This window comes from Capra hircus, chromosome 11 (assembly GCF_001704415.2).
Source record: "Capra hircus breed San Clemente chromosome 11, ASM170441v1, whole genome shotgun sequence".
In the NCBI taxonomy this organism is placed as follows: Eukaryota; Metazoa; Chordata; class Mammalia; order Artiodactyla; family Bovidae; genus Capra; species Capra hircus.
Window position 1 is genome coordinate 36434841 of NC_030818.1, and position 288358 is coordinate 36723198.

The window sequence follows — 288358 nt, forward strand, 5'->3', positions numbered from 1 at the left end:
GATGTACTCTGCATATAAGTTAAATAAGCAGGGTGACAATATACAGCCTTGATGTACTCCTTTTCCTATTTGGAACCAGTCTGTTGTTCCGTGTCCAGTTCTAACTGTTGCTTCCTGACCTGCATATAGGTTTCTGAAGAGGTAGGTCAGGTGGTCTGGTATTCCCATCTCTTTCAGAATTTTCCACAGTTTATTGTGATCCACACAGTCAAGGTCTTTGGCATAGTCAATAAAGCAGAAATAGATGTTTTTCTGGAACTCTCTTGCTGTTTCGATGATCCTATGGATGTTGGCAATTTGATCTCGGGTTCCTCTGCCTTTTCTAAATCCAGCTTGAACATGTGGAAGTTCACGGTTCACATATTGCTGAAGCCTGGCTTGGAGAATTTTGAGAATTATTTTACTAGCGTGTGAGAGGAGTGCAATTGTGCGGTAGTTTGAGCATTCTTTGGCATGGCCTTTCTTTGGGATTGGAATGAAAACTGACCTTTTCCAGTCTTGTGGCCACTGCTGAGTTTCCCAAATTTGCTGGCATATTGAGTGCAGCACTTTCAGAGCATCATCTTTCAGCATTTGAACTGGAATTCCATCACCTCCACAAGCTTTGTTCATAGCGATGCTTCTAAGTCCCACTTGACTTCACATTCCAGGATGTCTGGCTCTAGGTGAGTGATGATACCATCGTGATTATCTTGGCCATGAAGATCTTTTTTGTACAGTTCTTCTGTGTATTCTTGCCACTTCTTCTTAATATCTTCTGCTTTTGTTAGGTCCATACTATTTCTGTCCTTTATCGAGCCCATCTTTGCATGAAATGTTCCCTTGGTATCTCTGATTTTCTTGAAGTGATCTCTAGTCTTTCCCATTCTGTTGTTTTCCTCTGTTTCTTTGCGTTGATCGCTGAGGAAGGCTTTCTTATCTCTTCTTGCTGTTCTTTGGAACTCTGAATTCACATGCTTACATCTTTCCTTTTCTCCTTTGCTTTTCGCCTCTCTTCTTTCCACAGCTATTTGTAAGGCATCCTCAGACAGCCATTTTGCTTTTTTGTATTTCTTTTCCATGGTGATGGTCTTGATCCGTCTCCTGTACAATGTCATGAACCTCCGTCCATAGTTCATCACTTCATGGCAAATAAATGGGCAAACAATGGAAACAGTGAGAGACTTTATTTTGGGGGGCTCCAAAATCACTGCAGATGGTGACTGCAGCCATGAAATTAAAGGACATTTGCTTCTTGGAAGAAAAGTTATGAACCTAGACAGCATATTAAAAAGCAGAGACATTACTTTGTCAAGAAAGGTTTGTCTATCAAAGCTTTGGTTTTTCCAGTAGTCATGTATGGATGTGAGAGTTGGTCTATAAAGCTGAGCACTGAAGAATTGATGCCTTTGAACTGTGGTGTTGAAGAAGACTCTTGAGAGTCCCTTGGACTGCAAGGAGAACCAACCAGTCCATCCTAAAGGAAATCAGTCCTGAATATTCATTTGAAAGACTGATGCTGAAGCTTAAACTACAATACTTTGGACATCTGATGCGAAGAACTCATTTGAAAAGACCCTGATGCTTGGAATGATTGAAGGCAGGAGGAGAAGGGGATGACATAGGATGAGATGGTTGGATGGTATCACTGACTCAATGGATATGAGTCTGAGTAAACTCCGGGAGTTGTGATGGACAGGGAAGCCTGGCATGCTACAGTCCATGGGGTCACCAGAGTCGGACACGACTGAGAGACTGAAGTGAACTGAACTGATTCAGTTGTGGCCGTTAATGATTTGCATCCTGTTAAGTCCTGCTCTTTCAATGCGCAGTTCAGTTCAGTTACTCAGTCATGTCCGACTCTCTGTGTCCCCAAGGACTGCAGCACACCAGGCCTCCCTGTCCATTACCAACTCCCGGAGTTTACTCAAATTCATGTCCATTGAGTCGATGATGCCATCCAGCCATCTCATCCTCTGTCATCCCCTTCTCCTCTCACCTTCAATCTTTCCCAGCTCAGGGTGTTTTCAAATGAGTCAGTTCTTCACATCAGGTGGCCAAAGTATTGGAGTTTCAGTTTCAGCATCAGTCTTTCCAATGAATATTCAGGACTGATTTCCTTTAGGATGGACTGGTTGGATCTCCTTGCAGTCCAAGGGACTCTCAAGAGTCTTCTCCAACACCACAGTTCAAAAGTATCCATTCTTCGGTGCTCAGCTTTCTTTACAGTCCAGCTCTCACATTCATACATGACTACTGCAAAATTACAAAAACATTTCAGGCTCCTCTGTCCTCCACTCTCTCCAGGAGTTTGCTCAAATTCATGTCCATTGAGTCAATTTGTTTTATTTGGAATGCACTGTAGAGATGTTGAACATACATCACTGAAAAGAATGACATGAGACCTATGTTGATTCTAGGGTCCGCATGGATAAAGTAATTTTCATCATCCCTGACATCAGTTATATCTCAATACTAAATTTCTGAGAAATCACTCTAGGAATCTCTCTCCACTGACTTCTGACAAATTATAGTCATTTACAGGTGATACCTCCTTAGTTCAGATGTCATTTGGACCCAGATACTGTATTGTCTGTTACTGTTTCACAGTTTCTGGGACCTGGTCATTTTTTACATGCTCATCACACAGGCAGGATTTTCCTTTTCTATGTATTACCTTAAACATGATCCTACATCACACACAAATTAAAGGATTCAAGAAGGGAATACTATGACTAAGTTATCAATTGAACTGGGAGTAACACAAAGCCTAGTTATTCCAAAGCTATTTCTCAGGTTAGAAAATTAAAACTTTTTACCTAATCATGTATGTGAAGAGCTTGCTTACATTTGTTTCTATCAGAAGCCAAATAATAATATACTTACACAGTGTTGGCAATGATACATTTCAGTTAGTACAGCCCTTTGAAAAATGATTTGGTAATATGCATCAGGGAGAATACATGCTTGTACCTTCTGAATTGGTAAATTTTACCCTAGGTAATTTTTAAATATGGGGAAAAAAGCTGTGTGAAGGAATATTTCCTTCACAGTATTTTTTTGGTAGTGAAAAATTAGAGGCAGAGTATGTAACAACAAGCACTTAGTAGATGGTTATGCCTACTTAATAGAATATCATGAAATTACTAAAATATTCATGGGAAAAACTATAATATGGAAAAGGAAGAATAAAAGTTGAATTCATACTATGATTTTAACTACTTAAAACACAAATATAAGAGAATATACAAAAATGATAAAAGTTGTGTTAGGGTTATGGATTTTCTCCTTCTATTTTAAAAATTTTCTCTGCTGCTGCTGCTAAGTCGCTTCAGTCGTGTCCAACTCTGTGCGACCCCATAGACAGCAGCCCACCAGGCTCCCCCATCCCTGGGATTCTCCAGGCAAGAACTGGAGTGGGTTGCCATTTCCTTCTCCAGTGCATGAAAGTGAAAAGTGAAAGCGAAGCTGCTCAGTCATGTCCGACTCGCAGTGACCCCAGGGACTGTAGCCTACCAGGCTCCTCCATCCATGGGATTTTTACAGGCAAGAGTACTGGAGTGGGGTGCCATTGCCTTCTCCGAATTTTCTCTAATTGTGCACAAATGTTTTATTGTTTAAAGTTAGCTTAAGCATTAGCAACATTTACTTATAATTTTTTATTCTTAGAATCACACATCATTGGCAATCCTTTCAGCATTGGCAATGCTGAAATGGCACATAATTTCTGTTTACTAACGTTCCACTGTTGGCAGAAAGTCAATTTTTTAGCTAAGCAAATGTCAGTTGTTGCCATTGCACTTCTAAAATTACAATACAGCTACAAAATAATTGGCAGGGAAGGATACTTTGGGGTAAACATGGAGAAAAATAAAAGATTAAGAAAAGGAAAATGTCCACCTTTCCAGTCAGTGACAAGATCAGTGATAGGAATAGGACCCAGTTTGAGATCTTACTTCTTAGAATGCAAAGTACTAGTGGTCAAGATAGCAAATAATTAGGATGAAATCTGCTAAGTACTTGCATAGGTTACTGAACAGGCTAGGGGAAGATTTGGGAACTAGAGTAGGTATGTATTCCAGATAAAATAGATCCAAGAGCAAAGGTTGTTTTTTTTTTTCAAAAGTCAGGATGTGTTCAGAGAGCAGAATAATCCCAGTGTCTTTAAAATAGGCTAACTATAACCTGCAGGATTAAAGAATCAGCCTGCAAGGCAGTAGAGGCAGGTTCCATCCCTGAGTCGAGAAGATTGCCCTGGAGAAGGAAATGGCAACCCACTCTAGTATTCTTGCCTTAACTGAGGAGACTGGCGGGCTACAGTCCATGTGGTTGCAAGAGTCCAGCATGACTTAGCGACTAAACAACAACAAAATCTACAGGATAGATAGAAGCAGGTAATAAGAGATTAGTGGATGCTGAAGTTGGTCAGTCGCTAAGTTCTCTCTGACTTTTTTGTGAACCCATGAACTGTAGAACACCAGGCTCCTCTGTCCTTCACTCTCTCCTGGGTTTGCTCAAATTCATGTCCATTGAATGGGATGGTTTTATTTGAAATGCACTGTAAAGACGTTGAAGGTATGTCACTGAAAAGAATGACATGAGACCTACACTGATTCTAGGATCTGCATGGGATGAACTGAAAGGGAGATGAGAGGAAAAATAAGTTATGAGGACTCTGCAATGAACCATGATCTTCATTACATAAAATTACCTGGATTAGCACCTCCAGAATATATTTAACTTTAAAATGGGTTAACCACATTCTAACCAAGTTTTAGATCATTTTTGGTACTAATAGAAAACTATAAAACACTGATGAAAGAAATCAAAGAGGACACTAATAGATGGAGAAATATACCATGTTCATGGATCGGAAGAATCAATATAGTGAAAATGAGTATACTACCCAAAGCAATTTACAAATTCAATGCAATCCCTGTCAAGCTACCAGCCACATTTTTCACAGAACTAGAACAAATAATTTCAAGATTTGTATGGAAATACAAAAAACCTCGAATAGCCAAAGCAATCTTGAGAAAGAAGAATGGAACTGGAGGAATCAACTTGCCTGACTTCAGGCTCTACTACAAAGCCACAGTCATCAAGACAGTATGGTACTGGCACAAAGACAGACATATAGATCAATGGAACAAAATAGAAAGCCCAGAGATAAATCCACACACATATGGACACCTTATCTTTGACAAAGGAGGCAAGAATATACAATGGAGTAAAGACAATCTCTTTAACAAGTGGTGCTGGGAAAACTGGTCAACCACTTGTAAAAGAATGAAACTAGATCACTTTCTAACACCGTACACAAAAATAAACTCAAAATGGATTAAAGATCTAAATGTAAGATCAGAAACTATAAAACTCCTAGAGGAGAACAAAGGCAAAACACTCTCCGACATAAATCACAGCAGGATCCTCTATGATCCACCTCCCAGAATTCTGGAAATAAAAGCAAAAATAAACAAATGGGATCTAATTAAAATTAAAAGCTTCTGCACAACAAAGGAAAATATAAGCAAGGTGAAAAGACAGCCTTCTGAATGGGAGAAAATAATAGCAAATGAAGCAACTGACAAACAACTAATCTCAAAAATATACAAGCAACTTCTGCAGCTCAATTCCAGAAAAATAAACGACCCAATCAAAAAATGGGCCAAAGAACTAAATAGACATATCTCCAAAGAAGACATACGGATGGCTAACAAACACATGAAAAGATGCTCAACATCACTCATTATTAGAGAAATGCAAATCAAAACCACAATGAGGTACCACTTCACACCAGTCAGAATGGCTGCGATCCAAAAATCTGCAAGCAATAAATGCTGGAGAGGGTGTGGAGAAAAGGGAACCCTCCTACACTGTTGGTGGGAATGCAAACTAGTACAGCCACTATGGAGAACAGTGTGGAGATTCCTTAAAAAATTGCAAATAGAACTACCTTATGACCCAGCAATCCCACTGCTGGGCATACACACCGAGGAAACCAGAATTGAAAGAGACACATGTACCCCAATGTTCATCGCAGCACTGTTTATAATAGCCAGGACATGGAAACAACCTAGATGTCCATCAGCAGATGAATGGATAAGAAAGCTGTGGTACATATACACAATGGAGTATTACTCAGCCGTTAAAAAGAATTCATTTGAATCAGTTCTGATGAGATGGATGAAACTGGAGCCAATTATACAGAGTGAAGTAAGCCAGAAAGAAAAACACCAATACAGTATACTAACACATATATATGGAATTTAGGAAGATGGCAATGACGACCCTGTATGCAAGACAGGAAAAAAGACACAGATGTGTATAATGGACTTTTGGACTCAGAGGGAGAGGGTGGGATGATTTGGGAGAATGGGAATTCTAACATGTATACTATCATGTAAGAATTGAATCGCCAGTCCATGTCTGACGTAGGGTGCAGCATGCTTGGGGCTGGTGCATGGGGATGACCCAGAGAGTTGTTGTGGGGAGGGAGGTGGGAGGGGGGTTCATGTTTGGGAACGCATGTAAGAATTAAAGATTTTAAAATTTAAAAAAAAAAATAAAAAAAAAGAAATAGCACATAATGTTGAACCAGATTGCAGAAGATTGTTTTAACTCTGTGGCCAGACTCAAAGTACTAAAACCAATAAATACGTTGAAAAGGCAAATTCTCAAAAGTAAAAGGATTTGTAATTCTAGAAGGCAGCAGATTATCAATAGCTGCATCCACATTCTTTGGCGTGGTGGGTTGCTTTAAGACCTAACAGTCTCACCAGGAAGTAAAATTTTCTAAAGTATATACTGCTTTAACCTTCCAGGCAATTGGGGGTGTTACTGAACAAAGACCTTTAAAAAAGCTATATCCGTTAACAGCAGACAAGATTTTTTGTTTAACACGTTTAGATTTTTAAAGTTTCTCGTCCTAGAATATATCAGAATCCATTTAGAATATGGATTCAGGCCCAAAGCCTTTCTGACTTAATAGAGAAGCAGATGCTGTTGCCACCGTTAAGAACGGCTCAAAATCACTTCCTAGATGTGGCAGTTACCTAAACGTTTAATAAAAATTTACTAACCAAGTACTCTGAAATACTGGGTTAGCAGATCTTTCATTTCAGAAGCAATCATTTTAGGGTACCAAACTACCGACATCTGGGCCGAGCCTCCGGCTTTTGTTTACAGACACAGAGGAAGGAGCGACGCGGTCCATTAAGCCGCAAGGCCGCGGAGCGGGCATCCCTCCTGGGAAGCGAGTCGGGCTCCCCCAGGAGGGAGGGGCGGGGCAAGGAGCCCTCCGGTCGCCGTGGGCCCCGCCGCCTCTGCCTTCCAGGCATCCCGGGCTGCCCTCGCTCCCAGTCCCCGCCGTCTCATTTGCCACCTCCCAACGCGTGACCCCGGCGCGTCGCGTCCCGGGCCGGTGTCACACGCGGGGTGCGCCAAGCGGTCCCATGTGCCCCCTCCCTCTCGCGGCCGCCGCAGTCACCGCGCCCCGAACCCCGCTCCGGCTCCTCGGCAGAGGGCTCGCCGCCGCCATGTCTACCGCCAGGCCACTCAAATCCGTGGACTACGAAGTGTTCGGGAGAGTGCAGGGTAGGGGACCGCCTACAGCGGGAGATCAAAGAGGTGTTGGGGAGGAAGAATAGAAAGCTGCGACAAGCACAGCCCATCTCTAGGAGCCCCTGCCCCGCTGTGGCGGGGACTTCCGCCCGGCCATGACACAGCAACAGCGGCGGGAAGGAGACCAAGGGCGCATGCGCAGGAGAGCTGGGGTGGGCGGGGGAGGAGAGCGAAGATTCCTTAGGGAGCCGGGCAGGGAGAAGGAGGAACAGCTGGGCGCTGGGAGTGGGCCGTCTAAGGGAGTGCGAGGGGTCCGCATCAAGAAGGCAAACTGAAGTGGGGGAGGAAAAGAGGAGGGTCCCTGATCTGGTGACCCCCGTTACTTGCCACTGAAACTACTGTGGTTGAGTTGTTTCAGAATGGACTCCTAGATGGTGTTGGAGGCTTCATTTTGTAGGATGGTAATACTTTTGCCAGTGTAGCTCCTAAAGGAATTATTATGTTGTTATCTTCTTTTTGTTCCGTCATAAGTTTAAATCGTTGCGAAGGATGTAATGTCTGGCTTACTGGAACTACCATTATTTCTAAATTAAATGTTAAAAATCACTGAAATTTATCCAGTGGAATATAAATATGGTGGCGATTTAATATTTGCCATCTTTCGTTCAAAACAGAAAGTGTTCGGTTCAGTCACTGAGCTCTGTTGGACTCGTTGGGACTCTGTGGCCTGCAGCTTGCCAGACTTCCCTGTCTATCACCAACTCCTGGAGCATGCTCAAACTCATGTCCATAGAGCCAGTGATGCCATCTCATCCTCTGTCATCCCCTTCTCCTCCTGCCTTCAATCCTTCCTAGCATTAGGGTCTTTTCCAATGAGTCAGTTCTTTGCATCAGATGGCCAAAGTATTGGAGTTTCAGCTTCAGCATCAGTCCTTCCAAAGAATATTCAGGACTGATTTCCTTTAGGATGGACTGGTTGGATCTCCTTGCAAGGGACTCTCAAGAGTCTTCTCCAACACCACAATTCAAAAGCATCAATCCTTTGGTGCTCAGCTTTCCTTATAGTCCAACTCTCACATCCATACATGACTACTGGAAAAACCATAGCTTTGGCTAGACTAGCTTTGTTGACAAAGTAATGTCTCTGCTTTTTAATGTGGGTCAGATGGTAAAGCGTCTGTCTACAATGTGGGAGACCCGGGTTCGATCCCTGGGTTGAGAAGATCCCCTGGAGAAGGAAATGGCAATCCACTCCAGGACTATTGCCTGGAAAATCCCATGGACAGAGGAGCCTGGTAGGCTACAGTCCATGGGGTCGCAAAGAGTCAGACACGACTGAGTGACTTCACTTCACTAGGTTGGTCATAGCTTTTCTTCCAGAGAGCGAGTGTCTTTTAATTTCATGGCTGCAGTCACCATCTGCAGTGATTCTGGAGCCTCAAAAAATAAAGTCCCTCACTGTTTCCATACATTTGCAATGAAGTAATGGGACTGGATGTCATGATCTTCGTTTTCTGAATGTTAAGTTTTAAGCCAACTTTTTTACTCTTATCTTTCACTTTCATCAGGAGGCTCTTTAGTTCTTCTTCGCTTTCTGCCATAAGGGTGGTGTCATCTGCATATCTGAGGTTATTGATATTACTCCCGGCAATCTTGGTTTCAGCTTGGACTGCATCCAGCCCAGCATTTTGCATGATACACTTTGCATGTAAATTAAATAAGCAAGGTGACAGTATAGAGCCTTGGCGTACTTCTTTCTCAGTTTGGAACCAGTCTGTTGTCCCAGTTCTAGCTGTTGCTTTTTGACCTGCATACAGATTTCTGAGGAGATAAGTAAGGTGGTCTGGTATTCCCATCTCTTTTGAGAATTTTCCACATTTTGTTGTGATCCACACAGTCAAAGCCTTGGGCATAGTCAGTAAAGCAGAAGTAGATGTTTTTCTGGAACTCTCCTACTTTTTTGATGATCCAGTGGATGTTGGCAATTTGATCTCTGGTTCCTCTGCCTTTTCTAAATCCAACTTGAACATCTGGAAGTTTACGGTTCACATACTGTTGAAGCCTGGCTTGAAGAATTTTGAGTATTACTTTGCTAGCATGAGTGCAATTGTGCGGTAGTTTGAACATTCTTTGGCATTGCCTTTCCTTGTGATTGGAATGAAAACTGACATTTTCCAGTCCTGTGGCCACTGCTGAGTTTTCCAAATTTGCTGGTATATTGAGTGCAGCACTTTCACAGCATCATCTTTCAGGATTTGAAATAGCTCAACTGGAATTCCATCACCTCCACTAACTTTGTTCATAGTGATGCTTTCCTTCTTAAGGCCCACTTGACTTCACATTCCAGGATGTCTGGCTCTAGGTGAGTGATCACACCATTGTGGTTAACTGGGTCATGAAAATCTTTTTTGTATAGTTCTTCTGTGTATTCTTGCCACCTCTTCTTAATATCTTCTGTTTCTGTTAGGTTCATGCCATTTCTGTCCTTTTTCAAGCCCATCTTTGCATGAAATGTTCCCTTGGTATCTCTAATTTTCTTGAAGAGATCTCTAGTCTTTGCCCGTTCAGTTGTTTCCTCTATTTCTTAGCATTGATCACTGAGGAAGACTTTCTTATCTCTCCTTACTGTTCTTTGGAACTCGGCATGCAGATGGTATAGCTTTCCTTTTCTTCTTTGCCTTTAGCTTCTCTTCTTTCCTCAGCTATTTGTAGGGCCTCCTCAGACAACCAGTTTTGCCTTTTGCATTTCTTTTTCTTGGGGATGGTCTTGATCCCTGCTCCTATACAATGTCAGGAACCTCTGTCCATAGTTCTTCAGGCACTCTATCAGATCTAATCCCTTGAATCTATTTGTCACTTCCACTGTATAATCATAAGGGATTTGATTCAGGTCATATCTGAATGGTCTATTGGTTTTCCCTACTTTCTTCAATTTAAGTCTGAATTTGGCAATAAGGAGTGATCTGAGCCACAGTCAGCTCCTGTTTTTGTTTTTGCTGTCTGTATAGAGCTTCTTCATCTTTGGCTGCAAAGAGTCAGTCTGATTTTGGTATTGACCGTCTGGTGATGTCCATGTGTAGAGTCGTCTCTTGTGTTGTTGGAAGAGGGTGTTTGCTATGACCAGTGCATTCTCTTGGCAAAACCCTATTAGCCTTTGCCCTGCTTCATTTTGTACTCCAAGGCCAAATTTGCCTGTTATTCCAGGAATTTATTGACTTCCTACTTTTGTATTCCAGTCCCCTATAATGAAAAGGACATCTTTTGGGGGTGTTAGTTCTACAAGATCTTGTAGGTCTTCGTAGAATCGTTCAATTTCAGCTTCTTCAGCATTACTGGTTGGGCCATAGACTTGGATTACTGTGATATTGAATGGTTTGACTTGGAAAAGAACAGAGATCATTTTGTTGTTTTTGAGATTGCACCCAAGTTTTCTGTTTGAATTTGATTTCTATTCAATTTCCCCCATAGAATTTTACCTGAGTGTTATGCTTGAGTGGTTCTGATTGGTGACCCACTGAACTGTTCTGCAGTATGTCTGTACATATATATGTGTGTATAATATATTTTCTTAATTTCCTTTGACCATAAAGCTCTATTCTTTTTCTTTTTTTTAAATTCTGGCTTAAGTTACTATTGTGACTCTTATTAGAATACATTTGATGAAAATAATATAAGTACATTTAAAAGTATGATAAACATTAGAAGGTAAATTTATTTGGAAATTCATGTCTTCAGGAGAAAGCTGGGGGTGTTTTATGAAACCTTGATTAGAAGGTTAAATTATCTTTGTATTTTGGTACTTAGAGGTTTCTGCACCTTGAGGCAAGGTACCTGAATGAGCTAAAGAATGGGTGAAAGCATGTCTTTTGTAAAGAAATAGGCCCCTTTTTCAAAGGGTGACTGGAAAGGGACATAAGAAAAGAAAATACAGACTACTGTTGTCTCCTCAAGACAGGTCAGTTTTAGGGGAAAAATATATATATTGGAGTTGAAGATAAAGAAATTGATTACTTAAAATTATTCATGCCTTGTACGCCTCATGCCTTACCATGTCTTTGGTATACCCAGGGACATGGTAATCTACATTGAAAATGGACACAGTCATTGAAGCACATAAAACATGACATAAAATATGAAAATGGTGACAAAGGTCACTTGACAAAGTGTTTTGTTTACTAGACAGATATGGGAGTAGTTGAGTGTGTGTGCGCACACGCATGTGTGTGGCATTTACTGAGAGTGTTCCCTGTGCTGAGCATCCTGAGCCCCATGCTGAGCGTGTGGGCTCAGTCGTTCGTGTCTGACTCTCTGACCCTATGGACCATTGGCTGCCAGGCGCCTCTGTCCATTGGATTCTCCAGGCAAGAATACTGGAGTGGGTTGCCATGCCTTTCTCCAGAGGATCTTCCTGATCCGGGGATTGAACCTGAGTCTCTTACATCACCTACATTGGCAGGTGGGTTCTTTATCACTAGCGCCACCTGGGAAGCCCCATACATAAACAGTCAGGTTTAAAAATCAGATTTAGGGCAATAACCTCTGTTGTTTACAGTGTATTAAATGGAAGAGAGTTGTTTTTCAGTCATTAAGTTGTGAGAGTACATGCATACTATTGGCTTATCAAGGCCTAGTATGTGGGACAAACCCATAGTCACATATTTGCACAAATATACACTGACATTTGCTGAGGATTTAGGATGTGCCAAGCTCTGCACTCATTTAATCCTCAACCCTATGACCTCAGCCAGCTTCCTCATTTAACAAGTGGAGAAATTAAGACATAGTGAAATAACTTTTCCAGGTGACAGTGAGTTAAGTGGCGGCACTGGGATTTGAACTGCGACCAGAGCCCGTGCTCTTAGTCACTATATCCTATCACTCCTCCTCTCAATGCCCTTTGCATATTTATTTTGCCTTCCTCCTAACCTACGCACTGAGCATGTACATAAACTGATGTAGGACATTTGGACCTGGACATCTAGATCATTCCAGATGACCCTAAGGATGTTTTTATGGTCATTTTGCCTCCAAGGACATTTGACCTGGTCAGTGAGCAGTCAGCTCGTTCAAAACCGTGGTCTGTGACTCTCTCTGTTACTTGTTGGCAGTGTCACCAGCCTGTGTCTCTCTGTGTCTCACAGAACTGCTCACAATTTTCTAGTGGCTTACCTAAGAAAATAATTACAAACCATTAGCTTTTTGTCTGAGTCATAATAATGTAGAAACTATTGACAGTAAATAATAAAAACTTTAAAAAATTAATTTAATAATATAAAATGAAAAATAAAGAGATCTTTTAAAAGTATAGAATAATAAAAATCTTAGTGAATACTGGCTTGTTAGAAATAATGGTTATGAAAGTAAATTTACCACAGAGCAAGATATAAGGACATATAGACAAAATATAGACTGATAAATTGTCGTGAAAATATTTAAATGAGACTATTCTTAATGAAAATTGGAAAAAATGGAAAATGACTGTCCTGTCCTGATAGAAAATTGATCAATGAATTGATGTAGCTTGATGGAGCTTATGCCAGAAAATACTTTCTAGCCAAAAACGTATGCTGTAATATTTAGAATGTTTGAATTTAAATCATCCTTGGTGACAAAATGGTAGTCAAAATGTTCCAGGAGTCAAATATACTCTTCCTTGTTCTCAAATACACATACCCTAATTTGCAAACAGATTGCATTTCAAGAAATAGTTTATAAGTTGGTTGTTTGAAACTCAGGGAAATTATTATGGAAATAATATTACAAATAGTGGGTTTACTTCTCAGACCCTTCTGCAAAGTCCACACATAGAGCTGTAGACTTGTTGACAGAAATAATCAAAAAACAATCTATAATAGGAATAGGAAAGAGTTTTATTTCAGCCAGACTAAGGACTATAGCCTGGGAGACAGTCCCTCAGATAATTATGAGAAACTGCTCTGGAGAAGCATGATTTTTATATCTTATATCTTATCAAAACAAAGAGCATGTAACAAATTAGGGATTCATTCCTTCAAGATTTCAAAGAAATAGATTGGCATGTACACAGTGAGTCACTAACCTTAGCAGCTGGGAAGAAAGTCTTATCATAGAAGGAGCATCAGCATTGGTGTTCCAGAAAGGGAGGGATTTAATCTTTATTATTTTATTTTATTTACTATTTTTTAATTTTTTGACCACACTGTGTGACATGCAGGATCTTAATTCCCCAACCATGGATGTAACCCATGCCCCTTGCAGTGGAAGTGCAGAGTCTTAACCATTCGATGGACAAGGAAGTCCCTTAATCTTTAACATGAATATACTTTACTTCTTGGTAATACACCCTTTTATTTAATAGTTAAAGCACATATACAGTGTATGTTTGATAACCCACAAATAGACTGTTTAAGTTAGCATAGAAGTCAAGGCAACTCTTGGATGAGCCAGCATGACTTCCCCATACTTCAGTATGTGGACATTTCTTCCATCAGGCTGCAGCTGCCCTCCATTGCTACACTTCCATCCCTTCCCTTTTTTTAAAAAAATTATTTTTTGTTGTTTTATAGAAGTTTTAGAATTATAGAAAAGTTAGAAAGATACAGAGAATTCTTGTATACTCCACATCCAGTTTCCCCTATGGTAAACTTCTTCCATTGTATGGTACCTTTGTCAGAACTGGTGAGCCAACACTGATATATTATTTTTAACTAAAGTCTGTTTTCTAAAGTCCTCTTGGGTTCAGGATTCATCTAGGTTATTACATTGCATTTAGTCATTTTGTCCTCTTATGTTTCTTTCTGCTGTGTTAGTTTCTCAGACTTGCCTTGTTTTCCATGACCTTGGTGGTTTAGAGGAGTAGTTTGAGGCTAGGTACCTTGTAGAATGCTCCCAAACTGGGATTTGTCTAGTATTTTTGTTATAAGACCAAGGTTGTGGGTTATCAGGAGGAAGACTGCAGAGGTAAAGTGCTTTTCTCTTCACACTGTATCAAATGTACACACTATCAGCATGACTTACCACTGTTGATGTTAAAACCTTGATCACCTGGCTGAGACAGTGTTTGTCCACTCTTATAAGTTACTCTTTTTTTCCACCTCCCTTTCTGTCCTGTACTTCATCTCCACATTCTCGAGAAGCTCCATGTTTTTTCCCCATCAACTTCTGCTGCTTTGGGGGCTTTAGGATGAGGGACAGGGGAGTAGGGGACTGACCTGTGTTTTTAGAGGGTTCATGTCTATGGTGTGGTTTGCTATGTTCCCATACATAATTAGCTATTGAGAATAATATAATCTGCACCTTTGAAAGAGGAACTGATTAAGCAGTGTATGTAGATGCTTTACCTATGCTCAGGTGAGTACTAACAACACTTGGAGAAGTGGATAGTGGCAATATGTTAGTTCACCTGTACATTAGAAATTCAGCAGTTCAGTTTATGGTGTTGACTCAGATTAGAATGGGAGTACCTTACTGGACTACAACAATGTAGTGTATAGTGTATAGTGAAGTCACTCAGTCGTGTCTGACTCTTTACGACCCCGTGGACTGTAGCCCACCAGGCTCCTATGTCTCTGGGATTCTCCAGGCAAGAATACTTGAGTGGGTTGCCATTTCCTTCTCCAATGCATGCAAGCATGCTAAGTCGCTGCAGTCGTGTCCGACTCTGTGCGACCTCATCGGCAGCAGCCCACCAGGCTCCTCTGTCCACGGGATTCTCCAGGCAAGAATACTGGAGTGGGTTGCCGTTTCCTTTTCCGAGATAATGAGGATGGCATTTTAAAGGTCAAGCTAGCTTGTTTTTATACCTCCTACAGGCTGTGCTTCTGATATGGAGTCCCATGTATCTCAAATTAAATTGAAGTGCTTGTGGATAGCTGGCCTAGAGAAGAAACAGTAGTATAATGGCTGTTTAGGCTATTTGAAACATGCCATGGTGTGTAGCCCCAGGGGACAGATTCTAGATGGATGGTGAAAGGTGGAGGTGAGGCAGAATTTTATTCTATAGAAGGAAGACCTTTCTAACAGTGAAAGATGTTTAAAGTCATTAAGGGCTACTTTGTAAGGTAATGACTGGATGGCTTCCTGCATTCAAAATTGACACACACAGTCAAATCCCAAGATGAAGGGGGTACAGTTTAATACGAAAATTTGATTTTTCATGAAATGGCACTGATGTTTAAAATCCATCATATGGTTTTTTTTTTTAAAACTAGTGGTTTTTTTGTGGATTTAAAGTATGATTTGCTTTGCAAATACTCACCTCAGAGTTCCTGCCTGACACATCTTTTCACAAAGCAAGGTCTGGTTGCAGCTGATTGAGCCTGGACTCAGTGGCATATTGTATTTGAGGCACTCATAACCGAAGCAGCTGACGTCTGTCCCAGTTTCTAGAGCAGTGTGTCTGTAAAAATCCTGCGTGTGTCACATCAGCTTCCCTTCTCTTTAGCCAGCAGGGTGGAAGCAGTGCAGAGAGGCCATGGAAGCTCATGGAAGCATCATCTCCAATACAAGCCCAGTCCCGAGAGTGCTCAATTCCAGCCAATACTGGTCAACTGTGGCCACATTCACTTTTTTTCTATGTGGACCTCCCTCTGTTACACAGTATGCTTCAAACTAGGGATGAGGATTTTCAGAAAGACTCTGGGAAAATTCCAAGTGTATTATAGAGCTTTGAACAGTTAATTTCTGCATGGTCCACTGCTTCAGAAAGCTAATGGCCTGGAGGTCCTGACACATCTTGATATACATTCCTTCTAAGGCTTTAAAGTAAGGCTTGTGGTTGAGGGGCCCGGTAAACAACACCACTCTTCATTATGTGAATTATTGACAAGTCCACTCGAGTATTCTTGCCCAGAGGGTCCCATGGGCAGAGGAGCCTCGCGGGCTACAGTTCATAGGGTTGCATAGAGTCAGACGCTACTGAGACGACTTAGCACGCACACACGCATACAAGACAACGGGTAAGGCAGAGTTTTGGGGATGTGGTGTCAGTCTTCAGGCAAGTGAATGTTATAATGATCTATACTGCAGAATTGAACACAGCACCCCAGACACCAGCAGGGCTTCCTCTATGGGCAGAGCAGAAAGGGTGATTCCTTTGAGTAGCTCCCAGAAAGAAAAGGAGGAAGCACCTGGCCTACGTATGCTTCTCCTTCCAAACTTACCCACTGGACTGCATGTCCCCAACGAGGAGTCAGGAACAGGTAAAGAGTGGCCAGGAGTGACACATGAATGGATATTTCTCCTCATTAAAGGAACTATTACAAGGGCAAAGAGACTTTCTCCTCCAGAAATGAGCTGTAAAATCTGCAGCACGCGTGCATGCTCAGTAGGTCAATAGTGTCTGACTCTCAGCAACCCCATGGTCTGTAGCCTGCCAGGCTCCTCTGTCCATAGAGTTTTCCAGGCAAGAATACTGGAGCGGATGCCATGCCCTCCGCCAACGGATCCTTCTGACGCAGGGATTGAACCACGTCTGTTGCATCTCCTGCTTTGGCAGGTGGATTCATTACCACTGAGCCATCTGGGAAGCACTCGCCGCTATCATTACTATGTAATTTATAACATTTCCATCACCCCCCGCCAAAGAATTCCTGCCCCACAGTTCCTTTCATTCCCTACTCCTCACCTGCCCCATCCCTCAGGGATGTCACGGCCAAGGTCTCTGCGATTTCCTTGGGCTTTCCCTCATGGTTTCAAGATGGCTGTTGTAGCTCCAGTCATTACGCTCACCATATAGTCAGGAGGAGAGGATACAAAGATGGACCCCTGGCTGAGTCATCCCTTGTCAATGAGCTTTCTTGAAAGCTTCAGCTGATGTCTCAGCTTACATCTCATGGGCCCCCCCCTCTTAGAAGGAAGATTGGGAAATGCAGAAGAGCATGTTGCTGCCCCAAAGTAACATAAAAATTCTGTTAGAAAACAAGGGGAAAGTGGATTTTGTGTAGGCAGCTAACAGTGTCTGCCACAGATATTCATATATTAATTGCATTTAACAGCATAGTAATTACATTTAACAGCATAGTAATTACATTTGGTATTTTCCAAGTCTTGATGCAAAAGGACATATTTCAGAAAGCCTTTCATCTCCATGGTCTCAATCTCAAAATATTTTATTTATAACCAAGACAACCTGTATTTCTGTTAAGTACATATTGAATCTTTCATATATGATTTATCTCAGTCTTATGTTTTTTCAGTTGAATCACTGCTTAAAGCAATGGGTAACACTTTTTTTATCTACCCAATTTGTCAAGCAGTATGAACTTAGCCTACAATTAATTCTCTTAAATGTAAAGGACAGTCCTTTAGTTCTATCGTATTAAGATTTTTTAAATAAATGTGTGTGTGCCCTTACCATTCATGGTTACAAATACAGTCACCTACATATCCTATTCTAGTCTCCTAGTCCCAAGGCCTCTTAAGTTCTATAAGACAACTAATTAAGACATTTCTTTTTTCAATTTTTATGGTCATTAAGCCGTTATTTATAAGCAATGTACTCATATTACTATTTCTTGATTTGTCAACTTAAGCATTAGTTAGTTACTTTTTGCTACCCTTTATAGTATATACTGTATAAATACGCAGACGCATACGCCACGCACTCTATATTATCCTTTAGATAAAGTAGTAAAGTTATACTAGAATCAACACAGAATTCTTATAATTTTTTTCCAGCATTGAGTGCAGTAAATTTATCATCATCACTTTGAAATGAAATTTAAATTCTAATCAATATAGTTGCATGTATATTTGCAGTGTTAATAATAAGCTATTACAGGACAATGAAACATTTCACTTAAATATTTATCAGCTGGTTGTTCTATCATTCAACAACTATGTTGTTTTCATTTATTCAACAGCTATGTGCAAAAGTCTGGTCTAGATGTTGGGGACACAGGGATGAATGAGACAGAGAAAATTCAGCCCAAATATAACTGACAGCGTAGACAGGAAATTTAAAAAAGTAAACAAATCCATAATAATATCATATGGTAATTGGTGTTATGCATATCCCAGAAACATATAGGGGTGCACTGCTGTTTTAGAGAAATTGGTTAGGGAATATTTCTCTATGGAGATGACATTGGTGCAGAGACATGAACGATGAGAAGGAGCCGGTTATGAGGAGAGCAGAGGGAAGACCATTTCAGGCGGAGGGAACAGTAAATGCAAAGGCTCTGAGGCAGGAACACACTTGGCATTTTGAGGGGCACAAGGAAGAAAAATTGCTGGAATGGAATGAGCAAAGGAGAGTCCTAAGAGATGAGACGGAGATTAGAAAGGGACCTGGAGGCTGTGGTAACCAGACTATCTTTGAGTGTACGGGGAAGCCACCAGAGAGTTTTAAGGTGTGGAAGCAGTGATTTCACTTAAGGAAAGAAAACCACTGTGGCTGCTTTATGGAGACTAGACTGTCGGAGGGCAGAGCTAGACGTAAAGAGACTAGTGAAGGGGCCATTACTGTGGGTCAGTTGAGAGATTAGGATAACTAGGACGAGGCTGTAAAGACATTATTATCTGTTTTTCTAGAAATAGTCGAAACAGAAACTTTTTTTTTTAGCAAGTCTTAAATGAAATTTGAGGCTAGAAATAATTGGTAAAATGAGTGCAATGACATGGTTTTGAATATTTGACCATGTATGGTATCCGAATAACCCATGTTCTTGATTTTGAGACTTGGCACATGTTCTTCCATTTGTAATGTTATTCCATTCTCATCATACTAAATTTTGCTCATCATCCAAGTCTCAACTCTAAACATATTTTCAATAAGCCTTCCCTAAAATCATCCAAGGACTGTCATTTGTTTGTCCTGTGAACGCCCACTTGCATCCTGATTTATGCATTTTACAACTCATAATTGTTCTGTTTTATTAAAAATTTTCCCCCATTTTTATTGAAATATAGTTGATAGTACTGTATACATTTTGGGGGGCTTCCCAGGTGGCTCAGTGGTAAAGAATCCACCTGCCAATGCAGGAGACAGAGGTTTGATCCCTGGGTCAGGAAGATCCCCTGGAGAAGGAAATGGCAACCCACTCCACTATTCTTACCTGGGAAATCCCGTGGACAGAAGAGCTTGGCATGCTACAGTCCATGGAGCTGCAAAGAGTCGGACATGATTTAGAGACTAAACAGCAACAACTGTATAAGTTTAAGGTATGCATCATAATGATGTGACCTATGCATCGTGAAATTATTATCATAGTAAGTTTAGTAGTGAATATCCGTCATCTCATATAGGTGCAAAATTAAATGAAAAAGATTTTTTTCCTTGTGATGCGAACTCTTAAGAATTTACTCTCTTAATGACTTTCATATGTTAATTATATTTACCATGTTGTATATTATATCTCTAGTACTTAATGATTTTATAACTGAAATTTTGCATCTGTTGTGGTCTACATTTTAATTGCCATTTTGTCTGTCTTCCCCACTCGTAAGCTCCTAGATGCCAGGGACTATCTTATTTACTCATCTTATTCTCTGCATTTAGAATTAGACAATTAATGAATATTTGTTAAGTGGATAATTACAATGTCTAATAGTGTGCTTGTTATGAGTTGCTGAATTCTTACATTATTTGTGTGAAAAGACTATTTCATTAACAGACTAGAGTAGGTAATTTCCTTCACCTTACACTGTGTTGGATACTTCTTAGAAAAATTCCTCAAACCCTGTCACCTTAAGAAAATGGCCTTTTTGTCATCTGTTTACAGATAGCTGGTGGAAAGGCTGCTGGGGATTCATAAATGTTGAAAGGATGCCGCTCTTCACCAGGAGTCAGGGTGGGGTGGGATGGGGCTTGGGAATGGGCAGCTTGCTGTTACTCCCTTTCTGGCAGCTCCTGTGTTTCTGGCAGGAAGAGGTTAAGGGTGGAGTGAGCAACCTGAGTGATAGATTATGCCTGCTCTGCTCCAACACCAAGTCCAGTTAGAGTACAGCACTGGGATTTCTTGCCTTTTCTTTGTCTGTAGTTTCTTTCATGTAGTGTTGCTGAATTGTGAAGTAGCTGAAGCAATATTGATATGCAGGTATATGATTTATTACCAACATGAATTTAAAAACATTATTGGGGAACTCATCAGATCTGCAGTATTCTGCAAGGTTGAAGTTTTCCCCTTTGTGATACAGTTCCTTACCTGCAATATAAATCCTTTTCAAGCCTTTCCCAGACCTTCCTTTAAGGTGGAGCTATGAAAGTGAAAGAGGAGAGTGAAAAAGTTGGCTGAAAGCTCAGCATTCAGAAAACGAAGATCATGGCATCTGGTCCCATCACTTCGTGGGAATTAGATGGGGAAACAGTGGAAACAGTGTCAGACTTTATTTTTTTGGGGCTCCAAAATCACTGCAGATGGTGACTGCAGCCATGAAATTAAAAGATGCTTACTCCTTGGAAGAAAAGTTATGACCAATCTAGATAGCATATTCAAAAGCAGAGACATTGCTTTGCCGACTAAGGTCCGTCTAGTCAAGGCTATGGTTTTTCCAGTGGTCATGTATGGATGTGAGAGTTGGACTGTGAAGAAGGCTGAGCACTGAAGAATTGATGCATTTGAACTCTGGTGTTGGAGAAGACCCTTGAGAGTCCCTTGGACTGCAAGGAGATCCAACCAGTCCATTCTGAAGGAGATCAGCCTTCGCTTTCTTTGGAAGGAATGATGCTAAAGCTGAAACTCCAGTACTTTGGCCACCTCATGCGAAGAGTTGACTCATTGGAAAAGACTTTGATGTTGGGAGGGATTGGGAGCAGGAGGAGAAGGGGACGACAGAGGAAGAGATGGCTGGATGGCATCACTGACTCAATGGACGTGAGTCTGAGTGAACTCCGGGAGTTGGTGATGGACAGGGAGGCCTGGCGTGCTGTGATTCATGGGGTTGCAAAGAGTCAGACACGACTGAGTGACTGAACTGAACTGAATCTCTAAACTGTAGTGGGCAGAGGAATTACCTGGAGAGCATGTTAAAACTGGATTCCTGGATGCAACCTGTTTCTGTTTCTTTAGTTCTGGGGAGGAGTCTGAGAAAGTGATTTTTCTAGAAATCCTCAGGTTCCTATTGCCTCTGGTTCCTGGACCACTGTTTGAGTAGGAAAGAGCTGGACTGTGTTTCCAGTTTCTGTCTACTTTACTTGCATGTGCTTTCTTTTCTTAGTGCTAGCATTATTTGGGAAAGTTCACTGTTGAGAAACTCAGAAGGGATATGCACAATATGCCTGGACCCAAACCTTCAACTCTGCTCAGTCAGCATCTTCCGGGGTCCCCTCTCTCTTAGGATACAATGACTGCATGCTTCTCCACAGTTCTGCCTGTCTTGTTTCCCTCTTTTACATGGTCTGGTTGACCAGAAGTTTCTCTTGAGTTTTTTACCCATTCCCTTTAAATGTATCTACTAACTTGTGTCTTTCCCTCCATCTATAAAATAGATTGCCTTTCTGATTCTCCTTCAAATCAGTATTCCTCACTCATTTTTCTTCCACATTTTATAGGTTTCTTTTAAAATCTTTTGTATAGCCCCATAAACATTTCATTTGTGATACTACCCAGTCTTTATTGCTCCACTGCTCTTTTTTTTCATATTCATCTGGTACCTCAGTACACTCCCCTCAGGAAACAAATAATATTCCTTGTTATAAATCTGCTTACAAAACTATATAAAATTATCTAAGCCACTGATCTCATCTTCTGTATCATTTTAACCAGGCTCAATTGCTATTTGGAAAAGCAATTGACCTCTCTGAAATGGATTTGATCTATCCCCTGTGATTTGCCAATATTTTTCCTAATTTTTAATAATTGAGGTATAATTTACATTCAGTAAGATTTACCCTTTTTAGTATACAGTTGAATGAATTATCATAGATTTGTAAGTCATGTAAGCACCATCAGCACAGCTGAGACATACAACAGTCCAATCACCCCCGAAAGTTCCCTCGTGCTCCTTTCTGGCACCCCTCTTCTCCTCACTCCCGGCCCTTGGTGATCACAGATCAGTGTCCTGTCTCTGTACTTTTGTCTTTTCCAGAATTTGGAATTAAAATAGAAATGTTTTATTACATTTAAACTTGAATTTAGTCCTTGCATAAATCATTCTAAAAGCTGAGGGCAGGTAAATTTTATGCCAGCATACTCAACTCTTCTTGTAGTAATTATTTTGTTTTATTTAGCATTTTAATAGAATGATATGCAGTTTGGCATTTCATTGTACTTTGGTTTCAGAACATTGTTCTTTTTCTCCAAAATAGTCTTCCTTTTCTCTTTTTGTTTTAAAAGGAAAGAAGTTTTTAAAAAAGCACTTTCTGAAGGCATTCAGATATTAAAGGTTTTGTTTATTTCATTTACTTACTGTTTAATAAACTAGAAAGCTAAGTCAGGCAATATATGTTTTTTAAAGGAAGACAAACTAACATTTCTTTTCATCTTTCTTTCATACAGGTGTTTGCTTCAGGATGGTAAGTCAGCACAATCTGTTTATTATCTTCTGCCATCTCTCCCTTCCCTCCACTGTTATTTCTAGTTACAGAGACAGAGCAGCTATCTATATACTTAGTTCTAATCTTGTCCTTGACAGCAAATGAAGAAATATTTGTATTTCTTTCAAATTACTGGCTGAGATTTTTATGAAGACTGTCTTTTAAAAGCAGTCTTTTAAAAAATAGACTACAGACTAGCAGTCCATTACAGCCTTCCTAGTTTTTCATTAATATTTCTGTGAATTTCAAAAGTACCTCTCTGGGGGTGATCAAGTTAAACATTTTGGTTATATTTGCTTAATGCTGAAGTGACTGAGCAAACACACACACATGTTTAATACAAAATGTGGGATCTTCCAGTTGTCCTGGATGGAAGAATCTCTCCAAACAAGGATACACATGTTGAAATGCACAATGAAAAATGCCCATGTTGAATAAGGAAGTGACTCCAAGGTGAAAGACAGTGGTAGTCGCTCAGTTGTGTCCGACTCTTTGTGACCCCACACTTTGAGCCCACCAGGCTCCTTTGTCTGTGGAATTCTCCAGGCAAGAATACCGGAGTTGGTAGCCATTCCCTTCTTCAGGGGATCTTCCTGACCCAGAGGTAGAACCTGAGTCTCCCGCTGGAGACTGTTTACTGTCTGAGCCACCAGGGAAGCCCCAAGGTTTTTAAAGTTAAAACCCCTTGTTGCCTTTTAAATATTTATTTTAAAATATCTACTTGTTTTCAAATACTTTAAGAATATCTATTTTTAAAATCTGGTACTCCTTTCCTAAAAGTTAAAGGTGGCTTGTATTCTCACTTACTGCTTAAGCTGGGAGTCACTAGCTAGGTCCTAATTCCTAACCTCTGAGAGTTTGAACAGGTTGCCATAAGTCGAGTCTCCGTATTTTGAGATAGACCCTCCCCTAGAATTCAGATTGTTTCCTTTTTCATTATTCTCTGGGAAGACTTATTTTCAGAACCAGCCCTTAAGCAGTCCTAGCTGTAATCATCTTGGTTTTATTGCTTCACTTAGTTGGGCATAGAGTGCACAGCTCTTGGTCACCCTGGCCTCCAAATAGGAGAAAACTATGTTTCTAAAAAGTGCTAGTAGACTGGTTCCACAGAATTTTGTTGTGATGTGGTTAAAGTAATTCAAAATCAAAATGTTTCTGGGTTTTCACGTGCCGGTAGCATAACTAAATTTGGAATTGGGAAAAAGAATTTTTAAAAAGAATGATTGGAGAAATAAATTTACTCATAGATAATTATAATATTTGTGCAAGTACAGAGTCAAGAGAAAACATTGGAATCTTCTCTTTCAGTACTTGTATTGATTGTAACTAGATATTTTTCCTCAGTGATTGAGTATCTTGGAGTGATCATCGTTTGGAACCCAGATTGACAGTGTGTAGCTTAGCATTAGGAGATTGTGAGGGCAATGCAACTGAGTTTTATGGATTCCAAAAGAATCATGGATATTGTTTTCTGAAATAATTCCCACCATCAGTTTATTTTCTCACAACGTGCTTGTCTTTACTGAATGTGGAATTTAGCATAACAAAACAAAAACCATTTAAATAAAGGTTCTTGTAAATGTAGGTATTACCAGAGGTTAGCTACACAGTTTTTGGCATAGACTATATTTTTGAAAAAAAAAAAAAAAAATCAGCTTTTTTTGTGACTATACTTCTTTGAAAGTTAGGATCAAGTGTGATGCTGGACTTTGTCTCTCTTGTTTTCTCCTGAAACCAGTACACTGAAGATGAGGCTAGGAAAATTGGAGTGGTTGGCTGGGTGAAGAATACCAGCAAAGGCACTGTGACAGGCCAAGTGCAAGGCCCTGAAGAGAAAGTCAATTCCATGTAAGTAACAAGACTAGTAATACACTCATGTGATTTATGAACTTATTTCAGCAGTTGGTTGGACAATGAGAATAGAATTGATGGACCAGTTTTCGTTTGTAGACTATCACTAAAGTAACATGTTTTGATGCAGACCAGCAAAGAAATTCTTAAAGTTGAGAGTGGAATTTCTACTTTCAGGAATGAATTGCCCACTTGGGCAGACCCTCAGAAAGGGCTTTAGCGCCGTTCTCCAGTCTGTATGAACTGTGTTCTGTCTGTCTCCCGCCTTATAAGGGAGACATTCAGGGCCAAGTATTTCTCATCTTGAGTGGTTGTGACAGGAGCAGGAGCACAGTGCTTCAGAATGGTTCTTGAAGTTCTTAAAGAACCTGCAAGGCAAAAAGGTTGGCATTTCCTTTGTATTGTTTAATTATCCTATTTGTCTAATTGTAATTTTATTTGTACTGTCGATTAACGTTATGTTTGATGAGCTGTATAGTTACTATAGTAAGAGTCCTTGCAGTGCCAACGACATCAGATTCAGTCATAGAGGAAAAGTGTCTTGTGCACACAATGTCATTTTCAGAGACCTTATCTTTTCAGTTTCCATTTCCACTGCTCTTTGTAGTATAGCTCCTATTTATTGAGCATTTGCAACATATTAGGTTAATACGCTAAATACTTTACATGGATTATCTCATTTAATCTACACAATAGATCTTATGAGATAGGTACTCATTAATACCCAATTTATTTTATTTTGTTGTTTGCAATTTATTTTGTTTTCTTTACGTAATATTTTCAGATTTCAAAAGCAATACTTTTTTGTTTGTTGCAGGAAAGGAAGTAATAAAATATCAGAGGTATAAAAGCAAAGCTAGTAATCGCCCCCTCCCTTCTACTTCCCTCCTTTTTATGTAACCTGGGCCAGTGACTTTGTGAATCCTTTCTGAAGCTTTCTTTTTCACTTAAAATATTTAATTGTACATTTATAATTAGGGTTTTGCTTGTTTTTACTGAAATAGGAAGCTTTATGCATATTTTTCTGTTACTACTTTTTTTAAACTTTATGGACATTCAACAATCCGGAAATATATAACTACCAACTCCTTATTTTTTCCAGTTTCTTTATATATAAGTACATATTTGCATTTGTGCTTAAACTATACCTCAACTTGAAGGGTGGGGTCCAAAGTTCAATTTGATAACATGTGGGGTAATATTTAATGGAAAAAATTATATTTTTCAGTAGTCACAAAATGCACAAATGAGAAGACTATGATACTTACATGATGTTATTGTTGTTTATTCGCTAAATTGTGTCCAACTCTTTGTGACAATTTAGACTGTAGCCTGCCAGCCTCCTCTGTCCATGAGAGTTCCCAGGCAGGAATACTGGAGTGGGTTGCCATTTTCTTCTTCATGGAATCTTCCCAATCCAGGGACCAAACCCAGGTCATTAGCAGACAGATTCTTTACCAACACTGACATGCAGAACTAATATTTTTTTTAGTTCAATGAATGAGAAAATGCTAGATGACTGTGAAATAATTTGAGAATGGGGACCATGTGGAGGATGGACACATGCCAATCATGATGTATCCTAATCCATGTTGTAGCAAGTTTTTCATTACCTCCTTAATATCAGTGTAATCATAGCATATATTCTGCCCATTTTTCCTTTTCAGCCCCAGAAACCCTTCTTCCTTACCACACTGTCAATCATCTCTGTTAGCAATTTGTGTGTTTCCTTCCATGTTTGTCTCCAAATTCACATTCACACAACACACGTGCGTGCACACACACACACAAACATATTCAGGTGCACATATGTTTTAGGGTTTTGTTCAATGTTTACTTTTTAAAAATGAGATCATGGTATATCCACCTGTATGCATCTTGCCTTTGTCATTTAAAAATACATCCAGGAGAATCCCTCCAAATCAAAGATAAACCATTAATTCGTTCTTTTTAATGTCTGCTTAATATTCCACAGTATAAATGCATTGTTATCTATTACCTTACAGTGCAAACTCATTTTGTTACTTTTTATTTTTTTCTGCAGTAAGAACAATGCTGTAATAAGCATATTATTTGTGATTTTGTTTTTGTGGGATCGATTTCCAGGAGTGTGATTTGTTGGTTGAAGTGTCAGTGTACTTTTAATTTAAAAATAGTTGCCCAGCTGCTTTTCAGCAGCTGTAAACAATTTTTTTTCTCTTTATCCTGTTGACGGTGGTTGCTCTCTCATTTTTCTTTCATCTGATTGGGTGTAGAGGAATGTGTAGATATATATGTATATATTTTACTATAATTTGCACTTCTCTAATTGCTAGTTAGTTGGAGCATCTTCATGCAGTGTGGATTTGTTCTCATAGATTCCATTGTCGCATCTTGTACCCATTTTCCCACTGGATTGTTTGTCTCTTGCCAGTTTTTAAGAGCACTTTGTATATTGGTAATGACTATTAACTCATTACCGGTTACTTCTTTTTCAAGTATTTTCCCAAATCTATCATTTGCCTATTAGTTTTGTTTATAAAAGCTTTTGTCACATAAATTGTGTTTCATTTTTATAAACTCAAATATGGCTGTCTTTTCTTTCTGGTTTAGAAAACAGATTGTAAGTGTTGTTTCCTAGCTTCCCTTTTAATTTTTTAATGGCTGTATTTATTATACTATGCATCTATTCCATCTGGAATTTGTTTTTTATTTCTAAGAGTGAAGACTGTTTTCTACCAGATGGCTTGCCAGTTGTGCCAGCACCATTTATTAAGTAGTCACTCTTTCCCCATTGACTTGAAATACATTTTTGTCATTTATTAAAATCTCATGTAAACTGGATTTTTTCCTGGCTGTTCTGTTCTGGTCCACTGATTGATATATCTCATTATTGTGGTTGCTGTTCAGTCGCTCAGTCGTGTCTGACTCTTTGTGACCCCATGGACTGCACTGCTCCAGGCTTCCCTATCCTTTACTATCTCCATGAGTTTGCTCAAACTCATGTCTATTGAGTCAGTGATCCCATCCAGCCATCTCATCCTTTGTCATCCCATTTCCCCTCTGCCCTCAATCTTTCCCAGCATCAAGTTCTTTTCCAGTGAGTCAGCTGTTTGTATCAGGTGACCAAGTATAGCTTGATGTATCTATTCTTATACTAATATTCCATATTGATTAAATTACAGTGACTTTATATTTTCTTTCATTATTCTTTTTCATTCTTTTTTTGCTTTCTTGGGCATTTATTTTTCTCTCTAAACTTTAAGATACTTTTATCCATTTAATTAGAATAGGTTTTTGTAAGAAAGACTTAATTGTCTTAACAAATATTTTTTAAATAAAACTTCATTTTTTAAAACAGTTGTAGATTTACAGAAAAATTGTGAAGATAGTACAGAGGGTTTCTGTGTACTCCTCACATTTTCCCCATTTAAATTTTATATTAGTATTGTACATATATTATAATTAATGAGCCAGTACTGATGCACTGGTATTAAGTAGAGCCAATAGTTTATTCTAATTTCCTCAGCTTTTATAATACCTAATGTCTCTTTCCTCTTTTAGGAGCCCATATCTTACTTGCTTTTTAATTGTACATTTTTTATGATATTAAGAGAATTGATATTAACTCTTTCCATCTAAGAATATGGGTATCTACCTATGGCTGATTCATGTTGATGTTTGGCAGAAACCAACACAATGTTGTAGAGCAACTATCCTTCAATTAAAAAGAAATAAATTTAAAAAATAAATTTAACTATATATAAAAAAGAATATAGATATCTTTTCATTTGCTCAGATTTTAACATTTATCCTTCAGTGTGATTTTATGGTTGTCATCATATAAGTTTTATGCTTTCCTTACAGAGTTTATTCCTCTTTGTCTTAGTCAGTTTGGGCTGCTATAACAAAGCATCTAGACTGGGTGGTTTATAAACAACAGAAATTGAGATCTCAGAGTCAGGAAGGCTAGAAGTGCAAGATCAGGGTATAAGCTTGGTCGGGTTCTGGTGAGAGCCCTCTTCTGGGTTGCAGACAGTTGATTTTTCACTGTTTCCTTCCACTGCACGAAGAAAGCTAGCTAACTCTCTGGCCTGTTCTTATCAGGACACTAATCTCATTTATTTGGGTTCTATCCTCATGCCCTAATTACCTCTCAAAGGCCCCACCTCCAGAAACTGTCACATTGGAAATGAAGTTATTAACCTGTGAATTGGGGAGGATACATTCAGTCTATAACAATATTGTATTGCTTTTTTCATTATTGTACATGGAATATTTTTCCCATTTTTGTTTCTGGGTGTTTATGCCAGAATAAGAAAAGCCTAATGATGTTTGTAAGTTTATTTTGTGTCATAGAGTTACCTTATCAAATATTCTTGTTAATTATACCAGGTATGACTGTTTACTGTTGTGTTTTTTTTTTTTTTTTTGCTTGTCATGGAATTCATTTTTGTTTACTGTTTTTTTTTTAACTCTAGTCTATTGGATTTCCTAAGTATACAATTCTGTAATTAGCAAAAATAGTGTATCTTTTTTTCCAGTGTTTATTTCATTTGCCAGACATCCTCATGACAGTGTTAAATAATAATAGCCATAGCAAGCATTCCTGTCTGATTTCCAATTTTATTTGAAATGGTTTTCTTTTTTCACTAAGCACGTTGATGTGTGCTGTTGATTTTTGGTAAATATACTTCATTACATTGACTTTCACTCTTGTATTCCTTGAATGAAGCTCTGGTTGGTCATATTGTGTTATTGTCTTGAGTCATTCCTAAATACTGCTTCCCAATGTTTTATTTAGAAATTTTTCATCTGTAACTTAAAAAGTAAGATTATAGTTTCCCTTTTTTGGTGTAGGGTGGTTACTATATCAAGTTTTGGTGTTAAAAATTTTGCTGACTCATGAAATGTATTGTTTCCCTTTTCATTCATTCCGACATAATTTAAATAATACTGAATTACTGTTCTTAGGTTGGCATTACTGTTATAATGAATTACTGTTTCTTAGCTGAAATCACTCGGTCTTAGTGCCTTCTTAATAATAGACCTTTCCAATCTGATCTATTGTAGTTGGTGTATTTGGGTTTGCTATAGATAGTTCTCTCTTGCTAGAGAACTATCCAGTTGTCCTAGGGTTTCAAGTTTGTGGTCATAGATTTTATAATGTTAAAAATCTCTTTTGTATCTGTGTTTATATCTCCTTTGAAAATTCCTAATCTTGTAAAGTTTGATTCTCTCCTCATTTTCCTTTGGGCTTCCCTGATAGCTCAGTTGGTAAAGAATCCGCCTGCAATGTAGGAGACCCTGGTTCGATTACTAGGCTGAGAAGATCCCCTGGAGAAGGGAAAGCCTACCCACTCCAGTATTCTCGCCTAGAGAATTCCATGGAATGTATATGTCCATGGGGTCACAAAAAGTCCAACACAACTGAGTGACTTTCACTTTCACTTTCATTTTTAATCAGTCTCAGAAGAAATTTATCTATTTTGTTGGTATATCTTAAAAAACAGCTTTTGGACTTATTAATCATTTCTACTTTTTTGGTTTTTCATTTCCTTAATTTCAGCCTTTATTATTAATTCCCTCTTTTTTATTTCTTTGTTGCTTGGCCTCTGAGCCTTCAACATGAGTGGTAGTTGCCTTTAGTTTTAATCTTTTTAGGTTAATGATAGTGATTAGGCATTTCTGTAACCCACTCCAGTACTCTTGCCTGGAAAATCCCATGGACGGAGGAGTCTGGTAAGCTACAGTTCATGGGGTTGCAAAGAGTTGGACACGACTGAGTGACTTCATGTCACTCACTCACTTCCTACTTTATCACTGGAGACGGAAATGGCAACTCACTCCAGTGTGCTTACCTGGAGAATCCCATGGACAGAGGGGCCTGGTGGGCCATGGTCCGTGGGGACACAAAGAGTCGGAGATGACTGAAGTGACTAAGCATGCACGCGGGCATTTCTGTGGCGCTAGTGGTAAAGACACGACTGAGCGACTTCACTTTCACTTTCCACTTTCATGCATTGGAGAAGGAAATGGCAACCTACTCCAGTGTTCTTGCCTGGAGAATCCCAGGGACGGGGGAGCCTGGTAGGAGGCCGTCCATGGGGTCGCACAGAGTTGGACACGACTGAAGTGACTTAGCAGCAGCAGCAGCAGTGGTAAAGAACCCGCCTGCCAATGCAGGAGACATAAGAGATGCGGGTTTGATCCCTGGGTCAGGAAGATCCCCTGGAGGAGGGTATGGCAACCCACTCCAGTATTCTTGCCTGGAGAATCCCCATGGACAGAGAAGCCTGGCAGGCTACAGTCTATAGGTTGGCAGAGTCATAGGGTTGCAGAGTTGGACTGAAGCGACTTAGCACTCACCTAAACACATTGTGTTGTTCCATAGGTTTTGTTAAAAAGTGTTATTTTCATTGTTTCCTGGATAGTTTGTAATTTCATGTTTTATTTGCTCTATGAGAAAATATCCAATGGCATTCTATTCATGTGTTTTTTTAAGTTTCCAGTGGTTATGTTTGTTAGTTGCCTTTTATTACGTATGTCTATTGTTATTTGCTGAAGATCTGAGAATGGGGCCTAAAAGATCTCTACTTTAAAAAATTGTTAAACTGTTCTTATGACATGATTTATTTTGGATAGATCAGTTAGAATGGGCGATCCAGTTAGGATGCTGTAGGCTGCAAGAGATAGAATATCTGATTAAAAGTAGCTTAATGAAGGGGCTGATTTTGCTTACTTTCCAAAAAGACTGAGGCAGGTAGTAGTTCCGCAGCTGGTTCAGTGGCTCCATTATGTTAGGGTTCTGGGGTCAGTTTCTCTGGGACCCTGCAGACTTTTCTATCTCTTCTGCTTTCCTGCAAGTCCTTGACATCCTCACAGGATCAATTCAAAGCAGAAGGCATGTGAGGCTTTTTCATCACATGATGCTCTCTTCTCAGAGGTAATATTCTTAAAAGACCCCAGCAGATTTCCCTACAGGTCCCACTGGACAGAGCAAGGTCTCAGGCCTGTGTCCTGGCTGCAAGTGGTATTAGGAAAGTATCTAGCATTTTTTCTAGCTTCCCTGGTGGCTCAGATGGTAGAGTCTGCCTGCTGTGCGGGAGACCAGGGTTCAATCCCTGGGTTGGGAAGATTCCCCAGGAGAAGGAACTGGCAACCCACTCCAGTATTCTTGCCTGGAAAATCCCATGGATGGAGAAGCCTGGTGAGCTGTAGTCCATGGGGTCACTGAGAGTCAGACACGACTGAGAGGCTTCACTTTCAATTTAGCATTTTTAGCTTTCCTTCTAGAAAGTAGGATTTGGTATCAAGAAGGAAGAGACGGCTTCCCTGTTGGTTCAGTGGTAAAGAATCCACCTACCAGTGCAGGAGACATGGGTTCAGTCCCTAATGTGGAAAGAGTCTACATGCCTCTGAGCACCTACGCCTGTGCGCCACAGCTACTGAGCCTGCGCTCTGGAGCCCATGAGCCACAACTCCTGAAGCGCGTGCACTCAGAGCCTGCGCTCCGCAACAGGAGAAGCCACTGCAGTGAGAAGCGCTGCCCTGCCGTGAGGAGTGGCCTCTGCTCGCCGCAACTAGGGAAAAGCCCGCGCGGCAGTGAAGACCCAGTACCGCCAATAAATAAATAAGCATTATTTTTTTAAAAAGGAAGAGAAACAGGCATGGCTGTTAGGGAGACACCTAACAATGCTGGCTGGTAAGAAAGACCTGAAAAGGTTCCATATCTATATGTCTGTCTATCTATGTAGCTAGCTAGTTATCTCTTCTGTGAATGTGTTGATTATATTATTCCATTCTTTGACAACTAAATCCATTTAATTGTGAAAAAGGTGTATTTTTTTTTTTTAACACCATGGGACTTAATGGGATTTTAGTTTCCTGACCAGGGATCAAACCCAGGCCCTTGGCAGTAAAAGCATGGAGTTTTAATCACTGGATTGATAAGGAATTCCCATGAAAGAAGTGTATCAAATTCTTTCTGTATAACTATTTTCATCATTATCAGTGCAATTTAATTTTCTTTATATTTTTTGCTGTTGTGTTTGATACATACACTTATAACTTGTGTCATCTTCATAAACAGTATCCTTTTCATTATGTATTGCTTGTCTTTATACATTTTAATGCTTTTAATTTCTATCTTGCTACCCCTTCTTTCTTTTAAATTTATATTTCTTTCATATTTCTATGCTTACCTTTATATTTTTATCCTTTCTTGATCCTTTTAAGGGTGCTTTTTATAAACAACATAGAGCTGCGTTTAGTTAACACATTTTGAAAATTTTTCTCTTTGAGTGATAGAATTCAGTCCTTCAAATTAAGTGTAATTGGTTATACACTAACTTGGTTTCTTTATATTTAGTGTAATAGTAGTTTGTAGTGATTTTATTCTTCTGTATTACTTTACTATCATTACTTTTAATCATCAATACACTTGTGTTGTTGTTTTTTTTTATAGTAATCTATAACACATACAAGGGGCTTCCCAGGTAGCTCAGTTGGTAAAGAATCTACCTGCAGGGCAAGAGACCCTGGTTTGATTCCTGGGTCAGGAAGGTCCCCTGGAGAAGGGACAGGGTACCCATTCCAGTGGTCTTGGGCTTCCCTGGTGGCTCAATTGGTAAAGAATCTGCCTGCAATGCAGGAGACCTGGGTTTGATTCCTGGGTTAGGAAGACCCCCTGGAGGAGAGCATGGCAACCCACTCCAGTATCCTTGCCTGGAGAATACCCATCACAGAGGAGCCTGGGGGCTACAGTCTGTGGGGTCGCAAAAAGTTGGACACAGCTGAGTGACTTTCACCTATAACACATACATAGAAAAATGCATAATATATAAATGTATGGGTTGATGAATTAATATAAAGCAAATCTCTTTCTCCTATAGTATAGCCTTGGATCAAGTGTCCGTGAGTCATATGCAAGGATCTGTTTCAGGATTCTGTATTCTATTTCATTGGCCTGTTTGTCTATCTTTGCATCACTGCCATGCCATGTTAGTTTTTGTAGCTTTCTCCTAAGTCCTGGTATCTGGTAGACAAGTTATTCTAACTTAGGCTTCATCAACTTTGTGTTGGCTATTTCACTGCCTTTCATTACCATGTAAGTTTTAGATCAAGTTCCACAAAATAACTTGTTGATGGATTGCACTGAATTTTTAGATAAATTTAGTTAGAATTTATGTCATAAATATGATAAATCTCTCATTTATTTTTTCTTTAATTCTTTCAATAGTATATGATAATTTTCTGCATAGGGGTCCTACATATTTCCTCCTGAGGTATTTGGTAGTTTTGATGCTATTATAAATGTGACCTTTTAAAGCATTTTTTATGTTTGTTGCTAATATATAGAAATACAGTTGAGTTTTGTATATTGCCTTATTTTCAGAAACTTTTCTAGACCTACTTGTTGACTGCAATAATTTACATGAAGATTCTTTTGAATTTTGTATATTTATCATCTGAGGATAATGAGAGTTTTATTTTTTACTTTCCTATTCTTTCACATTTTATTTCTTTTTCTTGCCCTCTACACTGATTGGGGCTTTAAGTACAATATTGAGCAGAAGCAGGAGTGATTACTGGCATCCATGTCTTGTTACTGATATCACACTTTCAACATTTTACTTGTAAACAGTACACTTGGTATAAGTTTTTTCGTAGGTACTACTTTTGTTGTTGTTTAGTCGCTCAGTCATGTCCCACTCTTGCAACCGCATAGACTACGTATATTTAAATACTAGTATACTGGAGCTTACCTGGTGGCTCAGAGTGTAAAGAATCTGCCTGAAGTGCAGAAGGCCCAGGTTCCATCCCAGGGTCGGAAGGATCCCCTGGAAAAGGAAATGGCTATCCACTCCAATATTCTTGCCTGGAGAATTTCATGGACAGAGGTGCCTGGCAGGCTACAGGCCCTGGGGTTGCAAAGAGTCGGACATGACTGAGCAACTAAACTTATATATGTATATATATATATATGCACACACACAAATATATATATATTCTCTGGTAGATATATTTATAAATATATGACAAAAATATAAACTGATACATATAAATTGACAGAATACTATATATACATGTGTATAGTATTTTTAGTCCATGTTATCAATGTTTGACACGGGCAAATTTAGACTTATAGTCTCCTGGTGACTTAAGCCTTCTATCATTGTTTCTATCTTTAATCATGTTTTTTGCCTTAAAGTTACTTTGTGTGTGTGGGTGTGTTTTACCTGATATTAATAGAGTTATATGGGTTTAATTTCTAAATGTATTTGCAAAGAATTTTTCCCATTGTTTTATTTTCAGTGTTTCTTTCTCATTATGTTTTACATGTGTCCATTGTAAGCAGCATATTGTTGAGTTTTGTTTCTTTATGTAGTCATATAACCTTTGTTTTTAAATTAGGCTATTTAGTCCATTTAAGCTTAATGGAATTACTGACATATTCAGAATTAAATTTGTATCTTACTATGTTCTTTCCACTTGCTTTATCAGTTCTATGTTGTTTCCTCTTCCTAACCTTCATTTGAATTGACTGTTTTTTATTATTCTACTTTTTTTCTCTATTAGTTTAGAAGTTGTATATTCTATTTCTTTTACTAGTTATTTCCCTGGGGATACAACATACAGCTATAACTTGTCAAAATTTGATATTAATTTGTGTTTTTATTCTCTTTTCCAACCGTGCTAGATCTATAGGATATTTTATGTCCGTTTATCTCCCTGCTTATTTGGATGCTCTTGTGGTATATTTTAATTTTCTATTTTAGATCTCATAAGACATTATTTTTAAAAGTCAGTATTTGGGGGATTTTTCCATATATTTGTCATTTTTGTTGCTCCTTTCCTTCCTAAATTCTCTGGGCATCTGTGTAGGAATATTTCTATTCTGCCAAAAGAATGTTCTTTAGTCTTTTCTTTAATTTAGGCCTGCTGATGATGTGTTACCTCAAAACTGTTATAGATTTTTTTGTCTCTATGTTTTTTTATTTTACCTTCATTCTTGAGAAATATCTTTGCTGTGAGTAGAATTCTAACTTGCCATTTATTTTTTTAGTTCCTTGTAGGTGCCATGACAGTGTTTTGGCATCCATTGCTTTGTTTTGAGATTGGCTGTTGGTTTTACACTTTCTTTCTGTTTTTACACTTTGTTTCTTTAAAGTTACTTAGCTGCTTTTAAAACAGCAACAAGAGTAAAATTGCCAGTTTATGATTTGCAATAATAAATATAACATTAAGCCTGTCAATTGGTCTAAGTAATTTTCTCCAGTATTATTTAGTTTTCTGTGTACAGATGCAGAGAAAGCAGGAGGTAGGGTTCATTCCAGGTCTGGTTGTTGCCAGCTACAAAGACCAGAAATGAGAGAGCCAGGACTTAAGGGTATTTATAGGGTATGAATAGAATGATGAATCCTGGACTCTGGTTTGGACAAGAAGAAAAATGAACTGGGAGGAAATTGATGGGCAGTGAGAAATGATTGCCTTATTCAATGTTGGATCTAAGCTGTCAGTACTGTTTTGTTGTGCAGAGCAATCCTTAGAATCACTGGAGTCAACGCATAAAGGAAGGGGTGGAATTGCTGCCGTCATGCTCAGTAGCTAAGTTATGTCCGACTCTTTGAGACATTGTGGACTGTAGCCCGCAAGGCTCCTCTGTCCATGGGATTTTCCAGGCAAGAATACTGGAGTGGCTTGCTATTTCCTACTCCAGGGGATCTTTCCCATCCAGGGATCAAACCCATGTGTCCTGCATTGGCAGGGAGATTCTTTACCACTGTGCCACCTTGGAAGCTCTCAAGGATGGAATGGGGGATGTGAAACATGCCTGACATTGCCTGACCCACTGTGAGTTGATGGTCTAGTGCAGATGGGCCTTCATTGACTTTTTCTTTCTGTGCCCAGTGGTCCCGTAACTGGATTTCATCTGAGCATTGCTAAGTGGAAATTCCTCCAGGTGTTTGAAAGATTACTGAACTTTTGCACATTTTCTGTTGTCATGATTTTCTTTCCTTCTTTTGTTTTTACTCATTTTTCTTGTGGGATGTTCAGATATATACAGGACAATGAACCAACCCCATGTGTCTGTTACCTAGTTTCAATAACAATATCTGACATTCTTATTTCACATATTCCTCCAACTTTTCCTTTGTTATTGTTAGAGTTTTTGATGCAGATACCTTGCATCATGTTACTTGTAAGTTACATTGAACCATATAAAATAGCCAATGTTGGACAAAATTTGGAACTACAAAACAGAAATTTCATATTGTTCAATCTAACACTTTACTGTTTTTCTCTAAAAGAAACTCCATATACCTATCAAACTATTTTTCTAACCCCCAGAGAAGACCTACCTCCAAATGTCCAAGTACATCTCATAACCTATCAGTTATACTTTTCTCCAGAAGCTTGTCTTCCTCTCTTCCTAAACAGCAGTCATTCTGGTGTTTAGCCCCTTGCCCATTTCATAGAGTGGGTTTCTCTTTCCTCAGTCACATGTTTTCATTACCTTGGTTTAGTCCCTTATTTTGTTGAAACCTAATTCTCCTTATGCTTCCCCCCAAAAGGTTCCTGAGAGACAAAAAGGTTTTGTCCTTGCCTACCTTCATCTGCCCTCATACTCGGTTGTTGGAGTTATAAAATCTTATGCCCCAAGTCATCTTCCATTCAGAACTGTGAAGGCATAGTTCCATGACTTCTTGTGTTGCTGCTGAGAGATTTGATGTCATTTTCATACAAAGGTTTGGGAGCCACACCTGTTTGTTCCTATCAGAAAACTTTTTAGATGTTCAATTTCTTACTCTTTTTCTGCATTTTCACAATCATCTACCTTCATGCATGTTTTGATTTCACTTTAGATGTTGGACTCTTAGAGAAGGAGAATTGTCTTCCTTTGACAATTTCTTCCTCCCTCACTGGTAAAATTTTTATTTTTATTTTGCTTCACTGGGTCTTCCTTGTGGCAAGCAGGCTTTCTTTAGTTGTGGACTTCATTTGTTGCAATATGCAGGCTTAATTGCCCCACGGCATGTGGGATCTTAGTTCCCTGACCAGGGATTGAACCTAAGTCCCCTGCATTAGAAGGTGTATTCTTAACCACTTGGACTCCAGGGAAGTTCCTCTCTCTCACTTCATGGTTCTCGTCTTTTGAGATTTCTGCATGGCCCTGATCCTTTAATTTTTGACTTTTCTCACCTAGTCTCCAAACTTCATTTTCTGGGAAACTGTCTCAACTTCATCTTCCAAACTTCCTATTGATTTTGTTTGTTTCTGCTCCAATATTTTGATTGTTTCTACTTCATAGCCCCTTGTTCTTTTTTTTTTTTCATATTTCTTTTAGGAAAATGTGATTTTACAGTTTTCTTCTGCTTTTTGCTTTTTGTTTCCTCCAAGTTTCTCTTTTTTTCCTTTCACTCCTCCTTGTCTTTTTTTTTTTCTGAAAGTTTTGCTTCTCTCTTTCGTATCCAGCCCTGCCCTACAATCATATTCCAGTGACTTTCTCATAAATATGAACAGACAGCCAAGAATAAACAGATTCGTAAGGAAATTTTCAAACATGTAATTGCAGACTTGTTGAATTGAGGAATGGTGGTGACTGATGGAGAGCTGGCTTTTTGTTGGGGAGCTGCAAATGCTAAATCTTTAGGTCTTGTCTTCTGCAGTCCTTATTGTTGTTGTTGTTTAATCTCTAAGTCATGACTGGCTCTCAACTACCCCATGAACTGCAGCACACCAGGCTTCCTAGTCCTTCACTGTCTCTTGGAGCTTGCTCAAACTCATGTCTGTTGAGTCAGTGATGCCACCCAACCATCTCATCCTCTATCACTCCCTTCTTCTCTTGCCCTCAATCTTTCCCAGCATCAGGGTCTTTTCCAGTGAGTCAGCTCTTTGCATGAGGTGGCCAAAGTATTAGAGCTTCAGCTTGAGCGTCAGTCCTTCCAGTGAATATTTAGGACTAATTTCTTTTAGGATTGACCTGTTTGATCTCCTTGCAGTTCATGGGACTTTCAAGAGCCTTCTCCAGCACTACAGTTTGAAAGCATCAGTTCTTTGGTGCTGAGCCTTAATGGTCCAGCTCTCATATCCGTACATGACTACTGGAAAAATCCATAGCTTTGACTATACGGACCTTTGTTGGCAAAGTGATGTCTCTGCTTTTTAATACATTGTCCAAGTTTGTCATCACTTTTCTTCCAAGGAACAAATGATTTTTTAACTTCATGGATGCAGTCACCATCTGCTGTGATTTTGGACCCCAAGAAAAGAAAATATGTCATGGTTTCCGCTCTTCCACCACTCACATTTTCCATAAAGTAATGGGACCAGGTGCCATGATGTTAGTGTTTTTTAATGTAAAATATTAAGCCAGCCTTTTCACTGTCCTCTTTCACCTTCATCAAGAGGCTCTTTAGTTCCTCTTTACTTTCTGCCATTAAAGTGGTATCATCTGCATATCTAAGGTTGTTCATATTTCTCCCAGAAATCTTGATTCCAGCTTGTGAGTCATCCAGCCCAGCATTTCACATGATGTACCCTGCATATAAGTTAAGTAAGCAGGGTGACAATATACAGCCTTGATGTACTCCTTTCCCAATTTTGAACCAGTCTGTTGTTCTATATCTGGTTCTAACTGTTGCCTCTTGATCTGCATACAGGTTACTCAGGAGGCAGGTAAGGAGTTCTGGTATTCCCACCTCTTGAAGAATTTTCCAGTTTGTTATGATCCACACAGTCAAAGGCTTTAATGTAGTCAATGAAGCAGAAGTAGAAGTAGAAGAAGAAGTTCTTCTGGAAATCTCTTGCTTTTTCTATGATCCAGTGGATGTTGGCAATTTGATCTCTGATTCCTGCCTTTTCTAAATCCAGCTTATACATCTGGAAGTTCTTGATTCACCTACTGCTGAAGCCTAGCTTGAAGGATTCTGAGTATTGCCTGCATTTGAAATGAGTGCAGTTGTATGGTTGTTTGAACATTCTTTGGCTTTGCCCTTCTTTGGGATTGGAATGAAAACTGACCTTTTCCAGTCCTGTGGCCACTGCTGAGTTTTCCAAATTTGTTGGCATATTGAGTGAAGCACTTTGGTCCCTTGGTGTCTCCAAATCCCCAGTCTTCCATGGGTTCTATGACGTAAGTCAACTTGTTTCTCTTTGGTTTTGCTTTCCAGGTGGCTCAGACAGTAAAGAATCTGACTACAGTGCAGGAGACATTTGTTTGATTCCTGGGTTGGGAAAATTCTCTGGAGGAGTTAATGGCTACCCACTCTAGTATTCTTGCTTGGGAAAGCCAATGGATGGAAGAGCCTGGTGGGCAACAGTCCATGGGGTCTCAAAGAGTCAGACACAACTGAGCAACTAACACGCTGCAGACACTTGGGCTGTAACATCCTTCGTTTTTCTGTGCAGTTGCTCTTCCTCCTAGTCTGTTGCTCTTTCTTCTAGTGTGTTTTCTCCTGCTTTGCTCTAGTTTGTTGAAGTCTCTAATTCACACTACAGCTTTGTACCTAACAGGACTGTTTTCAGCAGTAGGTTGGTAGAAAACCATACTGAAAATGGTTGTAACATACAGGAGTTCATTTTTCTCAGTAACATGTATGGAGGTAGATGGTTACTGGCCTTGGTTCAATAGCTCAGTGATATGAGGGCTAGTGTCTCTGTGCTTCTCTTGGCCTTTCCCTGATGGTCAAGAAAATGAAAAGGTGCAGCTGCACATAATATCCATCATTAAGTCAGGAGGAAGGAAGGAAAGAATAAGGATTGTGTTGTTTCCTGAACTTCCCAAAACAGACTGGCTCCTATATGGTCCTATAGTTACTCCTTGCTGCAAAGAAGACTAAGAAATTGGTTTGACATATTGATGCTCTGAACAAATTGTTGTTCCAGTTCATCCAGGAAGAAGGGCAAGGGGATGGATACTAGGTAGTTAATGAGTGATGTTGGTTACATATTTCATATTTTGGATGCTATCATTTGAATGGGGTTTCAGGTAAAAGGAAATGTCATGTTTAACTGCACTGTGAAGATTAAGTGGGAAAATCTGTATGAAGCACTGAGCACAGCACATGGCACCTAATGAATAATCAGCAAACATTCCCTATCATGAGATCACCCAGGGTGTTCCATCTTTGCTCACGCTGTCTTAGTGGCAGTTGGACTGTCCAGGTGGAAGTGCCACTAGGCTCTCAGATATTTGGGTCATCCCTGCAGAGAAACTGGGCTGGAGAAACAAATTTGGTCGTCATCTGTATGTGGATAGTGTTTGCAGTCTTGTACATGGATGGGATTACCCAGGGAGAGCTTTTGTGATGAAAAAGCAAGCAGGCAGCAGACACCAGAGAGTTTAAATCAGACTTAACAAACATAAATTGTGATGTTGCTACAAATAAAAATATTTATACTTTAAACAATGAATTTACTCCTCTGCTGCTGCTGCTAAGTCGCTTCAGTCGTGTCCGACTCTGTGCGACCCCATAGATAGACGGCAGCCTACCAGGCTCCCCCGTCCCTGGGATTCTCCAGGCAAGAACACTGGAGTGGGTTGCCATTTCCTTCTCCAAAGCATGAAAGTGAAAAGTGAAAGTGAAGTCACTCAGTCGTGTCCGACTCTTAGCGACCCCATGGACTGCAGCCTACCAGGCTCCTCCGTCCATGGGATTTTCCAGGCAAGAGTACTGGAGTGGGGTGGCATTGCCTTCCCCGTTACTCCTCTAGCATCTACTATGTGCAATATACTTTTTAAGGTACTGAATTATCAAACAATTAAAGTACAGTAAGTTACAGAAATGGGTTATAAAGTCAGACCAAATGTAGTGCATTTATAGCTATATAAATATGAATTTTTTTTCTAGTTATTAAAACATTTTTAGAATGCTATGATAATAAGTCATGGAAATTAGAACTAAATTATCTTTTAAAACATGGATATGTTCACTTCCCAAGTTATTGAAATGTGAAATAAAACAAGGACCATCATTTAGAGGTTTATCCTGGCTCTGACTATAGCAACCATGCTCTCTTCTTGCTAACAGGCCAGAAACATCCAAGGACACACTGCAGATGCATGTGTTTGTGTGTGTGTTTTTCTTCCTCTTCTGTGTTTCATTTTCTCTGAAAAAATGACTGATGGTTTTCTTTTGTAAACAGCACTATGATTCCAATTGTAGAGGTAAGTTCTGCCAACATTTTTTGATGTGTGGGAACCATTTTGAATTCATCCTTTTATTAAGCCCACTTTTTTTTATTTCAAAATGAAACAAAAAGTACTTTCTATTTCTTGATAATCATTTAAAATTAATATATAGAGTTATGACACTGGGCATTAACCTTTGGCCATATCTACACAAAATATATTTTTCTTAAAGACTAAATAGTAATTTTGTTGAAACAAAACCCCCAGGAAACTAAAAACATTTGTATTTGGAGACAGTGAGCCAAATTCTAAAATTAAAATTCCATCTTGATTACTGCATATTTTGAAAACCATATGTCATGTATCTCTACTCTGCACTTCAAAGGGTAATGGACTCGGGTATGTATACAACAGGATGATCAGTTGGTCACGTGGTCTGGAAAACTGGGTCACAATAGAAGGAATGCTTGACGGCATGGGGGTATTTAGACTGGAGAGAGTACTACTTGAGGGACTCGTGATTGTTTACTTCAAGTATTTGAAGGACTGATACAAGGCAAAGGAGAGATGTTCTGTGTTGTTTCAGAAGGCAATATTTATTTATAGCAATGGGTGAATTTGCTTATTTCAGCCCCCCAAGCAGAGAATTCTCCTCTGAAGGTGTAAAACGTATCTAATGGAATTTTATCAGTAACTGGGAGGGGTCTATATCAGGCATTGGCATACTGTGGCCTTCTGGCCAGATCGGGTCGACTCTCTGTTTTATAAATAAAGGTTCATTGGGGGCACAGCCATGCCCATTTGTTCCTGTTTTGTCTGCTGTTGTTTTTGTGCTACAAAGGCAGCGATGAGCATTTGCAACAGAGACTAGATGGACACAAGGTGTTTCCTATCAGGCCTTTAACAGAAAGTGTTTCAGACTCCTGGTGTAGGTAAGAGTCAAGGGTGTTACAGAAGATCTCACTCATTGGATAGTAAGGTAGTACGTGCTATGTGTGTGTGCTCACTCAGTCATGTCCAACTCTTTGCAACCCAGTGGACCGTAACTTGCGAGGCTCCTCTGGAATTTCCCTCCTCCTCCGTGGAATTTTCCAGGCAAGAATATTGGAGCAGATTGCCCTCCTCCAGGGGATCTTCCCAACCGACGGCTCAAACCCAAGTCTCCGGCATATCCTGCATTGGCAGGCAGATTCTTTACCACTGCACCACCTGGGAAGCTTTAAGTTACTATCAGTTCAGTTCAGTCACTCAGTAGTGTCTGCCTCTTTGCAACCCCATGAATCCCAGAACTCCAGGCCTCCCTGTCCATCACCAACTCCCAGAGTTCACTCAGACTCACGTCCATCGAGTCAGTAATGCCATCAGCCATCTCATCCTCTGTCGTCCCCTTCTCCTCCTGCCCCCAATCCCTCCCAGCATCAGAGTCTTTTCCAATGAGTCAACTCTTTGCATGAGGTGGCCAAAGTACTGGAGTTTCAGCTTTAGCATCATTCCTTCCAAAGAAATCCCAGGGCTGATATTCAGAATGGACTGGTTGGATCTCCTTGCAGTCCAAGGGACTCTCAAGAGTCTTCTCCAACACCACAGTTCAAAAGCATCAATTCTTCGGCGCTCAGCCTTCTTCACAGTCCAACTCTCACATCCATACAAGACCACAGGAAAAACCATAGCCTTGACTAGACAGACCTTAGTCGGCAAAGTAATGTCTCTGCTTTTGAATATGCTGTCTAGGTTGGTCATAACTTTTCTTCCAAGGAGTAAGTGTCTTTTAATTTCATGGCTACAGTCACCATCTGCAGTGATTTTGGAGCGTAAAATATAAAGTCTGACACTGTTTCCACTGTTTCCCCATCTATTTCCCATGAAGTGATAGGACCAGAACCCATGACCTTCGTTTTCTGAATGTTGAGCTTTAGGCCAACTTTTTCACTCTCTACTTTCACTTTCATCAAGAGGCTTTTTAGTTCCTCTTCACTTTCTGCCATAAGGGTGGTGTCATCTGCATATCTGAGGTTATTGATATTTCTTCCGGCAATCTTGATTCCAGCTTGTGTCTCTTCCAGTCCAGCATTTCTCATGATGTATTCTGCATAGAAGTTAAATAAGCAGGGTGACAACATACAGCCTTGACGTACTCCTTTTCCTATTTGGAACCAGTCTGTTGTTCCATGTCCAGTTCTAACTGCTGCTTCCTGACCTGCATACAGATTTCTCAAGAGGCAGTTTAGGTGGTCTGGTATTCCCATCTCTTTCAGAATTTTCCGCAGTTTATTGTGATTCACACAGTCAAAGGCTTTGGCATAGTCAATAAAGCAGAAATAGATGTTTTTCTGGAACTCTCTTGCTTTTATGATGATCCAGTGGATGTTGGCAATTTGATCTCTGGTTCCTCTGCCTTTTCTAAAACCAGCTTGAACATCAGGAAGTTCACGGTTCATGTATTGCTGAAACCTAGCTTGGAGAATTTTGAGCATTACTTTACTAGCATGTGAGATGAGTGCAATTGTGCGGTAGTTTGAGCATTCTTTGGCATTGCCTTTCTTTGGGATTGGAATGAAAACTGACCTTTTCCAGTCCTGTGGCCACTGCTGAGTTTTCCAAATTTGCTGGCATATGGAGTGCAGCACTTTCACAGCATCATCTTTCAGGATTTGAAACAGCTCAACTGGAATTCCATCACCTCCACTAGCTTTGTTCGTAGTGATGGCTTTCCAAGGCCCACTCGACTTCACATTCCAGGATGTCTGGCTCTAGATGAGTGATCACACCATCATGATTATCTGGGTCATGAAGATCTTTTTTGTATAGTTCATCTGTGTATTCTTGCCACCTCTTCTTAATATCTTCTGCTTCTGTTAGGTCCATACCATTTCTGTCCTTTATCGAGCCCATCTTTGCATGAAATGTTCCCTTGGTATCTCTAATTTTCCTGAAGAGATCTCTAGTCTTTCCCATTCTGTTCTTTTTTTCTATTTCTTTGCATTGATTGCTGAAGAAGGCTTTCTTATCTCTTCTTGCTATTCTCTGGAACTCTGCATTCAGAGTTTCCTTTTCTCCTTTGCTTTTCGCTTCTCTTCTTTTCACAGCTATTTGCAAGGCCTCCCCAGACAGCCATTTTGCTTTTTTACATTTCTTTTCCATGGGGATGGTCTTGATCCCTGTCTCCTGTACAATGTCACGAACCTCATTCCATAGTTCATCAGGCACTCTATCTATCAGATCTAGGCCCTTAAATCTATTTCTCACTTCCACTATATAATCATAAGGGATTTGATTGAGGTCATACCTGAATGGTCTAGCTGTTTTCCCTACTTTCTTCAATTTGAGTCTGAATTTGGTAATAAGGAGTTCATGATCTGAGCCACAGACAGCTCCTGGTCTTGTTTTTGTTGACTGTATAGAGCTTCTCCATCTTTGGCTGCAAAGAATATAATCAATCTGATTTTGGTGTTGACCATCTGGTGATGTCCATGTGTAGAGTCTTCTCTTGTGTTGGTGGAAAAGGGTGTTTGCTATGACCAGTGCATTTTCTTGGCAAAACTCTATTAGTCTTTGCCCTGCTTCATTCCACATTCCAAGGCCAAATTTGCCTGTTACTCCAGGTGTTTCTTGACTTCCTACTTTTGCATTCCAGTCCCCTATAATGAAAAGGACGTCTTTTGGGGGCGTTAGTTCTAAAAGGTCTTATAGGTCTTCATAAAACTGTTCAACTTCAGCTTCTTCAGCATTACTGGTTGGGGCATAGACTTGGATAACTGTGATATTGAATGGTTTTCCTTGGAGACAAACAGAGATCATTCTGTCGTTTTCGAGATTGCATCCAAGTACTGCATTTCGGACTCTTTTGTTGACCATGATGGCTACTCCATTTCTTCTAAGGGATTCTTGCCCACAGTAGTAGGTGTAATGGTCATCCGAATTAAATTCACCCATTCCAGTCCATTTTAGTTTGCTGATTCCTAGAATGTCGACGTTCACTCTTGCCATCTCTTGTTTGACCACTTCCAATTTGCCTCGATTCGTGGACCTGACCTTCCAGGTTCCTATGCAATATTGCTCTTTACAGCGTCAGACTTTGCTTCTATCACCAGTCACATCCACAGCTGGGTATTGTTTTTGGTTTGGCTTCATCCCTTCATCTTTCTGGAGTTATTTCTCCACTGATCTCCAGTAGCATATTGGGCACCTAATGACCTGGGGAGTTCGTCTTTCAGTATCCTATCATTTTGCCTTTTCATGCTGTTCATGGGGTTCTCAAGCAAGAATACTGAAGTGGTTTGCCATTCCCTTCTCCAGTGGACCGCATCCTCAAAGATTCTGAACAACTAAGATTCTATGGTTCAATACGGAATTGATAACATATATATACTTAAAATGTGTTTAGTTTGAGTCAGAAGTAGATTAGATGTATTCGTCGATATAATTGTATTTATCTTTTCACAAATAGCATTTGTATGGAATGTCAAATTATAACAGCCTTTTGCTCTGACTATAAAATGCCATTGTTTTAAATTTCTAGCCGTTACAGAAGAGGATAGGAATGAAGCAATGGATTTCATGAATAATTAGGTAGTGTCAGATTCAAAGTTATTTAATATTTGTAAAAATAACTTTTCTCTGACAGATCATTAGTGGCATGAATTTCTATGTTAACAGACTTGCTCGTTTTTCCTAACTTTATCATCCAAGAATCCTAAAGTGCTTTGCTAGTATTTTTATACTTTATTCATTTAAATCCTTTTACAAACTGATAGTGTTATTAAGAAAGTTCTGTTAGATGTTCTGTGTGTGTGTGTGTGTGTGTGTGTGTGCATGTGTGTTTTTCATGACATGTTCTATGGCGATATGGAAGACAGACGTTTTTCAGAAGAACAAAAATTCACTGAGAAGATGTAATTTTGGAAAAAATATTTAATGTAACTTACTTGATATCTGTTACTCTGTTGGAAAACTAGAAACTGAAAAATATCTACAGTGGAGTCAGAGTTCTAATATCAGGTTTTAGAGCTCAAATTCTAAGTCACTGTTTTTCTTCTGCAATATAACGTCCTTATTAAGAGTACTTAGATGCATGACTTTTGCTTTAACGTTTACACTTTAAATATGTGAATTTACTTCATCATATTTAATAAATGCACAATCGAACACATTTTTAAAAAATTAATGGACTTTACTTTTTAGAGCAGTTTTTGGTTTACAGAAAAATTGAACAGAAAGTAGAGAGAGTGCCTATATATCTCTCCCCAACTGACTTCCTCTGTTATTAACATCTTGCATTACTGTGATACATTTGCTGCAATTGATGGGCCAGTATCGATGCATTTTTATTAAGTAAAGCCTATGGTTTACATTCCCTGTAGAAGGAAATGGCAACCCACTCCAGTACTCTTGCCTGGAGAATCCCATGGATAGAGAAGCCTGGCGGGCTACAGTCCATGGGGGTCACAAACAGTCAGACACGACTGAGTGCCTTAGCACACAGACCATTAAAATACTGTTCCCTGCTGCCCTCCCCGACCACAGTGTGTGCTTTGCCCAATATTTTTAAATCGTTGATTCCTAAACATTTTAAATTTGAATGCATTTTAAATTTAAACTTGGTGATTCACTTTTAATTATAGTCTATGAACTATTTTTCAAATAATTACTGAGTCAAATAAGGACTCATGGATGAGAAAATTTTGTTTGCCTTTGTAATTTGTAAGTAAACAATTGAATGATTTTAAGTGAATCAAGTCAATTATAAAAATTAAGAAATTGAAATTAAATAAAGCCACTCTAATCCTGCTATTTAAAAACAAATATGAATAATATTTCAGTGCCTAATAGAAGTATTTCTGTTTCTTTCGCTGTGGTGCTAACATCAAGCTCTTTGTGCTTTTAAAAAATACTTGAAAATCAGGAAATTGTAGAGCTGACCGGCTCACTGAAGGTCACCTACTAGTTTAACAGCAATAAGTTCGAATGGGGCAAGCATCTCATCCAGTCATGTAAAGATGGCAGACTGGGTGGGTGGTAGGGTTCAACTGCATAACTGGGCCTCAAAAACAGTCATAAATTAGCCCTCTTACTGGATTAAACAGTTAAAATAGCCTATCATGATAATTTTTTCATTCAGTGAGTGTTTAGTGTCTTTCCATCTCCCTGCTGAGGGTACAAAATGATTAAAGGTATTGTGAAAAGTCCGAACTGTCTGGGGGAAAGAGGGAAGCAGGTGAATTCAGCACAGGTTGGGAAATACAAGGGAGGAGCCTGGGACTGGAGACCTGGGGTGCCCGGTGGAAGGTGCTCCCTCCTACCTTGAGGGGGCGGGCCTGGGTTTGCCTCTCAGGCCTCATTGGCCGCTCTCCCTGTTACTGGCATTTCAGTCCCCTCGCCGCAGCGTGCTTTTCTTCTCTTAGGACTCTCAGACGCTCTCCCCTCTGCCTCCCTTACCTCCAAGCCTCGCTGATTAACCCCCACTCACGCTGCTATCCCCTCTCACCCACCCTGTGCTCTGCTTCTTCACATCATTTAGCACCGCTGTTAGGAATTACTTGCTTGCTATCCTCCATCCCATCCCCAGAAAATGCTTTCAGCTGTAGTGAGAGTTTAAAGCAAGTGGCTCCAACAGGTGGGGGGTTTTGTTCTTAGATATAAACGGGCTTGGAGATCAGTGGATGTTGCATTCTGGGTGCTGGTCCTCAGTGTCAGGGCCTGGGTCTGTGGGGTTTTCTTATCTTTTTCCCTCATGGTTGTAAAAGGACTGCTCCGACTTCCAGCACTGTGGCTGAAGGCTGGAGGAGGGGATGGCCCTGGGTCCATTCCCTTTTACCTGGGAAGCAAACTCCACACCTCCCCGCCGCCCCCACCTGCCCCCACCCGCCCCCACCAGCCTGCAGCACATTTCCATGTGTGCAACTTGGGCCATCTCTAGCTGTAGCCAGCTTCCCAGCCATGGTAACCAAGGTGAGTGTTCTTTTATAAGATGGTCAGTTTGATGGAGCCACCTATTTGAAGTTCCAGAGAAAAGTTTACTATGCTCACAGGTCCTGGAGACAGAAATCAAGGGGACAACTGCAGGGGAATCAGGAGGCAGCAAGGGGAAGGTTTAGGCCAGAGCTTTTGTTGGGGGTGTCTGTAGGAGGGCAAGGCAGGGCAGGTAAAAAGTTTAGGATTGGCTGTCGGAATCATTCTGGAGGGCTTTGGACTGTAGAGGTTGTCCCTAGCTGCCTGGAATCTGGCCCTGGGACGTTTAAGTAAGTGCTTAGTTGCTCAGTCCTGTTCGACTCTGCAACCCCATAGACTGTAGCCCACCAGGCTCCTCAGTCCATGGGATTTCCCAGACAAGAATACTGTAGTGGGGTGCTATTTTCTACTCCAGGGAATCTTCCAGACCCAGGAATGAAACCCACATCTCTTGCATCTCCTGTGTGGCTAGGCGGGTTCTTTAAGAGGGATATTTAAGAGAAAGAATTACTGCCTATTGGGATGCGGGGTGGGGGGGGGAGCGCCCAGTGGAGGGGGTAGGGTTCAGAGGGGTTAGTTTGCATTAAAGGTAAGCTCAGGGCTATCTCTAAGAATTGGCAAGCCCCCCGGGGGGCAGCCTGTCTCCAGCCAGAAAGGTTTTTTTAAGATGTCAAAAACTTCATAATATAGAGAAAATATACAGTGAGGGAGGGGGATGGGTAATGGTGTGGGTTCACTGCTCTACAATGCCCACCACATCACAAGACTCCTGAAGGGAAGGAAGGGGTCTTCCTGTTCTCCCCGAATTCCCCAAGCCTAGCACAGGTCCTGGCACACAGAACAGACAGAACATGCATGTCAAAAAGAGAAAGTGGGATAAGGACATGCCAGGAGAAGGGAATACCAGGCACAAAGGCACTGAGCCTCTGTGTTCGTTTGGATACAAGTGACAGGAGCACAGGCAAATGACAGGGACTATTGGAAGCTGAGATTAGAAAGGAAGTTTGGGGTCAAACTGTGAAAATCCTGTATGTTGTGTTATTGGCCTTGTCTTCTTTCAGCACTGGGGAGTCATGGAAAAAGTTCAGTCAGGGAGCAGCACAGAATTTGGGGGTTAGGATGTTAACTTGGTAGTGTGGGCTAAGAACTGGAGGTAGAGAGGCGGGAATCAGGGAGATTAATTAACAATATCATACTGTGGTTTGATAAAATAGAGGAATAATAATCTGGGGAGTTAGGAAAGTGTAGTTTTGAGGTCACCATGTAGGACAGATTCTCTAACTATGACTCTGGACTAGTAGTATCAGCATTGCAGGGGGATTGTTTACCAGCTAAGCCACAAGGGAAGCTCAGAAACTTGTTAGAAATACAAAATCTTGGGCCGCTGCAGAATCAGGAGCCCTAGCCCAAGGGGGCGGGGGATGGGGGGAGCTGTCAGTGAGTCCAGCAATCTGTGTTTTGACAAGACTACCATGTGACTCTGAAGTACTTGAAGCATAAGAACCACTAACTAGAGTCATAGGTTTGGGGGGTGCGATCGAGCAAGCTGATCCAAAGCAGCCTCTGTGCATATTAGAATCACCCAGGAGCTTTTTCAAGGCGACTACATTAGGCCTTATAGTAGACAACTAAATTGGAATCTCTAGGGGTAGGACCCAGGCATTGATTTCTTGATATTCCCAGATACTTCCAAAGTGCAGTCAGGCTGAGAACCACTGATCTTGTTTAATCCTCAGTGGTGAGAAAATTCAGAGCTGGAAGGTGAGCTGCTCAAGGTCATACAACAAGTTCAGGTAAGAATCCATTTTTTAATCTTCTTTATGATGCTTTAAACATGATCCCAACTTTCACATACTTTGCTTTAAGACAATGGCTTCTAAATCATCCATAATAACAAATATTACTATCAAATTTTTAGAAGTAATTTACAGCATTATTTGAAACTCACTTCTCCTTTAATTAATAGTATTTCACATTTCAGAAAGTTATCCTTTTTGTAAAGATTTCATAAAAATAGTTATTTTCAACATCAACAAAAAAGACTATATATAAGATATGGGTGAATGGAGCTTTTTTCTATTTGTGTGCATTAAGTAATATTTTTTTTCAACTCTAGGTGGAGCTCTTTAGTTTATACATACATATATTGTTTTATTTATAATTTTGAGACTCTTAAATAGGAACTGAGATTATTTTTAAAGTTTAAAAATTTGTAAGATGTTCTCAACATCGTTCTGCTGTCCTTTTCTGGTTTTAGAGTCATAGATATTAAAAACTCATTTTTGTTTCACTGCTTGACCAAAGAATCCAAATCCAGGCCTCAGAGTCATTTTCAAATGCATCTTAAATCTGTATTGTTACCTCATAGTCCTTAACGAATGGGATCTGTTTCCTATGGCTTTTGTTTTTGATAAGGCTCAGTGTTGAAACAGAATTTCTGTAAGATGGGAAGACGGGCTTCCTTTTCTGAATTGTCAGTAGAAAAAAACCTAGAGGATAACACAGCTGTTGCTATAGTGATTTCTTCAACTATTTTTACCCCACTGTGTACAAAGGAACGTTTACCTGCTATCTTCCTGTGACACAAATGACACGTTTTGCTGCCACTTCTTTTGCTCTTTCCTCTCTGTTATCTTAACATTCTCCCTTCTACTGGGAGTGCTGTTGAAGCAGAATCCCCTGAATATGCAACATGTGAGTTTTAGGTGATGTGAGTCAGTGGTTGTGATTCCTGGACCAGCAGCATCACCATAGGCATCACCTGGAAGCTGGTTAGAAGTGGAGATTCTGGGGTCCCATCCCAGACCTACTAAATGAGAAACCCTGGCAGTGGGGTCCAGCAAGTGTTGAACCACAGGTATAGACTATTTTGAAAGGACAGAAAGCCTATATTCTCTGGAGCCTACATAAAAATCTCCAGTGCAATCAGCTCTGCCCACTTTGGGCTTGTTCAAGGCTTTTAAAATTACCTAGGGTTTCTGTTAAAAAACAGGATTCTCATTCAGTAAGTTTGAGATAGAGCCTGATACTCTGCATTTCTAATCCAAGCTCCCAAGTGAGATGGATTCTGTTTATCCATGGAGCACATTTTGAGTATGGAGGATATCGACCATACTCATACACACATATGAAAGTTACCTATTATTTCTGAGTATGTTTTTGGTTTAATATATCTAAAATCAATGAATATTTTCTTTCCAGTCACAGTGGGAAGAGAGTTTCTGGAATACAGTGCTCACTTGTCTAGTTTAAAGTGACTCACCCTTATTAAATGCGACAAGAGGGTATTGTTTGCCAGGTTCCGTCTCTGAGACCCTCTATTATAGCAGCAGCAGGAACACTTGAGGATTGAGTTATTTTTTTAGCTGAGAAATTTCTTCATGGCATGATGAAGCCAGAAAGACTAGAAGTTTGTTTTAGACAAAGTTTCAAACAAAAAGAAGTGGTTCACAAATGTTTGGAATCATTCACTGAGTGCTTCATATTTATTTAGCACCCCTCCCATGTGAAGCATTGTGCTAGGCACTTTGGGAAATTAAAAATCCTTGACATTGAGATTATGATCTACCTGAGGAAATAAAACCTTTGCCTATGAAATGTAATTACCTATACAGAGAGCACTCTGTTAAATGGTAGAGAAGTGTGGTAGACCCTCAAGAGACCAAAAGAGGTTAAAATTATGGAGTCTGATTTGGACTTTGGGGCGAGTAAAATTTGGATATTCAGAGCAGAGTGAAGAAGTGGAGGGGGAGCTCCATAAAAGACAGGATGGTAGGACCAGGGTGCAACTTCCATAAGTGAACTACACGGGAATATGGAAATAGTTCAGACTATAGAGGATGAGATGGTTGGATGGCATCACCGACTCAGTGGACATGAGTCTGAGCAAACTCTGGGAGATGGTGAGGGACAGGGAAGCCTGGCATGCTGCAGCCCATGGGTCACAAAGAGTTGGACATGATGAGTGACTGAACACCACCACTACCATGGAGTTTAGACTTTCTGACTGGGAGAGATTTTAAAAGTGAGCCAGAGCCAGACTGGTAAGGATTTAACTGTGAGGCTTATGAGTTTACACATACTGGCCATTTTGCAAAATATTATCTCTCCCCAAATCCTTGGAACCTGTGTAAGGGTATTAGAGTCTGAACCACTCAACTTAAATTGTTGTAGAAAACACAGTGTCTTAATAATGCCAAAACACACTCATGTGACCCTCTCTCCTGTGATGTTTGTGGCTTTACATTCCAGTTTAGACAGTCACCCAGTAAAATTAGAGCCTGGTCCAATGGTGCCTCATTGTTGATGTTCTTATCTGGGTACAGCCTCAATTATTGACATGATATTTGGTTGCAGCCAAAGAAACCAAGGTGTGTATATTCCATGTGGCCATGGTGTTGCCTTAGAGCATCCAGATGGCTAAGTCTGTTTTTTGCATCTCTACATCTGTTGATGAATAGATTATTGCCTGTAGCCTGTAGGAAAGCATTCATTCATTCCACAAACACTGAAGTATCTGCTATGTCAGAGTGCTGGAAACTGTGGATATAAAGGTAATATCGTCTCTGCCTTCCGTAACAATGGAAACTGAAGATTCTATAGCAATTTGGCTTTTGTAGCCCCACTTGCCATGTCATTCCCACTCCTTCCCTACTTGCATATTTACCACCCCAGTGCTCATAGGAGCAGTGCCCATGGTAGCATCTTCTGACAAAACTGACAGATACAGCTCATAGGCAGGGAGGGCACCAGCCCCTCTTAATGAAGGAAAAACCCTATTTTGTTACTACCTCCAACAATTCCATTTGCTCTAGCTGCCACAAAAGCTAGATGGTATGCCTTAGGTCCCTTCTTCATCATTATATCTAGTGACCTGTGACCTTCTACTCTGACTCTTACTTAACATAAAAATATACCCAGTGTATCACCAATCATTTCTTTACCAGTCCTTGTTATATTTTTGAATCTTGATTCAGCCATGTAACACATTCATTATTCCCCACACATCAACTAAGAGACATGATAAATATCCTTTCTACATAATTGTCCAAATATGACAGTATCAAACAGGACAGGGTTCAGTAGCATGAGTTAGAAACTTCCCACCTTGTTCATGTATATAGACATTTTTGCAAAGATATAATGTGTAAAAGAATTATATCATTATGAAAATTTTCAAATGCATGCAAAATTAAGGGAATAGCATAATGAACATCTGTATCTAGATTTTGCAGTTGTAATATTTTTCCATATTTCTGTCACAAACAGATTTTTTTCCTAGTTGGGACAAACCAGCTGTAAAAAATATTTGAGGTGCTGATAGGGGGCATTTGAATATGGCCTGGGTATTAAAGAACATTAAGGAATTAGTGCTAAATTTGTTAGGTCTAGTAGTAACATCATGGTTATGTAGGAAAATGTATTTTAAAATTCAGTTTTTTAAAATTCAGTTTCTGAATTATTTGGGTGAAAAGTGATGTCTGTAATCTTATAGTACATGAGATTGTTGTGAAAATCCAATGGGAAGAAAGTTGGGTAGGGGATATCTAAAGAATCAGAATAACAGCTAAATGGTCTTTGTCAATCTATACTGATGCAATTGTTTTGAGAATAGAAAATTTCAATAAATTCTAAACAACAAGCCAGCTTTTAAAAACTACCATACAATGTGCAAAATCAGGATCCTCACCTGATCCTGGGCTCCCTGCCATCTGAGAGCCTCATTCCATCCCATTTCTCCACCACTGGTATTACTATAATTTATAATAAAAACTGTATCTATCTTTTGGTGTAGATTTCTCAAAAGTGTTTCATCAAAACGTCCATATTCCTCTTTGCTCTATCAGAACATGCCCCAGATGAAACCACTGAGTCAAATGTCCTACATCAGATTGTCCAATAAAGGATAAAAGCAACATGAATGATGACTTAGGAACCATGGAAAGCAGTCAGATATTACCAAAGGAATAGTTATTAACATAATTTTAGACACTATTGGATAATATTTAGACAAGTATAGTAGAAGTCAACTATTGTTTTATATTGGCTGAGTTATTTAAAAATATGTATATGGTAATCATTGAATTAAATTAGGAGAAATTCAAGTTAATAAAGAGGAAGAGCTGTGAGAATGAATATAAAGTATCTCTTGGGAAAGTGTAGAGTAAGTAAGACACTGCTAGTGTAGAGGACGATTATTATAGATGAGATATTAACTCTATAGTCTGAATGTATCTATAACAACTGTTAGAAATAAATTTTTAAGTATTGTCATTTTCTGGATAGCTAAGGATAATATAGGCAAAATCTGTATTGCATATGTTCACTTAAATCCCATATAAAATGATCACCCTGAGTGACCAACATTAAGATAAGCCAAAGCTCTATTTTTGGTGCCACTTTTCACTCCTTTAAACTTGTTGGGATTTGTAAAACTTGATTTTTCTGCATGAGGAGCCAAATAGGAATCTTACAGGAATAAAATACCTTTTTCTTTTTTTTTTTTTACCTAAACCATTTTACATGGTATTCTTTCTCCAAAGTAAAACTGGAAGCTATTTAGCAGAAGTTAACCTTCCCCTGGTGATGATTTCTGTCTATAATTTTAGCAATGAATCTTCTAAGGCCAGTTAGCATGTATAGCACCATTTGTGCCAACACCAGATGGCCACTGTGTTCGTGTGTCCCTGAATATTATTTGTCTCTATTTTGTTGGGTAGGTCTGCCTGGTTTTATCTGCTTCTGTGACTTGGAACATGTCCATGACATCCTTCCAGCCCCCCAAACCCCTACTTTGATTTCTAATCTATGGGCTCTACTGACATATATACAGATATGCTTCTCTTAATTTGGCCCCACATTAGAATACTCACTAAACTTTAACCTGTAGGAATGTAAAACCAACTATGATCTATCAGATATACCCATGTTACCCTAGGCATTTTTGACAAACAGCACACAGAAAACATCCACAAAAATTATTAGATTTTTTCTTAAATAAAATGTTTTATATGCTAATTATGTTTTTTAATAAAATAATATTGAAACCTGCACATGTTGAAAAAGTCTAGTAGTACTTAAATTTTTTTTTTTTAAGGCAGGCACCCCACTCCAACCCATCCCTTCTTACTCCTCAATCACTGTTTCAATGAATTCTTTGGGCATGCCTCCTGATTTCAAAATAATATTCTCACACTGGTGTCTCTTAAATCATTAATTTTAGGCATTATCTGTTGACTTTCTATTATGATCGATGAAGATGTAACTCTTTTACTACTTATACCATACTTTCCTCCCCTCATTTCCCCAGTGTGGTTGTACCTGACTTCTGGTTAAATGAGACTAGCAGCCAGTGTTCACATTCTTAGAACTTTGGGTTCACCACTAAGTGAGGTAGTGTTCTCCCCAAGAACATGGCACTTAGGAGGCTGCCTTTGCAGGTCCACAACTGCGCATCTTCCTCTTAAGGTTCCAAGGAGCAATCTGGCTCCAGTTGTTCATTTCTCCTTTCAGAATTTGATGATGATAATACTTGGTTGTCAATTCTACGCAGGAGGAAAACTTTTATTCCCAAATCCTGTAGCACTTTATTACAGTATTTTGTCAGAACAGACACAGTCCCTTAGATGGTTGGAAGCCTGTTCATTTCTCTGGTTAGACTGAAGATCAGGATTTGTGAATGTGCCTTCACAAAAAAGAGGGAATTTGAGAAAGAAAGGATTCAGACAGGCAAAAGATAGAAGAATAAGCTTTAGACTCTTGGTCTCTTGACCTCTTTATCTGAAGCCCTGGAGCTTCTGGAATGGGACATAGTTAGGCAGTCAAATGTGGGCAGAGGGTTCTCACTCATGGCTAAATTTTTATGGCTCCACTTCTTCAGCTCAGTGCTAGGGCCTGAGCACAAGAGGCCAAGCACATGACTTTTGAGGCTCCTGGTTGATCACAGATTCTCAGCTCCCTGCTGGTTGTCTTTCATATCTGTTCTGTCCAGGCCCAAATATGGACCTTTTCATCTCATGCAACTACTTAGGACTTTAAAAAGAAATACGAGCTCAATTTTCAATCACGTTTTTTCTCATACTGAAGACACTGAGTAGGATGAAATGGTATTATAGAAGAATGACTTTACAGTTGTCTCTCTACTAAGTTTTAATTTACTTTCATATTAAATAAATTCAGCTGCCAGGAAGTTACTGCACAAATTCAGCAGACGATGGTGACAGTTATGGTTATTTAAAAATTACAATGATTGCAAAATACATTATTAACCTGTTTGAGAGCAACCCTGGCAATTTTTTTGTTCATGGAGGTCAATTTTCTCTAGTAAAAGACTCACAAACACAATTACCCGGAGAACTTAATTTTATTTCATGTAAGAGCTTTCTTTTTTTAACTTTAAATTAGTTATTCTAAAAAATTGAAAATGGAGAATTTAATAATAGAGTAAATAGATCTAAGCTTCTTTGGAAGTTGTACTTGTCAGTTCTATTTCTGGTTTCTTAGGAAACAAGTTAACAACAGCTTTTTAACCTTAATACATTTCTAATTACATTTCTTTCTCCCCTCTGGAGAGGCTTGTTTTTCTCTAAAAAGGTGCTGACTTCTTTACTTGTATCAATAGGAATATCAGTTTTAAAAAATTCATATTCCCTCCAACCATAGTCATTAAAAATACATATAAATGCAAAGAGAGAGCACAAAAGTCAGGTGCTTTATGTAAAGCTTTTGAAGTTGTTCAGAGTGATCCTATGTTGTTATTTGTGAACACATTTGTAACAAGTAAGGTTGAATTTCCTTCATTTCTCCAGATCTTCAACCACACAACAGTGTGTACAACCTGTCGCTGTAAATGAGTGTGGAGACACAATTATCTTCCTCCCCTGGAGTAGGAGCAGTGTGAGGATGGGGGAAGGAAAGGGGGGAAACTGAGCTGCAGGAATGTCTCTAGCTCCTGTTCTAGCCTATAGCTCCTGCACCTTGACCTTGAGAGGTTTCTGTTACTTTGATTTCCTCTCCTTCACTCACCTTTTTGCAGGTGAAAACTGCGAGGAGGGAGGGGAATTTCACAGATGATTCGCTGCCTCTTCAGGGGCTGTGAACTGAGGGAAATGGTAGAATCTCTCAGCTTGTCTGCCCTTATGACAGTTTTTTATGTAGACCAAGTGGTTATGAATGACTTTTCGGCCGTCGTCACCAACTTCCAGGGAGATTCTTAGTGTCACTGACAGTCTTTAGAAAGAAGAGGGGCACACACCACCCTTCCCATGGCCACTCTTCCCTTGCTGTCCATACACCTGCCCCACTTGCCCTTTCTTCCTTTCCCTAGTAGCTCAAGCTTGAGGGGCCTTCATGTTCACATGGCTGTCTTCTTGTCCTTCAGTTCCCCACTCAGGCATCGCTTCCTCAGAGAGGACTTAGCTGGGCTCCATCTCAGGGGACCTGGTGTCAGTCTCTATCACATCACTCTTATTTTCCATAGCACTTTCTGCCTTTGGGTATTTCTGTGTTTGTCCTCCATCTCCCTCTGGAACCTACACTCATAGGAGAATTGAGCCTATATCCTGACTTGTTCAATAATGTATCCCATCAGCAAACTTCTTCTGTAAGGAACTAGACAGCAGATAGTTTAGGTTTCATGGGCCTAATAGTCTCAGTCACTACCACACTCTGTCACTGTAGTATAAAAGCAGCCATGGATGATTTGTAAATAATGAATGAAACTGTGTTCCAACAAAATTTCTTCATGAATGCGGAAATCTGAATTTCGTATAACTTACATGACCTGAACATTATTCTTTTCATGTTTTCTAATGATTTTAGCACTTCAGAACGGTGCTTAGCTTGTGGGCTGTACAAAAACAGATAGCTGGCCAGATTTGACCTGTGGGCTGTAGTTCATGAACCCTTGATTAAGAACGCTGATTGGCTGGAACTTACCAACAGCTTATAATGAGTTAATTAATAGAATGAAAGAGAGGAATCATTACATGAAGAAGTCGATATATTTACTCCTAAAAATAGAATGTGACAGTATTCTTGAATCAGTAGATTGTTCCAGAAGGATAATAATATCCTCCTTTGATGTCCTCTGTATTCAGCCTGGTTCGTAGAGTGCATGTTGCAAAATGAGCCTGAGCCAGTTTAGACAGGCATGGCTTTTTTGGTGAATAGTAAGAACTGTAAAGGAGGTGGTGTGTTTAGCTACTCTCTCACACACTTGCTACCAGGTAATAATAAAAGCAGGCTTCAGGCAAAGCTCAGGGACACAAAAGGTATTTATTAACCAAGTATTTATTAACAAATGGCTCAAAGCAGTTCATTCAGACTTTCTGTAAACTCAAAGGAATTCTGCGGCTCTGTGGGATTCTTTTTAAGTGTTTACACTTCATCCTCTATGCAAAATCCACTGGAGAAAGACAGGGCAGCTATGCAGTCAGAATTCTCTCTGAAGCCAGTAGCTAGATATGGGACCAATTAAAGAATCAACCCCCTAATGTCTCTAATGGCACACGTTGTAATTGCTAGATTCTTAATGTTTGTACAAGGGTGATTGAAGGGTGTTTCCAAGTCATTTAAACCAATCCACGTATTTTGGATACTTAAAAAGAATTAATTTACTTGGCTGTGCTAGGTTTTAGTTGCAGCATGCGAGATCTTCGGGGTCTTTCCATTGTAGCATATGCGCTCTAGTTCCCTGACCAGGGATTGAACCTGGCCCCCTGCATTGGGAGCATAGAGTCTTAGCCACTGGACCACCAGGGAAGTCCTTTGAATACTTTTAATTTCACCAGTAATAATATATTTTGAACACATTGTGCTAATACACCACTAATCCAAGAATAAAATCCTATTAATAAAATAGCATAATAGCAAAGTGTTATTCATTGAATGGCAGAAAGATCTGTAGAAGCTGCCTCTGGAATGTTGCCTTTTTTTATATAATGCCAACTGACCACTCTGAATCATGATTCTTGATAGCAAGTTACCTGGCCATTCCCAGCATTAAAAGTTAAACTGACTGGCGGGTACTTGATATCACACTGATGACACTGAAGTATTGGGTTGGCCAAAAAGTTCATTTGGTTTTAAGTACAAATAAGACATTTTTCTTTTTCACCGGGAACTTTAATAAACAGTATGCTCACTCACCGAAGGAACCTTTTGGTCAACCAAGTATTAATAGTGTAACAGTTGCCTCTAACTTCAGTGCTTAATCCGTGCTATGGAGTGTGTAACCACATGTATTGACCTTCTCTCACATACATCTGCATCACACTGGGAATTATAAGAATTACAAGGGAAGACAAATTTCTGTTCTAAATCTTCTAGGAATACACAGATTATCATACAGCAATAACTCATACTTCCTTTTTTTCCAAACTAAATTTACTGAGTATCAAACTAATATATGCTGCTGCTGCTAAGTTGTTTCAGTCGTGTCCGATTCTGTGTGACCCCATAGACGGCAGCCCACCAGGCTCCCCTGTCCCTGGGAGTCTCCAGGCAAGAACACTGGAGTGGGTTGCCATTTCCTTCTCCAATGCATGAAAGTGAAAAGTGAAAGGGAAGTCGCTCAGTCGTGTCCGACTCTTAGCGACCCCATGGACTGCGGTCTACCAGGCTCCTCCATCCATGGGATTTTCCAGGCAAGGGTACTGGAGTGGGGTGCCATCGCCTTCTCCAAACTAATACATATTGTGATAGATTTTAGAACATTTGGAACAACATAAAAGTATTTAAAAAACCCGAAAAGCAGAGCAGGAAACTATCCATAGTTCTTTGACCCAGAGTCAGCCATTGTTGACCCACTCCAGTGTTCTTGCCTGGAGAATCCCAGGGAGCCTGGTGGGCTGCCGTCTCTAGGGTCGCACAGAGTCAGACATGACTGAAGCGACTTAGCAGCAGCAGCCATTGTTGACTGCGATCTTAGTGGACCTGGTGGCCTTCCCTACCTGCCCCCACCCCACCCCCTTGAGGAGGATGCACGCTCAGTGCAGCAGGTTAGCTAATGGCTCTGTCCACGCACTGCCCTTGGAAGGCTCATCATTTCTCTACCTGAAGCCGTAGGTCCTGCCACAAAGCCCTCTTGGACAGCTACAGGTGATGCTGTGCTCAGGTAATGGTTCTCTCCCTTCCTTTCCATCCTTTGGATGGTGATGACTCCCCAGTGATGCCAGCACCCTGGGGTGCTTCATCATCTCTCATTTGTTTCCTTTATCCCTGCCCAGTCGTTGATAAATGGCTACTTTTCTCAGTCACCCAATCTGAATGTACCATTCCTGGCAGCACCATGACTGATACAAAGATGAACTGAAAGCATTTTCCCCTCCTGTAAGTGTTCTTTTAAAATGTGATTTTTATTTGTCACATACAATTCCATCATAAAAACTTACTAGTGTGTGTTTTTTTTTAACAATTCTCTATTGTTGGAGTAAACATATAATTTTTTATTGGTTTTTTAATCCTAACATATCAAAGCATTTATAATACCATTAAAAACTCCCAGTAAAAAACTTTTAAAATGACCACTACATTATGTATAGATAGAGCATGTCCCTTGAGTTGTTTATTCAGTAGTGATGGAGATTTTTTTTTCTAACTTATCTGATTTATTTTATATAGTGTTTATACTGACAAAGGAAATGTATTTTCAAGATGGTTGGCTGGCTTTGCTCTGTAGCTCCCATAGACTAAAGCAAGGTTGTGGTTCAGATCCACAACCTCAAGGTCCTTAGTTCTGGGCTCTTAAAAGAGTTCAGCTGGTGTAAACAACATTTTTACTTCTTTTACCTTTCTGTTTTCTGGGCCAGTCTTTGCTTGGATACTGGAAAATAGACTAGCTGACACTTTTATGTTGCTTATGTGCTCATAATTCTAGAAAAAATATAAATCATTTAGTGGAAAGAATTGGAAGGAGAATATAGCTTTGATCACCATGTAGCTTGCATAAGAATAGCACCATAGTTGAAAATAGTAACAGTAGGGTTTTAATCAAGGAGTATGAGACTGGAACAACGTAACTGTGAATTCTAAAACTCTGGGGTGCTAGGTCTCTTCATAATTTGGTGGCCTCATGTAAGGTTTCTTTACTTAAGTTAACTTTTCTCTATTATTATAAGTACTTAAGTCAACTCATTCATTCACTCATTCATTCAACACATTCAATATTTTTTGAGCACTTAACTATGTGCTCCAGGCACCAGGATATAGCTGGGAACAAGTTGAATAATTTACTTACTCCCATAGCATTGTCTCTCTCGAGTCAGAATATTAACAAATGAGTAAAAAAAAGATAATCATGCAAACTGGTGGCACAGTTGATAAAGAATCCACCTGCAGTGTGGGAGATCCGGGTTCCATCCCTGGGTTGGGAAGATCCTCTGGAGAAGGGAACGGCTACCCACTCCAGTATTCTGGCCTGGAGAATTCCACGGACAGAGGAACCTGGCAGGCTCACAAGAACCATGGGCTTGCAAGACTGAGTGACTTTCACTTCACTCACTGCTGCTGCTGCTGCTAAGTCGCGTCAGTCGTGTCCGACTCTGTGCGACCCCACAGACGGCAGCCCACCAGACTCCCCTGTCCCTGGGATTCTCCAGGCAAGAACACTGGAGCGGGTTGCCATTTCCTTCTCCAATGCATGAAAGTGAAAAGTGAAAGTGAAGTTGCTCAGTTGTGCCTGACTTTTAGCGACCCCATGGACTGCAGCCTACAAGGCTCCTCCGTTCATGGGATTTTCCAGGCAAGAGTACTGGAGTGGGGTGCCATTGCCCTCTCCAACTTCACTCACTAGAAGCAAATAAGATGGTGAAAATAAAAGTGGCAGAGCGCTTAACACTGGAAGGTAAGGGGTAAATATACACATCATGTTACGTGATATAGAAAGTAGCCTGCTGTAGTAGAGGGAGGGAGTAGATGTGAAGCTCAGCTCATACAAGTTCCTTAACCTCTCTGAACACCAGCACAGACTGAGCATCAGTTCAGTTCAGTTGCTCAGTCATGTCTGACTCTTTGCTACCCCATGAATTGCAGCATGCCAGGCCTCCCTATTTCTGCTTTATTAACTATGCCAAAGCCTTTGACTGGGTGGATCACAATAAACTGTAGAAAATTCTGAGAGAGATGGAAATACCAGACCACCTGACCTGCCTCTTGAGAAATTTGTATGCAGGTCAGGAAGCAACAGTTAGAACTGGACATGGAACAACAGACTGGTTCCAAATAGGAAAAGGAGTACGTCAAGGCTGTATGTTGTCACCCTGCTTATTTAACTTCTATGCAGAGGACATCATGAGAAACGCTGGACTGGAAGAAACACAAGCTGGAATCAAAATTGCTGGGAGAAATATCAATCACCTCAGATATGCAGATGACACCACCCTTATGGCAGAAAGTGAAGAGGAACTAAAAAGCCTCTTGATGAAAGTGAAAGAGGAGAGTGAAAAAGTTGGCTTAAAGCTGACATTCAGAAAATGAAGATCATGGCATCTGGTCCCATCACTTCATGGGAAATAGATGGGGAAACAGTGTCAGACTTTATTTTAGGGGGCTCCAAAATCACTGCAGATGGTGACTGCAGCCATGAAATTAAATGATGCTTACTCCTTGGAAGAAAAGTTATGACCAACCTAGATAGTATATTCAAAAGCAGAGACATTACTTTGCCGACTAAGGTCCATCTAGTCAAGACTATGGTTTTTCCAGTGGTCATGTATGGATGTGAGAGTTGGGCTGTGAAGAAGGCAGAGCGCTGAAGAATTGATGCTTTTGAACTGTGGTGTTGGAGAAGACTCTTGAGAGTCCCTTGGACTGGAAGGAGATCCAACAAGTTCATTCTGAAGGAGATCAGCCCTGGGATTTCTTTGGAAGGAATGATGCTGAAGCTGAAAGTCCAGTACTTTGGCCACCTCATGCAAAGAGTTGACTCATTGGAAAAGACTTTGATGCTGGGAGAGATTGGGGGCAGGAGGAGAAGGGGACGACAGAAGATGAGATGGCTGGATGGCATCACTGACTCGATGGACTTGAGTCTGAGTGAACTCCGGGAGTTGGTGATGGACAGGGAGGCCTGGCGTGCTGCGATTCATGGGGCCACAAAGAGTCGGACACGACTGAACTGCGCTGAGGCCTCCCTGTCCATCACCAACTCTCAGAGTTTACTCAGACTCACGTCCATCGAGTCGGTGATGCCATCCAGTCATCTCATCCTCTGTTGTCCCCTTCTCCTCCTGCCCCCAATCCCTCCCAGCATCAGTGTCTTTTCCAATGAGTCAACTCTTCGCATGAGGTGGCCAAAGTATTGGAGTTTCAGCTTTAGCATCATTCCTTCCAAAGAACACCCAGGACTGATCTCCTTTAGAATGGACTTGTTGGATCTCCTTGCAGTCCAGGGGACTCTCAAGAGTCTTCTCCAACACCACAGTTCAGAAGCATCAATTCTTTGGCGCTCAGCCTTCTTCACAGTCCAACTCTCACATCCATACCTGACCACTGGAAAAACCATAGCCTTGATTAGACGGACCTTAGTCGGCAAAGTAATGTCTCTGCTTTTGAATATGTTATCTAGGTTGGTCATAACTTTCTTTCCAAGGAGTAAGTGTCTTTTAATTTCATGGCTGCAGTCACCATCTACAGTGATTTTGGAGCCCCCCAAAATAAAGTCTGACACTGTTTCCACTGTTTCCCCATTTGCCATGAAGTGATGGGACCAGATGCCATGATCTTAGTTTTCTGAATGTTGAGCTTTAGGCCAACTTTTTCACTCTCCTCTCACTTTCCATCAGATTGAGCATAGATGACAATAATGCTCACTACTGGCAGTAACTGTGGAATTGAATCAGAGAAAATTCCTAGTTTGTAAGCATTACTTTCTACCAGGCCACAAATACACATTAGTATCCTTGTCTTAAATTTATACACATTAGTATTCTTGTCTTAAAATTATATATAACCTGAATTCTATGATGCGCATTGTGCAATGATCAATTTAACTAATCAGATACTTACTGAGCACTTACTATGTGCCAGCCCTTGGTAATATATATAATGAGTAAAGTGGACACCATCCTGCTTTGTCAGAGTTCACTTAGTGATCTTATTTGGCTGTGACTCACAAGCCATTTCTTGCCATTGGTTTTTCTGAGTAGTGGTAACAACTTTTCACCCTATTAGTAAGGACATTTTATGTTAAATTTTTGTTGTGAAATAAAATAAACATGTACAAAGTGCTTAAAATATAGGTCATAAATCTTAAAATCTGAGCCTTCTCTTACAAAGCTCCAGATGCTTTTTTTTTAAAAATATTTGTTTGTTTGGCTGTTCTGGGTCTTAGTTGTGGCACGCAGGACTTTTGATCTTCACTGTGGCATGCAAACTTTTGCTTGCAGCATGCAAACTCTTAGCTGTGGCATGTGGGATCTAGTTCCCTGACCAGGGATGGAACCTGGACCCCCTGCATTGGGAGTGCACAGTCTTAGCCACCGGACCACCAGGGAAGTACCCCCAAATGCTTATTTATGTGCCTGTTAAAAAAATTCTGCTATTCCTCTACTAACAGTAACAAAGGAAACAGAAAAATAGAATATGAGGCTTATGACCTCTGTTTGGTGTTTGGACAGCCTTTCTTTTGGATTGCTTTGGGTTTGGAGGAATGGAGATTTAGTCATGCAAATTTATATGACTAGCAGTGACTCAACTTAGAGCAGTTTGTTTAGCAGTGCCCACAGACCCAAGATCCCCAAAACTTGGCAGGTGGACCTGGCCATAAAGTTCTGGAAAGACCTCACATTGAAAGAGCAAAGAATATCTTTAAGAAAACGTCAAAATATTTAATGCTGAAATGCTAAAGGCAAATCCAGTTCAGGTTAGGAATAAGGTAGGGATATCACTGACACGATGGACATGAGTTTGAGTAGGCTCTGGGAGTTGGTGATGGACAGGGAAGCCAGACGTGCTGCAGTCCATGGGGTCACAAAGAGTTGGGACACGACTGAGCAACTAAACTGATTTGCTATCACCACCATTGAACCCTACTTTGACAGTTTGAGGCAATATAATAAAAGCAAAATAAGATCTTGTAAAGCAGGAGACAGATTATCATTATTTGTATTTTATGACATTATCTACCTAGAAAACCAACAAAACCAACAGAAAAGCTGTTAGAATTAGTAAGTGAGTTTAAGAGGGAAGCCATAAAATACATTTGCAAAATTAAGTACCTACCTTAGGTTCCAATGTGGTGGACTTAATTTTAACTGCCAACATCTTTAAGAAATCACCCGTTTCCTACTCCATGAGCCCCCCGGCCTCCAGATACAGAGCAGCAGCTGAGAAGCTGTTGGTGTGATCATGGCCCCACTTGGCTGAGTACCATGGTTCATCTGGAGGATGAGCAGATGGTCCAAGCAGGATTAATAACAAACACTGAGAGAAAGAAGCCCACTTTCTACTGGCCTGGGATATAACTGGACTGTCAGAAGACATCCTACCTAGACAATGTCATTTAATCCCTGGATCCACCCATGAATAGGCTACATAAACAAAGGATCAGGTCTTCCCCTAATTATTACAGGGTCTGGGTAAGAGTAAAAATAGAGGTCCAGAAACTCTATGTTTATATGTTGAATTTTATTCTTTCTTTTCAAGAATATTTATTTTTACTTATTTATTTGGCTGTGCCAGGTGTTAGTTGCACACACAGCATCTTTAGTTGTGGCATGGGAACTCTTAGTTGTGGCATGTGGGATCTAGTTTGCTGACTAGAGATCAAACCTGGGCTCCCTGCCCAGAGCCAGGACTGGGAGCACCAGGACCTTAGCCACTGGACCATCAGGGAATGCCGTATGTTGAGTTTTACAATATAAACCTCGGCATTCTGAGGATGGGCCAGAATTTTAGGATAAGTGGTAATATAGAATAATGTCATAATTCATTCCTTAAGAGTTACTTCCCTGCTTCCATTTCAGCAAAATCACTGATAGTATTATAATAAACTTATTCACTTAATTTTTGTTTTATTCACAGTAGTAATCTAAAATATTTAAAAATTTATAAAGAGAATTTAAAAATATACCTAATTTGAATATATTTCAGCAAAAATGTAAGTTAAAGTAATTGTAAAAATTTGAAAGACTAAATGTTATAAAATATTTTACAAAATGCTGCTTATCTTCTAAAATCTTTAAAATGATGAACTACCATTATAATTAATACCAAATTTTAATAAAACTGGCTGATTCAAGTTGATATATGGCAGAAACCAATGCAATATTGTAAAGTAGTTATCCTCCAATTAAAAATAAATTTAAAAAATTTTTTGAAAACTACTTAAATTTGAAGATTTAAAATTTAATCCTTTGAAAATTTAATCTTATATTTGATTTATAATGTTGTGTTTCAGGTGTATAGCACAGTGGTTCAGTTATACATATTCTTTTAAAACTTTTTTTCCATTATAGGTTATTACAAGATATTAAGTATAGTTCCCTTCTATACAGTAGGTCCTTGTTGTTACCTATTTTATATATGGTAGTATGTATCTATTAATCCCAAATTCCTAATTTATCCCTTCCCTCCTTTCCCTTTGGTAACCATAAGTTTGTTTTCAATGAAACTATTCTTAATTAGGATCAGGGTCTGTCTCCAAGGTCACGGTGGTACAGTATTTTCAAATAATCATTTCTTGAGGACACAGGGCAAGAAATACAGAGAAACATTCCAGGGGCCTGAACAATGTTAGTCATGAGAGTGAATGTTCAACATTACAGGTTGCATTTGCAGTACTAGAGAGCCATGTCCTGAGTAGCAGAGGCTACTCTTTCATTCTGCAGTAAATCTGTTTGTGTTTTTGTATGTGGTGGCGCTATAGGATATGAGCCCAGGGCTGGGGGCCTTTTGCTGAGGCCTAAGGATGTCCCAGTTATATAATCCAATAAACTTCTTTCCCGCTTAAGCTAGTTTAAACTGAAAGGAAGGAAGGACACTAAACTGAAACTAAAAAAAGAAATAAGTCTCAAATCATACAATTAGGTACAAAATATAATAGAAAATAAGATCGTATTTATGATAGAACCCTAAATAAAATGCTCAAGAATTTAATAGACTCGTAGAATAAATAGATACATGTATAAAATATATGTAAAGAAACCATTATTAAAATACATGATAGGCAAGCAGAAAACTTGATTAAATAGGGGAGATGCTATGTCTTTGGATTAAAAGATTCAATATTATAAAAATACCAGTTCATTTTATAAAGATACCAGTTCATTTCAAATTACTTAATGCATTTAAAGAAATTCTAATTTTAATAAAAACTGTTGTCTTTCCAACACCATTCCATGCCAGATCTGTGGTTGCCCCTGATTAATCCAAGCAAATAATTTTAATCATGTCCTTCTTAGTTGTGAATGGTTAAAAAAAAATTGGTGCCAGGACACACAAAAAACAGTTTGCTAGTGGCTTCTAGTCTTCTGCTACATGTGAGTGAGGATACAGTGGCAGCCATCCTACACCATGAGGAGACCTAGCTATGGGCTGAAGTTGACATAGTGGACAGCAGAGCTGGAAAATGGGAGATGGAAACACAATGGGTTATTAATAACATTGATGAGCCACTGTTTCAAGCAATCCTCATATTTGATCTACTTTTGGATTCAGCTGAAAGCCAGTCAATTTCATTTTTGTTTAAGCCTCTTTGAGTTGACTTTCAGTCTTTTTGTGGCTTAGCACGTCTTAGCTAATACAGTAATCATCTCCCAGCAGTGTTTCTTAGAGAAACAACAGAGTGTTTTAAAACTTATTTAGAAGAATAGAGAATTTAAAATAGTACAGTAATTTTAGCATTATGGTTCAAATACAGGCCAGGTACGTCAATGAAATAGAAAAGAAAGTTCAGAAACAGACCCTGATTTATGTAATTACTGTATGATCAAGATGGACTGTTTAGTAAACAATGTTGAGACCATTTGGAAACATAAGTTTTCCTCCCTCCTACCAAATAAATCCTATCCAGGTTAAGAGTTCAGTGTCAAGGTGAAACCATTAAAGAACAGGAAGAAAATATAGATATCAAATCTTGGAGTTAGTGAGGGCTTTATAGACAAAGTTGAATAAAATGTGAAGGAAATACAGAATGATTTTGAAGTATTTAAAAGTTTATATACCAAGGGACAGCATAAACAAAATTTATGATCAAAGGTAAATTGTCAGCGTAGTTGATTATATAGGTTGTAAGTATATATAATAAACATTTGCGTAAAACACAGCACCCCCAAATACAAATAGAAAAAAATAGCCAGGCAGTTCAAAAAAAAAAAAAGAAAAGGCATTGATTAGCAAATATATTCAAAATGTTTCATATCCCTAGTAAACAAATTTAAAGAGAGATTTTTTCAACCATCAAATTGGCAAAGATTAAATAGAATACCAGCACAGTGTTTTGAATATTCTAAGTGCCTCTGAATTGTTCACTTTAAAATTATTGCTGCTGCTGCTGCTAAGTCACTTCAGTCATGTCTGACTCTGTGCAACCCCATAGATGGCAGCCCACCAGACTCCTCTATCCCCAGGATTCTCCAGGCAAGAATACTGGAGTGGGTTGCCATTTCCCTCTCCAATGCATGAAAGTGAAAAGTGACAATGAAGTCCCTCAGTCATGTCTGACTCTTAGCGATCCTATGGACTGCAGCCTACCAGGCTCCTCCATCCATGGGATTTTCCAGGCAAGATAAATAAAATTGACAAACCATTAGCCAGACTCATCAAGAAACAAAGGGAGAATAATCAAATCAATAAAATTAGAAATCAAATTGGAGAGATCACAACAGACAACACAGAAATACAAAGGATCATAAGAGACTACTATCAGCAATTATATGCCAATAAAATGGACAACATGGAAGAAATGGACAAATTCTTAGAAAAGTACAACTTCCCAAAACTGAACCAGGAAGAAATAGAAAATCTTAACAGACCCATCACAAGCACAGAAATTGAAACTGTAATCAGAAATCTTCCAGCAAACAAAAGCCCAGGTTCAAAGGCTTCACAGCTGAATTCTACCAAAAATTTCGAGAAGAGCTAACACCTATCCTACTCAAACTCTTCCAGAAAATTGCAGAGGAAGGTAAACTTCCAAACTCATTCTATGAAGCCACCATCACCCTAATATCAAAACCTGACAAAGATGTCACAAGAAAACTACAGGCCAATATCACTGATGAACATAGATGCAAAAATCCTTAACAAAATTCTAGCAATCAGAATCCAACAACACATTAAAAAGATCATACATCATGACCAAGTGGGCTTCATCCCAGGGATGCAAGGATTCTTCAGTATCTGCAAGTCAATCAATGTAATACACCACATTAACAAATTGAAAAATAAAAGCATATGATTATCTCAATAGATGCAGAGAAAGCCTTTGACAAAATTCAACATCCATTTATGATAAAAACTCTCCAGAAAGCAGGAATAGAAGGAACATACCTCAACATAATAAAAGCTATCTATGACAAACCCACAGCAAACATTCTCCTCAATGGTGAAAAATGGAAAGCATTTCCCCTAAAGTCAGGAACAAGACAAGGGTGCCCACTTTCACCATAACTATTCAACATAGTTTTGGAAGTTTTGGCCACAGCAATCAGAGCAGAAAAAGAAATAAAAGGAATCCAAATTGGAAAAGAAGAAGTAAAACTCTCACTGTTTGCAGATGACATGATCCTCTACATCAGTTCAGTTCAGTTCAGTCGCTCAGTCGTGTCTAACTCTTTGCGACCCCATGAATTGCAACACGCCAGGCTTCCCTGTCCATCACCAACTCCCGGAGTTCACTCAGACTCGCGTCCATTGAGTCAGTGATGCCATCCAGACATCTCATCCTTTCTCGTCCCCTTCTCCTCCTGCCCCCAATCTCTCCCAGCATCAGAGTCTTTTCCAATGAGTCAACTCTTCACATGAGGTGGCCAAAGTACTGGAGTTTCAGCTTCAGCATCATTCCTTCCAAAGAAATTCCAGGGCTGATCTCCTTCAGATGGACTGGTTGAATCTCCTTGCAGTCCAAGGGACTCTCAAGAGTCTTCTCCAACACCACAGTTGAAAAGCATCAATTCTTCGGTGCTCAGCTTTCTTCACAGTCCAACTCTCACATCCATACATGACCACTGGAAAAACCATAGCCTTGACTAGACGGACCTTTGTTGACAAAGTAATGTCTCTGCTTTTGAATATACTGTCTAGGTTGGTCATAACTTTTCTTCCAACGAGTAAGCATCTTTCAATTTCATGGCTGCAGTCACCAACTGCTGTGATTTTGGAGCCCAAAAAATAAAGTCTGACACTGTTTCCACTGTTTCCCCATCTGTTTCCCATAAAGTGATGGGACCAGATGCCATGATTTTCAATCTTCTACATAGAAAAACCTAAAGACTCCACCAGAAAATTACTAGAACTAATCAATGAATATAGTAAAGTTGCAGGATATAAAATCAACACACAGAAATCCCTTGCATTCCTATACACTAACAATGAGAAAATAGAGAAATTAAGGAAACAATTCCATTCACCATTGCAACGAAAAGAATGAAATACTTAGGAATATATCTACCTAAAGAAACTAAAGACCTATATATAGAAAACACTGGTGAAAGAAATCAAAGAGGACACTAATAGATAGAGAAATATACCATGTTCATGGATTGGAAGAATCAATATAGTGAAAATGAGTATACTACCCAAAGCAATTTACAAATTCAATGCAATCCCTATCAAGCTACCAATGGTATTTTTCACAGAGCTAGAACAAATAATTTCACAATCTGTATGGAAATACAAAAAACCTAGAATAGCCAAAGCAATCTTGAGAAAGAAAAATGGAACTGGAGGAATCAAACTGCCTGACTTCAGGCTCTACTACAAAGCCACAGTCATCAAGACAGTATGGTACTGGCACAAAGACAGACATATAGATCAATGGAACAAAATAGAAAGCCCAGAGATAAATCCACACATCTATGGACACCTTATCTTTGACAAAGGAGGCAAGAATATACAACGGATTAAAGACAATCTCTTTAACAAGTGGTGCTGGGAAAACTGGTCAACCACTTGTAAAAGAATGAAACTAGAACACTTTCTAACACCATACACAAAAATAAACTCAAAATGGGTTAAAGATCTAAATGTAAGACCAGAAACTATAAAACTCCTAGAGGAGAACATAGGCAAAACACTCTCTGACATACATCACAGCAGGATCCTCTATGACCCACATCCCAGAATACTGGAAATAAAAGCAAAAATAAACAAATGGGACCTAATTAAACTTTAAAGCTTCGGCACAACAAAGGAAACTATAAACAAGGTGAAAAGACAGCCTTCAGAATGGGAGAAAATAATAGCAAATGAAGCAACTGACAACTAATCTCAAAAATATACAAGCAACTCCTGCAGCTCAATTCCAGAAAAATAAACGACCCAATAAAAAAATGGGCCAAAGAACTAAATAGACATTTCTCCGAAGAAGACATACAGATGGCTAACAAACATATGAAAAGATGCTCAACATCACTCGTTATCAGAGAAATGCAAATCAAAACCACAATGAGGTACCATTTCACGCCAGTCAGAATGGCTGCAATCCAAAAGTCTACAAGCAATAAATGCTGGAGAGGGTGTGGAGAAAAGGGAACCCTCTTACATTGTTGGTGGGAATGCAAACTAGTACAGCCATTATGGAGAACAGAGTGGAGATTCCTTAAAAAACTGGAAATAGAACTGCTTTTTGACCCAGCAATCCCACTTGTGGGCATACACACCGAGGAAACCAGAATTGAAAGAGACACACACCGAGGAAACCAGAATTGAAAGAGACACATGTACCCCAGTGTTCACTGTTTATAATAGTCAGGACATGGAAGCAACCTAGATGTCCATCTGCAGATGACTGGATAAGAAAGCTGTGGTACATATACACAATGGAGTATTACTCAGCCTTTAGAAGGAATACATTTGAATCAGATCTAATGAGGTGGATGAAACTGGAGCCTATTATACAAAGTGAAGTAAACCAGAAAGAAAAACACCAATGCAGTATCAGTTCAGTTCAGTCGCTCAGTCGTGTCTGACTCTTTGCGTCTGAATCGCAGCACGCCAGACCTCCCTGTCCATTACCAACTCAGATTCACGTCCATCGAGTCTGTGATGCCATCCAGTCATCTCATCCTCTCTCGTCCCCTTCTCCTCCTGCCCCCAATCCCTCCCAGCATCAGAGTCTTTTCCAGTGAGTCAGCTCTTCGCATGAGGTGGCCAAAGTACTGGAGTTTCAGCTTCAGCATCATTCCTTCCAAAGAAATCTCAGGGTTGATCTCCTTCAGAATGGACTTGTTGGATCTCCTTTGCAGTCCAAGGGACTCTCAAGAGTCTTCTCCAACACCACAGTTCAAAAGCATCAATTCTTCGGCACTCAGCCTTCTTCACAGTCCAACTCTCACATCCATACATGACCACTGGAAAAACCATAGCCTTGACTAGACGGACCTAGTCAGCAAAGTAATGTCTCTGCTTTTGAATATGCTATCTAGGTTGGTCATAACTTTCCTTCCAAGGAGTAAGCGTCTTTTAATTTCATGGCTGCAGTCACCATCTTCAGATTTTGGAGCCCCCAAAAATAAAATCTGGCACTGTTTCCACTGTTTCCCCATCTATTTCCCATGAAGTGATGGGACCAGATGCCATGATCTTCATTTTCTGAATGTTGAGTTTTAAGCCATCTTTTTCACTCTCCTCTTTCACTTTCCTCAAGAGGCTTTTTAGCTCCTCTTCACTTTCTGCCATAAGGGTGGTGTCATCTGCATATCTGAGGTGACTGATATTTCTCCCGGCAGTCTTGATTCCAGCTTGTGTTTCTTCCAGTCCAGCGTTTCTCATGATGTCCTCTGCATAGAAGTTAAATAAGCAGGGTGACAATATACAGCCTTGATGTACTCCTTTTCCTATTTGGAACCAGTCTGTTGTTCCATGTCCAGTTCTAACTGTTGCTTCCTGACCTGCATACAAGTTTCTGAAGAGGCAGGTCAGGTGGTCATGTCTTTCAGAATTTTCCACAGATTATTGTGATCCACACAGTCAAAGGCTTTGGCATAGTCAATAAAGCAGAAATAGATGTTTTTCTGGAACTCTCTTGCTTTTTCCATGATCCAGTGGATGTTGGCAATTTGATCTCTGGTTCCTCTGTCTTTTCTAAAACCAGGTTGAACATCAGGAAGTTCACGGTTCATGTATTGCTGAAGCCTGGCTTGGAGAATTTTGAGCATTACTTTACTAGCATGTAAGATGAGTGCAGTTGTGCGGTAGTTTGAGCATTCTTTGGCATTGCCTTTCTTTGGGATTGGAATGAAAACTGACCTTTTCCAGTCCTGTGGCCACTGCTGAGTTTTCCAGATTTGCAGCACTTTCACAGCATCATCTTTCAGGATTTGAAATAGCTCAACTGGAATTCCATCACCTCCACTAGCTTTGTTCATAGCGATGCTTTCTAAGGCCCACTTGACTTCACATTCCAGAATGTCTGGCTCTAGATGAGTGATCACACCATCATGATTATCCGGGTCATGAAGATCTGTTTTGTACAGTTCTTCTGTGTATTCTTGCCACCTGTTCTTAATATCTTCTGCTTCTGTTAGGTCCATACCATTTCTGTTCTTTATTGAGCTCTTCTTTGCATGAAATGTTCCCTTGGTATCTCTAATTTTCTTGAAGAGATCTCTAGTCTTTCCCATTCTGTTGTTTTCCTCTATTTCTTTGCATTGATCACTAAGGAAGGCTTTCTTATCTCTTCTTGCTATTCTTTGAAACTCTGCATTCAGATGCTTATAGTATGCTAATGCATATATATGGAATTTAGGAAGATCGTAATGATAACCCTGTATGCAAGACAGCAAAGGAGACACAGATGTATAGAACAGTCTGTTGGACTGTGTGGGAGAGGGAGAGGGTGGGATGACTTGGGAGAATGGCATTGAAACATGTATAATATCATATTTGAAACGAGTTGCCAGTCCAGGTTTGATGCATGATACTGGATGCTTGGGGCTGGTGCACTGAGATGACCCAAAGTGATGGTACAGGGAGGGAGGAGGGAGAGGGGGTTCAGGATGGGGAACACGTGTATACCTGTGGCAGATTCCTGTTGATGTATGGCAAAACAAATACAATATTGTAAAGTAATTAACCTCCAATTAAAATAGATAAATTTATTTTAAAAAATGATTGACTTTATGTGAAATTCAACTCAATTTTGAAAGAGGGGAGAAATAAAGAATGATAATATCTAGCATGGAAAGTATGTGGAGATATAGCCTTTCTCAGCCACTACAGTTTGCTTTGATATAAATATTTCTGGAAGATAAACTAGAAGTATGTACCAAAAAAGACCTTGAAAGTGATCATACCTTTTCCTTTCAGTCTGTAATTCCACTTATAGGTATATACACCTAGGAAATAATTAGATATGCTTAGATTTATGTATAAGCGAGTTATTTTTAATGGAGAAAATTCCGATTGTAGTGTTCAATCATAGAGGATTACATTATAGTATCTGTATAATGAAATATTGTTCACTCACTAAGAATAATATAACCAAATAATATTTTTGAGATACTACACCATGGGAGAAGGAAGACGAAGGGGCTATTTAAATTTCAAATTATTGCTCTTTATCCATAGTGAACCATCTTAAAGTCAGCATTTGTTTCTAATTTCCAAATTTGTTTTACGAGAAACAAATTTTGTTTTTAATTTCCTCTTTGTTTTAGGAGAAAAACGCAGTAGTCTGAGTGAATAGTTTTACTCTAAGCCAGAAAGTAGGAGAGGACTTGATCTAATGTAGGTGCTGTTCCCATCTGAGGGAAGGAGGAAGGAAGGAAGCCTTTCAGGTTGCACTGGGTACAGAGAGGAACAGGGGTTCAGATGGGAGAGTCTATTGCCCTCTTGTTAAAAACCTGAAGGCAGGACATGGAGTATCCTGGAGCACAGGAATGGTGCTGGACCCTGATGCAGCCCATATCCTAGGACTGCAGGGCTGGAGGGAGATGTTTGGGTGGCAGTCTTGAGATGTGCCTTGTGGGGCCCACAACCTGAGCACACAAGGCTGGATGGGGCTGCCTACAGAAAAGCTGAGGGAATAAGTAACTTGCTAGAGACCCAAGGAAGGATGAGAAACCCAAACACCAGAAGCAGCAGGCAAGGTCCAAGGCCTGCATGTGCCCACCTAGTCCTGCAACCAGCTGCTTTTCAGCAAGCAGTACTGCCTGGTGAGCCAGAGGGTCAAGGGGCATCTCAGTGGAGGCTGGTGAGGACCCACAGGGCCACCCTTGGATCAGAGGCTCTCCACCTCGATCACCAGCATAGGACACACTCTGCCTTGCAGTCAGGGGCTCAGGTGCCATCTTGGGGGAAAAAGGAATGGGAAGGAAGCTTTTTGGAAAGAGAAACACAGTCCCAGTAGAGTTTGAACTTTAAAATGATAGCATGTTTACCCAAAACACAGTCTTTAAAATATTTTGAAAATATTTAAATGCCTCTTTTTAAAATGTCACTTATTTTAAAAAGTAACATTTTCCATTCACCATCACTAGGGATGGGAGCTATAGAAAAGAAACAGTCTGGCACAGAAACTCAATAAAGTTAAATATTTTTAGTTTGTATGTTTTGATCTGATTGAAATAATAGTTTAAAATGTTTAAGGAAACTGGAAGGTGTTCACTATATTTAAAAAGCAAGTGGTAGGATACAATGGGATTTTAATTCTCTTAAACAATATTTCCTATTACGTACATAAACATGTAAACATATCAAAAAACCTGGAAAGATGTACATCTAAATATTAACAGTGGGTATAGAATTATTTTATGGTAATTTTCGTATTTTTAAGATGAACTTTTTTCCTTAAAATCAGGAAGAAATTGTTTAACAAAACAAAGTGTAGAGCCTTGTTGTTCACAAGTGTGCTCCGTGGACAGCAGCATCCGCATCACCTGGGAACATGTTAGAAGTGCAGATTCTCAGGCTCCACTCTGACTTCCTGAATCAGCATCTTCACTTTAACCTGTTCCTTAGCCAGTATTTCCTATACAAGCAATGGCAGCCCCTTACAGTTGCTTGCTCAGATCACAACCTTGGTCATCCATGACTCTTCTGTTTCTTTCTCTTCCCATCTCCTATCCATGACTAAATTCTCTTCTTTCAAAATAGATCCATAATCTTCCCCCCACTTCAGTGATCACATAGTCCAAACCACCACTTACCTTTTGGGATTATTGCAGAGCTGTCAGACTTGGCTCCTGCTTTTATCTATGTCCCCAGTATAGTCGGGCTCACCTGGTGGCTCAGACAGTACAGAATCCACCTGCAATGTGGGAGACCAGGGCTCCATCTCTGGGTTAGGAAGATCCCCTGGAGGAGGGCATGGCAATGCACTCCAGTATTCTTGCCTGGAGAATCCCCATGGACAGAGAAGCCTGAGGGCGACAGTCCATGGGGTCACAAAAGAGTCAGACACAACTGAGCGACTAAGCACAGCACAGCACAGTCAATAGTTTTCTCTCTGCATAGCAGTCAGAGTGATCCTTACAAGACACAAGTTGGGTCTTGATTCTCCTCTGCTCAAAATGGTTCAATGCCTGGTCATCTCACTCAGAGTAAGACCCAAAGTCCTTATGGCGTACTTCAAGGTCCCACATAAACTGGTCCCCTCCTCCACTGTACCAACCATCTCTCTGATCTGATGTGTTTCAGTCTCTCTTGTTAACCCCAACTCCAGCCACACTGGGTTCTCCTGCTGTTTCTGGGACATGCCAAACACATGCATTATCTATCACCTTAGGGTCTTTGCTCCTGGTGTTCCTGAGAGGCAGAGTATAGTGATGATGGTTAAGAGAAAGATTTTGGAGTCCGACTCTCTGGGTTCCCAATTCAACCCTTCTATTTACTAGCTGTGTGACTTACACAAGTTACCTTAATTCTCTGAGCCTCAGTTTCCTTATCTGTAAAATAGGGATCATAATAGTACCTGTATGCAATTGTTAAGAGGATTAAATGAGTTTACCTGTGTAAAGCAGTTAGGATACTGACTAGCATAGGAGAAAATGCTTTCTGACTATTAACCATCACTATTCCCACAGGTTTCCAAATGACTCACTCCCTAATTTTATTAGAATCTCTACTTGGATATGCCCTAGTTAAAGATTTCTCTGAATACATTTCCTTCCGCTCTGTCTCTGTGTCTTAACCGGCTTCATTTTTCTTCTTAGCACCGATCAATATCTGAACATGTTAGTTAATTTGTTTGATATTGATCTCTACGCACTAGAATGTAGGTTCCAAGGAGAGCTGGGAATCATTCTGGCTAATAGTATCTGGCATGTGCAGTTAAAGACACAAGATCTTAAATTTATCAAATCTTGTTAGTACTTGAATTGAAGAGTCCCAAATTTAAATCCAAGAACTAATCCTTGGAGAAATGAGGCAAATTAGCATAAACACACAGAGCATATATAAATCAGTGTAGGGAGGCCAGCTATTCTTGTTTGGGAAAGAACATTTTTTCTTAACCTGAAAGTATGCTTTTCCTGTTAGAGTGTCAAACTATTCTTTCTTTAATTAAATGCTTTAGATAGGAGATTATAGTTTAAAATTTCCCTTAGTATTCCTGTTTTTATTGCTCTATTTTAAAATATCCTTGCTATCTCTATTTAATTAAAATATTTCTGAAATATAAAATGTTGTCAACTTATGGTGCTTCTCAAAATTTTAAAAATATTACTCCTCTGGTGAAATCCAAAAATCTGAGCATGGCTCCAAATAAAAATGTAGATAACATATCCATTTGTAATGATATCAGGTTCTAACTCCAGCAAAAACCTGGGAAGTTGTGTTATTAATAAAAAAAACCCTTGCTGCCACTGTATTCATTGTATTTGCCTGTTATTTAAAAAAATAGAGATTTAGAATATTTTTTTAAATGGAAGAAGAAATCTAGGTTTCAATTACTAGGCCATATTATGAATAAAAGTATTAGAGATATGACTTAGGCATGAAAACAAAAAGCCTTTCCCATAACCTACACTTGGTTTCAGGTTGAAGAACTTGGTTTAAGTTTTAATCTATTGAGGTCTTTGCTGTCCTTTAAAGAAAATAAGGTCTACAGTCTCCATTTATCAAATAATGCGCATTTAAGCTTTATTATAACACAGAAGATAATTTTTGTTGTTGTTCAGTCACAAGTCGTGTCCAGCTCTTTGCAACGCCATGGACTGCAACATGCCAGGCTCCTCTGTCCTCTCTGTCTCCTGGAGTTTGCTCAAACTCATGTCCACTGAGTCCATGATGCTATCTAACCGTCTTATTCTCTGCCGCCCCCTCTCCTTTTGCCTTCAGTCTTTCCCAGCATCAGGGTCTTTTCCAATGAGTGGGCTCTTTGATTCAGGTGGCCAAAGTATTGGAGCTGTAGAAATAATAGGTACCATTTGCTGAATGCTTATGTATTTGTTAAAACATTAATACAGTTATTATCTCATTTAATTCCAAGTCTAACTCTCTAAAATGGTGGTTATTAAAGCTTAACTGTTGAGGAAACTAAAGTGTAGGGAGGGTGAAGAAACTTTTGAGACAGGCATCACTTATAGATTGTAGAACTGAAATGAACTCCCAGGGCTGACTCCACCATGAGTCTGAATCATGTACATAATTCCTGAACCTGGCACACAGTCATAATTAGTGCTCAAGGTAAAACAAAACTTTTCTTTCTGTTTGCTTTCTTTCACGTGTGTTCTTATTTTGCTTACAAGGTCAAATTTTCATTTAATAATTATGTGGATTTATACTAATGATAAAAATCAACCTTATATTTTTTAACCTACAATATTATCTGGAAGTAGTCTGTAATGATAGACAACTATTATCTCACAGAAAGCCCATTCTAGCGGAATAATGGCAGCAATTTATATGTTTTGTAATTAAGATATTCTCTTTGTACTTGCAAATACAAAAATAATAATATAAAATACAATACAGTAAAAATATAAAAGTAATAATATGTTAGAAAGTAGTTGACATTATGAATTGGGAGACAATAGAAATATTGTGATTTATGGTTGACTTAATTTGTTTTAAATTGTAGAGTAAAATAATTCATTCATTTTATTTTACTTGTACTTTGTTCAAAAAGATTTGAAAATCAGAGTTTTAAATAGTCATGATATATATATAATCCTCAAGACAGATTATCCTTCACCCCATCAGCATTTTCCTTGGAGAACACTGTATAACAGTGAAAAGACACCAGCAGGGTGTCTGACAATTCGGCTCAATTCTGACACTATCTCCTAGGATAGAATCAGATTCCACAGGTAAAGGACTCAGTCCCTAGTTAGATATGAAAACTGTTTGGATTAGGAATGAATTATCTTCTTCTTTTATACACCTTTACACCTAATTAAGATGCTATCCAGGCAGTAGGTGGTTATTTGACTGTGATGATACTTAAAATATAAATATTCAGTCGGTATCACTAGTGAAAACTCTAAAAGCTATTTTAGGGTTTTTTTTGCTTTTTGATAATGAATATTCAAGTGGAAGTAGGAAAAGAGAACCACATGCATTTGCTTATTTTGGGGACCTCAAACTAAATCAAACTAGAGACCTCAAAACTCTAAAGTGGCTAAGCTGTGTAACTCTCTTGTTTTTAATTAAATTTTCAGGGGCAGGTTTTTATTTTCAAAAATAGTGTGTGCCTCGCTCTACGAGTTGGCATTTCTCTTCTGTTAGCTTTCCTAGTTCCTTTGGGATGTTGCTTTTGTCAGTTCCTTCAGTGCTTCTAACACACGTCTTCTTGGACAGTCATCTTCCATGTGATTCACAGATTTTATTTCTTGAGTAAATGTTACAAATAGGCTTAGTTGTATGTTACAGAAAACCCGAGTAATACTGGCTGAAAGAAAACACAGGTTTGTTTTTCTCTTATGTAAGAGATGTCCTGAGGATACAGTTAGGGCTCGAGTGGCAGTGCTCTAGTCACAAGGATCCAGACTTCATGCTCTATGTGTCCTCATAGTCGGAGGGTGGCTGCCACAGCTCCAGCTTTAATATCCACAGTCCGGGCAGCAAGACGAAGGAAGGGAAAGAGACCTGCTTCCTGACTGGGTCATCTGCCTTTAAAGCGATTTCTTAGGAGCTCCATTCGGTGACCTGTGCTTCATTAGGCACAGGAAGGGGTGGTAAATAAATGCTTTTAGCTGGGCATATTGCCATGTCAAGTAAAACTAGGGTTCTTTCACGGCAGAAAAGGGACTGAATGTGTATATATGGGCCATCTACAGATTTCTGCCACAACTTAATTCCCAAGGGAGCAGAGCCTGCAATCCAGGCTTGGGTGTGGACCATTTATCTGGGAGGTGATCCCAGGAAGCAGAATAATAGAGAAGGGAGAGCGAAATAGGGGAGCCAGAAAAGTCAGTGAAGGGTTGCTGTGGAGTTGGGCTCTGTTACCATAGGGCCAGGGGCACTGTATCTCTGAGGACCCTCTGAAGAACCATGAAGAATGCATCTCCAGGACAGTTTCCCTCTCCCCATTCCCTAGGCTGGGGAGAAGCTGAGAGACTTCTCCACTGACTGTCCCATTGGTTTTCTCCAGGGGGATTAAACTTCCTTGCCTTTACTGATAAAAGTGGTGAACAGTGTTCACAAAGACCCAGCCACTTTTTCTGTGGGGAGTGTGTTTTCTATCCTTATGTAACAAATTACTACAAAATTAATAGCTTAAAATAACACTTGTTTATTAACTACTACAAAGTTAATTAATTACTGACCCATTAGAAAAGACCCTGATGCTGGGAAAGATTGAAGGCAAGAGGAGTGAGGATGCCAGAGGATGAGATGGTTGGATGGCATCACCGACTCGATGGACATGAGTCTGAGCAAGCTCTAGGTGTTGATGATGGACAGGGAAGCCTGGCATGCTGCAGTCCATGGGGTCGCAAAGAGTTGGACATGACTAAGTGATTGAACTGAACTGACTGACAAAATTAATGGTTTTAAACAACACCCATTTATTGAGTGTTGCAGTCAGATGTTTGACGTGGTTTTGGACTTCACCCCACAGGCCTTCAAGTCATGTCCTTGCCCAGCTTCAAGAGTGAAGAAAGAGCCCAGAATCAGCAACAGAGACATCAGTGGTCTAATGGATGGGGGGAGCTTACATGTCTGAGGACTTCCCTGGTGGCTCAGAGGTTAAAGCATCTACCTCCAATGCGGGAGACCCGAGTTCGATCCCTGGGTCAGGAAGATCCCCTGGAGAAGGAAATGGCAATCCACTCCAGTATTCTTACCTGGAGAATCCCATGGATGGAGAAGCCTAGTAGGTTACAGTCCACGGGTCGAACTGAAGCAAGGTCCTAGAGCAATTACCCCACCCTGTGTAGCAGATGGTGGGCAGGATGTGAGGTGAGAGGACTGGGGAAGGAGGAGGGAATTGACATCATCAGGCTGGCTCATCAGTTACCAGGGAAACCAGCGGAGCATATCCCCTCACCACTCCTTTGATAAGCTTTCATAGGGAAGTTCTGATCTACAGATTAGAACAGTCATAGCTGAGACTGGGACAAGTGTGTAGGCACTTACTGACTAGGCTCCATGATTAAGAAGGTAGGTCAGTCAGTCATGTGAGTAGGATATAGGTGGAGCAGGGACTGGTCAAGTAGATGTACAGAGAACAAGAGAACAGCCATCTTGGGTGACCTGATCACACACATGGCATTGCTGGAGTCTCTGACTGGGGCAAAACAAAGCTGAAAACAAGATGTTGAATGGGCTGAGTTCTCATCTGAAGGCACTGGTGAAAAACCCACCTCCAAGCACTTTTGAGCTGTTGGCAGAATTCAGTTTTCTGTGGTTGTAGGACTGAGGTTTCTGCTTGTGTGTGTGTCTATGTCAGTCACTCAGTCGTGTCCAACTCTGCGACCCCATGGACTATAGCCTATCAGGCTCCTCTGTCCATGGAATTCTCCAGGCAAGAATACTGAAGTGGGTTGCTATTCCCTTCTCCAAGGGATCTTCCCAACCCAGGGATCAAATCCTGGTCTCCTACATTGTAGACAGATTCTTTACTGTCTGAGCCACCAGGGAAGTCCAGGTTTCTGCTTACATGCTGGCTATTTTCTGGGGTTAACTCTCAACTCTCAGGAGCCTCGTGGCTCTCTCTGTCTTTAAGGCAGCAACTATGCATTGAATCGTTTTTTGTGCTTCAAATCTGATGTCCTCTTCTGCCATTTACAGAGAACAATTTAGTGGTTTTTACTATATTTACAACATTGTACAACCATTACCTTCTTGCAGAATATTTGCATCACCCCGTAAAGAATCCTAATATTCTTTATATAAGTCACTCCTTCTCTTGTACCCTCAGCTTCTGACAACTGCTAACCTACTTTCTGTCTCCGTGGATTTGCCTGTTCATATGAATGATGTCTTACAATATGTGGTCCTTTGTGACTGACTTAGCAGAATGTTTTCCAGGATTTATTCATGTTGTGGCATGTATGGATACTTCATTCTTTTTTGTGACTGAATAATATTCCATCATATGAATACACCACATCTTGTTTACCCAGTCATCACTTCTTGGACATTTAGATCGTTCCCACTTCTTGGCTATTGTGAATAATGTTGTTATGAACATTCATGACATAGTTTCACGTGGACATGTTTTTAGTTCTCTTAAAATTTCTGGGTCCTTTGGTAACTCTATGTTGAACTTTTTGAAGAGTAGCCAAACTGTTTCCCAAAGTGACTGTACCATTTGACAAAGCAGTATATGAGAGTTTTTCTCCACAACCTCACTAATGCTTATTACAGTCTTTTTAATTTTGGCATCCTAGTGAGCATGTGGTGATATCTCATTTGGTTTTGATTTGCTTTTCCCCAATGATTAATGATGTTGAACAGTTTTTGTGTGTTTATTAGCTATTTGTATATACTCTTAGGAGAAATTTCTGTCCAAATCCCTTGACTGTCTTTAAAACATTTAGGTTATTTGTCTTTTTAATTGTTGAGTTGTAAGAGTTCTTTCTTTTTTTTTTTTTTTACACCCTGCATATTAGCCCCCTATCAGATACAGAATTTGCAAATATTTTCTCCCCTTCTATGGATTCTTTTCTTGATGGTGTCTTTGTAGCACAATATTCTTTCATTTTGATGATGTTCATGTTTCTTTTGCTGCTCATGCTCTTGTTGTCACATATTAGAAATCTTGCTGAAGCTAAAGTCATGGAAATTTATACCTATTTTTTTCTAAGCATTTATATGTTGAGCTCTTATATTTAGGTCTTTGATTCACTTTGAGCTATTTTTTACATATGGTATAAGGTTAGGGATCCAACTTTATCCTTTGCACTTAGGTATCCAGTTTTCCCAGCAACATTTGTTAAAGAGACTATTCTTTCCCCATTGAATAATCTTGATACCCTTGTAGAAAATCAATTCACTATGGGTACATAGACACATTTCTGAACCCTCAGTTCTAGTCTATTGATCCATAATTTGTTCATATGCCAGTACCACACAGTTTTGATTACTGGTTATAGTATAAGTTTTGAAATTGGAAACTGTGAGACCTCCAACTTTAATCTTCTTTTTGAAGATGTTTTTGGCTATTTGTAGTTCCTTGCAATTCTATATGAATTTTAAGACCAGGTTGTCCATTTCTGCAAAAAAATAAAGTTAAAATTTGAATGGGCATTTTACCAAAACTATAGATCAGTTTGGGAGTATTGACATCTTAACAATATTAAGTCTTAGAATTCATGACCATGGGATTTCTTTTCATTTATTTAGGTCTTCTTTAATTTCTTTCAACAATGTCTTAATAGTTTTTAATGCATAGTGTTGCACTTCTTCTGTTAAATTTATCCTTAAGTCTTTTATTCCTTTTGATTCTATTGTTAATAGGGTTGTTTTCTTAATTTTATTTTCAGATTTTCACAGAAATACAATTGATTTTTGGATTTGATCTTGCATTGCGCAGCCTTGCTAAACCCATTATTGGTTCTGATAGTTTTTCAGTGGATTTCTTAGGATTGTCTATCTACAGAATCATGTCATCTGCACATAGAGATAGTTTTCCTTCTTCCTTTCCAATCTGAAAGTAAAAGTGACAATCTCTCAGTCGTGTCTGACTCTTTGCGACCTCGTGGACTATATAATCCATGAAATTCTCTGGGCCAGGATACTGGAGTGGGTAGCCTTTCCTTTCTCCAGAGAATCTTCCCAACCCAGGGAATGAATCCAGGTCACCCATATTGCAGGTGGATTCTTTACCAGCTGAGCCACAAGGAAAGCCCAAGAATACTGGAGTGGGTAGCCTATCCCTTCTCCAGCGGATCATCCTGACCCAGGAATTGAACCAGGGTCTCCCGTATTGCAGGCAGATTCTTCACCAACTGAGCTATCAATCCGGGTGTCTTATATTTTTGTTTCTTGCCTAATTGCCCCGACTAGAACCTGCAGTACAAGGTTGAGTAGAAGTAGTAGTGAGGGCAGATATCTCATCTTAACCTTAGGGGGAAATCTTTCACCATTAAGAATAATGTTAGCTATGGTTTTCTTATAAACGTCTTTCATGAGGTTGAAAAGACTCCTTTTTATTCCTATTTTGTTCCTGTGGTTTTTAATCATGAAAAGGTGCTAGATTTTGTCCAGTGGTTTTTCTGGGTCTGTTGAATTGATCAGATGTTTTGGTTTTCCTTCTTTCTATTGATATAATGTATTGCATTGATTTTAGAAGTTGTCCATATATATAATGGAATATGACTCAGCCATAAAAAGAAATGCAGTTGACTCAGTTCTAATGAGTTGGATGAACCTAGATACAGAGTGAAGTAAGTAAGAAAGAGAAAAGCAAATATCATATATGAATGCATGTATACAGCATCTAGAGAGATGGTAGCGAGGGCAGTGCAGCAGCTGGTGCCCTTTATCTGCAGGGCAGCAGTGGAGATGCAGATGTAGAGAACAGACTTGTGGGCACCAGAGGCGAAGAAGAGGGATGAGCTGTGAAAGGAGCACTGAGGCATATACATCACCACAGGCGAAGTTAGGCAGCCAGCGGGAATCTCCTGTACGACCGGGGCGCTCAAACCCAGCACTCTGCGACAGCCTAGAGGAGTGGGAGGGGGTGGGAGGTGGGAGAGAGGTTCAAGAGGGAGGGGACATGTGTATACCTGTGGCTAATTCATGTTGCTCTATGGCAGAAACCAACACAATATTGTAAAGCGATTATCCTCCAGTTAAAAATGAATTTTAAAATACATTGAACCTGGAGTACGGTTTTGTCTTTTCTAAAAAATTAATTTATTTTTTAATTGAAGGATAATTGCTTTACAGAATTGTGTTGGTTTCTGCCAAACATTAACATGAATCAGCTTAGAGTACTCTTGCAATGCCTTTTCCTTAAAATAAAAAAAGTGATTTGTTTTATGAATTTCCTTATAAGTCTGAAATTTTTTTCATTTGCATTATATAGATTATATCTTTCCTCGACATAGGGGTCTTGGAATACAGCCCTTTTTTCTTTAAAACCTATATACATCTCTCAGGTTCCTGAGTGGCTTATGAAAGATCCAGTGGCAGTTTACCTTTGTGGGTAGTCTTTTCTTGCTCTCTTTATGACTTGATTATTACTCTTAAACTACAAAAACTTCATCATAATTTGTCAATTGTGTGTCTTCTCCCCACCGCCCCCCCCCATTATAAATACCTGGCATTTGGTGAACTCCTTTGATCTGAAAATTCAGTTCTTTCTTCAACACAGAAGTTTTCCTATTTGATCACTGCATCTGTTCTTTTTGCTTTTTCTGAATATTTGCATATTAAGCTTTCTGGATCTGTCTTGAATGCCTCATATTTTTACCAGAAATTTACATTTCTTTGTATTTTTTGCTTTATCATATGATAGTTCCTTTACTTCATTTTCCAGTTTACTAGTTTGGTTTTCATCACTAGCTATTTTTCTTCCTCTACTGGAATTTTAACCCTAGATTTCATGTTTTTTTAAACCCCTCCAAAAATTTTTGTAGTTGTTCTCTTTGGGTAGCCTCTTAAACATTCTTCTTAAACTGTTATTGTTTTTTGCATTGACTTGGCCTTGGTAAAAGCTGCGTGTTCTGTCCATTCTGGTTTCCCTAGTTTGAGCTGTTATGTAGTCTGTTAGATGTCTATGAAGTTTCTTTGCTTTCTTCAGATCAAAGGAGTGTGTTCCTAACACCCGCAGAGGTGTGGTGAGTGAAGTCTGTCGGGCCACAGTGGATATTGCCAATAACCCACAGGAACTGAGCTCAAAAACTGTGAAACACATCGGGGTGTAAAGAGGCTATTTTAGTCAAAGGCAAGGTGAAGAACCAGAAGGAACTAGTCAGCATTGAAGAGGTAATGCCAAAGAGAGCATATAGGCCATGTGAGGGGCAGAAACCTCCATTCTTGACAGGGAGGACAGCTGTTTGTTCTTGTCCTTAGGTTCTCACAAAACCTTTGCATGTCCTCTTATGATACCAGCTATGCATCTCCTCTTCTCACCTATTCCTACCAGACACCCACCCTCCACCACTCTCCTGGGGTGGCTTGAGTTAACAGTTGTATGCAGGCCAGGCAGCAGTCACACCCCTGCTGCTGTGAGATGCTTTCATCTTCACGCAAGGATCAGGAAATGGTGGAGATTCATCTCTTCAGCACCCTTCCTGTAGTGACTTAGACTTCCCTCACCAGCTATCTCCTCTAAGTAGTCTTTTCTAAACAATTCCGTTCCTTTCCTAAATCCCTTTTCCAAAATTCTCGAGTTCCTGAAGTTTAACTCTCTCCCTAGAGCCTTTTATCTGTAGAGTCACCGAAGTATCTCACATAACTGGATCAGGGATACTCACCTGCAACTAATTTTGAACCTTTCATGTGATACAGACTTTGCTTTAGGGTTCAATTTATATAAATAATTATGAGTAATGTACTAATCAAGCAAATTCCCTTTTAGAAGATAATTTTCTAGATATTTACAGTTATATTCTCTTTAACTAATTCATGTATTTACTCTTCTAATTTACTTCTGTTCTCTAGTTCAAGTATCACAAGGTAGTAGCAGTTTGTTGAATTTTACCCAGGACTGATGCATACTGTTGGGATAGAATAAAGCTGTTGTATTGTTTTAATGTAAGCTTACCTTTTATTTATTTATTTATTTATTTTTAATTTTATTTTTTCATTATTTTTTAAATTTTAAAATCTTTAATTCTTACATGCGTTCCCAAACATGAACCCCCCTCCCACCTCCCTCCCCACAACATCTCTCTGGGTCATCCCCATGCACCAGCTCCAAGCATGCTGCACCCTACGTCAGACATGGACTGGCGATTCAATTCTTACATGATAGTATACATGGTAGAATTCCCATTCTCCCAAATCATCCCACCCTCTCCCTCTCCCCTCTGAGTCCAAAAGTCCGTTATACACATCTGTGTCTTTTTTCCTGTCTTGCATACAGGGTCGTCATTGCCATCTTCCTAAATTCCATATATATGTGTTAGTATACTGTATTGGTGTTTTTCTTTCTGGCTTACTTCACTCTGTATAATTGGCTCCAGTTTCATCCATCTCATCAGAACTGATTCAAATGAATTCTTTTTAACGGCTGAGTAATACTCCATTGTGTATATGTACCACAGCTTTCTTATCCATTCATCTGCTGATGGACATCTAGGTTGTTTCCATGTCCTGGCTATTATAAACAGTGCTGCGATGAACATTGGGGTACATGTGTCTCTTTCAATTCTGGTTTCCTCGGTGTGTATGCCCAGAAGTGGGATTGCTGGGTCATAAGGTAGTTCTATTTGCAATTTTTTAAGGAATCTCCACACTGTTCTCCATAGTGGCTGGACTAGTTTGCATTCCCACCAACAGTGTAGGAGGGTTCCCTTTTCTCCACACCCTCTCCAGCATTTATTGCTTGCAGATTTTTGGATCGCAGCCATTCTGACTGGTGTGAAGTGGTACCTCATTGTGGTTTTGATTTGCATTTCTCTAATAATGAGTGATGTTGAGCATCTTTTCATGTGTTTGTTAGCCATCTGTATGTCTTCTTTGGAGAAATGTCTATTTAGTTCTTTGGCCCATTTTTTGATTGGGTCATTTATTTTTCTGGAATTGAGCTGCAGGAGTTGCTTGTATATTTTTGAGATTAGTTGTTTGTCAGTTGCTTCATTTGCTATTATTTTCTCCCATTCAGAAGGCTATCTTTTCACCTTGCTTATATTTTCCTTTGTTGTGCAGAAGCTTTTAATTTTAATTAGATCCCATTTGTTTATTTTTGCTTTTATTTCCAGAATTCTGGGAGGTGGATCATAGAGGATCCTGCTGTGATTTATGTCTGAGAGTGTTTTGCCTATGTTCTCCTCTAGGAGTTTTATAGTTTCTGATCTTACATTTAGATCTTTAATCCATTTTGAGTTTATTTTTGTGTTCCTATTCCTCCGCCATCTTTCCCTCTCCTTATTTTTTTAAAAAGTATTTATTTGGCTGTGCTAGGTCTTGCTTAGTTGCAGCATGTGGAATCTCATTCCCTGACCCAGGGACAAACCTGGGAGCCCTGCACTAGGAGCTGAGTCTTAGCCACTGGACCATCAAGGAAGCCTCAGATGTAAGCTTACCTTTTGATGGGACATGCAAACCCTGCCCCCTGCCCCCCATACCTCTCTTACACCTGACACTTCCCACATTTTTGTCAAATTCCCTCTCCTTGAAGACATTTGGCTTTAAGTTTGGGACCTTGGCCTAAAGATGTCATTGTAATTGATTTGCTTGCAAATATTTTTCTTAAACATTTATGATGGATAACATTGTGAACTAGAGGCACATGTCGTGAATTGCAGTTTAGATCTGTTATTTACCATCATTGCTGGCTATGCTTAGAGAATGACTCTGAATTGTTTTCCTACCCAGTTTTTTTCCCAAGACTTGTGATGTTTATAAAATGTTTATATCCCAAACATGTTATTATATGCTTTCATCTAATTAAGTTGCCTGTCACTTTGCTAAAGGTATAATTAGTAAATTCTACCTTTATTGTGTCTGGCTGAAAATGAATGTACTAAATGGCACTTTGAAAACAAGATAGTTTATCCTCTGTGCTTTGACAGACCTCAGACTTGTAGTTTTCACAAATGACATCATTTATTTATACCTGCTGCCTATTAGCATTATATAAATTCTCCATAGTATTGGTGTGTCTTTGTTTCCTAAAACAGGTGTACCAATCCATTTACTTTAGTTCAACTGAATCTTCTTGTGATCTTTTCCACAATTGTAGAGTAAGTGAAATTCACTTACTCTGAAATATAATTTGGAAATGCAAAGTAAATGTTCCCCTGTAGGGGGTGCAATCTGTTTTAAACTCTTAGTATGTGTAATGAAAGCTATGCACTATAGAGGGAACATTCAGAGGCTTCCTCCATATTAACACAGGTTATTCAAGTGATTTGAAAATCTTGTATGTGTGATAGCCAGTGTTTTCCTCAAGTTATAAAATCTGTATAATGTTAGAGTAAATGCGATACACTTACTTTTAATTGTGGTTTTGGGCATTGCATTAATCAGGGTGCTCCAGAGAAGCAGAATCATAGTATGTGTATGTGGTATACTAATATATGTACATACACACAATGCACGCAGCATACATGGTCATCCATATGTGGGACCTGCCTCTTGAAAAACCTGTATGCAGGTCAGGAAGCAACAGTTAGAACTGGACATGGAACAACGACTGGTTCCAAATAGGAAAAGGAGTACGTCAAGGCTGTATATTGTCGCCCTGCTTATTTAACTTATATGCAGAGTACATCATGAGAAATGCTGGGCTGGAAGAAGCAAAGGCTGGAGTCAAGATTGCAGGGAGAAATATCAACAACCTCAGATATGCAGATGAAACCACCCTTATGACAGAAAGTGAAGAGGAGCTAAAAAGCCTCTTGATGAAAGTGAAAGAGGAGAGTGAAAAAGTTGGCTTAAAGCTCAACATTCAGAAAACGAAGATCATGGCATCTGGTCCCATCACTTCATGGGAAATAGATGGGGAAACAGTGTCAGACTTTGTTTTTTGGGGCTCCAAAATCACTGCAGATGGTGACTGCAGCCATGAAATTAAAAGACGCTTACTTCTTGGAAGAAAAGTTATGACCAACCTAGATAGCATATTGAAAAGCAGAGGTCCGTCTTGTCAAGGCTATGGTTTTTCCAGTGGTCATGTGTGGATGTGAGAGTTGGACTGTGAAGAAGGCTGAGCACCAAAGAGTTGATGCTTTTGAACTGTGGTGTTGGAGAAGACTCCTGAGAGTCCCTTGGACTGCAAGGAGGTCCAACCAGTCTATTCTAAAGGAGATCAGCCCTGGGATTTCTTTGGAAGGAATGATGCTAAAGCTGAAGCTCCAGTACTTTGGCCACCTCATGCGAAGTGTTGCCTCATTGGAAAAGACTCTGATGCTGGGAGGGATTGGGGGCAGGAGGAGAAGGGGACGACAGAGGAAGAGATGGCTGGATGGCATCACCGACTCAATGGACGTGAGTTTGAGTGAACTCCAGGAGTTGGTGATGGACAGGAAGGCCTGGCGTGCTGCGATTCATGGGGTCGCAAAGAGTCAGACATGACTGAGCAACTGAACTGAACTGAACTGATATGGAAAAAGAGAAAGAGGTTTATTATTGTGGGAGCTGGCAAATATGAAATCTGTAGGGCAGGCAGGCTGACTGGCAATTCAGGTAAAGTAGTTAAGTCACCGGCTGGAGGCGGAGTTCCTTCTCTCAGAAACTTGAGTCTTCGCTCCTAACATCTTCAACTAATCAAATGTGGTTCACCCACATTATGGAGGATAATCTGCTTTACTTAAAGTTAACTGATTATAAACATGAATCAAATCTTAAAAATCTTTACAGCAACATCTAGTTGAGTGTTTAACCAAACAACTGAGCACCATAGTCTAGCCATGTTGACACATAAAATTAATTATCACTAGCATCTTGCATACATTTTTGTCAATGTAGGTATGAATCACAATTAAAGAAAATAGTAGCTGGATTTTTGGAGTAGCTTGGATTCAAAATTTAGTACAACTCGCTAGTAATTAAGGTTCAAATGTGTATTTTAGTACTCCAAAGTTGAGTGGGTGGGACATAAAACATATAAACCATGCCATCCTTTTTTTTAAATTTTTATTTTCTATTGGAGTATAATTGATTTACAATATTTTGTTAGTTTCAGGTATACAACAAAATGATTCAGTTATACACCAAAATGATTCAGTTATACACATATCTATATCCATTCCCTTTTTCAGATTCTTTTCCCAAATACGTTATTATAGAAGATTGAATAAAGTTCCCTGTGCTGTACAATATATCCTTGTTGATTATAAACCATCCTTCTTTTCAGTTTGGACTTTTTCCATAATATTTTTCAAGGTAATCTATATAATAGTTTTATTTCAATTTGTCCTTTGAAGCTTAGCTTTCAAGTTCTCTGTGTGCATTCAAAATTGGGCATTGTTGAACACATAATTAGAATAGTGGCCAAAACGTGGATTAGAGAAAGAAGGTTGAAAAACTTGCTATCCTGTGGAATTTCTGAAATCCTAAAATTGTTACAACACAAAATGTTCCAGGACCTCACACATATCCATAAAATGTATCTTCTGGGCTATGCTCCTCCTGTGGTTGGTGTATGCTTCCAACTTGCTTCCAACTCGGAGAGATGTCGAGCTTGCTTTTTGTTTGACCTTGCATGATTCAGTTAGAGGTCGTCTAGTTGGATTCATCCTCTAACATTTTTGTTTGTTTATTTTTGTCTCTAAGTATTTCTTCCTCTTATGTAGTTCAATTCACTTAAAAATCTTTTTAGTTATTTTTTTCCCCTGTAGTCTTAGAGTGGATCTCTCTCTGTCTCCTTTCTTCTTTCTCTTTCAGTTCTGATCCTGATATTAATAATATACTGTCCCTAATCTTGGACTTCTTATTTTCAACTTATATGACAGTCTTGTTTTCCCTAAGAATACTACGATGTTCTTATTAAATCCTAGGATGGTGAATGGAAGTTAAGCATGTGTGTGTATCTTTTTAATTGTTGGAGCTTGATCTCTACATGACTTTTCATTTTATGATGGAAAGCAGACTTTCCATTAGCTTGGAATCATGTGAGTCCCAGGGTTGGGCAGGAAATTAGTTTTTGTCCAAAATAGCAGGATACAACACAAGTGATTTTCTTAGCTCCAAAGCCGCTCTGCTGCAGAAACACAAATTGAAATAGTGGCCTAGTGATTGACTTAACTCATTAGGAAGCCTGCTGATAAGCATTTATGTTTAGACTTTGGAAGGGAAGAAGAGATTTTTTTTTTCAGGTCTTGCAATAGATCCCAGTTACAGGGAACAGTAAAAAGAAAAAAAATGTGACTTTCATATAGTTTTGAGCAATACTGTCTCATAAATCAAATTTTATAGGATTAGTCATTTGTCAGATTGTATCCTTACACCCTATTGTGATTGTATATGTTGATTATATTTTGATTTCTCCATTATTAGAGAAAAATATTGAGGAAATGACAAAAACAAGTTTGGGGCTTATTTTTTAATTAATTTCTTTGGGCAAGCTCAGCTTTTGCAAGCTGTTTATTTTTGCAGATGTATTTCATCAGTTCTTAAGAATGAAGCTAGGAATGTATGCTGGCTTCCAGGTTAGTACCACCCAGGAATTTTTTTTAAATCTATTTTCTTAAAATATTGTTTTTTTTGTGGGGGAGATAGGGAATTTTTTCATTTTTTCTGGCTCAGTAGATTTTTAAAATATATTTAAATGAGGTATTTTAAATACTGTCTTTGAATATACTGCTTTTTTCATTCCATGTTGAAGATTTGACTTGTTTGGGGAATTTATTATTTCACAGTTACTGGTTTTTATGGAAAGGAGATAAAAGTTACTCATGTTTTTCTTTTCTCTGGAAAATTTGAATGTACTGTTTGCATCATTTTAGCATTGTTTCTTATCATTCAGAGAGCCTTCTGTAGAGGCTGGTCTCTAAGGATATCAATACTTGCTAGTAGATCGTGACTATATGTCCCATCAACAAAATTATCCTCTTCTTGTAGAGTATTTCTTACACAGCTAAAGTAACTATATTAAGACAGAGTTCTGACACAGTTTGTTTAAACCAGACTGGAGTAAAAAGAGCTGAGAAAATGACCTTCATTTTGCAAACATTTATTAAGCCTCCCAGTTGTGACAGGCTCTGACGCCATCCTGTCTCTACAGAAACTGACAGTTTAGACAAAAATGATAGCAGTTACATTCAGTATAGTTACTGTTACAAAAGGGGTTTCTTTTCCTGATGGTGTCCGTTTCTGGCCACCTCCAGATGGCCTGCCACTTTGAGCCGGGAAGCTGGGAAACAAAACAGATGCAAGGATGTAGAAAACTTCATTTGAAATAAAAAAGTAGAGAACCATGGTACTATGTTCTTTTTCTCTTAAATCCTGGATAAAGCTAACCTATGTCACGAAGCAGAGTTCCTCAAGTTGAGGGACGTAGCCTATCCTCTTGAAGAATAAAACTGCTGTGGACTTCTTGTATTGACTGAAACTATTACAATATTACTTAAATTCCTCATTTTTCTTGTATTACTTATGTTATTCAGTATGCACATAGTATGTTACTTCGTATGCACACATGTATTTTATGCTTATAACTTATGCTAAATAAAATCAAAACAAATGTAGAAATTAAATACGACAACACCATTACAGTTCAGATGAACATTATAATTGAGTTTAAATCAACGTAGGTTTAGTGAGATGGGTGACACTGCTTTGCTGAAACAGTGTTGATATGGAGAATTTTAGCAGAAACATGTCACCCTAACTGTGGTTCCATGGTTCATCTGTTTTCTGTATTTGGATTTTGATAATACTTACTCAGCAAATGCCTGTTTATGTAGTATGTATTTCAAGCAGTATTAAAACCTTTATGTCTCTGATTGGAACTTAGGCAAACCAAACCTCATCTTTGCCAATGAGTAGTCTTGAAACAGCACATTAAAGATGTATCACTTGGCCACTGTGTAAAGCTTTATTACTTGGAGAAAAAGCTAGCCTAACTGATACGTTCATTAAGTAAATATCTGATGCAACTATTACTAAGGATCAGGGGTACAGAAACTCTTTTTGGAAAATGAAGACCATACTTATTTCTAGTAAACTGATATGAGTTGGCATAGTCAGAGATGTTGCTGGTTTCTCCCACCTCTTTGCTTATATAAAGCCTTCCAGTTATAGCTTTCTTAGATGTTAATCAACAAACTCAGTTGCACATACAAATTACTGCATAAAAATCGTAAAGCAATACGCAGTTGCACAGGGTCATCCCAGAGCTGCAGACTATCCTTAAAACTTCTTTTTTTTAAAGATGGTCATAAAAATAAAATTTCTTTAAATATCATAAGACTTTAATAATAATATTCATAGAACTTAGTTTGAGAACTACTGCTATAGGGTACCCAGCAGTTCCTGATGGGGAAAACCAGATTTCTATCTGAGTATGCTGGTAAATAGATTCTCAATTCTAGATCCTCTATTAAAGTACAACATTACACTGCTACTTACATTTGATGTCCAGGACCAGACATGAAATACAAAGAATTAGGTATGTCCCAGGTTTTGAGACAAGCCTAACTAGGGGAAGTTCTTGCTCTGTGGAGGCTGTGAGGATCATGCTCTGCTTAGCTGAGGTGAAAGACTGACTATAAAGACTGTCTTTGATGTCTTCTGTAACAAGACTGGGCTATGGGCAGTGTAGTTACTTCTCCATTTGAGAATATAATTTTTATTTTACTCTGAGGACTATGATGTTCAGTTTCCAGGTTCTACTGGTTATATTTAATTCCTAGATATTATAAGTGATTCACTTACTAAAGAATAAATTTAACTCTAGGCTCACCAGTTTTTTCCCCCTACCCTTTACGTCTCCCATTTCTCTACACTACAGTGCTGTCTTTCTTCTACAACTTTAAAATTCATTATTTCTGTCTCTAATTTATCAGAAGGGTAGAACAATCAGTGCTTGAACATTTAATCAGAGTAAACCTGTATCTCTCATGATGCCAGGAATTTTGCTTTATTCCTTTTTTTTCCTAATTTATTTTTAGCTAATTTATATGTGGCAAGATTTCAGTCAGGGGTGTTAACATGTTTACATTTGGTAAGGGGTTGGTTGTAAGCTCCACCTACTGCCTGCTTTAGAACTTGGCACATAGTAGGTATTCACTGTAGGTGAATGAAGGGATACACAAATGAAGAAATGAATGAATGATGAATGAATTTGGTATTTGGTGTAGTAATAGGGGTGATGGTGTAACCATGTTCAGTTTTTAGCAGGGCATGTTTTAGATTGTTTTTCCATTTGAAGCTGGAGACATTTTTTTTTGTTAACTGATCTTCATATTACCTAAGCTTTTATTTAGTTTTGGAGATATTGGAATCTTTTGGAAAATTTGTTAATGCCTCTGGCTAATGACACTGAGGGAGAGCATGATCTCTGGATAACTGTAGTGGATGGATTGCCTTTCATATTAGAGGAAACCGTTGTCATAGATAATGCATCAAATTGCACATAGACTTTCTACTTTGTTTTGCTTTTTAATTCTAGTTTGAGTTCATCCATCATCCTGAAGCCTCAGATGTAATCTCTTTTTTCCCTGGACTGCTGACTGAATTAATTTCTCTGTGCTTTACTGGGTCTGGAATAACCCGGTTATGATCATGTTAATAGTTATTGTAGGCCTTTACTATCTACTTCCCTGCTCCCAGCATCAAAACAGGAGTGAAAACACTAAAAGAGTACAAAGAAAATGGCTTTATTTCTGACATGGTACACACAGCTTATTATATGTGATCCTGGTGATAAGTGTGAAACTGAGGAGCTCATGCGCTGCATTCTTCATTAGTCAGTTCACCCGTAGGGTTAGCAGATTTCCTTTTATACAATAGTTGTATAATTTGTAGCTGCACAGTAGTCAGATGCATTTTAAAAATCAAGTTCATTTCATTTTGATTGAATAAATATATTCCTGTATAAAAATATTCAAAAACTTTATGTAAAGAGGAAAATTTAAGTCACCTGTTATCCTACCACCTAGAAATAACCACAGTTTAATAGAAACTATCTCTTTTTTATGTCTTGGCTATTTTCACCATGAAAAAATTTTAAAATACATTTTTTTTATTATCTGGGTAATATAAATTTACTTCTAGAAAAATTAGATGATATATGTTAAATAAAAAGAATACTCATTATAATACCATCTAGAGATAGTTGATATTAAGATTTTGATATGTATTCTTCCAGACTTTTAACTACATAATAAAATATATAAATTTATGATGAGGTACACAATTTTTTATAAAACTGGAAGCATGCCATACATAATTAGGTACAAGTTTTTTGTAAATATCTTTGTGTCAGCAAATATATATATCCCTATGATCATTACTAATGGCTTTTGACATGCCAGTGTTTTGATTATAAAATAAATAAATTTAACAAAGCTCAGATGATCAAAAATTAGGCCATTAAAAACTTCTTTGATAATTGCTTATGTTGGAGTTTGTACCGTACATAATTCTTACATCTTTATGAATCCAGTCTGTCAGTTTCATTATGATTTCTGCCTTTGGGATCATGCTTAGTAATTCCTTCGCAAACAAATATTTTAAAATTATTCAGGCCTGTGTTCTTTTAGTACTTTGGTATTTTCTAGTTTAAAACCAATATAGAATTTATCTTATATATTATGAGACAGGAATCTATTTATTTCTAAAACCTTTAAGTTATGCCTCTGCCAGTTTTGTCATAAACAATGATCTATATAAATAAATGGATATGTTCCTAGGCCTTAAAGTTTTGTTTCATTGATTTATTCCATTGTTTTGCAAGATCCATACTGTTTTAATTATTGAGTGTCTATAGTATGCTTCAGTGGATGTCTGGTTGAGCCAAACCTCTTAGAATTTTTTGGCTAGTCTGACAGTTGGTCATCTTCCAGATCAACAAATGTGAGAATAATCTGTCAAGTTTCAATCATTTTTTACAACTTGAATTTTTTTCTTAAAATTGTGTTAAATGTAAAGATTAATTTGGGGAGATTGACATGTTTATATCTTCCCATAAAAAATATAAAATACAGTTTCTATAGTTGACAGTACTATATTCTACACTTGAAAGTTGCTAAGAGAGTATATCTTAAATGTTCTTACACAAAGCTACATGTTTTGCCATATGTAGTGAAAATCCAATTCGAGTAGCTTAACCCAACAGTTGTTTTTCTCAAGTAAAGAGAAGGGTGGAGGTAGACAGTCTAGGGCTGTTCAGTGGTGTCGTGAAGTCGTTGATGATGCAGGTTTTTTTGGTCCTTAGGTATAGCTCTTGCCCTTGTGTTCACATGAGGCTCTTCCACCTCCAAGCCTCATGTTCGTGTTTATGTCCCTTTCAATCAGGAACAGTATCTTCACTGGAGACCTCTATAAATAGAGGCCTTATCTCTCTAGCCAGCACTTGGGTCACATGGGCATTTTCCATCTACCAGGGATTTTGAAAGGTGAGTATTTTTAAATGGGTGCATTGCCATCCAAGGAAAAATAGTGTTCTATTCATAAGTAGAAAAAGGAGAATGAATCTTGGATGGGTCTGTGTCTTGGTTATGGAAGTTACACTTAAAGACGTTATAATCTACTAAAGGATGGTAAGATACACATGACAAGTTCAACAGTTTAAGACTCCTATGTGATAAATTACATATATACAGTCAGGCAATAAATGCTTTCAAAGATTAGAGGTAGAAGAGCTCCCTGGAAGATGGAGTTAACTGGGAAATCTTTAATATAGGAGGTGGGACTTGAATGAAGTAAAAGATGGATCAAATATTATACAGAGGTACTAGATGCCTGTTTTGCAAGTATATTTTTTCAAATACACTTAAAGTATTTTTGAATCACTAGACCAGCTTGGCAGGAGTAATGCCTATATACCAAGGGGCAATGGAAAATATGTTGGGACAACATAATGGAGGATTATGTGTGCCACCATGAGGAGCGTGGATTTGAGACTTGCTCATATCAGCTGATCTATTGGGGATTTCTGAAAAGAGGAATAATAAGGGAAAGTAGAATAGAAATGATAACGTGTTAGAGTTTAAAAGAGCAATTCACAGATTAGTAAATTAGAAGTCATTGATATATAATGCCATACTTGCTTTCCAGTAGTTGAGATAGCTCATAGCATTTTTTACCAAAGCAGTTGGTTCTAAGGAGGCTCTAATACCTAAAATGGATATTTAATACTGTTTCACTTGAAGCCCCGGATACAGAACAATGGAGCTCTAAAATTCAAATTTTCTGGTAAACTTATTTTTTTATATTGCCAAGAAATTCTTTGTTTCTGTTATCTTCACATGGATTTGAAATATTATGTCAGAATATTTTATCATATTAATACCCAAGTATAATCGTTCTTAATTAAAATCATTTCTCTAAGCTTGCACTGAATAATTTATAAAACATAGATTGAAAACAGATTGGTGCTCCTTTGGCTAAGTGTATTTTTGTTGTCTATTTCTTCATCCCAAAATTTTTCATTTGTTGAAAATGCTTAAACTTCAAAGCAATTATGTTGACTCAATGTTTTATTTTCCTTTTAAAATCAATCTTAATACATTTTGCAAAGTTTTTTTCTTTGAATAATTGAGGTGTGTTAGAGCTCTCCCTAGATATACTCATGGATTTTTTAAATGACAGATATTAATTCTAAGAAATGACATGTATTTAGTCAACTGTAAATCTCACAACATAGGAGGATATGTTATCTTCTACTTTAATAATATCAATTACTTTTAATGGTTTGACATAGCAGTTTGAGTAAAAGACTGATTCAACTGAAACATAAAACATGCTTGAAATACTTCCTGTGTAATTATAAATCCGAAGCTTGAATTACCTCATTTATTTAGTAATTGAAATATCAGAAATTTTCATCATTAGTACCTCATCTCTTCAGAATCTCCTCCTTAATTACCATAAGATCTTTCTTTTTAGAGCTCATTAATATGAATTTAAATCCATGTAGAAGTACAGATATATCACTATAATGCAATTACACCCAACTACTTAAAATTTCAGTATTCATTGTTGGGTACTTTTTGACTGTTGTTCGGCTCCCACCCACAGATGCTGGGTTTGGCTTTGAGACTTGCTTTGGTCAATGGGATGTTAGTGGACGTGACACAAACTTTTAAGTATGCTTTCATGATTGGGCTTTGGTTTTTCACACTGGTAATTTGTCATAAGAAGGGCTTTCCCCGGGGAATTGCTGTCCCTTCAGCCTGGAGAAGGAAATGGCAACCCACTCCAGTATTCTTGCCTAGAGAATCCCATGGACAGAGGAGCTTGGTGGGCTACAGTCCACGGGTCGCAAAGAGTCGGACACGACTTCACTTTCACTTTCACTTTCAGCCTGGTCCCAGAGTGAACACAGGTGGAATGAACCTGAGCCCAACCCACAGCCAGAAGCAGAGCCACCTAACCAAGCCCAGCCTGGAGCAGCCTTATTCCAGTTAACACATAGACCCATGAGCATGAGAATAAACCAGCTTTTTGTTTGAGGTGCTTTATTCTGTAGGATTATTGTGGCAATAGCTGATATATACTGTCTATAAAAAAATATGTCCTTATCTTTTCATTAATAAAATGTGTAATAATATATGATTAGATTATCAGTTGCCTGCTTTATTAGTTGCAAAGTAATAGCATATAATACTAATCAATTGGGGGTTTCTTGTGGTGTGGCCATTGCAAATTTTAAGTAAAATGCCTGATATGAAGCACTTTCCTTTTTACAGACTTGGTTGGTACTTCAGGTCACCACTAAAGGGAATGATTATAGGAGTGACAGCTAGCATTTATTGTGGGCCTGGCCAGACATGTGCTTGACATTCATGCCACATCTTCTTTCATAGCAAACCTGTCAATCAGTAAACACATATTTATCGAGCACTTATTATATGCCAGATGTTGTAAGGTGCTTTGTCCTTTTTTTTTTTTTAGTAAGATATTACTCTTTTATTTATTTATGAAAGAGTTTTAATTTTGTTTCGGTTTTTAAAAAAATTTTTATTGGAATATAGTTGCTTTATGATGCTGTGTTTCTGCTGTATAGAAAAGTGAATTAGCTGTAAATATACATATATCCCTTTTTTGGATTTCCTTCCCATTTAGGTCGCCATAGAGCATTGAGTAGACTTTCTTGTGCTTTACAGTAGGTTCTCGTTAGTTAATCTATTGTATTCATAGCAGTGTTTATGTGTCAATCCCATCTCCCAATTCACTCACCTCCTATTCCCCACCTTGGTATCCATACATTTGTTCTGTACATCTGTGCCTCTGTATCTGCTTTGCAAATAAATTCATCTCTAACTGTTTTTAAATTCCACATAATATTATGCAAATTTCTCTTTCTGACTCATTTCACTCTGTATAACAGTCTCTAGGCATATCCACATCTCTGCAAATGGCACAGTTTCATTCCTTTTTTGTGGCTGAATAATATTCCAAAATCACTGCAGATGGTGACTGCAGCCATGAAATTAAAAGATGCTTACTCCTTGGAAGAAAAGTTATGACCAGCCTAGATAGCCTATTGAAAAGCAGAAACATTAGTTTGCCAACAAAGGTCTGTCTAGTCAAGGCTATGGTTTTTCCAGTGGTCATGTATGGATGTGAGAGTTGGACTGTGAAGAAGGCTGAGCACCAAAGAATTGATGCTTTTGAACTGTGGTGTTGGAGAAGACTCCTGAGAGTCCCTTGGACTGCAAGGAGATCCAACCAGTCCATTCTGAAGGAGATCAGCCCTGGGTGTTCTTTGGAAGGAAAGATGCTAAAGCTGAAGCTCCAGTACTTTGGCCACCTCATGCGAAGAGTTGACTCATTGGAAAAGACTCTGATGCTGGGAGGGATTGGGGGCAGGAGGAGAAGGGGACGACAGAGGATGAGATGGCTGGATGGCATCACTGACTCAATGGACGTGAGTTTGAGTGAACTCTGGGAGTTGGTGATGGACAGGGAAGCCTGGCGTGCTGGGATTCATGGGGTCGCAGAGTCTGACACGACTGAGCGACTGAACTGAACTGAACTGAATATTCCAAAGTATATATGTATCACATCTTCTTTATCCATTCCTCCACTGATGGACATTTAGGTTGCTTCCATGTCCTGCCTATTGTAAATAGTGCTGCAATGAAAATTAGGGTGCATGTATCTTTTTAAATTATGGTTTTCTCTGGGCATATGCCCATGAGTGGTGTTGCTGGGTCATATGGCAGTTTTTAAGTTTTTTAAGGAACCTCCATACTGTTCTGCATAGTGGCTGTATCAATTTGCATTCCCACCTGCAGTGCAAGAGGGTTCCTTTTCTTCACACCTTCTCCAGCATTTATTGTTTATAAATTGTTTGATGATTGCCATTCTGACTAGTGTGAGGTGATGCCTCATTGTAGTTTTGATTTGCACTTCTCTAATTATTAGTGATGTTGAGCATCTTTCCATGTGCCTCTTGGCCATCTGTATGTCTTTGGAGAAATATCTATTTAGGTCTTCTGCCCATTTTTTGATTTGGTTAGTTGATTTTTTTATATTGAACTGCAAGACCTATTTGTATATTTTGGAGATTAATCCTTTGTCAGTTGCTTTGTTTGCAAATATTTTCTCCCCGTTCTGAGGGTTGTCTTTTTGTCTTATTTATGGTTTCCTTTGCTGTGCAAAAGAGTTTAATTTTAAGCTTAATTGGGTCCCATTTGTTTATATTTGTTCTTATTTTCATTACTCTAGGAGGTAGGGCAAAAGGGATCTTGCTGTGATTTATGTCAAAGGTTGTTCTGCCTTTGTTTTCCTCTTTAGGGTTTTATAGTGTCCAGCCTTACATTTAGGTCTTTAATCTAGTTTGAGTTTATTTTTTTATATGGTGTTAGGGAGAAGGCGATGGCACCCCACTCCAGTACTCTTGCCTGGAAAATCCCATGGACAGAGGAGCCTGGTAGGCTGCGGTCCATGGGGTCGAGAAGAGTCGGACATGACTGAGCGACTTCCCTTTCACTTTTCACTTTCATGTATTGGAGAAGGAAATGGCAACCCACTCCAGTGTTCTTGCCTGGAGAATCCCAGGGACGGGGGAGCCTGGTGGGCTGCCGTCTATGGGGTCACACAGAGTCAGACACAACTGAAGTGACTTAGCAGCAGCAGCAGCAGCAGGGAGTGTTCTAATTTCATTCTTTACTTGTAGCTGTCCAGTTTTTTCCAGCACCACTTGTTGAAGAGACGGTCTTTTCTCCACTGTATATTCATTCCTCCTTTGTCATAGATTAGATGAGTATAGGTGTGTGGGTTTATCACTGGGCTTCCTATTCTCTTCCATTGATCTGTGTTTCTGTCTTGTGCCAGCAGCATGCTGTCTTGATTACTATAACTTTGTTGTATTGTCTGAAGACAGGGAGTCTAATTCCTCCAGCTCTTTTTCTTTTTCAAGATTGCTTTGGCTATTTGGAGTCTTTTGTGTTTCCATACAAATTGTAAAATTTTTTGCTCAAATCTAAAAATGCCATTGGTAAACATTGCTTTGGGATAATATAAAACATTTTCACAATATTGATTCTTCCAATACAAGAACATGGTATATTTCTCCATCTGTGTGGTCTTTGATTTTTTTTTTCATCAGTATATTATAGTTGTCTGAGTACAGGTCTTTTGCCTCCTTAGGTATGTTTATTCCTGAGTGTTTTATTCTTTTTGTTGCAGAGGAAAATGGGATTGTTTCTTTAATTTCTCTTTCTGATATTTTGTTGTTAGTGTTAACGAATGCAAGAGATTTCTGTACCTAATTTTGTATCCTGCAACTTTACCAAATTCATTGATTAGGTCTAGTAGTTTTCTGGTAGCATCTTTAGAATTTTCTATGCATTATATTACATCATCTGCAAACAGTGACAGTTTTACTTCTTATTTCCCAACTTGGATTCCTTTTCTTTTCCTTCTCTGATTTCAGTGACTAGAACTTCCAAAACTGTGTTGAATAATATTGGTGTGAGTGAGCATCCTTGTCTTCTTCCTGATCTTAGAGAAAATATTTTCATTTTTCACAATATTTGCTCTGGTTTTGTCATATATGGCTTTTATTATGTGACGTAGCTTCCCTCTATGCTCACTTTCTGGAGAGTTTTAATCATAAATAGGTGTTGGATTTTGTCAAAAGCTTTTCTGCATCTATTGAGATGATCATATGGTTTTTATTCTTCAACTTGTTGATATGGTGTGTTACATTGATTGATTTGCTTATACTAAGGAATCCTTGCATCCCTGGGATGAATCCCACTTATTATAGTGTTTGATCCTTTTAATGTTCGCTGGGTTCTGTTTTCTAATACTTTGTTAAGGACTTTTGTGTCTATGTTCATTAGTTATATTGGCCTGTAATTTTCTTTTTTCGTGGTATCTTTGTCTGGTTTTGGTATCAGAGTGATGATGGCCTTGTAGAATGAGCTTGGGAGTGTTCTTCCCTCTGCAATGATTTTTGAAGAGTTGGAGAAGGATAAGTTAGCTGGTCTTTAAGTGTTTGATAGGATTCACCTATGAAGCTCTCTGTGTCTGGACTTTAGTTTGTTGGAAGATTTTTAATCACCATTTGGATTTCATTACTTGAGACTGATATGTTCATATTTTCTATTTCTTCCTGGTTCAGTCTTGGAAGTTTGTACTTTTCTCAGAATTTGTCCATTTCTTCTAGGTTGTTCATTTTATTGGCATAGAGTTGCTTGTAGTAGTCTCTTATGATCCTTTGTATTTCTGTGGTGTCAGTTGTAACTTCTTTTTCATTTCTAATTTTACTGATTTGAGTCCTCTCCAATTATTTTTTTCTTGATAAGATTGGCTAAAGGTTCATCAATTTTGTTTATCTTTTCAAAGAAACAGCAGTTAGTTTCATTGATCTTATTTTAAATTGTTTTTTTAGTCTCTATTTCATTTCTGCTCTGACCTTTATAATTTCTTTCCTTACACTAACTTTGGGTTTTGCTTGTTGTTCTTTCTCTAGTTACTTTATATGTACGATTAGGTTGCTTATTTGAGATTTTTCTTGTTTCTTGAGGTAGGATTGTATTGCTATAAACTTTCCTCTTAGAAATGCTCTTGCTGCATCCCACAGGTTCTAGTTCATCATGTTTTTGTTGTTATTTGTTTCTAGATTTTTTTTTTTAATTTCCTCAGCGATCTATTGGTTATTTAGTAGCATTACTGTTTAGCTTCCATGTGTTTGTGTTTTTTACAGTTTTTTTCCTATAACTGATTTCTTTTTTTATTTTATTTGCTATAATTGATTTATAATCTCATAGAATTGTGATCAGAAAACAATTTCCATTTTCTTAAATTTACTGAGGCTTTATTTGTGACCCAAAGATGTGATCTGTCCTGGAGAAGGTTCTGTGTGCTCTTGAGAAGAAAGTGTATTCTGCTGCTTTTGGATGGAATGTCCTATAAATATCAATTCAGTCTATCTGGTCCAATGTTTCATTTAAGGCTTTTGTTTCCTTACAGTTTTCTGTCTTGATGATCTGTTCATTGGTGTAAGTGAAGTGTCAAAGTCCCTCACTATTATTGTTACTGTCAATTTCCCCTTTTATAGCTGTTAGCATTTGCCTGGTGTATTGAGGTGCTCCTGTGTTGGGTGCATAAATATTTATAACTGTTACATCTCCTTCTTGGATTGATCCTTAATCATTATGTGATCTCCTTTCTTGTCTCTCATAAGTCTTTATTTTGTAATGTCCTATTTTTTGTTGATCTGAGGCTCAGAAAAGTTAAGTGACTAGGTCAAGTCCCGCAGCTAGGAAAGGGGGAGCTAGGATTTGACTTGTCTGTCTGACTTGAGAGATGATGTGATTATCATCACTGGGTTCTTCATGTTTGGAAGAGTAGAAGTGCAAGAAAAGATAGCATTTACAAACTGATTTACGTAATATGTATTGATGTGCAATTCCTATAATCAGTTGCTGTATTGTATCAGATATCACCTGGAAATTGCCTCAGTCTTTTGTCTATAATTAGCTTAGACCCAAGTGGTTTTGTAGCTTTTGGAAGCCTGAAACTCTCCCCACAATTTCTAATTCCCATGTCTTATACTCATATAGTCCCCCTTCTGTGCATGTCTGGAGGCCACCTCCATCTGCCACAGCAATCTGGGTATAAAGCGCCATCCTTTCTAGCTTCTACAGCACATGCCTTCACTAAGCATTTGCCCCTTAAATGTAATGCCCCGCCTCCTCCCCCCCCACCCCCAGATTCTTCTCCATCTATTTTGTAGAATAGGTTTCCCTTTCTTTTGAAACCATGGTACTCCAGGTACCTGACAACTCTGGGGGTCACATCTCTCCCCCAAGCTAGAGTATTAGTATGTGCCTTTCTTGTCTCTATCTCATTAAAAGCAAAAATGAGGAGATTCTCTTGGAAAAACAAAATTTGGAATTAGTCTCATTAGTCTGACAGCCCTCATTTAGCTCTGTTTTAGCTTGAATTTCATTGACATTTCAACATCAACAATTTTGTTCAACTAACCTTAAATGGTGAGAACTGAAAACATCTAATACAAGAAAGAGCTATTTTTCTCAGATTAGGAATAAAATACTTTACATAACTAAGAAAAAGCCTATCTTTAGAATTCTACTTACTTCCTACCTCTTTCCAAAAATGTGATTTACAAAAATTACAGAATAAATCTGGATGTAAGCTTTTTCTGTGATTTTTTTCCAGACCACTTTTCCTATTAGCTATTCAGAGCGAATTTCAGGAGTTTGAGAGCTTGGTTTGTTTATGAGCCCAGAATATAGATGCTGGTATAAATTTAAACAGTCTGAAGCACTTGGTTGTACAACCCTATGTTAGAAATGGTTGAAAAACTGCTTTCTGCTTCTATCCAGCCCAGACTGTCTTATCTTACACAATGTGCCACTAAAGTTTTAATTCCTGTCAGAATTATTTTAAAGGGGAGAAAGCTGAAAACCCACTGACCAAAAGAACTTTAATTCTCACTCATTTCTGATGTGATTTTAATTGGTTCATCTTTTATTTAGGAGGCAGTTTCCCTAGTAATTTGGTAGACATTTGTTCCTTTAAGTCAAACCTTATTGAAGATACTGCCTTAGTGGTGTTTTGAGGAACTCATGTTTTCTTATATTCCGTTATAGTGGCGCTGTTTTTCATTTAGCAAATATTATTTTCTTTATTAAGCAAAGCATTGCATTAGGATGTGTTTCTAACATGTAAGCAGTTGTAAGGGAGAGTCAGTGAAAGACGGGGCAGACCCCAAATGTGAGGCCTTTGGAAGTGGGATGTCTCAGGTGTCCACATAGGAACACTGATGTTAAGTTCTGTTACTGTTAGTCTAGTCTTAATACTGAGGTTGCAAGAAAGAGCATTTTCTCATTATGTGACCTTGACCAAACTCTTTAATCTTCCTAAACCTTTCATTCCTTATGTGTTAGTTGGGGACTATATCTACCTTGATGGTGGTGATTTAGTAGCTAAGTCGTGTCTGACTCTTTGTGACCCCATGGACTATAGCCCGCCAGGCTCCTCTGTCCATGGGATTTCCCAGGCAAGAATACTGGAGCAGGTTGCCACTTTCTTCTCCAGGGGATCTTCCTGATGCAGGGATTGAACTCTAGTCTCCTGCATTGCAGGCGGATTCTTTACCACTGAGCCACCAGGGAAGCCCTTACTTAACTCAGAATGTTGTTGTAAGGGTTAGATAAAACACTGTATGTGAAAGTGCTTTGTAAAGAACCTATAGACATTAGTGATTGTGTTTGTGAGGCAAACATGTTGGCAGGATGGAGGAGGAGAAAGAAGGTTGCTCTTGAATGGATTCCTGCAGTGTGTTTGAAAATGGATAGTCCTCAAATCCTCAGTGGATGAAAGATGGCCAGGAAGGGGACTACCAGCCGGAGGCCCAGCCTTGACAGGGCTTGTTTACTGCCCTTGTGAAATCATTCCCAATCATTTCAGGTAATATTTGAGTATCGGGCACCATGTTAGTTATTAGGGACACACACTATGACAAGATAAAGTCCTTTGCCTTCCAAAGCTTTCCAGTCCATCTGCGGACAACACAGCTCTGCCCCTCTGGCTGGGCCAGGAGAAGGATGGGCAGTGTGTGACTGGAGCAGTAAAGAGGCTAGTTCTTGAGACTCCATCTTGCAATGCTCTTTCCGTTATTAATCATTAACAATGTTGGACGATTTTAAATCACCATTTTTATTTCATTACTTGAGATTGATACGTTCATATTTTCTATTTCTCCCTGGTTCAAGAAATTTGTATTTTTTTATCAATTTGACCATTTCTAATAGGTTGTCCATTTTATTGGCATATAGTTGCTTGTAGTAGTCTCTTATGATCCTTTGTATTTCTGTAGTGTCAGTTGTAACTTCTGTTTTACTGATTTGAGTCCTCGCCTTAATTTTTTTTTTCCCCTTGATCAGACTGGCTAAAGGTTCATCAGTTTTGTTTATCTTTTCAAAGAAGCAGCAGTTAGGTTCGTTGATTTTTTAAAACTTATTTTTAGTTTCTATTTCATTTATTTCTGCTCTGACCTTTATAATTTCTTTCCTTACACTAACTTTGGGTTTTGCTTGTTGTTCTTTTTCTGCTTATTTTATACGCAAGATTAGGTTGCTTATTTGAGATTTTTCTTGTTTCTTGAGGTAGGATTGTATTGCTATAAACTTTCCTCTTAGAAATGTTCTTGCTGCATCCCATAGGTTCTGGGTCACATGTTTTCATTATTTGTTTCTAGATATTTCCATCATTTATATTTTTAATTGTTTAAATCACACAGAAAAGAAAAAGTTTATGGGTGTTAAACGGTCACAAACAAAATCTTGTAATAACACTTTTTTTCTTTTAATAGATGAGGAGCGGCAGGACTAGTGCTTCTGTACAGGTTTGCCACCTTTCAGGTTTCTTAAATGCTCACGTTGTCCTCACCATGAGGTACTGCTCTTTTGCTAGTTTGTATTCTTGTTACAGGACACCAAGTCTTCGGGCATCATTTTAATTTCATATTTTGTATGAAATTCAAAAGTTAAATTGCTAGTGATCTTTATCTTTGACAGTTTTTAAAGGAAACAAGTGAATATTCCATTATTGGTACGAGTGAGGATCCAGTGATATAGATTCCTCCCAGTTAGTGGTAATCATTTTTGGCTCTGGAATGCTTTAAGGATTTTTCCCTACTTGTTTCTTTCTTAGACAAATAATACAATAGAACATTTTCAGAGGCTAGCACAATGAGGGGGAGCGTATTCCAGAAGATGCCAAGTAATCCAGGGAAGCTAACCTCAGCTTAAAAACTCACTGCAGAAAATCTGGAGGCTGGGAAGGGGAGGGTGGGGAATCTGGTGTTGAATTAAGTTTTCTACTAATTAATGTTTTATTCCAGTAGAGTGCCACTTTGGTGCCTACTTTAACTTAAATATTTAGAGAAAATACAGGAAAGTTTGTGAGAAAATGAAGTCTTGTCTAAACACACTGGTCTCAATTGTTTGTATTTATGCAGAAACCCCAGTCAGTCCAGGGTGACCCATGTACTCAACATTACCATCAATTCACATGGTGTCCTGGATGTTTTGGGACATGGTAGCCAATTGCACATTCAATAATCAAAACCAAAAATATTTTAATATACGAGTAAAAACGGATTCTCCTAGTTAAGTCTGGATCCATCATTTAAAGATGTTGAGCGTCTGGAATTTTTATGTGCCTTGGTGAGGCCACAGTTTCCTCTGACAGACAATCTGTTGTTATTACTGGCCGTAGGCAGTAATAAAGGGCAGAGTCAGGAAAGACAAAGAATTACAGTACAGAGTTTTCAATAATGTGTTGATGTCAGGAAAAGAGTGGGGCCGTTTCTGATAAGGAAGAAGTGTTAATTTTAAACAGCTGTGAATGTACTTTCTGTGATCTCCTCCTGAAAAGTAACAGCGGGGTAATTCATGGGCCGCAGGTCACAAGATGAGTTTGAGTAATCGATCCCTAAGTGAGACCACAGAGAGGAGAAGTAAATACTGAAGGAGGTGACAGAGTTCAGCCCTGGGTTGGAACACAGAGTCTTTCACAATTCTGTGTTCTTGCCCCAGGTTTAGATTTGGCAGAGGCCACATCCCTCCTCTGAGCCCTGCCACTCCCTTACAATGAGTCAACACTTATCAGTAACTATGAGAGCCCAGGATAAAAATTACTCCTACATTAGAGTTACAGAAAAGACCACTGAAAATGATTCAGCGTTCCTACTACCCCGGCTAATTCTTAGTAGCACACTCATTTTAATGCTTACGGAAATGCAATACAATTTTTCTACTCTGATTGAGAATTTTTATCAATATACTTCGCTGGAAGAATGATAAATGCCCATGTCTATGAAATTGGGTAAAAGCCTGTTATTTTGGTGAAGGCAAATATATATGAAGATCTGCCTGCAAGCTATTAGGTACAAATACTGAATAAGGGTTGAGTTGGAAGTTGAATGCTTCACAGTTTCAGATTGGACCATTAGTATTAGGATACATTCAGTTTTAAATCCAGCCTGAATACTTATGTGTGTTTAGAGTATCTGTTTTTCAAAGAATGTGTAACAATCTCCTCTTCAACCCCCTAATCTGGGGCAGTTCATCTTAGTACTAGATGTTTGGACTGGGGTTTTTGTTTGATTCTTCTTTAGGAGTTTGGAGTAAATCATTTGTTCTATCTCTTATTTCTCTTACTTGACTTATAGAATATGCACACTTATTCTGGCTCCCCTGCTTCTGAAACTGTCACACACACATGTAACACTTTTTATGATGCAGCTTTGAAATATATGGGATGGTGATATTTTATGACTTTGTTAACCTAAGGTATTGTTATGTGCATGAATAGTGGTACCAACATTGTGTAGAATAAGAACAGAATTCTGTAAATGGATGTTGTATCATTTAATCTTTATTCTTTTTCATATTTTATAAAAATTCCACAAATATTTAGGACTATGAAGTGAGATACAGAGTTCCATACATGATTGTTTTCAGATTCCATCTCTGAGCTCAGAGCTAAAAATCTCCAGGACTGAGGATCTAAGTGGCCTTATAGGAATGGAACAGGCTTGAACATCTGGAAGTTCATGGTTCATGTATTGCTGAAACCTGGCTTGGAGAATTTTGAGTATTACTTTACTAGCGTGTGAGAGGAGTGCAATTGTGCCGTAATTTGAGCATTCTTTGGCATTGCCTTTCTTTGGGATTGGAATGAAAACTGACCTTTTCCAATCCTGTGGCCACTGCTGAGTTTTCCAAATATACTATAAATTAGAAAGGAGGAATTTACATAAAGTATAGAATAGATCAGAAAATAGTAGACATATAGGGTCAGGCAGATCTTCAGCATTAAACAGGGACTAAAATAATAATACAGACTATAATTCTATAAATGGGTAGATAAGAACCATAATAATAGCAACAAGCTAACATTTAAAGAGTGTTGTCCAGGTGGCTCAGTGGTAAAGAACCTGCCTTTAATACAGGAGATCCAGCTTTGATACCTGGGTCGGGAAAATTCCCTGAAGAAGGAAATGAAAACCCACTCCAGTATTCTTGTCTGGGAAATCCCATGGACAGAGGAGCCTGAAGGCCTGCAGTCCATGGGGTTGCAAAGAGTCAGACATGACTTAACAACCAAACAACAATAATATTTAAAGAGTGCTCAGTGTTTATTTGGAGAAGGCGATGGCGCCCCACTCCAGTACTCTTGCCTAGAAAATCCTGTGGACGGAGGAGCCTGGTGGGCTGCAGTCCATGGGGTCGCGAAGAGTCAGACATGACTGAAGCGACTTAGCAGCAGCAGCAGCAACAGTGTTTATTAGATACAGTAATATATATTATCTACTGGTTAGATATCCATGTGCAAGGCAGATGTCTTTATCCCTTTTGTGGAGATGAAGAAATCAAGGTATAAAGAGATTAAGAATCCTATTCAAGGTCATTCATAGCTCTGCTAGCTTTTAGAGCCAGGGAACCTGATTGCAGAAACCATGTTGTTAACCAGGATGTCATACTGCCTCCCATGAATGTGAGAGTCTAGTCCATCCATAAGTGTTAATGGGGAGGGTTTGGTGCAGATTGGTGGAATATGGCCCTAACAGAGGCAAAGTTCTAGATTCTTTAGGAAGTGGCACAAACACCTTAAATATTAAGGTAATCCTCAAAAAAGTTTATCCCAAAGGACATTGAGTACTATGGGAGTCTCCCGCTAAGTATTAGGGACCTGTAACCAAGAGATTAAAACTTTGCAGTGAGAAACCCAGCCACAGGAAACTGGGATACAAGACAAGGACCCAATCATGGTGGACTGGAGTAAAAATCAGAGCAACAGTAATTCAGGGCAGAGGCAGGAAGATCTTGACAGAGGTTTTCTTATGTTATCTCCCCTGCTGAGGGCTGGAGTTGGCCCTGGAGTCAGATGCATAACTTTGAGTCAGGTTAATTTAATAGATTCAGCTCAGACGGAAAGAAAAGCAGGGGCAGGGAGCCAGGTAGGCCATTACAAATTAACCCAACTGGGTTAGAGTTCCTGGCAAGAGGCTAATTTTGCTAATATTATTTCTCCACTACAGTAACCCTGCTTCTGTGGGAGATGGTGGGAGGTCATATAGCAGTGACATTGAAATACTCAAGGACTGTGGAACAGGGAGATGAATTTTCATGCCATAATTGAAAAATTCAATAGAATCCTTTCACATATGTCTTGTGGCATAATCAGTTATTCTTATTTATTATTTTTTAAAAACCATAGTATGTTATGTAATTGTTGATTGTAGATTTTGCTAAGCCATTTGGGAGATTATTAGGAAGAATAATTGAATATGAAATTATTTAATTATTCATATTCCTTATTTCTGATGTTTATAATAACTATTGGAGGATGTCGGTAATTTGAGGAGCTCTTGATTTGTATCCTTAAAAGACAGAGTGAATATTCATGATAGTAGTATTTTGGAAAATCATTTATTTAAATAGTTTTCATTTCCTAGTCCTGTCTTTTATTCAATGGAGGAAAAAAATAAAAAGCAAGTAGTGTTTATCGTACTACCTCCATATTTTATAACAGCCCTAAAAACTATACAACTATATATTCCTTCCAAAGGTTAAGATTTCTAGATCTAGTTGTTCAGTTCAGTTCAGTCACTCAGGCACGTCCAACTCTGCGACCCCATGGACTGCAGTGCACCAGGCATCCCTGTCCATCACTAAACCCTGGAGCTTACTCAAACTCATGTCCATTCAGTGGCTGATACCATCCAACCATCTCATCCTCTGTCATCGCCTTCTCCTGCCTTCAATCTTTCCCAGCATCAGGGTCTTTTCAAATGAGTCAGCTCTTCGCATCAGCTGGCCAAAGTATTGGAGTTTCAGCTTCAGCATCAGTTCTTCCAAAGAATATTCAGGACTGATTTCCTTTAGGATGGACTGGTTAGATCTCCTTACAGTCCAAGGGACTCTCAAGAGTCTTCTCCAACACCACAGTTCAAAAGCATCAATTCTTTGGTGCTCAGCTTTCTTTAGAGTCCAACTCTCACATCCATACATGACCACTGGAAAAACCATAGCCTTGACTAGACGGACCTTTGTTGACAAAGTAATGTCTCTGCTTTTTAATATGCTGTCTAGGTTCATAACTTTCCTTCCAAGGAGTAAGCGTCTTTTAATTTCATGACTGCAGTCACCATCTGCAGTGACTTTGGAGACCCCAAAAATAAAGTCTGACACTGTTTCCATTGTTTCCCCATTTATTTGCCATGAAGTGATAGGACTGGATGCTATGATCTTAGTTTTCTGAATGTTGAACTTATAAGCCAAATTTTTCACTCTCCTGTTACTTTTCTCAAGAGGATCTTCAGTTCTTCATGTTGTGCCATAAGGGTGCTGTCATCTGCAGATCTGAGGTTATTGATATTTCTCCTGGCAATCTTGATCCTAGCTTGTGCTTTCTCCAGCCCAGTGTTTCTCATGTATTCTGCATAGAAGTTAAATAAGCAGGGTGACAATATACAGCCTTGATGTACTCCTTTTCCTATTTGAACCACTCTGTTGTTCCATGTCCAGTTCTAACTGCTGCTTCCTGACCTGCATACAGATTTCTCAAGAGGCAGGTCAGGTGGTCTGGTATTCTCATCTCTTTCAGAATTTTCCACAGTTTATTGTGATCCACACAGTCAAAGGCTTTGGCATAGTCAATAAGGCAGAAATAGCTTTTTTTCTGAAATTCTCTTGCTTTTTCGATGATCCAGCACAGGTTGGCAATTTGATTCTTGGTTCCTCTGCCTTTTCTAAAACCAGCTTGAACATCAGAAAGAAATGGTTCATGTATTGCTGAAGCCTGCCTTGGAGAATTTTAAGCATTACTTTACTAGTGTGTGAGATGAGTGCAATTGTGCAGTAGTTTGAGCATCCTTTGGCATTGTCTTTCTTTGGGATTGGAATGAAAACTGACCTTTTCCAGTCCTGTGGCCACTGCTGAGTTTTCCAAATTTGCTGGCATATGGAGTGCAGCACTTTCACAGCATCATCTTTCAGGATTTGAAATAGTTCAACTAGAATTCCATCACCTCCACTAGCTTTCTTCATAGTAATGCTTCCTGAGGCCCACTTGACTTCACACTCCAGGATGTCTGGCTCTAGGTGAGTGATCAAACCATCGTGATTATCCGGGTCGTGAAGATCTTTTTTGTCCAAATTTTCTGTGTACTCTTGCCACCTCTTCTTAACATCTTCTGCTTCTGTTAGGTCCATACCATTTCTGCCCTTTATCGAGCCCATCTTTGCATGAAATGTTCCCTTGGAATCTCTAATTTTCTTGAAGAGATCTCTAGTTTCCCATTCTGTTGTTTTCCTCTATTTCTTTGCACGGATCACTGAGGAAGGCTTTCTTATCTCTTCTTGCTATTCTTTGGAACTCTGCATTCAAATGGGTATATCTTTCCTTTTCTCCTTTGCCTTTCACTTCTCTTCTTTTCACAGCTATTTGTAAGGCCTCCTTAGACAGCCATTTTGCTTTTTTGCATTTCTTTTTCTTGAGGATAGTCTTGATCCCTGTCTTCTGTACAATGTCACGAACCTCCGTCTATAGTTCTTCAGGCACTCTGTCTATCAGATCTAGTCCCTTATATCTATTACTCACTTCTACTGTATAATCATAAAGGATTTGATTTAGGTCATACCTGAATGGTCTAGTGGTTTTCCCACAATCTTCAATTTAAGTCTGAATTTGGCAATAAGGAGTTCATGATCTGAGCCACAGTCAGCTGCCAGTCTTGTTTTTGCTGACTGTATAGAGCTTCTCCATCTTTGGCTGCAAAGAATATAATCAGTCTGATTTCAGTGTTGGCCATCTGGTGATGTCCATGTGTAGAGTCTTCTCTTGTGTGTTGGAAGAAGGTGTTTGCTATGACCAGTGCATTCTTTTGGAAAAACTCTATTAGCCTTTTCCCTGCTTCATTTTGTACTCCAAGGCCAAATTTGCCTGTTACTCCAGGTGTGTCTTGACTTCCTACTTTTGCATTCCAGTCCCCAATAATGAAATGGATATCTTTTTTGGGTGTTAGTTCTATAAGGTCTTGTAGGTCTTCGTAGAATCGTTCAACTTCAGCTTCTATAGCATTACTGGTCAGGCCATAGACTTGGATTACTGTGATATTGAATGGTTTGCCTTGGAAATGAACAGAGATCATTCTGTCCTTTTTAATATTGCATCCAAGTAGTGCATTTTGGACTCTTTTGTTGACTATGATGGCTACTCCATTTCTTCTAAGGGATTCTTGCCCACAGTAGTAGATATAATGGTCATCTGAGTTAAATTCACCCATTCCAGTCCATTTTAGTTTGCTGATTCCTTAAATGTCAATGTTCATTCTTGCCATCTCCCGTTGGACCACTTCCAGTTTGCCTTGATTCATTTACCTAACATTCTATGTTCCTAAGCAATATTGCTCCTAACGTATCAGACCTTGCTTCCATCACCAGTCACATCCACAACTGTGTGTTGTTTTTACTTTGATTCCATCCATCTCTTCATTCTTTCTGGAGTTATTTCTCCACTCTTCTCCAGTAGCATATTGGCACCTGCCAACCTGGGGAGTTCATCTTTCAGTGTCCTATCTTTTTGCCTTTTCATACTGTTCACAGCATTCTCAAGGCAAGAATACTGTAGTGGTTTGCCTTTCCCTTCTCCAGTGGACCACGTTTTGTCAGAATTCTCCACCATGACCTGTTTGTCTTGGGTGGCCCTACACAGCATGGCTCATAGTTTCTTTGAGTTAGACCAGGCTGTGGTCCATGTGATTAAATTGTTTAGTTTTCTGTGATTGTGGTTTTCAGTCTGTCTGCCTTCTGATGGAGAAGGATAAGAGGCTTATGGAAGCTTCTTGATGGGAGACACTGACTGAGAGGGAAAAGGTCTTGTTCTGATAGGCGGGGCCATGCTCAATAAATCTTTAATCCAATTTTCTGTTGATGGGTGGAGCTGTGTTCCCTCGCTATTATTTGAAGTGAAGTTGCTCAGTCCTGTCTGACTCTTTGAGACCCCCTAGACTGTAGCCTACTAGGTTCCCTTATCCATGGGATTTTCCAAACAAGAATACTGGAGTAGGTTGCCATTTCCTTCTCCAGGAGTTCTTCCCAACCCAGGGATTGAAGCCAGGTCTCCTGCATTGTAGGCAGACGCTTTACTGTCTGAGCCACCAGGGAAGTCAGGACCAAACTATGGTGGAGGGAATGAAGATAATGGAGACCTCCTTCAGAAGGTCTCATGCATGTGCTGCTGCACTCAGTGCCCCCAACCCTGCAGCAGGCCACCACCGACCCAGGCCGCCGCTGGAGACTCCTGGACGCTCACAGGCAAGTCCAGGTCAGTCTCTTGTGGGGCCACTGCTCCTTTCTCCTGGGTCCTGGTGCACAAGGTTCTGTTTATGCCCTCCCAGAGTCTGTTTCCCAGTCCTGTGTAAGTTCTGGCAGCTCTATGGAGGGGTTAATGGCGACCTCCTCCAAGAGGGCCATGCCATACCCAGGTCTGCAGCACCCATAGCCCTGTCCCTGTAGCAGTCCACTGCTGACCCGTACCTCCTCAGGGGATGCTCACAGTACTGTCTCGGTCTCTATGGAGTCTCTGGGTCCTGGTGCGCACAAGATTTGTTTGAGCCCTCTGGGTGTCTCTGATGGGAATGGGGTTTGATTCTAAATGCAAATTCACCCTTCCTACCGTCCTACTGGGGCTTCTCCTTTGCCCTTGGATGTGGGGTATCTCCTCACAGCCGCTCCAGTGCATACCATCATACCAGGGTTTCTCTGACCTTGGACATGGGGTATCTCCTCACGGCCACTCCCCACTCCAGCACCACACAGCCGCTCCTCGCTAAGTGCTGTTAAAAATTTTCCCCTGAATGTTTTTAAGAACATGGTTTAGTTTTATTTGTGCTAGGAGGCTATTTTCTAGATGACTGGCGTGATAGGGGGTTATTTCTATCCAGAAATACTTCTCTTGCTTAATCTGTGCATTTCTCATGGTCTGTCCAGTAAATAGCTTTGTTATGAAATAGGTCTGAGATGTATAAAAGAAAAAATGTTAAAACGTAGAATGCATCCAGGAAATGCAGTTACTTTCTAGTAACATAAATTTTCTAAATTGATATTGTTCATTTGCATTTTTGAGTCTTGTCTCACATGAGATCTTTGGCCTGAGATGGAGAATGAGCATGGATTTGAGTTGGAACCTGTGCTAAATGCACGTATTACCGTTTAAAGAGCTGCCAATTTAGTTCACCTCTCAGTTTGTTTTGTGATATGTCAGTTGCTGATCAGCTGGTAAAGAATCCACCTGCAATGCAGGAGACCCCAGTCTGATGCCTGGGTCAGGAAGATCCCCTGGGGAAGGAATAGGCTCCCCACTGCCTTATTCTGGGCTTCCTTGCTGGCTCAGCTGATAAAGAATCAGCCTGCAGTACGGGTGACCTGGGTTCAACCCCAGGCTTGGGGAGATCTCCAGGCAAAGGGAACGGCTACCCGCTCCAGTATTCTGGCCTGGACTCCATGGGATCGCAAAAAGTCCGTCAACTGAGCGACTTTCAGTTTCTTTCAGTCGCTGATAATGCCTATCTAGAAGGGTCCTTATGAAAAAACAAATGTATATAAAATTGCAAATTAGGCTTTCAGTAAAAGCTGTTACCACTCATTGGCACCAGAACTATCCACTCAAAAGTATCCACTCAAGACAGTTATATAATTTAAAATGATCAGAAAATGCTTTTGATATAAAAGACTGTTTCCTGCCTCCCTGGGCACTCCACACAGCCTGCTGCACCATTAGCTGTTGCTATCTGCAGTTAATAATGACACTTTGGTATGCATCCAGTACTGTGCTGAGTGATTTGCATATATTATTTCATTTAATCAGTTCTTTCAGATAATTTTTGATCTCTGACTTTCTGCCTTAACTTTGGCCTATGTGTGTTTTCTTTTGAAACAAGCATTCTTTTGACTTTTATCTGCCTTATGCTATGCACATTTTGCATTCATGACTTTTTGCAGCCAACTATAGATGAGCCCTGGGATTTCTTTGGAGGGAATGATGCTGAAGCTGAAACTCCAGCACTTTGGCCACCTCATGCAAAGAGTTGACTCATTGGAAAAGACTCTGATGCTGGGAGGGATTGAGGGCAGGAGGAGAAGGGGACGACAGAGGATGAGATGGCTGGATGGCATCACGGACTCAATGGACGTGAGTCTGAGTGAACTCCGGGAGATGGTGATGGACAGGGAGGCCTTGTGTGCTGCAATTCACGGGGTCACAAAGAGTCGGACATGACTGAGCGACTGAACTGAACTGAACTGAACTGAATAGGTTAGGAGGCTATGGAATATAAACAGAGAATCAGAACTGATTTGGCTCAAAAAACAAAGGTATCTTTTTCTTTTTTCATACATACAACTGAGTAATTTTCCACTGGGCTCTATTTCTCTGTGATTCTTCTCACTCTGTCTTCCTTCATCGCTTCCCTCATTGTATTAGAAATGGCTGAAGCACTTCCTGACCTGATATCTTTACATTTTCCATGGAAATGGAGAACTCCTATTCTCCCAGACAAAATTCTTGACTTCTGTTGACTGGATCAATTTTGATACTGTGTTGCATTTGACATAATCACAGGGACTAGGGGTGTAGGAATGCATTAACTGGCTTATCCCTACCCTTCCTTCAATCAGTCACTGGACAGAAGAATAATGTTAATCTACTTAGTTGAAACCCATGGAGGAGGGTGGTGGAGCAGGGGTAAAGTGGTACTGGAAAGATGTCTTTATCTTGTTTCTAATCTCACACTGACAGCTATCAACAGTTTATCTTCAGTTATGATACTATAGGTTGTTCTTTTTTTAATATTCTTTATTAGTTTAGGGAGATTGCCAATACATTTGGCTAGAAGTTATTTTTTTAAATCATGAATGAAAGCTGACTTTTATTAATTTTTTTTTCTAAATCTGTTGTGTTCTTGTGGATTCTCTATTGTCATTGTCATAAGTTACATTGATTTTAAAATAGCTTTGAAAAGTGAAAGTGAAGTTGCTTAGTCATGTCCGACTCTTTGCGACCCTATGGACTGTAGCCTACCAGGCTCCTTAGTCCATGGGATTTTCCAGAAAGAATACTGGAGTGGGTTGCCCTTTCTCCAGGGTATCTTCCCAACCCAGGGATCGAACCCAGGTCTCCCACATTGTAGGCAGATGCTTTACCGTCTGAGAACAGACGGTAGTCTTCCCTGGTAGACCAGGGAAGTCTTTAGTAGGATATAAAAACATATAATAAGTGCACATATTTGTAGTATATAGAATAATTTGATCATTTTTCACACACACACACACACACACACACACACACATATATACACACACTTGTGAAATCATCCCTGAAATAAAAATAAACATATATGTCACTCCCCTCCAAAAGTTTTCTCATGTCCCTCTGTATTCCCTCTTTGGTCCTTTTCCCCTCACTCATTCCTCTATACAGGCTCCCAGGCAACTACTGATCTATCTTTGGTCACTGCAGATTACTGGTTGAATTTTGAATGTTCAACTAACGTTCCATTTCTAAAGTAAACCAAATGTAATCATTATGTATTAGCTCTTTTTCTTACATATTTATGTATTCATTTACCTTGCATCTAGCTTCTGTGTTTATAAATGAGATTGGCCCATAATTTTTTTCTTTCTATAAACTAATGCCCTTGTCATACTTTGTATAACAGTTAAGCTGGCTTCATAAAATGAGCTGGAGGATGTTTTTCATTCTCTTTTCTATTCTCTGGGAGAATTTGTTTAAGATACTATTTTTCCCTGAAGTATTTGGTTTGAATCAACCAGTGAAAACAACTAGGCCTACAGTTTTCATTGTGGGAAGGTTTTTAATTAATGATTTGATTTTAAAGTAGAGAACTGTTTACATTTTCTTTCTTATGCTGTCAGTTTTTGTAAGATGAATGTTTTCTTGCCCTTCTAAATTGAAATATAATGTACATACTGTAATATATATAATGTTAAGCATGAAGCTTGATTTTTTTTACAAATGCACTATTTATTGATGTAAAGTTCATAATAGTCTTATATTTTAATATCTGAAGACTTTGTAATGATATTGTCTCCTTTATTCCTGATACTGATTATTTAAGCTTGCCTTCTTTATCTCATTATTCTCCATCAAGGTTTATAAACTGACTTGTCACTTCAGAGAAACATGTTTTATCTTTGTTGATCTTCTCTATTGTATATTTGTCTTCTATTTTATTTATTGCTGTTTTTATGTTTTTATTTCTATCCTCTTATTTTCTGTAGGTATAAGTTTTTTTGAACAACTTATTTTTTAGCTCATTGCGTTTTAGCTTTATTCTCTAATATGTGTATTTAGAGACACAAATTTTCATCTTGAAGTGAGATAAATGTGTCTCATAAATTTTCATGAACATTCACTTCAAAATATGTTTAATTTTCACTGCGATTTCTTCTTTGACTCATGGGTTATGAAGAGGTGTATTTCTTAGTTTACAAGCATAGATTTTTCTAAGAGTATTTTTGTTATTGACTTCTAGTCTAATTCCCAAGTAGTCAAAGAATTTACTTTGAATAAAAATAAATTGTGATTATTAGATCACATATACAAATTGTGTTCTTCAAATCTTATGTATCCTTGTAAATTATTTCTTCTGCTGTACCTCAAAAAGATACGCTAAAATCTATTTTTTTAATTTCTCTATTTTGTTTTGTCAATATTTGTTTAATATATAATCTTGGGCTATATTATTAGATATATAAAAATCTAGAATTACTATTTTTTACTAAAGAACTTTTATCATTTTGAAATATACCAGAGGAGCCTGGTGGGCTGCTGTCTGTGGAGTCGAACAGGGTCAGACACAACTGAAGTGACTTAGCAGCAGCAGTAATAGTTTTTGCCTTAAAGTCTTCTGTGCTTGATACAAATATGGTTTGTATACTATAGTTTATGAATTTTCTTTTTATATGTAAAATCCCCTAATATATTATTATATACTTAAAATCCCCTAGTATATTATTATAACTATTGTTATATTCAGTTAAAATTCATTTATATTTGTCCACATTTGTCCTTTTTGTTGTTCTTCATTCCTTCCTGCATCTTTAATATTTTCTTTAAAGTAGGTTAAAGAAATTAACCTACTTTCTTTAGGTGATATTAGTCTAATATTCGCTCCTTTGCGTGAATATTATTTGCTCCTTATTTGCTCCTTTGAAATTAATTTTTTTCTTTGTTTTCTTCTATTATTATCTCTTTAATTTTCAACATTTTACTATAATGAGCTGCAGGGTGCTTTTCTTTTATTTGTCTTGTTTTAGGTTCAGAGAACTACTTGAATCTATGATTTTTGTCAATCTTGGGAAAGTCTCAGCCATTATCTTCTCAAATACTACTTTTTTCTCATTCTCTCTTCCCTCCTTTCTGGAGACTTTCTCACTAAATTTCTGGTCATACCTGAATGGATACCTATTTGCCTCTCTCTATCTTGTTCACATACTTGTTTCTAACTACTTTGCTGATTTTCTAACAAGCAAGCCTTGGAACTTTTGAAAATACTGCTTCCTTAGCTTGGAAAGCTTTTCCAAACATGTCTGAGATTCATTCCTTTGCATGATCAGGTCTCTGGTAAAATGTGGTCTTCTCAGAGAGGCTTTCCCTGATCATGTTTTCAAAATTATTGCCTAGATTCCTCCTCTTCTACCCTCATTGTGCTCTAAGCCTTTACCTGGTTTCAGTTTCTTCATAGCACTTATTAAATATGACACATTATATATTTAATATGTATTTGTTTATTTTCTGTCTCCTTTCACTAGAAAATAAACTCCATGAGAGAGGAGACTTTTTTGTTCCCAGCTATATTGCAATCCTTAGAATAGTATCTGAAGCAGAGTTAAATGCTCAATAAACAACTGTGGGACAAATGAATGACTAATGGATGATGAATATAAGAAGATCGAGTTCTCTAATGATAGTGAAGAAAGCAGACAAGGAGAAATAAACTAAGCAAGTATTCTAACTTATATTTTGTTCTTTTGTGTGTGAAGATAGTGTCATTGATCACATTTCTTTCTGTGATTCTCACTTAAAAGAGCAAAATGAAACATAAGTATGTTTGGAAATATTTCTTTTATTAGTTTAAATTAATTGGTGTCTCATCATTTAGTTTAGACATATGTTCCATAAATTTTTAAAGGCTTTTAATGAAAGAAAATTAAACCTACTGCATTAGGCAGCTTGGACGGTCATAACAAAATATCATAGACCAGGTGACTTAAACAACAGAGACTTATTTTCTCTAAGTTCTGGAGGCTAGAAATCTAAGCTCTGGGTGCCAGCATGGTCACGGTCTGGTGAGGATTGGCTTGCAGGTGGCTGCCTTCTTATTGTATTCTCATGTGGTAGAGAGAGCAATCTCTGGTATCTCTTCCTTTTCCTGTAAGGGCACGAATCCCACCATTAGGGACCCAGCTCTTGATATCATACAATCTAATTATCTCACAGAAGCCCCACGTCTAGATACCATCACACTGAAGTTAGGGCTTCAACATACAAATTTTGGGAGTGTTCATGCTGCTGCTGCTGCGGCGTCACTTCAGTCGTTCCGACTCTGCGACCCCATAGATGGCAGCCCACCAGGCTCTCCCATCCCTGGGATTCTCCAGGCAAGAACACTGGAGTGGGTTGCCATTGCCTTCTCCAGGAGTGTTCATAGCACCTACCAAATAATATGCATTATTTTCCAGTGAATTAATGAATAGGTACATTCAAAACTCTTCAAGTATTTGTCATAGAGTGAAATTACAGCAAATGCATATAAAACACTTAATTATTTTTGCAAAATATTGTGAATGCTTGTAAGTACAAAGGCTAAATTGGCCAGCACCTGGGAAATGCCTGGTCTACTTCATTTGTGATTTGTCGAGGCATCTGTTTATTATGTAGCTATTTAGGGACTTACATGAACACATCATTTTTTATAGGCCAAAAACCTAACTCTGATCTTCTACTTATCTTTTGTAAATTTATTTCCCTAAATAAATCATAAATCCACTTATCATGCCTAGACCTACACACCATATGCCATCATTATAGCTGCTTAGAAAGAATCGTGAAAGTAAAGTCGCTCAGTCGTGTCCGACTCTTTGCGACCCCATGGACTGTAGCCTATCAGGCTCCTCCGTCCGTGGGATTTTCCAGGCAAGAGTGCTGGAGTGGATTGCCATTTCCTTCTCCAGGGGATCTTCCCCACCCAGGAATCAAACCCGGGTCTCCCGCATTGTGGGCAGACGCTTTACCATCTGAGCCACCAGGGAAGCCCAGAAAGAATCATAGTGTAGGTCAGAGCTCCTTGGCGGGAGAACTGACTCCTCTAATAGTAATATTTTTGCCTCACTGGCACCTCCAGTATTTTTCTAGCCTGAGGTCGGCATGTCTTCCTGATGTTCACGGCCTATGCTGCTTTTCCAGGAATGTCTCAAAGGGATCCTGCCTGAAAGAAAAGAAGCCATACTCTCACATTTCACTGCCTATAAAGAGAGTGAGAATGGCCTCTGCCGTGTGCTTTCAGTCAGCTTCAAAACAGAAATGGAACTGGCAGTTACCAACTCAGAACTTCCCCTACTGCCCGTGTATTTTCTAGTCTAGAATAATGAGGTGAATAAATGCTTCGTGGCAAAGTTAAGGAGGAAAGCATCCAGCACCTGACTGCTCCTCTCATTCCTCACCTCTGAAGTAGGGTAGTTAGCATCTGCTCTGATCTAGAGGAGTGTTTGGGGCTGTGCCATCTGTCCCTGTTAGAAGCACTGAGCTCATAATGACTAAGAAACCCCAGGGGGTTGTCTAAGCCACCAAGGTTAGAAAGGGACACAGCATTATTACAGCTGAGCTAAAATTTAATATGATTCTTACTTTACCACCCATGGTGACCTAAGAAGGTGGGATGGCAGACAAGCTCTAAATAGAGGAGCTTAGTCATGGCTCACCAGAAAGCCAAAAAGCTGTTTTCATGGTGGAAGAGGGAAGAAGAAACTGGTAAATATTTCTAAATAGTCATATGTTTACATATGAACTTATTTTTAAAGTTCTCTTGTGAGAACTATGTACCTTAAAAATAAGTCCCAAATTTAAAGCATTTATATAAAAAATTGTATATTTACTCACCAATTAAAAATTACAAGCATTCCCTAGAAGAAAGTGTAACCCCAGTAGCCCAGGGGCTGAGAGTTCTGTCATTAGAGGTGGAAATTTCTTCTCAGAATGAAGATAAAGCTGTATTCCTACCTGTGTGACCTCAGGGATGGTTGAGAGGGGTCTGGGGTTATTGTAATGAAGGTGGGTAGGATGGAGCACACCCACAGCAGTGTGGGGGGTGGGGAGTGTGTCACCATATCTCAGTAGTGTATTTTTATAAGCTAAGTTTTACATGAGGAATGAAACCATAATCCTTGAACTAAGTGAAAAAGTAGATTATCAGTTTATTAATTTATGGTGGAAACCACACCTCAGTCAGGAGTCAACCTGCATGCATACCAAGATATAGCAAACAGAGAGTCATAAAAGAAAATTGCCTTTTTCCAAAAAGTGGCACTTCAAAACTTTTGTAACCTGGAGAAATCACTCCCTTGTCCACTGTTGGGATGTTTCTTTTTCTAAGAACTTGAAAAAATTGTCTCTAATCAGAGCTCCTGTAGCACACCTAAAGACATAAATACTTTTCTCATTCTCTAACTTTCAGTTTTCCCATTTTTATTGGACCTCAGCAATAAGGGAATGTCATTTCAGCATTCCCTCCCTCATCAATACCATAGCAAGTAAAAATTCCCAAGACTGAGGCTTATATTATTACAAAGGGTGCAGTTTATAGTTGTTACGGAGCATTGGGTTTCTCCAGAGAACATTCCAATTCATGCAGTCTTTTCTCGTTTTTGGTTGTGCTACATGGCATGTGAGATCTTAGTTCCCTGACCAGGGATTAAACCTGTGCCCCCTGCAGTGGGAGCTTGGAGTTTTAACCAGTGGACCACCCGGGAGGTCTCACCATGGTTGCAATTAAGATGAGCATCTCTGTGAAATGAGCAACCCTCCCACAAATGGAGTGAGGGACATAATGATATAGGAGTCCGAAAGCCTGAGGGCTAGACCTAGGGATTTATTACCTAACAGCCTGACCTTGACTGTGTTTTTCTGACTTCAGTGGCTTAAGCTGCGAAATGAGATCTCTTTTACCTTTGCCATGGAATCCAGATCTAGCAATTTATTTTAATAATTCTGGAAAGAAAACATTCAGGCTGAAGGGATGAGTTTGAATCTTATTGAAGTAAAGAGGTTTCACAACTTTTTATTTTTCTTGGTAAAATCTTCACTTTATTTTTGTTCTTTTCTTTGCCTTTGGCTAGCTGGAGAACAAGTGGCCATAGACATGGTCCATGGATTATATTCTTTTCACCCTTGGAGCAAGGAGTCCCAAAGTGGAGCACCCTACCTCCTCTGAGCAAATGCCTGCAAATGAAAGATTTTTAATTAAGTCAATTCAGTTATTATAAATTGAATTAATCTGTAATTTTGGCATTATCATGGGAAACTATTTATGGCATATGCCAGCTGACCCTCATCCAAATTTCCATGGAAATAGCCAAGTGTGTACTTGGACTGTTCTAAAATTTCCAGCTGCTTTAAATGTGATATTGAACCTAAGAAACCTTCTATTAGTAAAATGTATTTGAAATGTGTTCTCAGGTGCTCAAGAGGTAGGCCTAGCTTGAAAAAAATTAACTGAAAAGATTCCAGGTGCAATAACCCTGGGATTTCCCTCAAATGTCTTTAATTGAAACCTCTGATATTATTGTGTTGTTTCTATATGAAGTCACATGGGGGAAGATACTGCAAAAAGTTCTGCGGTTTTACATTTTTTCCTCTATGAGATAGACTTACATCAGGAGGAGTGAAAGTAGTTATATTCTTCTCCTGAATGATCAAATAAAATTTCTGTTCAAGAGATAAATCATATAGTACCGATTTATTCATTGAATGTATTGCTGTTAGAAGTATGAAGCTATTTTAGATGAGCTAATAGTATATGAGAGAAGCTACCTGTGTATTTTTAACAGGCGCAACGAAAGTGCAGACACCATGACTACATTGCATGCTTGGTGAACATAATGGCTGGTTGGCCGTATTCATAACATTTGAGTTAATCTGTGCAAACCCACACATACTACTGCAGAAATGACTTTCACAGAGCAGTCATTGCAGTCTGCAGCAACTACAGCATAGTATCAAACAGGATGGAACCACCAGGTTTTGATAAATAGAATACGTTTACAGAATTAGTAATCCTGAGGTGACCTGGCCCATCACTGATGTCCTTGAGACAATTGCAAGCTTGCTACTCATTTTACCCCAGTGGTAGTGTGATTATTGGTTTCTTCCATTAATATGGAAAATAGGATTGTATCTGACATATACTTGGTGCTTTAGGTAAAGTATACATTCAGCTCTCAGTATTCAAGTGGGATTGGCTCCCTGTGGATACCAAAATCTGAGGATGCTCAAGGCACTTATATAAAATGGTGTAGTGTTTGCATATAATCTATGCACAATCTCCTGAATATTTTAGATCATCTCTACATTACCTGCAATACCTAATACAATGCAAATGCTATGTAAATTGTTGCTGGCACATGGCAAATTCAAGTTTTGCTTTTGGAACTTCCTGGAATTAAATATATTTCAGTCTGCAGTTGGTTGAATCTTTCGATGTAGAACCGATGGATATGGATGGCCAACTGCATAATCTGAAGTTAACTTCCTTCTTTGGCAAATCTCTAAATCAGTAAGTTGCAGCCCTTTCATATACATCCTTTCTCACCATTCTAAAAATCTGCTTGTTATGAATTTATGCATTTCCAGTTTGTGATTTTTCTTTTGACTTTCTTATGGATTTTATCCTTACCGTGTAGATTAAAAACTTTTTTCAAGTAGGTATATTTATCAATATTTTCCCTTTATGCCTCCAGAGTTTACATAATAGAAAGATCTCCCCACTCCGAGTTAATAAAGAAGGTCTCCTTTGTTCTTATAGTATTTTAGGATTTCATATTTTTAAAATTTAAATCTTTGCTCCTTTGGAATGTACCTGGTTGTGTAGCATGAGACATGAATCCAGCTTAATTTTATTACAAATGGCTCTCCAGCTGTCTGAAGACAATTTTTTGAGTTGTTTTTCTTTTCTGCACTGATTTCAGATGCCATATGTATCATATACCATATTCTGTATGCACTGGGGTCTATTTCTAGACTTCTTGTCCCATCCTATTGATTCATTTGTTTACTCTTGTATGTAGCTTTACATTAAAATGTGTAACCCCTCATTTCTATTTATTTTGGGGGCTTTCCTTGCCATTTTTTAAAAATGTATTTTGAAATTTGCTTGTCTCTCCCTCACCCCTTTCTCAATTTTTGGCCTTCATATTGTAATTACAATAAATTTCTAAATTATCTTAGGAAGGACAACTTTATGAGGTTAAGACATCCTATCTAAAAACTTGGTATGCTGTTCTCTTTGTCTCCTCCAGGAATGCTTTAAAATTGTATTCGTAAATCTTACATATTTCTTACATTTTTTTCCTTAGATATTTCATCTTTCACTGTTGCTATTGTAAATGGAGTCTTTCCCCATTTCACTTTTAAACTCAGTATGTTTTTTCATCTGAAATGTATTGATATCTATATACAGTAATTTTGTATCATGCTCCCTTAACTAAATTTCCTTGTTTGTACCTTTCCAGCTGACTACGTCAGATTTTCCATAATGATCACAAATTGTGATAGATTTTATTTCCTTTTCTGAATTTCTATACTTTTAGTTTCTCTCTCTTGTTAACCATATTGTCTGTTAAATAATCGTGGTGACAAGCAAACATCCTTCTTTGTTCCTGACTTTAGTGGGAACGCCTCTACTGTTGCCCCAGTAGGCATGATGATCACTTTAAGACCAGGGTATATTTTATCAAGATAAGAAAGTGTCCATCTAATTTCTTTATTAAGTTTAAACCTATCTCTAAATAATAAAGCCCTGCTGCTGCTGCTGCTGCTGCTGCTGCTGCTGCTGCTGCTAAGTCACTTCAGTCGTGTCCGACTCTATGCGACCCCAGAGACGGCAGCCCATGAGGCTCCCCCGTCCCTGAGGTTCTCCAGGCAAGAACACTGGAGCAGGTTGCCATTTCCTTCTCCAATGCATGAAAGTGAAAAGTGAAAGTGAAGTCGCTCAGTCATATCCAACTTTTAGCGACCCCATGGACTGCAGCCCACCAGGCTCCTCCGTCCACGGGATTTTCCAGGCAAGAGTGCTGGAATGGAGTGCCGTTGAGGGGTGTGAATTTGCAGTCTCCCTAGCATGATAAGATCAAAGTTCTAAAAGGAAACTGAAGGCTTTTTAGTCTACCTCACTCCTATCATGAGTAATAAACTGAATCACAGTAATAAATTTTAATCACTGCCTCCAGAAGTCACAAAATTAGACTAGAAAACAAGCTGGAACTAAAAATTATTTTATCTTAGGTCTCACACCAGTGTTCTTTTGGATACACAAAATTAACACTGAAAAATTTTTATAAATATTTTTCTCCTCCATTGTACATTTTGCTTGAGATTTTCCCGTTTATCCCTTTATTTCCATCGTATTGTTGGGATCTCATATGTGCTGTTGGCTCTGCATTCTTCCCCATTGCCAAGGAGCCAAGTTTATTAAGGATTTTTAGACAGTGACATAATCCCTTCCCTACTCAGAAGACCTCTGCTATTTGGTCTTCTTGGACAAAGTGTGTTGTCTTCCAAATACTTCTGGTTACTCCTGGAATTAAGGCTAAAAGCTTGTTGGAGCCACTTGAACACCTGAAAATATGCTTCAGCTGTGACAGTGGCTTTAGCAAAGAGATGTGAACCAACAGATATGTCAAAAAATACCACTGTGTCTTATATGCATTTGTAGGTGGTATTCATATTGCCGAGGAAATTAGGTCATAACATGTTTACATTCCTTAAAGGAGAAAACAATCAGAAGTATTGTACTTCTGATTTTGATGTGTCATAACTTTCATTAATAAACATCAAAATTAGTAAACATTTTATATGCTAAGAAAATTTGTATACAAATGGGAAAAATCGTATCCATTTGGCAAATTATTTTCTACTGTAAAAAAGATATTAGGAGCATTTCTACTTGTATATAGTTACTGGATTCTGGAGTCAGACTTGGGCTTGAATCCTGGCTTTAAATGAGTCCCATTTTCCTAATCTGCAAAATGGAATCAGGAATACCTTGTAGAGTTTTATAAGGATTAAGAGAATAATGTACATGAAGTGCTTAGGAAAGTGAAACTATGATGTAGCCCTTAATAAATAAGAACTGTTATTAGGATAGCCTGTTGTTGAGGGCTATAATGGACATGGACATTATGGAAAAACATAATGGACATGGAACAACAGACTGGTTTCAAATCAGGAAAGGAGTACATCAGGCTGTAAATTGTCACCCTGCTTATTTAACTTATATGCAGAGTACATCATGTGAAATGCTGGGTTGGATGAAGCACAAGCTGGAATCAAGATTGCTGGGAGAAATATCAGTAACCTCAGATATGCAGATGACACTACCCTTATGGCAGAAAGTGAAGAAGAACTAAAGAGTCTCTTGATGAAAGTGAAAGAGGAGAGTGAAAAAGTTGGCTTAAAGCTCAACATTCAGAAAGCTAAGATCATGGCATCCAGTTCTATCACTTCATGGCAAATAGATGGGGAAACAGTGAGAGACTTTATATTTTGGGGCTCCAAAATCACTGCAGATGGTGACTGCAGCCATGAAATTAAAAGACATTTGCTCCTTGGAAGAAAAGCTAGACAGCATATTAAAAAGCAGAGACATTACTTTGCCGACAAAGGTCCAGGTAATCAAAGCTATGATGTTTTTCCAGTAGTCATGTATGGATGTGAGAGTTGGAATATAAAGCAAGTTGAGCACCAAATAATTGACACTTCGAACTATGGTGTTGGAGAAGAATCTTGAGAGTCCCTTGGACTGCAAGGAGATCTAACCAGTCCATCCTAAAGGAAATCAGTCCTGAATATTCATTGTAAGGACTGATGCTGGAGCTGAAACTCAAGTACTTTGGCCACTTGATGCAAAGAACTGACTCATTGGAAAAGACCCTGGTGCTGGGAAAGATTGAAGGCGGGAGAAGAAGAGGATGACAAAGGATGAGATGGTTGGATGGCATCACTGACTTGATGGACATGAGTTTGAGCAAGCTCTGGGAGTTGGTGATGGACTGGGAAGCCTGGCATGCTGCAGTCCATGGGGTCACAAATAGTTAGACACAACTGAGTGACTGAACTGAACTGGACTAAAGGCCTATAATAAAGCCTGCTGTTTTTCTTTAAATTACATAAAATTACAGGTCACGGAACAAATATAACAATTTTGACTCAACTGATTAATAATAATTGCAGAACAGCTCAGTTATAACCTCCTTTCTGAGACTTAGAACTAAGACACTTGTGAGGATTTGACTGAAGTCTGCCCTAGCTCTTGTTTCTTAGGAATTATATGGACAGGCATGGAAATTAACACTTAACCTAAAATGTCAAGCCTAAAATTATGTTATCACCTTTTTAAAATTAAGTTTTCATTAGCCAATTAATTTTTTTAATCATTGTCCATTCAGTGGAATAAACTAGCACAAGACTAATGTGATGCCTACTCTACACATTAGTGGAGAAGGCAATGGCACCCCACTCCAGTACTCTTGCCTGGCAAATCCCATGGACAGAGGAGCCTGGTAGGCTGCAGTCCATGGGGTCGCCAAGAGTCGGACACGACTGAGCAACTTCCTTTCACTTTTCACTTTCATGCATTGGAGAAGGAAATGGCAACCCACTCCAGTGTTCTTGCCTGGAGACTCCCAGGGATGGGGGAGCCTGGTGGGCTGCCGTCTATGGGGTCGCATAGAGTCGGACACGACTGAAGTGACTTAGCAGCAGCAGTAGCAGCAGCTACACATTAGAGCTATAAAGGACTCAGGCATTTTTTGCTTACACAGTCATTAAGTAATTTTGGAGTGCCAAATTTGTCCTAAACATATGTATCCTTAAGGATATATAGATGAAAAAATGGATTGCATACTGTGAAGAAGCTTACCATATGGTATCTAGGAAGGCACTTAAAAGCCACTTTTGTATAGTATATGCCTTCCTTAGTACCCCTAACCTTTAGGTGTGGGAAATAGTGCTCTTACACAGTCCTGTGGAACCCTATGCTTGCCCTTATTTTAGTATTTTTTATGCTGTACATTGTCTTCTATGCAATACTGTAGGCTACTTGAAGACAGGGACTGTGTATTACTCATCACAGAAAAAAAAATACCTAAACATGATCTTGCCCCTTAAATAATTTAAAATTGAGAAAAAGGGCATATAAACTACTAACACATATAAAGAACTAACAAATATAAACTTGTATGAAATAAATTCTGTGGGAAGTAGGAGGTTTCAGAGGCTATTTAGGGGAGATGGCATTTGAATTGAATTCAGAAGGAATGGTTGGATTTCTGAACATAAGAATGTGAGGAAGAGAATCCACGATGAGGGAACATCATGAGCAAAGGCACAGAGGCAGGACTGTGCATGGGCTGCTTGAGGAACAGCACGGACTCCAATGGGAGCGGACTCTGGCAAGTGTTGGGCAGGGGCTTGACTGGAACTGCCCTTGAATGCAATAGTAAGGTGTTAAGACTTTCTTCTGTAGGCAGTGGTGTTTTTGTTTTATAACTTTCTTTATTTTTGACTGTGCTGGGTCTGCGTTGCTGTGTGGGCCTTTCTCTAGTTGCCATGAGCACGGGCAACTCTCTACTCTAATTGCAGCCTTACTGCAGTTGCTTTCCTTGTGGTGGGGCACACGTTCTAGGGCACTTGGGTTGTGATTCCCAGGCTTCAGAGCACAGGCGCAGTCATTGTGGTGCATGGGCTTAGTTGCTCAGTGGTATGTGGGGTCTTGCAGATTCGGGATCGAACCCATGTCTCCTCCACAGTGGTGCAAAGATATTTGTGCAAAAGGGATTAGATCACTTTGTCAGTAGTATGAATGATGCGAAGAGAAAGATCAGACTCAAGTAGGGAAGCCTGGAGATTTCTAGTAATATAGACAAGAGATGTTGAAGTAAAAACAGATAGAGAAAGGGAGAGCAATTCTGGAAACACTGTGCAAATGGACAGGTCAGACCCTGGTCTTGGATTGAGGGTTGGAGATTCCAATTTGAGTCCTTTTCTCAAAGGTGATGGCAGAAGCTCTGGAAGTGGCTAAGGTCACCTAGGAAGAGCAGAGATAAAGTAAGCTGGGGAGGCTACAGAACCTTGGGGAAGGCTTATACTTAAGGGTAAGTAAATCTTCAGATTTAGAAGAAAAGATATTTCAAACTTGTTGAAAAGATGAGGAAAACTGTGTCTTCAGAATTAATTGGTTTACCTAGTTTGGGGGCTTCCCAGGTGGCTTAGTGAGAACCCGCCTACCAATGCAGGGGCCCCTGGTTCAATCCCTGGGTCAGGAAGCTCACCTGGAGGAGGGCATAGCAACCCATTCCAGTATTCTTGCCTGGAAAATCACCATGGACAGAGGACATGACTGAAGCAACTTAGCACTAGCACTTAGCACAGCACTAGTTTATGGCAGAGCCCTTTAGAACCCAGGTACCCAAGTGTCCCAACTTATAACTCAGTTTAACACTCTAGACCCTAAGTTTAATGCTAAACTGAAAAATCCGACCCACCACCTTGTCCATCCTCATCTATTTTGGTAAGACAGACTAAACTTGAATTTTAGGATTCTGAAATTGCATCATATGTCTCTTTTGCTTCCAGCTACCAATAGCAAAGAGAAAATTTTGCCATTGGAAAATTCGGGGCAAGCCATCCATGTGGATGCCATTTGAAATTAAAATGTGTGATATGAATTGATAGTAAGAACTGTAAAAAGTCTAATTAAATCTACCTTACGTTTCAAAGGCAGTAAGTTGATCTTATATATTATTACATGTTTTTATATCCTTTATGTTAAAAAATCTGCCATTTAAAGCTCTGAAGTATCCTTATTGTCCCCATATATCTTGTATACAGAAATGGAAAGATTTTGTTCAAATAAGCCAAACTAAATGCTTTCTTTAGTTTTGCAGAAGATTTTGTTGCTATTAATACTGCCATCTTCTATGGCATGTGCCAAAGGTATAGTTTGAAATTCTGTTTTTAACTCAGTGAAATATTTATATCTCAAATAAAGGGAGGGCTTAGAAGAAGGGATATGAAACTGATACTGATACAGACCATTTTAAGAAGCAAGTATATGAAGGGGCCAAGTCTCAGAAATAGCATCATCTTTGCTGAACAACAGAGTTAAGTAATATGTTAATTTTATCATTTATTTAGCTAGAAGAACCAAGCTTTGAAAATGAACCATCACAAGTAATGATTAATCAACTGTTTACAACTCAACTCTGATAAGAGTCAGTTGATAAAATGAGTGGGAGCAATATAGATACTAAAGGTTGATGTCATATACCAAGATAAAAAATTTCCCCCCAGGAAATGGGTTTTAACCATTTGTGGTATAGAAAATGATCCTATTAGATATCTAATACATGGACTTATAGCCTACCCCCCCAAAATCTGAAACATAATTTTAAATTGGCCAATCATCTTCTCGCATTAAAGTTCCAGAAAAATGGTGGGGTTTTTTTCCTTTGCTTACTTTGGGTTTCTCTTCAATTTTTGTTTTTCTTAAGTAGGCATATTTTATTAAATATGCATATAGAAAAATACATTTCACAAGTGCACAACTCAAAGCAGCACTGAAAATTGAATACACCCATGTATGTAGCATCCAGATCAAGACAGACATCTCCAGCCCTTCAGAATCTACCATCACACTCCCTTCCAGTCATTGGGATACCAGCCCTTCCACCCTCTGCAGCTGTTGGGGAGACAGTGATCATGGGTCTCTGATATTTCTGCCTATCTTGTGAGCAGAGATACTGCCTGCCTTGGTTCAGAGTATCTTTTCAAGCTTATTTAGATAGCCTTGAAAGACAACAGAGAATGTTTTTCTTTACAGGAAAGGGCAGTTTTGCTTAAGTCTTGAAAATATAGAAAAATTGTATCTCTTATTATTGTCTTTTATTAGACTGTTTGATGGGACTTCCCTGGTGGCTCAGATGGGAAAGAATCTCCCTGCAATGTTGGAAACTCTGGTTCGATCCCTGGGTCAGAAAGATCCCCTGGAGAAAGGAATGGCTGTAGAATTCCATGGACAGAGGAGCCTGGTGGGCTACAGTCCAGTGGGACCACAAAGAGTTGGATATGACTGAATGACTAACACTTTCATATTGTTTAATGAATTAAAGATGTCTCCCTTCAGTGCAAAGGGTAGGCATGTTCACTTCCCATTATGAAAGACTGTGGTGACCTAAACTCAGGTTCCTCTCCTGTAATGCCACCCAGTACGTGTGCAGGTGTCACCTGGCTTTCTTCATATTGCACAATTAGGAAGTAGGGGTCAAGAAGTCTATTGACATAGACTTTTGAGTTGTAAGGTTCTTTGTCTATGATTCAGCATCCATTAACTAGACAGACTAAAATAATAGTTTGTAAGCAGAATAAAATCTTAGACTCTTCACTGTTCTTTGTAGAATCACTATTTCAGCTTCTACCACCATAGATTTGTTTTATCTGTTTTTAAAATTCATATATAAGTGGAATTATACAGCATGTACTCTTGTGTCGGGGGCTTTCCAGATGGTGCTAGTGGTAAAGAATCTACCTGCCAATGCAGGTAGGTGTAAGAGACCTGGGTTCGATCCTTGGGTTGGGAAGATCCCCTGGAGGAGGGCATGGCAACCCACTCCAATATTCTTGTCTGGAGAATCCCATGGACAGAGGAGCTTGGTGGGCTGCAGTCCATAGGGTCACACAGATTTGGCCATGACTGAAGCAACTTGGCATGCTTGCACTCTTGTATCTAGCTTCTTTCATCCAAGCTCATGTTTGTGAGATCCATTTGTAATATTTCATATAAGCAAAATTTTAAAATTTTCTCATAGCATTCCATCATGTGTCTATTTTAAAACTTACTTTTTCTGCTGTTGATGGATTCTGGGGGCAGTTCCCACTATTAGAACTGTGCTGTTATAAACACTTTCATGCATGTCTCTGTGAATATATATGTATGTATTTCTGTTGGGTATGTTCCCAGAGCTGGATCAGAGGGTGTGCATAGACACTGCCAATCAATTTTCTAAAGTATTTGTACCAAGCTACTCTTCCAATAGCAGTGTACATGCATTCTGATTTTTCTGTGTATTTTTCCAACCTTGCTGTTTTCCATCTTTTTAGTTTTTTTTTTTTATACTGACATGCTTTTATTTTACCAACATGCAAATAAGGAAAGAAAAATATGCCAATGGTACACTTCCAATTTTACAGAGAAACCCCCTAAGTATTTCTGCCATTCAGAGAGAGAGATACATCAATTATTAAGTTGTTACCAGGATAAATTGTGAAGACAGTCAGAGCCACAAATTTTTTTGTGTTATTTTTCCTTAAAGACGATAATTTCCAAAGTCTTCAGAGTCTGGCAAGACCAAGTTATTTAATTTTACTTCTAAAGATACAATTTTAACAGAAACACGTTGAAAATCGTCATGAATATTCACTAAAATTTTCATATTGTACAAGAAAGAGATTAGCATTCTTTCAAATGTTCTCAACTGAAAGCAAAAGAAAACGTATACAGCCGCATCTTCCCAGTAAACAGAAACAGAGAAAGTAATAGGGTTTTACTAAATACTAGTGAAATTAAGGGCACAGTATTAATCTTCCACATAATTGCATTGTTTGAATTTCTTTAAAGAACCCATCTTTCAGCAACATAGTTAGCATTTCAACTACCTTCAGTTCTCCCATCCCAATCCTGAGAAAAATATTTCTCCTTCCATCACCACTGACAAGAGAAGATATCCCTTCCTTGCAGGCTCTCAGCCAACCCGGTTTTCATTCTGGGCCCACATTTTCCCTGGGTCATTTCTGCCTCTGGGCGTCTGTTCAGTTTTCTTTCTTAGGGCAGCACTCGCCCCAGTCTCTTCAGTTCTCCCATCCATTCATTCCATATACATCTACCTTTCTTCCAACTGTCTAGGTATTGCTATGGATGGGTGAGGGCTGGGAAGAAGGCAGAGAGGAGTAAGGGCTCTGGTAGTCTCCTTACAGGACCATCTCTCTGCCTCTTGAAATAGTAAAGGCCCAAGTTAAACCGCCTCCTTGTGGCAGTCATTTTGGCTTGTCTCAGGTCAGATTTGGAGAGGGAAATGGCAACCCACTCCAGTATTCTTGCCTGGAGAATCCCATGGACAGAGGAACCTGGCAGGCCATGGTCCATGGGGTTGCAAAGAGTCGGACAAGACTGAAGTGACTAAGCACACACACACAAAAACAGCAAAGCCTGCTTCTGCAGATGTTTCTGAGCTACCACTTTTAAAAAAGAGATAGGAGAGATATAAGAAAGAGAGGGAGAAAGAGAAGAGGAGCTGTTTGTCTGCCCTGGCACCACTGGCTCTTCATCATGTTCAGGAGGAAGAAGGGAGACAAATGAAAGTAGCTAACCTTTGCATGGCTTTACTGGTTGAGGCTGAGAAAACCTGATACTTGTCAAGGACACCATCATTATCCTTGCCATGTAAATGAGTCTAACTTGTCCCCTCAACCACTTGCCTGACAGTAAAAGTAGGGTTCCTGAGTGACGGTGAGGAATGAGGAGAAATACTGGAGTGGGTAGCCGTTCCCTTCTCCAGGGGATCTTCCAAATCCAGGGATCAAACCCAAGTCTCCTGCATTGCAGGCGGATTCTTTACCATCTGAGCCACGAGCAAAGCCCAGAGGAGAAATAGAAAGGTCTTTTACATGCTGGCAGGAAACCTGGGTCTACCACCAATTCTGAAGATTCTTGTTTACCAACAACTTAGAAAGTGGACCTGACAAGGTCTAGAAAACGTTCATCCAGCAGGCGGCAGCCTAAGGTGGTGGGTGTATCCAGTTGCAGGCAGCAATAGGTAATCAGAGAAGCAGGAAGAGCAATAGGGTTGCATAAATCAGAGACCAAGCAGCCCATTGCTGTCCTCTCTTGACTTTATTTAATGCCCAGCAGTTGTCCACAGGGCATGTGCAGAGCAGAATGAGTAAAACAGGCTCTTAAACATAGCTGAAAATCCAGGTGGTAGATAGTAACTAGACCAGAAGCCTTGGGAACAGTGTCCAAGCCGTGCCGACAAAGGCAGAGAAGTCTACATTTGTTTGGCTTAGAAGGTGAGCCACCATGGTGCCGCATGTAGTATTAACACAGGACATCAAGAAGACCGTGGGGAAGTGGAGCAGCATGGCCACAAAGGTCTCAGTCTTGAAAGCTAAGAGAACTGAACGTCGAGTGGAGGGAAGGTGTAGAAAGGTCAGCACAAAACCAGTAAAAGGCATACCCTTGCTGTAGCCAAGGCCCAGGTCGGGCAGGAGGTGGCAGGGGACCTGTGAGTAGTATTCCCAAGAGCAAAGGTTAGCCAGATTGGAACCCAGGGGGCCTGGGGGTCTCCACTGGTTCCCTTATCTGGAGAAGTCTAGCTCTATAGGGCGCTTCATCCAATAGGTAGTATTGCAGTGCCTTTGGCCAGAGGTCCTCTTTGATAATCTCAGCAATCCTGTCAGACTCTGGAAGGCTGTTGTCTGAAAACCAGGCAAAAAAGCCACACATGAGGTCTTGGTTCCTATAAAGGAAGACCTGGGCTTCATGACCCGGGTGCCATATGAGCGGAGTGGAAAGAGAGACCACTTGGCTGGAGGGTGTGACCTCGTATTCCTTCACAAGCCACTTGTTTCTGAAGTATGGGTTTCTTCGAAAGAGGAACTTGAATTTATAGCCCATCCTAGGATGTCTGAGCTCCTTCACCTCCAAACTGGCTAAGTAGCTGAATATCTCTGCATCTCTGCCTCTAATCAGGGCAGACAGCTGCGGGTGGTTCCGAAAGGCAGTGACCCAGAAGCCGGGGATGTGCCGAATGACGTGCTTCCTCCACTGGAGGTAGTGTTGACGCACGCGCCTGTACCTGCGCTCCACCTGGAGGAAGGCGGGGCCCGCCTGAGCGTTCCCAGCGTCCACCTGCAGCTGGCGGGACTCCAGGGCCTTCAGGTGGAGACCCTCACTCCGGGTTGGGGGCCCTGCCTCGTCCTTTGCCTGCTTTACCCCTCTGCGTTCTTCCACCACTTCCCTTTCACCACCCACCGGCTTCTCCACTTCAACCCTCTCCTCGTGGTTCGCTGCTTCTGAGAAGATGGGGCCCCTTTCGGTCTTGGCTTCCGCAGCCTTCCCTCCAGCCGTCAGCTCAGACGCTGACCTCCCGCTGTCACAGGTTTCTAGGGCCTCCCAGCCATTTTCCAGGCTGCTGTTGGTTGCCCCAGAGGCAGAGGTTGCTTCCCTGCCCTCCCTGGGTGGCCCGACCTCTTCTAGTCCCACTTGGGCCACTCCACGACCGTGAGCCCCAGCAACTGGGAGCTGGGGAGTAGGGCTGGGGTCCGCGGGGGCCTGGGGTGCGCCCCCCTCCTCCGGAAGCTGGAGCGGTGGGAGCGCAACAGTCTCCAAGCTGCCCTCACTCGTCTCCACCAGCACTGGGTTTCCTCTAGAAGCTTCTGGCACTGCTGCGGTCCGGTTCTCCCAGGTCGTGGTCAGGAGTAGTGAAGGTATGGGCTTGGGGAGGAGGGATCCCTTGGCTCTAACAGGAACGCTCATGTAGGCCAGCCTGACCAGCTGTTTGTTGGCATCTGTTTTCCTCACAAAAGACTCACGCATGCAAACCAGGGGGTTGCGCCACCCACCCTGCAGTCTCAGGAGACCCACCCTTCAGCTTCCTGATGCTCACCCCTCAGTCTGTAGACACTCTCATCTCATCTAGCCTAGCTCTGCGGGTTCTGCCACTCTTTTATTCTCAGTATTCTCGTGCATGTGTGACATTGTCACACAGTGGTTTTATTGTGCATGTACCTAGTGTCTGAGGAACTGAGAATCTTTCACGTGGCTTTGATTTTACCTTTTGGATATCTGCTTTGTGTTAAGTCTAAGAGTCTTCTCTCCATGTTTTCTGTTGCATATTCTGTATTTTTTGTGTTGTAGGAATCCATTGTACATGCTAGATACAGATCATTTTTCAGATCTGTGTATTGGAAATATCTTCTCCCCTCTGAGTTGCTTTTTCACTGTCTTGGAGAAGGAAATGGCAACCCACTCCAGTGTTCTTGCCTGGAGAATCTCAGGGATGGGGGAGCCTGGTGGGCTGCCGTCTATGGGGTCACACAGAGTTGGACACGACTGAAGTGACTTAGCAGCAGCAACAGCAGTGATGTCTTTTAATGAACAAAAGTTTTTAATCATATATTGCAATTTATCATTTTTTCCCTTTAGATCAGTGCTTTTTGTGCCCTGTTAAGAAATCTTGCCTTTCTATTATTGTTCTCATTTATATCTGCAGTCCATTTGGAGTTGCTTTTTGCCAATGGTGTGACAGGAGTCAAGATTCATTTTTCCCCCATATGACTGTCTGAATGACCAAGCAGTATTTATTGAAGGGAACATCCTTTCCCCATGCATAGGGTTTTAAATGTTTCCATTAAAAGTGACATATGTCATTGGTCAGAGCTGGTCAGATGGTCTTGCCTAACTTTAAGGGGTCAGAGAAGTAAAAACCTTCGCTGAGATTGCAAGGAGAAGGAAGCTGAAAATACTGGTGAGCACTGTATCACTCATCATAGACTAAGTTGAGTAGTGTGTACAAGACCAGCAGAGTTAGGCCAGAGAAAGGCAAGAAAAGGTAATGATGAATATAAAAGAAGAAATTAATGAAAAACAATAAATAAGTATCAACCAAAGATTAATAATAAAAGGAGAGAGAATCAGTAAACAATATTTGGAATGGAAAATATAGTCACAGTACTGATTTAAGGAAATATAAGAGAACATGTTGGACAAACTTAACACTAGTACATTTTCAAACTTGGATGAAATATATGAATTTATGGAAATATAAGTCAACACTGAAATGCAACGAAAAAACTAAATAAAAATAAACAGAATCAAGGGTTAAAAAAAAAAAAAACTTCCTACAAGATTAACATGAGGCTAAATGGTTTGAGACAAATACTTCCTTAACCTTCAAGGAACACATTACTGTGTGCCTGGGGCATGCCTACTACTATTTTAGGCTCTTAGTATATATATTATTATTAAACAGAACAAAGATTTCTTCACTCTTGGAGTTTCTAGCAGAGGAAAAAACAATAATAAAAAAGTAAACAAAACATATTAGAAAGTGATAAGTGCTACGGATAAAACAATACATAGTGTTGAGTAAGGGGATTGAGAGTTGTGGGGGTAGGGAATTGGGAGCAGACTGTGGTTTTGAAAGAGTAGTCAGAGAAAAGGTCTTCCCAGGTGGCACAGGTGAAAAATCAGCCTGCCAGCACAGGAGATGTGGGCTTAATCCCCGAGTCAGGAAGATCCCCTCGAGAAGAGAATGGCAACCTACTCCAGTATTCTTGCCTGGGAAATCCCATGGACAGAGGAGCCTGGCAGGCTACAGTCTCAGTTCAGTTTAGTCACTCAGTCATGTCTGACTCTCTGTGACCCCATGGACTGCAGCACACCAGGCTTCCCTGTCCATCACCAACTCCCAGAGCTTGCTCAAACTCATGTCCATAGAGTTGGTGTTGCCATCCAACTATCTCATCCTCTGTTGTCCCCTTCTCCTCCTGCCTTCAACCTTCCCCAGCATCAGGGTCTTTTGCAGTGAGTCAGTTCTTCGCATCAGGTGGCCAAAGGATTGGAGTTTCAGCTTCAGCATCAGACCTTCCAATGAATATTCAGGACTGATTTCCTTTAGGATGGACTGGTTGGATATCTTTGCAGTTCAAGGGACTCTCAAGAGTCTTCTCCAGCAGCACAATTCAAAAGTATCAGTTCTTTGGTGTTCAGCTTTCTTTATAGTCCAACTCTCACATCCATACATGACCACTGGAAAAACCATAGCCTTGACTAGACGGACCTTTGTTGGCAAAGTAATGTCTCTGCTTTTTAGTATGCTGTCTAGATTGGTCAAAGTTTTTCTTTCAAGAAGCAAGCACCTTTTAATTTCATGGCTGCAGTGACCATCTGCACTGATTTTGGATGCCCCCCCCCAAAAAAATAAAGTCTCTCACTGTTCCCATTGTTTCCCCATCTATTTGCCATGAAGTGATGGGACCAGATGCCATGATCTTAGTTTCTTGAATGTTGAGTTTTAAGCCAGCTTTTTCACTCTCCTCTTTCACTTTCATCAAGATGCTCTTTAGTTCTTCTTCACTTTCTGTCATAAGGGTGGTGTCATCTGCATATCTGAGTCTATAGTCTATGGATCACAAAGAGTTGGATGTGATTGAGCACATCAGAGGAAACCTCACTGAAAAGATTTTGGCAAAAATTCAAAGAAGGAAGGATTTAGCTCAGTGGATGTTCTGGAGAGGAGCATTCTAGGAAGAAAGAGGAGCTAAACAGAAGCCTTAGGACAGGAACATGCTTAGGGTGTTCAGGGAATAACCAGGAGATCAGTGTGACTGGAGCAGGGTGAATGAAAGAGGCCAAATCAAGCAGGATATTACATAATATTGTAAAAAGTTTGGTTTTATTCTTAGTGATGTGGGAAACCACTATAGAAATTTGGGCAGAGGACTCAAAATTGGACGCATTTTGCATGGATCACTCTGGCTCCTGAGTGAAGAATAGACTGTGTGGGGACAATGATAGATACAGGGAGATGTTTTAGAAGGCTATCAAAGTAATCAGGGTGAAGGTGATATTCCACAGTGGATTTGGGTAGCGCATATAGTATGATGGTAAAGCTGGCATGATTTCATGGTGAACTGGATGCAGGGTTTAAGAGAAGGAAAGAAGTCAAGGATGATTACATGAATTTTGACCTGAGCAACTGATAGGATGAAGCTGCCAGATGCAGATATAAGGGATGTTATGATAGAAGAGACCTTTGCAGGAAAATCAGAAGTTGCTTTTGGACATGTTAAGTTTGAGATGACTTTGGATGAGAGTTGAGATAACAAGTGGGCATTATGAGACTGGAGCACAAGAGAGGTCTAGGGTGGGGATACACACTTGGAAGTAATCAGCACACAAGATATTTAAAGCAATATTTAAAGCTGGATGAAATCACTAAGGATGTGAGTAGCAATAGACCAAGCCCTAGGGGCTCCAAAATTACAAGGTCAGGAAGAAGGGGAAGAACCAGCAAAAGAGACTAAGGGGAGACCAGTGAAGGAGGAGAGACTCTGAAAACGTGCAGTATGCTGAAAGCCAAATGTGTAAAGGAAAGTTCGACTGTGTGATGTGGTGCTGATGGGTCAAGTAAGATGAGAACTGACCAGTGGATTTTACAACAAAGTGATGAAGGTCAGAATAGATTTTAAGGGAAATGGGAGGAAAGAAATTGGAGACAGTGAATATTGACACTCTTTTGAGGGATTTGCCCGGAAGGGGAATAAATGGAGTCATCACTTGACAAAACTGTTTTGGAGGAGTGGTGGGGTGACAGCGTGGCTGTAATGGCTTTTAATTTATTTTTTGGCTGTGCTAGGTCTTCGCTGACGCGTGGGCTTTTCTCTCATCGTGCTGGGCAAGGACTGCTCTCTGGTTGTGGTGCGCAGACTCCTCCCTGCAGTGGCTTCTCGTATTGTAGAGCAGAGGCTCCCAGGTGCACGGGCTTCGGCAGTTGCGGCTCGTGGGCTCTAGAGCACAGGCTCGATAGTTGTGGCCCTCAGGCTTAGTTGATCTGAGGCACGTGGGACTGAATCCCTCCTTGACCAGGGATTGAACCCATATCTCCTGTACTGGCAGGTGGATTCTTTACCACTGAGCCACCAGGGATGCCCTGTGATGTCTTTAAGAGAAAATCCAGGAGGGAGAAAGTGAAAATAGCAAGTATATATGACCCTTGAAGTTTTGCTCTAAAGAAATGGGATGATGGCTGGTGGAGAAAGTGGTTCCAAAAAAGGTTTTTGAAATGGGAGAAAAAGAAGTTTGTGTTCCTGCTGATGCGAATGATTCAGCAGCAGGCAAAAATTCATGATGTAGGAGAGAGACAGGAGAGTCATTGGAGGGACGTCCTTGAATAGGTGAGAGTAGATGGAGTCTAGTGCCCAAGTAGAGGAGGAAAAGTCAGCCTTTAGTTGGAACATGACAAGGTCACTGTGGGAACCAGCAGGAAGGCAAAGTATGAGGGCGTAGATGCTGTTTGGTGGGTAGAAGTGATGATGGAATCGATGAAATTCTCTTCACGTCGCTTCTGTGTACTCAGTAAAGGAGAAAGCAAGATTCGATTCAAGTGAAAGAGGGGATGAGGTAAGGGGCAGAGGATTTTGGGAAGAGACAAGTAGGAAATAGTTGTCTGGAGAATCAGAGAGTGACAGGATGATGACATATGCTATGATTGTCAAACAGCAGTAAGATGAATGTAAATGAGGCACATCAGTGTAGCTGTGAATTTTTCTGCAACCACATGCAGTTTACAGGTGCAGCATGAAGAAGCAGAGCTGGATTTAGCACTGAAGCATGAAGGATAAGAGAATGATTATAATCATGGATCTGAGAATCTAAGCTAGAGCAATAGAAGACGTAGGGGTGGGGGCAGTGAAAAGGTGGCCTGATCAATGGATTGCAATACCCAGGGAATCGAAGGGTCCCTGGGGTCAAGTACCAAAGGAAGCTACAAGAATGAGAGACAGTGGTCTGAGAGTGGACTGCAGGAGATTGGTTAGGACTTGACTCCTCCATCCAACTAGGCCTCTGATGAGGCACCTTGAGGACAAGGTCATTGTAGGGGAGGACATCAGTGAACCAAGAGGCCTGGGTGAGAAGGATCACCAATGTGCATACTGAAAGCACTGAAAGAAGTGAGAATAAGCCAGTAGCTAGAATCCTTGAGAAATGAGGGGGAATGACATGAGCAGCAAGCATGCAGGGCATTATGTGATCTAAACTGATGTCAGGAGATTTAAAGCTGGGTCTGTATTTTAAGGTTAATTATCTAACATCACCACCTTTGGCTAAATTAGTTAGAAGGCAGGTACCTTTAGAATTTCATATTAACGTCACAGAGCCTGTATTATATATATTTCCTTAAGGTGTTCAGAAGAAAGTCACATATATTAGCTGATCAAAAACAAGCAATATGTGTGTGTTTTTAATTGGAAAATTAGTAGTGATAATATTCTTTGAGTTCAGTGTGAAATGTTATTCTCTTTGAGGGTCTTTTATTTTTCTTGTGTCTTGCAGTATGGACTAGAAACTGCTAAAAAGAACAAAAGATTTTTATTTTGGGCTTGAAACACTCTGACTATAAAATTTTTTTGTAAGATGAGTAAAGAGAGCTAGTGGGCTTCCCTGGTGGCTCATAAAGAAGCTGCCTGCTAATGCAGGAGACACAGGTTCGATCCCTGAGTTGGGAAGATTCCCCTGTAGAAGGAAATGGCAACCCACTCTAGTATTTTTGCCCGAGAAATCCCATGGACAGAGGAGCCTGGCAGGCTGCAGTCCATAGCGTTGCAAAGAGTCGGACGTGACTGAGTGACTTAACAACAACAAAGAGAGCTAGTACAAAATCTCAAGTAGAGACAGAAAGAAGCCGGCGGGGGGTGGGGGGCAGGGGGGAGGAGCGGGCAGAAAAGAGAAAGGATAGAAGAAGAAACCATGAGTAAAGAAGGAAGGTGGCTTTTTGAGGGGAGTGCAGTTTAGCTACAAATCTGCACATCATTGAATTGTGAAGTGTTTAAATTTTCTGGGAAACAGAAACAGCATGATGTTTCAAAAAACTAAACTTAATATAAGATGAATGAAAAGAGCCTGTGAATTGTATAGTCTTATTTTTCTTTGACTCCTCAAATATTGTTGTTTGGTTCTTAGTTGTTTTGAAAGGAATCTCTTTCTTGACCTAAATTCTTTAAACAAGTGTGTTTGTTTAGTGACTTAACATACAGAAATATTGTTCTTCAGGTTAGGCCACCCAGTTTAGGAAGCCAGGGGCTTCAATGCATTACGTTAAAGACTCAAAAGAGTGTTGGTACACAAGAGAAGGAGATGTACACTTTGTTAATTTCCTCTGTTTCCCAGAGAAAGACCATTAAACTGTGTTTGCAAAGGACATGGTAAAAAAGAAGTTTTGAGTGATTAACCAAGTAGCTTTATAGCTGTGGTCATCTCTGCTGCCTCTCAGAACTAGCATATAAGTATAGAGAAGTAGGAGAAAATATCTGAGTTAACAGGGTATGGGTACTATTTACCCTGGGAAAGCTAATCATTATGATTCAGTGGTTTTCTGCCACTATAGCACTGACAGAAAGCAAACATACATTCCAGTGCCCTAATAAACCTGTAAAGAGGCTGAGGTCTGTGCAGGGGGGGGGCAGAGCTAGATGGCAGGCGGAACCAAATCAGCCAGGGACACACAGAGCCATTTCAGAAGTTTAAGATATGAGTTAAACCACTATATAAAATGCTTATGGTATCTAAATGTTAAACATACATAATCATTCTAGCCTGAGATAATTTAAAATAATAAAACTGATACTAAAATGAATGGAAGTTAGTTAATCATGAAAAACTGAAATAATATTATTGGATCTTTAAAAAAAATGTGTGATTTTAAAAAGCAAAGTCCACTGATGGTGTCATCATTGCAATACAAGTGTCATTTTGGGGTAGAAATTTCCAGCAGGTTTAAAAACTCAGACGCTATACTAGTTGCAGAATGGTGAACAGAGTTTTGCTCTAATTGCTGTTAGTGTTTTCTTCTTAGCTGTTATTTAAAAATAATTTCTGTTTTTGATTTTTTCTTAAGGAACAGCGATATTTTTATGCTTTAGCGTATTATATCCTCATTGCATCCTATGAACTAGATACTATTATTAGCCCCATTTTACAGATAGGCGAACTGAGGCACAGAAATAACAAGTAATTCGCTCACAGACACGTTGTTGTTGTTCAGTCACTCAGTTGTGTCCAGCTCTTTGTGACCCCGTGGACTGCAGCACACCAGGGTTCCCTATCCTTCACTATCTCCCCAGTTTGCTCAGACTCATGTCCATTGAGTTGGTGAAGCTGTCCAACCATCTCATCCTGTGTCGTCCCCTTCTCCTCCTGCCCTCAATCTTTCCCAGCATCAGGGTCTTTTCCAATGAGTCAGCTCTTCGCATCAGGTAGCCAAAGTATTGGAGTTTCAGCTTCAGCGTCTGTCCTTCCAGTAAGTATTCAGGGTTGATTTCCTTTAGGATTGACTGGTTTGATCTCCTTGCATTCTACGGGACTCTCAAGAGCCTTCTCCAGCACCACAGTTCGAAAGCATCAGTGGACATATAGTAAATTACAAAGTTGAGAAATGAACCCAGATAACCAGACTCCAAAGCTCTTTCTGTTAAACACCACAGGGTATACTCCGAACTTTTCTCAGCCTCAGTTTTCTCATCTATGAAATATGGTCAATAAATCTTCTCTCTAGTGGTGGTTGTAACAATTATAATGTGGAGCTTGCATAGGGAAGATATTGGTGCTGCCTTTATCAGTTTCTGAATTGTTTAATTTCTTATAATGAGCATGAATTAGTCATGTATTTTTTAATCAAGAAAAATATGTTAAGGCCTATCAGAGTGTCTGGCACAGAGAGGCACCCAATAAAGTCATTATTATGTCTGAAAGCAAAGTCAGAGTTTCCGTTTAACTCAATAGGGATTTGTCATCTCCAGAAGCTCAGGTGCAAGGGAAGAAATAAGATAGGGGACAGCTAGAGGAGAATTCAGGTTACAAGTTTCTACTTGCCAGTGAGTAGAGCTTGTACATCTTGAAGTAAGGTCTGAGAACCAAGGGGAGGAACAGCGCATTGGTTGAGGCAAGTAGGAATTAACTGATGGAGCAAAGTCCCAAGGAATTTGGGGTGAGGGGTGTCCTTGAATGAATTAACTTATTTTGGAGAAGATTAACAGTGTCCTGTTAGTTGATAGGCCCCATTTTCTTTTTTTTAATTAAGTTTTATTGGGGTATAGTTGCTTTATAATGTTATGTTAGTTTCTATTGTACAGCAAAGAAGCCCCATTTTCTAAGGTAATAAAAATACCATTTTGAAAAATGAGAAGGGAATTTAAAAATAAATCTGTGGTTTTCCTTATTTATCTACCTGGTTCTGGGGGCCGTGAGAATAAGTTTTCTGAAGAGAAGACATTAGTTTATTTTTCCATTTGTGGCTTGCAGTGGTAGAATGATCGCTGGCAAAAGAATATCTTTTCAAGCAGCTTCCCTTGGTGTAGGTCAGGGGGCAACAAGAGGAGTTATTTCTGCAGCTGGAAAAAAGGTTCAGAGCTGTCTTCCTGGAGTCGGCTTTCATTTCATAGTCTAAAATAGATGTGAAATACTGTGCTATTTGGGAATCAGGGCCTATTCATTCTAAGCACATCTGTTGGTAGCTGTTGAAATTCAAATAAAATCAAACGAGGTCCAAGTAATGCTCATGTTATACTTATCAATTTCAAGGAGTGTTAAAAAACACATATACAGAAAACCTACACTCCAGTCACTGACAACTAAGACACAACTTGGAAAGCTTTGATTTTCTGCCAACCATAGCTACTTTGAACCTGAGCCACCACACTTTAATTCCTTTGAAATGCCCCTTCTTCCCTACTTGAACTTTTCAACTGAGATTCATTTTCATTTCAGAAGTTTAAATATGAACTGTATCAAATAGTTCGGTATTTTGATTCTGATGATTCCACAACCTTCAGTAGTGAAATGAGGTGGTTAGACTACTAAACTCATAAAGCCAAGATTGAATGAATGCATTTTTCTCTGTCTTCTCTCCAATTTTAGTAAATAGAAAATTTCAGTTAGGTGCTGTGATTAAGGAAACTTGGTATCTCTATCAGTTTATACATGACTCCAATCCGTAGGGATTTAAGGCATCTTTAAAAAGGCAAACACAAGACAGAAAAACAAGGGAAATTCCTTTTTTCAATTAAGCCATGACTCTCTGATAACAAGATCTGATCTATCAAATGTATTGAAAGAAACAGAGTCATTTTAAGGTTGCGAGTTATAGTTTTTTCTTAAGAGTTAAAATTTTGATTAGTGTTTCAGGTGCCATATTTATATGTCTTTACATGGGAATTTACAGTGTTCCAAGTAGGTATAACACCCAAGTACATTACATGAATTATCTCCTTTAGTTTAAACCTCATAATTACCTTCAGTTCAGTTCAGTTCAGTCACTCAGTCGTGTCCAACTCTTTGCAACCCCATGAATCGCAGCACGCCAGGCCTCCCTGTCCATCACCAGCTCCCGGAGTTCACTCAGACTCACGTCCATCGAGTCTGTGATGCCATCCAGCCATCTCATCCTCTGTCGTCCCCTTCTCCTCCTGCCCCCAATCCCTCCCAGCGTCAGAGTCTTTTCCAATGAGTCAACTCTTCGCATGAGGTGGCCAAAGTACTGGAGTTTCAGCTTTAGCATCATTCCTTCCAAAGAAATCCCAGAGCTGATCTCCTTTAGAATGGACTGGTTGGATCTCCTTGCAGTCCAAGGGACTCTCAAGAGTCTTCTCCAACACCACAGTTCAAAAGCATCAATTCTTCGGTGCTCAGCCTTCTTCACAGTCCAACTCTCACATCCATACATGACCACAGGAAAAACCATAGCCTTGACCAGATGGACTTATGAAGTATTATTATTTCCATCTTATAGATAAAATAAGTTTCCAAGGTTTACAAATAAGTAATTTGCCCAAAGTCACATAACTGAGTCAAGATTCAAATCCATGTCTGTTGTTCTGAGTTATTAACTCTCGGAAAATTCTTCAAGAGATGGGACTACCAGACCACCTGACCTACCTCCTGAGAAATCTGTATGCAGGCCAAGAAGCAACAGTTAGAACTGGACATAGAACAACAAGCTGGTTCCAAATCAGGAAAGGAGTACATCAAGGCTGTATATTGTCACCCTGTTTATTTAACTTACATGCAGAGTACATCATGCAGAATGCTGGGCTGGATGAAGCACAAGCTGGAATCAAGATTGCCAGGAGAAATATAAATAACCTCAGATATGCAGATGACACCACACTTATGGCAGAAAGTGAAGAAGAACTAAAAGCCTCTTGATGAAAATCAAAGAGGAGAGTGAAAAAGTTGGCTTAAAGCTCAACATTCAGAAAACTAAGATTGTGGCATCTGGTCCCATCACTTCATAGGAAATAGATGGGGAAACAGTGAGAGACTTTATTTTGGGGGCTCCAAAATCACTGCAGATGGTCACTGCAGCCATGAAATTAAAAGACACTTACTCCTTGGAAGGAAAGTTATGATCGACATAGACAGCATATTAAAAAACAGAGACATTACTTTGCCAACAAAGGTCCGTCTAGTCAAGGCTATGGTTTTTCCAGTAGTCATGTATGAATGTGAGAGTTGGACTATGAAGAAAGCTGAGTGCCAAAGAATTGATGCTTTTGAACTGTGGTGTTGGAGAAGACTCTTGAGAGTCCCTTAGACTGCAAGGCTATCCAACCAGTCCATCCTAAAGGAAATCAGTCCTGAATACTCATTAGAAGGACTGGTGCTGAAGCTGAAACTCCAATACTTTGGCCAGCTAATGTGATGAACCGACTCATTTGAAAAGACCCTGATTCTGGGAACGATTGAAGGTGGGAGGAGAAGGGGACAACAGAGGATGAGATGGTTGGATGACATCACCAACTCGGTGGATGTGAGTTTGAGTAAACTCCGGGAGTTGGTGATGGACAGGGAAGCCTGGTGTGCTGCAGTCCATGGGGTTGCAAAGAGTCGGACACGACTGAGTGACTGAGCTGAACTGAAATCTAAATTATGCCTTATATATGGGAGGCTGTGAAAAAGAAGATCAAGGACTATACAAATAAACAAATATACTAGAACTTAAAAAAGTAAATTCACATGAAAAAGGAGACATTTGTCCAAATCCAGGCAGTTTTAAAGCAAATATTATGGTGAAAATACAGCATAAGGAAGACAAGCAATATCAACAGCACAGAACAAGGCTCCACAGACAAAGTGTGGCAGAATCACACACTTGATTCTCAAGGTGTGTTCTTGCGTTCTCTAGTGCCTTGGGAAACATGAGTGCTCTCTGTAGGGCTCTGGAGCAGTAAAAGATCCTTACTCTAGGAAGCTTAATAACTTACCATTTGACACTAATACTCCTGGTTTCTTCTAACTCTGTGCTTTCATCTGTATGTAGAAAAATACAACCAATGTTAGACTCTGTAATGTTTAATAATTAGTATTGTTCACCTATTAGTATATTTCCTTATTCCTTCTCAATTTACAGAAAAATTATTACCCATGATTCCACTATTCTTGGTCAATAGTGATTTTCATTGTTGCCTTTTTTGATGTGTATTCTAAAACCGAATTATTATTTCACTCCTTCCACTATTAATAACAATTTTAAGTTTTCATAATTACAATTCTAATGACTATATAACAGTCTATTAAATTGTTATTTATATTGGGCATTTTTTTTGTTTTTAGTATTTTGCTATTATAAATATCCTTCTAAGAAGTGATTAATGTATACAGTTTACTTGTATTTCTTCATAAGTGAATTGTATGTTTATATACTTTGACTATTTATCTCTTGAGGTTTTAACATTTTTGAAATTTGAGTAAGTTCTTTATATATTATATATACTACTGTTCTATCATGATCAATACAGATACTTCCAATTATGTTTCTCTTCTTTTAATTTTGTTAGTTTTTTATGTTAGAACCATTGTTTTACTTTATGTTGTTGAGCTATTTATTTTTTCCTTTGTGATTTTCTTTACTGCCCTAAGTTTTTCAAAGATACTATTCCTCTAAAGATTTCATTAATATTTTATTTTTTCCCTCATAGCTCTGCTAAGAATTAAAGCTAATATTTACTCTTTTTAATCCACTAGAGGCTTACTCTTATAATGTGTTATAAGAGCTTATCTAAATCACTTTTTGTTTTGTGTTTGTTTGCCAGTTACCCTGGCAATTATTAAAGCATAATTAGGCAATTATGAGATAGAATTAGGCAATAAATGTATTATTAATATTAAATAAATATTATCTTTCTTAATTATGATAGTTATATGATACATTAAATTTATTTCTATATGTCCCACACTTTTTTACTTTAATCATTTAATTATTATACTTTGTTTTAGAATTTGCTGGGAACTAGATCAGCATCATGACTTATGGCTTGTTAGTGCAGAATTTTAACATTTAACAAATAGTAAATTTTACTTGGTAAAATTTGTTTGCCTATGATAACAATATATATCTCAATTTGCTCATCTTATTTTATACATTCTAATATACCTTTATAGTTTTCTTTACATATGGCTCATAAGTCTTTACATCTTCTTTATAAATGTCATAGGTAATTCTATTAAATTCATCCATCCCATTTTTTTTTAGAATGGAATTTATTTCCTTTTTATTATGTTATTGAACTGGCTGTTAAGTTATTGAACTTAAAAAAGCATCTAATTATGGTAAATTCATTACAAACCTGAGCACATTGATAAACTAATGGGATAATAAATTTAAACAGATTTCTTAGGACTTATATACATGTAGTGCTTTCTGCAAATAATGAGTTTTATCTCTCCCTTTAATGTATCATTCCAAAGTGAATAACAGTTTCCTAAATAGCAGTTTCCATTTGTGAATTAAAAGGCTGAGCATTAGGCTGAGAGAGAGACTTGAATCCTTCTATCAGACTTGAATCCTACTGCCAATTCCTCAACTAAGAGAGCCATCTAGCAAGCACCTTCTGTGGGTCAGGCACCATACTAGGCACTTTACATAGTCCATCTTGCCTGAGGCTTAGAATAGATATACTATTAAATACCAGAGGGAAGGGAGCTGAAGTTGAGCAGGTATGGCTGGCCTATGCTAGGCCCCCAAGAGCATTGAGAAATGGAATATGGAAGTGTTTAACTATGGTAGTCTGAGTGTGAAAGGCCATGGTTTGTGGTTCTGGAGTCCTTGACCTGGCAGGTTTTTCACTCCCTGTGGAACCCTGGCAACTGAACTTTAGCCAAGGGCCTGAGAAACTAGGGAGACATGGAGAAGCTGCATCAGCTTGCTTTCATCCTTATCTTGTACGTACACTTCACACTTCCTGCTTCCAGGTCACACAGTAAACGTGAGTGAAAGCAGTCCTGGAGGAAGTCTGTGTTCCTCTTCTCACCAGCCTTTCAACCCAGATCAGCCTTTTGAGGTCTGGCTCAGCTCACTGGGTTAAGTAATTTGTCCAGTATCATCAGTGAGTAATAGATAAGTGACTTGCTCCATGGACAGTGGTCTTGTCATTTTCCCAGTGATTCTACACCAGGGGTGTGGCTTGGGCAGGTCATTTCACCTTTCTGCCATAATTCCCTCATCTGTACAGTGCAAAAGTCAGATAATGAATGATCCAGTTCTGACAAGCAGACTGTTGTTGAATACATCTTTTACTCTTCTTCAAGACTGTAAATTCCTCAAGGACAGACTATACTTTCCATGTTCTTGAACCACTCTTCTTACTTTGCACATGACAAATGCTCAATGAATATTTGTTGATACAGAATGAATGCATCGATCAATCAGCTGAAGACAAGAGTCTTAATGCTCTTCTCACAGGAGATATTCAGTGCTAGAACACAGGTTCCTGTAGGGTCATTTCACCCTGCAATTGTGGAATTTTTTTTTATAAAGATAGCATTTGTCATGAACCTCTTTATGAGAAGATAGATGCTTAGCAGAGGTCAGCTTATCTTCATCTGAAAAGAACACTTGAGGTTAGGAAAGCAGAAAGCCTAGAAAGGATTCAGATTGGGAACTGTGGTAAGTAGACTGTCCTCTGACAAAGCTGTTTTGGCTGTTTTTATCTTTGTGCTGCTGTCTAGCAACAATATGACAAAGCTGTGACTATTCAAATGTAATCAAACTAGAGCCTGTCCAAAATCAATTCTGAATAAATGATGAACTATGGGGAGCAAATCTTAATATCTCTGGGCATGCAATAGAAAATTACCAAAAATTATGTTCCTGTAATTTAAACACAGTGTTTCAAATGTACCCTTAAAAGATACAATTATATTACTTGCATATTAATTAACAGCATGTTCTCTTTTTATGCCAAAAAAAAAAAAAATTCCAAAGGAAGCTACCCAGCCTTCGGGAAGCATAGAATCTGTGGATTTTGTAATTAGTGATGTTAAACTTAAAATCTCATTGTAGTCATTAGTTAATATTTCTAAATCTTTATGTCTGAAAACTTCTGAGCAGATGTCCCAACAACTTTCTTGCCACCTCTCCATTCCCAGCCAAAGAGGGGAGGGAGAGGAGACCTATATTGCCAATACTTACGAAGGTTATTTGTGGAAGAAAAACAGGAATTTGCAGTATGCACACGTGTCTGGCTTTGTCTCTTGAGCTTCACAAAGACCAGCATCATACTGAACTATAGAATTACTGTTGTCTGAAACTAAAAGAGAAATCTAGGGAAATGAAATATTTTTGTCAAAAATTACTGAAATGTCAAATTTTTTAAACTAAGCTTTTATATATTAATGAAAGGAAGCATATGGAGGGAAAAGCTATAAGGAGTCAGTTTTTTATGAGCCTCAATATTGCTGGAAAAGAAACCATTACAGAGACCAGACCAGTTTCTCTAACACGAATACAAAGGAGAATGACGTCATCATAGCAGCAGGTTTGTGCTGCCATAGTAAAGATCATTGATGGTGCTTTCCATATCGTTTAACTAAATCAAAATAGCTGCATTCAATTGCAACCTGAGAAACAGGCAATAAAGTCACACATGACTTTACTTTCTTTTTTTTTTTTTTTTACATATTATACTTTGTAATAGTGTCTAGTTTTATTGTCCCAGAACAGGAAAAGGAAAACATAAAGTTAATTAAATCTTGGTAGTAACTTACTCATCATGTGCATAATTTTTACATCATCAACAAGAAGAGGTACAGGGCTCAGTTATAGAAAATGCCATGGCAACCTGAACTGAGACGGTCCTGAATTCTCTAGACTTCTTTCAGGCTTCCTAATATTAAAGTTCTGTGCAAGGTAAGATATAAAAGAAGAAAAAAAACCTCCTCATCTAAGCAACCTTGATCTGAATAAATATACTGATAAATTTTATCTCTGTGCTAGAACAGCGTGACTCTACCAGGCCTCAAGGATTTCCTGTGGACCAAGTTCCAAGTTCTAGAGTGGTTGTCTACTTCCCCCTCCTGCCCTTTCTCCATTGGAATCCTGCCAGATGATACTGTGCAAAAGTGATAAAGTCACTTCAAAAAATTTTAAGGAGGCTCATGACTGTGTATATGTAACTGTGGAAAGGTTTATGAGTCACAAAATACTACAGACGTAAAGAGTCTGCCTGCAGCGCAGGAGATGCAGGAGACGGGGGTCGACTCCTGGGTCATGAAGATGCCCTGGAGAAGGGAATGGCAACCAACTCCAGTATTCTTGCCTGGGAAATCCCATGGACAGAGGAACCTGGCAGGGCTACAGTCCATGGCGTTGCATAGAGTCGGACACGACTGAACGACTGACACACACACACAGTTTTATTTTGACCTTCAGTTAAAAGGATCCAGCTCTACTGGCTGACTTGCATGGAGCTGCTCTTTATTTACTCGAAGTAAATTTCAGATCAGCCCTTGAATTATGTGAGCTCAGCTATATTCTCTAAAAGACAGCCAGGCCAGTGTGAATCTGGACCCGAGTTTTCTTATTCAGTGACATCTGGCCACTTGGATCTCATCCTTTGTCGCGTATCTCACCGTGTCACTCCCAACCACAGGAAACTGAGGATCAGCTTCTTGGGACTGTGTGACAGAGGTAGCACTCTCATAAATATATTTTTAACAGATCTAAATTTTGTAAGTAAACTAATACCACTTGACTGTTTTTAACTTCTGATTTTAGATCAGGAAAGAAAACCATTTTAAAAACATTTTCCCTAAAAATCTTGGAATAAGATAGGAAATGAGACATCTTCTCGTGCTTTATTTTGGCAAGTGCTTCTTGAGGCTCTCACCAGGAGAGGCTGACGGCTCTCAGAGTGTGGAGCAGCCATGTAGGGATTTAACAATAACAATCCTCTTTCTAAGGATACCAAGCTCTGGAAAATGACTGAGCAGATTATAGAATACAGTAGATTACAGAATCTAGTGTATTAAGTGAATTCCATTTAGGAGAATTTGGCATGTCAGCCTGTGCTGTTTTCTAATGAACATCCAAGCCCTGCCTGGTTTGTCTAATAGAGTATTTATAAGGACAAAGTAAGTTCCAATTTCAGAGAAGGCAATGGCACCCCACTCCAGTGCTCTTGCCTGGAAAATCCCATGGACAGAGGAGCCTGGTAGGCTGCAGTCCATGGGGTCACGAAGAGTCGGACACGACTGAGCAACTTGACTTTCACTTTTCACTTTCACGCATTGGAGAAGGAATGGCAGCCCACTCCAGTGTTCTTGCCTGGAGAATCCCAGGGACAGGGGAGCCTGGTGGGCTGCCGTCTGTGGGGTCGCACAGAGTCAGACACGACTGAAGCGACTTAACAGCCGCAACAGCAAGTTCCAATTTAATGTAATTTCTTATTAATATTTAGTCAAAGTAAAATGCAACATTAAGCATATTACTAGCTATATTCATTGTAGCAGTTTACATAGCAGTTGCTATGGGTTCTGTATTTATATATCACACATCTTTTTCTGGAAAAAAATTGAAGCTGAAACTTAAATAGCTTACATGTTTGGTCTTTTTTATCCCTCATAGGAGAAATTTCTTTAAAGAAATTATAAATATCTAGGTATACTGTTTTTAGTATTTACTCCCTCTAATCTATCCTCTACAGGCAGCTTGACTCTTCATTCAGAAATACAACTTGGTTCACATCTTTACAGAAAAAATTCTACATCCTCAGCAAGCTGTACAAGACCCTCCACCATCTAGCCACAGCCTCACTAATCCATTTTAATCTATAAGAATCTCCCACTTATGTTGTATGAAAGGAGAGAAGGTTAGCACACTCTCCTAGACAAGAATGGAAGAGGCCCTTGGGCCTCACAGCATCCATATGGTTAAGGCATTGCCACCTACTTCGTGGCATCTAAGAACCACTGTTTAAAGAAAAAACAGTCTCCTACTCAAAATGTCTGGTGTCTCCATGTTGTCAGTTTGGGTACTTTAGCTACCATTTTCCTTTGTTAATAACACATCATAAATATGTTAGTCTAACAGTTTTTCAATATTATGAAACTTACTTACACACAAGGAAACATCACTCCTTATTACCATGTTGGAGTTAACATGGGTACTTCCCTGGTGGCTCAGATGGTAAAGAATCGGCCTGCAATGTAGTAGACCCAGGTTCAACCCCTGGGTGGGCAAGATCTCCAGGGAGGAGAATGGTTACCTAATCCAGTGTGCTTGCCTGGAGAATTCCATGGACAGAGGAGCCTGGTAGGGCTACACTCCATGGGATCGCAAAGAGGCAGACGTGACTGAGCGACTAACACACGTCTTTACCTATAACACACCTTTAGAGAGACAACACCATTGGTAAAATATTGCATAGTAGTTAACTCTGGATGTCATTACTTCCCAAGAAGAGACATTGCCAATAAAATTTCAGCATTCATTGTACTGACTTTGATCACAGTTTATATTTTGCTGTGTTCAGATTGTTCTTTCCCATAGGAAAGGGAAAAATAGTTTTTATTCTCTTAGGCATTTTTCAAACACATTTGTAATATTTTTATTAATTTAAAATTGATACATATCCATTGGAGAATTATGAAAATAATTTGAAAACAAGCAAAGAGAAAAGAAAAAAAAAACCTGCCTATATTTCAGGAGATAGCATTACCACTTTGTACATCTTTCAGATATTTTTCCATGTATATTTTCCTACAAAAGTGAGGCCATACTATACATCTTGTTTTACAACCTGCTTTTATAAAACAATACCACATTACAAACATCTTTATCAATAAAAATTCATCTTAATAACTCTAACAGCTAGTAGTCCTTTATATGGAAATACAGTCATGTACTTACATTCCTAATCATTGGACATTTAAATTGCCTGAACTATTTTCTTGTTACAGACAATGGACATTCTTGAGGCAAAATCTTTACCTATATCCTCAATGATACTTTAGGATGAGAATCACTGAATCACATTTTAAAAAGTAATTTTCATTACAGTATAGTTGATTTACAATGTTAGCTTTTGCTGTACAGCAAAGTGAATCAGTTATACATATATCATTCTTTTTATGATTCTTTTCCCATGTGGGTTATTATAGAGTACTGAGTAGAGGAGGATGCTACCCATCCTTGTTAGTTATCAATATTATATATAGTAGTAGGTATGTTAATCCTATTCTCCCAGTTTACCCCTCCCCTTCATTTTCTGCCTGGTAACTATAAGTTTGTTTTCTACATCTGTAACTCTATTTCTGTTTTGTAAGTAAATTCTTTTGTACATTTTAAAAAATTTTAGATTCTACAAATAAACAGTATCACATACTTGTCTTTACCTAACTTCACTTAGTATGACAGTCTCTAGGTCCATCCACATTAATGCAAGTGGCATTATTTCGCCCCTTATTTATTTGATTATTTCTGGCTGTGCTGGGTCCTCGTTGCTGCGCGGGCTTTTCCTCTAGCTGTGGCAAGTGGGGGCCGCTCTCTGGCTGCAGTGGACGGGCTTCTCATTGCGATGGCTTCCCTTGCTGCAGAGCTCAGGCTCTAGGCATGCAGTCTTCAGTAGCTGCAGAACCTGTGCCCAGTAGCTGCAGCTCCCGGGCTGTAGAGCACAGACTCAGTAGCTGTGGCACATGGGCTTAGATTCTCCACAGCATGTGGGCTCTTCCTAGACTGAGGATCAAACCTGTGTCTCCTGTACTAGCAGGCGGATTCTTTACCACTGAGCCACCAGGGAAGCCCTATTTCATCCCTTTTTATGGCTGAGTAATATCCCATCGTATGTATGTATGAGATCTTCTTTATCCATTCCTCTGTCACTGGACGTTTAGGTTGCATCCATATCTTGCCTATTGCAAACAGTGCTGCAGTGAACAGTGGAGTGCACGTATCTTTTCAAATTATGGTCTTCTCTGGATATATGCCCAGGAGTGGGATTGCTGAGTCATATGGTAGTTCTGTATTTATTTTTTTAAGAAATTTCCATACTGTTCTCCATAATGGTTGTACCAGTTTACACTGTAAGAGGGTTCTCTTTTCTCCACACCCTCTCCAGCATTTATTTTTTGTAGATTTTTTGATGATGGCCATTCTGACCAGTGTGAGGCTGTCACATTTTATTTATCTAATTAGACAATACATGCTAGATGTAAAAAAATTCTGAAGGAACAATAGGATATTCAGTGAAAAATAAGCCTCCCTCTTGCTTTTCCTCAAGATATTCTTCTCCCTCCTGTGGGGTAGTACTTTTACTAATCTTAATTTATTTTCACAGAAATAGTTCATTCATTTATAAACTTTTACATCATCTAGTATGCATAGTAAGAGAGAAGTAAAATGGTTTCAATAGTGCAATTTGTTTTATAATTTTATATATGCTAGATAATCATAGGCATAAAACCTTCTACAATAAGGTGACATTAAGTGATTTCAGTTCTGTGGTCGTGGTTTAGTTGCTAACTAGTGACTGACTCTTGAAACCCCATGACTGTAGCCTGCCAGGCTTCTCTGTCCATGGAATTCTCCAGGCAAGAATACTGGAGTGGATTGCCATTTCTTTCTCCAGGGGATTTCCTCAACCCAGGAATTGAACCTGGGTCTCCTGCATTGCAGGAAGATTCTTTACCAACTGAGTTAGAGCTCTATCAGTTCAGTTCAGTTGCTCAGTTGTGTCCAACTCTTTGCGACCGCATGAATCGCAGCACTCCAGGCCTCCTTGTCCATCACCAACTCCCGGAGTCTACACAAACCCATGTCCATAGAGTCTGTGATGCCATCCAGCCATCTCATCCTCTGTCGTCCCCTTCTCCTCCTGCCCTCCATCTTTCCCAGCATCAGGGTCTTTTCAAATGAGTCAGCTCTTTGCATCAGGAGGCCAAAGTATTGGAGTTTCAGCTTCAGCATCAGTCCTTCCAAAGAATACCCAGGACTGATCTCCTTTAGGATGGACTGGTTGGATCTCCTTGCAGTCCAAGGGACTCTCAAGAGTCTTCTCCAACACCACAGTTCCAAAGCATCAATTCTTCAGCACACAGCTTTCTTCACAGTCCAACTCTCACATCCATACATGACCACTGGAAAAACCATATCTTGACTAGACGGACCTTTGTTGGTGAAGTAACGTCTCTGCTTTTTAATATGCTGTCTAGGTTTGTCATAACTTTCCTTCCAAGGAGTAAGTGTCTTTTAATTTCATGGCTGCAGTCACCATCTGCAGTGATTTTGGAGCCCCCCAAAATAGTCAGCCACTATTTCCACTGTTTCCCTATCTACTTGCCATGAAGTGATGAGGCTGGATGCCATGATCTTCGTTTTCTGAATGTTGAGCTTTAAGCCAACTTTTTCACTCTCCTCTTTCACTTTCATCAAGAGGCTCTTTAATTCTTCAGTTTCCGCCATAAGGGTGGTGTCATCTGCATATCTGAGGTTATTGAGATTTCTCCCAGCAATCTTGATTCCAGCTTGTGCTTTCTCCAGCCCAGCGTTTCTCATGATGTGCTCTGCATAGAAGTTAAATAAGCAGGGTGACAATATACAGCTTTGATGTACTCCTTTTCCTATTTGGAACCAGTCTGTTGTTCCATGTCCAGTTCCAGCTGTTGCTTCCTGACCTGCATACAGGTTTCTCAAGAGGCGATCAAGTGGTCTGGTATTCCCATCTCCTTCAGAATTTTCCAGTTTATTGTGATCCACACAGTTAAAGGCTTTGACATAGTCAATAAAGCAGAAAGAGATGTTTTTCTGGAACTCTCTTGCTTTTTCCATGATCCAGCGGATATTGGCAATTTGATCTCTGGTTCCTCTGTGTTTTCTAAATCCAGCTTGAACATCTGGAAGTTCATGTTTCACGTATTGCTGAAGCCTGGCTTGGAGAATTTTGAGCTCTATATTATCACTTAATTTAGATTATACTTTTATATAACTTTTGTTGTTGTTGTTTAGTTGCTAAGTCATGTCCAACTCTTTGGGACCCTATGGACTGTAGCTCAACAGGCTTCTCTGTTCATGGGATTTCCCAGGCAAGAATACTGGAATTGGTTGCCATTTCCTTCTCCAAGGGATCTTCCCAACCCAGAGACAGAACCTGTGTATCCTGCATTGGCAGGTGCATTCTTTACTGCTGAGCCACCAAGGAAGCCTACTTTTATATAATATCATTTATCAAATACTGTTAATAGTTTTATCTTCGCTGGACACTCTTAAAACTTAAAAAGAAATTTTTTATTGGAGAATTGCTTTGCAGAATTTTGTTGTTTTCTGTCAAACCTCAACATGAATAATCCATAGGTATATATATATCCCCTTCCTTTTGAACCTCCCTCCCATCTCTCGCCCCATCCCACCCCTTTAGATTGATAAGAGCCCCTCTTTGAGTTTCCTGAGCCATACAGCAAATTCCCATTGGCTATCTGTTTTACATATGGTAATATGAGTTTCCATGTTACTCTTTCCATACATCTCACCCTCTCCTCCACTCACCCCATGTCCATAAGTCTATTCTCTATGTCTGTTTCTCCATTGCTGCCCTGTAAATAAATTTTTCAGTACCCTTTTTCTAGATTCCATATATATGTATTTGAATATGATTATTTATCTTTCTCTTTCTGACTTAACTTCACTCTGTATAACAGGTTCCAGGGTTCATCCACCTCATCAGAACTGACTCAAATGCATTCCTTTTTATGGCTGGGTAATATTCCATTGTGTATATGTACCACAACTTCTTTATCCATTCATCGGTTGATGGACATCTAGGTTGCTTCCATGTTCTAGCTATTGTAAATAGTGCTGCAATGAACAATGGGATACATGTGTCTTTTTCGATTTTGGTTTCCTCAGGGTATATGCCTAGGAATGGGATTGCTGGGTCATATGGTGGTTTTATTCCTAGTTTTTTAAGGAATTTCTATATCGTCTTCCATAGTGGCTGTATCAATTTACATTTCCACCAACAGTCCAAGAGCATTCCCTTTTCTCCACATCCTCTCCAGCATTTACTGTTTGTAGACTTTTCAATGATGGCCATTCTGACCGGTATAGTTTCGATTTCTCTAATAATGAGCAATGTTGAGCATCTTTTCATGTGTTTGTTAGCCATTTGTATGTCCTCTTTGGAGAAATGTCTAAGTCTTTTTCCCACTATTTGATTGGGTTCTTTGTTTTTCTGGCATTGAGTTATAGTAGCTGCTTGTATATTTTGGAAATTAATCCTTTGTCAGTTGTTTCATTTGCTATTATTTTCTCACATTCTGAAGGTTGTCTTTTCACCTTGCTTATAGTTTCCTTTGCTGTGCAAATGCTTTTAAATTTAATCAGGTCCCACTTGTTTAGTTTTGCTTTCATTTCCATTACTCTAGGAGGTGGGTCATAGAGGATATTGCTTTAATTTATGCCATCAAGTGTTCTGCCTATGTTTTCCTCTTGTTTTATAGTTTCTGGTCTTACATTAGATCTTTAATCCATTTTGAATTTATCTTTGTGTATGGTATTAGGAAGTTTTCTAATTTCATTCTTTTACATGTAGCTGTCCAGTTTTCCCAGCACCATTTACTGAAGAGGCTGTCTTTGCCCCATTGTATATTTTTGCCTCCTTTGTCAAAAATAAGGTACCCATAGGTGCATGGGTTTATTTCTGGGCTTTCTATCTTGTTCCATTGGTCTATATTTCTGTTTTGGTTGCCAGTACCATACTGTCTTGATGACTGTAGCTTTGTAGTATAACCTGAAGTCAGGAAGGTTGATTCCTCCAGCTCCATTCTTCTTTCTCAGGACTGCTTTGGCTGTGTGGGGTCTTTTGTGTTTCCATATAAAATGTGAAATTTTTTGTTCTAGTTCTGTGAAAAATGCCATAGGTAATTTGATAGGGATTGCATTGAATCTCTAGATTGCATTTGGTAGTATAGTCATTTTTACAATATTGATTCTTCCTACCCAGGAACACGGAATATCTCTCCATCTGTTTATGTTGTTTTTGATTTCTTTCATTAATGTCATATAATTTTCTCTGTACAGTTCTTTTGTCGTCTTAGGTAAGTTTATTCCTAGATATTTAACTCTTTTTGTTGCAATGGTGAATGGGATTGATTCCTTAATTTCTCTTCCTGATTTTTTCACTGTTAGTATATAGAAATGCAAGTGATTTCTGTGTATTGCATTTGTATCCTGCAACTTCGCTAAATTCACTGATTGGCTCTAGTAATTTTCTAATACTATCTTTAGGGTTTTCTATGTACCGTATCATGTCATCTGCAAACAGTGAGAGCTTTATTTTTTCTTTTCCAATCAGGATTCCTTTTATTTCATTTTCTTATCTGATTGCTGTAGGACTTCCAGAACTATGTTGAATAATAATGGTGAAAGTGGACACCCTTGTCTTGTTAGTGATATTAGGGGTAATGCTTCAGTTTTTCACCATTGAGAATGTATGCCATAGACTTATAATATATGGCCTTTACTATGTTGAGGTAGGTTCCTTCTATGACCATTTTTTGAAGAGTAAATGGATGTTGAATTTTGTCAAAAGCTTTTTCTGCATCTATTGAGCTGATAATATGGTTTCTATCTTTCAATTTGTTAATATAGTGTATCACATTGATTAATTTACATATATATAAGAATCCTTGCATTTCTGGAATAAACCCAACTTGATCATGGTGTATGAGCTTTTTGATGTGTTGTTGAATTCTGTTTGCTAAAATATTGTTGAGAATTTTTACGTCTGTGTTCATCAGTGATATTGGCCTGTAGTTTTCCTTTTTTGTGTTGTCTTCGTCTGGTTTTGGTATCAGGGTGATGGTGGCCTTGTAGAATGTGTTTGGTAGGGTTCCTTCCTCTGCAGTTTTTGAAGGAGTTTTAGGTAGGCTTTAGCTCTTCTCTAAATGTTTGACAGAATTCTCCTGTGAAGCCATCTGGTCCTGGATTTTTTTGGGGGAAATTTTTGATCATGTCTTCAATTGTGCTTGTAATTGGGTTACTCATAATTTCTATTTCTTCCTGGTTCAGTCTTGGAAGATTGAACTTTTTTAAGAATCTGTCCATTTCTTCCAGGTTATCCATTTTATTGCCATATAGTTGTACATAATAGTCTCTTATATTCCTTTGTATTTCTGCATTGTCTGTTGTAACCTCTCCTTTTTCATTTCTAATTTTGTTGATTTGATTCTTCTTTTTTCTTGATTGAGTCTGGTTAAAGGCTTCTCAATTTTATTTATCTTCTCAAAGATAAACCAGCTTTTAGTTTCATTAATCTTTACTATTATTTCTTTGATTTCTTTTTCATTTATTTCTGCTTGGATATTTATGATTTCTTTTCCTTCTAATAATTTTGGGGATTTTTTGTTCTTCTCTTTCTAGTTGTTTTAGGTGTAAAGTTAGATTGTCTATTCGATGTTTTTCTTGTTTCTTGAGGTAGGATTGTATTGCTCTAAACTTCCCTGTTAGAACTGCTTTTGCTGCATCCCACAGGTTTTGAGTTTTGTTTTCATTGCCATTTGTTTCTAGAAATTTTTTTATTTCCCTTTTGATTTCTTCAGTAACCTGTTGGTTATTTAGAGATGTGTTGTTTAATCTCCATATGTTTATGTTTCTTACAGTTTTTTTCTTGTAATTGATATCTAGTTTCATAGCTTTGTGGTCAGAGAAGATGCGTGATACAATTTCAATTTTCTTAAATTTACTGAGGTTTGATTTGTGACCCAAGATGTGGTCTATCCTGGAGAATGTTACATGTGCACTTGAGAAGAAGATGTATTTTTCTGCACTTGGATGGAATGTCCTGAAGATATCAATGAGATCCATCTCATCTCACCTAATGTATCATTTAAGACTTGTGTTTCCTTATTAATTTCTGTTTTGATGATCTGTCCATTGGTGTGAGTGGGGTGTTAAAATCTCCTACTACTATTGTGTTCCTGTCAATTTCTCCCTTTATGTCTGTTAGTGTTTGTCTTATGTATTGAGGTGCTCCTATGTTGAGTGCACAGTATAATTGTTAAGTCTTCCTCTTGGATTGATCCCTTGATCATTACGCAGTGTCCTTCCTTATCTCTTATAATCTTTATTTTAAGGTTTATTTTGTCTGATATGAGGATTGCTACTTTCTTTTGCTTGCCATTTGCATGGAATATATTTTTCCATCCTCACTTTCAGTCTATATGTGTCTTTAGGTCTGAAGTGGGTTTCTTGTAGACAGCATATATATGGGTCTTATTTTTGTATCCATTCAGCCAGTATGTGTCTTTTGGTTGGAGCATTTAATTCATTTATCTTTAAAGTAATTATTGATATATATGTTCCTATTGCCATTTTCTTAATTGTTTGGGGTTCATTTTGTAGATCTTTTTTCTTCTCTTGTATTTCTTGACTATATAAGTCCCTTTTAACATTTGTTGTAAAGCTGGTTTCATGGTACTGAATTTTCTTAACTTTTGCTTGTCTGAAAAGCTTTTTATTTCTCCATCAATTTTGAATGAGACCCTTGCTGGGTGCTATAATCTTGGTTGTAGATTTTTCCCTTTCAATACTTTAAATATATCCTGCCATTGCCTTCTGGCCTGCAGAGTTTCTGCTGAACTATCACCTGTTAAGCATATGGGGTTTCCCTCGTATGTTATTTGTTGCTTCTCCCTTGCTGCTTTTAATATTCTTTCTTTGTGTTTACTCTTTGTTAGTTTGATTAGTATGTGTCTTGGTGTGTTTCTCCTTGGGTTTATTCTGTATGGGACTGTATGCCTCTTGGGCTTGATTGACTATTTCCTTTTCCATGTTGGGGAAATTTTCAACTATAATTCTTCAAAATTTTTCTCATACCCTTTCTTTTTCTCTTCTCCTTTTGGGACCCCTATTATTCAAATGTTGGTGCATTTGATATTGTCCCAGAGGTCTCTGAGACTATCCTCAGTTCTTTTCATTCTTTTTACTTTATCCTGCTCTTCAGAAGTTGTTTCCACCATTTTATTTTCCTGCTCACTGATTTGTTCTTCTACTTCAGATATTCTGCTGTTGATTCCTTCTAGAGTATTTTTAATTTCAGTAATTGTATTGTTTGTCTCTGTATGTTTATTCTTAATTCTTCTAGGACTTTGTTAATTGATTCTTGCATTTTCTCCATTTTGTTTTCAAGGTTTTTGATCATCTTTACTATCATTATTCTGAATTCTTTTTCAGGTAGTTTGTCTATCTCCTCTTCATTTATTTGGACTTCTGTGTTTCTAGTTTATTCCTTCATTTGTATAGTATTTCTTTGCCTTTTCATTATTTTTTTTTTAACTTATTGTGTTTGAGGTCTCCTTTTCCCAGGCTTCAAGGTTGAATTCTTTCTTCCTTTTGGTTTCTGCCCTCCTAAGGTTGGTCCAGTGGTGTGTGTAAGTTTCATATAGGGTGAGATTTGTGCTGAGTTTTTGTTTGTTTGTTTTTCCTCTGATGGGCAAGGCTGAGTGAGGTGTGGTAATCCTGTCTGCTGATGACTGGGTTTGTGTTTTGTTTCATTTGTTGCTTAGATGAGGCATCCTGCACAGGGTGCTACTGGTGGTTGGGTGATGCCAGGTCTTGTATTCAAGTGGTTTCCTTTGTGTGAGTTCTCAGAGGGGCTTCCCTGGTGGCTCAGAGGTTAAAGCGTCTGCCTGCAATGTGGAAGACCTGGGCTTGATCCCTGGGTTGGGAAGATCCCCTGGAGAAGGAAATGGAAACCCACTCCAGTATTCTTGTTTGGTGAATCCCATGGATGGAGGAGCCTGGTGGTCTACAGTCCATGGGGTCACAAAGAGTCGGACATGACTGAGTGACTTCACATCACTTCACATCACTTCACTTCACATCACTTCACTTCACTTCACTTCACTTCACTTCACTTCACTTCACTTCAGAGTTAGTTCTCTGGTAGTCTAGGGTCTTGGGGTCAGTGCTCCCACTCCAAAGGCTCAGTGCTTGATCTCTGGTCAGGAACGAGGATTCCACAAGTGGTTTGTTATGGCATTAAGTAAGATTAAAACAAATATCCAAAAACAAGAAACCAAAGATGAACCCCAGACAAATGGCAGTTACAGAATCAGGCAAATAATAATAATTAAAATAATGGAATATACACATATACACCCATGAGCAAAGTGAAAACAGTCCAGCAAAATAAAGTACAGTAGATTGACCTGGCAAACAAAGTAAATCAAAAATTATATTTACCAGTTAAGAACAAAACTAACTAAAGCATAATCTGGAAAAGAAAACTAAAGCAAGGTGCCAAGTGGAGAATAAAGCAATAAAAAAAAAAAAAAAACTAACAAGTGTGTTGAGAGGAAAGAAAAGAAACAATAGATATGCAAATTTCAATAGAGGTAGATGAAGATTGGCTGCAGTCCATGCATGGGGTCACTAAGAGTTGGACATGACTGAGCAAATTTACTTTCACTTTTCACTTTCATGCATTGGAGAAGGAAATGGCAACCAACTCCAGTATTCTTGCCTGGAGAATCCCAGGGACAGGGGAGCCTGGTGGGCTGCTGTCTCCAGGGTCGCACAGAGTCAGACATGACTGAAGCGACGTAGCAGCAGTAGCAGCAGCAGATGAAGATTTATATATATTAAAGATTAACTGCAAGGAGAAAAGAACAATAGGAAAGGCAAACAAAGGAATAAATAGATAAATAGAATAAATGTATAAAAAATATAATAGGTTTTTTAACAAATTAAAATTATAAAAAAGAGGCAAAAAAACGGAAGAAAGAGAAAAGGAAAACGACACAGAACTGCAAAAGCCCAATGCAGAGGCAGAGGTTTATAGCAACAACAAAAAGTGTGACTGAATATACACATATTCATATACACCCATAAGCAAAATCGAAACAGTCCAGCAAAAGTAGAGCACAACAGATCAACCAGTGAACAAAGGAAACCAAAATTACATCTGCCGGAACAAAACTAACTGAAGCACAAACGAAAACAAAACTGGAGCAAGGTGCCAACTGGGGAATAGAGCAATGAAAATAAAGCTAACAAAATGTTGAGAGGAAGAGAAAGAAAGAATAGATATGCAAATTTAAATAGAGGTGGAGGAAGATTTATATACATTAAAGGTTATCTGCAAGGGGAAAAGAACCGTAGGAAAGGCAAACAAAGGAATAAATGTAGAAAAAATACAATAGGTTTAACAAAATCATAAAATTATAAAAAAGAGAAAAGGAAAAAAAGAAATGGAAGAAGAAAGAAAGAAAAAAAAAAAAAACAGGAAAACTCCACAGAACTGCAAAAGCCCAACACAGAGGCAGAGGTTTATAACAACAAGAAAAAGTGTGACCAAATATACACATATACATATATAGCCATAAGCAAAATCGAAACAGTCCAGCAAAAATAAAGTACAATAGATTGACCTGGCAAACAAAGGAAACCAAAAATTATATCTATCAGAACAAAACTAACTAAAACACAAGCTGGAAAACAAAACTGGAGCACAGTGCAAATTGGGGAATAAAACAAGACAAAACTAAAAAATATGTTGAGAGGAAAGGAAAGAAAGAAAAGAAAGAGGATAGATATGCAAAGTTAAATAGAGGTAGATAAAGAAGATTTATATACCTTAAAGATTAACTGCAAGGGGAAAAGCATAGTAGGAAAAGCAAACAAAGGAATAAATGTAGAAAAAATAATAATAGGTTTAAAAAATTAAAATTATAAAAAGAGAAATAAAAAGGAAAACTCCACAGAGTTGCAAACCCAAGGTAGAGGCAGAGGTTTATAACAGCAGTAAAAAATATGATTGAAAAAAAAAAAGAAAGCTCAAAAGCTTACTTAGATTTCATAGTGCCAATAAAACCGACAACTACAACAGGGCGGGGGGAGGAGGAAGGGAAAAAAAATAATCCAAAAGAATCTACACAGCAAGTCAAGACATAATAATAATAAATGTTTTTCTTGAGTCACTGCTATCAGAGTCCTTTCCCTTGCTGGGAGTCACAGTCCACTTCACCTCCCTAGGATGCCCTCCATGCAACACTGCTGATCTCTGGCCCTGCTGTGGGGGCAGCTCAGATTCTAATCTGGTCCTACTCCTATGTGTTCTTGCCTCCAATGTCCACAGCTATCAGAACTAGTGTGTTTTCTTTTGTGGGAGCTCTCAATGACCTTTTATATATTCCATAGACACAGAGTGCCTAGTTGATCGTATGGAAGATTTTGGATCTTCTTGCTTAGTCACACTGCCCCTGGGTTTCAATTGCGGTTTTATTTCCACCTCTGCATATGGGTCATCCACTGGGGTTTGCTCCTGAGGCTGCCCTGGAGGACTTGGGTTTGCCCCTGTGAGGGCCAGGTGTGGAGGTGGTGCAGCTGCTTGGGTCACAGGGGTTCTGGCAGCACCAGGTACTCAGGGAGTTGGCAACTAGGGCAGCAGGAAATATAGTGCTCTAGAAGCAAACAGCCAGAGAAGGCGATGGCACCCCACTCCAGTACTCTTGCCTGGAAAATCCCATGGACGGAGGAGCCTGGTAGGCTGCAGTCCATGGGGTTGCTAACACTCGGACACAGCTGAGCGACTTCACTTTCACTTTTCACTTTCATGCATTGGAGAAGGAAATGGCAACCCACTCCACTGTTCTTGCCTGGAGAATCCCAGGGACGGGGGAGCCTGGTGGACTGCCGTCTATGGGGTTGCACAGAGTCGGAGATAACTGAAGCAACTTAGCAGCAGCAGAAAGAAACAGCAACCAGTATTGGCCAATATGCTCCAGTATTCTTGCTTGGAGAACCCCCGCTCCCTGACAAAGTTCCCTCGAAGGCCACAGTCTATAGGGTCGCAAAGAGTCTGACACTACTGAAGCGACCCTGCATACATAGACATAAGACTTTTTCGCCTGTGGCAGCTCTGTCCCAGTGAGAGCTGAGTGTGAAGGTAGTGCAGCCGCTTGGCTTATAGGGACCCTGGCTGCACCAGGTGTGCAGGGACGGGGACTGCTTCCACCACAGGAGTTTGGGCCCTATCAGAGTCTTTTTCTAGCCTCTTGTAGCTGGCGATCAGCAGGCCTCTTTAGCCAGTCTTTCTCCATAGCTCTGCCCGTTCAGGCAATTAGAGGGCTCCCTTGCCTGGGGTCCTTCTCTGTTGTTCAGTGTGTCAGGCACATAGAGAGGCCCCCCTGGCTGGAGTCCTACTCTGTAGATCTGTGCGGCACTTAAAGGGGCACCCTGGGTGGGGTCCTGCTCTGTAGTTCAGTGTGTCAGGAGTTTGATGGGCCAGCCTCTCTGTTGTTCAGCTGCTGATGCTGGTGTGTGGGGAGAGAGAGGTTATGGTGATGGCTCCACCCCCTACACCTGACTCAGCAGTATCATCTTGCTTCCAGGGCTACCCAGCTTTCTCCACGGGCATTTCCCACCACAGTCTCCTCCCTCACCTCCCCTCGATCCATTTCTCTGCAGTCAACAGCAGCCCTCGCCTTGGGATTGCTCCACACTCCCCAACTCCAGCTCCCAGCCGCTGTGCCTTCCAGGGGACCCTCGTCCCTGTCCAGGGTATGTATGGCTGCAGCAAGGACCCTCTGATTCTCATTCCATTTAGGCTGCCACAGATCAGCTGTTTCGCTCTCAGCCTTAAATGTTTCTCCTCTGACTCAGACAATTGCCCCATGTGAGGATCAGACCCCTGCTTCAGTCCCCCCACCCACTGAGGGCGGGTCCAGTCCTACTAACACTCCTGTTTCCCCCCTAGTTCCTTTGTCCTACTGAGTTTTGCGTGGTTCTGCATATTCTTTTCCTCTGGTCAGGTACTCCTGTCCGCTCTCAGCTGGTGTTCTGCATATACTTCTGTGTCTGAAGGTGTATTCTTGATGTATCCATGGAGAGAGGTGTACTCCACGTCCACCTACTCCTCCGCCATCTTATTCTCCCAAGACTTTTTTTAATAGAAGGCTTCAAACCTACCCAAAAGTAGAATAATGAAGCCCCAAGTACCCACCTAGTATGTAGGCTTTTAATAAACAATGCCAAGTTTTTCTCTGTGAAAGTTTACTGATATATGCTCCCCTCTAGATGAAATTTATGTTCATTTTTGTACAGTTGAATTTTATAGCTGCTGCATCCAGTGTTATATGTCTCAATATATCTTTTAAAATAAGAATAACTTGGTGGTTGGAGAAGGAAATGGCAACCCACTCCAGTATTCTTGCCTAGGGAATCCTGTGGACGGAGGAGCCTGGTGGGCTGCTGTCTGTGGGGTCGCAGAGAGTCGGACACGCCTGAAGCAGGTTAGCAGCAGCAGCGACTTGGTGGTAGGGATGGAAAGTGATGGGAAAAATAAGGCATAGTAACTTTTGTTGCCTAGGACAATAGTTTTAATCTAGCACAGAAATGCTGGTCAACTCAGCATAGCTTCCTGGTTCAGTATGCTTGGAGGGATACTGAGAGCACATCCAGGATCTGTGTAGAAAAGTGTTAGGACTGACGAACAATGTCAACTACAGGGAAAGTGGGGAGAATTGTTGGCATTTGCATTACGTGGTTTTTTGATTCTGCTTTTGCTTATAAGCACAGCAGCATGCTTTTGTAGGATTCTTTTGTTTAGTAGCCATAAAAACCCATTTGATTTATTAAAAGGTGATGAGACATTCCTCTTTACCTATAGACTCCCCAGTGTATGCCCAACTCCTCCTAGGCTTCTCTGTTCATGGGGATTCCCTAACGCTTGCTATTAAATTGGCAAATTTCCTTAAAAATACTATGCTCTTTTGAAAACAATTCCATGATGTTGGGATATATGTAAAAAGGATGTCCTGCACCATCATTAGGGGATCAATTGCAGGGGCTGTGTGAGAAGTAGGAAAGGATGGCACGTGTCCAGGCATGCAGTGTTACCTGGCTCCAAGCAGGAGCATGGATGTGTTGAAGTCTGTGGTGTGGTTTGTGGTCATGGAACAGAGACGAAGCTAACTGACCCACACTGACTCGAACTCCAAACCTTAAATTTTAAACTCCATGTTCATCTTTACTGAGCTAACCAATCAACAACTAACCAATAACAAAAATAAATTTAAAAAACAACATAAAATATGTCAGGTATTTGAGAACTGCCTTTTCATGAACCAATGGATTTAAGTCTGGAAGGCATCCTGGAGATCATTTAGACCAGGCATTGGAAAACTACATCCCATGGGCCAAATACAGCCCACTGCCTGTTTTTGTAATTAAGAGTTGTACTGTAATTACAGCCAGGTCCATCTGTTTACATATTGTCTGTGCCTGCTTTTGCACTACAGGAGCAGAGCTAAATAGTTATGACAGACTATACCGACCACAAATCGTCAAGTATTTACTATCTGGCCCTTCATAGAAAAAGTTTGCCAACCTCTGATTTAAACCAACATTTTCATTTTAGAGATGTGGAGATTGGGAATGAAATAGGTTGAGTAACTTGAGAGAACAGCTGGGAGAATTTCCCAAATTCCCAATGTCAGGATCCAGAGCTGTCATGATTTTGGTAAGAGAGAGCAGTTTTACATCTTCTAGAAGCCCCATTTTACCTTCTTAGGGTATCACTCCCTCCTCCACTGCCTTTCAGGTTTACGATAATGAAGACAATGAAAACTCTCCTCAAACAACACCTCACACGTCCCTTCATCATTGCATTTATCATCCTGAATTGTCATCGTTTGCTTCTCCCACTAGACTGAGTCCACTGGGGGCAGGGATCATGCTGCATTTGTCTCTGTAGCCAGATCTCACAACAGATATCTAATAACCGTGTGCTCAGGGCTTTTCATGTTGCCACTTCATCTTCTTCCATGGCTGTTTTAAGATAAACTTCAACTATTGGAAGATAAAATGCCAACATTATGATCTATAATTTTCCCTTCCTGACAAAGGATCCCCCCATCACTGAGAAATCAATTGGAGGTGTTCAGAGCCAAATATTGTTGATAGAAGGTAAATATCTCAATTTTTTTCAAATAAAGGCCCTAAACCTCAGAGCTAACCTTGACCTATATTCCTGACAAATGGAAAAGGGCCTGATGTAGACCAAGAGCAATAAGGGTGGAAGAGATGAAAGACCATTAGACTCAATGGGACATTATGGTTGACTGTGCATGGATGTTGAGCATCTAGAACTCTAGATTCTGTCAAATTCAGAATGAAGAGGAAGAGCACACTGGATGAGAGAGGTATGGGTGGGAAGGGGATACAGGGCATAAGTGGAGGTGGGTGTGGTGCAGTCAAGTGTGGAGACTGAATAGACAGTAGATTATATGAATCTGGAGCTTTTGTGCTAAATCTAGGATGAACTCATTCAAAGAGTAGATGGAGATTAGGAGAGGAGAGGATTAAGAGCAGAAACCCAGAGATCACCAAGTAAGAACTGAACAAATAAGAGAAACGCCCACTGAGAAGGATCCCCTGGAGAGGTAGAAGGAAGACAAAGGATGATGTTCCAGAAGCCAAGATGGAGAGGATAAATGCCAACTGAAAATATTTTGAGGGGAAAAAAAATATGATGCTTTGGATTTGGAGGTCTCCGATAACCCTTTGTCTATCCAACCAATCCATTCACACACAGGCAACTGGAAATATTTTGGAAGTAAAGGAAAACTTTTATGTCAGTCACTTCAAGTGTAAAGCTGGTAGGAAAGATGATTTGCCTTTACACAGATTTGCTCCACAAATACCTTTTCTAGAGTCTGTTTATCAACTGAGGATTTATACCAATTAGCTCAGGCTTTTAATGAGTTCCAATAAAAACCTGCTTGTGCTATTCAGATGATATTCCTCTTAGACAATAAATGTATGATTTATTATCATCTGATACTTTATGCTGGTTTGAGTACTTTAGGCCTAAAATAAATAAAAGCTTCTCAATGCATAAAATCATGTCCAAATGGGAGCTGTCTTGAGCTAGAATATCTAAAGTATTTTTTAAATGTTAAAAAACAATGCTTTCTTAGTGTGTGTGTTTGTATTAGTTGCTCAGTCGTGTCCCACTCTTTGCGACCTCATAAACTGCAGCACGCCAGGCCTCCCTGTCCATCACCAGCTCCCAGAGTTTACCCAAACTCATGTCCATCGAGTCGGTGATGCCATCCAGCCATCTCATCCTCGGTCATCCCCTTCTCCTCCTGCCCCCAATCCCTCCCAGCATCAGTCTTTTCCAATGAGTCAACTCTTCTCATGAGGTGGCCAAAGTACTGGAGCTTCAGCTTTAGCATCATTCCTTCCAAAGAACACCCAGGACCCATCTCCTTTAGAATGGACTGGTTGGATCTCCTTACAGTCCAAGGAACTCTTCATTGAGTCTTCTCCAACACCACAGTTTTCTCAGTTGTGTCCAACTCTTTGCAGCCCCATGGACTCGAGCCTGCCAGGCTCCTCTGTCCATGGAATTCTCCAGGCAAGATTACTGAAGTTGGTTGCCATTCCCTTCTCCACTTAGTGTATGGTAATAGTCAATAAGTATTTGTTGAATCAATGTATAAATAAATAGTGTATTTTCTTATGATTCTTCACCTACATATTGTGGTAATTTTAAAACAAGTCCACAAATTCTTTGACATTCCTCTCACTAAAAGTGGGACCTGATACCCCTCTACCCTGAAGAGAGACCAGCTTTAGTGACTGGATTCTAGTAGAATGCAGTGGAGCTTACCCTGAGAGTCTTCCAAGACTGGGTTAGAATAAACAATTCTCTTGCGCCTGGCTGGCTCGTTCTCTTGGATGCTGTGCCTTTGGACCCCTGAAGCTGACAGATGTGTAAGAAATGTAGCTACCCTGGAGCACCATGCTGGGAAGGGCACACAGTCATGGAGAGAGATGCCTGAGGAGCCTCAGCTGTGCCAAACCCCAGGTGACTGAGTTCTCCCAGGATGCCACGCCACACCTCTGAGTGGCTAAGCCATCCAGCTATTCCAGACCTCGGGCTTCAAGCCGCCCTCTACAACACGCATGGCCGAAGTGAGTTCTCCCTGCTAAGTTCCATCCACACTGTAGACCTGTAAGCAGGATATTCTTTTAAGTCTCTAGGCTTGAGGGTAGCAACTATACTACTAAGTGCTGTGTATCCGACTCTTTGCAACCCTATTAACTGTAGCCCAGCAGGGGGATTATTCAGGCAAGAATGCTGGAGTGGGTTGCCATTTCCTCCTCCTTTGCAACCCTATTAACTATAGCCCACCAGGCTCCTTCTGTCTTTGGGATTATTCAGGCAAGAATACTGGAGTGGGTTGCCATTTCCTCCTCCAGGGAATCTTCCTGAACCTAGGGGTCAAATCTGTGTCCCTTGTGTCTCCTGCACTGCGGCAGAGTCAGTACTGCTGACCCATCGATGAAGCCACTGTAGTAATGGGAACATTCCCTAATTAGAACATTGGCTATACGTTGCCATGCGATTATCATTGCTTGATCACCATGGAGAATATTATGAGCCTTCAGCACATTCCTTTTCTGGCTAATTCTCTCTGTGGAGAAGACCTACTACTCCAGCAGCCATTGGCTAGAAAGGCCTTCACTTCCTTTGCTGCTGCTAAGTCGCTTCAGTCGTGTCCGACCCTGTGCGACCCCATAGACGGCAGCCCACCAGGCTCCCCTGTCCCTGGGATTCTCCAGGCAAGAACACTGGAGTGGGTTGCCATTTCCTTCTCCAATGCATGAAAGTGAAAAGTGAAAGTCAAGTCTAGGAAATCTTTCGCCTTCCAAAATTGGAACAAATCACCTCTTTCTCAAAGCAAACTGCCTTAAGGTGGGGTGTATAAACACGGGACAGTAAGTGGTAGGTTTTTCTTGTCTCTACCCTAGAAACAAGGACTTACTAGAATATGCTTCAGTATAGTCCAAGTGAAGAGAGAGTGTCCTCAGGAACAAAGGAACTGTAAAGAAAACCACAGTCTCATTAACCTGTGTGAGGCAATGAGGTATTAAGTGAAAAGCAGTGGGTGGTACAGAGTTCTTTAAAAGGTGATCAATATTGCCATTTCAGTGTTTTCTAGGGAAGAAAGTTTTATCATATGTCTCCTAGGCCAAAATACACCTAAACTGGAGAAAGAACAATCTATTGTAATTCTGTTTCATTAATGTGCTTCCCCAAATGGAAAATTTGTATAGATAAGATGATATATTTGACAAATAGAGCACCCAATATAAATGAAAACATGGTATTACATTTTTATAAATTGATCTATGAATTTGGTTACTATGCACTTGTTCCCCTGAACTTGATCATTTCAGAGAAAGCTTTTAAGATCAATTTCCTAGACCACTGAAGACCACTGGCGTCTCCACCAATGTAATGATGCCTCACAGGAGTCTACAGGAAGCTAGCTACTGTCTTTGATGTAAATTTAGCTGTAGCAGGAAATAGTGTGTGAAGAGAAGAGGCTCCCAAACGTGAGTCCTCACCTGGCTGACTGCCAGAATAAATAGTGCTTTCTAGACCCAGTGTCAAGGAGTCTGGTTTCTTTCACAGTGGGACCCATCTTCTGGCTTTAGCTTCATGGTTATAATTTCTGAGACCTCAGAAACTTTTAATGCTATTCAAATGCAAACATCCCACTCTGAGTTTGGATTTATATGCCTAGTTTGGATAGCCTCATCTAAAAGTCACTTTGAAAACTAAATATGACAGCTGCTTACTATGTATGTTGCTTTCAGTTCAAAAGAAAGTGAAGTGTGAAGTTGCTCAGTTGTGTCTGACTCTTTGAGACCCCATGGACTATAGCCCACCAGGATACTCTGTCCATGGGATTCTCTAGGCAAGCATACTGGAGTGGGTTGCCATTTTCTACTCCAGGGCATCTTCCTGATCCAGGGATCGAACCTGGGTCTCTCACATTACAGGCAGATTTTTTCTGAGCCACCAGGGAAGCCCCTCAGTTCAAAAGAGGGAGATGTAATTAATTAAACTGCATTCTGATTCTAATACCAGACATTCTCTAATCTCCATCAGCACCACTTTCCCTGGAGGTGGAGGACCGCAGTGCCAGAACCCCCTCCACCCTCCCCCACCCCCCACAGTCCCAATTTCAAGGCCTGGGTCAGGAGGGCAGCTGTGGAGAAGGCTGCCCTGTAGATACATGTTTTTATGACCTCAGAATGATGTGTGTCTCACTGTAATGGAAAACGTATCTAGCAAAGTCAGTTGTAAAGTAAAACTCTGTAAATAAATCTCCACACCGCCTTCCAATGATTTCCTTCATAAAAATCAAGGGAACAGCATCAAGGAGAAAAAGAAAAAAAACACAACCCTCACAGCTTTGTGTGTTTATATTAATACTTCACTTTGTTCCCAACACAACTCGAAGTGATTTGTGAGGCTATGTAAAACTGTAACAAGAGAGTGCACATTTACAAGTGAGAAAGGATTAAAAACAAGGGTGGGGACGTAAAACAGAGCCAGCAACAAAGCTTTTAAAAATGTCTGAAATAATGGGCTCTGCGCTGGGTGGATCACAGTTTGGCTCTAAACTATCAGCCTATCAGCCAATGGCATCGCCCCAACAACTCAATTTGCTTGTGAGCATTTTGGGGGAGTGGAGAGGTCAGGGTGAGGGGTGGCAGGGGGGATACAGGCGAGTCTGGCCAACTCCCTTCTAATTTGGCTGCATGTAGGAGTAGATTTGAACACATCCGGAATAGAAAACATCCTAGACTGTGTCCTTAAAGCACTCCTCCTCGACTGTTGTTCGGAGGCAAGATGCTTGTAAATATCGGAAGGCACTGAATTCAGAGAAGAGGCAAGCTCAGCTTGCCAAGAACAGAACCTTAACATTGTGTGAAGCTCTTGTGTCTCTCTTCTTCTCCATAATCTGACAGCTCTAGAGACTGATCTGTTCTTGTCATCTTAACACTTCCCCCTCACTCCTAAGTCCACTCTCATCAGGATTTTACACCACCACGTGACTGAAGCTGATCTTGGAGAGGTCTGCAAGGTATCCTTCAGTTCATCTTTCACTTGGGTCTCAGGAGCATTTGGAAGTTGACATCTCTCTCCTTAAAAATACTCTGTATACTTAGCTTTCCTAATGTTGCAGGAAGTGGAACCCTTTCAAGGTCCAAGAGTGGGCTCTTGTCTAACACTTGGAAATGAACTGTCCGAGGAGACACATGTGCTGACAAAGCAAAAGACTTTATTGGAAAGGGGCATCTGGGCAGAGAACAACAAGATAAGGGAAGCCAGGAGTCCTGCTCAGCCACCTAGCTCAGGACTTATGGTAAAGGAGTTAGTTTGCAGGTTGCCTCTGGCCAGTCATCTTGCTTGGCCCAACAACTCAATTTGCTTGTGAGCATTTTGGGGGAGTGGAGAGGTCAGGGTGAGGGGTGGCAGGGGGGATACAGGCGAGTCTGGCCAACTCCCTTCTAATTTGGCTGCATGTAGGAGTAGATTTGATTGGTCTGACTCAGGGTCCTTCCTGATGGCATCCACATATCTCAGCCAAGATGGGTTCTAGTGTGAAGGATTCTGGGAATTTGGAAGGATATATTATGGGCTGGCATCCTCCTCCACCACCACGTTCCTTATTGGGACCTCCTATCAGGAGACAGTTCATGCAAGTGGTTACCATCGTGCCTGGCCAAGGCAGGAGGCTTCGGTCATCGGTTCCCTAACACTAACACCACACTTCATGGTCATCTCCCTCTTCTTTGGTACCTCTTTCTACCTGTCCTCTATCTGCTTCTGATGGGCCACTTGGCCCGTCAATGTTGGTTTTCCTTGGGATTCTGTTCAAGTGGTAAGAAGTCTAGATCAGAAAGAGTTTACAAAACTGTTGTTATCATATAGGACAAGGAAAAATATATATATATATTTCTAATCTTTTGTACCCCATAGTGTAGAGTTTTATGAAGTTCTTGTTAACTGGATATCAGCACTGCCTTCATGCTCACTCAGTTGTGTCCAACTCTTTGCGATCCCATAGACTGTAGCCCACCAGACTCCTCTCTTCATGAGATTTCCCAGGAAAGAATACTGGAGTGGGTTGCCATGCCCTCCTCCAGAAGGATCCTCCCAACTCAGGGATCAGATGTGCGTTTAAGTCTCCTGCATTGACAGGTGGACTCTCTACCATCGAGCCCCCTGGAAAGCCTCTAGGACTACACTAACACAGGAACCACTAGCCACGTGTGGCTGTTGAGCACTTCAATGTGGCATGTTTGAATTGAGATGAATCGTAAACGCAAAATAGATTTCAAAGACTTGACATAAAAAGTATGTAAAATAGCTTGTTAATTTATTACTTATATAGATTATATCTCTTTATTTTGGATATACTGGACTAGATAAAACATTGCTAAAATTAGTTCCACCTATTTAATTTTACTTTTAACGTGGATCCTAGAACATGTTTAATTATACACGAGGCTCACATTACAAGGCTGTTGGACAGTGCTACCTTGTAGAATTTTAACAAGTTCTGCATCTGTTAGCAAGTTTCATTCAGCATTCCTGATTGTGTGCATGAATATATACATGTATGTGTGTGTCTAAATTCTCCTTTGAATCAGAATCTTCCAGGTTCCCTCATTAATTAATGTATTGAATAGAAATCTTTGACACATCATATTGTATTTGCATGAGAATCACAGTTTTAACAGCTTATACTTTAGCAGCCAATTCTATGGAATTGCTCCAACAGGCCCATTCAGATCTGTTCTTCTAGCCCTTCAGTGGTTTTGTGAGGAGTTAATTCCCTATATTAAACTCCATGTAAACTGGCTAAGGTGGTTTTCATTACCTGCTATTTCATTACCTGACTGATACAATAGCTAAAGGTTAAGTGCTTCTGTTGCCGTTTGTTCTCTGGTTGCTGCCATGTCCGACTCTTTTGTGACCCCATGGGATGTAGCCCCGCCAGGGTTCGCTGTCCATGGGATTTTCCAAGTAAGAATACTGGAATGGGTTGCCATTTCCTCCTCCAGGGCATCTTCCCAACCTAGGAATCAAACCCGAGTCTCCCACATTGCAGGTAGATTTTTTACCAGTGAGTCACCAGGGAAGAGTATTCTCTAGATAGTCTTTCAAACGATTTACACAGATTCTCGTTTAACCTTCATAACAATTCTCTGAGGCAGGCTACATACTCTCCTTTTCACAGATGAGGCACTAAGAGTTTAAGAAACCTACCCAGGATGACCAGTTGGGAAATGGTAGCTGGATTCACATCCAAGCAGAGTGATCCCAAAGTCCGCTCCATCGCCACCGTGCTCCAGCAATGATTTTCTTGCCACTAAGTGAAACAGATGAGCACGCCTGTCACTCTGTGGACCTGGAGACTGTGGTGTGGCAGAGAGGCTAGAGGTTTCAGTCATGCCTTCACTTTTGCCTTCTCCACATGTAGGCCCTTGATTCAGCTGGCTGGTTCTCAGGGTCCTGGGCATAGCTCATGTTGGGTCGTTCTTGCAGACTCTCCCCAAAATGAGGAGGTTGAGTGACATGCCGTTTCCCACTGAAGCTGAGAAGCAGCTCCACCAAGAACAAGAGTTTTTACTAGCGGAGCTGCACTGAAGTGTGTGCCTTGGAGGCTCACAGTTTGCCAAGCAGGCTGTCCATCATCTTTAGCAAAGGCAGAGAACAATAAAATAACTCCTTTTAAGGGCCTGCTGGGTGTCAGACATTGCCTTAGGCAATTTATATACATTCTCTTTAATCCTTTCACTAATAGTGAAGTGGTATTATCCTATTTTAAAGATGAAGAATCTGGTCTCAGCTTAATTATGGATATCCCAGGATTCCCCTGATAATCACTGAACTCTTCACTAATACCTAACAGAAACTCTAGACATTATATCAAAATGCCTTCAAAATGCTTGTATTGATAATAAATATGTATTATTTGTCCACATGTAACTGAACAGTGAAACTTGCTAAATAAGGAGAGTAGCAAAAATATTATATGCTGTCTTTCCATTATTAATGTTAGTTTGAAAGCTTGAAATGAGCAGACAACTCAATATTTTCCAGCATGCATCACGTTAGCTTTTAATTCATTAGCTGTCTTTTCCTACTGTCTGCTTTCTTGCTATGGTCTACATTTTATACTGGTGCTGCAGAGATATGTGAAAGGATTATGCTGCCCCACTTTAGTCCTAGGAAATATAACTGTTCTGAATTATTAATAGTATTGGCTTTCAAATGCTTTATTGATCATTTCACCTCTTTGTTTCAGAGAAGGATATTTGTTAGATGGGATTTTTTTTTTCCCCACCACCTCAGAAGCTTACTATGTTTTGCGGGAAACACTAACTGGCTTTAGTTGAAGAACAGATGGTCCTATGTTGATTTCCACCTCTACCTGTGATGGAGTCTCCCTCCATGCCATGCTCCTGTATTCTTGCTCAGTGATAGGTTAATAGGGAAGTTTTCAAACAGTGCTCTTCAGAGCCCTTAGGATTTCCCAGTGGTGCCTGAGGTGCAGTTGGTGGAAAAAAAAAAGGCCTGGGGTGAGGGGTGGGGTTCTGCACCCCCCACCCCAACTGTTCCCTTTTTCAGAGAAGCACTTCACTCCTGCTATAAGCATTAAGCTTTGGGGCAAGATTATGTTGGGAAGATTCTTTTTTTTTTAAAGAAGAATAAAATTTTAAAAATTAATATGGCACATAAATAGTGGGTGTCTATACATACTTGGGATATGAACAAAAATGTCTAAGGATGATCACAGTATGCATGAGCATATACAACCAACCGTGGGCTGAATCTGACTAATGTGGTGGCATGTCACGTGACTGGGTTTGCAGGATGGACTTGGCCCTCCTGTGGTGTTCAAATAGTAACTGACTTCACTCAAAGTTCAGTTCAGTGAACTCTGAGTGAAGTTCAGTGACTATGTTTATTTACATAGTGAGTAAACTCACAGTCACAAGAAATACAATAAAATTTAGGGACTGGCAAAAATACATGGACAGACTGCACGAGTAAACTTTGTTCACAGGCTTATATTCAGGTTATTAGGTCAGTTCCCAGGTGGCTCAGATGGTAAAGTGTCTGCCCGCAATGTGGGAGACCCAGATTTGATCCCTGGGTTGGGAACATCCCCTGGAGAAGGAAATGGCAACCCACTCCAGTACTCTTGCCTGGAAAATTCTATGGACGGAGGAACCTGGTAGGTTAGAGTCCATAGGGTCACAAAGAGTCGGACACGACTGAGCAACTTCACTTTCATAGGCCTCTAACTTCCTTTAAGAGACTGAATATTGTCATTATTTGAGTTATATCATAGGGGACGGCCACAGGCAAAATATTTATTCACTTTCTGTAATAAAAGCAACTATGTCTTTACCTTTCAAAGAGTTTTTAAAAAAATACACAAGGGTTTTGTTTTGTGTGAGATAAAAATCAAAGCGTTAACAGGTCATGCTCAGGGTTCCTTTCTGTGTGTGGAGTGCACAGACCCTAGGAATGCCCTTCCTCTCATGCATGGAAGGTGCAGACCTGGGGAGGGCAGAAAGGTGACAGAGACTCAATGCATTCAGTAAATACATATTGAGGGCCCACTCTCATTGGGCATCCTGCTAGAGGGTGGGGATCCTCTCTTCCTAGAATTTGTATTCTAATGTGGAGGAGGCAGGTAGTGAATACATAAACAACCATATAAACATAGCAATTATAGAATGTGCCAATTCCCATGATGCTCACAACAGCATGGGAGTGGGGCCCTTTTCAGCTACAGACCATCAAAGAAAGGTCTCTGGGAGGGCAGACACCTAAGTGCATTTTAGAAGGCCACAGCTGGCCTCTTTGCTGGCTGCCAAGGCCATAAATATGTGGCACTTACTGTACTTGATAGCTAAGTGTGTGCCATCTGCACCCACGAATTAGAGACAAGGCTGTGGAAACCTGGAGGGGACTGAGAGTTGGCGACTCTCTGAACAGGAATAGAAAAACACAGCATTTTTAATTTATTAAATGAATAGATTTTTCCTTGGTCATTTAATATTTATTAGCATTGTGTTTTATTAATTTCTTTTTAATACAAAGATGGCCTGCAGAACACTTAAATGTAATATGTACAAGATCATTGTCCTTTGCTGTTTCATAAAAAATTGTTTTCACAACTGTGTATGGTTGTCATCAACTACGTAAGAAAGTGTATCCATAATAAAATTCCTTCTATTATTTCCTCATAATTGTTAAAGACAATATGATTTTGGGAAGAGAATTAAACTTCACAAAAATCAGTTTCATTTTCAAAATATCTACATAAGGCACTTACTTGTATTAGAGTGAAGAGAGAACATGGTTTTCACGTAACATGACTTTTATCAATAGAATTTTCCAGTTTACATCCTTTGTTTTCTTTCTTTTTGTTTTGTTTTTTAAAGCCTGCCAGTGGATCATGTTGCTTAAATAAAAATATCTGAAAGATATATGCACACAAAGCCAACTCAGATTTACAGCAGAAATAATAGACTTCAATCTCTTTCAAGCAAGTATAACTCACCCAGCCATCCAACCATCCATTCAGTATTTATGGAGTCTACAAACTGATAGGTAAAATATGCTGGAATTAGAGCATGTATTAGTATATTATGATCTTGCTGGCCTCTTGGCTGGGTGCGCTGTTCATAATTCAGTTTTTCCCTCTAGCAATTCTCTGAAAGGCATGTAAATAGCCAAAATATAGCTAAAAAAAAAAAAAGTGACAGTGTGAGTTGCTCGATTGTGTCCAGCTCTTTACGACCCCATGGGCTGTTGCCCACCAGGCTCCTCTGTCCATGGAATTCTCCAGGCAAGAATGCTGGAGTGGGCTGCCATTCCCTTCTCCAGGGGATCTTCCCGACCGACCGAGGGATCGAATCTGCATCTCCTGCATTGCAGGCAGATTCATTACCATCTGAGCCACCAAAATGTGGCTAGAGCGACTAAAATAAAGAGCAATTTGAAATTATCCTGTCAATGTGTTAAACATTGACAGAATGAATTTAAAAACACATGGGGTGGTTAACCTAGGCATTCCAAAGAAAAGGAAAAAACTATTATATCACCAAGGAAGTTCAGTAAGGTATCTGATTACAACATGAGAGATCACTAGTTTCTGTATGTACCAGTTTAAAAATATGATAATTAAAAAGCATCTTGTTCAAAACAGCAAGAAAACAGTACATATCTAAGTATAAACTTACCAAGAAATATACAGGATATGAATTGAAGCAAACAAAATTTTAATGAGGAACATAAACACTTGAACAAAAGTAGACAAAAGTTATTTTTTTATACAGGAATCTTGAAATTTAATAATTTTTCAAAGTAATGCAAAAGCATCAGTCAAGAGAGTTTTTATAAAAGACATAATTTGGTTTAATTTACTATAATTGGTTTCCAAGTGTGTTTTTAAAAGCAGTCTACAAAGATTTCTTTTTTGTCTTGCTTTATGAGAAATAAGGGCTTCCCTGATAGTTCAGTTGGCAAAGAATTTGACTGCAATGCAGGAGACTCCAGTTTGATTCCTGGATTGGGAAGATCCCCTGGAGAAGGGAAAGTCTACCCACTCCAGTATTCTGGCCTAGAGAATTCCATGGGTCCATGGGGTCGCAAAGAGTCATTATAGATAACACTGTATCATGAAGATTTTGGGGGATTCCCTGGTGGCTCAGAGTAAAGATTCTGCCTGCAATATGGGAGACTTGAGAAACATTGATCAGCAGATTGCATCTTTGAAAGAGGAGGTCAAATCACCCAGTTCTTTGTGAAAATAAATAAAAATTATTCAATTATTGACTTTGCTTGCTTTATTCATTTTTAATACTTCACCTTTATTCATAAATACTCATGAAAAGTAAAGTCAATATTGAATCATTTTAATACATATAACTTTTAAAAATTATTTTTCATTTTATATTAGACTAGTTGATTTAGACTATAGTTGATTAACAGTGTTAGTTTCAGGTATACAGCAAAATGATTCAGTTATACATATAAATGTATCTATTCTTTTTCAAATTCTTTCCCCATTTAGATTATTACAGAATACTGAGCAGAGTTCCCTGTACTACACAGTAAATCCTTGTTGGTTATCTATTTTAAATATAGCAGTGTTTATATGTCAGTCCCAGACTCCTTATTTATCCCTCCCTCCAACATTCCCCCTTTGGTAATCATAAATCATTCTGTAAGTCTGTGAGTCTGTTTCTGTTTTGTAAATAAGTTCATTTGTATCTTTTTTTTTTTTTTAGATTCCACATGTAAGCAACATCATATGATATCTGTCTTTCACTTAGAATAACAGTCTCTAGGTCCATCCATGTCTGGTGGCTCAACTGGTAAAGAATCCACTTGGAATATGGGAGACCTACAGAAGGGAATGGCTACCCACTCCAGTACTCTGGCCTGGAGAATTCCATGGACTCTATAGTCCATGGGGTCACAAGGAGTTGGACAGAACTGAGGGACTTCACTTTCCCCTACCTATGAGTGAGTTCCATTCTGAGAGTGCATTTCTAAGTCCAATTTGTTCGGAAGTCCAACAAAGACAGCCTAGGTACCCAACTAACACAATCGGCTATATAGTACTGTACTGTAATGGGTTTATAATAATTTTCACACAAATAATACATATAAAATAAATACAATTATTTTTTAAAAAATCTTAACAGTATAGCACCTTGAAAAGTACAGTAATACGGTACAAGAGCTGGCATCCAGGGGCTGGCATCAAGTGAACAGGCAAAAAGAGTTACTGACTGGAGGAGAGAGAGGAGGTGGGAGATGGTAGAGCTGAAGGGTCATCAGCAATAGAAGATGGAGGGCAAGCTGCAATGTCACTCACGCCTGACGCTGATGGCACAGGTTCTGGCTCCTTGCTGGATTCAATTCTATATGTCCCCTTGAAGAAAGAGCCAGTAATGTCTGGGTAGTAGCTCTCCTCTTCTGCCATGGATGATATGACAGCACTGGACTGCATCCTCAGTCTCTCTGCTTCTTCAGTGACTTCTTCCTTGTGCCTCTCTTTGTCCCTTCTCTGTCCATCAGGTCTTCATTAGGAAGCTCCTCGTGTGGCACAGCAAAAGTACTGTGAAGTACACAAAAGCAAAGCCACTTGTGGAGGACGCACACGCATGACATTGTACACCGCTCATCTGTCAGTGGACGTTTACGGCTGCTTGACATTTAGGGTGGCTTGGCTATTGTAGACAACACTGTGCAATGAACACAGGTGCATGTATCCTTTCAAACCATTATTTTCTCTGGATATATGCCCAAGAGTGGGACTGATGTGTCATACGGCTTCCCTAGTGGCTCAGACGGTAAAGAATCCGCCTGCAATGTGGAAGACATGGGTTTGATCCCTGGGTTGGGAAGATCCTCTGGAGGAGGGCATGGCAACCCACTCCAGTATTCTTGCCTGGAGAATCCCATGGACAGAGGAGCCTGGTGGGCTACAGTCCATGGGGTCCCAAAGAGTCGGACAAGACTGAGTGACTAAGCACAGCATGGTAGCTCTATTTTTACTTTTTTAAGGAACCTCCATACTGTTCTCCATAGAGGCTGTACCAGTTTACATTCCCATCAACAGTGCAGGAGGGTTCCCTTTTCTTTAGACCCTCTCCAGCATTTATTGTTTGTAGACATTTTGATGATGGCCATTCTGACTGGTATAAGATAATCTCACTGTAATTTTGATTTGCCTCTCTCTAATAACTAGAAATGTTGAACATCTTTTCATATGCCTCTTGGCCATCTGTATGTCTTCTCTGGAGAAAATTTAGGTCTTCTGAGCATTTTTTTTGATTGGGTTGTTTTTTGCCTCCAAAGAACCAGCTTTTAGCTCCATTGATTTTTTTCTGTTGTTTTGTCTCTATTTCACTTATTTCTGCTCTGATTTTTATGTTTTCTTTCCTTCTATTAACTTTGGGTTTTGTTTGTTCTTATTCCTCTAATTGCTTTAGATATAAGGTTGGGTTGAGGAAAGAACCCCGTTTTAAATATCTATATATGCATCCCAGTATCTAGAATATATCTTTCATGCAGTGTTATTTATTGAAATGAATTAATGGGTACTGTTGGATTATGTGGTTCCTTTTCACATTAAAGGGGATTGGAAAACGATGACATCCCAATCTCATCCTCATTAATTATATAAAAATTTGTGACTGGTTATTTTTTGGCTAGAAAAACACCTCTGCCATTTACAGATCTGAGCCACCCCTATCAAGGGTAAGAGCAGCACGTAAAGAGCACATCTTTCCAAGGGACAGATGGCTGGAACACTCCTAGGTGAGTAGGCAGGTCAGGCAACATGGATGGCATATGTGGAGCCGTGGCATAGAGGGCCCCTCCACTTCCCTCTCTCTCATACACACACACACACACACTGGTTCCGGTTCCTCTCTTATTCTCTCTTGAGTCCATTCAAATACGGCTTTCACTCCACCAGAACTGTTCTTATCAAGGTCATCAGTGACCTGCATGTTGCTAAACACAGTAGTCAACTCTCAGTTCTCACCTTACTTAACCTGCCAGAATCATTGCCCAGATTGACCTTCCCTCTTCCCTGAGGGCTTCACTTGACTCCCAGGACACGCTTGCTCTCCCAGTCTTCCTCTTGCCTCACTGGATGCTTTCTTTTCCTTTGCTGGTTCTTCTTCTTGAGCTCTTAACTTTGGGATGCCCTATGGCATCGCTTGTGGGCCTCTTTCTTTTTCTGTCTACATTCCTTTTCTTGGTGATCTCATCCATTCTTATGGCTTCCAGTGCTGTCTATCTGCAGACAAATTCAAATTTTATCTCTGCGGCCAAATTCAGGGTCCAGCTGCCTACTCAGCATTTTATTCAGATGTTTCATAGACATCTCAGATTTAACATTCCAAAACTGAACTTCTCACCTTTCCCCCAAATCCGCCCTTCTCACAGTCTCTCCATTTCAGTCCATGACAATCCTATTCTAGTAGCTTTTAAGTGTCATCCTTCAGTCTTTTTATTGTACCCACATTCAGTGTGTCAGCAAATCTATTGACTATACCTTCACAGTCAGTATATCCAGAATCTGACCCCTTGTCAACACTAACATGGCTCCTACTCCTACTTAACTCTTCTGTGTCTCTTTCCTTATTAATAACTTAGTAGGGAAAATGGACTACAGCTTATAGAGTTAACGTGTGGGTTAAAGGAAACAGTAAAGAATTCAACACAGTGCTGAGCAAACAGGCAGTGCCTCATTACTGTTAGCTTTTTATTATTACTGGCCTTTCTGTTCTAGAGGATATCAAGGAAATTTGGGAAAATTGAAGCCATCAACCCTTTTCATAATAACTAAACTTTATTTTTCAACATGTGCAATTTTGATTTTTAAGATTTCAGTTAAATAAGTTGAAGAAAATGTGTTACTGTGCTGATGGCTTATCTTCTGAAAAAGAAGTAAACATTCACCTAACCCAGAAAAACTGTCACAGTAAGAACCAAAAAGAGGGTTCCAACAAACTGCTATTTGTAAAATAAATAAGATACAAGGATTTAATCTACAGGACAGGGAGCAGAGCCAATATTTTAGAACTTTAAATGGAGTTTAGTCTATAAAAATACTGACTCACTGTGTTGTACACCTGAAACTACTATTGTAAATCAACTGTACTCCAGTAGTAATTGAAGAGTTAAGTAGCAAAAGGGCAAGCTTCGCTGGTGGCTCAGTGGTAAAGAATCCACCTGCCAGTGCGGGAGACACAGGTTCAACCCCTGGTCCAGGAGGATCCGACACGCTGCGGAGCAACTAGGCTTGTGTGCTCCAGCTATGGAGCCCGTGCTCTAGAGCCAGCGCTGCTGAAGCCGCGCATCCTAGAGCCCACCTCTGCAACGAGAGGAGCCGCCGCAGTGAGAAGCAAGCGCCCCGCATCTAGAGAGCAGCCCCCTCTCCCTGCAACTGGAAAAAAGCCAGCAGCAATGAAAACCCAGTACAGCCAAAAAGATAAAAATAAACAAACAGCATAGGGCAATCTGAGTCACTGGAATTCGTCTCCAGCCTGTTAAGAGTAATTTTCAGCTAATCAGACAACTGTAGCTTAGAAAATGTTTTTAATTCAAGGTTATTGAGATTGTTACATATGATACTGCATAGCTATACACACCACCAGTTTCACAACCTCAAAGACCTTTGGGGATACGAAAGTGAAAGTGAAAGTGAAGTTGCTCAGTCGTGTCCAACTCTTTGCAACCCGTGGACTGTAGCCTACCAGGCTCCTCAGTCCATGGAATTTTCCAGGCAAGATTACTGGAGTGGGTTGCCATTTCCTTCTCCAGCGGATCTTCCCAACCCAGGGATCGAACCCGGGTCTCCCACACGGCAGGCAGACGCTTTACCATCTGGGCCAGGAAACTTAATGTTTCTACAACAACTGGAATAACAGCTATCATCTGTACAAAAATGCTTATTATTAACCTGTAGTCCCACTTAATTTTCATCCCAACTAATTATTAATAGGTAGAAAGATTCTTGAATATCCTTAAAATATCTAATGTGTCAGCAGTATTACAGTAATCTTATTTTATATGAAGCATCTCAGGTAAGTACCCAAATGTATAAATTAAACAAACAATATCACTACTAAATTAAGAAAAAATATTGTACTATATAAGCAAAGAAAATTTCAGAACATTTGTCTCTTTAATGCAGTTACTTTGCTAATATGTGATATGAAATGGTTCTTGAATAGATGTTCATCTAATTTTGTTCAAATATTTACAGAAAAATCACATTTATTTTTTATTCCCTCCCTCATCCTGCATATATATATATATATATATATATATATATATATATATATATTCAACATGGTTTAAGAAAGATGTTCATCTAATTTGTTCAAATATTTACAGAAAAATCACATTCATTTTTTATTCTCTCTCTCATCCTGCATATATAATCTACCATGTCCTGGGTGATAAGAAAAACCCATGGGAATTGTTTTATTCTTTATAAAAAATATTTTTATGTTGTTGCATATAACAGCTAAGTAATAATGACCTTGGATATTTTAAAAGGAGGGAAATTACTCCACAATGAAATCATCAGGAGTTGACTATGCTTAATTGGTCATTAGTTCTTCTTTACCCATATTTGATTATATGTTAAACTATGATATTTTGATATAAAATTCATATTGTGTATATAATTATACATATATATATGTATATATGAGAGACCCAGGTTCCATCCCTGGGTTGGGAAGATCCCATGGAGGAGGGATGGCTACCCGTATTCTTACTAGGAGAATTCTAAGGACAAAGGAGCCAAGCGGGCTACAGTCCATGGGGTCACAAAGAGTCAGACATAACTGAACAACTTTGAGAGAGAGATGTCATGTATATCTTTTATATTACATGCAAAAGTTGCTTATTATCACAGTCATTGTGAGATCATTTCAGCTAGTCCATATACACTAAAATGCTAATTTTTATTTATTTATTTTTTGTAGGAAGTCCTGGCTGAGCAATGTTGGAAGTCCTAGTTCTCGCATTGACCGCACGAACTTTTCCAATGAAAAAACCATCTCTAAACTTGAGTACTCTAGTTTTAATATTCGATACTAATAGAAAAATTCAAATTGTAATGCTTATACTGTACAATAGAATAGACTGTATTCTTAAGTCTGCATACTAGAGTGACAGTAGCAGAATAGGATAAAAAAAGAAACTTTCTGTTCCGAAAGCTGCAACATTACGTTACTAAAAATGGTTGACAATGAAACAGTTTTACTCAACAATGTTTTTAACCAGCCAAATTTAGCATTCTAAAATTTTAAATGTCATTACAAATTATTTAATATGAATATTTTATTTAAACTTGTCTCATGGAATCTTTAATTCTAATGAATATTATGACACACATGTTATTTTGCTGGACATAAAATAACCACTTAAAAATTATTTTGGGGTATTATCTGAATTGAGTTCTAAAACCTCTGAATAATAATTTGTTAAAGTTGAGTACTTTGTTTAACAACAGCAAAATAACCAATAGTTTGATATAAATGTATATGATGATCAGCATAGCCTTAAAATCAATAAAGAGTTAACTTTAAAAACTGGTTGAATGAGAACATGATTCAGTACTTCTATCGGAGCTGCTTAATGTTTTCTAGGAACCATATTCTTCTGTATGGTGAACAGAGGAGTGAAGAAATGACAGTGGTAGTATATAGCAAGCAGCAACTATATTTGCAACTATATTTGCAACTACCCATAATGGATGTCCTATGAACCAGAAAAGGGACTGAGAGTCTAAATAAGTCACACTGTTCCCCAAATTTGGGGACTTCCCAGGTGGCACTAGTGGTAAAGAACCCGCCTGCCAATGCAGGAGACTTTAAGAAATGTGGGTTTGATCCCTGAGTTGGGAAGATCCCCTGGAGGAGGGAGGGCATGCAACCCACTCCAGTATTCTTACCTGGAGAGTCCTGTGGACAGAGGAGCCTGGTGGGCCACAGTCCATAGGGTCACACAGAGTCAGACACCACTAAAGCGATTTAGCACAGCACATCCCCGAAATTTGGCCTGTCATCTGGGGATTCTCACATACAGATAATAATTAAGCCACATAATATTTTAAGGGAAAGTTTTATTTCTACACCACAGAATTATACTCTGGAGAAATGGAGAGCTTTAACTCAAATATTGGGGAATTTCAAATGTTGTAGGTACAATATATACTTACCTAGGGGCTTCCCTAGTGGCTCAGATGGTGAAGAATCTGCCTGCAGTACGGGAGACCTGGTTCAATCCCTGGGTAAGGAAGATCCCCTGGAGAAGAGCATGGCTACCCACTCTAGTATTCTTGGAGAATCCCATAGCCAGAGCAGCCTGACAGGCTACAGCCCATGGGGTCACAGAGTCTGACGTGACTGAGCAATTAACACACATATTCACATATTCCTTCAGTGATTTCCAAATTTTTGTAACAATGGAATCCATTAAACCAATTTACATGGAATTTAATACATAAAGCAAGTGGAAAAGGGCAACCATTATGACTGAAAATGGGGTTCTGTGGAACCCTCAAGGCTTGGTCTCACTTTGCCTCCTGGATCTTGTCCCCTGCAATTGTCCAATAATTTCAAATGCCTTGGGAATACAGACTAGAGGCCGTCGTTCTATCTATGGCGCAAAACTCCATTGCTATACTCCATGGCACAGAGAAAGAATTCAGGCCTCTCTTCTCTATCCGCTGCAAGGTTATAATTAAGGAGATGAAGCATGGGCTGCCTTTGTTCACTCATAATGATTAATTTGATGATAATACCAATATCAAATGTACATAAGAGAACATGGCATTAGAGAATGACAAATTTTTTTTTAATTTTTATTTTTACTTTATTTTGCTTTACAATACTGTATTGGTTTTGCCATACATTGACATGAATCAGCCACGGGTGTACATGAGTTCCCAATCCTGAACACCCCTCCCACCTCCCACCCCATATCATCTCTCTGGATCATCCCCGTGCACCAGCCCCAAGCATCCTGTATCCTGTATCGAACATAGACTGGCGATTCGTTTCTTACCTGATAGTATACATGTTTCAATGCCATTCTCCCAAATCATCCCACCCTCTCCCTCTCCCACAGAGTCTAAAAGTCCATTCTATACATCTGTGTCTCTTTTAAACTTTCCAAATACCCTTAAAGGAATAAAGAGCTTTCCTATTGTTTTAACATCCTCATCAGGTAGAGAAGACTCTGTTGTGTTATTCACTTGGGTTTTGCTCTCCTATTTCCCTACTCCTAGTTCAAGCTGAGTTCCTTTGTCTCAAGAAGGGTTTTGGTGCCAGATCCCCTGAAGACAACTTTTCTTCCAAGGTTTCATTTTAAAGGGGGCATTATGTTGTAAGTTGAGGAAAAAGACAAACACTACCCCTTTAGTGGGTACAAGAGAAACAGAAGTGGCAAAAGCAAAGGGGGCAGGGAGATGGTCCAAGACTTTAAAGGCAATGGATTTCCCAAGAGATGGAGACCTTCCTCTTTCTCCCCAATAGCACCTCTGGGGGATGGCCAAAACAGAGAAGGGAATAGCTATGGTCCACCCAGAGAAGCTGGATGCAAGGCGCAGGGGCTCCCAGCCCTAGCAAGATTGCTACCCCACAGGTGCTGCAAAACTGCTACCCCACAGGTGCTGCAAGACATCCTGGCTACAAGTGAACACGGTGGCCTGGACAGCAGTCATGGAACTGGTATGGACAAGAGACCAGAGAAGTCTTTCCTCAACGTTCTGTTTACTTTAGACTATTACATGAGCCTTTTGAGGATGAAAGATTCGACTTCCCACCTCCCAGCCAGGATGCGGCTTGAAGCAGGCTCAATTTGACTTAGAGAAAGTAAAACAGACATTTCTTACAGTGAAGTTGAAAATAAAATCTGTATCTCTTTACACATAGAAAGGCTAAATGCTTTTAGAAAAATGCAATCTCAGAAGTGACACCAATATGTCACTCTTTATTACCCTGATTTCCTTTGGTAGTTCCCTTCCCTGCTCTCTTCATAAGAAAATCACACTCTGCTAGCACAATCTTCTGACTGCACAAAGTGAATCACATTAGTCAAGGCTGCTTAATGATTAATGCAGAACTAAGTTCTATTACTGGATGAAAAATGTTGTAGATAATGATTAAAAATGGGTGGCTATGAGTGGATAGAAAGAGAAAAAAGGTAAAGCTTTAAAAAATGTGTTATCGAGACCAGACAGCACAGTGAAGTTAATATGGCAAATTTCTAACTGAACTTACACAGGGGGTTTTAAATATACATATCATATTTTATCTTAATATATGATGTTACATAATTTATCATATTAAACATATATTTTGTTTAATAACAAACCTTGATAGCTTTAATGTTTCCAAAATTAGGCATTTAAAAAAAAGAATAAAACAACTAAGCAAAAGATGGGTTTCTATTCCAATGACTGTCAGCCGGGAGTCTCTACACTCCACACACCCACACCCTCCTCAAGAAGCTACACACTGGAATTAGGGGAATATGATTTGTTAAAGCAGGTAACTATGTTTCATATTTATATAAAAATGCCTTTTTAAAAAGCTAACCTGAGAAGTAAAGCTCTTGACTGGAAACTGAAAAGTGAAAGTCGTTCAGTCCTGTCCAACTCTTTGCAACCCCATGAACTATACAGGCCATTGACTTCTCCAGGCCAGAATACTAGAGTCGGTAGCCTTTCCCTTCTCCAGGGGATCTTCCCAACCCAGGGATCGAACCCAGGTCTCCCGCATTGCAGGCAGATTCTTTGCCAGCTGAGCTACCAGGGAAGATGCAAAAGATGGATCCTTTAGCAGGTTGGGTGCACAGAAGAAATAAGGGTGTGGTAGAAATGGGAGATTCTTCTATTAGGAAAGCTATGGGCTTCTAAGTTTGAGAAAAAGCAATTCAAGTTTCATCAAAGACTGGGAATCTCTGGGTAAAGGGGAGTTCCTTGAAGCCTGAAGAAGGCTTGTGCTTCAGAAGTAGGCACAAAGAGCAGAGAAGCACTGAAGGGGGAAACTAAGCCATGGGGGTGGATATGGCAACAACCCTCAGTAGTTGGACTTCGCTGGAAGGTGGTCACCATTTTTACAATGAAACATTTTCAACTCTATCAAAGGGATCTTTCAGAAGCACATGTCTCTAAACTCATAAAGATAACAAACAATCTACTTTTAAAAATTAGCTTATATTTGGAAATATTTTTCATATAGTAGCTCTCCTTGGCCTCCATTAACACAGGTATCACAGCATATTCACTACTTGTTAAAAGGACAAGATTTTCATGTCTGGAACTCATTTTGGGAACTGAAAATAGGCACCATGGTATGGTAGAGGATATTCTGGTCTAGAAATCAGGAGACCTGCATTCTGGGCTCAGCCCACCCCAGGATTAACTGTGTGCCTAGGTGCCCTCAATCACAAAGTCAAGAAGTTAGACTAAACTGGGACTTCTCCCAGGATTCCCATTAAGACAGAGACCTCCCAGGACATGGAAGGAAAGCTACTGAAGGGCAATGAAGAAGCTGGGCAGCTGAGAGCCCCAAGAAGAGCAGCCCTACTCTCCTTTCTTTCCTATATTAGGATTCTTCAGACAACATAGTTTGAGATGAATTCTGCCTCAAACAAAGAAACAACAAAGACCAAATCTAGTATCTTGGGTCTTTTCTAAATTTTTAAAAGTGCTAAACTCAAATGCATTGCCCATTCTCCTGATCACTCTTGTCAGTCAGTATGGTAGGTGTACTTGACCTGCAGACATTTTTACTATTGTGACAAGTGAGTACATAAATTTTTAATTTTCATAGTGGCCTCTATAAAGGTCCACGGTAGTTAAAATATTTGTGAAATTAATGTTCCGCTGTCTTTTCTATTTTGATGTTACCAGAAAAAAAAAATACGTAAGAGGAAATACAAAAATATAATTTGTGGCTTAATGTGCTTTATAAGGATATCTTGAAGATGTCAACCTAACATTTAGAATTATATATGTGTAAAAGGTAATTTTCCTTTTCTTAACAGGTTCAAGTGGTCTTGAATAAAACCAAAGGCTGATAAAAATGTAAAAATTTAGCATTAAAAAGTCTAGTTGCTCTGTGATCTCACTAGCAGATTTTTCTATAAGGTGGGTTCTTGCCCCTTCTAGAGAGCAAGACTTATGACTTCTCCTCTGCTGAAAGGAGGGTAAACTTTCTTGGTTGAATGTCCAAGATACTTATTTCATCCTCAAACTACATTTTTCTTTCATTAGTTTTATTTTCCATGTTGCCACAATGAACTATGCAAGAATCAGTGAATACAATTTTCTAATTGTGACATCGTTTTGCTTTTCCTTCTAGTTTTTTTTTTTTTTAATACTAGAAGACACATAGAGAAGGAAAAGATGCAGGAAATTCATCATATTGGAAATGGAGTGTCTTTCGAAACAATTCTAAAGAGCAAGGATCAGAGAGTCAGGTCATTCAATTATATGCATTAAGGCAGAATTTCCACTGAATTCAGTGCGTATGAATCTGGATTAAGAAGAACATGCCTGCAATATTTAGCCAGGAAATTGGTATAAAATGGTAGATGGTATGTACAATTATTTCCAAGATGCAACATCTACACCAATCAGAAAAAGATGACCAGAAATCCTTCTGCTCAGGTATTATTTTCCAGGGTAGCAAAAAAAGAGAATCCACCCATCTCTCCCGTCTCTCGTCCCAACTGCTATTCCTTCTCCATTATTTAGGATAACAAAACTAAATCATAGCACACATGGGAGAGAAGCAACAGGTAGTAGCTAACTGGGTAGTCCCTTTACTTAAAGTATGGAAGCCAAGGAAAGGTAACCTTACAAGGGCTCCTTTTATAATTATTCAGACTTTATACATGATTTTATATATCCTGTATCTTTGATGTATCTCATCATTTTTTTAAATTTCAGGTTTCTGAAAATCTCTTAGCAAAACAGTAATAAAATACTGGATTAGAGCAGATCAACCATTCTCAGGTTTTAGACCCAAGAGGAATTCCCTCCATCTGTTGCCAAATGCCAGTGTATAACCAAACTCTTTTCATTCAAAGATGAATAAATGGGAAAAAAAGTCAGCCTTGAAATTCAAAAAAGCACTATAGCCAAGGTAAAATGAAATAACAGCCTTTAGAGTCAGAGGAAGTACATATCTCAGTGTTATTATAGGAAAAAATAAAATTTAAGGAAATATCTGCATATATCCTCAATAGGGTATAATGAATGTTGATCTTTGCAAGAGGAGCAGGGAGCCATTGAAAAGAATATGTTCAAATTAAAAGATATGGATTAAGGAAAATTAGTTGAATATAAGGGCTTCCCTGATAACTCAGTTGGTAAAGATTCCACCTGCAATGCAGGAGACCCTGGTTCAATTCCTGGGTCAGGAAGATCCGCTGGAGAAGGGATAGGCTACCCACTCCAGTATTCTTGGGCTTCCCTTGTGGCTCAGCTGGTAAAGAATCCACCTGCAATGCGGGAGACCTGGGTTCAACCCCTGGGTTGGGAAGATCCCCTGGAGAAGGGAAAAGCTACCCACTCCAATATTATGGCCTGGAGAATTCCAGGGACTGTATAGTCCATGGGGTCACAAAGACTTGGACACGACTGATCGAATATAAAAATTATATTCCGAGACACATATACTCACACACTAAGCCATGGACAGACTATAGGAAACCCAAAAAGGAACAGAAGAATTGTAATACATACTGGAATTAGTAACTGGCAAAGTTCAATAGTGATATAGACCTGTGACTGTCAAACCTGCCTGATTGTCAGAATTACTTAGGACTTCTGTGGGTTTTGTCCCTGAATCTGCATGTTTAAAAATGTCCCCTGGTGATTTTGATAAGCTGGCAGTTTTAGGAACCGCTTGTCTAGAGAATAAATCTAGAAAGTTCATCAGGAAAAAGAGATGAAAACGTAAAAAAGCAAATTATTGATATAGAAAAAAGAAAGCAGGTCAATAAGCCCATCAAAAAATCAATGATAGAAATTCATAGGGGAAAAGCCAGAATAATTGAAACAAAAGGAAAAATCAGTTATGATAGAAGAAAACTTTCTTGGGTTATTGTATATAATTATAAACTATACAGTATAAAGTTAAACTGTTAGGAACAACAGTAAATTTTTAGCAAAATTCACTGAAAAGAGGCCCCATACATAAAGCCTGGGTAAAAAATTAAGATAAGAATAAACCCTCTAGCATTCACTTCAGAAAGGACCTATTTGCTGCCCAGAGATGGCTGGATGGCATCACTGACTCGATGGACGTGAATCTGAGTGAACTCTGGGAGTTGGTGATGGACAGGGAGGCCTGGCGTGCTGCAATTCACGGGGTCGCAAAGAGTTGGACACGACTGAGCGACTGAACTGAACTGAACTATTCTGTGTCTCTAATCTATTCACTCTCCCACCATCCTAGACAACCTGTCCATACTTACTCCTTACTCAGCCTCAGCTTTGACTTCTATTTCCAGCAGAAGACAACTTCCACAAGCTTCTACCACTTGACTTACCTACTTACCTATGCATTTACTTACCTACCCACATTTGTGCCCAAGTACTTCCACTTTCCTTCCTGTTACCACAGGTGAGCTGTCTGGACACCTGGATGCCATAACCTCCAGGATGCTGTCCCTGCCCTTCTCACTTCGCATCATCAGTTTTTGTTTCCCACTGAATGCCTCTTTCCCAGCAGCTGACACATGGCGCTGTCCTTTCTCCCTCTCTTGACTCTTCCGATCACAATCACATACCTCTTCCATTTACAGACAAACCCCCGGAAAATCATTGTCTATACCCGCTGTGATCCAATCCTGCCATTCTTGAATCTGTTTCCACCATGCTCCCCCGCCTGTCAACCAACGTCCCTCAGATTTCATTTCAGAGTTCCTAACTCCCCGGTCAGACCTCGGTCTTCCTCTTTAACTGTCAGCACTTGTTTTCACTTGGCTTCCTGGACATCACACACTCACTTGACTTTCCTTTTACCTCAGCATTCACACCTTTTCAGTCTTCTTTTGTGTGATTCCTCCTCATTTCTTCAATCTCTTAACTTTGGAGAATCTGAGAACTCAGGCCCTGGACATCTTTTCCTCGGAATCTGTACTTATCGTTTTCGCAATATCACCCAGTCTCATAAATTCAAGTATTATGTACATGTTGACAACTACAAAACTGACATGTCACACCCAGGCTGATTCTCTCAACTTAGGGTTCATCTAACCAAGAGCTTGCTCGACATTTCTGACTGGACTTCTATTAGGCATTTCAAATTTTGATATCCCAAACTGAGTTCCAAATTTACTTCTCCCATAGACTTATTCCACTTTAGCCAATGGCTCCTCCTACAAACACGACACCTTTGTAGATGGTGGCAACACTTTATTTTGAGATGCTTAAAGGTAAACACTCAGGGCAAAAAAAAAAAGATCATCAACTTCTTCCTGTTGTTGTCTTCAAATGTCCATCATCTACTTAAAAATAATCCAGCGGGAGGAAGGACGGGCCAGGAAGTGGATTGAGATATAGGTAAAACAAGATTAAACATGAGTTGACAACCACTAAAATGGGTCATTGTGGTTGTTCAGTCACTAAGTCATGTCCGACTCTTTGCAGTGTTGTGGACTGCAGCACATCTGCCCTCCCTGTCCTTCACCATCTCCCGGAGTTTGCTCAAACTCATGTCCATTGAGTCAGTGATGCCATCCAACTATCTCATCCTCTGTCACTCCCTTCTCCGGCTTTCAATCTTTCCTAGCATCAGGGTCTTTTCCAATGAGTTGGCTCTTTACATCAGGTAGCCAAAATATTGGAGCCTCAGCTTCAGCATCAGTCCTTTCAATGAATACTCAGCACTGATTTCCTTTATGATTGACTGGTTTGATCTTCCTACTGTCCAAGGGTCTCTCAAGAGTCTTCAGAAGCACAGTTCAAAAGCATCAATTCTTCATTGCTCAGCCTTCTTTACGGTCCAGCTCTCACATCTGTCCATGACTACTGGAAAAACCATAGCCTTAACTGTATGGACCTTTGTCGGCAAGGTGATGTCTCTGCTTTTTAACACGCTGTCTAGGTTTGTCATAGCTTTTCTTCCAAGGAGCAAGCATCTTTTCATTTCATGCCTGCAGTCACCATCTGCAGTGATTTTGAAGCCCAGAAAAAGAAAATCTGTCACTGTTTCCATTTTTTTCCCTATCCATTTGCCATGAAGTGATGGAACAAGATGCTATGGTCTTCATTTTTTGAATGTTGAGATTTAAACCAGCTTTTCCCTCTCTCCTCTTTCACCTTCATCAAAAGGCTCTTTAGTTCCTCTTTAGTGGGTCACAGGAGATCCTCAGACCATTCCCTCTCCTTTTGTTTACATTTTCCATAGTAAAAAGTTTAACAATTTATGCTCAAATCCAAGTATCTCTCACTAACTCTAAGGCAATACCCTTGATCTCAGTCACCATATGCTGCTGCTGCTGCTAAGTCGCTTCAGTCGTGTCCGACTCTGCACGACCCCGTAGACAGCAGCCCACCATATAATAGCCTCTTAACTGAACTTCCTGCTTCCACCTTTTCCCTTCTTCTGTCCAAACTCAACACAACACTGAGAGATACCATTAAAATGGAAATCAGATCATGTCACTTCTCAGCTCGAAACTCTCTGACAGTAATCTACTTTACTCTCAGTAAAAACCAAAATCATTCCTGGGCCTAAACAATCTGGCCTCGCCTTGTTCGGCTGACCTTACCTCGTGCTACTCTCTCCCATGTTTCCTTGCTCTAGCCATACGGAATTCTGTGCTCTTCCTTGAATGCCCAGGCGCCCTCTGCGCCCAGGTCTTTCTACTTACTGTCTCCTCTGAACTGAATGTTCTTTTCCCAGACATCCACAGATGTCACTTCCTACTGCTGTCTGGGTAAATGTCACTTTATCAGTGAATCCTTCCCTTCCCTTCCCTAAACTGTCAAATACTCACTCCCCGAACTCCTTATCGAATGCTCCTCTTTACTATCTTCATAGTGCTTTTTACCATCTAACTAATATTCCATATTTTATTAATACTTATTTTCTTTCACCACAGTGTAAGTTACATTAAGGCAGGAATTTGTGTAAGTTTGTACCCAACTTTATCTCCTTATCTGCAGCATCTACAATAATGCATAGCCATAGTAAGCACTTAATAGTACTTGTTGAATTAAATATAGGAAGAGAAATATTCCTCCCAGGGCTTAAACTAAGATGACGGTTTTAAGACTGCATATTTGTGATGTGTGTGTGTGTGCTCGGTCATGTCCGACTCTTTGCGACCCCACGGATTTAGTCTGCCTAGCTCCTCTGTCCATGGGACTTGCCAAACAAGAATACTGGGGTGGGTTGCCATTTCCTACTCCAGGGGATCTTCCTGATCCCAGGGATTGAACTCAAATCTCCTACATCTCCTGTACTGACAGGCAGATTCTTTACCGCTCATGCCACTATATATTCATGACAATATATAAAAAATAGGTTAGATTCCTTTATTAAAAGTCCTCACATAAGCCAAACATATGCCAATTATAATAGACACATAGAATAAAGTGATAAAACCTATGGACTTAATCTTCCCTTGTAAACAACCAGAACACTGGACAAACTGTTGTCAGACAGTGGACAAGAGGCAGCGTATGACTGTGATCCCTGAGAAAAAGAGGAGCAAATGAAGTTAGTCCTAAAACTGCCACAATTTCTGCCTAACGGTGATTTCCAGACTGCAGGAGCAGAAAGAGGGAATTCAAACAGCACCTGGATGCCTTGCTAAAAAGCAGAGAGAGAGTATGGGGCTCAGGGAGGCTAGGTTACATGCAGCTAGTGGCTGCCACATTGGACAGCACAGCCCTAGATTGATGGGGGAAAATGGAAACGAATCCACTGAAACTGGACAGTGGTTGACTCCAGCTTGTAAGATTTTGATTTATATATATGTCCATCAAATTTTTCTAGAATAAGTATGTATTCCTTTTATAACATGAAAACATCCATTTAAAAATGTATGCATTAAATTCCTAATACCTAATTTGGACTGATAAGCAGTGCTTTCACCAGAAAGTTTTTAGAATTAAACTCTACTGCTTTAAAAACTGAATTAGCACTTAATCTCTAAAAGTAGTGTTTAATCTCTGGATAGAAATTTCTATGCCAACAGGGTTTAGCAACGGAAATCTTTTTATTAAAGGAGTTCAGTTTTAAGTTTTCACGTTAAAGTGAAATCAGTGGCTTCTTTACTATTTTGTTTGTACTGTGATGGATCTCAATAGGAATATTTGTAAGAAATATAAGGAAAGATATTCTATCTCAGAGACATCATGGATTTCTTTGACAATATAAAAATCAATTGAATGTTGAAACTTCCAGTCGTTTGTCTAATTGTATATTATAACTAAAAGGGGAAGAATTTGCACTTAGGTTGTGTAAACTTTAATAAATACTTTCATAATCATAGAAAATAAAATTAGTTTAATGGACCTAAATTGAGCTGAATAAAATTAATATCTGATTTAATATTAAATGTTTTTAGAAAGTTGAGGGAATATACTATAAATTCTTCCAATCTATGACCTCCTTACATTCCCTTCTTCAAACCAACCTGCTTCAATTTAGCAACAATCAGACCTCTGAATGGGCCCCATTCATGCCTACAATATGCTGTCTGAATAATACATTTGAGACATCAGCATTCTGGTGTTTAGGCTGTAGCTTAACTCTGATTTTAAAAGAATGTTAATGTCCCATTCATTTTATTGTTTTACCCATTGTTTGAAAAGAGAGTGGGAAAAAACCCATTAGCTCTTCTGAAATGTCAGCAAACGTGGGTAACTAAATGATTAGAACTGTCAATCCATGGCATATCACGTCTTTAATTCAGCAATCTGTGTATATGTGGGCATCATTGCCAGCCTGAGTTCAAACTCTCAACAGAAACAAGTCTAAGTTCTACACAGCACATCCTTCACTACTAAAAGTTTTGCTACATTAAGAAAATCTAACCATGATAAAGACAAAGCTTGGATGTATTCAGTGGTATTTGTGTGACTAAATTTGAAAATAACACTTTGACATGTGACAAAAGACCATTTTAATGCAAATTATTTTTTTCCCCAAATCATAACATGAACTGTTTTTGAAATGCTGGTTGTCCCTGAGTAGCTCACAATTTCAATAGGAAACAAGATATTCACAAACACATATCTAGAGTGAAATTCTGACGTAATTAGTAATGTTATAGTAGTATAGTCTATGTGGTGTAAACCCTAGAATTAAGGCCTGATGTTATGTGTTTCCTTGACATCTGATGAAACCAGGAGGGTCTCAAATAGCCTATAACTCTTAAGTTCTCTTTGCTAGTCTTCTCCCAAGGAAAAGGTCATGTAGCCAAACAACCCTCCTTACAAGGGACCAGATGCACTTCTTGCTTATCCCTGAGTAACCAGGTTCAGTTCCCTGCCAGCCTTCAAAATTATTCAAACCAGCCAGCCACATCCTCCAGTGGAAACCAGGGGTGATCTCATTCTTGACACTGAAGGCCTGCCTCCCACAGCCTCTGGTTGTCCACTCTGTTCCTATGTGGTCCTGCATGGTGTGATGTCCCGCGTATGCGGCTAATAAATTGCTGCCAGTCTCGTGTGTCCCGTCCCGTGTCCAGGGTCGTGTGTTCAGCCGTACCCATAACCCGAGGACAGCACTCCCTCCTTTGTCAACAACATGAATGGGAGGGGATTAGATCAGGCTATGTCCCTCAGTGCTGTAAAAAGACCCAGTTTGAGAAAAAGACCCTTACAATGCTGTCTAAAAGGGTCCTGCAAAGTAGGCTGTACTGGATGGAGAATGGTGTTGACAATTTGGTTTTGCAAGTGGCTTTGGTCTCATTTCTGCAATTCTCTGCTGAAGGAGCATGCAGCCAAGAAACCACAGCTAAAAAGCAAACAAACTACTGATTTTATTAACTGGACAAGGACCTAAAAGTGGATTACAAGTAAAAGCTGGATCACAGAAAATCATTTAGAGCAGGAAGCCAAAGTCAGCCCTCTTACTTCCAATGCCCTCTCCCTTGAATTCTATGTCCTCTCCAAATAGCTGCATGGTCATGGATGACTGCTGCAATCAGGTCCATCCAGCTGCAGGTAGAAGAGGGAGGGTTGCGGTGGCCAGGCCAGCTGAGACAGACCGTGTCTAGTTTGTCTAATTCCTGGAGACAGGAAGTACAAGAGAGGGCAGGGGCAGGCACCACCCCAGAGCACGGACCTTTAATCCAGTGAACCCGCCCTCTAGTAAAACTGTCCCAGTCAAGGTCCTGTTCTGACAGTCTGCTGAGCAAGTTTGTTCTCCAGGGCAATGAAAGCAGGAGGAGCGTGGGGTACCAAAAATGCAGCAACAGTTTCCTTCTAACCCACAGACAAAGGTGAAAATAAATTCCTTCTCCCCAAAGGAAGAGAAGTATAACCACATAAGTATAACTACATCCACAAAACAGAGCAAAGCAGAAGTGAAGATGGTTTATGGTAAAAGAATACACTATTCGGACCAGAGGATCAAAACTGTGGGGCTGTGAGGCAATGGAGCCAGTGCTAAGACAAAGATTCACACCTCCTGAGAGTGTGAAGTTCAGGGCTAAGAGACAGCTGAAATAACACCCAAGGAAAAATACATAGTCTGATTAAAACAAAAACCCTTTCTTGCTCAATCAAACACAAACGTCTCTCTGCAAAATAAACAAAAACACTAATTCAAAAAGATACATGTACCCCAATGTTCAAGCAGCAATATTTACAATAGCCAAAATATGTAAGCAATCTAAAGTGTCCATCAATAGATGGATAACGTAGATGCTACACATACACACACACACACACACACACAAACACACACACACACACACCCCTCAACCATAAAAGAACGAAATTTTGCCATTTGCAGTAACATGGATGAACCCGGAAGGTATTACGCTTAGTGAAATAAGTCAGACAGAGAAAGACAAATACTGTATGTTATCACTTAAACGTGTAATCTGAAAAATAAACTAGTGAGTATAACAACAAAAAAATCCGACTCATAGCTATAGAGAACAAACTAGCGATTAACAGTGCGGACAAGGAAGTGGGGAGGGGAAAGATAGCGGCAGGAGGTTAAGAGGCACAAACTACTATGTATAAAATAAGTAAGCTACGAGGATATATTATACAACACAGAGAATATAACCAATGTTTTATAATAGCTATAAATCAAATACAACCTTTAAAAATTGTGAATCACTATGTTGTATACCTAAAATATAATATTTTATATCAACTATACCTCCAAAAATATGAAGTTCTTGGATACTCCAGGAGTCCAGCCTCTGGTACCATAACTAGGAAAATTACAGAAGCAGGGAGAAACCAGTGACTGGAAGAGAAAGAGCAGGGACTACATAAAACTTAACTTTTGGGCTGCTTATTCAGCAGCATCTACTTAGAATCTGCTGGATGCCAAGCACTGTGCCTGGGGGTAGGTACACGGAGGGGAAGATGAGACAGTTTCAACTCTGGAAGTGCTTATATCCTGATGGTAATGCTAATAGATAACTAGTGTCTGAGCTCCAACCACATGGCAGATAGTATATTACAGATGGTCTAATTTTAGTGTCACAAAAACACTATGGGGAAAGCAGGCAGGGCCATTATTACCACTTTACTATGAGGAAATTAAGGTTCAGAAAGATAAAATTTACTCAAAGTCATGTTGCTAAGAGATGGTTCAATTCCAGGACACAGTATGTAACCACTGTGCTATATTCCTTCAAATACTGAATGAGAGAAAAGAGAATATTAAAAATAGGAAGTAGAATTTAAGTCCCACTTATATTCAGTTCAGAAAAAAAAAGTGTAATAGATCTAAGTAAAAAAGTATAAAAAATTATTAGAGAAGGTTAAAATAAAAAGTTTAAAGAGAGTCACCATAAGAAAAAAAATCACAAGTCTCACATTACTATATATGAATAGAAAATGATAGGAAGAAAATAAAGTTTGGGATATAACCCCATGAAGTATATCCAAGATAAAATTACATAGCTTCTATATATTTTATTTTATGTAACCTCAACTATTCACTAGGGAAATAACAGAATCATTTTCTTTTGCCATAAGGGAGACCTTCTGTTCTCATCTAATCTAATTAACTCATATTCCAGTTAAAATAAATGTCTAAAGGTAATTATTTGGTCCTGTTTTCTGTACTATTCTGGCCTGTCTGTAGAGAGAGAAACATGAGTTTGGAGCAGATTACCTTGTGTATGAGGTTCTCAGCCCAATATTCTCACACAGATAAAATATGGCTTAAATAGAGGATTAATAGCAGGCTCAACAAACAAACAGAGCCTAAAATATAAACAAAAAGCAAAAGTTAAGGCGAGGCTGCTGCCAAAGAACATGCTAAGACAAACTGTACTTACACACAGGGAGCTGCCTCATCTTTTGAAACTAACCCCAAGAGGGTGAGGTTAGGACACCACTATGGCCCAACTGATGCACTTAATAAAAGGAAGTTACAAAGTTCTTTCATGTATAAATGTTCCTTTAACCTTGTGGCAGCATGTAGGGTAGGTGTTAGTATCTGAGTGCACAGACAAAGGCACAGAGGCTCAGAAAGGTCACTCTTGACCAATCTTGGTTTCCAACAAGGAAGCCCAAGCCCTTGTTCATTGTGGTAACAGTGACCTTCAACAATGGCTCAAAAGTCTTCCCTGCAATCCTCATGGGCTTGAGTAGCCATTATCCAAATATTAAGTAAAGACTGTGATATTTCCCATATCTATTCTCTACCTGGCAAAACATATTTTGCAATGCTGCCTACTTTCTTTTAAAATACAGTAAAATTTCTTTTCCAGAATCTTACAACCCATTATTAAAGCCTCAGAGGTTGGCAGAGGAAGGAAGGAAGGGAAGGGAAGGAGGGAAAGAAAGAAGAAAGAGAAGAAGAAGCAAAGAGAAAGCTTAAATCAGATAAATAGGTAAACAGTTTGCTCCCAGGCTTACTATAAGAGGATAAAAACATGGTTAAGTTTCCAAACTCCTGCAAATCTTATAAATACTGAAATAATTAAATACAGCTTGAAGCACATAATACCATTAGAGTTACATAAGGGGAAAAGGATATGTTAGGAAGAGTCATGACTTGTGGAATGGTCTTTTGCCATACCAACTCCACCTCCCCTCGTACCACTTTGAAAGGAATGATACAGGTCTAGAAGAAGGGAATGGCAATCCACTCCAGTATTCTTGCCTGGAGAATATTCTTGAAAGAGCAGCCTGGCAGGCTACAGTCCATGAGCTCACAAACAGTCAGACATGACTTTGCCTGTATATACTGAACCAAAGGAGGTATTTGAAGTAAACTAAACTAACCCTTATTAATTAAAGTGTTTTTAAAGTGAGTTTCCTATTTACAGCGTCAACTGTGATTTATTTTTAGGTATATCCTACCTTCATTTTTTTTTTTAAATAGAAGCTTTAAGTTAGCCCCTAACTCTTCTCTTTTGGTACAGAAGGAAAGTAGTTTTTAATCTGTCACAGGTCTATATGATAGACCATCCATCCATATAAAAATTATTACTACTGTTTAGCAGTTCATTGGCATAGTCTGAAATTGTGGCGCCACAGTCATGAGTTTACATGGAGTGGTGGTGATTTGTGATTGTGTGCTTATTCTTGGATTGTTATGGTTTGCTTTACCAACCATGGAACCGAAACACCAGCTCTAACTGTTGCACACTTGCCAGAATGCACTGTGTATGGTGACATTTTACATGTTGATAGTGGAAACGTCCACTTTTCACTCCCCTCCCCCCACCAGTAAATGGTTATCGTGGTCTCCTCCCCAAGTGCAGCTTCCTGTCTGGGAGGCTTCCACTTCTAAAACACTAGCCAATTTTACTCTTTCCAGTTATTTTTACCTACTCTCATAACCATAATGACATTAGGAAAACCTTTTTTAAAGTCTTAATGTTCAATTTTTACTGCTATGGTTTAAAGGAAGAAGTAGAGAAACAAGATGTCGAGGCAATGTAGTATAAAAAAGAGCGACTGATCTGAAACCAAATCCCAGCTGTATCATCGTCTAGCTGGGTAATCTTCCACAAGGGGTAAAGATGGGGAGGAGTGGTGGGAAATCATACTTACTGAGCACCCACTTGGTGCAAGATGCCTTATGCATATCTTATTTAACATAACAATCCTACAAGATAAAAGCTTTTATCCCTAATCTTTCAGGATCTTTTCTTATTTGTTTATTTTTTAAAGATTAATAACAGGCATATTCAAAATCTAAATCTCAAAGAATTTAAATAACTTGCCCAGAACCATAGGGCTTTAATCACAGAGCTAGGATTTAAACTCAGGTCAACTAACTCTGAAGTTCAAGAAATATTCGTTCTTTACTCCAGGGAAAATACAGAGAATAGCAATTTGTGTCATCCAAAGGATCAAAGATAGATTTTTTATGGGCAGAAGTTGAAGAATATAAGTTGCTTAGCTTAATAAGTAGTTTTAAACATTGTAAATCAACTATACTTCAGTTAAAAAAAAAACTTTTAAATTTAAAGGTGATTTTTATTACCATTTTTAAAATGTCAAGATTCTCTAAGGAATTTGTTGGACAATTATAATCTGTATCCATAAAACACTTGAAAATGAAAGGTAACATACAGTTTGTATTATATAATGAAGAATTTTTCTGGGACAAGCTTGCTCATAGGGTGTATTGTTTGCAAGGTACTTTTCTAGGTGCTGAGAATCTCAAATGAATAAACTAAAATCTCATGGTCCTATGAGAACAGGCCAGAATATACAAGGAGCTCAATATATATTGGATAGCTCAATAATTAGGTAAGATGTGGTAATAACATGCAAGGAAAATGACTATCTCTGGAAGTCTTCAAGTAGACAAAGGGAAACAGCCTTAAAAAGCAGCTAGATAAAAACAGAAAACCATCAAAATGACAGCTTAGACTAGTGATTTCTAACTTTTTGATAATGGTAACACCCAACCATGTTTCATTTTGCATTGTTCCTTCCTTAAGAAGTTCTATGTTGGTGTGTGTGTGGGGTGTGTGTGTGTGTGTGTGTGTGTGTGTGTGTATGCGCACGCATGCATGTTCAGTCATGTCTAACTCTTTGTGATCCTATGGACTATAGCCTGCTGGGCTTCTCTGTCCATGGAGTTTTCCAGGCAAGAACACTGGAGTGGGGTGCCATTTCCTACTCCAGGAGATCATCTGGACCCAAGGATCAAACCTGCGTCTTTTGCAACTCCCGCATTGGCAAGCAGATTCTTTATACTGAGTCACCTGCAAAGTTGCCTATATGTCCACAGCTATTCACAAATCTTAGCTACATGATCACTCTACTGAGAACAGTACCAAAATGGCCCTCTACTATTTTAGCCACCCAAGACTAGCCTTTCATTCATCCTTGGTTACACAGTTTCTATATGAATGACCACAGCTGTATTAAAAATGAATCTTGAATTATGAAATTATAGAACCCTTCAAAATTTTAAAATATAGTCTTCTTCCTTCAGTCAGGTGAATTACCTAACTATTGATTTCTAACAATGATTTTGAGTAATCCAGGCTGTAATTATTTTAGTTATTTCAAGAAATTTCATAAAATTAAAATTTTAACTTATACATCTATATGAATAAATCCATACTCATGAATACATCCAGGGTCAGTTATTTTGGAGTGATCTATATGATTTATACTAGACATCTTTACTTTTTAAGAGACACAACACTTCTTACTTGTTATATAATCAATTGACTTTGAACTTGGACCAGAGGGACATTAATAGTCCCTTTCATATCTAGAGAAGGGAAAGGCTACCACTCCAATATTCTAGCCTGGAGAATTCCATGGGCTGTATAGTCCATGGGGTCACAAAGAGTCGGACACAACTGAGTGACTTTTACGTCACTTCACTTCATATCTGTAATTCATCCGAACTTATCCATCCTCAAAGATAAAACTAACATTTCTCATTACCACTGCCCTCAAATTAATCTGTTTCTTGGCTTTATAAGTCTTATAGTCTAAGGTAATGAAATAAAGACAATGTAATGCATGTACTTCATGAATTTTCTATCCTGTTAATTATAAAAATAGGAAGAATACTAACAGCCAGTTTTCAATGTGTGCTCCCTGGTGGCTCAGACAGTAAAGAATTGGCCTGCAATGCAGGAAACCTGGGTTGGGAAGATCCCCTGAAGAAGGGAACGGCAACCCACTCTGGTATTCTTGCCTGGAGAAGCCCAAGGACAGAGGAACCTGGTGGGTTACAGTCTATGGGGTTGCAAGTAGACACGACTGAGCAACTAACACTTTCATATTTTTTTCACTTTACTTATGAGGATAAGTTATCTGCATGTATTTTGTAATTTAATCCTTACAAAAATGTAAATGAGGCCAAAAAACCTCCCTTTAAAACAATAAATAAAATTAGAGATAGCTTTGTTTATTTGCCGTCTTCTTGACATCTTCACCTGTATCCCATCATTGAAGAAAGAACTGAGAAGAAGCAGGAGCCTCCTGAACCTCAGCTTTCCCACCAGGTTATACAACTGCACCTTCATTATTTTTGGCATTTTCCTATGGTTCAAAAAAAAGTGTTGACAATTTTCTGCATCTATAACATTTTGGATGAGCAATTTCCATCCTATTGTGTTTCCTCACATATGGTGTTCTAGCTCAAATAGCACTGGTATTTTTATCTTGCACAATTTAAGTATACCACTTTGAATTCTTCACTGACAAGTATCCAAATTACCTAACACAAATGAGAAAACTCCATGTGTGTTCATTGATTTTCAGACAAAAAATTTCCAACAGAATCACTGTATTTTACAGCTAGAATGGATCATAAGGACAATGTAATCTGACTATCTCTCTGTAGAAGTAATAATCTACAGCAGAGAGGTTTAAGTGTCTCTGCTAGGTCAGGTTAACCAGCTGATGGTAGAAAAAACTAATAGTACTTCAGTACACTTTTCTAAATAAAAATGTCAATAGTTATTATAAAAATCCACATTATTTTTCAGTGTCCTGCAGAGGATGTTTCAATAATAAATGTTTATAATATTGTATTGTATTGCACATGTTTATAATATTGTATTATCAGTACTGAAATTGAAAATTTGTGACTATGAGTTATATAATATCATTGTGGTTCAGAATTTTTTCCTGTATCCATAAATAGATTATGACTTCTTTGTTGGTTGGCAGAATACCTTTTTTCTTTATATGTATATATATACATACACATATATAATTAAAGATAGTTGACTTACAATGTTTCAGGTTTACAGCAAGGTGATTCAGTTATATACATACACATATATTACTTTTCACATTATTTTCCATTATAGGTTATTACAAGATACTGACTATAGTTCCCTGTGTGATATAGTAAACCTCTGTTGCTTGTTGCATATCTGTTTTTTTTTTTCATTAGAAATCTAGCATTCTATTCGTACTAAGTTAAACAAGTAGAATCAAACTGTCATAAATTTTTTAGCCAGGCAAAAATTCATGTTTTCTAAAATATATATAGTAGGTTACATACACTATATATATATATATATACACAAAGGCCTATGCTTGACAAAGGCTTGAGAAAGAACATTTAAAAAAAAAAGCAAGAAGAGATGGAGAAACTGGAAAACATAGACTAAATGAAATGTAAGCACTGAATAGAAATAGAAAAACTGAAACACACTAGATAAAAGACACAATTTCTTTTTTTTTAATTTGCATAATCCTGGGACTCTTTTTATTTCCCATTTGTCTACATGTAGCTTGTTATAACTTAAACACAAATTATTATTATTTCTTTTTAAACAATCTTTTTTATGTCCCTTAATAAACCTACACATACACGAACTACTTAACAGCTGAAAAGAGACTGACAGAAATACATTTATATTTTAGACTAATACTATATGACTCAAAATAGAATCAAACAACTGTCATCCTGTATGAATGCAGGTGAATATGTTGTTTGGAGAGACAGAAAGTTGAGAAAACTTTTTTTTTTCCTATCAAGCAATTGAGATTGTCCCTGACAGTGACGGGATTTAGGCACTTCAAGAGATTGGTGAAGACTAGAATAGAAAGTAGATGGAATGATGAGAGTTGACTGAGTCTTAAGACATCTGGTGGCATATGCAGATCAAATTGCTCAATAAAAATAATAGCTAATAATAACTGAGGACTTAGTACATGTTTGGCTCTCCTCTCCGTGCTCCTGAGTTAAATCATCTACAGTTCGAAAGTCAGTTCAGTCACTCATTCGTGTCCAACTCTTTGCGATTCCATGGACTGCAACATGCCAGGCTTCCCTGTCCATCACCAACTCCTGGAGCCTACTCAAACTCATGTCCATCGAGTCAGTGATGCCATCCAACCATCTCATCCTCTGTTGTCCCCTTCTTCTGCTGCCTTCAATCTTTCCCAGCATCAGGGTCTTTTCCAATGAGTCAGTTCTTTGCATCAGGTGGCCAAAATATTGGAGTTTCAGTTTCAACATCAGTCCTTCCAATGAATAGTCAGGAATGATTTCCTTTAGGATTGACTGACTGATCTCCTTGCAGTCCAAGAGACTCTCAAGAATCTTCTCCAACACCACAGTTGTAAAGCATGAATTCCTCCTCGCTCAGCTTTATTTATAGTCCAACTCTCACATCCATCCATGACTACTGGAAAAATCATAGCTTTGACTAGATGGACCTTTGTTGGCAAAGTAATGTCTCTGCTTTTTAATATGCTGTCTAGGTTGGTTATAGCTTTTCTTCCAAGGAGCAAGAGTCTTTTAATTTCATGGCTGCAATTACCATCCGCAGTGCTTTTGGAGCCCAAAAAAATAGTCTCTCACTGTTTCCATTTTTTCCCCATCTATTTGCCATGAAGTGATGGGACCATATGCCATTGATCTTAGTTTTCTGAATGTTGAGTTTTAAGCCAACTTTTTCACTCTCCTCTCACTTTCATCAAGAGGCTCTTTAGTTCTTCTTTGCTTTCTGCTGTAAGGGTGCTGTCATCTGCATATCTGAGGTTATTGATATTTCTCCTGGCAGTCCTGATTCCAGCTTGTGCTCCATCCAGCCCAGCATTTACCATGATGTACTCTGCATATAAGTTAAATAATCAGGGTGACAATATACAGCCTTGATATACTCTTTTCCCAATATGGAACCAATCTTTTGTTCCATGTCTAGTTCTAACTGTTGCTTCTTGACCTGCATACAGATTTCTCAGGAGGCAGGTCAGGTGGTTTGGTATTGCCATCTCTTGAAGAATTTTCTACAGTTGGTTGGAAATTTTGCAAAAAACTTCACAAAACCTTAGGTTATTCTTTCCCTATTCTGTGAAGAAACTGAGGCTCAGAGAAGTCAGAACATTCACTCAACTGAACCAGCTACTCGATAGTGGAATCAGAATTCAAACACTGATGTCCGCCAAGGCTATGCTCCCAACCACAGTTTAATAGTTAGGATACAACCTAACTTAATAGATGAGTATGAGGCACTTAATTCAGTCAGAGCAAATGCTGGGCTCCCAAGCAGGAGTTCACTTAATGTTAATTCCCTGCTTCTGATTTCAACCCACTCTTCTCATACACATTTACTCATCTCCTTAACTCCCTGAGTACACATACACATAACCATATACTCACACACACTCTTGTCTTTTTATCAACAAGGTCCACACTCAGGTGTCTAGGTAATGAAAGTGAAAGAATGTGAAAGTTGCTCAGTCCTGTCTGACTCTTTGCAACCCCATGTACTATACAGTCCATTGAATTCTCCAGGCCAGAATACTGGAGTGGGTAGCCTTTCCCTTCTCCAGGAATCTCCCTAACCCAGGAATTGAACTGGAGTCTCCTGTACTGCAGGTGGATTCTTTACCAACTGAGCTATCAGGGAAGCCCACTATGCGTCAAACTTCTATTCATTTACTCTTCTTCCTCTTAAGCTCATTTCTGTGCAATGATTCCTGCGATCATACCTCAACAAACCTCTGCTGCCCCATATCTTTCAAGGTAAATGTAAACACATACTAAGACTGAGGCTGGGTTACAAAATATATACATGTGCATAGTCCAATATACAGCAGAATTCAATTCAAAAAGGAGTCTTCTCTTCCCATTATCTAGGGAGATGCCCGAGCAATACCAAAGACATTTGGCTCTGGTAGTGGAAATTGGGATGCAATGGTGAAATGAGGTAAGACATTCCAGGGCCCGGAAGTGGACGCAAGTCATCAGCTGCTTCTCTGAGGAACTTGTTCTTTTTGGATAAGGGCTATGCTTACAGGCTTCGATCTGCTGCCACAGCCTCCAGCCCCCTCTACCTGATTCTGAACCCCGCTCAGGCTGGAGCAGATGCCCACAATGCGGGGAGTCTCATTTGTAGGAGATGAGTGTTTCCTTGCTTTATTTTACTGTTTGCCGCCAGCCAGGGTAAGGAGGATGTGTCAGAAATCATGGAGAACACAACAGCCAAGCTTTCTCATGCAAAGACTAAGCAACTCAGGAGCAGCAAATCATGACTTGCACTCAAGTATTTAATGGATCATGGGGAAACAAGCTTCTCTCCTGCCTGCCTGCCCTTTTGGAACCAGCTCTGGCAGACGTGGGCAAAACCGGGGTGGCATCTTGCGGGGCTCTAGAGGGTGGACGATGCAGGGACGAGAATAACTCAGCCCCTCACCCCGCACCAGGGCCAAGGGCCGAGCGGGAGGCTCCGGAATCGCCCCTTGATCCCAAAAGACAGACTGGGCCCTGATAAATATCCCGCCCGGCCGGATATAGGGAGCGGAGCTTACAGCGGTCCGGGAAGTACACAGTCAGATCCAGCCAGCCACTCCCTCCCCATCGCCAGCCTCACCCTCTTGCTGCAGAGCCGATAGGGTTACTACGCCTGCGCAGTACTAGTCCCGCCACTCCCACGCTTTCCGAGGCCTCCTGCTCAGCTTGCTGTCGCTTAGCAACGTACAAGTCACAGTCGCGGCTTCTCCAGTCGCGGATTCTCCGCGCGTCCCTTTCCTGGCAGGGTTTAGTCCATGGTTTTCCCGTGAGGCTCCTCATTGCCTCGAGTCAGACCGTAGGAGCCCATGGAGGGAAAGGAGGATAAGCAGCAGTAAGTGCTGAGCATTGGTTTTCTATTTCTCCTTCCGAAAATGTTTTCTTCCCTGGGGGGAGGGTTAAGTGAGATCCGAAGGGTGTCTTCAGGCCATCAGGGCCTTTCCTCTGCCAGTCCCCTTTCCTACTCTAACTTCTAGTATTGAGTGCAATAATACTTTTTAAAACGCATTGTTTACTGAGCGCCTACAATGTATCAGGCAATTTACATGCATTTCTTGGCCTAAAATTCCTGACACAATACCATCTTGAATCATCCATTGCTTCTGACATCTAATTTATTAGCATATTCTGTAGGCTTTACCTTGAAAATAAATGCAGACTCCTCCACGATCCAGTATCTCTACCGTCATTCCCACTCAAGGCAGCGTTCTGCGTGGTCTTTTTACAGCATAAATTTAGATTCCTGTTCATCCTTGGCCACTGCAGAGGAAAAGCTTCTACAGTGGCCACTGTGTGTCCTTTGCCTTCCTTGGCCTTGTCTGGACTTGCCTCCCTCTGACAGGGTTCTGCTCCAGCACTGAGGCCTCCCTGCTACATCTGCAGTAACTTTCTGAGTGTGGTCCCCAGAACAGCGTCAGCATCCACCTGAGCACTTATTCAAAATGCACATTCTGGGGGGTGGTGAGAGGTTCCCCTTCTCTCCATAGATGCACCATATCAGAAACTCTAGAAGGGCATGATAATTGGGTGTTAACAAAACCTCCAGGTGATTGTGATGTACCCTAAATTTTGGGAACTATTCAATCAAGCAGCTTGTTACAGCTTGTTATGTCGTGAAGCCAGGTTATTTGCTTCCAAAGCCTGATACTTTTGTCTCTAAAATGGTGGTTCTCAAATTTCAATGTATATAAGAATAATAGAGTTTCCTGGGAACCTGCCCCAAAGATTGATTTGGTAGGTTAGGGAGGGGGCCCTTGAATTTGCATTTCTGACAAATTGACAACTGATACCAGGGCTGCTACTCCAGGAACCACGCTTGAAAAACCACCATCCTAAGGTCAGGTACTTCTGCTGCAAAGCTTTGGCAGCTACAGTTCCCTTGCTAGAATGCACTCCCTCAATATCCACTTAGTTCTCTCCCCTCTTTCCTTTTTTCATTGCCACCTTCATAATGCAGCCTCCACCTTATCTAAAAATGCCACCTACCTCCCATAGACACGGACTTCTTTCCCCCATTCCCTGATTTATTTTTGTCCTCAGTACTTAAAAGACTATATATTTTACTTTTTATTTCTCAATTGCCTTCACCTGCTAAAATGTAAGCTCTGTTTACTTTGTTGCTTCTCTATCCTCAGTGCCTCAAACAGCAGCGAGCATATAACTCAAATATTTATTGAAAGAATGAATGATTTAACGTTATTCTCACATGTCTTATGGTAGGTATTATTGTCCCTACCATGCAAAGAATTGGAAACCAAAGCTCAGACAGTAAATGGCAAAGCTGGGATTCCAACCCAGGTCTGACTTACTTCAGAGCCCACTAGTATTTTTAACTGGAGAAGGCAATGGCAACCCACTCCAGTACTCTTGCCTGGAAAATCCCATGGACGGAGGAGCCTGGTAGGCTGCAGTCCCTGGAGTCGCTGCAAGTCAGACACGACTGAGCAGCTTCAGTTTCACTTTTCACTTTCATGCACTGGAGAAGGAAATGGCAACCCACTCCAGTTCTTGCCTGGAGAATCCCAGGGACAGGGGAGCCTGGTGGGCTGCCATCTATGGGGTCGCACAGAGTCAGACACCACTGAAGCGACTTAGCAGCAGCAGCAGCAGTATTTTTAACTGTGCTTTCTTTCTAGTAACAGATAACTGAGAACTCCATATCTCACATTTATGAGTCAATCTAGAGCCACTCAGACCACAAATACTTAATCAAATGACTGCATCAGTATGTGAGCAAACAGCCACAGTCCTTTCCTTAGGGACCTGATTCTAGTACAAATGTACTTCTGGGTTACAACTATGAGAAGCAGATGGAAAAAACTGATGCCAGAAGTCTACGATGATAATGGCCTTTAAATAAATTCATTTCTGAAAAGATAACAGGAAAAGCCTTTGAAGTGATTTACACTTAACCAGTAATCATTTTTTCCAAACCCTTCACAGAGAGCAACTTCTGTTGGGACACAGGGAACTGGAATCCAAGGGTCCTGAATATTGTGTGTGTTCTGGGTGAGGGTTAGGTGTGTACAGCTAATACAAAGCCAGAGTGACAGACAAGTCCAGCAGATTCACCAGAAATGTAGACAGTATAGTGGCAAGACGCTTGTCTGGATACTGGGTACATAATGATGAATGAAACCCAGTCATCACCTTCATGGAACTTAATGGCTTGTAAAGGATATTTGTAGTGCTTACTAGAACAAGTAAACAAAAATAGGTACATAAATGATAAATCGTCATTTGTGTTATGAAAGAAATGAACAAAGTACTAAAACAGAGAATACATGGTGTGGGAAGGGGAAGTCTAGGAAAAGCTTCTGGATTCTTTACCCACTGAGCCACTAGGGAAACCCAAAAGCTTCTGAGGAGATGAGGTTTCAGCTGGAGACCTAAATGGTAATGAGTCAGGAGCTGTGCAGGAAGCTGTGGGGTCCAGCAGATGCCCTGAGGGGAGAGGAGACTAGTGTGTTCCAGGAACTGAAGGTAGGTAGTCTGACTGAAGAGATTAGCGGGAGTAGGGTCACACAGGGTCTCAGAGTTACAATAAGGACGAAGTGTTTTATCGTAAATGCAATGGAAAGCCACTGCTGCTGCTGCTGCTAAGTCGCTTCAGCTGTGCCACTGGAGGGTTTTAATTGGAAAACCTGACAAGATAGAAGAGATGGACTTGGCTTTGGTTTGAAGTAAGGTAGGGTCATGGACACCCACTCCAGTACTCTTGCCCGGAAAATCCCATGGGCGGAGGAGCCTGGTAGGCTGCAGTCCGTGGGGTCGCGAAGAGTCAGACGCGACAGAGCAACTTCACTTTCACTTCTCACTTTCAAGCCTTGGAGAAGGAAATGGCAACCCACTCCAGTGTTCTTGCCTGGAGAATCCCAGGGACGGGGAAGCCTGAGGGGCTGCCTTCTATGGGGTCGCATAGAGTCAGACATGACTGAAGTGACTTAGCAGCAGCAGCAGCAGCAGGGCCGTGGACAAAGCTAAACAGAATACTCACTTTCTCCATAAATTTCTAATCTTATTCATTCACCTTCCATGGGTCAGGGCTTTGACTTTTTTCTACATAAAAAGTATCTAAACTCAATATTTTGTTCTTACCTTTATTTTTCAAGTATCTGAAATTTTTTAAAAAGCACCTTTTATAAAGTCTATTACTCATTTGAAAGGATAAACAACTTTATAAACTATTCCTTTAAAATATTTTTATTGATAACATTAGAAAAAAATCAATAATTTTTATTTTTATTCCAGGGTAGTCATTAGAAGCAAAAAATGATGAGATTGAATTAGCTGTCCTGATGTCTGCATAGTGGTCTCTTCCTGAAAAGATAAATAATAGTGCTCATTTGATAGCTTTTGTAAGTCTGCTAGGTGAGCCTTTAAAATTAAATAGATGGCTTTGTCATCTTGTCCAGATGACTAAATTTACTACATAACTAACTTAAAGAAGATGAATTAAAATTAGCATGTGACATAGGCAACTGAATAAATACTGTAAACATGATTTGTAAGAATGATCAAATCACTACTCTTTCTTTACTCCAAGCAAATGTCTGAACACTGCATCGGTATAACAGTAATAAAGAATCACGATTAAAACAAATATATCTTTATCTTTTATATGATTTCAAATGAGAGGATACCTTCTCAAATTTTAATTGCACCATCCCCCAATATTTATTAATAAAGCCTAAATTGTCTTGATACCCGAAATATATTTAAATCTTATTTTATATGATTATCAATCAGCACTGAAATGTTCACTGGAATAAAGGATATACTATTTAATTATGTTTTTCAGACAGCATAAAATAGAAGATGTTGGTATACTGTATGTAACTGAAAAAGAAGAATTCAAACATGAAAAAAAACCTGGAAAAAGTATTCAACATTCAAAACCATGTGTTGGGAGAGGACGTGTATATTATGCTAAATTCATTAACACAAATGTAAGAACATGCAATGAACCAGTTCCCTACATAGATGTCAAAAAAGAGCCAGAAAATCAGGTTGGATTGATGTTCATTACATACAAATATAGATTTAGATTCAGAAATGTTTTGCAGGATCATTTTGTCACAGACTAGTTAGAGGGTGTGACATATCTCAGACTAATCCTTTGTATAATCCAATAGTTAAAAGCAGTAATCTGGAACAATACTCACAGATAATGTTTGCATGCAAACAATGTGTGTGTTTGTATAGAAGGAATCCAAAATAATTGTTTTTCTCAACTGGATCAGATTATAGTCACTCAGCAGTGCTTAGGGAGAGGAGGGGCTATTGAAGAAATCTCTTCTAAAATACTGTATTTGTGACAGATATTATAAAAATTTCCATGATACTCAGTAATTCAAATACTTTCTATAAAAAATAGCTACCGATTATTGAAAGTGTGCAACATGCTAGGAATGAGCTAAGAGTTTCATGTAAACTATATCCATTAATCTGGACAACTATTTCTAGGAGAAACTATTGGAAATAGTTTAGTGATGACATGCTCTAATACAGTAAATTAACATAACCTGAGATGACATAGTAAGCAAATGTTACAGTCACATTTCCGACCCAGGACTCTCAGTTTAGCTGAATCACACTTTCATTCACTATTATATTAAATATAGTCCATTATCTTTTTTTTAGAATCAGGTTTGTTGAGGTTTATTGTATTAATTTCCTGTGTTGCTGTTAATGATTACCACAAACTTAAAACCATAGCTTAAAGCAACACAAAGTTATTCTCAACAGTTCTGAAGCTCAAAAGTCCACAGTCAATCTCATTGGCCACCGGCAGAGCTGGTTCCTTCACCAGGCTCTAAAGAAGAATCCACTTCCTTGTCTTTCCCACCTTCTAGAGGTTGCTGCATTCCTTGGCTCACAGACCCCTCTTTAAAGCCAACAACATAGCATCTTCAAATCTCTGACTGACTTCCCTGCCTCATTCTTCTATAGACCCTTGTGATTATACTGGCATCCTTAGAAAAAAATAATCTGGATAATCTCCCCTTTCCAAGATCGTCTGTCGTAGCCGCCAAGTCCCTTTGCCATGTAAGGTTAGGTGTGCCTAGTCATGTCCAACTCTTTGTGACCCCATGGACTGTAGCCCACCAGGCTCCTCTGTCCATGGAATTTTCCAGGCAAGAACACTGCAGTGGGTTGCCATTTCCTACTCCAGGGAAGGTTAGGTATAGTTCCGATTTAACTTAACATTTAAATGGAGATTGCTTTTTGTGAGCTCTGTTTACACAGATAACATCAACTATTCATGTCATGAAACAGCACACCACAGCCCTGTGTGTAAATGTGAAATAAATAAATAAGATAAATAGATAAATAAATAAAGTTTACCTTGGTTTTTAAAAATTAACTGGTTTATAGTAATAATGGCTTTAAAATGAATAAAGAAAATAAAGTTACTTAAATATTTAAATTGACATATATCTGTTATGTATTTTTTTAAGAAAATGTCTTTTGCATATAAGATTGGTTGATTTTACTTATTTGCAAGATTTTTAAATTAAATAATCAATTATATAGTTCTACATAGGGACATCAAATTGGTGATATTAGAAAAAGTAAAAACAAGTTTCAGCTCTGTTAGTTCCAATGAAAACTAATTTGGTTGTCTTATATTTTAAAATATTGGTAAATATTGATATTTCAAAGACAATTATACTAGGTCAGTGTTTTACAAATTGTATTTTTTGGAGCACTAACCTTTGGCTTTGTGCTCAACAAAATAAAGCTTCAAAGTCAAATATGCTGTGGAAAAGCTGTATTTTTATATACCCTTCTGAGAGCTTCACAATTCACATCAGTAGATAAAGGTTCTGAGAAATCCTGTGGTAAACTTGTTTAACTTGCTTATCTTAGTATTTGTCAAATCTATTTAACTATGGAAACTTCTTTTATATAATACTTATTAACATGCTGCAGAACTAGTATTCCACAGAACACAATTCAAGGTTAACTGTTGCCTTTTCCTGAAAATGGTGCCGAAGGCAAAGAAGGAAGCCCCTGCCCCTCTCAAAGCTGAAACCAAAGCAAAGGCCAAGAAAGCAGTGTTGAAAGGCGTCCACAGCCACAAACAAAAGATCTGGAGGTCACCCACCTTCCAATGGCCCAAACACTGCGGCTCAGGAGGCAGCCCAAATATCCTTGGACGAGCGCCCCTAGGAGAAACAAAGCTGACCACTATGCCATCATGAGATTCCCCTTCACCACAAGTCAGCCGTGAAGAAAATAGAGACAGCAACACACTGGTGTTCACTGTGGCTGTCAAGGCCACCCAGCACCAAACTAAACAGGCTGTGAAGAAGCTTTATGACATTGACATGGCTAAGGACAACACCCTAAGCAGGCCTGATGGAGAGAAGAAGGTGCATGTTTGACTGGCTCCTGACTATGCTGCTTTGGATGTTGCCAACAAAATTGGGATCATTTAAACGGAGTCCAGCTGGCTAATTCCAAATATAAAAGTTTTCACTACTTAAAAAAAAAAAAAAAGAGTAACTGTTATTGAGCAAAGTATGAATTGCTTAAAAAGGTATTTTTCAGCATTCTTTCTGATCCACAACAAAATACAGAGGAATGTGGATACAATGTAACTCTAGTGTTTGCCATAACACAAATTTTTTAAAGCCACGGAGGTCTACTAAAAAACATATGATTATCTATGTGTAAATTGTTGTCAAAAGTCTGTATTTCCCTAGGAATCCCTACAATATAATGTTATGTTCCACAGACAGCACCCCCATCACCACACCCCCATCATCACCAGCAGTCATCTTGGCCAGGCTGCTCTAGAGCTTGGCTTACCACCTCTAACATTCTCTTAACTAGTTTCTCCAGGATATCCCACTTGCTTTCACTATATCCCCCCAGGATTCTCCCTTAGATTCTCAAAGAATGGAAATAATTTTACTGATGCATTTTTGAAGATATTGGGATGACAGAAGTATAATACAGAAATGGCCTCACAGTGGTTTCCAAGTGTAGCCAAGAGGCCTGCAGTACAACGGCTCTTGGGCATTCCAGGAGCCTGCGTCATAGTGAGTCTTGTCATTAGGAATCTCCAGGTACCTTCCTACCATGGAGCCCCAGTGCTGGTCATCCTGGGGCAGGGACCCTGTGCTGGAAGGGAGGACTTCGTCCTCTGGGTCCAAAGTTTGGGGAACAACTTTTTCTTTAGGCAAAACTCCCTCTACAGTCTGCAGGACTGTGGTCTGACCCCCAAAATCTAGACAGAGCAATTACAGAGCGGGCCTTTTCCAGTCTCCTTTATCATAAATAACTCCACATCAGCCCCTCGCAATCCAGTGTAAGTGACTGTACACAGAGTGGTAAAGTTTTATCCTTAGTCCTCCCCTTCAGCGTGAGGTAAAGGAAAAAAAGTAAGCCTCCACCTTTACCTTTAATCTTTATAATCTGAGCAAATGCTTGGACCAAAAGGGCATGCACAAGTATCTGGGTGCATACTCGCTTTCAGTCTTCTAGGAAGGAACCAGACTTTGGGGGCATAGGGCAAACTATTCAGAAATAGAAAAGATAAAAAAAAGTTTTTGAACTGTAGGATTTCATTCTCCTGAAGTGAGGATTCATCCAATTGATGACAGTAATCAGAACACTCACCAACTCCAAGGGTCTTAAAATCATCAACCACAACAGGAAAAATTGCTCATTGTTTTCCTTATATGTATCTGTAAAACCAGAGAGACCATTTTGGTAAAATTCTAAATTCAAGTTTTCTTGAAAGGTGAACAATCTCTGCTTTAAGGCTAGCGTTTGCACTATACTCTGGTTTAAGGGAAAAAACTGAAGTCTACCAGACATAGTGGTTCACTCGTTCCAGAGTCACTTCTCCAGTAACTTGGATGTTAGCAAAATAAATTTTTAAAACCTTGTCATATGGCTTCCCTGTTGGTCCAGTGGTTGGGAATCTGCTTGCCAGGGTGGGAGACACAGGTTTGATCCCTGGTCTGGGAAGATCCCACATACCGTGGAGCAACAAAGCCTGGGTGCCACAACGAGAGAAGCCACCACCACCTATTGAAACTAGAGAGTAGCTCTCAACTCATTCACAACTAGAGAAAGCCCAAACACAACAATGAAGAACCAGCATAGCAATGAAGAATCAGCACAGCCAAAAAAAAATAAAAATAATAATAATCTTTAAAAAAGCCTTATCATAGAAGATCTTTCTCAAGATATTTACTTATAGCCTCTTTTTATTTTTGAAATAATTTAAATAACTTGGTGTTTGTCTGGCTTTGCCTTCCACAGCAGATTTGTGATAGCAGTGCAGCACAGAAATGAGAGGCTCACACCAATAGATGGGGGCAGCATCGGGTGCAGCTCTGCTACCTGGTAGAGATACACCTTGGAGAAGTTACTTCATCTGCCACCAGTTTTCTCATCTGTACAGTGTGTGTACATATCTGGTAGAACTGGTACACACCTCAACACCTTGTGTCGAGAATAAGGGAGAGAAGGCCTAGGCCCTGGGACATAAGCACCACAGTAATCACAGAGTAGAGAAGAGCAAGAAGCAGGCACTCTGACAACAGTAAGGCGAAACTATTTTGAGCCAGAGTTAGAAGATGCCATCTGTGTAGTGATCTGTTCTACAATTCCTAGGATCTACATCAAGTAGTCTTTTTTGCAATTCACTTTTAAGTTCATTCTGAAAAATGAGGCATTAGCCGGTTTTTCCTACTCCAAAATTCTTTGATTTGTGCAAACATTCATTTCTACCTCTGGTTACAGGTTGTTACTGGCCCTCATTACCAGTTGCAAAGGGAGGTCTAACTCTTTTCAACTGTGCAGGGCTTAGTTCATGCACATGGTCTTTGGTCCATGTCCATCTTATCTTTTTTTTTATTTTAATCGTTTGGGGGCTTCTCCGGTGGCTCAGTGGTAAAGAATCTGCCAGCCAATGCAGGAGACACAGGTTCAATCCTTGATCTGGCAAGATCCCATATGCCACTGAGCAACTAAGCCCGTGCACCACAACTACTGAGCCTGTGCTCTAGAGCCCAGGAACTGCAACAGCTGAACCCATGTTCTGCAGCTGCTGAACCTCATGAGTAGGGAAACCTCTCTAGAGCCCGTGCTCCACAACAAGAGAAGCCTCCACAATGAGGAGCCAGTGCACGGCAACTAGAGAGTAGCCCCTGCTTGCTGAGACTAAAGAAAAGCCAGCAGCAATGAAGACCCAGCACAGTCGAAAATAAATAAATAGATAATTGACTTTTTGGCCATGCCAAACAGCATGTGGGATCTTAGTTCCCCAACCAGGGAGCAAACCCTTGCCCCCGACATTGGCAGTGTGAAATTTCAACCCCTGGACCACCAGGGAAGTCCCCATCCCATCTTTTCAGTTTGAAGATAATTTCTCTTAAGGAAGAACCTCGGATTGAATGGCTCTGACTTCAGCTCTAAACAAGGCACACTTTGAATTCTAAGCCTTTCCGAGATTTCTTGCTATAATAGATTTCTTTCCCCAGAATACCCTACTTTTCCTTCCTTTGGTATTTTCATAACTTTCTGCTATCTAAGCTTCTTGACAATCTCCTGACAAGATGACTCCATTAGAGTATGTTTTCTTTGAATCTACTACTGTGCACCTTTTTATACATACAGGTCTCTTTGGAAATTAGCTCAGTTGAAAGCTAACTCCCTAATATAGCCATATAGGTTTCTCTAGATGTCTCCTTCTTTTTTAAATCAATGCAGTTTCAATTGTATTTTCAGAATTTAACTTACTAGAATTTCATATTTATCGCCCTTGAATCATATTTTAAAGTCTCTGACTGTGCAATAACAGTTGATTTTTTTTAAAGGATGATCTCTTTCTTTAAAGCCCCGGGTAGCTGTTTGAATATACCCAAGGTTACTCTCCAGGCAGTGTTCTTGCCTGGAGAATCCCAGGGGCAGGGGAGCCTGGTGGGCTGCCATCTCTGGGGTCGCACAGAGTCGGACACAACTGAAGCGACTTAGCAGCAGCAGCAGCAGCAGCAGCAAGGTTACTCTCATTCTCTAATATCCAAGAACTCTGAGGTATCACAGTTCCCTTTTCCCAAGGTCCTCTTCTACCTGATCAACCAGATGAAAAATTTTTTAGGCAGTTCTAAGACAAGTAACAATTCACCTCACTGCTTTCTCAGCTTCTAAAAGATCAAATTGTCAAATGGGCTAATGTAGACTCTTCATTTGCTTCATACTTAGGTCATGTTTTATTATGAAAAATTCAGTAACACTGGAGATATTTCTGCTTAGAACAAAATTTTTCAAACTGAGTCATTAGTGAGTTATAAATCCATGTGGACTGCAACCAGCTTTATGAAATGAAAATAAAAAAGTAATATAATAGAAAAATAGCCAAGTGCACTGCATGTCGTAAAAATAAGTATTGTTTTGTGAAACCTCTAGTTATATGTGAATGTATGCAGTGGGTACTCTTGCATGACATAAAATGTATTTTGTGGTAGGGGTCATGGACTAAAAACTTTAAAAAACCATCATCTTAGATGATAATACATTATTTGTATTGCTGAAAGGAAAATAACAGAATGTAAATTTTAGGTTAAATCATGTTTACTATATGTTAATACATAGGCATACATGTGTACATATATATATAACTATAGTACAAAACATAGAAACATAACTATTCTGTTGATTTTTACCACTCCATCTGTGGATAGAAGGTAGTTTAAGAACTTAGCAGCTGTATTTTAGCTAAAAGTACATGATAATGCATTTTTAGATGCCTTTTAAGAAATATAGCCTTTGTGAAAATATTCAATACGTTTATTCCTAGATTTCAGAACTGTATTTTAGTACTAGAAAAGCCAGTAGCTTGTTGAATCAAATTACTAAACATTCACAGACATTAAACAGCACATGAAAATAACTTATAATGTCCAATTTTATGTTTCCATTTTCCTTCTCATGAAGGGTGACTGGTGGCCACATAGTAAAGGACTGGAAAATCCATTCCAACCACCTTATGACACTAAGAGCACCCAGAGGAGTGACTTTAAGAAGCCAACATGCCCATTGGTTTCTCCAGTCAAATACAGCAAGTTGCAAAAGCCTTCTTACGGAATAGGTAAGGTTAGCATGTCGCCATGTCTCAAGTTACTGCTATCAAATTAAGATGTATTAGATGTGCTTTTACCTCCTGGGAAAAACTAGTCCTCTACAGGAGTTGAAAATATATATGCGGCAAGTGCAGCCCTTGACAAGTTTGTTTCTCATCCCTTCCTGGTGGACAATTTAGCTCTAAACATGTTTAATATAACATAATAAAAATTGTAATAATCATTGATAACACTAGCCTCCAAGTCAGAAATATAGTGGCATTCTGCACATTACTGCCAGCAAACTTTTAAAACTGTAACTGTTAAAATAGGAGGCAACTCTAACAAGCAGTATTTCTCAAAAAATACACTGAGGGACACTAGTTTTTATGATGTTTATAGATACTGCTCAAAAAAAAAAAACAGGGAAAAACTGAATTTATATAGTGAAACAGTTTTTTTCTTACTACAGAACTCTTAAAACCCTTATTCTAAGCATAAGCATAATGAGTTTCCAAGAAGAGGAATGAAGTATGCTATGTTTGAATGTAAAAGACAACTTCATCCTTTGCAGAAGATCATCTACATGACTGGTATCTCACAAATAATTTAGGAAATACTGTTCTATACACTATTCATAGAGTTTGAGATCTAAAATTTGTTTTACCTGATGGCATCATTATCATATCTAAATCTTTCACACTTACTCAATTTGTTTCTATTTCTTAACCCAGTCCTACCCATCTCTGCCACAGAAGTAGGATTTTTTTAGTAAGCCTTTTTTTTTGGCCCACATTTACTAACTTACTTTTACCATAATGAGAAATTATTTCTATTTTTCTAAGCCAACTAAAAAAGTCTAGGTCAATTGACTCTACTGGTGAAATGAAGTAAAACATGGCTCCCTCCTCCCGCAAATGACTACCAAAAAAAAAAAAAAAATCACTTGAGTTCTTTCACTTAGGTGAATTGTATTTGATCAATGACACTAATATCAATACATGTTTAGAGATAACAGTGCTTCACATTTTTAAGGCTGAGTGGTGGTTTACCATGGTCTGGTAAGAGCCTATAAAGAAAGAACCATTTTTGTTAGCTCTTGTCCTGAATGTGAATCTTCATCAGTATTAATTAACTAGAATACTTCCAATAAAACACTGCAGTTTATGTATGTTTAAGGGTTTATTTGGGAATACAATTTTTAATAATTCTCTTTTTTGACCCCATGACTGCATTAGTAGCCCGCCAGGCTCCTCTGTCCGTGGGATTTCCCAAGCAAGAATACTGGAGTGGGTTGCCATTTCCTTCTCCATTTAGCAAGTCTTCAAGCAGACATCAAGCTTGCCAGGAGAAGTATCAATAACCTCAGATATGCAGATGACACCACCCTTATGGCAGAAAGTGAAGAAGAACTAAAGAGCCTCTTGATGAAAGTGAAAGAGGAGAGTGAAAAAGTTGGTTTAAAATTCAACAGTCAAAAAAGATCATGGTATCTGGCCCATCACTTCATGGCAAATAGATGGGAAAATAATGGAAACAGTGACAGACTTTATTTTCTTGGGCTCCAAAATCACTGCAGATAGTTACTGCAGCCACAAAATTAAAAGATGCTTGCTCCTTGGAAGAAAAGCTAGGACAAATCTAAACAGCGTGTTAAAAAGCAGAGACATTACTTTGCTGATAAAGGTATGTATAGTCAAAACTATGGTTTTTCTAGTAGTCATGGATGGATGTGGAATTTAGGCCATAAAGAAGGCTAAGTGCCAAAGAATTCATGCTTTTGTACTATGGTGTTGGAGAAATCTCCTGAGAATCCCTTGGACAGCAAGGAGATCAAACCAGTCAATCCTAAAGTTCATCAACCCTCAATATTCATTGGAAGGACTGATGCTGAAGCTGAAGCTCCAATACCCTGGCCTGCTGTGAAGAGCCAACTCACTGGAAAAGACCCTGATACTGGGAAAGACTGAAGGCAGGAGATGGGGACGACAAAGGATGAAATGGTTGGATGGCATCACCAACTCAATGGACATGAGTTTGAGCAAACTCGGGGAGATGGAGAAGGTCAAGGGAGTCTGGTGTGCTGCAGTCCATGGGGTGGCAAAGAATCAGAAATGACTGAGTGACTTAACAACAAATAGAAGTGCAGGATCAAGTCCAAACAAAAATGTATTTATCGAGTACCCTCTCTGTTCTCACCCTATACAAAAGTTCACAAGATAAATATCAAACTTTCTGAACACAACAGTAAGCAGTGAAGGATTGCTTTCAATAGTCCCTCAGTTGTAGCCTTCTGGCCTCAGTGATTGGCCAGTCTAGTTAAGAATACAAAAGGCAGCTAGACTGAAGGTCGGATATTAGAAAATAGTCATATTTGACATCATTTCTACCTCAAGAAGGGCAATACATTGGGAGGACCAGCCATGAGATAATCTATAACAATGGTGTCTCTTTTAGGAATGTAATAAAGTTTTCACTTCTAATTCAAGATGGTAGACTGAGCAGAAACATCTAAATCTCCTGCCTCCCACAACCCTACTACATGATACCAAAGCAGGCAACCCACAAAAGACCCATAAAATGAGAAGAAGGGAAGGAAGAGCTTTCTGACATATGAGAAGGAATGGAAGACTGCTGATGGATAAAAGACAGCAAAGAAGCAATAATCTAGAATATATGGAAGGAGACGCAACAAAGGAGAGCCAATCTGCCTGAAAAAAAACAGAAGTGTCTGAAGGCTCAGTCAGGAGACAAAGCAAAATGGAAAGTGTGGAGGGAGAATTAGAGGGTTACTTAAATAACTTCTCCAAGTCATGAGCACTCTACCCTCTCCCCACATTGGCTGCTAGAGTCCAGTGTCTCAGCCAGATGTCAACTACCACACTAGTTAGTTCAGTATTTCAAACTGGTCTCCTCTCCTATTCTTAACTTATGAAGGGACAACCAAAGATTAGAATTATGCCAAATTATATATATTTTTTAGTTTGGAGCATAAAGTCAAGAAAATATCACAGAGCATAAAAAAAAAAGACAAAAACCTTAGAAAATATGAGAGAATAAAAACAAAATAGAGAATCATTCTTGGAGTTCCAACTCTTCTGGAGCTCCAGAAAAGAGTAAATGTAAAAGAGAGACAATTATCCACACATAACATTTATTGAAAGTGAAAGTGTTGGCCTCTCAATCGTGTCCCCAGGTCTCCTGCACTGCGGGCAGATTCTTTATAATCTGAGCCACCAGGGAAGCCCTAAACATTTATTAAGCATATACTATCTGCCAGGTACTTTATGAAACTTCTAAATGTTAACTCTTTCAATTCTCACAGCAACATTATGGAATATAATATTAATAGTATAGGTGACACTAGTGGTAAAGAATCCGTCTCCCAATGCAGTTCAATCCCTGGGTTGGGAAGATCCTTTGGAGTAGGAAATGGCAACTCACTCCAGTACTCTTGCCTGGAAAATTCCATGGGCAGAGGAGCCTGTAGGCTACAGTCCATGAGGGTCATAGAGATTTGGACACGACTGAGTGACTGAGCACAATACTATTAATACTCTCATTTTTCAGATAAGAAACCAGAGTTTAAGAGTTTTAAAAAATAATTCCCCCAAGACTACACAGCAAATAACTGGTGTCTGAACTCACTCTGACTCTAGTACCTGTAAAAATAACCAGTAATTGGACTTCCCTGGCAGTCCAGTGGTTAAGATTCTGCACTTCCACTGCAAGAGACACAGGTTAGATTCCTCGTTGGGGAACTATAAGATCCCATATGCCATGCAGCAAATATTAAAATTAAAAATAACCAGTATTCTACACAGCCTCTAAAATAATAATAATTTCCCAATTAAAAGAAAGCCACTGAAAGAGTCCACTGAGTACTTCAAAATATGAAGGGGAAAAAAAAGAGACGCACCTACACATCACTATGAAACTGTAAAACAACAATTATAAAAAGATTCTAAAAGTTTCCATTAAAAGAAAACCAAGTCACCACCTAAAGAATAAGTGTATGGAATTAAGCAACACCGCTGGAAGAGCACAATGGAGTTAATGTCTTCAAAGATCTCAGGGGAAATCATTTTTAACCTAGCAAAGAGGATTCTATTTGACATTTACACTAGAACCTTTTTTAACCCCTAGTGACACCAGGCATTGGATCAAATGAGAAAGAAATGTAGTACTAGCACAGTATTTGGTCATTAAATGAACAAATTCATATGATTGTTAATATATTGTAAATACTATATAGTAGTTTTCAACTTTTAGCATCACTCTATAGACACAACATAGAAATTTTTAAAGCTTCCCTGGTGGCTCAGACTGGAAAGAATCTGCCTGCAGTGCAGGAGACCCAGCTTCAATACCTGGGTTGGGAAGATCTCCTGGAGAAGGGAATGGCAACCCACTCCAGTATTCTTGCCTGGAGAATTCCATGGGCAGAGGAGCCTAGCAGGCCACAGTCCATGGGGTCACAAAGAGTAGGACACAACTAAGCGACTAACACAAACACACAGATCAGGCACTACCTACTTGGTCTCCTGAAAGTCATGTTTGTTTCAGAACCAAGTACACAGGCGAAAACTGGTTCTGAAAAGAGCATTCTCTACCTCCTTGGTCTGAGTTATATACTCCTTCTCTAAATCCCCATACCATGATATCAGGACCAGCAGGAGATAAAGTAGGTAGATCTGGCAGGTCAAATAGGATCATGTAGACCACAGCAAAGAATTTGAAATTTATTCTACAAACAATGAGAAATAACTGGAGGCTCTAAATGGGGAGAGTGATATCATTTATGTTTTTAAAAGATCCTTCCAAGGATCTGAGTTGGTTTTTAAGTAGTTTTTTCTATAAAACATTCAAAGTTGAATGCTTTAGTAAAGACTTGCTAAAAGGTCATTCACTAACTTAAAAATGCTAATTAAGAGTGGGTAAAATAACTGTAAAAGAAGAGAGAGCACAAATTTTTAAAATTTTGAAGGACGCTGTAACTCATTTTCCTTCAAAAGCTTCCTTAAGTTTCCATTCTGTGTTAAAGAAACAAACTGAAAAGGATGCATCAGGGTGTGGTTTGCGCAAGAAGTACAAAGTGAAATTCCAAACAGACACTTCCTCAAAGAAAATGCCTTTGCACTTCAATAAAATTTTGGTAAATGGACTGCTTAAAATATCTAGACATGTTTCATCATTGACTGTGATTCTTTGCCAGTTACTGACTTTTTTGTGAGCAAACCAGTCGGTCCCAATACTTTCTCTGAAAGTAGCTGTTTCTTCTCTGGTTCAAGAAGGGACGTGGTGGAAGACAACACAGAGAGACAGGCTTTGTTCTAGGATGAACAAGCAGGACCTGGCCATTTCATAAAGGAACAACCATAATCACTGTTTATAGGTCTGTCAGTTTTCTCAAAGAGGAATCCTCCAAGCTCTGCCTGGAGTAGGGGAGAGAAAATCTGGGAATCCCTCAGGCAATCTTCAGGTTACAGGTTCACCTTGCACCACTTTGCATGCTCCTGGCCTCAGAAGCATTTGATGCCAAAAGCATGAACTAGATTGATTTTCACCCCACCTCCTCCTCCACAAGCACTTAGCTTCCAGTTTTCTGGGATCTACTCAAGTCAATTGCCACTTATCCATCTGCTTCCCAACTTCCAAATTTGTTAGCATCTTTGCTCATATTTAGTTCTCTTTTGTTTCCTTAAGGCTTTAAGACATTTTAATTTCTTTACTATCACTGTACTATCTTTTTCCTCTTTCTGTCTCTTCCTCTCTCTCTTGTTCTTTTATTGGTATTTCTCATTGCCAAGATCATTACTATATTCCAGGTCCTACCACTATGCCCAGACTCAACAATTATTTATTAAGTTAAATGATAATTCATATTATTCAGTAGATTATTTAAAGTCATAATATAACTTAAACTAATAACACACAACATAAACCTGCAATTTATTCAGTTTAGATGGTGTTTGGATACTAGATGAGAATGATTTTATTTTATATAACATTTTAAAATGTATATACAAACCAGTCTGTATATGTCAGATTTTTAATGTATATATACGTGTACATATATATGCATACAGACAGAAAACGTGTATATAAACATGCGTTACTAACAAAAGTCACCTCATAGTTATTCTTTTCCATCAGCCCACTTAATTACGCCTGGCTTTTGGCATTTTAGTAATGTCATCTTGTGCTGATAATGAAAGTGCCCTTTATGTCTTGTACCACCACACAATTTCCTGGCTGCCATCCATGGTCAGTTTAACAAATGGCTATACTCCATCATATCTGAGTCGCTGTAGAAGTAAGTGTTCACTTTTGGTTTTATATAATAAAACTTTATAAATTGGAAAAGCTGATCTAGTTTATAAGGGAGGTATTTCTAATTTAAATGAAATTTTGACTGGTTATAAATTACTTGATATTTTAACATTCTTACAAATTCAGATACAGTGCTAAAAATATTTTTCTAAAATAGGTTTTAGTTTGTGTTGCTTCTTTTGTATCAGGGTATGACAATGATTTCTTGCTATAATTGTATTCAAGTTTCTTATTTTTTCCTGTATTTTGAAAATCTGTGCTGTTGTTTTTACATTAATAATCTTTTTTTTAAGATGAAAATAAATCCTACTTTGAAGAATGGGGTTTCTAATAGAAAAATTATACTGAGGAACGCTTTCTTAAGTAGATACAAACAAAAAGTTAAGGGCATTTTTCAAAGTAAAAACTGCTAAGTTCCCATTAATATGAGGAGCAAGTTGTGTGCTTGAACAAATCCTGCCTTTGTTGATAAAATATAGATGGCTAGACACCAACTTGTTTGGAAAATTCCTATTTTAATTAGAAGTTTCCAAGAAACAGAGAGTGGATTTCAAATATTTTTCATAGACTTTGCCTTACTTTTGGAAGGCTCATCTAACAAGGCTTCTTTTAAGTAATTATTTTGGGTCCAATTTGAATTCTTAAGTAACCGCTAAGAACTTGAATATCTTCTTTGATGTTTTCCCACTTAGATGATCTTCACTACTGTGAGCTTCCTTTAAAATCTCATATATTTGCATAAATGAATATGGTAGTTATGTCTACTTTTAATAATGTCTGAGTAAGGAACGTCTTTCTGTAATACTCTAGATTGCCTTCCTTGCCCCTTTATTAGTCTCCATGAAGATATTTTTTAAGTTACTACTTTTAAGTTTCTGGGAGGTCCTATATAAAAGATGATTTAATTAACTTCCTTCTGAAGTCTTTCTGGCTGTTATCTGCCTAACAAGTCACTCCAACATTTAGTTGCTTAAAACAACAATTATTTTATTTGCTCATGATTCTGCAATCTGGGCTGTGCTCAGCTGGGCAGTTCTTTGGCTGGTCTTATCGGTGGGCACTTGAGTGGCTTAATTTAGTTGACAGGTCGTCTGAGGACGGAACTCAGCTAGGATGCTGGAATGATTGGGCCTCTCCTTCTGCATTTGGTCTCTGAATGTGGTTTCTCTAGCAGGGTAGATGGACTTCTTACATGGCAGTTCAGGGCTCTTAAGAACGCAGTGTTTTCTTAAACATTATCCTGGAACTGGCATGATATTGCTTCTGCCTCCAATTGACTGAAGTTAATCACAATGCCAGTTCACATTCACAGAGGGACTGTGCAAGGATGTGAATACTGGAAGGCCTGATTCTTTGGGGCCATCAGTGTAACACACTAGCTCAATGTCTTTAAATAGTTCTTTCCATTAGAATTTAGGAATGGCCAACTCGTGACCTCTCTTTGTCTGAAACTGTGTAAACTAAATTGCCCTCACTCTTTAATGAATGAAAGTATAGCTGGATATAGAATTCTAGATCCACAGTTACTTAGCTTTTATAGCAGGAAGGCATTATTCCACTGTCATCTGAATTCTATTGTTACGTCAAGTGTGCAAGTAAGCCAGTTGTTAATCCTTTGAAGGGCTCATGTTTCGGTAGATCTTTTTTATGTTTTAAGGGAGTCTTTGTATACAGAAAGAGCTTATAGTTACTTATGATTTAAATTAATATTCTAGTTTTAACATTATAAATTTAAAGATATTTCTTTCCTTAAGCCTTTAGTTTTTAAATACAATAGTAGATAGTAACTTTCACTTATTCTTTGATATTTAAACTCAAGTTGAACATAAACCTTAGGCGCGTAAGGGTTTAAACATAAACCCTTCTTGATTTATTTCTATTCTTGAGTTCTTCCTCTAGAAATTTTTTGAAGTGATCTGTTTTACAGGAAAATATTCTGAGGCCTTCTTTGCCTCCGAATATTTTTTATTCTGGCTTCATAATTAAATGACAGTTTGGCTGAATAAAGAAAATCCAGGTTTAAAGATTTTTCTCTTTAATATTTAAAAAATATTAATGTTATCATATGTCCAATGTTGTTGTTATTAAGTTTGATATAAATCTGCTTATTTACTCTTTTGTAGGTAAGCTACCTCTCCTCTTTGAAAACATTTAAAATTTTTTCTTTGTCTCACATGACTTTAAGTTTCTCTATAAAATGTCTAAGATAAGTTTTTTTTCTTTATCTACCATGCAGGATTTGGAGGAGCGTGAGCCAAATGAGAGACCTGGGGTGCAAAATGTAAGGACGCACTCGCTCCCAGCATTGTGCAAGTGCCTCCTTAAATTTGCATCCCACGGGCCTCACCTGCTCCATCTTACTTCTGACCCTGCTACCTGTTTGGTAATCTGTGACCCCTTTCACTCTGAGGCCTCTGGATTTTAATTCTAATATATTTATCATCCTTAAACATTTCATTCTCTGTCTTCTAGATTTCCTGAATTCTAGTATTAGTATTTCTATCATCCATGTCTCTTAGCTTTTTAATTTTATTCTTTTAACCTTTCCAGATGTCTTCTAGGAGAGCATCTCAGTCTGACTTTCTAGTTCATAAATGTTATTTATCTCATCATTTCCATTTCAACTATTAATTTTTCATTTCTAATATTTTACATGATTCTTTTTTATGTTCTCATTCTTGCTTTATTATTAATACCTTCTATATCTTTGAGGATATTTGTTATGCTTATTCTATTCTTGGTGCATAGGTTCTAATAATTCTCCTTCACATACATGTTTTAAATTTTGTTGTCTTTCTTTTACAGTGTCTCTCTAGTTTAACTTTAGGTCATATTCCACAAGGGGAATTATCAACCTCTATGAGGGCAAGACTAAAGACCAGGGCTTGGACTGTGTGCCTCCCAGTGAATTTAAGGCAAGAAGATGAAGGTCAGGCTGGGCCAGCTGTGAGTCAGGCCCCACAAAACCAGTTTTGACCATCTCTATTTTTTGTCCCTACTGAGACCAATCCTCTAGTCAGGGCTCCACTCCTTTCTCCTTTAAACTCCTGAAAAGAGGCATCACTGAGAGAAAGCTCTTGATGTTTTTAATCCACCAGCACTGACAGTTGCTAGGGGAATGCTGGAGGAGGAAATGCCCAAGGGGGCCGCATGAGTCCATTTTCATCAGCTTCTTACCCTGGAGGGATTTCTGTACTGTTTCGATGATGTCACTAGGTCGACAACAGATGGCTAGACTGTTGCTGCCAGTTTCTGCTGCCTTCAGGCAAACAATGATCTTCCTAAGGCAAGGAAGGGGAAAGTCAAGAGCGGATCTGAAAAGCTCTCAACCTATTCTCCACTGGCTATTTCGGATCTCCTATCCTCCAGCCCAAGCTGCCACCAACCCTTCATACTGGTTTACTAAACTCTTTAGTTTTCTCACAGTCTTTTGATAGTTCATTGGATTCATGCTTGATGGTTTCCTTTTTGTCAGGATATGAAAGAGCTCTCCTGCAGCCTAACTTGGAAATCCCTTTCTAATTTGGTCCATCATCCTGGAGACATTATAGACACTGTCTTTAATCCTCACAGCTCTGAAAGGGAAGTATTATTATCCTCATTTTAGAGACAGAAGTGATTTGTCCAAAGTGACACAGGTGGGATATGTGGGAGAGCTGGAATTTGAAAACACGTCTATCTTTTCCCAAAGCCCATGCTTTGGATACTCCATTGACTCCACCTAATTAATGCCTCAAATTAGAAGAGCTTCATTTTATTCACAAAGTTATCAGACTATGTTCCTGGAAACATTAACATTCTGTGAGCTGTACCGTGACATTTACCCTAAAACTGACAAGTCTTTTCCAAATTGGTAGAAAAATATGTTATGGTTGGAATTTTCTCAGTTTAGTGGTTGTCCACAAATTTTTGGCACCTGCTGTCTTTTGTGTGATAGCAAATCCTAAAGGAAAGGTAATGATTAGGTAGAAAATGAGTTTTGAGTATCTGATCTCAGAAATCAAGGAAATGTTATCAATTAGCTTTTTTTCCTGGTAGCTGGAAAAGAATGCCATCTCATATCATGTAATATATAAATGTTTGAATGCTTCATTCCTGCTAGTAAAATTAGTTTATATTAATGTTTGACTATTGAACTGAATTTGTGAATACTTAATAAATGTAAATTTACTAACATTTTCCCTTTTTATATGCACTCCCTAATTTTAAAGGCATTTTTTAAATTAAATTTTATTTTCAATAGTGAATACATGCATATGGTACAAAATTCGAATGGTACAATAGGACAAAGAGTGAAAGTGAATCCACCTTTCTCCACCTCCATCCTCCAGTCCGCTAACTCCATCCCCCTGCAGCAACCACTGTTATCAGTTTCTTGTTATCACTCGATAGATATGGTAGTGATATGTATGTAATTACCTTATGTATGTCTTTTCTATAAAAAGGAGAAATTTTTATTTATTTTTAAAATTAATTTATTTATTTTAATTGGAGGCTAATTACAATATTGTAGTGGGTTTTCCCATACATTGACATGAATCAGCCACGGGTGTACATCTGTTTCCCATCCTGAACACCCCTCCCTCCTCCCTCCCCATCCCATCCCTCAGGGTCATCCCAGTGCACCAGCCCTGAGCACCCTGTCTCATGCATCAAACCTGGATTGGCGATCTGTTTCACATATGATGATATACATGTTTCAATGCTATTCTATAAAAAGGAGAAAGTTTTAATTTTTTCCTTGACAGAATTTTATGTCACTAAACTGGGTGTTACTCTGACTGCTTATATAACATTGTGTGCTAAAAGCAGAAATAAAGTGAGTTTTAAAAATTAAAAAGTTTTAACATTGAGAGTCCAATATAATAAACCCCTGCATAGATAGCTATTACCCACATTAAAAGATTAATTTAAAGTGATTTTTAGAGAGCTTAATACTCTTGCAAATTTTCAGAGCCTCTGTTAATGGGAAATGAAAAGAATTATGTGTTTAATTCTAGGTGCAGCAGCCCTGGAATCTTCCAGTTGATCTGTCAATGCAATCTGAGAGCAACTTGTGCATGAGTTTCTCAAAACCTTTCTAGTAGTAAAAAAAAAAAAAAAAAAAACCTGACAAATAAATTGTACTTATGCTTTTCCTAGCACTTTGGTTGGTATATGTGCAAGAAGCAGATCTAACAGTAGGTTTTTAAAAGCCATCAAAGCTATGGTTTTTCCAGTAGTCATGTATCGATGTCAGAGTCGGACTATAAAAAAAGCTGAGCACCAAAGAATTGATGCTTTTAAACTGTGGTGTTGGAGAAAACTCTTGAGCGTCCCTTGGACTGCAAGGAGATCAAACCAGTTAATCCTAAAGGAAGTCAGTCCTGAATATTCATTGGAAGGATTGATGCTGAAGCTGAAACTCCAACAATACTTTGGCCACCTGATGTGAAGAGCTTACTCACTGGAAAAGGCCCTTACGGTGGGAAAGACTGAAGGCAAGAGGAGAAGGGACAACAAAGGATGAGATGGTTGGATGGCATCACCAACTCGAGACATGAGTTTGAGCAAGCTCCGGGAGTTAGTAATGGACAGGGAAGCCTGGTGTGCTGCAGTCCATGGGGTTGCAGAGTTGGACACAACTGAGGGACTAAACTAAACTGAATTGCATTAATATTAGCTTTTTAAATTACTAGCAATTCCACATGTGGGGCTAATTTGGTTGTTTTGGTTTGGTTCTTCTCATAGAGAAAGAATGATAAATCTATCATAGTATTATTTAGACGTGTTTAGGTAACCTTGCATACTTAAAACAATTTAGTTTCATTCACATTTTTTATAAAACAAAATATTATAAATACTTATGTTTCCATATACAAATCTAACTTGTATCCTGACCTTCAGAAAATCTTTTTCCCCCTTAGTTCCACTTGTCTCTCCCGACGCATCAGCAGAACTTCAAAGGAACTTTAGAGAGCGCATCTCTTTTATACATCAATATGATGCCAGGAAAACACCCAATGAGCCCATTCGGGGAAAGGTGAGACAGTATTTAGAATCAATGATTTAATACTTTATGATGGTGGATAGATTTATGCTAGAACTCCAAGCTTTTTCAAGTCACAATCATCTTTCTCAAAGTTGATTTAAACAAACTAACATGGTTATTAGGAGGATAAAAATCTTAAACACATGTCATAATCAAAACTAAAGAATGATATCATCATTTTGGATCACAGTATTTGGAATTTGGTTCAAATTAGTAAAATCATTCACTTAGCATAAAGCAAGTTCCAAATAGGAAAAGGAGTATGTCAAGGCTGTATACTGTCACCCTGATTATTTAACTAATATGCAGAGTACTTCATGAGAAACGCTGGGCTGGAAGAAGCACAAACTGGAATCAAGATTGCCGGGAGAAATATCAATAGTCTCAGATATGCAGATGACACCACCCTTATGCCAGAAAGTGAAGAGGAACTAAAAAGTCTCTTGATGAAAGTGAAAGAGGAGAGTGAAAAAGTTGGCTTAAAGCTCAACATTCAGAAAACAAAGATCATGGCATCTGGTCCCATCACTTCATGGGAAATAGATGGGGAAACAGTGGAAACAGTGAGAGACTTTATTTTTGGGGGCTCCAAACTCACTGCAGATGGTGACTGCAGCCATGAAATTAAAAGATGCTTACTCCTTTGAAGGAAAGTTATGACCAACCTAGATAGCATATTCAAAAGCAGAAATATTACTTTGCCAACAAAGGTCCATCTAGTCAAGGCTATGGTTTTTCCAGTGGTTGTGTATGGATGTGAGAGTTGGACTGTGAAGAAAGCTGAGCACCGAAGAATTAATGCTTTTGGACTGTGGTATTGGAGAAGACTCTTGAGAGTCCCTTGGACTGCAAGGAGATCCAACCAGTCCATTCTAAAGGAGATGAGTCCTGGGTGTTCATTGGAAGGACTGATGCTGAGGCTGAAACTCCAATCCTTTGGCCACCTGATGCAAAGAACTGACTCATTGGAAAAGACCCTGATGCTGGGAGGAATTGGGGGCAGGAGGATAAGGGGACGACTGGATGAAATGGTTGGATGGCATCACCGACTCGATGTACATGAGTTTGGGTGAACTCTGGGATGGGAGTTGGTGATGGACAGGGAGGCCTGGCGTGCTGCGATTCATGGGGTTGCAAAGAGTCGGACATGACTGAACAACTGAACTGAACTGAACGCAAAGCAGTTTGATAAATTTCTGTATATATGTAGCAGGGGGATGCATATCAGGTTTATAAATTTAAACAATGATGTAACAGCCAATTGCTGGATTTTTTTTTTTTTACCAACTACAGATGTTTGTTTTCATATTTCACGATGGCTAACAATAACATTTCACAACTATTAGCTGTTGGAACTAATAGATGTTTGCGATGCAATCATAAATCCTTAGGTCTTTAAACTGCAGTTTCTACTGTTTCCATAGCAACCCAAAGAGCAAGAAAGGAAACTTGATATGAATAGTCTCATACAATCCAAATGACAGAAAAATTGAGAATGAGAGATAATGAGATGCTCCTCTGACTTTGCTTTTCCTTTCCTGTTCATTTTCTGGTGCACCTTTGTTCATACTTTGTTTGAATGGTTCACGGATAATAATTAAGCTGCTGCAGTCTACAGTTTCAGACTAAGGTGACAGCTAATGAACAGGCAGAGAAGTAAGAGCCTGTTTCAACCAGGACTTGAGCTAATACATGAACTCAGGTCACAGCTGCATCTTCCAGCAACTTGTGTGCCCTGGTTAACATCAACTTTGTTTTCCTTTCCAGAGACATGGAGTTTTTGTGCAGACAGAGATAAAACCAGGGAGTAGGCCAACAGTTCCTGAGAGAACAGAGGTATTACTGAATGCTTCAGGGTCACGCTCATCAGAACAGTCCAAAAAAACAGAGAAAGGAAACTCAGCGGAAAGCACAATGATCTCACCCGGTCTCTGCCGACAAAATTCCCAGGAGTTGTTAGAGACTAAAACTCACTTATCAGAAACAGACATCAGAGTGGCAGCCAATGCCTCCCCCATAAGGCCTGAGAAAAGGGAGAAGACTGAAAAAGTCTTTCAAATAGCCGTGGTAAATGCTCTTCTCACCAGGCATGATCCTTTAAGTCCACCAATAAAAAGTCAAGACAAATCAGGATAAATTACCTTCTTTAGAAAAAAAAAAAAACCTTGGAACATAGAGAAATTTCAGAATCATCATACAGGCCCTCAAGTTTGTTTTTTCTTTGATCAATAACCTCAAAAATTATAATTTATATAAAATGGGAAGATGAAAAAGGGATAATAAAAATACACCAAAAATTCAAGTGTGGTCTTCAATGAGTGATCGACATAAGACATATTTCTATGTCATAGTTATAAATATAACAACTTTGTTTTGTACAACAATGGATGTAATTAACAACTATAAGAGGCCCTGTTAGATAGTCGTTAATCATGGCTTTAGAATCAAACTGGGGTTGAAATTTTGGCTCCAGCACATATAAGCGATGTGATCTTGGATAAATTACTTAAACTCTCTAGAATTCAGTTTCCTCATCCATAAAATTAGGATAATAGCAACTTCATAAGGATATTAAGCATGAGATCATGCACACTAATCAGTGATCAATGTAACCATCATCACTATTACTATAAATAAAATTTAAATTTAAGGATAACATTCTCCCATATACTTGAATTTTCCTCCTTATTCTAAAATTGTGAACCCTTTTATGCACAGTTAAGAGTGAGAAAACTAAAAACATTCCTTCCAGTACAAGATACACAAACATACCCACTTAATTCAAAGACATGAGTACCTAGAACATCAAAAAATTTCCTAAACTGATTTCTATTTTACTTAAATTATTTCTAGCACTAACTCACTCTTTGCCTTTTTGGCTCAGTTTGGTATGGTTAATTCTTCCAGTTATTCTCTTTGATACATTTTGTGCCAAAAAATGTATCTATTATAAGCTTGTTGTATTGTGTTGCACACAAGTGGAAGTAGGTAAAGTATTCCTCTGATGCCTAAAAGAGTATTTATGTACACAACAACTTTCCAGGGGAACTTATCAGTTGCACTCTATTATCCATAGTACTGGTAAGACTCTAGGTATATTTCTATTCCTTCACTAAAAACATTTTAATAGACTGCAAACAACCAAATGCCATTATTAAATATTTGTGTATTGGGGACTTCTGCTTCTTACAACATGGCAGATTAAACCAAACAGTGAATCCCTTTCATTACAAATACACTGAAATGCTGAATAAAATGGAACAATAAAATTCATAGCCCAGCTCACAAAACAGAGAAACCCTTAATTCCAAAATAGAGAACTTGCTTATTTTATGTATCAGTTCCTATCGTGAAGATCTCTCCTTGTCAACACATCTGGACTACCTTATTATTTTTTTTATTGAGGTATAGCTGATTTATAATAAAGCTGGGCTAGTTTCTGGTGTACAGCAAAGTGATTCAGTTATACATACATGTACATATTCCTTTTTCATCTTGGTTTATTACAGGATATTGAATATACTTCCCTGTACCAGAGGACCCTGTCTATTTTATATATAATAATTCATATCTGACAATCCCAAACTCGTAATTTACCCCTACCCAACCCTCTTTTCCCTTTGGTAACCATAAGTTTTTTTTCTGTCAATCTGTTTCTGTTTTGTAAATAAGTTCATTTGTAGACTACCTCATTATTTTAACATGCTTTGGTGTGTTGGGGAAAGGAATGGAGGTTGTTAGAAGATTTGGAGAGAGGTCTTAAAGGCTATGGACTTGAAAAAAAATTTGTTAAAGTACACACAAATAGGAAAAGGAGTACGTCAAGGCTGTATATTGTCACCCTGCTTATTTAACTTCTATGCAGAGTACATCATGAGAAACGCTGGACTGGAAGAAACACAAGCTGGAATCAACATTGCCGGGAGAAATATCAAGAACCTCAGATATGCAGATGACACCACCCTTATGCCAGAAAGTGAAGAGGATCTAAAAACCCTCTTGATGAAGGTGAAAGAGGAGAGTGAAAAAGTTGGCTTAAAGCTCAACATTCAGAAAACGAAGATCACGGCATCCAGTCCCATCACTTCATGGGAAATAGATGGGGAAACAGTGGAAACAGTGTCAGACTTTATTTTTGGGGGCTCCAAAATCACTGCAGATGGTGATTGCAGCCATGAAATTAAAAGACGCTTACTCCTTGGAAGGAAAGTTATGACCAACCTAGATAGTATATTCAAAAGCAGAGACATTACTTTGCCAACTAAGGTCCGTCTAGTCAAGGCTATGGTTTTTCCTGTGGTGATGTATGGATGTGAGAGTTGGACGGTGAAGAAGGTTGAGAGCCGAAGAACTGATGCTTTTGAACTGTGGTGCTGGAGAAGACTCTTGAGAGTCTCTTGGACTGCAAGGAGATCCACCCAGTCCATTCTGAAGGAGACCAGCCCTGGGATTTCTTTGGAAGGAATGATGCTAAAGCTGAAAGTCCAGTACTTTGGCCACCTCATGCGAAGAGTTGACTCATTGGAAAAGACTCTGATGCTGGGAGGGATTGGGGGCAGGAGGAGAAGGGGACGACCGAGGATGAGATGGCTGGATGGCATCACGGACTCGATGGATGTGAGTCTGAGTGAACTCCGGGAGATGGTGATGAACAGGGAGGCCTGGTGTGCTGCATTTCATGGGGTCGCAAAGAGTCAGACATGACTGAGCGACTGAACTGAACTGAATACACTATTTAAAGAAAAGAAAAGGCTTTGGACTTGAATTTTAATTCACATTGGAACAGAATTGGAACCTTATACCCTCCAAAGTAGAGAGCTGGAACTGAAATTTGCATAAAGCTAGAACTCTGGAATAGCTGGTGTCTCGTTACAAAACAGACAAAGAATTCCAATATTTAACTATTTTTATGAGATTTAGCCCAAATCAGTGGCTCAGACAGTAAAGAACCTGCCTGCCATGCAGGAGCGGGAGACCTGGGTTCAATCCCTGGGTCGAGAAAATCCCCTGGAGAAGGGAATGGCAACCCACTCCAGTATTCTTTCCTATAAAATCCCATGATGGAGGAGCCTGACGGGCCCCAACCATGGGGCTCCAAAAGAGTTGGATATGACTGAGTGACTCACACACACATGAGATTTAGTATGCAGTGATAAAGGTATATCATCAGTCTGCCATCTTGAGTCAATCTTTAATTTTCTTTAAGTAAATCATTTGTAAACTTAGTACTTTAATTATGAGTAGACCACAGATACTCTGAGATAGACCTCGCAGTTGACTGATAATCACTGAGCATTGCTACAGTCCTTCTGCCTTAGACAACATGCTTTAGTGAAGGATAGAGGGTCTGGATCCAGTTAGTGGACTACTGCCATAGGCTAGGTCTGTCATTTTCAATATTTTCAAGTATGAGGACATCTTTTCTGCATTATATAAAGGTTTTATGTTTCCGTACAAAATAGTAATTGGACTTTCAGTATCCATTGTTTGAATAAACAATAACAAAATGCAATGATGACTTTCAGGTTCAATTCTGTTTCTAACTGCTAAGAGTCTCTCCACAATGAATTCTACAGTCTATTAAACTTATAACTGCCTGTCAGTGTAAGTGCTGCTCTTAAATTTTGCCAGAATATTTGAATGTTTCCATGTAGTTCCCTTATTAGGTATTTTCATAGAATGATAGCTTTTACCAGGAAATAGGTAAAAGTTGTTTCATTAATGGGGGTCACAGAGAGTTGGACACAGCTCAGCAACTAAACAACAATAACAAATCAAACAAACCATAATTCTTCACATAATATTTTAAAACCTTCTTAATGAATGTGTTAATGGTTTCAATCCCTGACACTGCTATTAATAATACCATAAATTTACATTATTGTGATTTAAGCTTTAATATATTTTTTAGTCTAATATCTCATTTGATCCTTATAAAACTTCTATGAAGCAGGCAAATAATACTATGTCAAATTTACAGCTAATCATAGGTTCAGAGAATTTAAGTAATTTCCCCAAGTCTGCAATTACCAAGCAACAGAGCGAGGACCTGAATCTAATCCCAATACTCTTGTCCATTAATTCCAAAATGTCAACCACAGGGCAATGCTGGCTCATCACAAATGAGTAAACAAAGACAGTATAAGAAGCATCAAAGCAAATAATTTCAACACTTTTATTGAAAGATTTTCATTCTATTGCTTTGGGGAATTAAAATTCTCTTTGCCAGAGTTTTTATCACTATGATGGACTAAGTTGACATGGAAAACACCAATCATGCCTAACACAGATAAAAGCTCAATAAAATATATTTCAAAAGTTGAAATATACAACTAAGCACTAAAACAAGAAATAAAAATTCTCAAATACCAGAAATAAAGAGAATGCTAAAAAGTGGTGAGTAAAGAGTGAGGCTAAAGAGGCAACTGAAGAAGTGGAATTAGAAGTTGAACTTAAGGGCTAGGATTTTAATATCGGAGCTGAAAAGGGAGCTGAGATTCCAAGCAGTGGAGTTGGGGTTAACATACAGCCAGGATTCCAGAAGAGATTTGCTGCTTTGAAAAGGATTCTAGAATATCTCCTCTCATTAGCTTGAGAATTAGGGGAGAGAGAAGAATGATTACCACCCACATGACGTATCTCCCAAACTGAACTGAGAACAGGCATGTAGGCCAAATGTGCATTCATGAATAGTGCTGGAAACTGAAACAGATAGCAATAGAAAAGCTGGCTCAAATCACGAAAACCTGAAGGCTGCCGGTAGAGACAAATACAAAACTGCTCCATAATAACTCTTTACAATCCTAGATACATGAGACAGTATAGAAAGAAATGCCCAAGAGGAGATGAAAACACATACACACACACAGGGCTTTCTTGGTGGCTCAGATGGTAGAGAATCTGTCTGCAAAGCAGGAGACCTGGGCTCAATCCCTGCGTCAGGAAGATCCCCTGGAGAAGGGAATGGCCATCCACTCCAGTATTCTTGCCTGGAGAATTCCATGGACAGAGGAACCTGGCAGGCTACAGTCCATGGGGTTGCAAAGAGTTGGACAAGATTGAGTGACTAACACTATGACTATCAGTCACATATCAGTGACGTGCGTGTGTGTGTGTGTGTGTGTGTGTGTGTGTGTGTGTGTCTATCTATTTTATGGGAAGAAGTTAGGAGAATTCATTCCCCCAAGAATTACAGACAGTAGGGCAGAGAGACTATGAAATAAGTACAGCACACTTAAATGATTTGAGACATAAAAGAATAAAAACTATACAGTAAAAAATAACAGGCAAATTTCAGGGGAAAAGTTACAGAAATTCTAAAGATAAAAAAAATATCATTTTTTGCAGTGATATGGATGGGCCTAGAGAGTATTGTACTAAGTGAAGTAAGTCAAAGAACAATAAATACTACTGTATGATATTACTTATATGTGAAATCTAAAAAATAATACAAATGAATGTATATGCAAAACAGAAACAGACTCACAGATCTAGAACACAACTAGTTGTAAAAAAAAAAAGAACTAGCTGTAACCAAAGGAGAGAGGTAATGGGGAGGGGCAAATTAGGGGTATGGGACTTAGAGATACAAACTCCTATGTATCAAATAGGTAAATAATAAGGATATACTGTGTAGCACAAGGAATTATAGCCATTATCTTGTAATAACTTTTAATGGAGTATACTCTGTTAAAATATGAATCACCATGCTGTACACCAGAATTTAATATAATATGGTAAATCAACTATACTTCAATAAAATATATATCATTAAAAAAAAACTTAACTCAGTAGACAAAACATAGCTCAAAAGAAAAGCAGTAAATTGGAAGATAAAGCTGAATAAATCTCACAGAATATAATACAAAAAGAGTAAAACATATTAGAAGGAGGCAAAGAGAACAGAATGTTAGAATGTAATGTTATGGAGAGTTCCAGAAGGACATAATAGAGGGAATACGTGAGAAATCTGCAACCAGAAAAATGGTTATGAGGGAGACTACTACTTGTTTCCAGTAACCAATCTCTCCCTCTGCCTTATTCATAGAATCACCCATTTTCAGCTGGGAATTTGGTTGCCTAAAGACAGTACTTTCCAGCTTCCCTTGTATCTGGACTGACCATATGACTGTGTTCTGAGATATAACTAAAACAGCAGAACAGCTTCCAGAAATATACTTAAAGGGAGAAGGTAGGCCCTTCTTTATACTTTTTCCTTCCTAGTAACTGGAATGCAGATGCTAAGGTTTGAGCAGAGAATCTACTTGCGGAGCATGGTGGAACAATAAAATAGAAGGGTCCCTGAGCCCATGGCATCATCAAACACCACCCGAAAGGCCTAATTTATGTGAGAAAGAAACTTCTATCTTATATACATTACTCTGATTCAGAGTTTTTCTGGGTATTTTGGTTTGCTTTTGTCACTTGCAGCAGAATCTCATCCTAATTTACACAATGATTAAGAATTTTCTAGGACTGAAGAAAGATGTGAGTCTTCAATTTGTAGGAGCAAATAATTTTGAGCTAGAAAAATGCAATTAAACTCACACATGAACACATAATAATGAAACCACAGAACATCAAGTATAAAGAAAGAAAGCTTTGAAGCAAATACAGAAAAGAGATTCTTGCCTATAAAGGGAAGGCAATCGCAATGGCAACAGACTTTGCATTCACAACAACAGATGTTAAGAAGATGGTGGAGTAATATCTTGAAATGCTAAAGGCAATAATGGTCAACACAGTATTTCATGCTTAATTAAACTGTAATTCAAGAATGAAGACAAAACATGGACATTTTCTAACATATACAGCTTAATAATAACAATAAGTGCTATGTAATACAATTTTACAGGGTACTATTCTAAGTGCTTTGTATGTTTTCACTCAGTAATCTCCATGACAGTTTAAGATATTATTAATATTTACCATATTAGAAATGATGACACTAATACACAGGGAGGTTAAGTAACTTGCCCAAGGTCACACAGCTAGTCAGTAGCCAAATGGGGATTCAAGCACAGGCATTCCTTTTTTTTAATTGGAGGCTAATTACTTTACAATATTGTAGTGGTTTTTGCCATACATTGACATGAATCAGCCATAGGTGTATATGTGTTCCCCATCCTGAACCCCTTCCTCCCACCTCCCTCTCCATCATATCCCTCAGGGTCATCTGAGTGTACCAGCCCTGAGCACCCTGTCTCATGCATTGAACCTGGACTGGAGATCTATTTCACATATGATAATATACACGTTTCAATGCTATTCTCTCAAATTATCCTACCCTTGTCTTCTCCCACAGAGTTCAAAAGACTGTTCTTTACATCTGTCTCTTTTGCTGTCTCACATTTGGGGCATCGTTACCATCTTTCCAAATTTCATATATATGTGTTAGTATACTGTATTGGTGTTTTTCTTTCTGACTTACTTCACTCTGTATAATAGGCTCCAGTTTCATCCACCTCATTAGAACTGATTCAAATGCATTCTTTTTAATAGCTGAGTAATATTCCATTGTGTATATGTACCACAGCTTTCTTATCCATTTGTCAGCTGATGGACATCTAGGTTGCTTCCATGTCCTGGCTGTTGTAAACAGTGCTGCAGTGAACACTGGGGTACATGTGTCTCCTTCAGTTCTGGTTTCATCAGTGTGTATGCCCAGCAGTGGGATTGCTGGGTCGTATGGCAGTTCTATTTCCAGTTTTTTAAGTAATCTCCACACTGTTTCTCCATAGTGGCTGTACTAGTTTGCATTCCCACCAACAATGTAAGAGGGTTCCCTTTTCTCCACACCCTCTTCGGCATTTATTGTTTGTAGACTTTTTGACAGCAGCCATTCTGACTGCCATGAGATGGTACCTCATTGTGGTTTTCATTTGTATTTCTCTGATAATGAGTGGTGTTGAGCATCTTTTCATGTGTTTGTTAGCCATCTGTATGTCTTCTTTGGAGAAATGTCTGTTTAGTTCTTTGGCCCATTTTTTGATTGGGTCATTAATTTTTCTGGAATTGAGCTGCAGAAGTTGCTTGTATATTTTTGAGATTAATTCTTTGTCAGTTGCTTCGTTTGCTACTATTTTCTCCCATTCTGAAGGCTGTCTTTTTACCTTGCTTACAGTTTTCTTTGTTGTACAAAAGCTTTTAAGTTTAATTAGGTCCCATTTGTTTATTTTTGCTTTTATTTCCATTACTCTGGGAAGTGGGTAATAGAGGATCTTGCTGTGATTTATGTCAGAGTGTTTTGCCTATGTTTTCCTCTAAGAGTTTTATAGTTTCTGGTCTTATGTTTAGATCTTTAATCCATTTTGAGTTTATTTTTGTGTATGGTGTTAGAAAGTGTTCTAGTTTCATTCTTTTACAAGTGGTTGACCAGTTTTCCCAGCACCACTTGTTAAAGAGATTGTCTTTTCTCCATTGTATATTCTTGCCTCTTTTGTCAAAGATAAGGTGTCTACAGGTGTGTGGATTTATCTCTGGGCTTTCTATTTTGTTCCATTGATCTATATTTCTGTCTTTGTGCCAGTACCAAACTGTCTTGATGGCTATAGCTTTGTAGTATAGTTTGAAGTCAGACAGGTTGATTCCTCCAGTTCCATTCTTCTTTCTCAAGATTGTTTTGGCTATTCAAGGTTTTTTGCATTTCCATACAAATTGTGAAATTATTTGTTCTAGTTCTCTGAAAAATACTGTTGGTAGCTTGATAGGGATTACATTGAATCTATAGATTGCTTTGGGTAGTATACTCATTTTCACTATATTGATTCTTCCAATCCATGAACATGGTATATTTCTCAATCTATTTATGTCCTCTTTGATTTCTTTCATCAGTGTTTTATAGTTTTCTATATATAGGTCTTTTGCTTCTTTAGGTAGATTTATTCCTAAGTATTTTATTCTTTTCGTTGCAATGGTGAATGGATTTGTTTTCTTAGTTTCTCTTTCTGTTTTCTCATTGTTAGTGTATAGGAATACAAGGGATTTGTGTGTGTTAATTTTATATCCTGCAACTTTACTATAGTCATTGATTAGTTCTAGTAATTTTCTGGTGGAGTCTTTCTAAGTAGAGGATCATATCATCTACAAACAGTTTTACTTCTTTTCCAATCTGGATTCCTTTTTTCTTTTTCTTCTCTTATTGCTGTGGCTAAAACTTCCAAAATTATGTTGAATAGTAGTGGTGAGAGTGGGCACCCTTATCTTGCTCCTGATTTTAGGGGAAATGCTTTCAATTTTTCACCACTGAGAATAATGTTTGCTGTGGGTTTATCATATATGGCTTTTATTATGTTGAGGTATGTTCCTTCTATTCCTGCTTTCTGGAGGGTTTTTTAAAATCATAAATGGATGTTGAATTTTGTCAAAGGCTTTCTCTGCATCTACTGAGATAATCATATGGTTTTTGTCTTTCAATATGTTAATATGGTGTATCACATTGACTGATTTGTGGATATTAAAGGATCCTTGCATCCCTGGGATAACGCCCACTTGGTCATGATGTTTTTATGATCTTTTTAATATGTTGTTGGATTCTGTCTGCTAGAATTTTGTTAAGGATTTTTGCATCTATGTTCATCAGTGATATTGGCCTGTAGTTTTCTTTTTTTGTGGCATCTTTGTCAGGTTTTGGTATTAGGGTGATGGTGGCTTCATAGAATGAGTTTGGAAGTTTACCTTCCTCTGCAATTTTCTGGAAGAGTTTGAAAGCAGGATAGGTGTTAGCTCTTCTCTAAATTTTTGGTAGGATTCAGCTGCAAGCATAGGCATTGTTCCCCAGAGTCCATGGTTTTAATCACTTACAGTAATGGCCTGTATTACCCACTGACCTTCTCTGAAATTATTACTAAAAGAATGATCTTGAACCTGAAAATAAAAAGTAGGATGTAAGTAGAAAAATAAGACAAATCAGTAAATCATATTGAGTAACTCATGTATTAACTACAAAAATGTTCTTTTGTAAAATAATTCTGATACTAGATTTTAGGGATCTTTTTTTCCTTGTAGAGTCTTTACTTGGCAAAAGAAAATATTTGACAACTCTATGTTAGTTCCCCCAGAAAAAACTTTGGGAATTTTCCTAGTCTATGAAATCATAAAGTCTGGAAACTATTGGTTTAATCTATTGTGCAACAAAGGTTTGTTTTTTGAAAAAGAAAATTAGCCAAGTTAATTACTAATGTGTTATATAAAAAATATACTTATTAGTAAGAGGATATTTCACTGGTATTTGAATTCATGGTATAAAGAGGACACAGGCTACATGTAACCATTAGGGAGAATCACCCAGGAAAGGGCATGCTATAAATCAAAATGTAAAAAAGGAAGGGAAAAAAGCGCTTTTGACCAGAGAAATTTATTGCTAACTTATTAAGATTTATGGAGAGAATGCCATTGGCTGAAGGTGATCTATAGTATTTCATCCAGGAAGGCAGAGTCCAGTGCTGTTATATGTACAACAAAGTCAAAGATGGATAACCAGACTTCACACCTCTGAAAGAGTGAATTTTGTGAGGAAGAGAGAAAATAGTTTGCTTTTTCAGTTCAGTTCATTCGCTCAGTCATGTCCGACTGTGACCCCATGGACTGCAGGATGCCAGGCTTCCCTGTCCATTATCAACTCCTGGAGCTTGCTCAAACTCATGTCCATTGAGTCAGTGATGCCATCCAACCATCTCATCCTCTCTTATCCCCTTCCTGTTACTTTTCGCTTGCTTGTGATGATTAACTTTTTTGGGAAACATTTTTAAAAATGATTTATGTACTCAGTTTTTTGGCTGCACGGGTTCTTTGTAGCTGCACACAGGCTCCTCTCCAGTTGTGAGGCATAGGCTTCCCATCGTGATGGCTTCTCCTGCAGTGGAGCACAGGCTCTAAGGTGCACGGTTAGGTACTTGCAGCTTGAGGGATCAGTAGTTGCACCTCGTGGGCTCCAGAGCTCTGGCTCAGTAGTTGTGGCACATGTGCTTAGCTGCTTTGCGGCATGTGCGATCTTCCTGGACCAGGGATGAACTGGTGTCCCTTGCATTGCCAGGCAGATTCCTAACCACTGGACCACCAGAGAAGCCCGATTAACTTCTTTATTATAAAACTTTCTTCAAATGATTCTGTAAACTATCTTTTTAAATTCTGTACATAAAGAATGCCTAACATTTTACTCTTAGGTAATCACATTTCCTCACTCTTTAGTCAACTTTGCACTAGAAGGAAACAACCCAAAAATGATGCCCAGAGTTCTCAGCTCTTTGTTTCACAATCACAAGCAAATGAGTTGAAGAAGCCTATGACCTTATAGAGTTTTTTAGGCTAGAATCTTAATTGTGGCTCTAACGGATGCTGAGTTTCCAGATTAAGCTCTACTGAAAAAAACAATTTCCTTATTTAGGTTGTTTCTGTTTCTCTATGCTTATTTCTGCTTTGGTATTTAGAGGCTTCAGTATGTCATTGTGGTGGGAGCTGGGTAAAGTGAGAAGGAAATTTTTAAAAGTCAAGCTGTAAAGTAAAAAGTCCTTTGAAAGTCCTTCACATCATTTAGGATGTCTAGTACATGAAATTTGTGGTATAGTAATTTTTATATACACTAAACACTGGACTGGAAGAAACACAAGCTGGAATCAAGATTGCCGGGAGAAATATCAATAACCTCAGATATGCAGATGACACCACCCTTATGCCAGAAATTGAAGAGGAGCTAAAAAGCCTCTTGATGAAAGTGAAAGAGGAGAACGAAAAAGTTGGCTTAAAGCTCAACATTCAGAAAACAAAGATTATGGCATCTGGTCCCATCACTTCATGGGAAATAGATGGGGAAACAGTAGAAACAGTGTCAGACTTTATATTTTTTTGGGCTCCAAACTCACTGCAGATGGTGACTGCAGCCATGAAATTAAAAGATGCTTACTCCTTGGAAGAAAAGTTATGACCAACCTAGATAGCATATTCCAAAGCAGAGACATTACATTGCCGACTAAGGTCCGTCTAGTCAAGGCTATGGTTTTTCCTGCGGTCATGTATGGATGTGAGAGTTGGACTGTGAAGAAGGCTGAGTGCAGAAGAATTGATGCTTTTGAACTGTGGTGCTGGAGAAGACTCTTGAGAGTCCCTTGGACTGCAGGGAGATCCACCCAGTCCATTCTGAAGGAGACCAGCCCTGGGATTTCTTTGGAAGGAATGATGCTAAAGCTGAAGCTCCAGTACTTTGGCCACCTCATGCAAAGAGTTGACTCATTGGAAAAGACTCTGATGCTGGGAGGGATTGGGGGCAGGAGGAGAAGGGGACGACAGAGGATGAGATGGCTGGATGGCATCACGGATTCGATGGACGTGAGTCTGAGTGAACTCCGGGAGATGGTGATGACCAGGGAGGCCTGGCGTGCTGCGATTCATGGGGCTGCAAAGAGTCAGACACGACTGAGCGATTGAACTGAACTGAACTGAAAGTATCATTGAGCTACAAGGACGAAAGAAAAATCTCAATCAGATGTCTGCTTGCCTTAAGGGTTTCCTCTGTTCTGTTTTTTAAATTAGGATTCTATAACCCTACATGCTTGTGTAATAAAGTATTAACCCTGACTAAAGAGAGGAAGGGCTTCCCTGGTGGCTCAGACGGTAAAGTGTCTGTCTACAATGTGGGAGACCCGGGTTCGATCCCTGGGTCAGGAAGATCCCCTGGAGAAGGAAATGGCAACCCACTCCAGTACTATTGCCTGGAAAATCCCATGGACAGAGGAGCTTGGTAGGCTACAGTCCATGGGGTCACAAAGAGTCGGACACGACTGAGCAACTTTACTTCACTTTGTCTTCACTTCAAAGAGAGGAATGACCTTTACTCTTGGCTCCTATAAGGTCACTTCTAAGACTCTGGAATATCCTGACTGATAAGTGTGTCTTTGTTGACCTGGGGACCTTGGGCCATGCCAGATAGTCAATGCAACAATATGATCATTTGAGGGTGGGTCCTGAGCCATGCAGTTTTAGTTTGACCACTACAGGCTCTGGAGACAAAGGTCAGCCATGCAGGCAGTCAACCATGGCTGTATGACCAAGCTCAATAAAAATTCTAGACACCAAACTCAGGTTTGGACACAAAAGCCCAGGTGATAATATTTCATGTATCTGTAACATAGGACCGAGAGAAGTTAGTTCTGTCCACAAGTCCATGGGGAGGCAACTGGACGCTCACGCTTGGATCTCTCCTGGACCTGCCCTATGCACCTTATAACTTTGCTGATTTTAATGTGTATCCTTTCACTATAATAAACTGTAACTGTGAGTATAAGAGCTTTAGTAAATTCTGTGACTCCTAGCAAATTATTAAACCTAAGGGTGGATCACAACAAACTGTAGGAAATTCCTCAAGAGATGGGAATATCAGACTACCTTACCTGCCTTCTGAGAAACTTGTATGCAGGTCAACAAGCAACAGTTAGAACTGGACATGGGAACAATGGACTGGTTCAAAACTGGGAAAGGAGTACATCAAGGCTGTATATTGTCACCCAGCTTATTTAACTTATATGCAGAGTGCATCATGCGAATGGAGAAGGAAATGGCAACCCACTCCAGTGTTCTTGGAGAATCCCAGGGACGGGGGAGCCTGGTGGGCTGCCATCTATAGGGTCGCACAGAGTTGGACACGACTGAAGTGACTTAGCAGCACCAGCAGCATCATGCAAAATGCCAGGCTGGATGAAGCAGAAGCTGGAATCAAGATGACTAGAAGAAATAACAACCTCAGATATGCAGATGATACCACCCTAATGGCAGAAAGTGAAGAGGAACTAAAGAGCCTCTTGATGAAGATGAAAGAGGAGAATAAAAAGGCTGACTTATGACTCAACATCTCAACACTGAAAAAATTAAGATCATGGCATCCAGTCCTATCACTTAATGGCAAATAGATGGGGAAAAGATGGAAACAGTGACAGACTTTATTTTCAGGCTCCAAAATCACTGCAGATGGTGATTGCAGCCATGAAATTAAAAGACGTTTGCTCCTTAGAAGAAAAGCTATGACAAACCTAGACACTGTATTAAAAACCAAAGATATCACCCTGCCGGCAAAGGTCTATATAGTCAAGGCTATGGTTTTTTCAGTACTCATGTATGAATGTGAGAGCTGGATGATAAAGAAGGCTAAGCGTTGAAGAATTGATGCTTTTGAACAGTAATTCTGGAGAAAACTCTTGAGAGTCCCTTGGACAGCAAGGAGATCAAACCAGTCAATCCTAAAGGAAATCAACCCTGGATATTCATTTGAAGGACTGATGCTGAAACTGAAGCTCTAATACTTTGGCCCTCTGATGTGAAAAACCAACTCATTGGAAAAGACTTTGATGCTGGGAAAAATTGAGGGCAGGAGGAGAAGGGGAGGACAGAAGATGAGATGGTTGGAAGGCATAACTGACTTAATGGACATGAGTGTGAACAAACTCTGGGAGTTGGTGATAGACAGGGAAACCTGGAGTGCTGCAGTCCATGGGGTCACAAAGAGTCAGGCATAAATGAACAACGAAAGGTGATCTTGGGGACCCTAGAACTTGCAGTTAGTGTCAGAAGTGAGCACAATCTTAGAGGCCCTCAAACAAAGCAATACTGTTGTGAGGATTAATTAAGATAATTAAGTCTACAGTGAAGTTGCCTGGTAATATAGCACCTCTCACTACATTAAATAGAGCTGGAATGTTTGACAGAAAAATGTAATAATTTATTTAGCTCTAAAAGTATAACCAAGCATTTTCAAGATGAAATTCTGAAATTTTAAAGGACAAAGTCTTGATTTTACTACAACTAACCTCAGTTGTGGTAAAGAAATGGCAAAAAAGAAGAAGACCTGTGCATCAGTCAATAAACCTCTCATTTCTTTAATTAATCCTATCAAAGGTCCTTTTGGCCTTGAAGTGGTCATCACTATTTCTGGCTATGGTACAGCGTGCTACTTATTAACTTCATTTAACTCTGCCCACAGCTTCCTAAATTATCCCTTTGTTCTCCACATTCACCCTATTTCAGTGGTCATTATTTTCTAGCTGGCTAGATTGATACAGTGATTGGCACTGTCACATATGATCACAGAATCTTCTCAACACCAGGTTATAACTATAAATTGATTAAAGCTGACACTTAAAATACATTTGTCATTCTTAGATTTTGGACGTAATGGTATTCTTCCTGGTTTGAACCTGTACAAAGAAACATGCCTTATTGCTGGACACCTGATGGCTCTCTCGTTTCTGGTTCCTGGAGAAACAATGTCTAGTTATACCACATCTTAGTTACACCACTCTGTGGTCCTAGTAATGGGAACCTTAACCCAATTTAACTGTCTGTCAATAAAGCCTCCAAGATGCCCTGTGACCCAATAAACTTCTGCTTCATACCTCTTTTTTGAGTCACCTGTCTCTGCATCTCAAATTTCCACAGAGAGCAGCAAATTAACCCAAATAAGGCAGTGGTATAAATAATAGTCCTGATTTCTGGTAGAAAAGACTTCAGAAAAATTCATTTCTCCATGAAAGAAATGAGACACTGACAAAAGTGGTTGAAATCAACTACTTTAAAACTTTGAAAATTAACCAAAAACTTACTATAACCAGAAGAACATTAATTCAATAAAAATGACAATCTCTGTGAGAACAGTAAGCTCTATGGTATTTTAACTCATTCTATTTCCATCCCACTCTCAAAGAGAATAAAACACTTAGGAATAAGTGTTTCAAAGACTGCAAGTCTTTTAAATTGAAAATTATGAAATATTGTTGAAAGAAATTAGAGGATCTAAATACGTGGAAAGACAGTGCATGTTCAAAGACTGAACAACTGATGTTAAAATGCAAAATACCCTGACTGGTTTACAGAGAAAATATAATACTTTTCAAAATCCCAGGTGCCTGTTTTGTTTTGTTTTTAAAGAAATCAAAACTGATTCCAAAATTCATATGGAAATGCAAGGGGGCTAGAATAGGAAGACAATTTTAAAAAAGAAGAGCAAAGTTGGAGTACTCACACTTCCTAGTTTCAAAACTTAACACAAAGCTACAGTAAATCAAAATGGTGTAGATTAGGACAAGGATAGACATGCAGACTCATGGAATAGAACTGAGATTCCAGAAATAAACTTATACATCTATAGTCAATTGATTTTCAAGAAAGGTGCCAAAACAATTTAAAGAATAGTCTTTTCAACAAATCATGCTAGATAACTGGATCAGTTCAGTTCAGCCACTCAGTCGTGTCCACCTCTTTGCGACCCCTTGGACTGCAGTACACCAGGCCTCCCTGTCCATCACCAACTCCCGGAGTTTACTCAAATTCATTCCCATTGAGTCGATGATGCCATCCAATCATCTCATCCTCTGTCCTCCCACCCACAATCTTTCCCAGCATCAGGGTCTTTTCTAATGAGTCAGCTCTTCACATCAGGTGGCAAAAGTATTGGAGTTTCAGCTTCAGCATCAGTCCTTCCAATGAACACTCAGGACTGATCTCCTTTAGGATAGAATGGTTGGGTCTCCTTGCAGTCTAAGGGACTCTCAAGAGTCTTCTCCAACACCATAGTTCAAAGGCATCAATTCTTTGCTGCTCAGCTTTCTTTATAGTCCAACTCTCACATCCATACATGATTACTGGAAAAACCATAGCTTTGACTAGATGGACCTTTGTTGGCAAAGTAATGTCTCTGCTTTTTAATATGCTATCTAGGTTGGTCATAACTTTTCTTCCAAGGAGCAAGTGACTTTTAATTTCATGGCTGCAGTCAACGTCTGCAGTGATTTTGGAGCCCCCCAAAATAAAGCCTGTCACTATTTCCACTGTTTTCCCATCTATTTGCCATGAAGTGATGGGACCAGATGCCATGATCTTCATTTTCTGAATGCTGAGTTTTAAGCAAACTGTATCACTCTCCTCTTTCATCAAGAGGCTCTTTAGTTCTTCTTCACTTTCTGCCATAAGTGTGGTGTCAAATGCATATCTGAGGTTATTGATATAACTGAATAACCACATACAAAAGAATAAAAGTGAACCCCCTTTTTTTTTTACATCTAACAAAAATCAACTCAAAATGTATCACTGACCTAAATGTAACAGTGAAAACTATAAAACTCTTAAAAATAAAACATAGGTATAAACCTTTATCATCTTGGATTAGTCAATGGTTTCTTACAGATGACACCAAAACACAAGGAACAAAAGGAAAAAAAAGACAAGTCAGATTTAATAAAACTTGAAAACTTTTGTGCTTCAGAGAACACCATCAAGAAAGTAAAAAGTCAACTCACTGTAGAAAATAGTTGCAAATCATTTGAGAGACTTTTAATATATAAAAAACTTGCAAACTCAACAATTAAAAACAGCCCATTTAAAAACATGAGCAAAGGATCTAAATATGCATTTCTCCAAGAAAGCTATATACATGACCAGTATACACTTGAAAGGATTCTTAACATCTTGAATAATTAGGGAAATGCAAATCAAAAGCATAATGAAAAAATCACTTCACACCCCTTCAGTTCAGTTCAGTTGCTCAGTTATGTCTGATTCTTTACGATCCCATGGACTGCAGCACATCAGGCCTCCCTGTCCATCACCAATTCCCAGAGTTTACTCAAACTCATGTCCACTGAGTCAGTGATCCCATCCAACCATCTCATCCTCTGTCGTCCCCTTCTCCTCCAGCCTTCAATCTTCCTCAACATCAGGGTCTTTTCAAATGAGTCAGTTCTTCGCATCAGATGGCCAAAGTATTGGAGCTTCAGCTTCAGCATCAGTCCTTCCAATGAACACTCAGGACTGATCTCCTTTAGGATGGACTGGTTGGAGCTCCTTGCAGTCCAAGGGACTCTCAAGTCTTCTCCAACACCACAGTTCAAAAGCATCAATTCTTTGGCACTCAGCTTTCTTTATAGTCCAACTCTCACATCCATAAATCCTTGACTAGACAGACCTTTTTTGACAAAGTAATGTCTCTGCTTTTGAATATGCTGTCTAGGTTGGTCATAACTTTTCTTCTAAGGAGTAAGGGTCTTTTAATTTCATGGCTGCAGTCACCATCTGCAGTGATTTTGGAGCCCCCAAAAATAAAGTCTGCCATTGTTTCCACTGTTTCCCCATCTATTTGCCATTAAGTGATGGGACCAGATGCCATGATCTTAGTTTTCTGAATGTTGAATTTTAAGCCAGCCTTTTCACTCTCCTCTTTCACTTTCATCAAGAGAGGCTCTTTAGTTCTTTTTCTCTTTCTGCCATAAGGGTGGTATCATCTGCATATCTGAGGTTATTGATATATCTCCACTCTCATAGGTCCTGTGGCCACTGCTGAGTTTTTCAAATTTGCCTGCATATTGAATGCAGCACTCTAACAGCATCATCTTTTAGGATTTGAAATAGCTCAACTGGAATTCCATCACCTCCACTAAAAATTGATTGGAAAGTGCTTTAAAATTTGTAAAGTGACAGACAGATGTGAGGTTCATTATCACATCTTTGAAGTCATGATTTTATGAAAATTTTAATGGGCAAATAAAAATTGTTTAAATAACTAGGAACAATTCCATGGTTACAGTGGAGCATTGTTTTAAAGAGAGAAAAAGAATACTTCTGAATGCATATTTTCATATATATGTGTGTGTGTATGAAATACATTCCTTCCTAGGCCACAGAGTGACATCAGTGTCATGCTGACATTTCTCATCACACCAATCATGCCAAAGTTGCTAGACTCAAAAGAATTCACTAATGGCAAGGAGGGGTGTCCCACTGATAGATGGTCAAGTGGGAAGTTCCTTTCTTCATTTTGCACCTAACATCACTACCGGTAAATTCAACAGTACAAAAACACCTGGTAATTCTATGCTACTTCAGTCTTATGTTATATTTCAGTGCTGCCAGCTATAAAAAGACAGCAAAATTACATTTTTCAGAGAGAAGAAGGGAAAGGACATAAAATCTCCTATTATCTCTCCAAAACGTTGTAGGAATCATGAGATGTTAATTATAAAAATTACTTTGCATATTCATTTAAAAGCACATATTTTGTTTTGAAATATTAGTTGTTATTTTAGAGCTTTGTCTGAAAAAAACAAAACCATAAAGAGAAGAGTAGCATGAAGTGATGCTTCACTCAGACCAGTTGCTGCACAGCTGACATGGTAATTTTTTGGTTTTGCCATCCAGGATTCCACCCCTCAGGATCTGAAGTGGGCTGGAACCCAAATAACTTGTTGAAAATATGAATCTGTGAGGAGCTCTGCCTGGTGATTCCTTCCAGTCTGCTTACACTGAGGAGAGGTGAAGAAGCCTCACTGGCCTTTAGAAGAGGAAAGCGCTGGCTTAAAAGTGCCTCCTCTTGTGATGGGGGTGGACAGGAAGCCTGGGTGGAGGGCGGGCTGGGACCCAGCAAGACCAGACAGGGTTCCTGACATTCTTGGGAACTTCCTGGAAGCATGAAGAGGTGAGGCCCCACCCCTTGAGGAACAGGCCACTGGTCAGCTCCGGCTGTGCCCTGGGTCCCTGCCAAGGGGACTGTTTTTATTGTTACCAAATGTCACTCCACCCAAGGCAGGATTTTCAAAGATTCCTTAGATGAATGGAAACTTCTGGTTGCTCCTTGTTTTCTGAAGAGTGTTATGACAGGCATTTGATCTGCTCCTCCTTTGTAATTCAGGAAAGATTCCTCAGGGCCTGGAGGGCGACCTTTAACAGGAAGCAGGGGACATTGTTATTCCTTTCCCCACAGTTTCAGGGTCTCGGATGGGCTAAGATTCATTTTCTCACAGATGTTTTAGGCTGTTCAAACCCACCATTGTCCTCAGTAATTCCTTGATTTTGAGCCCCCCAAATAAGGAAGATGGGGCAAGTTGAGATTAAGAAAAGGCCTGAGCTAGGCCAGAGCCTCCAAGGCATGAGAGGGACCACCCAGCTGGGACCGCTGCTGGAGGCTGCCAGCCTTCCCCAGGGTGCTGGCTTGTGTTGGGTTTTTCAGGGAAAGGCAGGCCCATCTTATTTAGGAGCCCCCAACCTCCACAGCCATCTGTGCCCAGAAAGGCGGCAGGAACATCTGGGCTTGGCATCTACTCTGGTGCCGGGTTCAGAGGGAGCAGAGGGCACATTGAAGCGTCCAGTCTCCAGTTCCTACTGGCTTGACGCCACCCCACTCCGACTCCAGAGCAAATGCAACAGTCTGGAGACTTCAAGCAGTCTTCAAGCAGCAGGAGTCACACCTGCTGTCACAGCTGTCCGGGTCTCGCCTCTAGTAAATATCAGACATGCCAGCAGTGGGCGAGGGCCTAGGCAGCCACGACGACATCTCCCAGGAGGACAACATCAATGCCAGAAACACAGTGGCTTTGCCAGGAAGCGAATCCCACAGTGTGGGTGGGCGCAGGAGTGGGCCTGAGGCTTCTGCCTGGGAAGCAGTTGTGCTGGCTGCCTGGGAACAGCCAACTCCAGGCAAGCAGGAAAGCAGGTTTCCGAGTTACCGCTCAGTCACTTGCCAGCTGTGTGACCTTGCAAATGTCACCTAACCTCTCCCACCGTTAGCTGTTAAACAATGATGATGTGAACAGATACATCAGACGGTCCTGGTAGGGAATAAGTGAGATGATGCATGTGGAATGCTTCATAAACAGTAACTGCTAACATGCACTGAAGGTACTATGTGCCTGATACTAGTCTATGAACTTCAGAGGTCTTACTGTATCCTCACCAACCCATTGAAGTAGGTTACTATTATTACACCCATTAAAATGGGATAACATAAGGAAAATGGGGCACAAGGATATTACGTAGCTTGCCTCTGATCACATGGCTAACATGCAATGGAGCTGGTATTCAAAGCTGGGTAGTCTGATTCCAAGTCTGCCCTCTGATTCTAGCAATAATGTTATAATGTGGGAAATTTTGACGTGCATATTCAGCTTTAAGGCTTCCTTCCTCCTTAACCTAATATTCCACCAGCTGCTGAGATCTGTAGAGGCCATCAGTGTCTCACATTTGTCCTTTTGTTTTTTATTCTCTCAAATTTATTGAGCTAGTTTCAAAACATAGCTTGCAACTTTTTGACACTCTCCCTATTGAGAGGTGACTGTGGCCCCTTGCCTTGAATTTGCGTGGTCATGTGACTGCTTAGACCAACAGACCAAGATAGAAGTCATGACATCAAACTTCCAAGGCTAGGTCATTAAAGCCCTCTGTCCACTGACACAGTGAGCCACCATGTGAGAAGTCACTTCTCCGAGGCTGCCACGTGGAGAAGGGCACATGCAGGCATTGTACCAGCTGGGCTGAGGCCAGCCTTCTAGTCTCCTCCACTAAGGTGCCAGAAACAGCAGGAGAAAGCTCATCTTGGAAGTGGCTCCTGCCCCTCCAGCTCTTCCTGTCCCAGTCATCTGAGTCATCCCCAGTCTCCAGCAGAGGCCGCAGATCAGGAGCAGATGAGCCACATATAACTATATATTAAAGTGATCGTTATCCTGTGTTACCATGTTTGAATTCATTCACTGTACTGCCATAGATAACTGGAACACTCACCATGTCCCAACTCAGACTCGTCCCTGCCTATGCTCCCCCTCCCTCATTTCTGCCTTTAGATGAACGGCAAAATCGGTTACCCAGGAGGTCAGAAACTTTCATGTTCCACCTCCAGTTAGTCACCAAGTTCTATTTCATCTGTTTCCTGTCTTCTGTTTCCACTGCCTCTTCCTTTCCTAGCTCAGGATCTACTGCTCACTCATCTAAAGACAATGGTCTCCTAACTGATCTGCCTGTCTTTAGCTTCTCACACCCTGCACATACCCTGCACTACGGCCAGATTTGGTCTTTGCAGATTCTGATCAGTCTCAGCCTTGCTAAAAACCCTCTAAAAGTTCCCCATTGCTGCCAGAAAAACTTACAGGATCTTCACAGCCAGGTAGCCTCTCCCCATCCACCCATCCCCCGGCCCAGTGCCCTGCACTCAGACCTGGAGCAACTCGCTCTTTCCAGAATATGCCAGGAATGTTCAAGCTTCTGTGCCTTTATTCACACTGTTCCCTCGGCCTGAACTGCCCACATCCTCACACCTCCCCCACGTCTGTAACATGTTTCTGATTCCTCCTAGACCTAGCTCAGCTATCACCCTCTCTGAAGGCTCACCCTTCTCCAACTCCCAGCAGAACGAACTGTTCCTTCCTGTACATCCCATTGTTTTCCAGTTTGGGTGTCACTTTGTAGCTCATACTTGGTGTTTGTCTCTACACTCTGCATCTGCAGGGCCTACTGTGTAGCCTGCCTGGCATATAATAGGTGCTCTATCAGTGCTTCTAGGATTTCCACTGCTGCTGCCCTAATTCAAAGAATCATCTCCACTCTATTTTCTTAAATACAGCACCCCAACAGGCCACCTTCTCCTCAGAAATTTAGGCAGCTCTTCACCACATGAAGACAGAACTCCTTAATACGGCATCTGTGACCTACACATATGTCTATGGACTAAGGAGACTTAGCAAAATAATCAAACAGCTGCAGCTGCCCAATAAGTTGGGTGTGTGCTGGTAACCTCTGGGCTGCTGACCAACCCTCCCTCCCCTTGTCTGTACCCAGACATTCATCAGCACGGTGCCATCCTCGATTTTTAAATTTCCATTCCTATTTTATCTTCCTAATAGTCTATTTCTCTCGGGCAATGCTTATCCGTCCATTCCTATCACTGAGTTTCCACATCAAGTCTCAGGAATACCCATGAGGTCCTACTTCATTCTGGGTGCAAGACAGCAAGTTCACTTTCTTTACTGCTCAATGCCTAGGCAATGGCATACAGACACCTGGCATCAGAAGTATAGTTTTTTTTCGCTTCCTCTCCAATTATCTTAACTTGTATTTTACGACACAACATGCCTTCTGCAATGTTCTTTTCTTTTTCTTATCCTCTATACCCTCCATAGTAACTGGTTTTACAGTCTTGTCTAAACTAAGCATTTCTTGCTCTACACTATAATTCTTACAGATACAATCCTAAAATGTTGAAAATGAATGTCTTTCCTTTTTTCTCATTCTATTATGAGATATTTCCAGCAATTATACACCCATCTACTGGGAGCCCTATTTAATAGAAGGCATTTTGAGTAATTAGATTTGAGTTATCCACTTGAGAAATGATATTTAATAACTTGCTGGTATGTTCTCATTTGGTCATGATTTCAAGTAAAAAGGAAAACTATCCCAGGGCAAAAGGAGCATAAAGATTTTAATATTTTAAGTAAAGGCAAAATAATGCTTAGAGAACCAATATATTTGCCCTATGTTTCTCAGAGACTAATTCCTTTCAAAATAACAACATTGTTTATTTCCATTTAAAGAACTTAAATATCAACCAGCACCAGAAGATATTAAGAAGAGGTGGCAAGAATACACAGAAGAACTATACAAAACAGATCTTCATGACCCAGATAACCACAATGGTGTGATCACTTAACTAGCATCAGACATCTTAGAGTGCAAGGTCAACTGGGCCTTAGGAAGCATCATTACAAACAAAGCTAGCGGAGGTGATGGAATTTGAGTTGAGCTATTTCCAATCTTAAAAGATGACACTGTGAAAGTGCTGCACTGAATATGCCAGCAAATTTAGAAAACTCAGCAGTGACCACAGGACTGGAAAAGGTTAGTTTTCATTCCAATCCCAAAGAAAGGCCATGCCAAAGAATGTTCAAACTACTGCACAACTGCACTCATCTCACACGCTAGCAAAGTAATGCTCAAAATTCTCCAAGCCAGGTTTCAACAGTACATGAACCAAGAACTTACAGATTTTCAAGCTAGATTTAGAAAAGGCAGGGGAACCAGAGATCAACTGCCAACATCCACTGGATCATAGAAAAAGCAAGCGAATTCCAGAAAAACATCTACTTCTGCTTTATTGATTTTGCCAAAGCCTTTGACTGTGTGGATCACAATAAACTGTGGAAAATTCTGAAAGAGATGGGAATACCAGATCACCTGACCTGCCTCCTGAGAAATCTGTATGCAGGTCAAGAAGCAACAGTTAGAACTGGACATGGAACAACAGACTGGTTCCAAGTCGGGAAAGGAATACGTCAAGGCTGTATATTGTCACCCTGCTTATTTAACTTCTATGCAGAGTACATCATGAGAAATGCTGGACTGGATGAAGCACAAGCTGGAATATCAAGATTGCTGGGAGAAACATCAATAACCACAGATACGCAGATGATACCACCCTTATGGCAGAAAGTAAAAAAGAACTAAAGAGCCTCTTGATGAAAGTGAAAGAGGAGAGTGAAAGAGGAGAGTGAAAACGTTGGCTTAAAACTCAACATTCAGAAAACTAAGATCATGACATCCAGTCCCATCACTTCATGGGAAATAGATGGGGAAACAATGGAAACAGTGAGAGACTATTTTTTTGGGTCTCCAAAATCACTGTAGATGGTGACCACAGCCATGAAATTAAAAGACTCTTGCTCCTTGGAAGAAAAGTTATGACCAACCTAGACAGCATATTAAAAAGCAGAGACATTATTTTGCCAACAAAGGTCCATCCAATCAAGGCTATGGTTTTCCCAGTAATCACATATGGATGTGAGAATTGGACTATAAAGAAAGCTGAGCACCAAAGAATTGACGTTTTTGAACTATGGTGTTGGAGAATACTCTTGAGAGTCCTTTGGACTGCAAGGAGAACAAATCAGTCAATCCTTAAGGAAATCTGTCCTGAATATTCATTGGAAGGACTGATACTGAAGTTCCGATACTTTGGCCACCTGATGTGAAGAACTAACTCATTAGAAAAGACCCTGATGCTGGGAAAGATTGAAGGCAGGAGGAGAAAGGGACAACAGAGGATGAGATGGCTGGATGGCATCACTGACTCAATGGACATGAGTTTGAGCAAGCTCTGGGAGTTGGAGATGGACAGGAAAGCCTGGTGTGCTGCAGTTCATGGGCAAGCAATGAGTCAGACATGACTGAGCAACTGGACTGAACTGAAACATCAACCAGTTCCCATTTTGGTCCCTTTAGAAGGATGTCATACATTATCCTCAACTGTGTGTCAGAAAGAGAAAATTGGAATGGGCCTGGCCTTGAAAGAGTGGTCACTTTTCAAATACAGAGCACTTGACAGATTTCTCATTCTCTTTCTCTTCTTTTAACGTGGCAAATAAAGACAGAATATGCCAGTGCTAAATATTGGCTCCAGAGGTGAAATGCATACACCAAGACACCTTTCTGGGTCCTGTTTGCCTCCCTCACTCCACTCCCATGCACAGAAGGTTCAGTGCAGCTTTCTACTCTGCATTTTCTTCCCTGAGCTGTGAAAAACATTTCTTAATCTTACTTGGAAAACATTTTTTAAGGTTTATCTAGTGAAGTATTAAGTAAATCCTGGCTATTACTTTATGACATTCATTTAGTGAGACTTTAAGCCTTCCCCTTATCAGCCTTTAAAAAAAAATATCCAAAACAAGACCCTCAAACCCAGAAGGAACAGATGAGATTTTTCTACAAAAAATGTTAAATGCTAATATGGCCAAAAATATAGCTCTACTAAAGATAAAAGATAAATGGCAGAGAGAAAATATTTGTAGCATATAACAAAATATTAATCTATTCCTTAATATATAAAGATATTAAAAGTTCTATATAAAGAACTCATACAAATCAGTAAAATAAAATTTAAAAATGAATATTTTGTATTCAAATAAATACAAAAAAGCCAAAGGGCATGAACAGGAAATTCAAAGGACAAATATTTTAAAATGTGTAAATAATGTCAAATAATTGTAAAATAAGAACAAGACACAAGTTTTCACCCGAGTTCAGCCAAAATTTAAGACTGTTTATATAAAATGTTGGTGAGGATAAGGGGGGTGGGTAGATATTTTACTATAAGGTTGTGGGAAGGTAACAGGTACAACTCTTTTGAAGGGCTATCTGACAAAAAGAAAAGTATAGATGCACATACATTTTTACCCTACAATTTTATTTCTTGGAAGCTATCCTACAGAAATAACTATACTATAAACAAGAACATACTTATAAGGATACTTATTGACTATGTTATTTTAACTGTATATCATTGAAGAAAACTTCAACACTCTTCAATAGAGAAATCTTTAAATATATTATGGTACACTGACATGACTGAATTCTCTAATGCACCAAAAGCATGGTTCAAGATATACTGTGAACTAAACAAGTCACCAAACTATTCAATATCTATGGAGACAGTATGATCCTATTTTTTACCTAAAATTTTTCAAAGCAGTGTGTGTGTGTGTGTGTGTGTGTGTGTGTGTGTGTGCGTGTGTGTGTGTGTGTATGTGTGTGTGTGGATAAAGTTCTGGAGGGATAAATATTGTGATTATTCCAGGAAAGCTAGGATAAAGAGGCAACTCCCTTTCAGCTTTATAATCTCAAATATTGTTCAAAATTTTTACAGTGATATGAGTCACTTTGTAATTTTTATTTTTACAAAAATAATTGAAGAGAAATAATATCCACAGAAATCGTACCTATGTTCCTGTCATGGGTATCTACCTACTAAGTTTGAGGATCCCTAAGACCATGAACCGTGTTCAAGCTGGTTTTAGAAAAGGCAGAGGAACCAGAGAGCAAATTGCCAACATCCGCTGGATCATGGAAAAAGCAAGAGAGTTCCAGAAAAACATCTATTTCTGCTTTATTGACTATGCCAAAGTCTTTGATTGTGTGGATCACAATAAACTGTGGAAAATTCTGAAAGAGATGGGAATACCAGACCACCTAACCTGTCTCTTGAGAAATCTGTATGCAGGTCAGGAAGCAACAGTTAGAACTGGACATGGAACAACAGACTGGTTCCAAATAGGAAAAGGAGTACGTCAAGGCTGTATATTGTCACCCTGCTTGTTTAACTTCTATGCAGAGTACATCATGAGAAACGCTGGACTGGAAGAAGCACAAGCTAGAATCAAGATTGCTGGGAGAAATATCAATCACCTCAGATATGCAGATGACACCACCGTTATGGCAGAAAGTGAAGAACTAAAGAGCCTCTTGATGAGGGTGAAAGAGGAGAGTGAAAAAGTGAGCTTAAAGCTCAACATTCGGAAAACGAAGATCATGGCATCCGGTCCCATCACTTCATGGGAAATAGATGGGGAAACAGTGGAAACAGTGTCAGACTTTATTTTGGGGGGCTCCAAAATCACTGCAGATGGTGATTACAGCCATAAAATTAAAAGACACTTACTCCTTGGAAGAAAAGTTATGACCAACCTAGATAGTATATTCAAAAGCAGAGACATTACTTTGCCGACTAAGGTCTGTCTAGTCAAGGCTATGGTTTTTCCTGTGGTCATGTATGGATGTGAGAGTTGGACTGTGAAGAAGGTTGAGTGCCGAAGAATTGATGCTTTTGAACTGTGGTGTTGGAGAAGACTCTTGAGAGTCCCTTGGACTACAAGGAGATCCAACCAGTCCATTCTAAAGGAGATCAGCCCTGGGATTTCTTTGGAAGGAATGATGCTAAAGCTGAAACTCCAGTACTTTGGCCACCTCATGAGAAGAGTTGACTCATTGGAAAAGACTCTGATGCTGGGAGGGATTGAGGGCAGGAGGAGTAGGGGACGACCGAGGATGAGATGGCTGGATGGCATCACAAACTCAATGGATGTGAGTCTGAGTGAACTCTGGGAGATCACTCAGGGAGGTGATGAACAGGGAGGCCTGGCGTGCTGCAATTCATGGGGTTGCAAAGAGTCGGACACGACTGAGCGACTGAACTGAACTGAAAGATCATATTTGGGGCTCCCCTCATAGCTCAGTTGGTAAAGAATCTTCCTGCAGTACAGGAAACCAGGATTCAATTCCTGGGTCAGGAAGATCCTCTGGTGAAGGAACTGGCAACCCACTCCAGTATCCTCATCTGGAGAATCCCATGGACAGAGGAGCCTGGCAGGCTACAGTCCTTGGGATCGCAAGGGTCAGACATGACTTAGTGACTAAACCACCACCACAACCAAGACCATATTTACCCTAAAAGTTCAAGTTTACTTTATGGTCCCTTCTCTTGGCACTAGAGTACAGGAATGACTTTACATTTGAGACCATGAGTTTTATTTCTGAACCCCTTCCCAATTATTCTGACTTACTCACTTCCAAATACCTTATTTCCATGGAGGTTTAAATCTGACCTTTGGTGACAGTTACCCAGAATAAACCAGTGAACATACTTTGGGGCAATGGGCTGGCAGTGCCCAGCATCAGGAGCCAAACACAGTGAGCTAAAGAAAGCCAGCCAGATTCCAAGCTCTACAACCTGCTCTGAGTATGTGACTACACACCTCACCAGCCAGGGCTGCCCCTTCTTGGCCATTAGCACTGAGGCCCAGGAAGCAGAATATTAAACACACTCCAGGGCTTTTGTTACTGTAAGCACAAGAAACGAGGCTTGCTTTTCCTTGAGGGCACAGGCTCTCCCTTTCAGGGCCACCGTCAAGCTCACACAAGCGTCTTTGTGCTGCAATTGTGTGAAAGACCAAGTGCTCTTCTGATATAAGGAGTCTTTACTACTCAGCTCACCAACTTTCCAGACTTTCTGTTCTTCTGACTTCCCAACCAGGTCTCTATTGAGTGGCCAGCGGATGATATTCATTAGTCCTTATGGATCATTTATTTCATAACAACACCTGTATGGCTACTGCCCCGTGGCTGGTGAATGTATAACAACTGGCTTCTGGAGAAACTATGCCCTGGTTTATAATACTGGGTTGGCCAAAAAGTTTGTTCAAGTTTTCCATAACATGTTATGAACCCCAACGAACTTTTTGACCAACCCAATATTTACTGATTTCCAGAGTGTGGTATAACTCCCATAGCCAACCTCAAGCTATCAACAAACATGACTGCTTATCAGTTGGGAAGAAGTGTACACAGCAGGATACCATTATACAGTATTTCTACCTCAAGAACAGAGGTAATAGTGGATATAATAAAATATTAGAAAGCACTGAGTTGTAACAATGACATTTTAAAATAAGATCTATTTAATGTTTATATATTTCTAATAATGGCTGTGTTTAACAACTTGCTCACAAAATTCCTGAAAACTGAAACAAGTCTAGCAAGCCAATACAAGACAGCTCCAGCACACTCCTAAGACCACTGCATTGCAAGGTTTTATGGGTATTCTTTCTCCTGGAAAACTCACAGTCATTACTTCCTCAAAGGAAGTGCATATCTCCCAATATTTCTGGACAATCTATATGTCTGTTTATATCTGTACACTAATGTGTGCCATCTTGGGCTTGGTGTTGGGGCTGAATAGAGTAGTAGATGAAGAAAGGCATGGCCCTTGGAGTCAAATAGATCAGTGACTGCTCTGCGTCAATGTGCAATTAACCTTTAACTCTTAATTTAAGAATATGTACTGCCCATGGGATCGTTGGAAGAAGAGGTAAAGAAAGGAGAGAGTATACCTAAACACAGAGCAGGTGTATGGTTTAAGGACTGACATTTGTACAACTGGCACGTAACAGGAGATAAACACATGTCAGTCCTTTTCTCTTTAATAACATCTCGATGAAGCCCCATGTAATTGACCAGAGCTTTTTAGAGACCTGCAGAGTCGGGCGGCATCAGGACACAGACAGGCTGAATTTGGCTCTCTCTTTTTACCTGATTTGAAAATCAGGCTGGGAGACACTCTGACTTTATCATTCTGGTGCCTGGCAACGGTCTGTAGTTTAATCCTGTCAATTAGGGTTGTCATTGTGTGGCAGAAAGTTCTAGAGATAAAACTCTCCTGGCTTTGTGGTGATAATATTCCTCTGGGTCACCAAGACCGGATAACCAGTGTGACTCATTCTTGAGGAAACTCTCACCTCACATGCTCTGGGGCTATACAAGTTTATCCAGCGAGCTGGGGGGACCTTGCACCTAAGCAGGCCTGGAAGCAGTTTAAAAAGTTTTTGAAGAGGAAAACTATATACTGCAATTTTAATTCTTCCTTAATTAATTGGAAGCTTTATACATGCTAATAAAATTTTTCTAGAACATTAGAAATTCACTCTAACTTGGGAAAACATGCAGGTGAAATTACTAAAAAATATACTGTCTAGAAAGAAGAAATACAGCAGAGCCTAGCTTTTTCCCAAAACAGAACATATTACAATTAACAGTAAAGTTTGAGTAACAACAATGTATAGTAACACATATAAAAACAGACCAAAAGATATGCAACAACTCACAAAACAATACACAAGAAAGAGGTATTCACTGAAGGTGGAAAGCTGGAATGCCCTCTCTCATTCTATCTCCTCAAATCAAATCCCCTTTTCAAGTCTCATCCTGACTGCCGAGGGTTCTAGTAAATCTTTTTTGGACCCACAGCTTCTGTGTTCTGGGACTTCCCTGATGGCTCAGGGGGTAAAGAATCTGCCTGCAACACAGAAGACACAAGAGACTCAGGTTTGATCCCTGGGTTGGTATAATCCTCTGGAGAAGGAAACGCAACCCACTCCAGTATTCTTGCTTGAAAAATCCCATGGACATAGAGCTTGGCAGGCTACAGTGCAATGGGTCGCAAAGAAAGGAGTCGACTCAGCACACAAGCACTCGCACACTCCCGTATTCCTGCAACTACATACTTTGTTCCTTCCACTGCCCGGTTTATACTTCCCTCCATTCTATACTGTTATCCTTTATAGAGATTCAAATTGTTATATTATAACATCGTTTTTTGAGGGCAGAGAACCTGTACTGTACTTTTATATAAGCTTCAATGTAATAGGCCATTAATTTTATAAATGAATAAGTGAACACATCAAGTCACAAATGAACACCTCTGGACTTGGGTAACGCACAACTTCTGGGGGCCTCAGTTTCCTCCTGTGGCCTTACACAAGGAGACTGCATTGTCTGAGCTTAAAAACCAGGCTTCTACTATAAACATGGTTTCTGGCCTCAGGTCCCTGTGACCGACATCCCTGGAAAGTAGCCTGGCTGCTCCTAACAACTCCTCATCCACCCAGATAATAAAGTAGCCAGAAGAAGACCCCTGCTATTCATCTGAGACCTTATCCTTTGACTTCTATTTTTTTCTCTAGTTCCAGTGTCCTCCAGAAAAATGTTTTTCAAGGTGTGGTTGTTGGGTCACCTCATTGATCACCAGGGCCCTATCTAAATATGCTGGTTTCTTGGTCCCATTTGCAGGCTACTGGATCAGATTCTTGGGGGTGAGGTAAGGCTGGCAATCTCTCCGGCAGCTTGTTGAGACTCTAAAGGTTGAGACTCTCTGAGAAGAGAAGAGAGGGAAGGAAAACAAATGTGTGGCCTCCACATGCCAGATGCTCCCTTTGATTCTCACAACAACAGTAAAGGTAGACCTTCCCGTTTCTTTCAGTGATGAGTCTCAGACGCTAATGTATTGATATGACAAATTGCCAAAGGTCCCTCAGTGAGTGAGTACTGAGGCCGGATTCCAGAGTACAGCCGACTCCATGTCCTCAGTTCCTTCCATGACAACACACGATTGACCCCCACCCAAAACACCTTCCATCTGTTCACAGGCAAGACCCCAGGCTCCAGGTGTTTCCTATACTCACCACAAATGACTTCTGAGATGCTACTCCACAGCTCATTCGCCATAAGAGATACAAGCTCAAGAAGCTCCTCAGTTTAGTCCCAATGATCAGCACAGTTTACACACTCTGACCAGGGCTTAGAAAGGACAATTCAGCTCAGTTCAGCAGAGCACTGTTAGGCCTTTGCCAACCACTGGACTCCAGAAGAAGCATTCACCCTACTTCTAGCAGGCCTCATGGGTGAGGGGAAGGAAGATCCTGGTGGGGCTTGGAAGAGCACAATAGGGTTAGAACCTGCTTCAACAGTGGTGGGGTGCTGTGGGCAGCCTCTGAAATGGCCCCCAAACGTGGAATCCCCCTTCCCTGCATGTGGTCTGAGCTTCCTGACTCACTTCTAATGAACGGAACACAGCAGAAGAGAAGGTATGTCACTTCTGAGATTAGATTATTAGAAGACAGCTGCTTATATCTGGGGTATGAGAACATAGGACTTGGTGAAGTAAAAGGAAAAACATAAATGATGTCCAGGTATTTGGACTGAATACCTGAATGGATGTGTCATTTACTAAGATACTGAAGACTAGATTAAAAATCAGTTTAAACTCAGCCATATAAAAGGATGAAATAATGCCAATCTTCAGCAATATGGATACAACTAGAGATTATCATGCTAAGTGAAGTAAGTCAAAAAGAAAAAAGACAGATTCCATATGTTATCACTTATATATGGATTTTAAAATATGATACAAATGCACCTATTTATGAAACAGAAACAGAATCATGGACTTAAGAGAACAGACTGGTGGTTGCCAAGGAGGGGATTTGGGGAGGATGGAGTGGGAGGATGGGGTTAGCAGATGTAAGCTTTTATGTCTCAAATGGATAAACAACACGGTCCTACTGTATAGCACAGAGAACTATATTCAGTATCCTAGCATAAAACATAATGGGGAAGAATATTAAAAAGAATGATATATGCATATCTGAATCACTTTGCTGTACAGCAGTAATTAGTACAACATTGTAAATCAACCATACTTCAATAAAAAATAAAAATAAATCAGTTTAATAAGAAAAAGGCTCTTAATCATGATTTTGGACTTGGATGTGAAATTTGAGATGTTTGTGTGACATTCAAAGAAAATAAAAATGTCTGCTAAGCAGGTCAGATTTAGGTCTGGAGCTTAGAAAAGAAGTTTGGGTTTGAGTACACATTTGCGGGCTTTTAGAAGAAAAAAAAGCTCCTAGGGATTCCTCACCCACAAGGAATACTACAGGAGACCACAGGCTTATCACCCCTTCTCCCAACTGCAACTCATGTGAGCTGGGTTTGGGTTGTCCATACCTGCCTTGACACACACACAAACACACACACATGATTATGCCCATGCTTTGGGGTGTAATGTCCTATACAGACATGTGCTGCCATGGGAACGCAGGCACAGAATACGTAGCTAGTTCCCCTCTTTCCTTCACGGATATTTTCAAAACAGTGTTTCTTTGGTAATATCTTTTTTAGTCTCCTTGTTTCCCTGACTACAGATTGAGAATGATGAAAAGCCTCTGGTTGCTGTTTAGTAGATCTTTCTCCACTGAGTATGGTGGCTGAATGACTGTATTCCTAGCCCTGATTCAAAGTCTATTGTATTAATTATACCATTCATCTATTTGCAACCCAACCTCAGAGTAAGTCTGCATAAACCACCACCCTGCCTGAGAACTGAGTAGCTTCCATCTCAAGCTGCTGGTGGTGCGTGGCTTAGTTGCTAAGTCGTGTCAGACTCCTGCGATCCCACAGACTGTAGCCTGCCAAGCTCCTCTGTCCATGGGATTCTCCAGCAGAGAATACTAGAGTGGGTTGCTGTTTCTTCCTCCACCATCTCAAGCTGGTCTCCTGCTTTCAAGGGCTGGTGCTGCCCTGCCCTGCTCTGCCCAAACCTTCCTCTGCCACCTCTGGTCCAGGCTGGGTGATATTTCTGACTTCTATGCCTTTGTTCATGTGAGGTTCTAATGTGGGTTTCTAATCCAGTTCCTAATTTACTATGTGATTTGGAACAAGTTGTTAAAAACTCTCTCAGCCTGTTTCTTCCTTTACCATAAACAGGCTCCTTGATCATCAGAGCTACCATTTACTGCCCAAAATATTTTATGTGTGTTTTCTCAAATCCTCCTAATACCTATTCAAAGAGGTATTATTGTTCCTATTATACAGATGGAGAAACTGAAGCTTAAAGAGACTAAGTAAGTTGCCCAAGGACACACAGGTATTGAGGAGCAAAGAAGGCATTAGAAGCTGTGAAAGAAAACTTGCTTTCCTCTAGTTTAATCACTTCTGTGACCAGATGTGTGGGTTTTATCCCCAAAGAGCTGGGCATCCTGCAATTTGACCAGTTCTGACCCCGTCCACCTGAAGTTAGCATTCAGTCCCACAAACTCCTCCCTCATTCAGACACCAACTACATGTCCCCGTTACCACCTGCACTTCTGACTGACTGCCTATAAATTGGGGTTCTCATGACTCCCTCCTCAGGTTTGATAATTTGGCTAAATGACTCACAGAACTCAGAGAAATACTTACTTACATTTACCAGTTTATAATATTATAAAATAGATCAACAGCCAGATCAAGAGATACATAGGGCAAGGACTGGAAGGGTCCCAAGCATCAGAGTGTCTGTCCCCATGAAGTTGGGCTGTACCACCCTCCTAGCACATGGATGTGCTCACCAATCAGGAAGCTCTCTGAACCCCATAATTTAGGGACTTTTATGGAGACTTCATCCTATAGCCATGATTGATGATTAACACAACCTTTAGCCCTTCTCCCTTGACTGGAGATTGAAAGGAATGAGGCTGAAAGTTGGTTCCCCTGGCAACCAGCCCCTCACCCTTAGAGGCTTTCAAAAAAACCACACCACATTAAAAATTAAAATAAGCTCAGGTGCGGTTGAAAGGGGCTTCTTGTAAATAAAAGACATTCCTTTCACTTTGCTCTTATCACTTAGCAAATTCCAAGGGTTTCAGGAGCTCTGTGCTCTTTATATATTTGGTCCACAAATTCTTCAATACTCCTTTCAAAAATTGGAGCTATACTCCTCTCCCCTTGAGTGTGGGTTGGATTTAGTGATTCTCCTCTAGTGAACAAATAGAGCAAAAAGGGCAGCGTGCGACTGCCCAGACTAGGTCATAAGGCGTGAGAACTTCTTCCTTGTTCTCTCTTAGATCCCCGGCTCTGGGGAAAGCCGGCTGCCATGTTGTAAGAACACTCAGACAGCCCAGTGGAAAGGTCCATGTAGCAAGGAACTGAGACCATCTGCCAACAGCCACGTGAGTGAGCTGTCTTGGAAGAGGCTCCTCCAATCTCATTCAAGTCTTCAGAGGACTGTAACCCAGCCAAATCTTGAGATGTGAGAGTCCCAAAGCTAGAGCCACCCAACTAAGCTGCTCCAGAATTTCTGACCAAAGAGATAATATGCTGTTTTAAGCTACTCAACTTGGAGCAATTTATCACACATCAATAGATAAGAGACATACCTAGCCACAAAACATGCCGAGCAGTATCTCACATGCACACACCCTCCTTTTCCCTACCCACCTTTCTACTTTCCTTGTCTTTTTTCCTATGTACCTTGAAGTGAATGATTCGAAAGCTTGAAGACCACAAGATGGAAGAAGCAAGGACCGCCCAGCCACCTGGAGGAAAGTCATCCCTACCATGCAAAACCACAGGCCTGAGGCTTGTACATTATAGTAGCTAGTGTTATTTATTCTGCTGATATACCCTCCTTTCTACTTCTCCTAGAATGTATTGTTCTTTAACACATGATACAATTCTGTGCATAAATGTCTTTCTTCTATTTTGCTCCACAAGTTGCTTTCTTTTAAAAATTAGTATCAAATTAACAATGATGGCAGTATGTGCTTTGCCAGTGTATCTCAATTAATTCTCACAATAACTCAACAAAGTAGATTTTATTAGTATTCTGATATTCTGATTTTGTTAGTACTCAGGCTAAGAGAGGTTAAAGGACTTGCTCAAGATCACATAGCCCAGAAGAGGCAAAGCTGACATGTGTTCAGCTCAGTTCAGTCACTCAGTCGTGTCCGACTCTTTGTGACCCCATGGACTGCACCACGCCAGGCCTCCCTATCCATCACCAATTCCTAGAGCTTACTCAAACTCATGTCCATTGAGTTGGGGATGCCATCCAATCATCTCATCCTCTGTCCTCCCCTTCTCCTCCTGCCTTCAATCTTTCCCAGCATCAGGGTCTTTTCTAATGAGTCAGCTTTCGCCTCAGGTGGCCAAAGCATTGGAGCGTCAGCTTCAGTATCAGTCCTTCCATTGAATATTCAGCACTGATTTCCTTTAGGATGGACCGGTTGGATCTCCCTGCAGTCCAAGGGACTCTCAAGAGTCTTCTCCAACACCACAGTTCAAAAGCATCAATTCTTCGGTGCTCAGCTTTCTTTATAGTCCAACTCTCACATCCATACATGACTACTGGAAAAACCACAGCTTTGACTAGATGGACCTTTGTTGACAAAGTAATGCCTCTGCTTTTTAATATGCTGTCTAGGTTGGTCATAACTTTTCTTCCAAGGAGCAAGAGTCTTAATTTCATGGCTACAGTCACCATCTGCAGTGATTTGGGAGCCCCCCCCCAAAAAGTCTCTCACTGTTTCCATTGTTTCCCCATCTATTTCCCATGAAGTGATGGGACTGGATCCCATGATCTTCGTTTTCTGAATGTTGAGTTTTAAGCCAACTTTTTCACTCTCCTCTTTCACTTTCATCAAGAGGCTCTTTAGTTCTTCTTTACTTTCTGCCATAAGAGTGGTGTCATCTGCATATCTGAGGTTATTGATATTTCTCCCAGCAATCTTGATATTCCAGCTTGTGCTTTATCCAGCCCAGCGTTTCTCATGATGTACTCTGCATATAAGTTAAATGAGCAGGGTGACAACATACAGCCTTGACGTATTCCTTTCCCGACTTGGAACCAGTCTGTTGTTCCATGCCCAGTTCTAACTGTTGCTTCTTGACCTGCATACAGATTTCTCAGGAGGCAGGTCAGGTGGTCTGGTATTCCCATCTCTTTAAGAATTTTCCAGTTTGTTGTGATCCACATAGTCAAAGGCTTTGACAAAGTCAATAAAGCAGAAGTCGATGTTTTTCTGGAACTCTCTTGCTTTTTTGATGATTCGGCAATTTGATCTCTGGTTCCTCTGTCTTTTCTAAATCCAGCACGTGTTCAGATCCCCAAATTCTAAATCTTGGCCCCTCTGATCCCCCTCCTCCCAGGGACCCCTGTATCCCACATTGTGCCCAGTGAAGTCTCGTGCATACAGCTGTTGCTTAATTAATGCCTGCAGCTACATGAGTCAAGAAACAAATGGAAATATGTTAAGAAGGGAAATGTCATGAAAGTTCACAAATAATGAAAAATTCTGTTGTCCTGAAATATTTTGTTCCTCATACAAATGTCTCTTTTTACTTGTATGCCTCTGAACTTTAGGGTGCTAGTGGCTGGGACACATAAATAGAGTCATTCAGTGGATAAAAAGCCTGCTTACGAGAAGGCTAAGAAATTCTTCAAAATGTCTACATTTTCAGATAAAGAGCCACAAGAGCTTCAGGACATCAAACACATTGAGGACTTTTCTCAAGAGCCGACTCAATAAGGAAAGTAGCTGAAATCCGCAGGCACCTCTGAAGGAGAGGACAGTAACTACTGTAACAACAGGCCCCCATTTCACCAGAAACCTGAATCCATTCAAGGACCTCAGCAGCAGGACAAAGGCCGGACTGTTCTCTCCAGAACAACGGGATAGTGCAGTGAAGAGTGGGCGCCCTGTGTACCGAGGGAAAAGGCTGTAAATGAGTCCCTGGCATCACCACAACAGGTCAGCCTCAACAAAGGCAGGACAGAGCTGTTGGCCAAAAAACCCATCACAGTAAGCTCCCTCCAGGAGAGAAAATTCAATCAGATTTAAACTAAAAACAGCTCAATCTCCAAAATATGTAGCCAGTATACCATGAGGAAAAGAAGATCCTGCCTTCCTAGGGAGGGGAGGTAAGTAAGAAATAGTCTCAAACTCTCTTCATGAAAGCAAAGCCCAGGCCTTCTTCTGATTTGTTTGGAACTGGCATTCACTTCAAGTCAGCACCCTGTTCGCCACCTTGAGTTCACACTTTTGTCTATTCCAATTCTCCCTAAGTAAAGCTTAAACTTTCCTTACTGTAATTTTTTTTTTTCCTTGAAATGAAAAATGTTGAAAGTGGTGGGCTCTGGGAAGAGAAAGGGAGACTGGAGCAGAAAGACAGAGATATCTGTTTTCTATTCTTACCTTCTCATATTCATTTCTCAACTATCATTAATTACTAACTTTATTAATGTGAAGCATTCATAACCTTTTGGGTCTTCGTTTTTCTATTTGTTTCGAAAGAAGTCAAATATGCTGTTTTTTCTAGTAAGTTTCATAACTACACATCTCTGCCCTAACACTTTTTTGTTTCCCAAAACAGAAGCCTTGCTTCTCAGAGAAGAGCCCACTGAGTGTGTTTCTTGCAGCAGAATATTACAGAATACCTTTACTGAACAACAACAAAGTGGGTTATTGGGTTTTTTCCTGTGATTTTAATATTGCTTAAGGTGGCACAACCATATATTACTCTTTGTATGGATCCATGGTTTCTAACTTAGGGTGAGTTTTCCCCAGAGGAAATCTGGCAACCTAGCAACATTTTTGGATGTCATAACTAGGGAGGTGGGTCCTACCAGCAGCTGGTGGATAGAGGCCAGGGAGGTTGCTAACATCCCAAAGTGGATAGGAAAGTCCCCTCTACATAGAATTATCTGGTCCAAAATGCCAATAGTGACCAGGATGAGAAATACTGATATAGATACGATAACTCCATTGTATAATATGGAAATACACCCTAAAGTCATGCTCAAGAATAACTCATTAGATTAGGAGTGAGGAGAATGGTGTTCTCCTATTTGGATGACATACCAAGTGTGAGGTTGAGACTGGCCAGATTTAGGGGTAGCTGTTTGTGTCTGATCAAGACATTTGATACATGGACACACAGGCACTTGATAAATGCTTCAAAACACAACGGAATCTATCCTTTATTCTTTATTCATTTATTTAACGGATATTCGTTGGATTTCTGCTATGCTATCAAGTATACACAGCTTATAAGGGGACTCACACTCCAACCAGGAGCACATCTGTTCTTAATAAAAAATAGAAGTACTCGGGCCATGTGGAAATATTACAATCAATATTTTGGCCAGGTTATGTTTTTGGATAACTTACATGAAATGAGAATGAAACTGACATACTTAAATATCTTATATATTAAACCTACATACAATTCACTTCCAGCATGACTGATTTTGTCCTGAAGTCATTATAAATAAATAAACTCCTATCCCTTTAGAAAAGCCAGATCCTCAAAGGGAACCCATGGGGCTAAAAGAGACTGAACAAGCCAAGTAAGAATTTAAGCCTGGGACATGGATGGCAGTGACTGGTCCCCACCCTACCAGTTGTCAAGGGACGGGAGGTGCTCCTGGACTTCCCTCCACAGTTAGAACAGCCGGAAGGACATGACTCTGTGGCCCCAGGGGCTGGACTTGGCTCCGCATTCTGAATGCAGTCATCAGGAAAGTTCCCAAACTAACCCTCCCTAAGCAGTCATGAATCCACACTTAATTCTCGCCCATCGAAGTAAAGCCTCATAAAAATATTCTCCCTTAAAGAAACCCCAGCAGGGTGAATTCTCTCAGAAGTTACAATAGTTGTAGCATTATTGATTCATGAACATTTTAATTCTTTGAATTAGTGCCTATGAACACGAAAGAAGACCCTGTACTTTTTCACAAATCCCTGAAGAATCTCTCATTCCCAAAAAGGCAAGTTACACATTTTTTTTGTTAATTTTGCAAGAGCCCCATTTCCAAAGTAACCACTTAATACAGTTTTTTGTTTATTTAATATTCAGAATATTTTTATAATAAAAAAGAAATGCAGCTAAGAGTCTTAGAAAAAGATCAGAGAAATCTATTTGCAAAAAATAAACTGCAAATGCAGTTTTATCCTATTTTTGGTTGCCTTCAAGGAAAACTAACTTAGAAGAGCCATACTGACACCAGTTCAACTGGGCCAAAACAACAGCTGACTCAGTTTGCTGAACCCACCGAGCTGGGGTCGGAGCAGGTCCAGCCTGACCTCCCTGCTGGGCAGTAGTCTGAGCAGGAATCTGTCTGATTCAGACCAACCCACCTGTGACTGCTCCAGGGTGACATTGCCTCCCACCTCCAGTGAATCTTAGCTTAGAGCCCAACTCCAGTTCTGTATGTGACCAAAGCTCTGGTCAAGGCCCAAAGCTACTGTCACTTTCAAAGTTCAGGATGTCCTGATCTGGCCTGGAAATAGCCCAGATGATTCAGGGCCAGAGCAGTGGATGATGGATTCATCCTAGATCGACATCATAGCTACTTAACTTCAAGGGTTTAAACTGGGACCAGAAAAAGTATGGAGAACATAGCAAACCATCTGCTTGGCTGCATTCAGCCCTGGGTCAATCACAATAGGTGTTCAGAACCCCTAGTCCTGTGTCATCAATCAAAGAACGACAACTTCCACTAAGAACTAAAAACCTGGGGAGGCTGTCTGGCTTTAAATCATGCCTTGTGTCACTTTGGAACTATGTTACGAGTTAAACCTCAGCACGCTCCTTGACTTTAACTCATTCCAGTTTCTCAAATGAGAACAAAGAAAACATCGGAATGTATCCGTCAGCAGTATGACAGGCTTCATACTGGGCTAAGCCCTGGATTTTCACCCCTAACTCAGAATCTCCTTTCACATACAGATTTAGGGCAAACCCTTTGTTTCCTTGGGCTTCCCTGGTGGCTCAGAACGTAAAAGCAGCTGTCTACAGTGCGGGAGACCTAGGTTCAATCCCTGGGTCAGGAAGATTCCCTGGAGAAGGAAATGGCAACCCACTCCAGTACTCTTGCCTGGGAAATTCCACGGATAGCCTGGTGGGCTACAGTCCAGGGGGTCCCAAAGAGTCGGACATGGCTGAGCAACTTCATTTTCACTTTGTTTCCTTAAATGATGGCACACATATTTGTTTTTGTTTACTATGTGCTCAGTGGTGTTCTAAGTGCTTTATAAGCATGAACATATTTATATGTATGCTTTTATATATGTATATATACATTTATCATAAAATGTATATATTATGGTTTGCATACATTCCAAAGGATGCACTTTAAGTTTTATTCATGACTGAATTTATTTTCTAAATAATTTTAATTGCTGAAGTAATATGTGCCCATATTTAAAAAGTGAAGTTTTATTAAGAAAAAGTGAAAATCTTGTTATTCCCTTCAGATCCATCCTTCTGAGGTAACACCAATGGTTACAGAGTGGGATAAGCCTTCTGAAGGAAGTATCGAGAACAAAATTTTAAAGGAAAACTCAAGTCTCAAAGCAAATAATTAGCATGAGGTAAAGAATAACTTTTTTTTTTTAAGAAAAAAATAAAGAAATGAAGTGGAAAACGAGATCAAGGAAAAGCCCTTAGCATGAAAAGAGGCTAAATAGTATGGCCAAGTAGAATTTTTAAATTAATGCTGTTGAGGGAGGAATAGTGAGGAACAGACCCTAAGTCAGCAGACCTGGGAGGTGGCTGGTGGGGAAAGTGACCTGCAGGCCTCCTATAATTGACCTGGCAGTGTCAAACAGTACGGAGGGAGAGCCTAGTAGTTTCCATCGGCAGACATTTCCTTTCGAGAGTTTAGTCACACGTCTTTTTAGAAACAGTCCAGTTATCTCAAGCCCATATACCCCAAGGAGCCCTGGGACTGCATTTGAACAGTCTACCAATGCAAAAAGGAAACCATGTCCCTTGCCCTAGAGAGAGGAATGGAGTGGCCTGAGAGGCAAATGTGGAAACAGTTTGTCCATGGAGACCTAGCATCATTCAAGAACATCCGTTCCCCTGTGATGTGTGCAAGAGGCTCTGGCCTAAACTTCAAGAAGGCTCTGCAGCTGAGGGGAGCTCACAGGTGCCCTGGAGAATGGGATCTGAGGTGGTCAGAGCCAAAGGATCCTCCATGGAACCAAAACACAGCAAAACACAGTGGAAATGATTTTGAGTTGATGGATTCACTGGAAAATAGAGAAGGGAGTAATTAGGACACAAAAAACACTGTAAATCCTGCAGGGTCACGACTGCAAACCTCAGAAAATTGAAGTCTTCAGGCTCCAGGGACCATCCTTCCAGCTGCAAAAATGCTACAGACTGAGCATCTTTGTCTTTCAAGGAGACCAAACAAAGATCAAATAATGGAGGGGGTGGGCACTGGGAATACAGGACCCCCTAGCTCATTGACCTCATCACTGCATGAGATCTGGAAGCTTTGTTGGATCACATAAAAATCAGTCTCTTGGGCATTTAAAAATACATGTGTCAATAGTTATTTCATATCTGCATAAAGTACTCAACCTCTCTCCAAAGCTAATTAATAAGTCTTAATGAGGGCAGGTGTCTTGACTTAAACTTCAAAGTGTTAGAAATACTCATGGGACATGGTGAAGATGGTATCTGTCTAAGGCAATAATTCAGCACCCTGATTGCACATTAGAATCACCTGGAAAGTTTTAAAACATTGATTCCTGGAATCTAGCCTCAGAAATTCTGATTTAATTGTTTTATGGTAAGGCCAAAGTATTAATTTTAGAATTTTGTCAGGTGATTTGAATGCAGGGAGCCATGAAACACAGGTACTGGGATCCCAAGCTCTTCTAAAACAATACTACCTTTCCTATGAGGTACACAAAGAAGCCTGGCAGCAGGCTTCTTTTGTTTTCTTTTATTTTCCTATGAGAAGAAAACAAAACAGGTAACTCTTTACCAGGAGCGTGGGCCCCGAATCTCCCTGCAGTACTGGTAGTGAGCTGGGCTGGAGCTAGTGATGAGTGCTTTGGCATAAATCTGAACAACCAAAACTCAAAGCCAAATAAGAGCTAACTCTCTCTCCATCCCCACATCTGAACCCAAGTCTCAGCTGTTACCACTCCAACAAGGACAGCCACATTCACCAGCAGGAAGTGGAATAAACAATATATTTGCAACTCACATTTTCAACAAAGAAAGCATTCATAGCTCGAAATACCTATCAGTAAGAAAATAGCCACAACCCAATGGAAAAGCGAGCAAAGGCTATAAACAGTTACTTAAAGAGTAGCCTTGAAAAACTAATAAACATATGAAAAGGTCTTCAACTTTGACAGCGATCAGAGAATGCCAACGATAATCACAAATGAGATCAATACCATTTCACACTTAGCAAAATTACTAAAATCCAAATCTTTGGTAATACCCAAAGTTGGCAGGGATGTTGAGGAACGAAAACACTGCTCTATTACTTGTTGGGGTATAAACCTGCACAATAACTCAGTTTTCAATATCTGCTAAATAGTAATGTAGAAGATGCTCATACCCTTCAAGAAGTCAGTTTCCCTTTCAGGTATATGCTGCTCAGATACTGAAGGAAATATAACACAGGGGTGTCCACTGCAGCGTTCGTTGTAATGTGAATAGGTTGGAAGGTTACTATCCTCCAAGAGTGGAAGAGATCATACGGTGTGGCTTCATCACCATACATGAAATAGTTCGCCCAGTTACAATGAATAAATAACATTTACCTATTTCAACATAGATTAATCTAAAAAGTAACACTGAATGAAAAGTACAAGCTACAAAAAATCATTTTCAGTAGGATACCCTTTATGCAAAATATTACAACACAATATATATACTCATGAACAAATATGTAGAAAGAAAATAAAAATGTGAGCAGGAAAAACTGTGCATGAACAATAAGAAAGTTACTGCCTTTGAGGAGTGGTAATTATCTTCTCACATGAGACTGGGACGCATTTCAACTGCAGCTAGATGTTTTCCTTCCTTCCTTCCCTTCTTCCTTCCCTTCCTGGCTCCCTCCCTTCTTTCTACCTGCCTTCCTGCCTCCCCGCCTGCCTTTTCTTAATTGTTTTTAAATTGGAAGCAAATGCTGCCAAATGTTAATTTAAAAACCTAAGCATAGGTAAATGAGTGCTGTTCTAGTTTTATCTGTATCTTATCATATATGGGAAATATTTAATAATCAAGAAAATTTTTTATTATTTTTCTTTTAATAATTAGCTTTTAAAAAACTTTCTAAGGGGCAAATAAAGAAGCCATAAGCATCTCCTTCAAAGGGAGCTTCAGTGTATTTCCTTGAATCCTTTAATGCTGAGATGGCATAACAGCTGTGGTGAAGAAGCCTGCTGCCAGCTCCCAGGATCCATTGGCTGATGGGTGGAGACTTCAGGACTCCCAGGTTGCCCATCCCACAGCCACCACACTAGGCTCTTGCTACATCATCAATGTCCATTCTCCACTTTGGAACGTAAGAGAGATTTAATCTGACTTTTAGAGAAACACATAAACTCTGGAGTGAAGGACTCTAACCTTACTTACCTCACGGGTGTTTTATGTGGGAAAATTACTGGAGTTGTATTGAACCTACATCTGATGTGTTTCACATGCTCTGGTCCCTACAAAGATCAGGTTATGAGTCCCTGACGAGCAAGTCGAGGGGACCTGGGAGCACCTGGAATGCCGGTGATGCACAGAGGAAACCAAGACCATAGCGGCAGGGGGCTTCATAGAGCCTGCAGCTGTGCCGAGGCTGCAGCCAGGGCCCCAGCTTCATGACTCCCTGCCCAGCGCTCAGAGACCCCAGGCTGCCAACGGTGTCCTTTTCAGGGACAGAAGAAACAGCCTCAGAGGAGAAAGCTAGAAAAAGGTGAAATTTCTTGCCTATATCTTTTTCTCTCCATGGTGTTATTTTATTCCTACACTTAAAATTTACAGAAACCATGCACTAAATAAACATTTTAGGTAAACAGTTTATTTGAAAATCCTCACACTGAAGGATACATAAGGAAAAGGCTTGTTATCTACTTTTATTACTGCTTTCAACCATGTCCTGTCCAATCATTTTCTTAGTGTCATTGTAGGCAGATCTGATATCTCTCAGATCACTTTTAGATATTAAAACCTGTCCAAACTAATCTCATAAGGGATTCAAAGCTCTACTCTCCTTCCCCAGGATAGGCTTGGAGTGTGTACTTGTGTGTGTGTGTGTGTGTGTGTGTCTGTGTGTTGGGTGTGGGGGATAAGACTTGGCTCTGACACCGCCAGCCTCTTGCTTCTCAGGCCCTAGCTTACTTGTTAGGGGCTTTTAGATGGACAGGAGAAGTTTAAGAAACATATTACAGTGACTAGCAGTCCTCTGTTGGAGCTGGGGACTGCTGGTATCACACTGCTTTGTTGTGATTCTCTCTGAAACTAGAGGCCTCTGGTGATTAAAGGGCCACCAAGAGTCCATATCGGAGGAGGCAATGGCACCCCACTCCAGTGTTCTTGCCTGGAAAATACCATGGGCAGAGGAGCCTGGTAGGCTGCAGTCCATGGGGTTGCTAAGAGTCGGACACGACTGAGCGACTTCACTTTCACTTTTCACTTTCACGCATTGGAGAAGGAAATGGCAACCCACTCCAATGTTTTTGCCTGGAGAATCCCAGGGACGGGGGAGCCTGGTGGGCTGCGGTCTATGGGGTCTCACAGAGTCAGACACGACTGAAGCGACTTAGCAGCAGCAAGAGTCCATATGGTGATTGCAGCCATGAAATTAAAAGACGCTTACTCCTTGGAAGGAAAGTTATAACCAACCGAGATAGCATATTCAAAAGCAGAGACATTACTTTGTCAACAAAGGTCCGCCTAGCCAAGGCTATGGTTTTTCCAGTGGTCATGTATGGATATGAGAGTTGGACTATAAAGAAAGCTGGGTGCAGAAGAATTGATGCTTTTGAACTGTGGTGTTGGAGAAGACTCTTGAGAGTCCCTTGGACTGCAAGAAGATCCAATCAGTCCATCCTAAAGGAAATCAGTTCTGAGTGTTCATTGGAAGGACTGATGTTGAAGCTGAAACTCCAATCCTTTGGCCACCTGACGCGAAAGCTGACTCATTAGAAAAGACCCTGATGCTGGGAAAGATTGAGAAGGGGACAACAGAGGATGAGATGGTTGGATGGCATCACCGACTCAACAGACATGAGTTTGGGTAAACTCCGGGAGTTGGTGACGGACAGGGAGGCCTGGCGTGCCGCTGTTCATGGGGTCGCAAAGAGTTGGACATGACTGAGTGACTGAACTGAACTGAAGAGCCCATATGGTGCCTATACACTACTGTGTATAAAACAGATAACTAATGAGAACCTACTGTATAGCACAGGGAACTCTCTTCAGTGCTCTGTAGTGACCTAAATGGGGGGATATCTAAAGAAGGTGGGATGTATGAATATGTGTAAGTGATTCATTTCGCTGTGCAGCAGAAACTAACACACACTGTTAAGCAAGTATTGTTGCTGCTCAGTCGCCAGTCACGCAGTCGCTTGTGACTCTCTGCAACCCGATGGACTGCAGCACTCCAGGATTCCCTGTCATTCACCATTTCCCAGAGCTTGCTCAAACTCATGTCCATTGAGTCGGTGATGCCATTCAACCATCTTGTCCTCCGTCATCCGCTTTTCCTGCCTTCAATCTTTCCCAGCATCAGGGTCTTTTCTAATGAGTCAGCTTTCACATCAGGTGGCCAAAGTATTGGAGCCTCAGCTTCAGCATCAGTCCTTCCAATGAATATTCAGGACTGATTTTCTGTACAATTGACTGGTTTGATCTCCCTGCAGTCCAAGTGACTCTCAAGAGTCTATATATAACCCCCAATAAAATTTAAAACAAAAGAGTCCACATGGTGTCTAAGTCAATGAGAAAGGTGTTCCATTGGAACCTAAGGCATCCACAGGAACTGTCCAGGATCTTCAGTCAAGCCCTTCAAAGCCAAGGGTAGCACAGAGAGCAGATTGCTGGAGAACACCAGCTACACAGGCGTGGATTTTCCAGGCCCCACTGCCACCCAAGACCACGTTGGCATCAAGATGCCTTCGCTGATTCTGTGGAGCTGCCAGAAAGAGGCTGAGTCCCTCTCCAACTCAAACAAGGCCGTGCTTTTACCCAGAAAGGAAACTGCTCTAATCTATTAAACTGCAGGCTGGGTATTGAATCCTCCTGAATAATGTATCAGCACTTGTATCAGTGTCCTTTCAGTGAGGAGCTAGGAAAAGAGGGAGAGAACAATGGGCCGCACCCATCCAGGTGGTAATATATAAAGGTGAGAGAGGAGGCATTCAAGGCACTCATTCAAACAGCCGACTCATTGTTTGCTTGTCAGGAGGAAGGAAAAGAAGAGTGGAGGTGGGGAGGAAGACATGCCTGTTCTCACATATATACATATTTTTTTTGTTTTGTTTTGTTTTTTAAGAAAGGAGATCACCAGGAAGTTATCTCTGGAGAAAGCGTTAATTCCTCATCTGACCATATCTGCCCTCTACAACCTTTACCTGTCCTTCCACCTCCAACTTACTTTAATGAAGGCTTTAGGTAGCGATTCCTTCTGAGGCTGACCTGTGTTTTAGGCTCCTCCACACCAAAGGGGCTGTGAGCATTCAACTCCTGAAAGGAAGCTGTCCTTAAACACAGGGCCGTCCACACCAAATGGCTCTCTGGATCTTGTCAGGGACCTTCCATTTTGGATGGAACTCACCACATTTCAATCCCTTTCAATTTAGAGATCTTAAGCATTTAAGCATTCTTGCCTGGAAAACTTCACGGATAGAGGAGCCTGGCTGGTCCATGTGATTGCAAAGAGTCAGACATGACTGAGCACATGCATCCACACATGTGTGCACACACACACACACACACAAGCATTTAAGGCTCTGTTTCTTATGTGCTCTTATTTAAAATGCTGTTTTTAGTGTTAAAACTTTCAAACCTTAGAAGGGTCACTACGTGTATCTCTGGGTAGAAATCAATTTGAACTATGCAGATCCTGAAAAAATCAATGGAATACTCTGGTTAAACACTACAATCTGTATATTAATGCTATTTCAATATTGTTCATGTTGCTGGGATGTTCCATAATCAATACATATTCTGTGCTTGAAAGATGTTTCCATTTTACACTGGTTAGAAATTACAGAACTGACATATAGTCAATATAAATTGCACTTATAAATGTAGAGGCCTAAATTCTACCAAACATTAAAAATAACATTCTGAGGGTAATGAAGGATGTTCAGGGAGAGATTTTGTTTCTTAACATGGTCAACAAGAAAATCTATCTTTTTACCAATTAAACAGGTATTTTATTTTTTCCTTCTTACCTTAAAT

At 39.6% G+C, this 288358-nt stretch overlaps 3 protein-coding genes and 1 pseudogene across 4 annotated transcripts; 3 read left to right on the top strand and 1 right to left on the bottom strand.

The window, feature by feature from the left end:
• Positions 7190 to 191171, top strand: ACYP2 (acylphosphatase 2). 2 transcript variants are annotated; one of them, XM_018055239.1, is made up of 5 exons: positions 7190 to 7575; positions 22959 to 22975; positions 24735 to 24844; positions 50648 to 50704; positions 190550 to 191171. In XM_018055239.1, exons 1-5 carry the CDS (start codon positions 7434 to 7436, stop codon positions 190662 to 190664), a joined length of 441 nt encoding a protein of 146 aa, XP_017910728.1. In that variant the 5' UTR covers positions 7190 to 7433; the 3' UTR covers positions 190665 to 191171. The 2 variants fall into 2 exon arrangements, with proteins under 2 accessions (XP_017910728.1, XP_017910729.1); XM_018055240.1 differs by lacking the exon at positions 50648 to 50704 and having other exon boundaries at positions 7254 to 7575; positions 190550 to 191162.
• On the bottom strand, positions 138391 to 139677 carry TSPYL6 (TSPY like 6). Its single transcript, XM_005686733.2, has one exon. It carries the CDS (start codon positions 139675 to 139677, stop codon positions 138391 to 138393), a length of 1287 nt encoding a protein of 428 aa, XP_005686790.2.
• Positions 218696 to 240610, top strand: C11H2orf73 (chromosome 11 C2orf73 homolog). Its single transcript, XM_013967722.2, has 4 exons — positions 218696 to 218991; positions 225941 to 226094; positions 238305 to 238420; positions 240197 to 240610. Exons 1-4 carry the CDS (start codon positions 218773 to 218775, stop codon positions 240563 to 240565), a joined length of 858 nt encoding a protein of 285 aa, XP_013823176.1. The 5' UTR covers positions 218696 to 218772; the 3' UTR covers positions 240566 to 240610.
• On the top strand, positions 220927 to 221453 carry LOC108637141 (annotated as a pseudogene).

Excerpts from the sequence above, each read along its gene's own strand:
- ACYP2 (XM_018055239.1), top strand. The coding sequence starts at position 7,434 with ATGTGCCCCCTCCCTCTCGCGGCCGCCGCAGTCACCGCGCCCCGAACC. Across the intron at positions 24,845-50,647 it reads GAAGAGAAAGTCAATTCCAT|TGGTGAGAAAATTCAGAGCT; the intron begins GTAAGTAACAAG and ends TTTAATCCTCAG. Across the intron at positions 50,705-190,549 it reads AGGTCATACAACAAGTTCAG|GAAGTCCTGGCTGAGCAATG; the intron begins GTAAGAATCCAT and ends TATTTTTTGTAG.
- C11H2orf73 (XM_013967722.2), top strand. The coding sequence starts at position 218,773 with ATGTTTTTCAGACAGCATAAAATAGAAGATGTTGGTATACTGTATGTA. Across the intron at positions 218,992-225,940 it reads AAAAAGAGCCAGAAAATCAG|GGTGACTGGTGGCCACATAG; the intron begins GTTGGATTGATG and ends CTTCTCATGAAG. Across the intron at positions 226,095-238,304 it reads AAAGCCTTCTTACGGAATAG|TTCCACTTGTCTCTCCCGAC; the intron begins GTAAGGTTAGCA and ends TTTCCCCCTTAG.
- TSPYL6 (XM_005686733.2), bottom strand. The coding sequence starts at position 139,677 with ATGCGTGAGTCTTTTGTGAGGAAAACAGATGCCAACAAACAGCTGGTC.